This window comes from Mixophyes fleayi, chromosome 9 (assembly GCF_038048845.1).
Source record: "Mixophyes fleayi isolate aMixFle1 chromosome 9, aMixFle1.hap1, whole genome shotgun sequence".
Lineage (NCBI taxonomy): Eukaryota > Metazoa > Chordata > Amphibia > Anura > Limnodynastidae > Mixophyes > Mixophyes fleayi.
In genome coordinates, this window is record NC_134410.1 from 64219144 (window position 1) to 64469717 (window position 250574).

Below are 250574 nucleotides of genomic sequence, written 5' to 3' on the forward strand. Positions count from 1 at the left end.
AAACATTTCACTGGCCCTGCCCCTGTGTATAAGTCATCACTCCACACAGTGCATGTAAAACAAATCTGCCACGCTGTCAGTCACTCTGGTACAGCGGCAACTCCGTCATGAAGATTGATTTCATATGTTTCTTGTTCTTTATGTTATACTTATTACTTAGATTTTCTTACTTCCTTGATCTAGATTTTCAGTGCAGACCGCTCACTTTAGTGCATGAAACTATTTTACACTGTTTTCATATCTGCAATTTAATTAACTATTAATTTTAACACAGTGTAGAATATTGCTAAGAACACATGTAGCATAAATACTTATTCACTTTAATTTTTACATTTTTTCAAATACAAAAACAATAGATACAAATGTAAATAAAATAATTTAATGAATCATGTTCTTTTACAAAAATGATATAAATATTTATAAATACAAAACCTCAAGAACAAACAGTACATTATTCATTTTGCTGCAAACATTGTCTTCACTTTTAGTGCTGTCAGTCTTCATTCATTGTAAATCCATTATTAACATATGATTTGAATTCATTATTTTCAGAGTCTGTGTTTGGCTTCAGTTCTGGATCACTATGGTGGTCATTTAACTCTTCTGTGGAACCAGCATAGGTCTCATTGATGTGACCCCTCTTGTGCTTCTGCTGCACTTGGTCTAATATTTGTAAAACCTGAGATAAGATCATAGTTTAGATTATTATAGCTCATAGTGACAACATCAACAAAGGCAACACTGTCACTACTTCAGTGTTCTGATTAGGATTTACAAGCTTAACTCTAAAGCTGATCAGTATATTCTGTTATATTCATATCTAGTTACAAAATGCAAAGCTATTAGTGTGTTTTTTACACAAGTTGATGGATAACAACTGAAGCTTTACAATAAATAAGTATAAACATTCAGGTGTGCTAACTGGCCCTTTAAAATAGAAATATGTGACTTCTTAAGTACACCTTATGCACCAGTAGTTCTTCTTAATTTTATATCTCACTAAACGTATTCTTTTATAGTTTGTGTTAACTTATTAGGAAGATGGAAATGGGAAGACTGCAGGTCATACCTATCCATCTGGTCATAGGGAGCAGCTGTAATCATGGCATAGATGTATAGAGCATTCATTCTAAAGTAGTGTTCAAAATGGGAAGTCTGCTTCTTTCACTGAGGTCACAAGGTACAGCGCATCCCAATTAATATCAACATGTAATATTTTATATTTTTGAATAAAATATTTTAGAATTTCAATATTTTTTAAATAAACATCAAAGAAAAAAAATACAACAATAAAAGTAATGTGTAAGAGTAGAAGTATTCAACTCACCTGTGACTTGGGGACAATGCCAACTCGAAAAAATGCAATATTTCCGGTTTCAATTTTTGTGCAGTCAACCACGGTAGATGCAATATTTTCAGGAGAAGCCCCATCACACAGTACTCCGTCAACCTGAAATTATAAATGCCTTTACGCCATGGGTTTGATTTGTTTCTTTTATGTATATGGATAGACATTAATCTATATCTTACCTTATCTCCTAGTTTTGCATAGACTTGGTTGTGATGAGTTGTGTCTGCTTCCCCTGATGGATTAGCAGATGTGACTGCTATGGGGCCCACCTACAATATAAATTAACATATATTAACTTTCAAGTAGTAGTTTGAAGCACAAATGCTATTTATATAAGTACTTTCTTTTTCATGATCTGTATACTAAATATTACGTTGGCGAATATTTCAGAAACATCCTATATAGAGTGAAGCTAGGTACACACTACAGAAATTTCGACCAACTTTTTATGCCGAGCGATTTTACATGCGACCGATGGTCCGATCGCTCGGTCCATGGACTGCATACACACTAGCCTTGTTTAGGATAAAGGGAAGAGCGGACGTCCCTTTAGCGACTTTTTACAGCCATGTTGTCGTGAGCAATGACTGTAATTTCGTACTCACTGTTGTGGATCGGTCGGAAGTTTATACACACTACACAGCGGAAACGAGATTGGACCGAAAATATTAAACGGTACGACCAACCAAATGAGGCGATAATCGTCCATTTGGGCAGACTTTCGACCATCGTGTTACTGCACACACTGACCCGACTTTTGAATGAACGGTCATATGTCGGCTGTTTGAGCCAATTTTTGGACGAAAACAGTGTAGTGTGTACCCAGCTTTGCATTGCAAAAAATGTCTTGAGGAGCCATACATTTGCCTCTTAATACAGAAAGGAAAAATCTGTTTACAATTCATAGTAAATGTACATTTTCCTCTTACCATATCAATTAGGTGTGTAGTCACTGAACAGTCTGGGATCCGTATGGCGATGCTCTGAGTGGTGCCTATGTATTTTGCAGAGTCCCTAGCGCCCAAGACATCCAGCCATGGACCTGTCAGTGAAATGAGTTTGTTATCATTCAGCTAAATTCTGATTTGACATTCATGCAACTCTATTGTATATCACATACAGTGCACAATAATAAGGGATATTATGGTGTAGAAGTGACTTTAGAAGGGGTCTGTGATATTAATGTGTATCATGCAGTAGGAAACATAAATATAACTAGTTAACTATAACTATATAAGTAGATCACACTAAAAGGAAAAAGGTCACTGATCTTTTCTAGTTTAGACGGCATGATGGTAAGTACTCACCTCTTGGGATCACCAAGCTGATGGATGAGGGCCAGGCAGCCTGCATGAAGTCCCATAACAGAGGACTAAACAAATGTTTTGCTGCTTTTAATTGCTCTAGGCTAGAAATCCATAATGACATTGGACGATCCTGAGCCTGACGTTTTGTTCTACAAACAGCAAAAAAAATGTATATCAGTTATTCCAGTTTACCTATACAATGAGGAATGATTTTCTAGTATACACTGTAATCCACATCTTGAAAATATCTTTTATAAAATCTGTATAACACCTATACATGTCTTTCTTTGACACCATGTAAATGAAGTTATCATTGATTACTCAACTGAAATTGAGTTCTTGTTTGTTTTTTTTACAAAGGAATACATTAAATGAGTTCTTCAACCCATCATTTTGATTCCTTCTATGTTACAAGTGTGTTAAATTATAAATTATGTCTCAGTGTAAGAAATAAACCAGTTAACCATTGAACAACTTTAATAGTAATTCCTTATGTACAGCTAAAGTCATCATTCCCATTGCACTATCTACACTTACTTGTAGGCCTTCTCCACGGCATCCGGCTGATTACACGCTGCCACTAGGACATACACAGTGTCAGTCGGCACACCACAAATGCCTCCATTTTTCATAATCTCTGGAAAAGTTACAGCATGAATTACATCACATGAAATAACTTGTCAATGTATAGATGGTACAAAATATGACTTTATTTTACTGGTTTGTGTAAAACAGCTAAAAAGAAAGTCAACATACATTACAAGTCAAATGATTAGTCATCATTATGAAAAGTCATTGAAATATAATTTTACAAATTGGAACTGAACCATATTCCACTTGATGGAATTGTGTGAAGTAGTGAAATTCTTATGAAATCTGACACTGTCCTAATAGGTTGGCTCATCAATTAAGAAATACTGTACAAAGTGTCTTTCAGTTTGGTCCTTTAAATGATCTGATGTTCCAACATGTGATCAATATAAGACTGCAGGGCTCATCAGTAAATCCAGTGACAAAGCCCACAGTATATTTGAAAATAAAATATTTTATATAACACACATTTATACAGTAAATAAACACTAATCTACCATATAGACTTATCTGGTTAATGTTTTTGTGATATTGTAAGAAAAATACATAATTTCCCCCTGTTTTCCTATTACAAAACATATTATGTGTTCACATAGGTTTGGAGAACACTGGAGGATCTTCTGATCATGTTAATTAATTATATTTCCCCCTTGGACTGACCTGACAATAGTATATAAATAAGACATTCTACAATGTACAATTCATCTTCCATTATCTTACCTGCAATTTGTCGTACAGAGCTGGTCCTTGTAGAAACCAGATGGGGGCATTTGGATGTTTTATTGGAAAAACCACTAATTTTGATAAAGGGGCTGCCGACTGGTATTTGGGGAGCCTCAAAAGTGCTATTATATAGGGTTGCAAAAAATAAATAGAAGCCAGCAATGCCAAAGATAATAGTCACAGCGACATCATAGCCCAAAGGAAGAGCACTGAGCGAGTCAAGAAGAAAGCTGATTAGGATAAGCTGGAAAGTGAGAGAATATACAAACCAGGCTTTAGTTAAGAAAAGTGTGCTGAAAACTATAAAACTGTTAAAGAGAATAAAACATACTATTCCTACTGCAGTGTTAAACCCTCTGCTTGTGCTATAGATACCACTATACCTAGAAATCCCCCAAATAACCCACATTACTCCATATAGAATGAATGCACTACTTTCAAGTGTCTTACCACGGGAGAATGCCACTGAGCCACAAATAAGATTATAAAGCCCTCCAGCAACTACAACCCATGGCAAGACAACTGTAGCCAAAGGTTCTCCAGAGCTTCCTGGCATAGTCATGGCAAAGGCAGCTAAAATGCTGCATGCATGAGCAAGGCCTTCAGCATCACCATACTTGGAATAGCCAAGGAAGGGTTCATGAATATTACCACTCTGACGGAGCTTGAAAAATGTATTGCTGGTGAACAGTTTCTTAATGGTGCCCTCCCCAGTGGGGATATATTTAGATGTCTTTAAATTGTATAGAATAACTAGCACCATAATTGCTGAAGCAATGTATATTGCAATATTGACTCCCTGGGAGCCTTCATGAAAAAACCCAAGTTTGTTACTGGCCAATGCAATGCAATAGGCAACATAAAAAAGTAAGTATACAGCTTTCACCAGACTTTGAATACTTGTAAATAGGAAAAGGACAAAAAAAAGTATGGCAAAAACTACCAAAAACGGGATAGGGTAATTTAGCTCATTAGTGTTCAAGAATTGATACAGTAATGAGTAACCTTCTGCATATCTCAAAATGGAAAAGAATGCAAAATGCGTGGCATCTAGAATGTGATAATAGCGGTATGACAGGATGCATATACCTGTCTGGTAAACAGCAGCTGTCCACAGCCATGCCACCTGACCAACAAATAGATTATTGGTTATACCCAGAAGTCTGCAGCCAAATACACTAGAGGCCGTCATATTAAGAATCAGACAAGTAGCTGTAAACTCTGTATTACGTGAACTTCTGGTAGCACCTTGCTCCTTGTCTTTCATGATGGACTGCTCAATTCCAGGCAAACTAACTTTCCTGTTACTGAGTTTCCGGAGAATCCGTCCTCCAATAAAGTATACCCCAATTAAAGTAACAATAAGATAATTACAGGCAATTACAGAGGAGCCTACTCTACTGTCATAGAGTATAACAATTTCATGAATATTTGAAAGAGAGAGTGCGACAGCCATCAAAGCAAGGACACTTTCCTTTTGAATGATCCCCATGATACCAATAATAAGCAGTCCCAGGAAGAAAGATACTAGGCCAGGAACCATTGCATTTCTCATTTCAGAGATGCCAACGACATCATTTCCTGTCAGTATCAAATTGACTCCGGAACCACACCACAGGGCTGACACTGTCCAATAGAATGAGACCCACAGTGGAACATTTGCTTGAATTTTCCTAATTCCTAAAAGAGAGAAGGTAATTATGAAGAGTTTGTGATAATTATAATAGTTCTTAATTTTCCCTGAATTACTATTAAATTACAAATTGTCTCCTTGCTATGCAGAATTCAACCTCTATTAAGGTACATTGATGATATTGGTAAATCATTTACATCATACATGCCAACTTTCAAAACTCCCCCCCATGGTGACATTGTCGCGTCACCATAGCCGCGCCCCACTATAAAATGCTCAAATTCACTGCATTGAATTGCGGGGACAGGGCTTAATGATGTGATTAAGCCTCGCCCCCACCATTCAATGCTGTGAATTTCGGTGAACCCGGGAGGTTTGCCTACGGACTCCCCGAAATTCGGGAGCCTCCCGGAAATTCCGGGAGAGTACACAAGTATGATTACATTAATGTGCTGTGTGGGGTATTGGTGATGTGTACACATTCCTTCTTGTATGACTGTGATTCAATAACTAAGAGAGAAGTGTGGAAAAACGCTGGGGCAGTGTTAACCATAGTGCTGCTGTAACAGAGGAATTGCCAAAGGACTTCTTACTAAACACCTGAGAAAACTTACTTTGTCCATCACTGCATTACTTGGCTGTTATTTATGTAATAAGCTGTTATGGAAAACGAGACCACATAATCAAAATTAAAGACGTTATAAATAAAACCGGCCATACCTGCATATGCCAGAACAACTGCTAGAATAAGGAGTAGCACGCCCAGGGCTGAAGGGGACACAAGTGGAACAGCAGCGCCTGTGCTGTAATAATGTATTGATAGAAGCAGACATCCTGAAATATAATATTAGCCACAAAAATCATTACTTGACTGTGTCAACAATAGACATTAAACCCTCCATTCTAGAGGGAGATACTTGCTGAAATCAGATTATTATTAATGCTCAGTGTGTTCCTACCTGCACTGATAGCCAGGACACCGACACTGAGATACAGCGACTCTCCTCTGTGCTCGGTCATAGCTGCTGAACTATACAGAGGCTTTCTCTGAACTTCATCTCTCCTGTTAGTTCTTATATGATGTCACACGTCACTCCCACAGACACAGATTCCCAGCTCATTCACTGCCTTATTTCCTCTTCCTAGCAGAGAAATCTCCCTTCAGGTACCCGAGACAATAATCGGATATACTGGTTTATCTGGATCCAATATCTCTTTGCAGTGGTTCTACGCAAAATCAGGAGCGCAAACAACGTCTTTATGACTGAATTTATCATGTCCGAATTACTGTAACTGTTGTACTGATGGTTATTATGCTGCATTAAGCAGCATTGATAATTAATAATATAACGCCTTCTAACTTACTGGCACTGTATTATAGCTGTAATAATAATAATCATTATCCCCATTTCTTACTCTCAATTTATTTCCCAGTGAATATGCGCTATGATAACGCTCCTTGCGCATGTCGCTGGACATATCCGATACTACACGATGTAATTGTCCTGCAATAGGAGAACTTTATAAGAAAGACGCCATTATATATGCATTTAGCAAACATTTGTGTGTACTTTGGTAAATAAAGTATACAGTACCGATAGCGCTGCTAGTTCCCCTGTTGGTGTTAAAATACCCGAATCTGGCGATATCTGGCCGAAAGTTATACAGCCTGGGCTAGAGGGGTGGTATTAAGGAACGTAATAGTTGAGATGTAAGGAACATCGTGATTTAAAATTCCAACCACTTGCGGAAGAAAATATTTTTCTTTGGAAATTAAACGTGCATTCATATATTTTATTCTATGTAACCAATTATAAAGTCGTTTAACTTAGGTTAATCACTTATGTCTATATCAGCGCACGGTCCTTAATTGATTGTATAGAAACAATTTCATACCCACTGATCTGATATGGGCAAAATAAAACAAAATATGGATATTGTGTAAACGTTACATCAATATGAAGATGAGCGTTGCTTAAAGAAAAGCAAAGTACAATTCTCTCTCTCCACAATAGTATTATGTGTGACACCGGAGCACGGAAATTCCCAGTAAGATGAAAGTCTCAGAGATAAACCCAACTCGTGAAGATAAACGACGCCGTCTGTTCTATTTTAGGAGATAATTAGTGATCCTGACGTTCATATTTCAGAATAAAACCAACTTCACCTGTATTATTGTTCCAGGTAATTCCCCTCCATGAGTGCACAGGATGCAATAAAATATAATGTTTGACTGAGATTAAAAGTAATCCAGATGAGATAATTAAGAACATACCTGAACGACTGACCTAAACTGTACATACGAGCGGTTATTTTAGAAATGAATACAATGTTTTATTGCTACACTACATTTTCTGTTCCTTATACAGTTCTCTGTTCTGCAGTTTGGAATTGAGTAAGTTAAAGGGACATGTGCACAATACTGTTTGAATAAACGCATATTCTTGGGAGAAAAAGCAGTTGTTGTCTTTAAAATAGAAGATTTCGGATCATAGGGACTATTACATGTGTATTTGAAGGTGGATTTACACAGCATTGTGCAGTGTGTCTGTTAATTTACAGCTTCATTTACAAAACGCAAATTAGACAAGTTGTCTACATATTTTCTACATAACAGATTTACATGAAACACTCCTTAAAATAAGCCATTCTTACTAATCTTCGCTGAACTTTTGTCTAATATTTATGTGTAGATGTCTCAACTATGTTTAAGCTAATGCGCTGATTGTGTTGTCTGTAGCAAGTAGAGCGTGACCAAGGCTACTTAATTGAATGAAGCAAGAGGTACCACATAAGAAACCTATGCACCTATAGAATGAGCACCTCACACAGATATTCCAAATTAATCCTCACATCATGATTCTGCACCTGTCACATGCAGCGCTGCCCTCACTAACATAATCAAATGCTCTGACCTGCGTTGAACATCTATACTATTTAATTTGCTGTATTTTATTCTATTCCTGGTCACTATAAAAGCGGAGAAATATGGTCATACCAGAGATAGATCTATTGTCTGTAACACAACATATATTTACTGCGACCACAAATGGTGGCCATGTGCCCCTGTGTGCACCAGCATATCTGAAACAGGGCTGCTACCAATAAAATCCCTATCTGCCCTATAAAATTAAGTAGCTTGAATAATTGGCAAATAAAATAGTTTAAATCAATATTGCAAAATATAAAATTTGGCCTGATCGTGAAGCGTTCAATCCCTGTCACATTGAAGAGGTAAAATCGGAATAGTGTGATTAGAACTTTGTTGGTGTCTGGAGACAACCACTCAGGAGGTAGTTAATTGGTTAAAAAAATAAAGATATCATTAGGAGTGCTTGCACATGGGTGTTCACCCATGTTTAAACTTCAGTTGAGCTGTGTTTTGTTCAGTTGCCATTGAATGGAACAGAATACAGATCAAACTGTAGTTTTAAAAGGAAATATTGATCCCAATGAGGATAACAAAGCTTCTTAACAAGAGCATATACACAACACAGCATAGACATGGCTAGATGAAAGCCAATGAGCATGTACTCTGAGAGAACTGAAAGATGGACAAAAAAAAGAAAGACTAGAGATCAATATATCATATTGTCCTCTCTGCTCTAAAGCCCCCCACTTCCATCTTCATCATCAATCTTTTCCTAGGGTGGCCTTTCAGTGGTGTTATAAGTTGATAAATTGGCCCCAGGTAACAATATCCCCAAATGGCCATTATATAATTATATATTTTATAAGTAATGGCTTTTACAGTGAACAAGTTACGCTATATTGTAAATTAATCCTGTATTGTTTATAAAATAATTTCATATAGTTTATATTTAATGTTTTAATCAATGAGCTGAGCGATGTTTGACACTATACGGTAACTGTTGTTGCTTTCAATAACCTTCCAATAACAGAATTTCTAGCCCTAGTGATAATATTTTGCCAATATCTGGAAACATTTACATATTTGCAGATCTAAATAGTCTCTGTTCCTTCATCTCAGCACCTTCCATTATGGCAACAGTTTTCCTTTACAACAGATTGAGACAACCTATGTCTGTTCAGCCACGTGGTAATGCATATTGGGACTTGTAGTAACACAACAGCTTGAGTGCCACTTTTCTCCTATATCTGATTTACAAGATGGGTAAATCATGTACATGACATATTTATTTTGTTAAACAGACACAGATAAATTATATTAAAAGCAAGACCCATAGAAAGGTATTGCAGTGAGTTGAAATTATTTTGTTATTTTAAAATGTATTCTTTAATTATGCTGCTGAGTTCAGTCAATATGTGTAATTGTATATGGTAACAAAATAAGGAGCAATTCATATTTTTGGTATTTTTAAATATTTTAGAGTTAAAAAAAACAGTATTACATAAAAAGAAAATGCCTCTTATCTTTTTAAAATGTTAGTTCTGCAAATTGTTTCCTTAACAGCTTTGGAATTCCCAGGGCTGGGCATTTGTCATACATGTCACATTATATGATGCTCGTGATGTAGTCAGAAGTGAACCAGGAAACTGTCTTTCCTTGAACTTAGTTAAGTCTCTTGGGCACGTAAAACACCAAATAACCATCCAGGGCTATCATGTTTAAGGAACATAAGCTAAATAAGCAAAATATCCTGTTCCTTGTAATAGGCATATGGGCTGGGCTTCTCTCTCAGATCTTGTATATAAGTCAGTGTTAACATCAGACAGTTATATCTGCATTATACCAGCAGTCTTAGTACAGCTGATTATCATTACTATAACAGCACAATGAAGGCTGATGCTAATCAGATGAAGACTCTCTATGATGACAATGGCTTCCTGACAGCGATAGATGTGTTAGATATGAAAGAACTGCACCAAGCCAACACAGAATATGGGAAACTGGAGGAGAAGTTTGGTAAGTTTAGAAATGATTTACAGATTTAATAGTGTTGATTTTACCTTTAAAAATTCCAGTACTTTACCTGTGACGCATCCTGGCCATACTTTACAGAAAATTAATAATGTATAACTTTATGGTAATTTATATTTACAATAACTGACAACAGTAGAAGCACACTCCACACATTTTTGTTACAAATTGACACAATTGACAAATTATTGCAATTATTTTTCTCATCTATTCCATTGGAAAAAGTAAGTATTTGTTCAAAATAGTTTTATCCTATCTACTTGTCAAATGGAGGTTTCAGTCCATATGTATCAAAGCATTTACAATGAATGGATGTCAGCTTTAGTATTGCAAAGCAATAAGTGTAGAACCAGATCACAATATGAACATAAAAGACCATCATTTAATAAAAGCACATTGCACCTGCGCTATAATGCTCACACTGGGTGTTTAAAGATAGAAGCCCTTACATTCTCTTCTCTTCCCAATATCTTTGACCAGAAGCCAAAAGTGTTTTGTTTTTTTCTGTATTTTGCTAAAACAATGTTATTGCAACCATCAGGAGAAAATTAATAACAGTAATTCCAAGGTATCTTATTACTACTTTATTACTCCATGCGAATGGAAAAAAATGAGAGGATGTCTCCTTTAATATAACAAACCAATAAATAGAAACAGTTCACAATAATAAATTAAAAAGACCACCTTATAATAAAACCACACTACAGTTGCACCATAGTGTTCACACTGTAACAGATTCTATTCTTGCACATATACGTATAAGGTTATATATGTATATTTCAGGCAAGGAGTACACTCAGTACAATCTGCACAACATCCACATGCAGTATGAGTGGGCAATGAACTTGGCCGTCCACCCCAATCTTCTGAGAGCAATCACCGCTGTGTTGGGTCCAAATGTCATTCTCTTGGACTCGAGATTTATCTGTAAATATCCCTCCACTGATGTCCTACACAAAGACAACACAGCCCCCTACGTGGCCTGGCATCAGGACATCAAGTAAGTGGAGAAAGCATCTTGTAGAAGACATGTATGTGGTCAGTGACATCATCTATTTGTCAGAAGTGTACAAACCACAAATGGCTTCCTTACTACATTGCAGATACTGGGGATTTGAGGGAGGTCCGGTGGCTTCTGTATGGCTGGCACTAGATGATGTGGACACGGAAAATGGAGTCCTGCAAATCATTCCAGGTATTATCTCTTTTTACTTATGTATAGTCACAATCTTATATTTGTTATGTCCATATATCTTTTATATTATTTAAATATTTAATGAAAAGGTCATATGAGCATATTGTTATAATGAAAAATAAAGCCTCTAAAGTTCATAGATAGGAATTAGGAATGTAACCGATATATAGTGACTGTGATATGTTTCCTCCAGGGAGTCACCATCAGGGGATTCTAGAGCACAGAATTGCAGACGTTCCAGGGAACATGCTGACATCAAACCAGGAGATCCCAAAGCACCTGGTGAATGTAGAGGAATTAGTTGAATGTCCACTCAAAGCTGGACAAATGTCTGTAAGTAAAAACATAATCTAAATTATTTATTTTACTTGTCAATGATAAATTAATTACATTTGTAGATTAAATTCCGACTTTATGGTGGAAATTTTGAAAAGTTACTGCTCCCCCAGCTCATACTCCCTTGAAGGGGACCCTGGATTATTGGGGTTCCTTCTATAGTACCTTTATTGCCCCCCTGCTTTGTGCTCGCATCCTTTTACCAGTTTAGGCTAATGGTATCACAGGGCGACCTACGATGTCACTGGCTTGAAGCAGCAGAATGATGGGATCAGGAGGAGTTCAGCTTGTGGCCTATTCACCCATAAGGCCCTTTGTTGTGGGCACCAGATAGTTTCTTGAACTTGAATTGCAGAAAGCAGTGGATTATGTAGGACATAATCCAGTTAATAGGGAGCCAGTGAGTAGGTGATACCTCTTTAAAATATCTACTATAAAGTGTGAAATAGCCTTTAAGCCAATGGTTCGTTATTAATACCATGCAATTACCATGTACTGCTGAACATGATTTATTAAGATCTTAATAATTTCCTTCCATGTTTATATAGGCAGGTATACATGGCCAGTATGTCCTTGTTTTTGGGCACTCACAATTTACTAGTCATGGACAAAATATTATAAGTGCATTAACCCAGCTATGAACATAAACCTGTATAATTGCCTTTCATTAGTAGGGATCCTGTATGAGCCATCTGTCAGTAAATATAAGTACAATGTCAGTAGACATAAGTACCATTTTTGTACATCAGTGCATGTTTAAACAAATAATGATAATACCATTGCTCTCCTAGCAGTATTCTGCTGTCACATTAATGATAAAGATGATTAGATTCTCAGCTGTTTCCAGTGATTGATGCGAGTGCAATGTTGGAGTCCTGTGTACTAAACAGTATGTGTGTATTCTTATTATTGCTGTCAGGTGCATGATGGACTGACTGTTCATGCCAGCGAACCCAATATGTCCAACAGGAGAAGATGTGGCTTTGTGATCCGTTACGTTCCTACTAAAGCTTACCCTGTTGAGGTCAGTAATCAACATGCATCATGTTATAACTTACATATATAATAATATAAAGTAGTAGATACAGAGCCAATGCACCTGCATTTGCTGCAGGTTTATAGTGATAGTTTACGGGTGTGATAGGGTGACCAGGGTGATTTATTCATCCTAACTGGGAGTGATAATATGAGTTTTGTACAGATATCTTCACAGACCAAGCATTTATCAATTTGTCTTATTTCTCATTTTCACATGTTGTTTAATGTTAAATTCAGGGACAAATGTGCATTGTAACTTGTTAACTTGTAAAGTGATCATAATAACATTTCTTTTCATGGGCTAAGACACTGGTTCCCAACTACAGTCCTCAGGAACCCCTAGCAGTGCATGTTTTTCATATCTCTTTGCTGGAGCACAGGTGTATTTATTACTAACTGACACATTTTGAAAGATCCCCAGGTTGTACTAATTATTTCACTTGTGACCTGGAAAATCTGCACTGTTAGGGGTCCCTGAGGACTGGAGTTTGGAAACACTGGGCTAAGAGGTTATAGGAGCTCACAGAACAACGTACATATTTGTCTTACGTTACCAGCTGATTGATTTTCAACGTTTTTTATTATAGGATCCAGAACGTCCCCGAACTTTTCCTGCAACTGTACTGGTGTCCGGGACAGATGAATATAAAAAATTCCAAGACCACGCCCCCAATTTCTTCATCAAGATGTTTTAATTATTTGTCCTTGCACATTCCTGACATTTTTATTTGCGCTCATCTCAGCATGTTATCAAACTAGAAAGTCACCTATGAACAGTGAATGATACAATGGACTGTGTTGGATTATTTGAGCCTCCAACTAGACCATTATTCAATGGGTGTACACAGATTAAAAATGATACAAGATATAGTTACATATTGTTTATGTTGAAAAAAGACATCTGTCCTTGAAGTTCAACCTTTTCTCCTCTGAAGCCCTAGCTGATTGAGGGGATACAAACCTACATTTAGTTGTAAGATAGGTAATACAAATAGTTTCAATATTACATAAGAAAAAAGTAAAGAAAATGTAAAAAATAATCACCAAATTACAATGTTCAGCACTGAAAAGCACAATGAGAACACTAATTGATATCAACTGGCATAGTTGTGTTTTTTTCTATGTTCTGAATGTTTTATTTATCACCTGTTCTAGTATATATGGAGTTTAAGTTTATACAAATCTAGGGAAATTCTTACAAACAGCACCAATATCCGTTCCTTTATTTATTGTATAAATGTCATATAGAGTTATCCTCTCTACAGGCTGTATAGCATTCAGTTTTTACCTTCAAATTAAACAATGTCCTGTAACACATCTGCACTTTATAATTGCTAATACTTTCAGTCCTTCAACTGCATTGTTACATATTATGGTAAATTCTGATTTTAAAAAACAGTTTTTTGACCTTACAATAAGCTGTGTTTGTAGAATATTGTATTGCTATTGCTTTAACTTCTTTAAATTAAATAATGTATTTACAAAACAGATATGTGTCTTTATTTTCTTTACTAGGCATTAATTATTCCTAGAAAACGTTTGTCATTTACATGTTCTAACAAAAGTATATTAGACAAACTGAGTTAGTATTATATTTATGGGAATCCATTGCAACACATTGGCTGCTCCTTCCTCAGGCTCAACACAAGTATGTAATAGTGGATGTGATCAAAAATAGCAAAGTCACCAGCTGTTAGTTCCTATTTCTGCATCGGTATTGTCATTTCTTAGTATTGTGCTCTGGATGTGTAAGAGTCACAAGGCCTGATTCAAGTCCGAACGCAACTTGCACATAAGTTGCATTTGAAAAAAGAAAAAAGAAACTTGTACTTCGTTCTGACTGTATTCAAATCCAAGTGTATCTCGAGATACATTTCTGTTTGAATCTGGATGTAAGTACGTTCTGTCTACACAGTGCTTGCAGTAAAAAGACACACAGAACAGACTGCAGCATACACAAAAGCATACGTACAATAAAAAGGTCACAATAGAATGTCTAATTATTTTTTGTATCAGCATAATCATTATAGAAATATTAAAATTAAAATATTTTATACATTAATTATATAAATAAATATGCTTTCAATGTGTACTGTACATACAGGACCTGATTCATCTTTGGATGTAACCTGAACAAAACGTGTGTTTAGAAATAAATCTGCGTATAACCGTATTAAAATCCAAGCGGATTTCAAGATACGTTTCTATTTGAATCTGGGTATAAGTACACTCTGGCTACACGTTACTTGCATATGTAGACAGACAGAATGCAGTGCAGGATACGCACATGTGCAATATAAACTCCCATCAGAACGCAAAAAATAAAAATAAATAAATAAACTAACAACTCCTAACACTACAATCACATACCAAAATGTGGTGGGGTTTTTTTAAAAAAAAAATAAAAATCTTTTTTGTGTATTTTACATTAAATACATAAATCAGGATGACAATGTTTACTATATATAAAGCGCATTTTTATAGTTTCTCTTACGTGCAAACACATGTTCTAGTGGCACTTATATGTGTAGTCATCATCACCAGTCGACACACCTGCCCTATAGCTGGTGCAAAAGATACATCTTAAAAAAATACACACTTACGTATCTGTGTTAGCACGCCCTCGCTGAGCCTACACTGTACATTGCCTACGTCCTTCGCCCCTTCCCACCCTTGTTCCGCCCCTCAAGTAGTACGCAAGTGTCATTTGCACAGGAAGAGCATACAAACTCCACACAGATAAGGCCATGGTTGGGAATTAAACTCATGCCCCAATGCTGGTATATGACATAGGAATCTAGTACTAATGTCCTTATCTGAACATGAGCAGAGTTATGTATTTGATAAATAGCTATGCATATGGCCAGTGTTTTATACAAAGAGGGCAGGGGTCTCCAACATTCAGCTTGATAAAGGTGCCAGTGAAGATATTTCACATTATTTACAATTGATTAAAGATAAAATATTTAAAAACTAAATAAATAAACAGCTAATTAAACGGTTAGTGTGCATACACTGACGCAAAGGAATATAACCTTTCTGTTGTGATGTGAAGCCTGGCTAAGAAAATGAATCACTCTGCCATCAGACATACTCTCTGCTTCCATCTGCATAAGCCATGTACAAAATTAGTTTTTGCCCTTTAATACTATAATACAATATATTACAGTAATAATAGATAATATAATATATAATACATATATTACAGTAATAGACAATGGGTGGCTTCTCATCATTGGGTAACCTATGGCACTCTTGGCCAGAGTAATATATCCTATTTGGCCCACTTTCTAATCATTTTAATGTCAAAGTGAGCATAATGTAATCACAGCCTTTATCAGGAACTGCACAGCCTATGTCATGGACTACAAATTGCATTAGTCAATGATTGGAATGTCATATTTTACCAGCTTCACTACCACTATCAGCTTCTCTACTATGTGGGGTTTGTTAATACTTCTTACTTGTGGTCTGATCTCATATTATAATCTGATATTTCTCCACAAAGGTAATATGCAGCCATTTCTTAGGCTCCTGAAAATCAGGATATTGAACACCATTAGTATATGACATAGGTCTCTAGATCTAAACAGTACTTGCTATTTTATTACTTGCCTTCAAAAGTCAGACTAAAACAATTTTTGTCTGCCTCAATAAAATGTAACAATCTGGGCTGATAATATTTTTACTAAATATTTGTATTTTTGGCAGATTGGTCACTATTTTTTTCAAATAACTAGCGTTATTTATTTTCTAGCTCTCTAAGATTTTTGTTTTGTGAAAATATTTGCAGATCTAAACAATTTAGCCTCTGTCTGAATCTTCTAAGTCAACTTGCGTTGTCTTTCTTCCTGCACAGTACAAGCTACACGTTCAAAGGGAACATTTTCTTATTACATTCCTACTGGAGCATTTCATCACCATACTAGAGGATACTATTTTGACAATGTTGCTTTTGGAACAAACATTCCTTTTTCTAATCAGTTTCTAGAATATATCATATAACACTAGAATTCAGGACCACGGGGCCCTGTGCTTTGATTCTGTGATTGTCAAATATGTTCTGTAAGGCTTGTACATTCTGTAACAAAATTAGTTGCTTGATAGGCTAATAAAACTATTTTTCGTAATCTTCCAGTCAATATTTGTTTTATCCAGCAATCCAGCAGCCACAAGATTAAAACCACCTGCTTAATATTGTGTATGTCCCCCTCATTCTGCCAAAACAGCTCTCACCCATCAAAACATGGACTCCACAAGACCTCTGAAGGTATCTTGTGGTATCTGGCACCAAGATGTCAGCAGCAGATCCTTTGAGTCCTGTAAATTGCAAGGTGGGGCCTCCACAGATGATTGGGTGGATTGAGATCTGTGGAATTTGGAGGTCAAGTCAACACCTTGAACTCTTTTTCATGTTCCACAAACCATTACTGAACTATTTTTGCAGTGTGGCAGGGCACATTATCCTGCTGAAAGATGCCATTTCCACCAAGGAATACTGTTGCCATAAAGGAGGGTATTTAGTCCTCAAACAATGTGTAAGTAGGTGGTACGTGTCAAATGGAATACAAGTATCGAGGTGGTTGGAGGGTCTCCTTCTATAAGCTATTTTTCATTTACATATTAATTAATAAAATAAAAAAGATATATAAGAACAATTATTCTAAAGATATGTCTCTCTGTGTTTGGTTACAATAATCATATGCTGACCATATTTGGGGATCTATTTAACAAACTGCAATATCATCATCAGCTATTTATATAGCGCCACTAATTCTGCAGCGCTGTACAGAGAACTCTTTCACATCAGTCTCTGCCCCAATAGAGCTTACAGTCTAAATTCCCCAACACATACACACACAGACCGAGAGAGTCTAAGGTCAATTTAATAGCAGCCAGTTAACCTACTAGTATGATTTTGGTGTGTGGGAGCCAATCCTAGAGGAAACCCACGCAAACACGGGGAGAACATATAAACTCCACACTGGCCATGGTCAGGTGTTATCTCTGGAGAATGGCTATGGCAGGACTTCACTTAATTTATCAAGGGGTTAACACAGGAGAAATTGGAGGTTTCTCCTGCATTGACCTACTTTTCATTGGTTACTGCAGTCCCTATAGAACTTTATGGTGACTGCATTGTTAATATCCTCTCAAGCAGTGAAAAGCATTGCTTTAGGCAACGTTCTGAAACCATTATACAAAGTTGAAGGAAATACATTCCACAGACTGTACTGGAATAACAAGAAATGTGTAACAATATATATGTCTTCAAGCTTTAAGAACCAAATTGCCTCAGGCAACATTTAGAATCTGTTTTTCAAAGTTGAAGGAAATACATGCCACAGAAATGACTTGTCATTTACTAACAATACTCATGTTTGTATTATTCATATTCATATCTGTACTATATACAGTACAAGTCATTCATGAACTGCAGAAAATATGGTCCTGCACTGCTTATTTATATGCATAAGTCACCTAATCCCTCCGCTACTGCATTTTATGATGAATGTCACTACCACAGTGAGCACACTGCACATTTATCTCTGACATCTTTATTTTCTAATTTTTACTTATTGATGATAAGTTTGTGAGTTTCTCGGCAAGATAAAAGCACTGACTGCCTCTAGAATGCTGCAAAAATGTTCTGCTTCCAGCGTTTTAAAAAACATGCCAGTTGATAGCACAACTACAAATAGATAGGCAATAGAGTTACTGACAAGTAGAAAAAGCATGCTCTGTGCCAGTCAGCCCAACAGGTGGCTAGTAGTTTGGATTACTCTCTGTACTATGTGGCTTACAATATGGGGGGAAGTGTATTTCTCTGCAATGTTTGGCTGAGAATGATTATTTATCTTTGTGCAATTTATGTCTAGAGATGATGACCTATTTGCTGTGCAGGAGAATGGCAGTCCTAGCCTGAATATGTGAATAGCAGTCATAGACTGAGTAACTGAATGGTGGCCCTAGCCTCAATAGGAGATTAGCAGGCCAAGTATGAGTAGGGCTGTAGCGGTACTAGGCTGATTAAGGGAATATTGGTCCTAGGCTGAGTAGGGTAATATCAGCCCTAGGCTGTGTAGAGGAATAGTGGTCCTTGGCTGAGTAGGGGAATATTGTCCTAGGCTGAGTAGGGGAATGGCGGTCCTAGACTGAGTAGGGGAATAGCGGTCCTAGACTGAGTAGGGGAATAGTGGTCCTAGGCAGAATAGGGAAATATCAGTCCTAGGTTGAGAAGGGGAATATCAGCCCTAGGCTGAGTAGGGGAATGGCAGTCCTAGACTGAATAGGGGAAAAGCCGTCCTAGGCTGAGTAGGAGAATATCAGTTATAGGCTGAATAAGGGAATATTGACCCTAGACTGAATAGGGGAATATCACCCCTAGTCTGAGTAGGGGAATAGTGGTCCTAGGCTGAGTAGGGGAAAAGCCGTCCTAGGCTGAGTAGGAGAATATCAGTTATAGGCTGAATAAGGGAATATTGACCCTAGACTGTATAGGGGAATATCAGCCCTAGTCTGAGTAGGGGAATTGCGGTCCTAGGCTGAGTAGAGGAATAGCAGTCCAAGGCTAAGTAGGGGGGTATCAGACCTAGTTTGAGTAGGGAAATAGCGGTCCTAGGCTCAGTAGGGGATTATCAGTGCTAGGGTCATAGAAGTGCATCTGGAAGGTACAAAATGTGTCCCAATAAAGTATAAGATGAGATCCGATCTCAGAGGTGATGGAAGTATGAAGTCTTTTAGCAGGCAGAGCAAGGCTATGTGACATCAGCAAAACAGCAAACTTCCCCTAAATGTGTTCTCGCAGAACAGTTTTCATAAGAGCTGACTTACTGCTGATGTGACACTGAGGAAATAATATTTTTTTTGGCAGGCCAGATAACTTCAGCTATTAAAATCCTGCATTCTTCAAGAGTATTCAGTTCTTATAAATGCTGGAATTTTCCATATAGAAAAGCCCAGCTTTTATTCACAGCAGTATGCCTCTTTATACCAACCCTATAAAAGAAATCACCAAGGACATTATTGCATTCAGCACAACAGTTTAGTATCTCAGGGGCAGTACCATTATTATCACCAACTAAATGGCTGTGGCTTGGACATTGGGCATTGGCCAAGACAGTTCTGCACTGTGGGAGAATCAGGTATGGAGGCGAGTCTATCCCAGTTTTAATATTGACCATTTTAGCTTTTATGTAGTTGACATATATTCTTGCCTTATGTCTTTGCTGAAATTAATATCAAATTGTTAAACACAAGGTTTTCAATTGAACAAATTAGATTTCATTCAGGTGAATTTGCTAATAAATAGAAAATTGCATATATGTATTTGTACAAACTAAACATTATTTAAAGATAATTAAGCTAAACTTAGTTTGTAGTAAATTTCTTCATAACTCTAGCAGAAAAATACCTAAATATAAATTTGTTTCTTTTGCAGGCAAGAAATATGGCACTCACACTGCAAAAAATTACTATATATAAAGAAATATGTATACAGTAGGCCTGAATTATAACAGCATGTAAGTGTATTTGCATGTCCTAAAGACAGGTCTTGGTACAAAAGTGTCACATTGCGCATGTGCAAAAAACTACATTTATTTATAGTTATGAACTGCATGTATAATGCTCTTTCAGCCTATTGCATTAGGAGAAAAGGATCAGGGGCTTTAATGTTCAAGTGCAGTACAGTAAGGATGTGTAAAGGACAGTTGACGACACCCCTTGGAGATGAGTTTTACTTTGTACATGGATCTGAAAACGCAAGTTTTTCATCTACATAAACTGGGTGCAGTTTTGCAGATTATGATGATGTTTGTTAACTCTTTGCTGTAGACACAGTGCTACGCTAGATTTAAAGCTGAACAACCACCTGGTAATAGTGAAACCCCAGGGGCTGCTATATGCAGCCATTTTTCCTGGGACCCCTCTGCCAGTTCTGTACTACAAAATCAGCTAATTCATTTTTAATTAAGAGACTGGCAAGTATGACTTCGTTTGGGAGACATGGTTTACATTTAATTCCCCCTGGCCCCCTCTCACCCCTACTTAATATCGTTTCCATGCTCCTGATCTGCACTGTCCCATACAATACCCTATACCTGTTACCTCATTGTCCAAGACTGTCTTCTAAATATCCGATAGCTCTTTTCATAACACTGATTTCCTAACAGGCACTCTGCTCTCCTACTCTTTTGCTAACCTCCCCCTTTTTTTTCTCCTTTGCCTCCCTATTTTTCCTTTTACACACAAAATTTAGTGCAATGCCATGTAACAGGTGTTTTGTTCTTCTCTGCGTTGTATCCATTTACTGCTGTGTTTTTTCTCTATTGAGGACCAACTTGTTCTTTTGTTTTTTATGTTTTTATTGTAATTTCAAAATAAAGCTTTAAATAAAAAATGGAGGGGGTGAGCGGATATTGCAACATTAAGGTTGCAGTATTGTAAGATGCATACAACTCAAAATACAGACGTAGAAACGCACGTGTGCAGATGAATCTCCAAGTTCTACCCAAAATTAGGGTTTGTGTGTATTATATACATGATGCTGAGCATGTAAATAAAAAGGAAACCAGAAAGTAAACCCTACTTATAAACAGAATGTACCTGTATCTTCTTTTTAAAGTTTACTAGTAACCTACACACAGGGGACAGTTTGTGAGAATGTAATCCATGAATTCACTGGGAACTAGGTATTTTATTGAGGCAAAGAGAGCCTGACCATCACATCTGTCCTTCAGAGATATTCCAGGTAAGTGAACACAAGATAAAAATCATAATAACCACCTTATATATCAAACTTACATTTTATTCATGTTGACAAATAAATACACATTCCATTATTCCAATCTATGTATTAAACTACTGCCATATTCCGCAGCATTCGTTTTCATTACTAAGTTAAATTAGTTTCAGTACAGCTTTAACCATTTCACCGATACCATCAAAAATCTCATGTATTGGGCTATTACACATGAAAGCGCTGGTAGTGACCAGTTTATTTTTCGTGTCCACATGCACTTCATTGACCTGCTTGTTGACATGTTTACAGCCAAGCTGTGTAATGACTCCAGCTGTTCCAGCATATGGCCACCTGTGAAACATACAAATGACAGGAGGTTACAATGGTGATAATCTCACAGGACAACACAAATATATTCCACATTAACAATATTTGTTATACAGACTTATTCTTCTCGTTGTTCAATATGCTAGAATTGTTTCCCCAAATCAGAGGTCAGAGGTCGTCCTGTGGCTCTATAGCTGCTGTGGAACTGGAGCCTGACAACACTGAGAGCCACATGTTATTTACCTCTGATCTATATTAAGTTCTAATTTAGTTGTAGCCCAGATGAGCATAACATGAGGTGTTGTTTAGTAACAGTTGGAGAGACAGGCTCTTCTTCTGGCCTAAATCTCCTGTACCTCTTTCATTCCATTATGTCTCAATTTAGATGCTTAGTAAAGATATATGTGGATAAACTCTTTATAGACTTCCAAAAGTATGTGATGGCAAAAGCTATAATAACATCCACCCTATGTATCAGTTATAGTAATTTTAGGGTCTGTTTGTGTCTGTACCTGTGTATACTAAGTTTTGACTTAAGATATCTGAGCAATGTACCAAAGATAAAGAGAATGTCTTTTAGCCCCCCACATTGTCCTGTAATCTTGTACATGGGCAGAACATTCATTAACATACTTTTCACACTCTGTATCGCAGCCAACGGTGACTTCACATCCAGGCAGCAGTTTTGCAGCCAGCACAGGGGAGATACAGCACAAGCCAATGGGCTTCTTAGCAGCATGAAATCCTTTAATAGTTTCTTCAATGGCTTTTATAACTGAACAGTCCTTCCCTTCCACTGCCCAGGTAGAGAGATTTTTAGCAACTCCAAAACCTCCTGGGTAAAGATGAACAGCATTAATAATTCTCCTGATCACATATATTTATTTTAATGACTTTTGTTTTCACAGATATGTTCCTACTCTATATCTTACTGTACCTGGTATGATGAGTGCATCATATTCACTAACTTTCAGATCTTTCAGATCTTTAATGTTTCCTCTTGCGATGCGAGCACTCTCTGTGAGCACATTACGTTTCTCCTCAGTGGGCTGTCCTTTCACATGGTCCACAACATGCATCTGATCTATATTGGGTGCGAAAAGCACATACTGTGGAAAAGAAATAGAGAGATTACACTTATATGGACATTTCCTAGAACGTCAGAACAGCCACAAACACACAGCAACATGGGAAAGCTCATGAGATTGAAACGTATACAGGAGAGTGTTGTACTGCTAGGAGCGAGCATTAATAAACGAAAAAGACACAACATAGGGTAAAACAAAATGAACAAAACTGATATTTAAGATTAATGCTGGCCACATACACTGAAATTATGCAGCTGAAACTTGTAATTGGCCCTCAAAACAACTGTGACCTGAAAACAATAGTAATCATTATTGTTATTATATGTAGTCGGAAGTTCATATTTAAACCACAGTAACTATCCCTTTACATTCCGGAAATAATCCAGCTGTTCATGCTGTCCACTACCTGAGGTTGCTGAGCTTGGCCAGCAGATCCAGCCTCTCATGAACTTCTAAGTTATACTCTAATTCCCCAGAAGTGAAACATGTAACAGCATCTAGTTGATAATGAAATTTGTGAAAGATATAAGGAGCAGAGGTTTACAGGCTTACAGTGACTCAAAATCATTACTTTACTACACATATATACAATGTAAGAGTGACAGGAAGCTGGCTTACAATACTGACACATAGTTGTTCTTATTACTTGCAATATGAAATGTTTACAATTCTGGCTCTTTCCCCTGTTTCTCTTGGGAGAGGTCAGATAGAAAGCTCACTGCATTACAGACAGAGCTCTGTCCCTAATCTGCCAGCCTCAGGCATTACGCCAGTCATTCTCACCAGTATACAGCATTCATATGGAGCAAGGAATGGCAGTGGTCATGGTTAGCACTGTAACTGCATAACCAGGGAGCTTCTCCCAGGTATACAGAGTGGGGAGATGTTTTTTTGTGCAACAGGCTTTGAATCTCCTGTACTTAACAAACGGGACCTGTCATAAAGGCAATATGTCCTCCAACTAAGCCAGCAACTTGTAACAGAATTATAGTATAGCTAATAAAATTCCAACCAAAAAAAAAAAAACCTTCTCAAACATTTGGGGGTATATTTACTAAGCTGTGGGTTTGAAAAAGTGGAAATGTTGCCTATAGCAACCAGATTCTAGCTGTCATTTATTTAGTGCATTGTACAAAATGCCAGCTAGAATCTGGTAGGTTGCTATAGGCAACATCCCCACTTTTTCAAACCGGCAGATTAATAAATATACTCCTTGGTGTTGTTTTAAATAACAGCATATTTGTTATTGCAGCAACATAATCAAAAACACCAGAATTATTGAATAACAATGTAAAAAAATGTAGCATATATATATGGGCAAACTATCAATGAAGGAAAATTGTAAATAAAATGACAGGTTTAATGTACAGACTCCACTATACTATGGATTGATGTAATTGTGCAGTAACATTTAAATAATCAATAAAGTATTTTTAGGTCTGTGCAATGGTATATTCATATATATTTAAAACATAACATTTATGCAGTAAACTACTAATAATGCTATAATATTATTTACAGTATGCATTTATGCTATATTGTGCAGGGACTATGTTGCCCTAAACATTGTAAACGATCCCTTGGAACTAGGCAGATATCAGATGTAAGGAAGTGCAGTATATGACTATATCACGTGACTGATATTACAATATCATGCTCACAATACATTACTTATTGCACAATACCAAGCACGTGTATGTTGCCTCTAGAATCTGACATTGTAGAACACTCCTGCAATAGACTATAACTGACTTCCCTGTGTTCTGTGTAAGTAAACATTAGTACAGTCTTTTCTCACCTGAGAACCAGTTCTGCTCAAATGCACAAACACAGCAGAGGACTCGTGAATTTCACTGCCGTCATACACCCCGCAACCGGAGAGAATCACTGCCACCTTCTTGGACATGATGAATGCAGGACGAGGGAGAGATTGTCACACTGACAGCAGAGGCCCTGGAATTAGCCAGTGAGATAGGAACTGCTGAGATCTGTGCAGGACACCGGTACTTTTATACACAGAAGAAGGTGTGTCTAGGAGGAAGTGTTTACAGACAAGGAAATGCTCACAGCAATATTACACTGTAATTATTTAACTAGTTCAGAACATGGTGTTTTCCCTTATTGGTTAAACTCACCTTTGGATGAGTGTATTCCAGTTCTAATTCCTGTTTTTTTTTATTTAAACATACTATAGGGAAGAGATACTTGAAGTGGTTGGGAAATAGTAATGGTAACATCATTATTAGTTATTGTCATTTTTTTGTGAGTGCAAGTACATTAAATATCTGTCATCTGGATCTGGATTATCCAATATTTGTAATCTCCCAAAAATTATTATAAGGAATGTAGAAATTAGCAACATGTTTATAGCACTGTGAACTTGGGGCGTAAAGTATAACCCAAGTGATGGATGGGCAACAGACGGCCCTTCGAGCCTCCAACTGTGGCCCCCAGCTTCTTCCTGGCTTATTGTGAGATTTGTTTGTTATAGCTTGTAACACTGGAATAAAATGCCTGCTGATATGTTATTATAGATAGGCATCTCTTTCTTTGATTAAATGTATTGTTTTAACTTATTACTGATATTAAGGGTAACATGGGGCCCTTATGAAGTATAGAGGGCTGAACCATGTACCACAATTTGTTTCAGGTTGCCCATCACTGCTATAACCAATTGCAAATGAAAAGCTGTATAAACAATTCAGCATGAGGGATGTTTAAAATATTAATTTTAAAATGTAAATTACTTGTACTAGGGTACAAATAGCCCTCAGTCATAGACCTACACAGGATATACAACCTGGGCTGTATTTAGAGTCAACACTCTTCTAGGCGTTGTGGATGAATGCCTCCCACATTAGTAACTGTGCTCCCGTCATTCTCATGCCCTTGTATCGAATACCCTCTCCCTCATTCTTTAACAGGAACAAACTTGGTGGTTAATTAATTATTCAGTAGCAAAATGAAATTACAAAGAAACATAGTAACCAAAGTGTAAATAAATGTATTGCTATGCTGCCCCATGTACAGCCTGCCCAACGCCTACTTTACTTATTTGATTAATACAGTACCTGATGCAGGTTTATTAATGATGATTATCAGATTAGTTTAATTTTCTCACCTTGCAATTTAGCTAATTTTCTAATATATGACCAGGTACATTATATATGTTTTCTTATTTTCTTCTTTTCAATGTGTTGTCTATTTTAGTGTTAAATAGGAACTTTTCAAAAAAAAATTAAAAGTTAGTTTTGGGTAACCATGGTCTATCCCATTAGAACTTACCTATGCAGGTCCATAGCGCATGCCCGTGGGGGCGTAACAGCTGCCGAAAATTGCCCCTGCTGCTCCAGATGTATATGAATGCGGTGCTGACACAGGGCAGCACCGCATTTCAACACCTGACTGACTCCCAGCTTCCTGCAGCATCACAACGCTGTCAATGTAGAGGAGCCAGTTATGCAAAGAAGAAGCAGCAGAGAAGCAGGTATGACAAAAAAATTAGGAGAAGGTAATTACTTCTAAAATATTGGGGGAAGAGTGGGCTGTAGAAAACATGCTGGAGAGGGGGCTGGAAAAAACAGGGGAGAGGAGACTGGAGAAAACTGAGGAGAGGGGGCTGTACAAAATATGCTGGAGAGGGGTCTGGAAAAAACATGCTGGAAAGGGTGCTGGAGAAAATGGTGAAGAGGGAGCTAGATAGAAAGGGGAAGAGGGGGCTGCTGAAAACAGGGGAGAGCAGACTGGAGAGAAGGAGTGGGAGGATGGAGAAAATGGTGGTTAGGGGGCTGTAAAAAACATGGTGGAGAGGGGGCTGGAGAAAACGGGAGAGGGGTCTGGAGAGAAGGGGGGGGGTGTATAATGGAGAAAACAGTAGGGGGGGGGTGACTGGAGAAAATAGTGGTTTAGAGGGGGGCTGAAGAGAGCAAGAGGGATTTTAGGGGACTGAGAGTTGGAGTGAAGGGGGATTTTCTTTGTTTGCCATAAATATATGCCACATAAATGCTACAAAACATAAGTAATTAAATAACTATAAAAAAATAAATCAGTAATATATTCAAAAGTAGGTGTCTTTGTTAGCAATAATAGTCTCTATTAAATGTGAAGGAAATTTGAAAGCTATTCATTTGATTTTGGGGCTTGTGGGGAAATAGGTCTTTTTATTCAATGACTAGTCCTTTACAAGTGCTGTTATAAATTTAATGTCAGGGCTAACAGAAGTGGGGGTGGGGTTGGGTTTGGAATATGCCTGTTTATTTAACAGGAATGCTAGTAATTTAATGTTAGGGGTAGTGGGGAGTAATAGATCTACATATTAAATGCTATTAACTTAATGTCTGGGCTGGTTGGGAGGAAGGAGGCTTATTTTTAAACGTAAATACTATTAATTTAATGTTATGCTGGTTAGGGGAAGGAGGCCTAATTATTAAACATGGCTGCTATTAATTTAATGTCAGTGCTGTATGGGGGAAATATGCATATTTACTAAATGGGAATGCTATCAATTAAATTCTTTGTCTGGTTGGGTGAAAGAAGGTCTGTTTATTAAATGAAAAAAAGCTATTGATTTAATGCTTGGCTGGTTGAGAGGGAGGGAGGCCAAAGTTGTTCACTCAACACGCTCAACATGCCAGGAGGTGAATAATAACCATCTCTTTTCCAAACAGGACTCCAACATTCCAGGATCCGGGCAAGCAGCAATGGAGAATAAGACACCAGCAGCAGCACCAGGTAATCAAAACTACAAGAATAGGTAGGAGAGCGCAGGTGTTGGAGAAGGTCTTACCCTTCTAGAGGGCTAGGCATGTCCACACCGTAGGATGACTACACCTCCTCGGCAGTGCACCTCTACTAAGAGGCAGCATGTACTTCCACCAAGATGAAGGAGGGGGGACAGTGTTCTCTCTTACCCAGGACACTAAAACTCTAGCTTTGTCTCTGCCCCGATGACTCCAGTGGTCCCTCCTCTGTCTGCTCCTTGCTCCTACCACTTATACTAGAATAAGAAAAAGTTTGCAGGGGACAAGCATTGATATCTGCTTGGCCTTGAAACAGTCTGAGGGGGAGGAGTATAGATCAGAGTGCCATGGAACTGTTGAAGATATCAGGGATCCCAGTAAGTAAATGCCTGTTTCTAATTTTAATGTATTTTCTCACAAATTCTTAACGGCTATTTAAAGACTCAAAAAGGAACCAATATAAAGAGCATTCTAGTGCTGAAGATAAATAATTATAGAGTAGTACATTTTCCTAGAGACATAGGGCTAGATTTACTAAGCTGCGGGTTTGAAAAAGTGGGGATGTTGCCTATAGCAACCAATCAGATTCCAGCTTTCATTTATTTAGTACCTTCTACAAAATGACAGCTAGAATCAGATTGGTTGCCATAGGCAACATCCCCACTTTCTCAAACCCACAGCTTAGTAAATCTAGCCCATAGTGAAGGTAACTAATTCTATTAATCTAATTCATAGTTAGCTTCTGATGACTTTTGAGATAAAGCTTCCTTATGAATTGCAGGGACACAATAAAAATATACGAATAAAGAATGTTCAGGAATTTGGGGTCATGACATACAAGCAACAACAAATTCTGAGTTACTGTGTGTAATCACCATCCTTTCCCTGTTTACCACCTATCAATATTGGGCACATAAACTACGTAAATGCAAATTGAATTCAGCCTTAGTGAAAATGTTGTGGGCAAACCTCACATGTAGCCAGGTCCTCACTCTACATCTCAACTCAGCTTCTACAGACACACACACTCTGCTCCATCTCTGGACCATACAGTTGTTTGAAATTTCTATACATTAATTTTAACGTTCGTAGCTGCACAATCTGAGCCTACAGGCAAAGATCATCATGTTGTCAGACTGGATATACATGTTTTCTTTGAACTCCCTATGCTGCTAAACCCCATGTGTATGGTTACTATAGCTATAGGTACAGTTGGAAGATTTGATATGTGTGTTCTTCAGAATAGCATTTCTACTAATTTTTATTTATTTCATATATTGGCAAAATATATGTTTGTATTTTTTACTATATTTTAAATACACTGATCTTCCAACAGCATGGTTGGCTGCAACCCTGGAAATGGTATATACAATCCAATACAATGCCACCTCCAGGGTTCATATTTCCACTCCCTGCCAGGCACAAAAGTTGGGCAAATAGTTCATACATCACTAGGCTGGGGGTCATTACTCTGCCCTACTCAAAACCCAGCACCATAAGGAGGGTGAGTAGAGCCTGCAATATTAAGCTGAGGGTTGGGTTATGATTTACCACCATGGCGAGCAGGAGGACATGGCATTAGAGACCATAGCACTAGGCTAGTGCTATTTTGTCATCCCACCCCACCATCATAATAGGGGGGAGATATTTTATGTATTACAACTTTTTAAACTTTACCAGCTCAACAGGGGGAGTCGGGACCATTGGCCAGAGAATTGTATCATACATCTCATACTTCTCAGGACCATTGTCTCAGGTGGCCCATCATTCCCAAAGGATATAATCAATTTTGATATTGAGTTACTGCATACCTCCCAACAGTCCTGATTTTGTCGGGACATTTCTTACGAATGTCTGGCAGTTGAGTTGCCTGTGGACAATCTAAGGGTGTTTATACGGAACTGGAGGAAGGTTGGAGGCAGCGTAGTCCTTCAAAATCGCTAGACGTATGCCCAGGGAGCTGGGACACACTCATTATGATGTGGGCACAACCCTAACATGGCACTACCATGGAGGCATTCAAAGGAGGGCTCACCATGTCTTGATTTAGATATCTTACATGTTGAGGGGTATGCTACTGTGTCTCACGGATAGTGTCAAGCGGTTATCATCAGCTTGTAAACAGAAATGTTTGTGGGAAAGTGTAGAGATAAACCTGCTTATCATACTAACTGTATTTTTTTGTAAGAGGGGCAAATGGGTTATCACTACAATACACTGGTGATCCACTGTATCGCAGCTCAGTAAGAAGACATCTCAGTAGGTATGAAAAACACAGTTTGCTACTTGTTTTCACCTCTTCTATCACTAAGGAATGAATGGCTGAACTGTTTATTTTTATGTTAAAATATATTGTCATTTTATTAATTTAGACACATAGTAATTGACAGCAGAAAAAGAACTCATAACTCGATCTAGTCTGCTTTTTTTTGTATGTTTGTTTTGTGTTTTTAGAATGTTTTGAATTGTTTTACTGTATGAGTCCACCACTGCTGAGACTATTCCATGTATCTATCATCCTTTCTGTAACAATAAAAAAAATCTTCTTTGTTACCTTCCAGTTGTCCTTGTTTAAAAATACTGCCTTCCTGATCTCTAATAATACATTTAATATATTTAAATGTTTCTGTATCTGCTCCTTCTTCCATCCTCTAATCTGTACATGTTCAGCTCTTCAAGATTTCCTGATAGTCTTGTTATGCAGCCTATGCACCATATTAGTAGCTCTTCAAGGACTTTTTGAAATTTTATTTATGCATATTTAGAGATATGGCCTCCAGAACTTTGCACAGTACTCCAGATGATGTCTTAAGCTGGATACACACTACAGGTTTTTCACCCAATTCTCAGGCCAATATGCTCCAACGATCATGTCGTATAGTTTGATTTAATCTTATAAACTTCCTAAAAAATCCCTGTAAACAATGGAACGACGTTGTACCAATTCTACAGTGTGTATGTATTAATGACCGACTGTCCGACAATTCTGCCAATAGTTCCTCCAACAACGACTGCTTTGTGGGCGTGTATATTTAAGTCTATGATGTTGGGCAGCATGATGGCTTAGTGGTTAGCACTTCTGCCTCACAGCACTGGGGTCATGAGTTCAATTCCCGACCATGACCTTATCTGTGTGGAGTTTGTATGTTCTCCCTGTGTTTTTGTGGGTTTCCTCCGGGTGCTCCGGTTTCCTCCCACAATCCAAAAACATACTAGTAGGTGAATTGGCTGCTATCAAATTGACCCTAGTCTCTCTGTATGTGTGTATGTATGTTAAGGGATTTAGATTGCAATCTCCAATGGGTCAAGGACGGATGTGAGTGAGTTCTCTGTACAGTGCTGCGGAATTAGTGGCGCTATATAAATAAATGATGATGATGATGTTCTCTCCCATGTCTCCCACTTGCTGTGTTGTCTAAACGTAAATCACATGTAAAAAGTGATCTTGTCATAGAGAATCCATAATAAACCTGTTTTCCATGCTCTATATGTCATCTATGCGTTCCTGTATGCAAGTATATATTACCTAAAGTATTAGCACATGTGAAAATACTCTCAACAAAGTTGCATTTTTTTACTGATGTGACGTGTCCATGTCTTCAATGCTATATTATCTATCTGCAATTTTGCCTCACAATACATACTGTATATGTATATATAATATATATATGTACACTATATATTTTCACTCTGAAGCTAAATTTTATAACCTATTATGTCAATTACAAAACATATGGACAAGTCAGATAATTAACTCTAGAACTATATATACTCTTGGGGCCTGATTAATTTGTACACGTATCTGCTGATTTTGTTCTCTGCGCATGCCCAGAAAAGAGACGTCAGAGAAACAGGGATATAAGTCCGTGGAGACAAGCAATGTACTTGCGAAAACGAGCGCAAGGACCACATATGATACCCTACATCCTCAGGAAGGAAAAGGTGTGCGATGGGAAGACAAAACAGGGAAATACTCAAAGTAGGCGTTTACTTCAGGATACGTCTGATTAATACTCTGCTGCATGCAGCAATTTAAGTAATACCACACATAACACTTGCACCAGCTCGGGTCATGTCTAAGTCCAAGGTTACATCGGCAGCGCTGGATAAACACAGCTCTGTGACTCTTTGATAACACAGCTATACACCTGTATACACTTCTCTCATTACAAACCATTATAAAAGACTTACTGATGCACACTTTTATAATTGTTGGGAGTTTAAAGTGGAAGGAGAGTATAGAGGAGTAATTTGTTTATAATAGTGTCCTTTATTTGCCTTGAGAGGTATGTTTTATCTTTTTCTTATGCAATGCATGTTTTTTTATTTGCATTTTGTCTAAACTGTATTTAATCATTTATGTGTAGGTTATCCCAATGTTTCAAACATACAGATCTAATTCTATTTTCCCCACTGTTAAATTGGGTGATATATTATTCGTCCTCTTCTCTTTACTAGAGTAACTCGATAAATCTGTTCTTTCCGTTGCTTCAATCCCATTCATAGCCCCCTTGAGTATGATGTCTAGGTACCCTCTCCTTCTGAATCTGTCAGAATATATTGACAATTGTTCTTTACAATGTATTATCTTCACTGCAATTTATTTTTATTCTTTAAACGTGGGAGAATGGAATATTTGTCTTCCACTTTTTTACATGACCACTGTTGAAATGGATAGCTATTTGTGTCCACAGTCTTAATACAATTCTTAGTTATCACTGTATCATCTATTCCCATCAATATCAAGTCAAGGTATTCTACTTCTTTTTAGTTCCATTTAGCTGTGAATTTTAGATTATATTTATTGTTGTCAATATACACCAAAAATTGGTTCAGTGACTCAACACCCCCATTCCATACCATTAGAATAACATCTATGTACCTCTTTTATATGATTATGTTTTGAGAGAAGGGGTTCGGATCATATATGTATTTCTGCTCCCAGCTTCCTATCAAGAGATTCAGAAAATTGATGCAAAAATTGTTCCCTTAGCAGTCCTGCAGGTTTGGAGAAAAAAATCATCAAGGAATCTAAAATAATTGTGCGTCAGTATGAATCATATGAGATCAAATATAAACACTTTATGTTCTTCTGTAAGGGAGGGGTCGGGGTCTACAGATTACGTAGTTGTTTATGTCTGATTGAAGCATATAATGACTGCACATCAGTCGTCACCTACGTTTATTCTGGGTTCCATTTAAAATCTCTAAAATTTTGTAGTAGTGTCTTTTAAATAAGAGTTAGGCCAATCACATACTTTCTAAAAATAAATATCCACATATTTTGCAATATGGGGAGTTAGTGACTCAATCCCTGCAGGGATTGGTCTGCCTAGAGGATCTATTAGACTATTTTGGAAGTTTGACAGGAAATAAAATTAGGTATTACTTTTATTAAATGACTGAAATTCGACTTTTGTAATAAGTCTTTCATAAAGTCCCTTTGTCAGAACTTCTCTTAATAAAGAGACATAACTATTAGTTGGATCCTCAGCCAGTGGTGTATATGAGGATGATCTCCCAGTAATCTTCTAGCTTCTTTTATATAATCAGTCTTATTCAGAAGGACCACTCCACTGCCCTTATCTGCCTGTTTAACAATTACCTATTATCCTGAAGGTCTTTAAGGGCTTGTGTTTCTTTTCTTGTTAGATTCCTAATGGAAGAGTTCTTATATTCATACTTTCACAAATCTTGCCCAACTAACTCTTGGAAGATATAAATATAACTACTGCTAGATTCTAAAGGGTAGCAATTGGATACTGATTTCAGGCCAGATTTGGAGGTATTTTCATAATAAGTCAAGACTGCTTGATCATTCCTGGCAAAATTTATTTTAAGTGTATGTTTCCTTGTATACTTATTAATGTCAATATAGAGTTGTAATTTATTAGGTTTCCTAGTAGGTGCAAATGATAGCCTTTTGCTAAGTACTGAAACTTCAGGTTTTTATGGAACATGGTTTAAGAGGTTGATTATATCATTTTATTTGAGTTTACTCATAGTAGTTGCAAGTGCCTTCTCTTGTGAGATCTTAAAGTATGCAGCCTATATCAAAAACAAATCTCAATGTACAATAATATATAACAACAATGCAGATATAATATGGCGCAAAACTCAAAAATCAGGTCTGAAATTAGTTTGTATGTTTAAACACCACAAAACACTTCCTTGTATGTAGGCCGCTGCACAACTTCAATCGACCGGGTGGTAAATCTGGAAACAAATGTCTAGAAAAAGGGAAAAGTATAGGGCACCTCATATAGTAGTATTTTAAAAAATATTTGCCTAAAAAGTGGTGATAATTTATATGCGTACCGAATGTTTATATGAATAAGGCCTATCAATATTAGGGTCTTACACCTCCAATCAAATGTCTTCAAGGGCTCCATGACATATAATAAAGAGATGTGGAAACCAATAATAATGTAGTATAGTTATGTAAGGTGACACCCAATAGGTGTGCTTAAGCATACCAAATAACATAAATATTAAGGCTTATCTGTATTATTCCTGAATACTGTTATGCATCTTGATGTTTCTTGATGCCTCCATCAGGAAAAATAGAAAACCATATAGTGTAGTATTTTTATACAAAAACACTTTAATCAAAAATAACATATAGTTTATGCACTCACAAAGCAATTGTAAAATATAGGTTTAGCTGGAGTCCTATGATTTTAACAGAAGCTGGACTTGTTGATCCATCCAAGTCAGTATCAACAATTTCTTCAGTCCCGTTTTCAAATCCAAAGGTTCCCCAAATACATGTTATAAGGCAGGAATAAAGATAATACATAGTCTCAACGTGTTTAATCTTTTAATCCCTTTAAATTTAGTATATCAATTCCTAATATGTTTACTATAAATATAAGAATTACAATTATACTTCTACTTAATCAACATATAACTTATTTTTATTTAAATAAAGTACTCTATATCTACTATATACTTTGCTGTAAACCAATTTTTTTCTATTAAGTTCTTTCTCTATTGTGCACACCAGTTATGGTCAACCCCTCATCCTCCAAGGGCTGCATAAGCGATCCTCCAACCTTCCCAGGGGGTTATACAGAGGAAGAACACATTGCACACCCTCCTCCTCCTTCCACTCTTCCATTATTCAACGTGACCTCCCTGCGGTGTACAGAGTAGGTCATGTGATGCGGAAACTGGCTGCCCCAGGTGTTCCTTATTCTCTGCATTAGCAAAACGGAGAATAAGGAATTTGCAATATGTGTTCAAAGTTTGCTTCGTTCATTTTAAAATTAGTGTTTTTAAATATATATTTTTTAAAAATAAGGTTTACTAATATTTTTAAATAATAAAAATTATTTAAATATTTTTTAATGCAAACTGTGAACAATATGAACTGTGAACTAACTTTGCAGTTTGATGATTGAAGCCTGTGTTGGAGGTTCTCCTATTGCTAAAACAACCTAAAAATCTATCAATTTAAGCTTGAATGTGTTTAAGTCAGTTTGTACAGTGACTTTCAGTTGACGTTTAAATTTTTGCGCACTTTGCCTTTGGATATTTTCCTGCCTCTCTGCAGATTTAGGTGTACTTAGAGCTTATGGAGGAATCTTCCAAGAGCTTTCAAACTCGCCAGGTGTACGCATGCAAAAGTGAGGTGTTCTGCAGTGAACATAAATTGTGCTTGTATAATGCTCTACAGTGGGGGAAACATATATTTAGAGGTGAACCATTATATGTTGTAATATAGCCAATCAATCAAAATGACTGGCCACACAGGCTGCAATATCAGGGGCATGGGCCAAGATTATTCTATGTTTCACCAAAATGGCAGTGTGGCCTGTTAAACAGCCTATTGAAATTGGTAGAATCATTATAGTGCATGTTGGTAAATGTAGTCGAAAAATGATCACTATCAACAAGTGAATGTGGATGGAAAAAAAATGGTTAGATATTGACCAATTTGGCCAACTAATTTTGTGGTCAAACTGAATGGTGATACCGCTGTTTGGCTATCAGACTCTGGAGCATGAACACTGTGGCCATCTATCTATTTGTTAACCAAAATTTTAAAAAATGTACAAATAACACGATCATTTTAAACTGCAATGATCTTTAAAACAGATATTGTATTTTTTCAGATGACAAGATAAGACACAATGAACAGTTGTTAATTAACAAAAATAAACTGATGATAACAGCCTTTATAAACTGTGCATAAATTTATAAGTTAATTTGATCATCATCAAAAGTTATATACTTCATTACAGAATATTAATGAATGGTCACTTTTAATTTATTTTTCAAGCACAAGCAATGCAATAAATAAATAAAATTATCTACAAATTCAACATTTATATTTCATATGTGTTCTAAATGCCTATCCAGATGACTATAAATATAGTAAAATATAAACCTGCATAAATATCCCCAACCAAAAACATTGGTTTAATCAAAATATATATTTAAAAAAACAAAATAAACCATCTTTAACAAGTGCATAATAGGATGTATGTGAGAGCTCAGTAGAAATTTTATAAACCATAGTTTCTCAATTCGTTCCTTAAAGGGCTCAACACCTATACACAGTGGAGGCAGCCATTTTATCTCCCTAAATAATATTCACCTTATTAATTCACTAGGACCAAGTAACATCTGTGAAACATGTAGCACAAAAATGCCCCATGTTTTATTGATGTCAGCATTTTATAGCAAATTGATTGGTTGCATTCACGTGAATATTGGATCAACACACACAATGGATGCACCTTGGTGATAAGCCCTCTTTAGGGAGAGGCACTCAAAGTTTTGAAGGTTTCCCTGTGTGGAAGAACATGGGACAATTAATGGGCAAGTTAATGACATCAGTTTAGTTTATATGAATAGTAAAAATATTAACTCAAGGAAAGGGTTGTTAATTTCATTAAAGCAGAATAAACGCCTGGCAGGAACCGTCAGTATATATGATTGATACATAAAAAAAGAAATACATGAAATAGTTGGACGTAATAATAGGACTCAAGGTCTTAGTATGCTATCAACATGCTATGGTTATATTATTGAGCAACTAAGGGAGTGAGATGGATTATGTGCACAAGGGTCTGTACCTGACTGTAATGTTGCACTGCTATTGTGGAGAAGGACTTGAACTTACATATCAAATGCAGCCACTCTCATTAATTTGTCCAGAAGATAAGAAGCTTGCAGTCTACCTAAAAGGTGCCACATCTCACCGGTTACATCGGACGGCTTTATATTTAGATTTAGAGCTGTGATGATGTCTAGCTTCCAAAATGTTACAGCAGAGTAACAATAGCACATTTTCAATGTAGAACTATTTTTGATTTTTTAGAAGTGTGTAAATTATTTCCGTCTATTTTACTGTCATTATTATTGTGTGATATATCCACTAACAAAGATAGATCTATCAGAATGGCTTCTACACTTATTAATAAATGATATTCTAAATTCTTGCTTTGGAATTCTTGTAAGCAGAGTAAGAATAGTTATTGTAATTCTTATTGAAGTAGCAATGGTAGCAGGGAGCTGTCTTTGACACTCTCTAGATTGTCTACTATCTGTATTACACCTTGAACCTGGTCTTCCTGCAGGACATGTCTGGCATTAGACAAGAATTTTTTCAAAAGTGATTCCCGGCTCAGAGGTTTTCTCCAATGTCCATAAAAAGTGTCACATTTCCCAAACATCACATCCCCATTTTTCAGCAGCAGAGCCACTTCTGCATACATCTTGTCAAAATTAGCTTCATTATCTTGAGGATGCTCCACCACCACTTTGCTGAGGAGATTCTGGAGATCTTTGCGAAACATGGTGTCTTCATGGAAGGAACTGGTGTTAACTTCACCATCCAGAAGTGCAGTGCAGGCATTGAACTGGAAAGAATGACGAGCCTGGTGCTCTGATTCAGGATAGGGCCTGTTAATGTATTTAGATACTGGGATTCTAAGAACAATGGACTGAATAGCAGATGGATTGAATGAGCCATACTGATGGACAAATCTATTTCTAACTGAAATAGCAGCATCAGCTATCCAGTGCATTCCTAGATGTGCAGGAAAAGACTTGAATGCAATGTCTTGCTTCTCAAGAAGAAATTCATAATGTTTTCCTGGTGGAGATAATGGCTTAGGCTGATAATCGCCATAAAAAGCACTAAAGCCAGCACAGCCAGGCACATCGTCAAGTATAAGAGTATTGGCCTCCATGCCATTAGCAGCCAGAATAGCAGCTTCAAGACCTAACCTAGTGGCGTTGCCAATGTGCAGGGGCTTAGCCAGGGTGGCAGCATTTGCCATAGGAGCACCAGCAAGAGAGGCTGCAATTGCCAGGGCATGAGTGCATTGATCTTTATTTAATGAAAGGAGTTTGGCTGATGCTGCAGCACTTCCCATAGTGCCAACAACTGAAGGTGGATGAAATCTGTATAGAGAAAACATTATTATATTATTTATTTGTATAACAGTAACATGCAAAAATAATGCAGTGAAAAATGTTTACAGACAAATATTCTTTAGTAATAATGTCATGCCACATTGGTGTCAAAATGGCTAAAAAAGTGTTAGCGCTTCACCAGTATATTCCTGCACACTGGTTAGGATTAGAATAACTTGTGGAAAAATCACTGTATATGAGCGATATATGAAATAAAGTATGATAGTGTGCTGCCTAATTAGGTACCTGATACCCCACGTTTAAATATACATCCAAAACAGGCGCAACAACCACATATATCTCTATAGTAGATATTCATTATAAGCTAAAACCAAGAAAATAGAATGGCCATACTTGACAAAATACAAACAAATAAAAAATTTAATATCAAGAAAAAATTGCAGGATAAAAAAACAATAAAAATTAAAACTCCATATTCATAATACTCCTAAGAGTCTGCAGTATAATAATCTATTAAACCGGGTAATTAGGAATCCTAAAAGAAGGTGATTGAATTTCACCTGATGTTTCTCCCTACCAAGGGATCCTCTACAAATCGTGTAGTCTTGATGTGTTCAAACAACTAACGGATATACAATCCTTATTAGATTGTACTGATGTATATCAAATTATACGATAATAAGTCTCAATGCCTTGAAAAACAGTCCTCCAAAGTATAAAAGTTATCTATGATGCTTAGCGCAGGTTTCTGACTGATGCTTATTACAGGCTGTCAGCGCTGATGCAGGCGCACCTGTTTTGGATTTATATATTGGTGCCAAGCTATAGAGGGACTAAGGTTTCCATGTTTTCCAGGACAGTTCCAGTTTTGGCCATTATAGAAATAAGGAGTACTTATTTTCTTAGTAAATACACCGAGTCTGAGTCATTAAGGAGGGCAAAGCAACAAAAAAAAGAGTAACTTTGGCAAAACCATGTTGCATTGGAGGGGGAGGAAAATTTAAAATGCGATGGTAGATTTATAATTGGCATAGGGCAAGTTCTAAATCAACTTTATACTTCAGTGTAAAAATAGAGCTATCAAGTATTTGTGTACTAGATGAAAAAACAGCCAGTATTTTACTTATATGCAAAAAAATTAAACTAATTTGCATCTCACTGTCAAAATCTCATCCACGAAGTGTCTCATGGACGTTTCTGAGACACTTCAGAGTTAATTGAACTTCCCCCATAATGTCATGTGGCGCTGCTACAGTCCATGTTGGCCTCGCCTCCATGCCCCCATCTCTATGTGGCCTCGCCCCCTCTCCTATGTGTAGAGGGGGTGAGGTGGGGCAGAAAGTTGCTCTTCTGGTGCCCCAAATACCTCTTGGCCCTCATATTCTACTCTATATATATATATATATATATATATATATATATATATATATATGTAGTAGCTAACGTAGGGCTATATTGAATAAGGTGAAATTAAATTTCATATGAAAATTTCAATTAAACATTGAAATGTATTTTACAAAATTAAAGGAATTATGTTTCATTGCCAAATGGAACAAATTACTCACTTTTTAGGAATGCTCTTTGCTTCACTGGAGAAGCCCATTAGTCTTCCTTGTATTTCAATCCCCACATTGAAGGCTGTCAGCAGTTCCTCACCACTGACTCCTCTGCCTTGTGAAAGAATCTGAGACAGTGCCAGGATGGCAGGAAGCACAGCGCCAGAAGGGTGAGTGGCAGGATGCCATGTGTCATCAAAGTCCATGGAGTGAGCCTATGTTACCAGGGAAATGATTAGATGCACCATACAGTTGTATAATTATTATTTGTACTATTTGTTATAAAGTCTACTTACAGCAACTCCATTGGCATAGGCAGCCAGGGTTGGAGACAGCTTTAAACCTTTTTGTCCATAGACTGAACAAAGGGCAGAATTTCCAGATGTTGAAAAATGCATGTCCTGAAAAAGTCAACAATATTCAGTCAACATTTATCACAATTCAAAAGATAAGTTAATTATTAACTTATATAACTATTTGAGATTAGATCCAGGTCTTCAGAAAATTAAAAACCGTTTTTAATGAATCACATATTATTTACTTCATTGCGATTCACCAGACGTTATTCTGCTAGTTTGTCACTAGTGTTTACTGATCTGGGGACTTTGCTGAGTGTGTCTATGAAAAGTAATGAATAATATGTATAATATTGGCATTCAAAAAAAGTAATGGAAAGAGGTGTTTTTGGTTAAGTTACAATTATCTTGTTTTTAGCCCCATCCCACCACCCCATATGAAATCTACAATATCGCAGATCATTGTTATGTTTTACCTGGCAGTATTTCACCACAATGTTGAAGACATGTGTTGTGCTGCCAACCAGTCCAACCCCAATGTTGTCCAGGATCATGCGCTTACTTCTGTGACGCACAACATCAGAGAGGTGTTCGGGGCGAATCTCATGGATAAATGAAGTAAAACTGTTTGTGACAGCTTCTTCTAACTGGTTGCCAACAACCTCTGTAAACAAACATAACACATTAACTTTCTTTCCAACTTTGCCTGTTTTAGATGGATTTTTCTTTACTTATTTCCCACTTCTTTCAAATGGTGCTTCTTTTTAATCTGGTAAAAGCTGCTCTATGGGTAGTTTCCCCGTGGCTGTAAGTGTCTAACCACCGCTTTAATTCATCATGATAGAATTTGCCCTGTATTATTAGTAAATACTTGAGCTTCGTAGTAATTATGCGGCTCGTGTTAAGTTGAACGCAAATAGCGTTTTTGGCATAGACAACACATTTTTACTGCTGCGCAAGCGCACAAAGCAATAGTTCCAAAACTAATGGTTTGTGCACATGCTCAGATGTAAAACAGCACATTATACTATAAAAACCACAATTTGTGTTCAAACATGAGCCCCTATATATGTATATAAGCTCTGCTTCATGGACATTTCTTGTCTGAGTTGAGTGTGTGGCTCTATGAGTATCAAGAAAAATTAACACCGATCTGTAAAGATCCATCATTAGTCCTGTGAAATATTGGGAGACAGAGCAGTGTGAAAAAACCTAAAGGTTAATGTCTCATTGCCACCATGATAATCCATTCCTACAACTAATCCAATGTACCCATTTTTAATTAATCAATGGATTGAAGTAGAAAGCTCACTATTTAACGTCAAAGATGGGATTATTATGGTGCTAAACTTTTGCAAAATTTATTTTTGGATAATTACCTTTTGCAGTCGTTTTGTGAATGTGCCTTGTTAGTTGGTGAAGTTTCTTTGTTTTCTAGAAAAATAGAAAAATATATCATGTACATCGTTTTTTTTATTGTAGTATACATGTTAAAGTTTATGTGATTGTTACATTAATGACATAATTATGTAACTTTTCATATTTTAAATAGAAGTTGAACATATTTAAAACTATCATTTATGCTGCAAAACCCATAGACAGTTCTACTTTACACAATACATATTCTTATCCTGAGCCTGACCACTGTAACAGTATTTTATGAAGCTTTATCACATTGTACCACTTGTTACAGCCACCAGAGCCTGTTCCAATTTATAATCTGTTTTCCTCTTCTATTATATGTGTGCTGTATCCAGTTCCTCTAATAACAGCATTTATCATTCCATAATGAAGTAAAGTTTATATAATGTTCAATTACATTGCTTATATTGGTGCTATCAATTACTCTAGTACAACAAAGCTGTAAGTAACAGTATAAGAAATAACATTATAGATAAAGGGAATAGTAAATATTATAAGTCACCTCTTTGTTCTATACTTTTTATATAGACACTCGGAGCCTTGAACTTTTACATTGTTGCACAGCTTTTTGACAACTTTTCAATACCTTATAGTTGTGGCTAATTATATTATGTATTTTAATATTTTTGTTGAGTCCTTTTCACAAATGCTGATAAACTAATCAATCTAATCTGTACTCAGGCTCAGGTACCCAATTCTGTTGGAATTAAATGTTCTGCTTTTTAATGTATGTTCCATTTGTGTGGTCCAAGAATTAATTAATTGATATTAAAGGTTTTAATATCAGTGATGCTACTCAGCCAAGGATAATTGAGAGCAGAATATTGTGTCCTGGATGGAAATGGATCATGTTAAGAAGTTTGATAAACATATACATCATTTATAAATGTAAAGTATGTATTGTTAAATAATACATAAGTATACAATATAATAGTAAACAATATAATGCAAATAAAAATAAACATATGAAACCAAAGTAAAGTTTTAAAAAAAATGCATATTTTTTTAATTAAGTGGATATTGTTTAGCATGCTAATTTACCTAACGTATTAACATATTCACATATACTTAAAAAATAGTACTTACACGAACAGCTGTAGAAAGCATCTTGTATAAGATATGTTTGAAAAATTCTGTGAATTGTTTTCTCCAGGGGTGTAAATCTGTCTCAGTTGAAGGAATATTTGTTTGAAATTCCAAAAATATGCATCCTTATATCATGGTAAAGGTGTATGTGGGCGCTACAGGAATAGTTTACACCCAGGAAACAGGTACAGGTGTTGTACTGGGGAATTTTGTAGGAAGCAAAGTGCAGAAAACTGACAGCCTAACCCTGAAATAAAATGTCATCATTGTAACGAAAGAATAAGGCATTGAAATAGCAATTAGTTTTTATGTCTGACAAATGTTTATCTTCTACAGTGTTTACACCAGTAAGAGAGTGGTGATATGATGATATGATAATGGTATTGTAGCTATATGTATTTTGTTATTTTCCTACTCAGTAAGGCTCTGAAGCATGTGAAAACTCTCCTAATCCACTTTGCTAATTAATCCAGTTTGTAAATCAGTTTACATTATCTAGATCTTATGTGAGTGTATCTTAAAATATTATTATATTGAACTCAAAAGATGAGATTGTAGATGTTTAAACACCTGAAATACAACATTAGCAAACATATTTAACTAAGTACATATTTAAACATGTCTCGGATAAATTCAGAGTAACCAATATAATATATGACTAAATCCCTGCATATTTGCATTAAAATATTTAACATATTGGAAATTGTACCCCATACTGTAAATTATAAGGATACTAAAAGTTATTGTTCAGTTCTAGAACCATAGTTGTAATAATATAAAATAGGCTGTAAATTATTCCTTACAATACATAATTGTTTTAAATCAAAAAAATCTGTTTCTTAACAAAACAGTTTCCAGAGGCACAGACTCACAAAGACAGGGAAAGACACAGAATGAAAATGACACATACATTTAAAATAACTCTTGAAGACAATGAGGTGCTTTGTATTTCTCCCTGCACCATATAGAGGTATGCAGGAAATTTAGCAATGTTCGGGTACTGTAGTCACCTACAGGAGATACCTTGAGGTTGGCAGGTAGGCAGCACGGTGGCTAAGTGCTTAACACTTCTGCCTTACAGCACTGGGGTCATGAGTTAAATTCCCGACCATGTGAAGAGTTTGTATGTTCTCCCCGTGTTTGCGTGGGTTTCTTCCGGGTGCTCCGGTTTCCTCCCACACTTCAAAAACATACTAGTAGGTTAATTGGCTGCTATCAAAATTGACCCTAGTCTGTCTGTGTGTGATTAGGGAATTTAGACTGTAAGCTCCACTGCGGCAGGTACCGATGTGAGTGAGTTCTCTGTACAGCGCTGCGGAATCAGTGGCGCTATATAAATAAATGGTGATGATGATGATGATGGGCTTATCCCAATATAGCTATATTGTGCACAAAATTCTCCTATGTATGTACTACGATGGCACATAGTGATTTATATATTGTTTGTTTAGAGTGCCACAAACTAAATTTTATTTTGTTTGGGTACTTTAGTACCTTGGAATGAACACAGCTGGACATTGTCATGATCTCCTAGAGATACCAACCTTGTCTCTAGTAAGATAAAGATATGAAACTCCTACTGTATTACTATATCATATATGGAACATGTGCACAAGAATAAAAAATGTCTTGGAAAATCCAGCAACACATCCTTATCTAGTGATCTAGAGTTGTTAGAAATATGTTCTAATCTTAGATATGTATAAGTGTCATCAACAATATATTGGGCTTCGAAAACTATCATAAAAGAAAATAAAAATGATGGCATATTTTTATTTGTTTACTTTGTTAGAAATTTCTGGGTAGGTGTATTCTGTTTGTTACAGAATATAAACTTGTTGCAAGTGCTAGCATTTTAAGTTATATTTGCTTAAATTATACTTCCTGTCAAATTAAAAGTTAATCAGTATTTATTCAGCTTGTGACTCTACAACATATCAGCATGCTATTCATGCTGTCCCTTAAGTAATCCTAGTCTGTCACACTTTTTATGTTACAAATGCTTTCCTGATTCACAAAGGCAGAGAGTGATTGTTGACACCTTGTGCCTGCGCCATAATTGATTGCCAGATACTGGAACAGCGCTACAGAGCCCTACCTAAAAACACAATAGGTGGAGCACTAAAAATCACTATATGCCTGTATGAATCATGTGCGTGCATTTGTATAGAAAGGACATTTGCAGACTGCAACATGGCTAGGGACACAACTATAGCTAGATGTATACATTTATACACAATAGGGAGACATGGCTAAAGAGAAAACAAGTACTATATAAATATTAATTATTTTTTATTTTGAGTTGATCATAAAGTTAATCTAAAGTTGATCATAAAGTTAATCTGGCACGTGGACGGCAGTTGGTGTAAGCTGTACACTAGCTCAGCTCTTAGCCCAAGCTACCACTTTTCTTTATTCTCACAAATACAACACTTTGGATATTTCTGAATACTGTTGGAAACGTCACAGTAGTGCTGAGGATCGACTTCATACTGAAAACAAGACTGTTTTAGGATCTACAAAACTACCATCTCTGTCCAGCTATGGGACCCACAGAGCTCAACTGCCATTGTTGTTTCAACATCTGTTCAGCTACTCACTGAGCTCAGTTGTGATCGCTGTTACCATCTCTGTTTGGCTCCTGGACCCTCTACACCCAACTGTCAGTATCCTCCTGGACCTCGTTGTGTCAGAGCGGCAGAAACTGCCGACTCCATTAACCCCAGTCAGGGGGCGGTAAAGTATCTTTCACCTCTTCCATTGCCCCACACAATTTGGATAAATTGTTCCTTTCTATTCTCTCATTACCTGCCCTAACTAATACACATTCATTCACATCTCTCCACATTCATTCACATCTCTCCATCATGCACCTACTCAAATTACAGTCTCTCCCATTTACTGTCACCATACATCTCTCCAAACTCCTTTTCTTTCTCCATCATCCTATTCCTCCCTCCCCGATTATGATTTCTCATTCACTACTTCCCTCCTCGCTAGTCTGTACACATTAACTGTTTTGTCTGCTGCACACACCACACTCAGCAGCCTATATAAACAGAAATAAACCTCACACCAAAAAATCCTCCTGGCATGTCCTCTTTCTCACCCTGCTCCTCATGGCTGCTGGTGATATCTCGCCTAACCCTGGGCCCCACACAATCCCCATTATCTGCTCATGCTCCTCACTCCACCCCAAATCTTTCCATTCATCCCGTACTTTTAAACCCGCCAACCTTATCCACATATCTCCACTACCTTCTCTTCCCTTCTCCTGTGCACTATGGAATGCCAGATCTGTTTGTAACAAACTTACAGCCATCCATGATCTATTCATTTCTAAATCCCTCAATCTCCTTACCATTACAGTTACCTGGCTCATCTCTTCTGACACTACATCCCCTGCAGCTTTCTCCTATGGGGGAACTCTCCCTGAGCCACACTCCCAGACCCGGAAACAGGCAAGGTGGTGGAGTAGGCATTCTACTCTCTCCAAGCTGCACTTTCCAAGTCATACCCTCTGAACCCTCCCTCTCATTCTCTTCCTTTGAAGTCCACACTATCCGTCTATCTTATCCTCTCCACCTTCGTTTTGCTGTCATTTATTGCCCCCCTAGGTCCAGTTTTCCAATTCCTTGAAAACTTTGCGGCCTGGCTCACTTATTCCCTATCCTTTGACCTGCCTACACTCATACTAGGTTATTTCAACATTCCTATTTATAATCCCACTGTCTCTTCTGCCACAAAACTTCTTTCACTTACTTCCTCCTTTGGTCTCTCCCAATGGACCTCATCTCCCACCCACTGTGATGGGCACTCCCTTGACATTGTCTTCTCCCGCTACTGCTCCATCTCTAATATCTCCAATTTAGCCTTCCCACTCTATGACCACAACCTCTTTTCCTTCAGCCTCACCTTACCACATGCTCTTCCCCCTGCACCCAAATACACACGTACACAACGAAACCTAAGTACTCTTTACCCCTTTACCCAATACACTTCTAATTTTCACTAAAACAACTATTTTCTCCAATGACTGCATTGTCCTGTCCTCATTAAATTTGCAGCCTTGCTCACTTGTTTCCTATCCTTTGACCTGCCTACTCTCTTACTAGGCGATTTCAGCATTCCCATGATAAACCCACTGTCTCCTCTACCACTAAACTTCTTTCACTTACTTCCTCATTTGTCTCTCCTAGTGGACCTCATCTCTAATTCACTCCCTTGACCTGTCTTCTCCTGCTACTGCTCCATCTCCAGTTTCACAAACTTAGCATTCCCACTCTCAGACCACAACCTCCTTTCCTTCAACTTCACCTTATCTCATGCCCTCCCCCTTATCTAATTCCCTTAGCGCAATTCACTAAAACAACTATTGTCTCCTATGTCTGCATTGTCCTGCCCTAATCAGGCTGCCTTTTTCTAGAACAGAACACTCTCTTCAGCCCTAGACAAAGCAGCTCCAGCTACCACACACAGTCTCCGACGATCAAAACCCCAACCATGGCACACCAAACATACCCGCTACCTGCAAAAATGCTCCCACACTGCAGAGCGCCACTGGAGGAAATCTTGTTCCTATCCCGATTTCCTCCACTATAAATTCATGCTTTCATCTTACAGTACTGCCCTTTCAATTGCCAAACAATATTCTTCAAATCTCTAAAATCCACCCAGTCTTCTAACCCACGTCGCCTCTTTGCCACTTTCAACTCACCTCTCTGCCCACCTGCACCTCCTCCTCCTCCTTCCTCCACCACAGCCCATGATTTTGGCACCTATTTCAAAGACAAAATTGACACCATTCCACAAGATATTTCCACATGCCAAATTCCACCCACTCCACTCACTCTACCCACCTTTACCTACACTCCCCAATCCACCCTTAATTCATTCTCTCTAGGAACTGAAGACGAAGTCTCTGCACTCATCTTATCATCTCACCCTACAACCTGTCCACTCGACCCTATTCCCTCCCAACTTCTTCGATCCCTCTCCACTACATGCCCACCTCTAACTCACCTCTTCAACCTGTCTCTCTCCACTGGCACATTTCCATTCTCCTTTAAACATTTAGTATGATTATTTGCCATTAGCCTTCTTTTTTTAATATTTATAATACCTCATGGTTCCAATTCACATTGGGAGCAACTGAAAACACAATGGAGGTGAAGCTGCATAGTTAGTTTACCTCATAATTACCTTAATAACAGTTAAGTAACTTTATGGAGAATGTCTGCTCTTGTAACATCAAATCACAAAGATATGTAGATACTTAAATTAAGTTTATGAAGACAAACCCCTGGGCTACTGTAAAAAAGAAATGATGTGACATAAAAAAATCATAAGGTTGTCTGAATAGGTATGATAGTTTCATTACTAGTGTATCTCACAGTAATTACACATATTATTTTCAAGCAATTAAAACAATGTTTTACATTTGCCTGGAAGGCATAAGGTTTAGGAAAGAAAAAGTGTTTTTTTTTCTACAAACATGTGTGAAGAAGGGAGAATTGTTCATTTAATGTTTATAATGATGATTTTCCTATATTTCTCTTTATATAAAATAGTCATGGGGCTTATTTAGAGATGGAATATGGACGCATTTCCACTCCGCATTTATTTAGGCAAAGAGCAACAAAAAAGCATATTTATGTGCATGTGTTAAGTTGGTGCATCTCGATATTGTACAGCTCAAAAACATTAATATTTGTGCCAGACATATATCAGGCATACAACTGTGTATACTTACAGGGTAGAGATAGATGAGAGATACGGCTTGACAGTATTAGTAGAAAATGCTAAAATCACATTGCACTATTTGTACAAAATACAATAATATAATGAATTGTCATACACATAACAGAGAGTTGTGTCTGGGAAGTTATCAATAAATGTAAAAGTCATCTTTTTAATATAAGTGTAATTAAACAAAATTGCAAACGCAACATACAATTAAATACAAACATCTGTTGTTTTCTCCTTTAAAAACTGAATGGGAATCTTTTTAATGCAGTAATCAAAATGGAAATGTCAATTAAGTAATGTGAATAGATGGATGAGACAATAATATAGCCTCAACGCTAATGATTTAAGCAATATCTACTGGAGGTATCAATACAGAATCAGCCAATCAGAAGCGGCGAGTGAGTGCTGCTGATAGTCATCATCATCTTTGCATATTGTTGCACCAGCATTCCAGGACCTGCAAAAGATACTTCTCCCAAAAGGCAAATTTGCAAGTGCACCCATGTCTAATTGTGTCACAATTACATGAACATGGCCTATGCTTGCCCGGCCCTGCCCACCCTCCTTCCGCCTCTCCAGGTGAAAACAGATACAACTCAACAATACATAAAAAACTATATACTGACGAATATGTACGCATTTTTTGTGCGCATGCTCTATACACCCAAATTAGGCATAAATATGTACTATATATTTTGCTGTTTTTGCGTGTAATAATATTTAACAGGTTCTTGCAATAACTTTATTTTTTGTTTGAAATCCTGACTAATACATTTTAAACTCTCTTTTGTTTGGGTGAGGTAGTGGCCCATTGATTAGCATTGCTGCCTCACAGTGCTTGGGTCATGGGTTCATTTCCAACCAGGGCACCATCTTTGGGGTGTTTTGCATGCTCTCCCCATGTTCATATGACTGCTTTATTTTGTTCCCATAGTCCAAAATATCCTGGTAGATTAATTTGCCTTGGACAAAATTGACCCTAGAGTATGTTTTTTGGTAGAGAATTAATACTGTAAATTCCATTGGAGACTGCACCTGGATATATTTTAGTATAAAAGATATATTTTAGTATAAAAGAAATATCTATCTCTCTATCTCTCTTTATTCATAAGGTGCATTTCTCATGAGAATTTACAATGCAGAGGTAGAGGGTAATGCAGAGACAATAAGGGCTAGAGGGATGGGATGGAAGCTGGTAGTGCACAGAGACAGCAGTAACAGGTGGAGTTAGGTAGGCAATAGAGAGCACTTGAAAGATTACAAGCTGGTAGAGAGTCTGATCAGGTGAAAAGCATGGGGGGAAATCTTGGAGATGAGAGTGAGAGGTGGTAATCAGAGATGAGGCAAGGCACAGATCAGAGACAGATCTGAAATGATGTGAGTGAGAGTATCACATGCTAAGGTCCGAGATGTTTGAGGAGGAGATGATGGTGGGGGTGAGTAGATTGAATTTGATTTAGAACGGTATGGGAGGTAGTGTAGGGATATGCAGAGTGGTGCAGAATATGTGAAATGGTGATAGCCCAGTGAGAGAGCAGCATTTAAGACAGATTGGAGTGTATATAGACCAGTGGAGGGAAGGCCTGATAGGAGGAGGTTCAAGGTGGGAGATAAGGAAAGAATGGATAAGGGTATTACAGCTCCCACTGCAAACTAGATAAATTCTTAGAACAAATCAATTAGAGGTCTTCACCTATAACAAGCCGCCTTTCTCGGATATAGTGATATTCTCACTGGTACTCGGATGTCCTCAGCCCTTGAGTAGTAAGAACTTATCTTAGTAACCAGGTAGCGATGGGCTATGAAGGTTGGAAATAGTACACCAGGCAGTATACACATGATAACCAGTACCAATGCAAATGGTCAAGGGCAGGCAGCAAGCAGAAATATGAAGGTCAAGCCAGAAGGTCAGGGTGGGTTGTCAGCAAAGAAGGTCCGATAGCAAAGCAAAGTAGTGGAAACAGGCAGTAGACTAGGAGTATAAATGAACAAGCAGGGTCACGCAACAGGTAGACAATCAGCTGCTATAGGATGCAGCAACACAGTAGGCTTCACGAAATTTCAGGGCAAGGATGCTATCTATCTATCTATCTATCTCATCTCTATCTAGATTAATTTTACATCACCATAACCATAAGCAAGCACTGCTGTGATAGATCTAATTATGTGTACCGTCCGTCATATAAATAGCTATTTGTGCAGCAGTGTTTTATTAATTAGTTGCTCACCTGTACAGCCTTGCAGTATGAATTAAAGCACAAACACACTAGTCAGGCATAAAGCACTATGTGTCCTGACATGACAGTATTACTTGACATTGTATTATTGTTATTTTAAAAGCAAATAAACGTAAATGGATATGGGTTATGTATGTTATGCTATGTGTAGAGAAATTCATTTTGTAAATATACTAAAGGTGCTTAGTTGTCTGAAACAAATAGTAACTGTTGAGGTAAGTATATTGTATTACCAATATTGTAACATATTTTAAGGTAATTTCCTTCTTCTGTAAACCCATGTCTATTATTCATTGTAATTCCAGACTTACTGGTCTCATCATCATTAAAGAAGGTTCTTAGTCTCTCACTGCTAATTATGTAAAATGATACATTGCTGTATAAATCTGTATTTTATTTGGTGTAAATAAGATAGAATGGTAAATGTAGTTATTATATGAAGTTATTTGCAGATATAGAATTCTATTAAAGTACAAACTTTACATGGAACTACTTATGTGTTTAAAATGTCATATAATGAATATTACACTATAAATGGCACATTTTAATTACGTTTGCATGTTATTCCTTTATTTTCCATTCTATAATTGCATGTGCATTCTTTCATTTTACATTATCAAAGAAGACCTAAAACTAAAAAGCCCCCCCCCCCCGGTGCACATTCATTGACAATCATTATGAATTACCCCCTTCTAATTTGTAATTTGTTCATAATATCAACAGTAACAGAAGAAACCATCTGTACCATCTCCCCCTTCTGTCCTCTCATCCTATGATTTTGCTACATATGTAAAAGATAAAATCACCACCATATGACAGGATTTCTCCTCATGCCAGACCCTACACATCCCAACCATCTTTCTTGCAGTCCTCAATCCACCTACAGCTCACTCTCACCTGTGATGGAGTACAATGCTTCTGCACTTTTTACATCTTACAATCTGCCCCATTGGCCCTATTCATTCTCAACTTCTTCTCTCTTACTTCCACTCTCCTCTCACCGGTGGCACACTCCCATTCTACTTTATAAATTCATTGTTAAAGAAACAAGGTCTTGAATAAGCTTTTGTCTCCAACAACTACCCTTCTTCTCTTCTCCTATTTGTCTTCAAACAACTTGAGTAGCTATTGTTCAACTGCCTATCTCACTCCTATCAGTTCCTTCTCAACTTTTTGCAATCAGACCTCTTCCCCCAACATTGCACTGAGGCAGCCTTCAAAAATATGTCAATTATCTACTCTCAGCAAATTCTAAGGGTCACTTCTCCACAATTAAACTGGACCTCTCTGCCACATTCAACACCCTCAAACTCTTAACCTGCATACCACTCATTCCATTGGCCATCATCTTATAATCCTTTCCTGCTTAATTTTCTGCCTATCCAAACGTTACCTCTGGCACATCCTCCCTTCCACATCCACTATATATTGGTGTTCCACAAGGCTCTGTTCTCAGCCTTCTGTTTCTCTCACTGTATGCCTCATTTCTAGGTGAATAAATCTGCTTTTTCAGCTTCTACATTGACACCCAAATCGATCTCTCCTCACTTGACCTCTCCCTTTCTCAATTATTTTTTATAATCACATGTCTCTTTGCTATTTCCACAAGGATGTGCCAATGCTACCTAGGGTTCAAACAAGTCTAAAAACAAAGATTATCATATTCCCTCCTCCCAGACCCTCTCCCTTAAATCTCCCTCATCATCAACAACAGCACAATTTTAGTCTTCCAATCCCATAGCTGTGTTGTCACCCTTGTCTCTACCCTCTACTGTCTTCCTCACATCTAATATCCCTCACAGTCCAGTCACCTCAACCTTCAAAATATTGCTAGAATACATCCTTTTCTTAAAGAACATGCAAAAAGATCCATCATCTCATGATCTCCCATTTTGACTACTGCAACCTCCTATTTCTCATTTCCCTCACCCATATGTCCCCTTTTAAAACCATCCTAAATTCCATAGCAAGACTGATGTTTCTCTCTCACCCCTCCATATCTGCTGCACCACTCTATAAATCCCTACAAGGACTCTCCAAATTCCTACAAGGACTCTCCAAATCCCTCATAATACAATTCAAATAATTAGCCTCAACAACATCAACCCTTCATACATCTAAAACCTCATCTCCCTCATGTCATCTTAGACATGTCTCTGACCTATATCTTGCTATCTCTCTTTGATAACTGCCTCACACTCCACATACAAGATAAGTCCTGGGCAGCTACCCACTTATGGAATTCTCAACTACACCAGAGTCTCCCCCAGCCTTCAAATCTCTGAAAACTAGAGATGCTCACTGACCCCCATGAACCATGAACTGGTTTTAGTTTTGGTTTTGGATCTGGATTAGCTTTGTGGTTTGGTTTTGAAAATCACATAATTTTGCACTTTTTTTGTTCCTACATTATCCTCAATAACACTAATTTCAAGTCATTTGCAGTCAATTTTGACCACCTCACAGATCACAATATTATTTTCATACACTTTCAGACAAATACTGCAGGGACCTGGCTGGATGGTAAGCGACAACACAAACACACGGCAGTTCGTAGCACATCTAGGACACATTGGTGCACGCTGTTATGTTGGATCTTAAAAAGGAATCCAAAAATAGTGAGATCAGAGATCCGATGACGTAACTATGACGTTTTGCCTTGTTTTTGATTCTGAAAAAACGCAAAAGGGCTCGGTACTTGGATCCCCTAAGTTTCTGTGTGTTCGGTTCTTGAGGAACCGAGCCTGAACATCTCTACTGAAAACCCATCTCATTAATGAGTGTGTCTGCAAATGCACCTTATTGTGGAACAGGCCTCATTAAAAGTATGTAAAAGTAAGTTTGCTTCTAGGTGCACTCTGAGCAATGTAATAAAAAGCTTTACACGGACAAAATGGACACATGTAATAAAAATAGCCTGGATGTCCCGTCATTCTCTATTTAAATCAGTGGTGGAAGTGAGCTAGTATACAGTGGTATGCCATACCACCACTGCTCCTACTGCCTTTATTATAAAACTATTAAATTCCATTCACTTACATTCCCATTACATTTTTTCATACCGCAACTTTAAACTTCCACTTCAACTACTGATTTAAACCTTAACAGAGGCTAAATTAAGTAGTATTTTGGAGAAAAAACTGAAACTTTCAGCTGAAAGGGGTGGTTTTAAAGAGGTTGGATGTTGTGATGTTTCCACTTTGACACAGTGCATTTTCTAAAGATTTTTCAGCCTCTCCATACATTGAGACACACAGGGTCGCCATCAGGGTGTACAGGGAGTACAGCAGTATGGGGCCCCACAGAAGAGGGGGCTCCAACAGCCCTGGTCCCAAACAAATTTATTAGGGGTAGAGGCCTCTCAGTGATTTAAGAGAGGCAGCACTGCACCATTTCTAAGCAGCAGCTGCTCCTGAGATGTGAGAGGTGACCTCTCACGTAATTAAGGATGCGGCATGTAGGCAGCATGTCTGCCTCCACTCCTAAGATATTGGGGCCCCACAGCTGCCACTATTTACTCCAGTTCCAGCCCCCCAGGTGCCCGGGTCCCGGACAGAGAGCTTTCAAAAAGTACACTACTGCAGGGGTTAGATGGAACCGAGGATGTGGGGTGACTGTAGGGAATGGGAAGGAAGGCAAATATTGGGTAGAGAATAATTTAAAAATGAGAGTGGGGTGAGAGAAGGAAGGAGGGGGGCCCTGCCTGTTACATTTGTACATTGTTCCTTTGATTAGCTGACCAATTAGCACATCTGTAGAGTATTGCTAAATTAGCCTGACTACATCTTAGCCTCAGTCTATGGGAGACGTATGTGGGGGTAGACGTATGTGATTTCTTCACGAAGTGGACAAAAATGCACAGTTAGACAACACAGTTGGACAAACATTGGACTACATTTGACTGGAATTTAGGCCCCGCCCCCTTTCTGCCTTTTAAGGCTGCCGGCATCTGCACAGTATGTGCAGGTCCGCTCTGCAGTGACAATGTGCTGCCCGGCTGCTCTGATTGTGTTTAAAACACAGTGTGCAGCCGCCGGCAGCAAGCCCCTGCTAGGGGGGGCGATTGCCCTGATTGCCCCCCACTGGATCCGCCACTGTTCTCTAGACTATGCTCAGTTTCTAATTTTCTTAACACGCCCTTCCCCCTCTCGGATCATCACCTTATCAGCTACTCACTCATCCCCACTGCTCTAACCTCTCTACTGTCTAACTCTACCAAGCCTCCTCATACCTGCAGAAATCTGAATTCTATTAACCTTCAACAATTTTCCACCTCTCTCCAACACCTTCTCTCCCCTATCTCTACATTCTCATCCCCTGAGATGGCAGTACCCCATTTTCACCAAACCTTAGCAACGGCCCTTGATCAAGTGGCTCCAGCGACACTACATACTACACGTCGACTTCGATGACAACCGTGACACACTAAAGCAACACAAAATCTTCAAAAACTGTCCCGTAAAGCAGAACGTCACTGGTGTAAATCTCGCACCTCTAATGACTTCTTCACATATACTTCTGTCTACCACTCCTATCAAAATGCTCTGGACACTGCAAAACAAACATACTTCCAATCTCTTATCTATGCTCAGGCTTCTAACCCGAAATGCCTTTTTAATACATTTAAATATCTTCTCAATCCTCCCACCCCGAACCCTCCATCTACTATCAGTGCTCAGGATCTTGCTTCCTACTTCAAGGACAAGATTGACAAGATCAGACTAGAAATGGTATCCTCTTCCTCGACAAGCAATCAGCTCAATTTCTTCCCACTACCCTCTGACACCCTCTCTTCATTTGACCCCACAAACAAAGAGGAAATTTCCACGCTCTTCTTATCTTCCTACTCTACCTCCTGTCCTCTTGATCCTATTCCCTCGCAAATTGGTAGATCCCTGTCTTCTGTGCTCATTTCACCTCTAACTCAAATCTGTAATCTCTCGCTCTCTACTGGCATCTTTCCATCACTATACAAGCATGCAGTGATTACTCCTATTCTAAAAAAACAAGATTCCGACCCAAACTCTCTATCAAATTACCGTCCCATCTCTCAGCTGCCGTGCCCCTCCAAGCTTCTAGAGAGACTTGCCTACACTCGCCTCACACGCTTCCTCTCCGCTAACAACCTGTTGGATCCTCTTCAGTCTGGCTTTCGTTCTCAACACTCCACAGAGACTGCGTTGACCAAGGTTGTCAATGATCTGATCACTGCTAAGACTGAACGCCATTACTCTCTCCTAATTCTCCTGGATCTCTCGGCTGCATTTGACACTGTTGACCACTCTCTTCTCCTACAAACACTGCAATCCCTAGGTCTTCAAGACACTGTTCTATCCTGGTTCTCATCCTACCTTTCTAAGCGCTCTTTCACTGTTAATTTCTCTGGAGCCACCTCTGCTCCACTTCCCCTATCCGTTGGAGTACCACAAGGCTCAGTGCTAGGTCCTCTGCTGTTCTCTATCTATACCGCTTCTATTGGAAATCTAATAAGTTCCTTTGGCTTTCAGTATCATCTCTATGCGGATGATACCCAAATCTATCTATCCTCTTCTGATCTCTCGACATCTGTGTTGTCCCGTGTAACTGACTGTCTTTCTGCCATTTCATCTTGGATGTCCTCTCGCCAACTCAAACTAAATCTTTCCAAAACACAGTTAATAATATTCCCACCCACCAACAAGAGCATACCTGACATTTCTATCTCTGTTCATAACATGACCATAAAACCCACACCACAAGCTCGCTGCCTAGGTGTAATCCTTGACTCACACCTATCCTTTGTTCCCCACATTGACTCTATATCTAAATCCTGCTACATACATCTAAAGAAAATTTCCAGAATTCGCACATATCTCACGCAAGACACTGCAAAAACCTTAATTCATGCACTCATCATCTCCTGCATTGACTAATTCCCTCCTTACTGGTCCTCCCAAAAATAGACTCAAACCTCTATAATCTATTTTGCACGCTGTGGCAAGACTGATTTTCCTTGCAAATCGTTCTTCCTCTGTTGAATCACATGGTATGTCTGTACACTGGCTGCCTGTTTTGTACCGAATCCAATATAAAATGCTTTTACTAACCTACAAGGCCATCAACAAAGCTGCACCAACATACATCTCCTCGCTTGTCTCAAAATATCTCCCAACTCGGCAACTCCGTTCTGCACAAGATCTGCGTCTCTCATTCACCCTCATTACATCCTCCCATTCCCGGTTACAGGACTTTTTTCGGGCTGCACCCACTCTATGGAATTCTCTCCCTCGCACAGTAAGACTCTCCTCTGGTCTACAAGCTTTCAAGCGTTCTCTGAAAACCTACCTCTTCAGACAAGCTTATAATATTCCTCAGCCACCCTCTTTACCTCGCTACCTTTAGCCTGTTACACAATTTCACATAAGACAACTACCCCCTGACCAACATTGTTGTGTGACGGGTTCATTTAGCTTATAAGTTACTTTTACCTTTGTACTCTGGCTGGGCCAAAATGCAAAATGTAGACTTAACCTCATGTGTCAATCTCCCATTGTCCCATAGATTGTAAGCTTGCGAGCAGGGCCTTCTCACCTCTTTGTCAGTTTTACCCAGTTTGTTTATTAGTTTATTATGTTTTTCCCTAATTGTAAAGCGCTACGGAATAAGTTGGCGCTATATAAATAAATGATGATGATGATGATGATGGGCACCAGAATTTCTGGTGGCAGCCCTAGTGTTTCAGGTTGAATGAGGTTCTTTCGGTTACAAAGAGTTACTGACTCATGAATGCAAGATTTATTGTGAAGTTTATCTTTATTTTTACAATAAACATAACATAAAAGAAAAAATAAATCAAATACTTAGCTTCCAATATGTTCAAGTAACAGTCAATTTCCAGGACCCCTCTTTCACACGAAAGCTGGAAAAACAATAGGCACCTTTCTTCATCAAGGTCCAGTCATGAGCCAAGAGTCTCTCTGGCTGCATTCCAGCTTTATACTCAGAGAACAAAGGGTCTTAGAATCAACTTATATATAAGGGAATAAACATATCTTCAGACTCGCTATTGGTACATTACTGATAAGAAAGAATATATTCTCACTCATGTGCAGAAGCATCTGAGACACCGCCCTGGCATAATATGTGGAGATGTCTCGGTCCAGCCTTTGATCAGATAAGCGTTTTACAATACACACAGAAAAGTATGAATACAGCAAAAAAAAGAGCTCAGTGGCCATTTTGATAGGCCTGTTACAATCCACCCTCACTTTTATGGGTGTATTATGTTGGTACTGGTACTCGTACAAATATATCATTTATACTAAACATGGTGCCAGCTCCCTGACACTTGGACACATTCAGTCCTTGATGTAACGTAATATTGACCTGTAATATCACAGTATATGTGACTCAATTTTCATTTTAATGCATGACAGAGAAAGTCTAAGGGCTAGATTTACTAAACTGTGGGTTTGAAAAAGCGGAGATGTTGCCTATAACAACCAATCAGATTCTAACTGTCATTTTGTAGAATGTACTAAATAAATGACAGAGATAATCTGATTGGTTGCTATAGGCAACATCTCCAGGTTTTCACACCCGCCGTTTAGTAAATCTAGCCCTAAGTCTCATTCAAAGTCAATATCTCCCCATTGTGCGCTGAGAAAGATTCCATACAAGTCCAGCAATCTTCCATCTATAATAGTCAGACTGTTTGGTAATGCATTTAGATGAGTGCATTACTCCATGGCCTAGTCCTTGATGTAGTAAAGCACCATAAAGGAAACACTGGTATCAGCAGACTCAAGAACCACATAAAGAACTTCATCATTCTCGATAGTCCGTCCTGAGAAAGGAAAGAGAAAATAGGGTGAGTCTCATCATCTATCACAACATAACAAATGCCCTATAGATGTAATTTCCCCTCTGCCTTTCAGTGTGTTTTTTTGCCATGCAGCAAAATCCACAGCTTACTCCTGATACCTCATAATCCTGCTAAAGTAAAAATATACATTTGCTTTACATGTATTATAATTCTCTAGTTCTAATATCTTCTAATAAGCAGGATACAAAACCTACTGTAACATCTACGTTGTTTATATCACTCTAAACATTTCTTCAAAACAATCTGATTATAAATGTTTGTGTTTTGTGCATCAGATATAACTAACAATAACCTCTTAAAAGTCGCTGTCACAGGGGTGCTGCGAGCCAGCCATAGAAAAAACAAACAACACATAAACTTACCAATCCGCGCGGCGCCGGGACACAGCATCCTTCTCTCTCACGCAGCTTGTAGATTGGTAAGTTTATGTGTTGTTTGTTTTTTCTATGGCTGGCGCGGGGCAGAGTGAGAGGGAGCGTGAGAGAGGGCAGAGGAGGGGGACATCGTGACAGAGGAGGGGGACAGCGTGAGAGAGGGCAGAGGAGGGGGACATCGTGACAGAGGAGGGGGACAGCATGAGAGAGGGCAGAGGAGGGGGACATCATGACAGAGGAGGGGGACAGCGTGAGAGAGGGCAGAGGAGGGGGACATTATGACAGAGGAGGGGGGACAGCGTGACAGAGGGCAGAGGAGGGGGACAGCGTGACAGAGGAGGGGACAGCGTGAGAGAGGGCAGAGGAGGGGGACAGCATGACAGAGGAGGGGGGACAGCGTGACAGAGGGCAGAGGAGGGGGACAGCGTGACAGGGGGCAGAGAGAGGGGGACAGCATGACAGGGGGCAGAGAGAGGGGGCAGCGTGAGAGGGCAGCATGGCAGAGGGGACAGCGTGAGTGAGGGCAGTGTGGCAGAGGGGACAGCGTGAGAGAGGGCAGAGGGAGCAGTGTGAGAGGGGGCAGTGTGTCTGGATGCAGAGGGGGCATTTTTGCATACAACTAAATAAGTATTTCTGTCCTGAACTAAATACTTATTACATTTTTTTGACCAAACTACTTCTAAAACAGGACTGCTCAGTAATTATTTTGGTGTTTTGCCTTAAAAAAATTATGGAGACTCTAAGTGTGCCGCGAACTGCAAAAGTTTGGGAACCACTGGGCTAGCCCCTTCTCCTCCTGTCAGATGTCTGACAATCTATAAAGATGGCTACGTTTCTGTAGCAAAAGTCCACACACGTTCACTTTATCAGTTTGTTGTACCAGAAATTGCTCACTGTCTTCAAAACTCTCCCAGCATATAGATGTGCTCATAGAGAAATCCAAGAAAAACAAGTCTGATATTATTGGCAAAGTTCTCTTAAATTTAACTAGTCCTGTAAGCAGTTGCGGTACATCATGTATAACATGAGGGTCTTCTCCTTTAATACGTCCCCTGTCCTGTGAGTACCATCTTCAATGTATTAAAGTCTGTGTCTGTGCCTCTTTGCTGTGCACAGGTACCATTACTTCTTTGACTTCTTCAGCAATAGACATGACAGGTTGTGCGGTTGCCGTTGGTAATGGTGCATCTTTCAGCTGTTTTAAAACCATTGACTGATTTGGTTTTATCAGGAAATACATTGGGGTGTGAGTTTCATTACCAATCACAAAATCTGCAATTTTGTCACTAAATGATCCCCCAACTAATGTGTCTGTAATTGTCTGTTGCTCTCTGTTATCAGACACTTCGGCAATCAGTGTGTGTGTTGTTGCATGCCCATTTGGCTTTGATGTGTGTGATACGCTGTTCAGTATCAGTGTGTTACCCACCCCCATCGCTGTGTTTTCCTCAACCTTCTTTACCCCATTATCAGGTAACCAGTGGACATTTTTTGCAATGAAGGTTTGCTCATAAAACACATCTTGTTTACGTGTTTCATTGTTAAACTCAACAGTGACACTTAGTAGTTTTGTGCCATGCAAATGTAATTCCCTCATAGGGGTAGTCTTCAGTCTTACAAACAGGGAATTTAGGAGTGACATAATTAAGGTGAGTCACTCCTATTTCATCATCACCCAGCTCACCCCCTTTGAAAGACACCAATTTCAATTCCTTGTTCTGACTCATTCTGAAATCAGCAACACTGCTCATCTCACAAGTCACAGCATTCTTGCCAAATACCTCACTCTTTGTTTGCAATACATTGCTTGACAAGGCTTCACCTAACATTTCGCCAACAGAATCTTCTAACACCATAATATCTATTTGGATTCTATGTCTTCCTTATCTGTAGTGCATATGTATTCATTTGCTAGATAAGTCTCTCCTCTCACTAACAGCATGTTAGCTCTTAAAATTTCTTTATGGGTAAAACAAATCCCCCTAATTTCTGAACTGCATCCCTCTATGCAGACTCCCAATAAATATTCACTGTTCTCACTTGAACTGTTTGTAATGTCTGCATGCAATAATTCACTGCTCCATTTCTTTCCCTCTCTGCAACAATTGACCACATTTTTTACAGTTTTTAAAACTTTTTTGCATTTTTTCCAAAGTTTGCAATTACTCAATGCAGGTATTACTTTTTCAAATTTACAATTTTTTCTCTCTTTACAAAACATGCTTCTAGTACGACAAACAAACAAACAGATAAACAATCAGTGATTAACTGATCAGAAATCTCTCTCCCTGCAGGGTGAGCCAGAGATACAAAACAATGTGATGTACTAGAATACCATAATTCTCCCTCACTCTCAGGTGAACCAGAGAATACAAGGTCTTCTAGACCATTCACAAATCTCTTACAAACAGAGATTAACCTTTTCAAATCCTGCAGAGCAACGCCATTAAATGTTTCAGGTTGAATGAGGGTCTTTCAGTTTCTAAGAGTTAATGACTCATGAATGCGAGATTTATTGTGAAGTTTACCTTTATTCTTACAATAAACAAAGCATAAAAGAAAAAGTAAATAAATACTTACCTTCAACTATGGAATGGCTCCTTGTGAAGGCCAAGTTAAGAATGTGAGAGAGGGGATTTTTGGGTTAGGCTGTGCAGACTGACGTTCTACCCAGGCCTGGACGACTATTTGTTTAATTTTTTGAGTCCTTGTTCACAGAGCAATTGTTCATAGCCTTATGACCAGACTGTTATTGTATACTGTGGGGCATATTCAATTGTTGGCGTTACAGCCAAAAATAACGCGCCCCGCGCACTATTACCGTCATTACGGTAATAGTGAGCGTAAATACCGGTATTACGGTACTTTTCTCGCTGGATTTCAGCTCGTGGCCAGGGAGCTGCGAGCTGAAATCCGACTTACTATTACCGTAATACCAGTAATAGTTTTTCCGCGGCAGAAACCACGGACAATTGAATATGCCCCTGTATGTCACATAATAATTCTTTTTACTGATTTCCAACTTCCACTTCCAAAAATAATGCAACGTTTGTTGTTTAGTCATTATTTTTCAATATGCCCACTTGTTCACTTTTCACGTTAAAGCTCTTGCAACAACATAACCTCTTCAAGATAGAGACATCTATACCGGCCTTCCACATTAGAGAGTTAAAATACTTGTGCATTATCTAGTCATATGCCATGTAATCTAATTCAACACTCTCATTTGTGGCCTTCTACTTCAATTTCTTATGAGTGTAATATACAGTATACATATATATATATATTAAGTCTTTTGATCAAAATATGAACTAATACCTCCTGTTTTCATTTTGCTAGACACACACAGATATGCAGTTTAAAGGATAAGCGCTGGCAACTTTCTTTCTGTTTTGTATACATATATGGGCATTTATATTGCCACGCAGCTGGTACCACATACAATATGGGGTATACCGAGCGCGGGCTTGTTGCCAAGCAGCTGGTACCATATATAATGTGGGATATACCGAGCGCGGGCTTATTTTTCTCTAATATATATATATATACATATATGTGTGTGTGTGTGTGTACAGCACACCATATGAAAAATAACTGTTTTTCATGCATTTAAAATCCAAAGAAACGCAGCTCCATTATATCATCTGTCACAAAACGGGGTGCTACTGGACTCAGGACTTTTTATTCATCACCCATTTCTCACAGATACTTTATAATCCTTGGCCCAGTCTAAGCATATACACCAGAGCATCGGTGTATTATGTGTATTATAATTTCAGGTTATTAGGTACATTTTGCCCTTGCTATTACCAGCAATATTGTATGCTTTAGGAATATAAATAATATTGCCATATTGTGTGAAAATAACAGGACAGCAGAAGTCATTTTGCTTGTGTTAGCTAAAATAATTACCATTTGTCTCAAAGTCCTTTGTTATGAGGTGTGGCGTAGACCTGGTTTGTAATCAGAACAATGTCTGAGTTAGTTAGCTAGCAGCCCAAGTTAATTATCTAGGTCAACAGGTAATCATAGACCTGGTAATCAAGTCAGATGAAGTGCGCTGTCTCTACAGTATTATACACATTGTTATAGCATTGGGAAATGTATTAATATGTTATTGTATCAAAATGTATCTCAAACTTAGATTGTATAAAGCTACAGATATAATGTGTCAAATGTCTTAATGTGTCACACAAGTGTAATGTGCCATGTTATTCCCTAATGTAATATTGTAACCCTTTGTTAAGAGTATCCAGCCAAACAGCTAATTGAGTCAAGCCATTCCATTGTATAATCAAGAGACAGTATGTCTAACAGTAAAAGTATCCACTGATAGACCCCTGCTGAAAGGGGGGCAGATTAAGACATTTGACCCTACATACAGACAAGAATATAAGGAGAGTAGAGTGCCAAGAGAGCTATTCTAGCTTGGAGGATCCTGGTGTACAAGACATCAGCGAAAAGGAGTCTGGGCAGGCATTGTAGTGCCGCTGGAGGAAACCCTACCAGGACAGAGTCTGTGTATACCAAGCTGGGCGACATAGTAACTGTCTAGCTAAACAGTACTGGTAATATTGTGGGAGGATAAGACTCTGAAAGAGACTTTGGAGTACTGACTGCAAGAGGCTGCTGAAGGATACATGCTACCATTTACCCTGTATCTTGTGAACATCTTGTGGTGTTGTGCTGTTGTAATAAAGCCTTACTTTGGATATACTCTGGTCTACCCGATTGAGTTGAATCCCACAGAGGGCAACTGCCATCCCATCTAAGGGTGGTATCCTCACCTCATCCATAGCAGTAAGGCAAAAGAGACAAATCAACAACAAAATTGGAATATAATCATCTTGTAATGGCACTGCAGGAACTTGGTTTATAATAGTGTAATTCTCAAAATACTCAATGGCCGTTCTGTGCTCATAAGACATGTTTCTCAATGGCTGCCATACAGTTAGTGAGCACAGACCAGTTAATAAAGGCACACTAGTCACTAATTAAGAACACCCCCCATTAAGTTCACCTGTACACAAAACATTCACACTAATTAACAATAATTAAAAAATAAAAAGACAGACAGAAATAGACAAAATACGTGTGTGTGTGTATATATATATATATATATATATATATATATATATATCCATCATGTGTATACCAATAATTAACATGTAATATTCTGTATTTAGATGTTATAACACAGACGTATGTCATGAATACTAATTGATTCCCTAGCGTTACCTATTGACCTTTAACAGATCACGTATTAGAAATAATGAAGGTCCTCCAACATAAACGAAAAAATATAATTACCAAATCCAACTCAGAAAATAACCAAAAGCCAAATACAAAGTCTGCAGATACTTTCAAACAGTTTGTCACAAGTATAGAGACAGAAGCAAATAGTATTAGTAACTTGGGGCACAAGGCCCCTAGCTGGTTAGGAAGGTCGCTAGGCCCTGGTTGTTAGGATGGGTGCTAGGCTCCTGATAGAGCAGGAGGGGCGCTAGGCCCTGGTTGTTAGACGAGCTTTAAGCTCCTGATAGAGTAGGAGGGTACTAAGCCCTGTGACGAGAGGGACAGATGCTCCCTGATCTTAGTTACTGCTAGGTTGTCAAAAGGTAGTATACCAGACTTCTCTTTCTGGTCTGGAAGGGCACCCAAAGTCCTGAGCCCCACTAAGCTGGGGTTCAGGCCACGGGCGGAGGCCTGTGGAGCGGATGTGCCAGTGGATAAGGGAGGTCAGAAGTGAGGTGGCCGTGACAGTAACCAGAAGGGGAAACCAGCGTAAAGTGAGAATTTCAGATTGCCGTTGAAGAAAACTCGGTGCGCCTCCTAGGTATCCCTCGGGATTGGGTGAGTACCAGGGGTGTTGGGAGTGGGATTGGGAGTGGGATTGTGGTTTCTGTGACTTTGTCTCCCCTAGCACCTGTGACACATCTCCATTATCACATCAGAGAGCCGTTACGACTGCCGCGACTTGCGAATATCTAGCAGCAAAGTCCATACCCCTTGCAGAGGTTCTTGGTAAAGACCGGGGGTTCATTAGACTCTGCATTTTGGTTTGGCCAGTGCTAACTCTGGCTGATAGCCTACTCGGTTTTTCATTCCTGGAGTGACACCAGGTAACCAACAGCAAATCAGGGAATGTTCCCAAATCGTGCATTTTGATGACCATTGATGTTTCTACTTTATATACACGTGTTCCACATATAAGTGGCATGAACGCAGGGACATTGCGTTCTCCAGTCCACAGTATGATGGTCTTCCCATAGACTTTTGGGGCTAGATTTATTAAGAATCGTGTTTGGTGGCGGTTTGAACCGTAATGCATCGCCACGTTTTTCCGGCAGCTTTGCAGGTCAAACAGCCAGATTTACTATTGGGCGGTTTTAAGGTTCAATGTGAATCCACCGTCGATGTAATGGCAGTATGTATGCCTCCAAGCCGCCGGCAGCTTTGATAGAAACATGGCGATTTTGCCTCAAACCCGTCGGTTTCGTTTTCTGGTGTTTTTTTTTAAATAGTCACTTTTTTCAGGCCGTTTTACTATTGGCTATTTTCTCTGGCAGGAGATTTGACATCACAAGCACTATATAAATCACTGGGCTTCCACATTTTCTTTGATAGGGTTTTGAGTAGAGATGGGCGGGCTCGGTTTCATTGAAACCAAACCCACCCGAACTTCGGGGATCCGAGTACCGAGCCGAGTCGGTTTCTGAAACGAGGCAAAACGTCATAGTGATGTCGTCGGATCTCGGAAGTTTTAGAATGAATAAATAGCCGCCTCCATGGCTATCCAGCGCAATTTGAGAGAGGGACAGAGAAGGGTTAGGTTGCAGGAATAGAGCAGGAATAGATCAGTATAGAGGAGGCATTTTTCCAAATTTGCACTACAAAGTGTTTGGAGTGTCATATCCCCCCTTCTAAAAAAGCTGTATTTGCTGACTTCTAAAATTGTAATATAGTAGCACTATATTTTTCTGAATTAGCACTACAATGTTTTTGGAGTCTGATAGACTCCCTTATATAAAATTTCTGAATTTTATGATTGCTGAAATCTTAATATAGCAGTCATTTTTCTCTATTTTTCTGAATTGGCACTACAATGTTTTTGGGGTCTGATATACACCCAGAGACTAAATTGCTCAATTGCTAAGAGTCATTGATGAAAAGGAAGACAAGCAGGCTTGTCTGTAGAATTTGTGCTGATTCGAAGCTCACTGATGAACTGGCTTTTTCAATAATTCAATAATATTCAATAATTTGTGAATTTCAATAACTCTTTTTAGTGGATTGTCTTGCGCCCTGGATTGGTGTGTGTCTAATAAAAGAACGCATCCCGGGGGGTCAGCGCTCGTTGCCATGTATTAGCTGTAGAATTACCTCACTTATTCAAAAAACAGGTGGCGCACTCATTGCCATATATCAGCTGTAGAATTACCTCACTTATCCAAGAAACAGGTGGAGCGATCGATCGTTGCCATATATTAGCTGTCGAATTACCTCTTTTATCTAAGAAACAGATGGAGCGTTCTTTGCATTGTTTCCTAGATGTGGTAGGAACTGCCGTGTGTTTGAGTCATTGCTCTGTCACTTACCATCCAGCCAGATCGCTGCAGTATTTGGCTGAATGAAGTGTATGAAAAGCATTTTGTGACCTGTGAGATGGTAAAAATTTAATGGAAATTACTTGAATTTAGTGTTAGTGAGGTTAATAATAATGTAGGTACAAAATAATAACGAAATTATGTGATTTTACCCCAAAAAATTTAATTTTATAAAAAATAGCTAAACAAAACCAAAACCAAAACACGCAAGGGCGGTTTTGGCAAAACCAAAACCAAAACCCGAAGCTAATCCAGATCCAAAACTAAAACCAAAACCAAATCACGGGGGTCATTGAGCATCTCTAGTTTTGAGGAGCAAAGAGATAGGAGCTTGTAGGTAGCAGCATTGTGAGTGAGGTGTTTTGGAGGGTTGTTGTGCTGTGATTTCTGTTTGGAGTGTGAGTAGGTCTGTGGGTTTTTTCAGTGTTGTGGCTTTATATTCTGATTTAATTTTTGTCTTGTTTTTTTGGTAATTGTCTAGTCCTTTGTCTCTATTACTTGTGTGTCAGTATGTTGTGCGTGTTTCATTAGTTAGTATAGTTTGTTCTTTGTGTTCGTCAGTAGTTCAGTGTTACTTGTTTTTGTTCATCAATTGGGATTATGGCCAGAGATAGAAGGGGGGCAGAGGGTGAGGAGAGGGAGATGGAGCTGGAGGGGACAGAGGAAGGTGAGGAAGGGTTAGAGGAGACAGGACAGCGAAGGAAGACAAAGTCAGGGAGGAATGTCAGATTTTCTCACAATGAGAATTGTGTGTTGTTGCACAATATTGTTCCCTGTTACGAGATTATTTTAGGGAACGTTGTAGCCCGTACTCCGCTAAGGCAGCGACACCAATTGTGGTCTAAGATATGTGAGGCCGTGAATTCGGTGGGACCTTTAAAGCGGTCAGTGTCTCACTGCCGCAAAAGATTTTCAGACATCAAGAGACGCCTTAAAGAAAAAATGGCTCAGGAGAGGAGGGCAGCAAGAGGCACAGGTGGAGGCCCACCACTTCATGTGGAGTATACCAGTTATGAGGAGGAGTTGCGTGAGATACTGCCCCGTGAAATTGTGGAAGGTGTAAATGTCCAGGACACGGATGCAACCTCTTTTGGTCAAGGAAGTGGTGAGTTGTTTGCATATTTTACTATAAGTGTTTTGCAATTAAGTATTCAATTAAAAAAGGGTTTATTGTTTAATAAATAAATTCACTTTTTCAAAGTACACTGCATACATGAGTAAATGTTTTCCACTGCTAATATAGTATTTGGTATTATTCAAACATTCAGGTTTGCTTGTAAGAGAGTCCACTCCGAGTCCAAACTCCTCCACCTTCTGTCAGGGATTCTGCCCCTGAAGAGCAAGCTGGTGAGTGTGGCCAATTTTGAGCAAAGACATTGTTTTCAAGCATTTGTTATGTGGAAATGCTTGTGGAAATGTGAAATACCTTGGTTGATATACGTTTGTTGAATTCAGCTGGAAGTACTACACAGAGGCTGGGCAAAACGAGTAATAGTTTACCCCACTCCACCATCTTGCAACATTTTGAGGCCTACACCCTCTTGTTTGGGTAACAAATTAATTTGGTTTCACTGTGGCCTCACCCTAACACATAGGATACATGAGCTTTTACTACCTTAAAAGATGAGTATCATCCTAAAGAAGGACCTATATGCCAACTAGTCAGGAAAGTTGAGTTTTGAAAAGAGTCTGTAGTTAAACAATGTTATGTGTTTGCCTGCAGTGTCCAAAATTAAAATGACAAGCATGTGATTTTCTAAACTTACCTTGGTCTTTTCTCCACAGGAACCACTTTATAGGTGGTAGATGTCCCTGTGTGTAGACGCCAGGAACAAGAAACTAGCCCTGCGGAACAGACACCAGAGCAACAAACTGCACCTCCTCAGCTGGATACAGGGCGAGAAGTGGCCCAATCCATCGCCAATTTTCAGGTCCTGCAGTCTCAGTTTATGGACACTCAAACCAGACATATTGTTGCTCGCACCAGGTGGGGGGGGGGGGCGAGGAAGAGGAGAGAGTGTCACCCGAACCTCTGATGTGCCCGCCAAATGGCGTAGGTAGCCTAATGTGTGTGGTTTTACCCAACAACCTGTAAAATATTTGGTTCTGATTTTTTAAATGTTCTTCTTTTCTCAGTTCTGAAAAATGTTGCACTATTTACAGTCTATTATACTTCTGTTATGTGTACCCTGCGCACATCAGAGATTGAGTGTGTACATTGTGGGAAATATTTCTGCAATATTCATGTATACTTGAGCTTAGGTACCACAATAAATGTTGTTTCATTGAAACTCAAAAAATCTGTCTGTCCTGCCTGTAAAACACTATTATACATACTATGCAAAAAAGTTGGCACATTTGGAACTTACGCATTACCACCTGTCTGACATTTAGCAATGAATATTAAAAGTTGCACATGAGCAGAACTCACTACCCTGTGCTCAGGAAAAGCAAAGAAATATGGGTAAATTTTACACATTACACCTAAACCAAAAAAAAACAATACCACTTTTCAAATAAAAACAAAAAAAACAAACAAACTTTAACTTATGTTCACACTGACAAAATAGCAGAAACTCTAGGCTGTTAGGTCATTCTCACCATTCACAGCCACCTCTTTTATTTTGGTCATTTGAATGGCGTTTTTCCGGTGGTTTGTCAAACCCCTCATTAGTAAATCCGGCTGTTTGTATGTTCAACATTGTCGGGATAGCGGTTTGTAAAGTGGTGGTTTTGTAAAATGTCTTTTCTGCCCATTTTGACGGCGGTTTGGGCTTTAGTAAATCCGACGGTTTCTAAACCGCTGGCAAACTAGCCGAAAAATGGCGGGTTGAGCAAACCGCCCTTTAGTAAATCTAGCCCCTGATGTTACTTATTGATCTTATTCCCCATAAATATTATTTTTTGTTTAAACACTCTTTTTATTTGCAGTTACAAGGTACGGAGGTTGGATCGAATATGGCCCCATCGTATGCGAATTTATTTATATAGCAATATGAGAATACACATATTATGGGAGATTCTGTTTTTCGCACTACATTTTGTATTTTGTATGGTATATTGATGACCTGTTCCAGCTGTGGACTGGGGATTAGATGTGTCTCACGACGAAGTTCATAGATAATCTTAACAACCTTGACAGTACTATCAGGTTCACATTGAACTTTAGCCCGGTGCCTATCAATTTTCTTGCTTTACCCATTACTCGCACAGATATGTATCTTGCAACCACTGTATACAGAAAGTCGACAAATAAAAATACTTTACTACAAGCAGGTAGTTTTCATCCTAAACCTTTGAAGAGATGATTACCATTGTCTCAAAGGATAAGAGTCATGGGCAGCACGGTGGCTAAGTGGTTAGCACTTCTGCCTTACAGCGTTGTGGTCATGAGTTCAATTCCCGACCATGGCCTTATCTGTGTGGAGTTGCGTGGGTTTCCTCCGGGTGCTCCGGTTTCCTCCCACACTCCAAAAACATACGTTTTTTAACCAATTAACGTAGGTTAATTGGCTGCTATCAAAATTGATCCTAGTCTATCTGTATGTGTGTGTGTGTGTGTGTGTGTATGTTAGGGAATTTAGATTGCAAGCTCCAATGGGGCAAGGACTGATGTGAATGAGTTCTCTGTACAGTGCTGCGGAATCAGTGGCACTATATAAATAAATGACGATGATAATGATGATGTTGATGATAAGAGTCGCTCGCATTACATCTGATAAAGGATTGCTAACCTGTGCTTTAAAAGAAATGGGTGGCCGCTTCTTACAAAGTCGCTATAATATTTGAAATCAATAAGGCTATTCTCTGATTTTTACAACTGGATGGGTTAAAGTTGCTAGATATCACGGAAAATCAGTAAAAAAAATGATTGTATGACTTTCATCAACTCATCCTCGATAAGCTCTAGGAAGGAATGTGAAGTGTTTTACCAACATTGGCACATATTAAATTTGGATCCGGTTCTTGGATCAGATTTGGTTTCACTACCAATGTTTTGCTTTAAATGGAGCCACAATTTAAAGGACATCTTGGTTTGTAATGATGTTGCACAGATTAAAGCTACTGGTTGACTGTAATGTTAGTATCCTGAGATGGCGTTACCTTACCTTATCTATGGGGTTCACTGAAGCTGAAATGGATTTGCATGATCATCCATGAGTCAAATCTAATCCACATGAGCATGTGCAGTTCAGATTTGAGGCTGCCAGTGGAGACTTCTAGCACTTTGTGCAGCAGGGTGTTCTTTGCCGGGTCTCCCTAAGTAGCCTCGGCATAGTAATTAGCAGCGGTGATTCAATATGCATCGCTGAGATTTGCAGCAATGCAAATTGATTGACATTGCACTAGTTACTCAATAGACCCCATAATATGATCATTGAAAATGATGAAAATAAGGTAGAATGGTCAATGTAGTAACTATATGAAGATTTTTTCAGGTATGGAATTCTATTAGTTTAACTACAAATCTTACATGGTGCTACTGATGTATTTAAAGTGTCATAAGGAATTTTACAATACGAAGGGGAAATTAAGATTTCTCCTTTCTCTCCTTATTTCTACAGTAGTATGTGTTATTTTTCATTTTACATTATCAAAGAAGTCCTATTACTATATTACTATGGGGGAGAGGCAGGTCATTGAAAATATATATTATGAATAATTCCCTTCTCATTTGCTCTTAATATTGACAGTGACAGAGGAAACCACCCAGACCCCTTCCCAGTTCCACCCTCCCAGCCCATGAATTTGCCACCTATTTAAAAGACAAAATCAACAGTATTAAACAGGATTTCTCCTCATGTCAGAAACTACACACCCCACCCACCTTCTCCTGTAGTTCCTAATCCACACACAGTTCATTCTCCAACCTAACAGAGAAAAAAGTTTCTGCATTCATCCGATCATCTCACCCCATAATCTGCCGCAATGACCCTATTCACTCTCAACCCTCTTCTCCTTCCTCCACTCATCCCCTCTTTAAATCTCTTTCCGCTGGACACACTCCCATCCTACTTTAAGAATGCACTCTTCACACCAATCTTAAATAAACAATTTCTTGATCCAGCTTTTTTCATCAACTACTACCCTTTTTTTCACCTACAAAACTGCTTGAAATGCTTGTGTTCAACTGCCACTCACTTTCTCTTCTCTCAGTCCCTTCTAAACTTAATTAAAACAGGCTGCCACACTTCAATGCAGAAATCACAGCTAAGGAGCCAGGAATATGGTGAAACATACAATGCTTATTGCAGGATGGTACAAATCAGCTGGTGTAGCTATGGGTTGGGTACTAATACCCGAAGCTGGCAACCCCGACAAGAGCGACAACGACATCTTTAGTACGAATATTGAGGAGTGCGACCTATTCTTCACAACAACTGTTTACTATACTGATTCCGAGCAAATGCGATTAATGAAGAGGGCGGCAGCAGAGAATGACGTACTGTGCATGTCGACGGTAATCTTTCTACAGTTAAGGGGGCAGTTGTAAGATGTGCCGCATCTTCAATGTTAATAAGTAAGGCTTACATATTGTAGCCTTAAGGTATTCTCCAACTGCCCCCTTAACTGTAGAAAGATTACTGGTGGCATGCCCAGGACGTCATTTTGTGTTGCCGCCCTCTTCATTAATCACATTTTCTCTGAAACAGTGTAGTAAACAGTCGTTGTGAAGAAAAGGTCGCGCTCGTCAATATTCGTACTGAAGATGTCGTCGTCACTCTTATCGGGGTTGACAGCATTGGGCATTAGATTACCACTGGTAGGTATAGAATGAGGTTTGCAGGGACATGCAGAAAGCAAATACCAGGAACACGGCTGATGCAGGTAAACAGGTAATATGAAGTAATCCCAGGGAACAGGTAAACCAGGAGGACAGCAGGGAACAGCAAGGAACAGCAACAGCAACAATGACCAACAAGGTATGCATGGAATGGCAGGTATAAGTAGAGAGACCCCCAGGTGCAATAGATAACTGGTGGAACAAGTTAACCCCTAGTGATGAAAGGGAATGCACAATAGCAGCACCTCTGGTGAACAGAGGCACTGCAGATAATACATAAAACAGAAGTCCAAAGTCCAGGAGGCAGGAGCTGCCAATGCAAGCAGCCTGCAAATCAGAGGGCTGCTGGCAGATCCTGACATAGGCTTTTGCTCCCAACATTTCACTGAGCCTGTCTTCACAAAAGTGATCAATGATCCATTTACAGCAAAGTGTAAGGTACACTTCTCCATACTAATCATCATGGGCCTCTCAACCGCTTCCAACACAATCAAATTTCCTTTTATTAAACACACCACTCACTCCATTAGCCTTCATGATATAATCCTATCCTTGTTAATTTCTTACATACCCTAAAACTCTTTCAGTATCTCTACTTCTGCCACATCTTCCCCCTCCACGACCTATTGAGTCTCACAAAGTTCTATAATTACTTTTCTTTTTTTCTCACTTTACACCGTATCTCTAGGTGAAATGATCTGCTCATTCAGCATCTACACTGAGGACACCCTTATTTACTATCTTATGTATCTGCTATGTCCAAATGGATGTACCAATGCTACCTACAGCTCAACATGTCCAAAAGAGTTTATCATCTTCCCTCATCCCAGAGTCACCACCTCCCTTGAAATCTCTCTCATCATCAACATCACCACAATTTTCTCAGTCTTCCAAGCACATTGGCATGCTGTCCCCTTGACTCCATCCTCTACTTTCCTCCTCAGATTCAATGTCCCTCACAATCATGTCACCTCAACCTTCAAAATATTGTTAGAGTACAGCCTATTCTTACCCAACATGCAAACAGAACTCCTGTTTAACTTCTCCTGCCTCGACTACGGGAGCCTCCATGTACATGGCATTCCACTAACACGTCTGTCCCTTCTTTAATACATCCTAAATGTCATGGTAAGACTGACCTTCTCCCCACTTCACATCTGCCACACCACTCTTATAATCACCCTCATCTGCAAGGCCCTCAACAACACCACCCCTTCATACATTTCAAACTTCATCTTGAGATTCTCTCCCTCATGCTGTCTGAGATCGTCCTCTGACCTCTACCTCGCTTCCTCCCTGATAACCACCCCTCACTCCCACATACAAGATTTCTCCTGAGCCACTCTCACCTATGGAAATGTCAACTATGCCTGATCAGAATCTCCCCATAGCCTTCAAATCTTTAAAAGCTCTCTAAAAACCCATCTAATTAGCGAGTATCTCTGCAAATGCACTTTTGTGTAAAGTGAATATCATTAAAATGATAGGAGAAATGCACTTCTAGGTGCACTCCGCACAGAGTGATATAAAGCTTCACAAACGCACAAAAGGGATGCATGTAATTACAAATAGCCCATGTCTGATCATTCTCATGGTTTAAGTAAGTCATAAAAAAGGCTAAACTAAGTAGCAATTTCGGAGAAAAACTGAAAACTTTATTCAATTGAAACGTGTGGTATTAAATGGTTTGCAAGTTGGACTTTGATGTGATACAAACGTAAAGATTTTTCTGCCTCTCCACACATTAAGGAACACAGGCTGCTCCCGAATGGAGAGAGGAAGAGTGTGCTGTGTGGAATATGAAGTCTCACTGATACAAACTCATGGCTTCTTGCAGTGCATATGAAGTGAGCTGTGTTAATGACCTCTAGTATTTTTAAAACATTTGTTCCCAAATCCCAAGTAAATACCTGTCAAACATTCATTCATCCTCCTTAAAAACTTAAATGTTTTAAATTGAAATCTTCCTAGACCACAAAACCTCAGGTAAAGTTGCTGTTTAAGCCTGTAATGCATGTTATATTTTAATGGACTCTAATTACATTTTCACTTTAGCAGAAGTGCGCTTGACATCTTTCAACAATTAAAATATTTGCATGGCAGTAGTGTTGTTTTGGGTATCAGCGTCGGAGGAAGTTTCTGTTTAATTGAATTTTGTGTAAAAATTTAATATTGAAAGCCTTTGTGTACCACTTATAATCAATTAGCGTCTGCGTCCAGCACACATGTCTAGTTTATATATTATTGTTTTATATGTGGAAATAACCTGTTTCCTTTTTAATTAAACAATTGTGATAGTTTGCCTTTTACCTTGAAAAGGTCTTGTGCAAACACAAATTCTCTATCCAATTCTACATCACTTTAAAATGGTGAAACTGGGTGTGGAAGTATTCTGTGGATTAAATACTTAAAATGTCACTGTGAGAGGAGAGGAGAGTGAAAGGGAAAGCAGAAAAATGCTCATTCTATTTATTTATGTTCCAATTTTCATTACATTACCTTTCTAGGAGTGTGTCACAAAGCATAATCACTTTGGGCCTATTTATCAAGCATTTATTTGCCCTAAATTATGCGGAAATGCAAAATTACGGCAAATATTAAAATAGGGACAATTTAACAATAGGCTAAAGCAGGAGATGATATCTCTGGAACTCTATTATAGAATAATGACTGTAGTGGAAGAAAGCAGTCTCAATCATTTTAATAGCAGCAAACACTCAGATGAACAGTCATGGACAAAAGTTTTGAGAATGACACAAGTATTGGTTTTCACAAAGTTTGCTGCTTCAGTATTTTTAGACCTTTTTGTCAGATGTTGCTACGGTATACTGAAGTAAAATTACAAGCATTTCATAAGTGTCAAAGGCTTTTATTGACAATTGCATTAAGTTTATGCAAAGAGTCAATATTTGCAGTGTTGACGCTTCTTTTTGAAGACCTCTGCAATTCGCCCTGGCATGTTTTCAATCAACTTTTGTGCCATATACCGACTGATGTTCACCCATTCTTGCCTAATCAATGCTTGGAGTTTGCCAGGATTTGTGGGTCTTTGTTTGTCCACCCGCCTCTTGAGGATTCACCACAAGTTCTCAATAAGATTAAGGTCTGGTGAGATTAAGGTCTATCATCCACAAAATATGAGGTATAGTGTGTCCTGGAGTGAATTCATGTGCAGTTTTTAATTTTAACAAATTATTAAAAAGGTGGTGCTTGTTAATCAGAGCGAAGTGTGAGGCCAACTTTTGTGGTAAAAAACAACAAAATACTGTAATATAAAAGTGATATTTTAATGGCTAACTGAGAAACAAGAAAAAAATATATTTCAAGCTATAACGCATCAAGTCTCCTTCAGGCTCAACAATGTATAAAAATAAAACATATTAACAGTTGCATGACAAAATGTAAATGATAATTAATTGGGAATCAAACACCAAGGTCTGTAAATATGTTTTACATGAGTAATGGGGGACACAGGGCGGATAGCCTTGCATTAATTAATATGTTTTGCATTACACTATATACTGTTAAAATACATCTAAAATGAATTTGACACTATCGAAATCCCCCAAAGTTCTGGGAGTCAAGACATCCCAATAATATTAATTTTAAATTTCCATTCCAGTACTTCTAAATTCCCACTTCGACCACTGATTGAAGCTGTATGTAGATGGTGCAAAGGTAATTTGGATCTTATTGTGTGCTTTCTGTAAATATAAGTTCATTTTTTATTTTAAACAATCTTTAATGATACCATATACATTAGCCAAGGAATGGCAGATACTATACCCATTGATTAATCTAATCCCACATGCTATTAAATATTGCTGTTAGTTAAGCCCAGTTTTCAACATTTTGTATAGCTATATGGAAAGAAAATAGATTGGACTTATTTTGCCATCATCTGTCTTGATAAGTTTGTTAGCTATCTGCAGCACTGCCTGTCATGTTCTTTCCTGTAGCAGATTACAGTAGTAATTTAGCAGGTAAATTATACATCATGCAATAAAACTGGGTGCTGTATAAAAATAAAGATAACCCAAGTAAACTTAAAGGTACAACATTATAATAAAAGTGGATTTTCCCTAAACAGGATATTTATTTCCCTGTCGTACCATATGATGTCGGCAGTCAGTTACTTGTCAAATACAACATTTTTATTAATTATTATTATTAATTTTTATTTATAGGGCGCCACTAGGTGTCCGTAGCGCCGTACAGGGACAAAACGAAATTACAATACGAGGTGAGACAGCACAGTACAGTAAACAATAAGCACAGTAACTCAGTGAGCTCAAAGCACAGCTAGGGGGGCGGGGAGGGGAGAGGGGAAGATCCTCCTAAGACAGAGTCCAAGAGGGAGGGCCTGGGTGACAGGGAGACCCCCAGAGGGGGGAGGAGGGAGCGAGGGACGGTAGCTAAGTGATTAGCAAATCTGCCTCACAGCGCTAGGGTCATGAGTTCAATTCCCAACCATGGCCTTATCTGTGTGGAGTTTGTATGTTCTCCCTGTGTTTGCGCGGGTTTCCTCCGGGTGCTCCGGTTTCCTCCCACACTCCAAAAACATACTGGTAGGTTAATTGGCTGCTATAAAAAAAAAAAAAAATTGACCCTAGTCTCTCTCTATGTCTGTCTGTGTGTGTGTGTGTGTGTGTGTGTGTGTGTGTGTGTGTGTGTGTGTTAGGGAATTTAGACTGTAAGCTCCAACGGAGCAGGGACTGATGTGAATGAGTTCTCTGTACAGCGCTGCGGAATCAGTGGCGCTATATAAATAAATGATGATGATGATGATGATGAGAGGGGACAAGGGGAAGAGGGTCCTCAAGGAGGAGGGCGAGGTAGCTGGAGAGCAGAGTTAAAAGTGGTGAAGACAGGAGGAGAGAAGACCCTGCTCAAAGGAGCGTACAATCTAAGGGGTGGGGTAGACAGACAGAGAGACACGGGGGAGAGAGGGAGGAATGGAGGATAAGGGAAGGGGAAAGAGGCAGAAGAAAAGGTAGGAAGTTAATTGGGAGACTGGAAGGCTTTAAGAAAAAGGTGGGTTTTTAAAGTCTGTTTGAAATTGGACAGATTAGGGGAGGTTCTGATGGAGGGAGGGAGCTTGTTCCAGTGGAGGGGGGCAGCGCGGGCGAAGTCTTGGATACGCGCATGGGAGGAGGTGATCAGGGGGGAAGAGAGGCGACGGTCATTGGCAGAACGGAGAGGGCGGGATGGAGCATGAATAGAGAGGAGGGTGGAAATGTAGGGTGCAGTGGCATTGGCGAGGGCCTTGTATGTAAGAGTAAGGAGCTTGAACAGGATTCTGTAGGGGAATGGGAGCCAGTGAAGGGATAGGTAGAGGGGGGAGACGGAAGAGGAGCGGCGAACATTTGAGAATGTTCTATTTATAGTAAATTACTTCAATTGTGATTCACATCTCAAGATTTTTGTTTTCCTTGTATCTTTTAGAGTAGATTATAAAACGCATGTTATAAAACAATCATACAAAATATTTAGCAGTAAACGTTGCTTCATATTGACTATGTATTTACAGAATATTGAATCATACAATAAATCTTGTCAGAGATTTACTATATAAAAATGTAATATAGTTTAGGTGTGTATCAAACCTATTTACTTTATATAGAGAGTACACGTACATCAATAAACTCCAAAATTTAATTACAAATAAAGGTCACTGCCAAGTGTGTCAAAACTTGAATGCAGTGGATGACTGGTATCCTGAACCTAGAAGCAATGACTGTATCAGAAATAAGTTATACAATGGGGGATTGTAAATGGTCCTCTGAAATTCCTAGCTACATGACATTTGTAGATGTCTGGCACAGTTCACTAAAGTGAAACCTTGGTACTTATTTTAAAAATAGGATGTATATTAGATTTTCTAGGGAGAAAAACTATAAAATTATAACATTAGTATTTTAGACGGAGTTACATTTTTAAAATCTCAGAAGCAAGAACAAAAGTAATTTAGAACTCAAGATAGACATACCTCCCAACTTTTTAAATTGTGAATCTTGGACAACATATGCGAGCAGAGGTGTGGCCAAATGTCATGTGGTATGACCACATTCCTTGATGTATTGGGCAGCCTCCAGCTCCCTCCACTAAAGACACCCTGTGTGGAGGGACTCTCATAAGCTTTCCTCCTTGCTATAAATACATGATTTATATGATTCCTGGAGAGTTTTAAACTCATCAGCCCATGCTAATACACATTTTTAAGCCCCTCACAATACCCACTCACGTATCGATAGATTCTAACCAGTAGATCAGCCACTCTCTTTCTACGTTCCTCTGATATCTTCCCAATTTCCTGGTCTGAACACTTAGCTCTCATGCTACATGTGGATCTGGGAACCATTGCCACTCAGCACTCTTGCTGCCGTCTCAACCATTGCCTCCTTGCTAAAAAGGATGATAAATAAAAAATCTCACAGGCAGTCATGGAGTTCAGGGAACTTAATACTACCCTTGACATTTCCCCTACAATCTTGTGGGAGGCCCAAAAGGCAACCATTCGAGACCTCTTTATTAGCATGTCCTCAGCTATGAAAAAAAACCCAGATGAAATGTATCCTTGATCGAGAATCGTCCATATCCACTCTAACAGTGAAACATCAACGTTATACTAAGCTACAGACGTACCAAAAAAATCTTGCACTCAAAGGCCAACTCCATCAAACCATAACCTCGAAGGAAGCTAACACCCTGCAGTGACTCCGAGGTATTACGCTAAGTGGGAAAAAACAGACTCACTTTTAGACAATCGTCTCAGATCCAAAACAACGCATAAAAGAATAATCTCTATGCATCCTCTAACATGGTCTATGATCCTCCAAAATAACCGACAGTTATCGCAAGTTATATGCTAAATTGTATGACCTCCATGCAGGCCACCCTCCCCCTAAAGATCTCTGTGACAATATCAAACAACTCCTTGGAGAGTACCATCTCCCCTCCCTAAAGACCAACTTACTTCTCTTAATACTGAAATAACAGCCGAGAAATTTAAGCAGACTCAAAATTGTTAAGAATGCATCTGCTCTGGGACCAGATGGCTTCACAACACTTTAGTACAAAAGAATGCTACCAATCCTCGTTCCTATACCATTAGATTTATTTAATTTCATCCTCCGGTGCAAGAAGCTCGACGGGGCCACCACCAGAGCGAACATAGTTGTTATCCCTAAGAAGGGCAAGGATCCTGGCCTATGCGTGAGCTATAGCCCTATGTGCTTCTTAAATGTGAACCTAAAATTATTTGCCAAAATATTAGCTAACCGAATTGCTTGGGTTATTCCTTCATTGGTTCATTCCGATCAAGTGGGATTTATCCCCAACCATCAGGCTGTGGACAACACTAGATCGATTTAATATATGCTGCTAACAAGAAAGAACCCCTGCCCTGCTAGTGGCCCTATACGCCAAAAAGGCTTTGAACGAGTTTCTTGGCCTTTTAAGTGTCAAGTCCTTAACTTTGTCGGTGTTTGTGGCCCCTTCTGTAAGAGTTTAGATGCTTTGTGCTTTATTCATGCGGCCTCCATACTAGTTTATAGCTGTTCTACCTCCCAAATCCCGATTTGCAATGGCACGAGACAGGGCTGTCCTTTGTCTCCCCTTCTCTTTGGAATGATGATGGAGCCACTTGCAGCCAGAATACGTAACATTCAAATATTAATGGCATCTCTAGCAGTTCACAGACCTTCAAGCTTGCACTCTATGCGGACGACATCCTTTTCACAGTTACAAACCCCCATGTGTCGATTCCATCCCTAATGACTGAGATCAAACGCTATGGGCTCCAATCAAATTTTAAAATAAACTCAGATAAAATTGAAGCTTTTGCTCTTAACCTCTCTCCAGATACTCAACAACACTTACATGCTACCTTCAAGTTTTATTGGCAACTCCCAAAAAATTAAATACTTAGGTATTAACTTAACTAAACAATATGATAAATTATTTGCAGCTAATTTCCCTCCTTTATTAGTTTCCCTGAAACAAGATTTAAGCTCCTGGAGCTCGCACTTCATATCTTGGGTGGGCAAGGTGGCGGCAGTGAAAATGAATATACTGCTATATATTTTTCAGATGCTACCAGTCTGAGTCCCTTTATCTTTTCTCAAAGATAAACACTCCAGTATATCCAAATTTTTATGGTCAGTGAGACGTCCGAGGGTTCATCATGGGGTACTCTTCCGACACTCCAACAATGGGGGCCTGGGTCTACCCAGTCTCCATAAATACTATCTGTCTCTCTACCTCACACAGGCTGTTCTGGCCAACCCTTACATTAGGTTATGGGTAGATGTGGAAGCGGATTTATTACACATGTCGTCCACCTACGCTCTTTACTGGCTGGAGCAAAGCACTGCCCCCTCTGCATCATCTTTCCCCCACGGTCCACTTTTCCCTCTCAATTTGGAGGTATTGTGTCTGTGCTTTCAAGTTGATAGACAATCTGAAACAAATGATCCCCCTCTGATTATCAATTGGAGGCCTTAAGACAATTAAAGACAATTAAATTATATAAGGTTCTTTAAAAAAATGATGATGGACCCTGCTTTGGTTATCAGCGTGAATTGAGACATTTATTACATAAATGTCTCACCGACAATGTAATTGCTAAAAAAGTTTTTCACTTTTTATTTGCACAATATCTAGTAACACCTACCTATTATCAGTTGCCAAAGATTCATAAGTCATTTACTGCACCTCCTCAGAGACCAATTATTTCAGTAGTGGGTTCATTTTTTGTAGACTCACATTTGCAAAGTTATGTTTTGTTTTTTTTAAAAAAATCACACATTAAAGACACTACAATTTTTTTTTACAGTTGGTGGATACAATAGATTGGAAAGGTTCCTATCATTTTGTGACCTGTGATGTTGCGGCATTGTATTCGAATATTACCCATGATTGAGACCTCGAGACAGTAGATTACTATTTGCAGAAAAATTATAACATGGATTCTAAATTGTGTCGTTTTATATCACGGTTCATAATATTTATTTTGTTTTCGATTTACAATACTATTTGCAAACATGGGGGACTGCCATGGCTTAACCAATCCTCTGGGTTGGTTAAGCATAAGACCAAGGGGTATATTTACTAAACAGCGGGTTTGAAAAAGTGTAGATGTTGCCTATAGCAGCCAATCAGGTTCTAGCTGTAATTTTGTAGAATGTACTAAATAAATGATAACTAGGGGCCTGATTCATTAAGGATCTTAACTTGAGAAACTTCTTATTTCAGTCTCCTGAACAAAACCATGTTATAATGCAAGGGGTGCAAATTAGTATTCTGTTTTGCACATAAGTTAAATACTGACTGCTTTTTCATGTAGCACACAAATACTTGATAACTTATTTGTACACTAAAATTTAAAGTTGATATTTGTGTGCTACATGAAAAAACAGTCAGTATTTAACTTATTGGTTACTATAGGCAACATCTTCACTTTTTCAAACCTGCAGTTTAGTAAATCTACCCCCAAGTGGCTTTGATAATTGCGGAAAAATCCGTTATCTCACTTGCAAATTTGTAGATCATAAGAGCAACGAGTTTTCCTCTTTTGTATCCAGAAATAAATTTCCAATTGACAAGTGTTTGGATTGCCGGTCCAACTTTGTGAAATACCCTATACATTGTGGATGTGGGATCCAGTATTTGGGACGTACAATGAGGCCATTATATTTACATTTTCTTGAACATTGACGGAATATTTTGAAACAAGTTAAAACCTATAGTTTATCTCATCATGCAATTGTGTGTCAAAATTAAGATTTAAAAAATCTGAATATAAAAGCAACTGAACAGATACAGATGACCAGTAGAGGGGGAGATTGATTAAATTTTCTTTGTAAAAGAGAAGCTTATTGGATCTTCAGGCTCAAGACTCTTATGCCCCAGGGTCTAAATGACTCAAGAGAATTGAATAAAATTTAATGTCATTATTAGGGATATCATCATCATCATCATCATCATCAGTTATTTATATAGCGCCAACATATTCCGTAGCGCTTTACAATTGGGGACAAACGTAATAAACTAATAAACAAACTGGGTAAAACAGACAAAGAGGTGAGAAGGCCCTGCTCGCAAGCTTACAATCTATGGGACAATGGGAGATTGACACATGAGGTTAAGTATACATTTTGCATCTTGGCCCAGCCAGACTGCAAAGGTAGGGTGACTCATAAACTAAATGATCCTGTCACACAATAATGTTGGTCCGGGGGTAGTTGTCTTGTGTGAAATTGTGTAACAGGCTAAAGGTAGTGAGGTTAAGATGGTGGTTGAGGAATATTATACGCTTGTCTGAATAGGTAGGTTTTCAGAGAACGCTTGAAAGTTTGTAGAACAGAGGAGAGTCTTATTGTGCGAGGGAGAGAGTTCCATAGAGTGGGTGCAGCCCGAAAAAAGTCCTGTAACCGGGAATGGGAGGATGTAATGAGGGTGGATGAGAGACGCAGATCTTTTGCAGAACGGAGTTGCCGAGTTGGGAGATATTTTGAGACAAGAGAGGAGATGTATGTTGGTGCAGCCTTGTTGATGGCCTTGTAGGTTAGTAAAAGTATTTTATATTGGATTCGGTAGAAGACAGGCAGCCAGTGTAGAGACATACAGAGTGATTCAACAGAGGAATAGCTATTTGCAAGAAAAATCAGTCTTGCCGAAGCATGCAAAATAGATTTTAGGGGTTTGAGTCTGTTTTTGGGAAGACCAGTAAGGAGGGAATTGCAATAGTCAATGCGGGAGATGATTAGTGCATGAATTAAGGTTTTAGCAGTGTCTTGTGTGAGATATGTGCGGATTCTGGAAATGTTCTTTAGATGTATGTAACATGATTTAGATATAGAGTCAATGTGGGGAACAAAGGATAGGCGTGAATCAAGGATTACACCTAGGCAGCGAGCTTGTGGGGTGGGATTTATGGTCATGTTATCAACAGAGATAGAAATGTCAGGTATGCTCTTGTTGGCGGGTGGGAATATTATTAACTCTGTTTTAGAAAGATTAAGTTTGAGTTGACGAGAGGACATCCAAGATGAAATGGCAGAAAGACAGTCAGTTACACGGGACAACACAGATGTCGAGATATCAGGAGAGGATAGATAGATTTGGGTATCATCCGCATAGAGATGATACTGAAAGCCAAAGGAACTTATTAGATTTCCAAGAGAAGCGGTATAGATAGAGAACAGCAGAGGACCTAGCACCGAGCCTTGTGGTACTCCAACTGATAGGGGAAGCGCAGCAGATGTGGCTCCAGAGAAATTAACAGTGAAAGAGCGATTAGAGAGGTAAGATGAGAACCAGGATAGAACTGTGTCTTGAAGACCTAGGGATTGCAGCGTTTGTATGAGAAGAGAGTGGTCAACTGTGTCAAATGCAGCCGAGAGATCAAGGAGAATTAGGAGAGAGTAATGGCGTTCAGTCTTAGCAGTGATCAGATCATTAACAACCTTGGTCAGCGCAGTCTCTGTGGAGTGTTGAGAACGAAAGCCTGACTGAAGAGGATCCAACAGGTTGTTTGCGGAAAGAAAGCGTGTGAGGCGAGTGTAGGCAAGTCTCTCTAGAAGCTTGGAGGGGCAAGGGAGCTGAGAGATGGGACGGTAATTTGAGAGAGAGTTTGGGTCGGAGTTTTGTTTTTTTAGAATAGGAGTAATCACTGCATGCTTGTATAGTGATGTAGTGAACAATAATATGTAGTCTTTGTTGTTAAAGAAGTTTTAGCAAGTCCTGTGAGTTCATCTCCCTCCCCCTCTCATCATCATCATCATTTATTTATATAGCGCCACTAATTCAGCAGCGCTGTACAGAGAACTCACTCAAATCAGTCCCTGCCCCATTGGAGCTTACAGTCTAAATTCCCTAATATCCCCTTTTTGTTTCTACTTTTTTTTCCCCCCTTGCTTTCTCCTCCCCCACTTCGCCTCCTTTTATACCTCCATTATGTATAATGTTAATATAAGTTACTTAACATCAAGACACATTCACCATGTACCTATAAAGGATGTATCAAATGTGCCTATATTGACGTGTGTTATATGCTGATTTTATTTCTGTGTAGGATGTGTTATATATATATCTTATGTATTGATAGGTATGGTTTAGAGGCTTAACATTATATGGCCTTGTACTATATGGACAGGTTTATAGGTTCATAACTCCACCATGTGCTTTCTAATTTTTATTTATTACTTATGATTGTAGATTAATGCAGATATGTGTACTTATATGTATACATTACTTATTGTGATAAATTAGTACATATTTATATTGGGGTTACATATATATTATATTATGTTTATGCATCCTTAACACTTATCATAGTGATAGGTATTGCAGCTAAAATAATTATTTACTTTATTAATATAATAATTTATTCAAAGAGACTGAGGTCCATCACACAATATAATAGAAATGTATGAAATTATGTTTAATCGTTAGTTACATTTTTTTATCAAATTGATTGTTTTATGCATTTAAATCTTGAATATGGCTCAGTAACGTCATCCTTTATTATGGTTAATAATGTAATGCGTTATGTCCAAATTAGAACATCATGATCATAACAAATGAATGACATAAAAGGACCATTTTGTCAACAAGTGAAGGGATTGATGTAATTTGTCCCATGTGATGGCTGACGGATTGGGCTGCGGCTAGGATATAGTTCTGTTTAATTGTGATTGATTGGCAACTAAAGATGGCCGTAGCATATATAAAGGTGCCTTTGTATTCATGCCTTATTTACCTCTGAGGAAACCACCTACTGAAAGGGAAGGAGAAATGCATCAGGTGACGCCAACTCAGGCCAAATGCATCAGGTGACGCCAAATCATACTACTCGTACGTTCATTAGAGATCCTCTAGAGTTTTTCTAAACACCAAACGACTTTGTCAATCCATTTGGTTGCTACAGCACAATTCCCCTTTTTGGATCGGGGTATTGCTTTCTGGAGCTGTATTAACAGAAGCGAGACTATATGCTGCAGATACTGAGGTCCACATCACATTCCTATCAGTGGAGGAATGAAAGTACCGCTAGGACCATTATTTTCAAATTGGGAAGCATTTTTATGTAACTGTTTTTCACACACTATCTGATTATCTTAGAGCTAATTTATGTGAACTGATTACCCCCAAATTGGAAAGACTGTGAACAATAGGCCTATTTTATGCTGGATACATGCAAATTATTGATGTTTATATATGCGTATGAGGAGTTATTTATTAATTGCTGGGTATTCTATGATATTCTATGATATAAATGATACCCTGAGCTATATGAATTATTGACTTTATTATTATTTTAAAAAAAATATTATGGTTATTTTTATTCATGTGTTATCGCTCTCATAAATTTATTATTTTTCACTTAAATTAATTAACTGTTAGACATACCGTCTCTGTCACCATGGTTATGCAATGGAATGTCTTGACTGAATTAGCTATTTGGCTGGATACACTTAACAAAGGGTTACAACATTACATCAGGAAGTAATACTCGGAATGACACTTCACGCGTGCATGAAACATTAAGACATTTGACACATTGTATCTGCAGCATTATGCCATCTAAGTCTGAGATACATTTTGATACAATAACATTTATATTGATATATATTAATACATTCCCCAATGCTACTTCAGCCAGTAAAATACTGTGTTATTATTATTATTATTATTAATATTTATTTATAAGGCGCCACAAGGCATCCGCAGCGCCGTACAGAGACAAACAAAATTACAATACAATGGGAGACAGCACAGTACAGTAAACACAGCAACTCAGTAAGCTCAATGCACAGCTAGAGAGGGCGGGGAAGGGGGAGGGAGGATCCGCAAACGACGGGGCCCAAGAAGGAGGGCGCGGAAGACAGGGAGACCCCCAGGGGGGAGGAGGGAGCGAGAGTGGACGTGGGGTGGAGGACCCTCGAGGAGGAGGGCTAAGTAGCTGGAGAGCAGAGTTAGAAGTGGAGGAAACAGGAGGAGAGATGGCCCTGCTCAGAGGAGCGTACAATCTAAGGGGAGGGGTGGACAGACAGAGAGACGCAGGGGAGAGAGGGAGAGTAGGGGGACGGAGGCAGAAGATAAGGTAGGAAGTTAAGTGGGAGACAGAAAGGCTTTAAGAAAAAGGTGGGTTTTTAGGGCCCGTTTGAAACTGGACAGATTAGGGGAAGTTCTGATGGATGGAGGGAGCTTGTTCCAGTGGAGGGGGGCAGCGTAACCTAATTACCTCCCAGATTACCTGTTGACCTAGATAATTAACTTTGGCTGCCAGCTTTCTATATTAGCAGTCACTCAGACATCGTTTTTATTATATTACTAACAAGCCAGATCTAAGCCACACTCATAACAATGGACATTTGAGACAAATGGTAATTACCTTAACACAACTGCCTAGCTCTCCATCCTGTCATACAATATGGCTTCTGCTACCCTGCTATTTTCACACAATATGGCAATAGTCTTTATTATTTCCAATACATACAATATTGCAGGTAATAGCAAGGGCAAAATGTACTTAACAACATGAAATAACAATGCTCTGGTGTGTATATGCAGACTGGGCCAAGGATTTAAAAGTACATTAAACTGTCAGAAACAGGTGATGAGTCCTCAGTCCGTTTTGTCACACACTAGTGGCACGAGCACATGGCTACCCTTCACCACAGATCAGCAGTGATCGGGACAACGTCCAACTTCTGACCCACAGGTCACAGATGCGAGTTGCAGCACAGATTCCTCAAATTGGGGATGTTCCACCTAAATTGGGACAGTTAGGAGATATGGGATATATTTTGAGCTTCTACTAAGGCCATAGTTAGACCTGGATTAGTGATTAGACTAAGTCTAAGCTTAAAACTTTGTTTAGGTTTAATTTTACAGCTAGTGCTAATGCTAGGAAATGCAAGAGTTAGTATTTAGATTAAAAGGTTGAAGCTAGCAATTATTTTTCTTTTTTTGTTGTTTTTTTTTCTTGAACTTTGTAACTCTATATGTCACTTGAAAAAGAGACCACCCCTGTCTTTTAAACAATTAATTTCTTATCTTCTCAGGACACCAGCATGCTGAGATAGAAGTTTTTAGGGTTTCTTCAATGCATATTCCATTACTCATAAGTGTAATAGTGGGCCTCTGTCCTACTGGATTTTCCCTCTTGTACCTTTATTAAAAGTTTATGTGGGAGCCATCCAGTTTTACAAGTGCACCATGTAGGATGAAACTAACTCTAATCAATGTACCAAAAGTTCCAAAGTCTGAGTAATCTGCTCTCAAAAAACCCAGATTATTGACCCTGAGGCTGTTTTCTTTTACTTGTTTTCTTTAGCACTAATTATATCATCTAAAAATCACTTGTTTGCCCGTTATATTCACATTTGTTTATTAAAGAGCAACATTAATGTGCACAGGTTTAAGCTTGCGCCGAATATAACATTTGCACCCCATTACCCATCCAGGCTATCAGTAGGTGTGTTGAGAGTTGTAGTGTTATTTGTTTACTGTATTACTGCTATACCATGTACTGTTTGTACCGCACTGTGGACCACATGTGGTGCCCATAAATAAAGGTTAGTAGTAGTAATAGTAATAATAATTAGAGATGAGCGGGCTCGGATTCCGCTAATCCGAGCCCACCCGAACAGTGCGGATCCGAACGGGATCCGAGCACTGTTCAGATATTTCCGGAGGGCAAAAAAATGAAAACGAGGCTCTGTCGTTCAAGTCTCGCGTCGAATCTCGCGAGGGGTGGGAGGGAGGGCCCAGAACAATTCCATCTTCTACCTCTTTTTTTGGCATTATATGCTCAAGCTACCTCAGTGCAACCTTTTGGCCTAAAAACAATATTGTGAGGTGTTCAGAATAGACTGGAAATTAGTGGAAATGATTGTTATTGAATGTTATTGAGGTTAATAATAGCATAGGAGTGAAAAAAACCGCACAAAACTGGTTTTTAGCACTTTTTATGCTTTTTTCAAAATAAATCCGAATCCAAAACCTTAAATCCGAACCAAAACCTTTCGTCAGGTGTTTTGCAAAACAAATCCGAACCCAAAACCTCAAGCAAATCCGAATCCAAAACACAAAACACGAGACACCAAAAGTGGCCGGTGCACATCCCTAATAATAATGACATATACAATTTAATTATTGATTATATAACAAACTCATAGCGTACAATATACATGAATAATGAAAAAACTGAAGCAAAATTAAATAAAACCAACAGGGTGAAACTTCAGGAAGCAAGAGGAGGAAAGCGAGGGAGGAGTCAGGGGAAGGAATGAGGTACAGTTATTATAACAATACAGTAAACATTATGTTTGGGACCCAATATAGAATCCAGTTTCCATTTTGAGTTTGCAGTGAACTAGATTGTTGGATACCATCACATTAGTTATATCCGTCCTGTAAATGGGGTCAAATTTCAATAATGTTTAAAAAAGGATAGACATGTTGTGTTAACCCAAAAAATAACTGTTCTGTTAAATAACAAGGTTTTGAATAAGATTGAGGAAAGCTAGTGGTGGACAAAATGCTATTGAAGTAAATAAAAACGTATTGATAAGATAGAATACACATTTGGAAAGTGGTTTTATTTTTGTACAATCCAATAGAATATGAGTTAAAGAACCTATGTTACAGTTAAGTTAAACAACATGGGCCTGATTCATTAAGGAAAATAAAGCAAAATAATTAGCAACTCTTCACCTTTGCAAAACCATGTTGCATTGGAGGAGGTGGTAAATTTAAAATGTGATGGCAGCTTTATATTTGGGGTAGGACATGTCCTTGACCAACTTTAAATTTCAGTGTACAAATAAGCTATCAAGTATCTGTATGCTACATGAAAAAACAGACAGTATTTAACATATGTGCAAAATAAAAAACTAATTTGCACCCCTTGCTTTGTAACATGGTTTTGTCCAGGAAAAAACTTACACATTTTTTGCCTTACTTTCCTTAAAGAATCAGGCCCCATAAGTTGAAAGAGAAGAGCACCTTCATGGTCTAAGGAGTGTGATCCATCTTACCCCAAATGCAGAAGCCTAGATTTGTTCAATTCTTTTAATGTTGTCTGATCATTGGGTGGCAGTTATCGCAAGGTTTCTTTTTAATTCCCACTGTTTCATGTGTTTTGTCTTTGTAAATTATTTGTCAAATCAGTTTAGAAAGTCATTTCTTTAGGACCCTTAAGTGAATGTTTCTTAAACATTTTTAGAGATCTGATTGGAACCATCTTTGTTTTGAACAGATGTATTATTTGTAGGTACTTATAAAAGTCTTGATTTGGAATATTTAACATTTAATGTAGATCCCGGAAAATGTGTTGTCTACCTTCAATAAATAGATTGGATATTTTCTGAATCCCTTGATGAAACTTGTATATGTTTTTAAATGGAGTTAAATATATCCTATATATTATACGCATTCATCTTTACTGGGTATTGAATTCCAAGTTTCACTCTAAGGGGTTTAAAGTACAATAATATATGTCCAAGGTTAGAATCGGGACAGCTAATTGTTCCATTTGAACCCATATGTTAATTGGGTAATTATCCCACATAGAGTTGGTCCAAAATGACAGCAGTGATAGGCGTTAAGCACATCTCCCTGTGTTTAGTTTGCTCATGATGGACCAAGCTTGCAGGTCTATTTCCATATAAAGTTATTAAAGATCTTTTCAACCATGCAGAAAACATTGTTATGAAAAGGGTATGAAATTGTTCTAAATACAGAAATTGAGGTACAATCATCATTTTCAGAGAATATCTCGGGCTTAGACATGGAAAATTTGTAGAATGACTTTAACAAGTACCTCTGGTGGAGGTATAAGTATATGTTTTGTACTGTGGATGTATGAGTCCCAAAACTACTCTTAAAAGAAGTAGAGTCTGTGGTGCAGTAAAGATTAAGCTCAGACTGGGCAGCTAAGCAATCATTGTGTGATTGGTATGGGAAGAATGCCAGTGTAACAGTAACCTGGGTAAACAATAAAAACACAGTTGGTCTCAGTTGTGTTGTGTGATAATAGATTATTAACCATTATGAACTTTAAAATAGAATATCTACTTAAGGAACAAGGAAAAAACTATTCAATAAAATGTCCAACTATCACAATCTGCATCTTAATATCACATAAAGGGAAATTACCTTTGATTTACTATATCAACAGGAAGACAACTGAATAATCATACTTCTATGTTAAAGTGTACTTAATAATAATATTATTATTATTATTATTATTATTATTACCATTTATTTATATAGCATCAGCATATTCCATAGTGCTTTAGAACTGGGAACAACACAAGACTGGGTATTACAGACAGACAGAGCGGTAAGATGGGCCCCAAGCTGACAATTTATAGGACAATGGGAGTTTGATACATGAGTATAAGTACTACTTGTTGCATATTGGTCCAGCCAAAATACCAAGGTAGAAAGTACTTAGTGGCTGTTATGATCTAGTCACACAGCAACATTGGTCGGGGGGGTCAGGGGGTTAATTGAGTATAGAAAGAAAGCATGCAAGTCTTATGTTAACTATGAGAAGGGTGATAATAGGGTATCCAAGGGAGGTTAAGAGAGTGGTTGAGGAATTTGATAAGTTAGCCTGAAGAGGTGGGTTTTCAGGGAACACTTGATGGTTTGAAGACTAATGGAAAGTCTTGCTGTGCGAGGGAGTGAATTCCATCAAGTAACATCTGAACAGGAGAGTAGACCTGAAGATCTGGCAACTTGGTAGAGAAGCAGGTGCTTTAAATAGACAGAGCTGACAGGCAATTAGCCAATCAAGAGGATGCAGGACGTATGGGTCAGACCAGGTGTGTGCATGTTCAGTTCAGGCCAGCAAGTGAATGCAGGAAGAGGGAAACAGGTGAGAACAGTGACCATAATGCAGGTTTGGCTGGTGCAATGTGTGACAGATGGATTGAAATGTGGATATATGGGTGTCGGGAGTCTGGATATGAAGAATAAAGCAGAGGGCGGAGTCAAGTGTGACACAGGCTTGGGAGACTGAATAAATTGTGGTGTTTTTAAAAGTGTGGGAGATTTGAGGTAAGGTGGGGATTCTGGCAGGAGGGAAGATAATAAGCTCTGTTTTGGATATGTTGGGCTTTAGGCAGCATTGGGACATCCATGGATATAGCTGAAAGACAGTTGGTTACACAAGACAGTATAGAAAGAGTGAGGTCAGGGAAGAGATATAGATTTGGGTGTCATCAGCGTAGAGGTGGTACTGGAGGCCAAATGAGTGAATTAATGCCCCAAGAGAAAAGGTGTACAATGAAAAAAGTAAAGGGCCAAGAACTGAGCCTTGTGCAACCCCAACAGATAGTGGCAGTGGAGGGGTGGATTTTCCAGAGGTAGAAAAACTAAAGGAGTGGTTTGACAGGTAGGAAGTGAGCCAGTAAAGAACTGTGTCATGAAGGCCAATGGAGTGAAGGGTGTGTAGGAGAAGACGGTGATCAATAAGGCAGCAGAGAGGTCAAGGAGAATGAGTATGGAGAAATGACCCGTAGATTTTGCAGTAAGTAGATCATCAATCACGTTTCTGAGAGCAGTTTCAGTGGAATGTTGGAGGCGGAAGCCTGATTGCAGAGAGTCGAGAATGGAGTGAGAGGAGAGAAAGTGAGACAGGCGTTTGCACACTAGCCGCTCATGTAGTTTGGAGGCAAAGGGGAGGAGAAAAATATGGCGGTAGTTGGAGAGAGAGGCTTAATCGGGAGATGGTTTCTTTAGAATTGTTAAGATGAGCACATCATCATCATCACCATTTATTTATATAGCGCCACTAATTCTGCAGCGCTGTACAGAGAACTCATTCACATCAGTCCCTGCCCCATTGGAGCTTACAATCTAAATCCCCTAACATACACACACACACACACACACACACACATCGAGAGAGACTAAGGGCAATTTAAATTAATAGCAGCCAATTAACCTACTAGTATGTTTTTTGGAGTGTGGGAGGAAACCGGAGCACCCGGAGGAAACCCACGCAAACACTTGGAGAACATACAAACCAGACACAGAAAAGGCCATGGTCGGGAATTGAACTTATGGCCCCAGTGCTGTAAGGGAGAAGTGCTAACTACTAAGCGACCATACATGTTTAAAGGAGGATGGAAATGTGCCAGTGGAGAAGGTTGAAGAGGTGCGTGGAGAAGTTGGGAGGGAATAGGGTCAAGGGTACAGGGTGTAGGGTGAGATGATGAGATGAGTGTAGAGACTTTGTCTGCAAATACTGGAGAGAATGAATTAAGGGTGGATTGGGCAGTGAAGGTGAAGGTGGGTAGAATGGGTGGAGCGAGTCGGCAGAGATGTGCATGTCTGATTAAAGCTGCTAGGCAGAGGGGGACATGTGTGATTAAAGCTGCTGGGCAGAGGGAGGCATGTGTGATTAAAGCATGTGGTAGAGTGGTGCATGTGTGATTAAAGCATGTGGGCAGAGGGGGGCATGTGTAATTAAAGCATGTGGACAGGGGGCGGACACGTGTGATTAAAGCAAATGGGTAGAGGGGGGGCATGTGTGATTAATGCAAATGGGCAGAGGGGGGCATGACTGATTAAAGCAAGTGGGCAAAGGGTGTGGGCAGAGGGGACCTGTGTGAGTAAAGCATTTTTCTGTTGGAGAGTGGCCTAGCGCTTTTCACCTGCCCTGCTAGACACGCCCCCAGTGATGCCCAGCCAAGCCCCCAATGCTATGGCCACACCCCGTTGGCGGCACATACCAGTCACCTTAAGGGTGGCCCCATGACGTTGCTGTACCAGGGCACAAAATTCCTCTTGGCTGCCCTGGTGTTCAGCAACTCAGAATACTATGCAAATTGTACAAACACACCAGAGTGGTCCTGTAAAGCAGATAAATACATTAATTAATGTAAAAAAAAATGTGTTTCCTCCCCCGAAACAGCACAAGAGTTGGTTATGCTGTTTGGGAGGGGTGCACACTTTTTTTTAAAATTTGATTATTTTTTTACTTTTTTTTTAACACAGCAATGTTTGTTGCACCAGGAGAAAGCTCCCGCAAAAGATAGGTCTCCAAGAGACCTATCTGTGTCTGCTTTGAACTCAGCATAGCATGTAAGGAGCGTGAACACGCCTTTACATTGCTAGTCTCGCCCACTATCTCCCCCTTTACACCTCTCTAAATGCAGAGAGGTGCAATGGGGAGATCCGTCGGAGTCCAAACTGGGACCGATTCTTGGCTAAAAGTGCTTTTTGCCCTCATGAGTTGGACTTGCATCCAACTCTACATCAGGCCCATAATGGTGACTGGACACGTGGCTTATATAAAATGATTTGTCCCCCTACTCAATAATAATGCTGCGATTATATAAACATTTAACAAACACTTGTGTATGCGTATTGGTAAATGATATGATGCAATAGTTCCCCTGTTGGTGCTAAAATTTACGAAGCTGGCGATATCTGCCCCGATTACTATGCAGCCGGGGCTAGAGGGGTGGTATTAAAGAATCTATTAGTTGAGATGTAAGGAACGGTGTGGTTTAAAAAATCCAACGAGCTGCGATAGAAAATATTTTATTTTGTATATGAAAGTTTAATACATATTTTGTATTCTCTGAAACTAATTATATAGTTGTTTTATTTAAGGTATTTGACAATCTTTTGTCTATATATACAATATACATCAGTAGCTGTGTAAAAACTATTTTATACCCAATTTTATTAAAGAATGTAAAAGATGGATAATATATAAAAGTTATACCAAAGTGAAGATGAAGTGTTGCTTAAACAATAACAAAGCACAATTATCCCCAGGGCGGGTGCTAGGGTCCATGGCGCCCTAGGCACTTTGTCAAAATCCGCGCCCCCTCCCCTGCTCCCCTCCACTCACTGACACTGTCGGGCCGTGATGATGATATCATGTGCCAAGAGTCAGTGAGTGGAGGGGAGGAGACGGAGCAGAGAGGCGGCGGTGGTTAGCAATAGCCTCTTCCCCCCTCCCCGTGAATGTATCTGAATGCTGTGCGGCGGCCGTGAAAGGTATGGTCAGCGGTCGCCGCACAGTTTTAAAGTAATTTTCATTCTGTGGCGCCCTCCAGGAGCCCTCCAGAGCCCGGCGCCCTAGGCAAGTGCCTAACCTTGCCTAATGGGAGCGCCGGCCCTGATTATCCCTCCATGCATATTCCTTACACTGTGAACACATGTATGAACAGATGACTCTGGAAATTCCAAGTGACATGAAAGTCTCAGAGATAATCCCAACTCATCATTCTGTGGTGATAAACGATGCTGTTCTGTTTTAGGAGATAATTAGTGATTCTGACGTTAAGAGTCATCTTAACATCATCATATTTCAGCATAATATCAACTTCACCAGTATTATTTTTCCTGGTCATTCCCCTCCATGAGTGCACAGGATACAGGATACAATAAAATATAATGTTTGGCTGAGATAAAAAGTAATAACTTCTTGAGTAATCCAGGGTAGACCATTGTTGAAGAGCATACCTGAACGACTGACCTAAACTTCACATACGTGCAGTTATTTTTAGAAACAAACAAAATGTTTTATTGCTACACTGCATTTTCTTTTCCTCTTACACAATCCTCAGTACTGTAGAGTTTGAATTGAGTAGGTTAAAGGGACATGTATAGTACTTATACATATGAAAAACCAGACCACTCAGTTATAAAGCTACCATCAAAAAAGATTAATAAATTGCAGATGCTGAAGAGATTGTGCTCACGTCGTTTGGACATTTAAAAAGTGGAAAAAGTTACTGTGCATGTCGATTAACCCTTGAACCATAAAAATATATTAAAGGAAATGTATTAAAAACATAAATTTAATAATATCACAAATAAAATCAATCAAATGAACAGCGTTTTTGATTAAGCTTCATGTAACAACATATTAGTATATTAGTCATCTCAATGAACATATAAAACGATTGGACAGATCCTGGCATTGATTGAAAATGGCAGGTATGTATAACAAAACTCCAGAAAGACTTGAGTAAGTTAACAAGTCACAATGGGAGACAGAACGGAACAACACCGTGGATTGAATGCCCAAGTGTATGCACTTTGAGATAACTGAAAAAGGATAATTGGAATAGAAAGACAGACTTAGGATTTCATATCATATTGCCTTTTCTGGCCTGAAGTCACCAGCTACAAATTTTTCCTAGGGTTACTTTTCAGTGGTATTATAAGTGGAGAAATTGTCCACATTTTACAATATCCCCAAGTGGCTTAGAATACAAGCTCTCTAATGAGCAGGGTCCTTCATACCCTTTGTTTCATGTCTGCTTTTATTTTGTCTACCTTGTATGTCCCTGTTTTATGCATGTACTGCCTTCCCTACTTTATGGTGCTGGGAAGCACTGTGGCGCTTTACAAATCTACGATAATAATAATAATAATAATAAATGGCCATTATAAGTGTTAATTTTATAGGTAATGACTTATACAGTGAACATGTCCTTTTAATATTACAAACTATTCCTGTATTATATGTGAAATCATTTTATATAGCTTAAATTAAAGTTGTCATCAATGAGCTTAGCGATGTTTGTCACTGTACGATTAGCTGTACCTAGTCTGTGGATGCATGTTGCTGCATCAATAACCTTACAAACACAGAATTCTAGTTCTATTGACAATATATTGTATTCTGCCAATGTCTGGAAACATTTATATATTTGCAGATGTTACAAATGACTTTTCTAAATGCAGTACTTTTATCTCAACATTTTTCCTTTACAGCCAATTCAGTTGTTGTGTCATTTCAGCTGGCTGGCAATGCATATTGGGTCTTATAGTTCCACAACTGCTGGAGTGTCACTGTTCACCTTTATCTGATTTTCAAGAAGGGTAAATCACCTTCATGTCCTTTTTAATTTGTAAACAGACCCAAATAAAACCTATAGAAAGTGCTCATTGGTTTGAAATGATTTTATTATTTTAAAATGTATGCTTCAATTATGCTGCAGAGTTCAGTCAATATCTGTAATTGTATATGGTAGTTAAATAAGGAGCAATTCATATTTTGGTATTTCTAAATATTTTACAGTAGAAAAAACAGTTTCATCTTTATAAAAATGCTGTAAAAACTTTTAAAATGTCAGTTCTGCAAATTGTTTATTCAAAAGCTTTGGAATTCCCAGGACTGGGCAATTGTTACACATATATCACATTATATGATGCTCGTAATGTAGTCAGACTGAAACCAGGAAACTGTTTTTTCTTTAAATCAGTTGTGTGTTGTATACCTAAATCAGTTGTGTGTTGTATACCTAAATCAGTTGTGTGTTGTATACCTAAATCAGAAAATAACCATCCAAGGCCATCATGTTTGCTTCATTAGTCAGCAATAAGCAAAATATCCTGTTCCTTGTAATAGGCATATGGGCTGGGCTTCTCTCTCAGATCTTGTATATAAGTCAGTGTCAACACCAGACTGTTATATCTCCATTATACCAGCAGTCTTAGTACAACTGATTATCATTAGTATAACAGCACAATGAAGGCTGATGCTAATCAGATGAAGACTCTCTATGATGACAATGGCTTCCTGACAGCGATAGATGTGTTAGATATGAAAGAACTGCACCAAGCCAACACAGAATATGGGAAACTGGAGGAGAAGTTTGGTAAGATTAGAAATAATTTACAGAATTAATAGTGTTGATTTTACCTTTGAAAATTCCAGTATTTTATCTGCGATGCATCCTGGCCGTAATTTACAGAGAATCACAATTTTTATAAAAAAACATTTTTTTTGTTATATTGCGTAACTTTATGGTAACCTATATCTGTGATAACTGATCATAATCCAGTATTGCTGTTATAGAAGTGCACTCCACATACTTATGTTAACAGCTCACCCAGTTTGCAAATTATGAAATTATGGATACATTTTCTTCTACAGTCTATTGTAAAAATATGTATTTATTAACATTATCCTATCTACTTGTGAACTGGAGATTTTAGTCAGGATTTATCAAATGCATTTTTAAAGATAGAAGCCCTTACATTCCCTTCTCTTCCCAATATCGTTGAATTTGACTGGAAGCCACAAGTGGTTTTTTTTTTGTATTTTGCTAAAACAATGTTAATGCAACCATCAGGAGAAAATAATACTTAATAATTCCAAGATATCTTTTTACTACTTTTTTACTCCATGGGAATGAAAAAAGAATGGATGTCTCATTTAATATAACAAACCAATAAGTGTAGAAACAGATCCCAATATGAAAATAAAATGACCACCCTATTTATTAATGACAAAACCACACTATACCTGCACCATAATGTTCACACTGTAACAGATTCTATTCTTGCACATATACGTATAAGGTTATATATGTATATTTCAGGCAAGGAGTACACTCAGTACAATCTGCACAACATCCACATGCAGTATGAGTGGGTGATGAACTTGGCCGTCCACCCCAATCTTCTGAGAGCAATCACCGCTGTGCTGGGTCCAAATGTCATTCTCTTGGACTCGAGATTTATCTGTAAATATCCCTCCACCGATGTCCCACACAAAGACAACACAGCCCCCTACGTGGCCTGGCATCAGGACATAAAGTAAGTAGAGAAAGCATCTTGTAGAAGACATGTATGTGGTCAGTGACATCATCTATTTGTCAGAAGTGTACAAACCACAAATGGCTTCCTTACTACATTGCAGATACTGGGGATTTGAGGGAGGTCCGGTGGCTTCTGTATGGCTGGCACTTGACAATGTTGACACGGAAAATGGAGTCCTGCAAATCATTCCAGGTATTATATCTTTTTATTTTTGTATAGCCACAATGTTACATTTGGTATGCCCATCCATATATATATATATATATATATATATATATATATATATATATATATTGTGACATAATCAGGGGAATAGGTACCATCTCCTGTAAAGATGGCGACACAACAGTAAACCACACAAGACCAGTTTCAGGTTAAAAGCCACAGCTAGTTTATTCACCAGTTTGCGAACTAAACAAAACATAGACACAAACATATCATTGCACACCACAGCAGAGTGTCTCAGGAGGCAACTCACCTCCTCCCCAGGTCTGAGACTCTGATTGCATATTCTAGATGCCTTTTCACAGGCACCTCACAGGTGCATCTCCTGATCAGTCTGTTTAGAGACTGGCAGGCCAGAAGACCCGGACTGGGCCTTATGTATGGAGCCCTCCCTTCTCTCCTTCTCTTTCTCCATACATAACACCAGGGACCCTTACCATGTTTTGTTACCACATGGAAACACTCTGTAGGAAACTTTACCCACACATCTACACATTCTCCCCCTGGTGTTTTAACGTACACAATGCTGGAAGCCTGGGACACATACCTCTGGCATTTAGTCTTCTTCCAGTGACTCTGTCACAATATAAATATATATATATATATATATATATATATATATATATATATATATATATATATATATATATAATTCATGAAAAGGTCATGTAAGCATATTTTTATAATGTTATAATGAAAAATAAACCTGCTAAAGTTCATAGATAGGGATTAGGAATGTAACGAATATATAGTGACTGTGATATGTTTCCTCCAGGGAGTCACCATCAGGGGATTCTAGAGCACAGAATTGCAGACGTTCCGGGGAACATGCTGACATCAAACCAGGAGATCCCAAAGCACCTGGTGAATGTAGAGGAATTAGTTGAATGTCCACTCAAAGCTGGACAAATGTCTGTAAGTAAAAGCATAATCTAAATGATTTATTTTATTTGTAAATGATAAATTAAAAACATTTTTAATTTAATTGTAGATTACCTATCCCCTAGCCCTTGCTCCCCTTTACATTAATTATGGGGGATCCTTCTAAGTGTCCTCTGTGGTGTTGGAGTCTATGATTCTATCTCCTTCCCACAATAGATTCTGCAAATCCCTATAGTGGTCCCCTGCTTCATGCTCATTTTTTTGCCAGTTTAAGCGAATGGTATCAAAATGAGACTGTAAATGTCATTGACTTGAAGCAGCACAATGACAGAATCAGGAAGTATCTGACACAGAGTATAGTAGTCTATATGGCCCTTATGTTGTTGCAGCCAGATAGTTTCATGAACCTCAATTGCGCAGAGAAGGGGATTATGGTGTGAGACCCACATAATCCAGTTAAGATGGAGCAAGTGAGATAGGGTGGTGGTAAATTTTAATAATATTAAAAGGTTGAATTAGCCTTTAAGCCAATTGTTCCTTGTGAATATCAAGTCATTAAAATTCCCTGCAATAAATCATTAAGGATTCCCTGTAATAAATAATTTTATTACAGGCATTAACCAAGCTATAAACAACTATAAATATAAACCTGGATCATGGCCCTTTATTAGGACTGATCCTGTCTGAGCACGGCTGCTATCTGTCAGTAAATATGAGTACAATGTCAGTAGACATAAGTACAATTTTTGTACATCAGTGCATGTTTAATCAAATAATGATAATATCATTGCTCTCCTAGCAGTATTCTGCTGTTATATTAATGATAAAGATGATTAGATTCCCAGCTGTTTCCAGTGATTGATGAGAGTGCGATGTTGGAGTCCTGTGTACTAAACACTATGTGTGTGTGTATTCTTATTATTGCTGTCAGGTGCATGATGGACTGACTGTTCATGCCAGCGAACCCAATATGTCCAACAGGAGAAGATGTGGCTTTGTGATCCGTTACGTTCCTACTAAAGCTTACCCTGTTGAGGTCAGTAATCAACATGCATCATGTTATAACTTATAACTAGAGATGCTCACTGACCCCCGTGAAGTGGTTTTGGTTTTGGATCTGGATTAGCTTCGTGTTTTGGTATTGGCAAAACCACTCTCGTGTGTTTTGGATCTGTATTTTTTTAGAAAAATTGCTAAATTATGCTAAAATCAAATAATTTTGCACTTTTTTTGATCCTGCATTATTATTAACCTCACTAACACTAATTTAAAGTCATTTACAGTCAATTTTGACCACCTCACAGGTTACAATATTATTTTCATACACTTTCAAACAAAGATTGCAGCAGTTCTTGCCAGTGATAAGAAAAAGGCAATTGTCATGCCTGGGCATAAGACCAAAATGTGTGGAATTATTTTTATACAAATACTGGCAACAGTTTTCTAGCCATTTGTAGCGTTTGTAAAGCCACACTCAGTAAAGATAGGGACCTTAACCATCTAGGATCCTCATCCATGTTACAGCATTTGAAGCGAGTTCATGGAAAGCTGTTGGGAAAATCAGAAACTTATGTTAAAAAAAATAACAACAAGCAGTCCAGCATCATCCACCTCCCTTCTCTCATCTAGATCCCAGCACCTACAATCTACACCCCCAACACCTTCATCATCATCAATATCCTCACAAGTGATGGGAGTTAGTCCTGCATCCAAGTTGCTAAGGCTAGTTGACTCCTCCATTAACCATGATTCCTCTGAAGAATTATTGAGCGTTAGTCCCGCTGCTGCTGCTGTTGCTGCTGGGGGTGGACCTTCAACCCAGAAGAATACTACTAGTAGTTTACAACAATTGACTGTTCAACAATTCTTTGCTAGAGGAAGAAAGTAAGAAAGCTGTCACCCAGTCGTAAAGCGGATCACAGACGCCATGGGGACTATGCTAGTATTAGATCTGTGTCCAATATCCACTATTAATGCAGCTGGTTTTAGACAGTTACTTGAGGTCTTCTGTCCCTATTACCAAATTCCATCACGACACAATTTTACTAGAAAAGCTATTCCTCACCTCTACCAGAAAGTTCGTAAAAATTTAATTATTGGGCTACAAAATGCCATTCTACCCACTGTACACTTAACCACAGATATGGGGACAAGCGGGACTGGGCAAACTAAAGATTATATGACTGTGATAGCCCACTGGCTTGGTGATTCGCCTTCACCAGCAGGAACAGCAGCTGCATGTACCCAAGTACATCACATTTTTTAGACTCTGTGTATCAGCGGCTTCACTAAGAGACATACAGATGACAATCTGTTACAAAAACTAAGAGATGTCAATGCAACATGGATAATCCTGCTTGGACTCTCCTGAGGATATGTGATTTCTGATAATGCCACCAATATTGTTAGAGCATTACAGTGGGGGTAATTCCATAACATTTCCCGTTTTGCTCACACAATCAACTTGGTGTTACAGAACTTTTTAAAAAATGACAATGACATGCAGGAGATGCTGTCCGTGTCCCGAAAAACATTTTCAGGATTTGCAACAGCATGTAGGAGATTGCAGCAGCTGCAAGAAGACTAGAATTTGAGGGTGAATGTACTTTAGTCCAGCAAAGTAGTCACTTGTGAAAAGAGTGCAGACACGGTTAGCTTGAGTGATTGCCTTAATTATACTTTTTGAGAAGCAGCTAGAGAAATTGAAGAATGAAATTAAACTAAGCAAATCCGCTAACTATATTGTAATTGTAGATCTAAGACTTAATTTGCTTCGCCAGGATCCAAGAGCTATCAACATCTTGTAATGAGGTCTCCTCCTTCAGTTTCTCTGGCAACTGCTTCTCTGAAAAAAACTTAGTTTTTCCAAGGCACCCAGTGGTGATGCAGATGAGTCAGCACAACATTTTGACATTTTCTATGCTCTAAAAGAATTGCCCAAAAATCGTGACAGCTCTGCCATAAAATGAACTACAAATTCCATGAGAAAGGCTATTATCGGCAATTACATCAAAGTACACAGACTTCTGTGACGGTGGATTCCAGCGGTGATGAATTAGTATTGTTTGAGGAAGATGTACACAATGATGAGGGTGAATATGATGACAGTGTAGATTGCAGGTGCTGAAATCTAGCTAAGAGAAGGGATTTACCTGATGCTAATATGCCTGGTAATATTTTGGGTAAAATGGTATCTTAGCAATTTTATGTTTTTCTACAGTAAACTTTCACCTTCTTTACAGAGGTTTTTTTTTTCTTTAAAAATGTACAAGCTTTTTTTTTACATTTTTGTTTCCCTTAAAACCACTATGTACTTGAACATAGGCTTTAGCACATGAGGTAGAGGGATTAGTCTAATCAGTATAATCATGACTGAGACTGGAGAGTGACAACAACAATGTCACCCCTCCTGTTTCTGTATGAGCTATGGCACAATACAATGTCACTGAAGACTTTGAAGAACACTGACAGCCCTATTATTGCAATTTCTGTTTCAACACTGAACCCTGCCACCTCTCCTGTTTCTGAGTGAGCTATGGTACAATAAAATGTAACTGCAGATTTAGACCAAGCCAGCCAGCCCTATAATTTCTACTTCAGCAATGACTCTTAGCAATGGAGCACTCCTCTTTGTCTGTTACCTATATAATGCAGTAGAAAATGCCTGCAAATTCAGAAGACAATCCTGCTAGCCTTCCTATTTGTATTTCAGCAATGGCTCTTAGCATTGGAGCAGTCCTCTTTGTCTGTTACCTATATAACACTTCTGAATTTCCCTGCAAATTCAGAAGAAATGCCTGCAAGGACCACTATTTGTATTTCAGCAATGACAATTACCAACGCAGCTCTCCTTTTTGTGTGTTACCTATATAACACAGTAGAATTGGACCTCAGAATTACACCAACCCTGCCAGCAGCACTATTATTTGTATTTTTCTGCAATGAGATTTAACACTGAAGCTATGGAGCTCTCCTGAATGTCACTGATTACTTTATTTGACACTGCTACCATCCTCCTCTTTCAATTCTCTAACTTTTCCTGCCCAACGGCTCTACACTCCATGCTACCCCTTCTGTATTCCTCTCTCAAATGGCGCTAGATCGCTGTGGAGGGCGGTATTTATAGATTCCAAAACTCCCGAGATTCAAGATTTGACAACGTCAGGATGACGTTTTGTCTCATTTTCGAATCCGAAAAAGCGCAAAGTACCGAGCCAACTCGGCTTGGTGCTCGGATCCCCTAAGTTCGGATGTGTTCGGTTTCCGAGGAACCGAACCTGAGCATCTCTACTTATGAATATTTTGCTCAGATTTACAACTTTTTAGACTTTTCCCTATTGAGCTATCACTGCCAATTAGTATTCAAATGAACTTCCATTAGACTGAGCACCGCTCAAATTTAGTATTTCATAGAAACTGTTTATTAAAATTAGTTTGATGCTGAGTCAGCTTTTCCAATGCATATTTACAGAGATTAACTAATCGTCATGGTTCTATGAGTGGAAATTTGTTATACCTGGACCATTAATAATGAACAGTGCACACACATCAATGTGACAATAGAGGTTACCTGTATTTGAACAATTTTTTCAAAACCTATAATTTTAGGCATGGCATACTTATATTTAAATGAAAAGGAAATGACTGTGTACCCTTGGAGAAATTCCCTGGCTATGTACAATGGTACATAGCTTACAGACATCAAATACAGGGTCACTAATGTGTTGATATTCGTATGTCAGATTTCCTATAGGGAAGCAACTTTTGTGCTATTAAAGGAAGAATTCCTGGGTATGATGAAAAAATCAGCCTACCCACTGGTCTCTACACCAGAACCTCAACTGCAGTGCTATGCAACTGTTTGTCCCGGGCTCTGTAATTTTTCTCACCAAAGGTCAAAGGTCGAGGCTTGTTCGAAGTGGCTGAGGTGAGGTGACCATGCAGACCAATAAAAAGCTGCAAGCATGGAGATTGCAGCTCTTTATTTGTCCTCCTACACACATCCATCTCAGAAGCCATGTTAAAGTGGTGAACCATAGACACATGCTATGCTACAGAGGAGCTACCCCTGGAAAAATCAGCATAAACTACCCGGCTCTGGTGAGGGGAGCTGTAAGTAACGTTATTTTTCCATCCTACCTGGGAATACTACATTCAATGGCATTACATGTTTTGTGCTGATGTGGTTACATAACAAGCATTTATTTATTCTTCATATTTCTCACATGTTGTTTAATACTAAACCCAGGGACAATTGTGAACTGTAACTTACATGATGATTTGCAAAGGGAATATAATAACATTTCTTTGCATGGGCTAAGAGATTTCATTGGGGCTCACATAACAATGTACTGATTTGTTATGCTCTACCTGTGCCCTAGGATAGCACAGAGATATAAGAGCAGTCCATTGAACAATTTAACATTAATTATTTGCTTTTTATTTTATTACAGGATCCAGAACGCCCCCGAAATTTTCCTGCAACTGTACTGGTGTCCGGAACTGATGAATATAAAAATTTCCAAGACCACGCCCCTAATTTTATCACCAAGACATTTTAATGGTTTTTGTGTGTTAAATATTAATATTTTTTACATGTCACCATTTGAAAATTCTCCAGTGGTTACACATGGATTATGTCCTTATGCACTCCTGACATTTTATTAGCTTTCATCTGAGAAGCACAATCATCTCAGCATGCTAGTAAATTAGAAAATCACACATGTATAGTGATTGATACAATTTACTGTGTTGAATTAGTTGAACTATACCATTAGATAATGGGTATACACAGATTAATGCAACGCAATATACAGTCACATAGTTATTTAAGCTAAAAAAAAAAGGCATCTGTCCACGAAGTCTAACCTTTCATCCTCAAAAACAGAGCCAGATTGAGAGGGTAAAAACCTAGGGGGTATATTTACTAAACTGCGGGTTTGAAAAAGTGCAGATGTTGCTTATAGCAACCAATAGGATTTTAGCTGTCATTTTGTAGAATGTACTAAATAAATGATAGCTAGAATCTGATTGGTTGCTATCGGCAACATCTCCAGATACACTTTCTCAAACCCACAGCTTAATAAATATACCCCCTAGAGTTAGTTGTATGACTGTTAATACAAAATGTAAAAAAATAACAACAACAAAAATAACCACCTAACTACAATGTATAGTATTGAATGGCAGAATAAAACCACTTATTGGAGTGAACTGGGAGAACTGTATTTTTCTATTTGCACTGTACATATTTTAGTGATCACCTGATATAGTATATTAAGAGTTTAAGTTTATGCAGCTCTAGGGAAATTAGTACACACAGCATTGTATGCTGATCACTTCCTTTAGTTTTCAACTATCATATAACATTATCACCTCATCAGGCTGTATAGTATTTCGATTTTACCTGCAAATTAAGCAATATTGTATAATACATCTGCACTTCATAAGTGCTAATACTTTCAGCCCTTCAACTGCATTTTTTTACTTGCATATTATGGTAAATTCTGATATTAAAAACAGTTTTTGACCTTACAATATGCTCTGTTATAAAATGAAAATGTATTATACTGTATTATATTGTATTGATATTGCTTTATCTGATTTAAATTAAGAAAGTATTTCCAAAATAAACATGTACCTGAATTTTATTTACAAGGCATTCATCTTGATTTTCTAGAAAAAGTTTGTCATTTACATGTTCTGAGAAAAACAAACTAGACAATGAGAATTAGTATTTTATTTAAGTGAAACCTTTGCAACACAATGGCCTGTTCCTTCCTCAGGCACAACACAAGTATGACTTATAGGAGTGGTTGTGATCAATGGTCGAAGTGGGAAAATAGAAGTGCTGGCATGGAAATTTAAGAGAATGGCCAGGGGCTGCCTAGGCTCCCAGAAGCTTTAAGGAATTTGATAATGTAAAATTAATTTTAGATACACTTTAACTGTATATAGTATAATATAAAACAATAAATGATGTTAGACTATCCGTCCTGTGTTCCCACCTCTCATGTGTCCAACTACCTCTCTCCAGTGTTCTCCACACTTCCCCTGTGTCCAACTTCCTCTCCCCTGTGTTTTCCCCAATTCCCCTGTGTCCAACTACCTCTCCCCTGTGTTCTCCACACTTTCCCTATGTCCAACTAACTCTCCCCTGTGTTCTCCACACTCCCCTGTGTCCAACTAACTCTCCCATGTGTTCTCCACACTTCCCCTGTATCCAATTACCTCTCCCCTGTGTTTTCCCCACTCCCCTGTGTACAACAACCTCTCCCCTGTGTTCTCCACACTTCCCGTGTCCAACTACCTCACCCCTGTGTTCTTCACACTTCCCCTGTGTCCAACTACCTCTCCCCTGTGTACTCCTCACTCCTCTATGTCCAATGACCTCTCCCCTGTGTTCTCCCCACTCCCCTGTGTCCAACGACCTCTCCCCTGTGTTCTCCCCACTCCCCTGTGTCCAACGACCTCTCCCCTGTGTTCTCCCCACTCCCCTGTGTCCAACTACCTCTCCCCTGTGTACTCCTCACTCCTCTATGTCCAATGACCTCTCCTCTGTGTTCTCCCCACTCCCCTGTGTCCATCTACCTCTCCCCTGTGTTTTCCACACTTCCCCTGTATCCAATTACCTCTCCCCTGTATTTTCCCCACTCCCCTGTGTCCAACGACCTCTCCCCTGTGTACTCCCCACTTCCCCTCTGTCCAACTACCTCACCCCTGTGTTCTCTACACTTCCCCTGTGTCCAACTACCTCTCACCTGTGTACTCCTCACTCCCCTATGTCCAACGACCTCTCCCCTGTGTTCTCCCCACTCCCCTGTGTCCAACTACCTCTCCCCTGTGTTCTCTCCATTTCTCCCTGTGTCCAACTAGCTCTCCTGTGTTCTCCCCAATACCCCTGTGTCCATCTACCTCTCCCCTCTGTTCTCCCCACTTCCCCTGTGTCCACCTTCCTCTCCCCTGTGTTCTCCTCACTCCCCTATGTCCAACGACCTCTCCAATGTGTTCTCCCCACTTCCCCTGTGTCCAATTACCTCTCCCCTGTGTCCTCCCCACTCCCCTGTGTCCAACGACCTCTCCCTGTGTTCTCCCCAATACCCCTGTGTCCATCTACTTCTCCCCACTTCCCCTGTGTCCACCTTCCTCTCCCCTGTGTTCTCCTCACTTCCCTATGTCTAATGACTTGTCCCCTGTGTTCTCCCTACTTCCCCTGTGTCCAATTTCCTCTGCCCTGTGTTCTCCTCACTCCCCTGTGTCTAACTACCTCTCCCCTGTGTTCTCCACACTTCCCCTGTGTCCGACTACCTCTCCCCTGTGTTCTCCACACTTCCCCTATGTCCAACTACCTCTCCCCTGTGTTCTCCACACTTCCCCTGTGTCCAACTAACTCTCCCCTGTGTTCTCCACACTTCCCCTGTATCCAATTACCTCTCCCCTGTGTTTTCCCCACTCCCCTGTGTCCAATTACCTCTCCCCTGTGTCCTCCCCACTCCCCTGTGTCCAACGACCTCTCCCCTGTGTTCTCCACACTACCCCTGTGTCCATCTACCTCTCCCCTCTGTTCTCCACACTTCCCTTGTGTCCACTTTCCTCTCCCCTGTGTTTTCCTCACTTCCTTATGTCCAACGACCTCTCCCCTGTGTTCTCCCCACTTCCCCTGTGTCCAACTACCTCTCCTGTGTTCCTCCCACTAGCCCTGTGTCCAACTACATCTCCCTCTGATCTCCCCACTTCCCCTGTGTCCAACTATCTTTCCCCTGTGTCCTGTCACCTCTCTCATGTATCCTGTGTAACCTGAACTTTCTCTAATGTTACCTGTGTACCCACGTACTTTTACTGTACTTACATTCTTCATCACATATCTCTTGTGTTTCTTCAACTTCCCATAATGTATCCCCTGTGTTTCCTCACCTCTTTTGTATGTTCTCTATGTGTCCCATCGTCTTTCCTCTATATGTTTCCTTTGTCTGTCAACCCTCCCCATGTGCCCATGTCCTCATCCAAGTGAATGCCTTTCTCGCACCCCATCTGATCTCCTTTTTCTCCTGCCCCTACACAGTATATTAAATTTCAAGGCGCAACTTGGTGTGTCGAGTATGATTTATGGATGGGTGTAGTAATTAGAGAATTATCTTATGGCACAATGAATATGTATATGCATAAAAAATTGACAACTGAAAAGGGATTATTGAAGGTTGGTGTAAAAGCTGTGCTAGTATTATTTGTCTATTATTTTAAATAACAAAAGAAAGTTAGTACTTTTTTTCTCCTTTATATAAATCTTTATAAACAAAAACAAACAATATTTTTTAGTTCTGAAGAACTAACAGTCAATAAATGTTGCAAAGACACATATACACAGAACCACATTTGCAGGCTGAAGCAAAGGCAAAGTGTCAGGTGCAGGGAATGTGTAGTGTAGTGATGGGTAGTTCACAAATGATTAGTTCAAATGAACTAATCTTCAAAGTGAACTAAATCATTTAGTTCAGAGCTCTGGCAAAGATTAGTTCACCAGGAACTAAAACAAGTGTGAGGAGTTAGAGATAAAGCCGAGCAGCTCCAGCAGCCTCACTCACTGTCTCATTCACACTGGCTCTTTTGTTTCTATTCAGCTCTCTCATTTAATACTCATGAGTCAGTACCTCTAAACTACCAAAGGTGGCACTGCTGTGCTCAGACATTGTGTGAGACTCTGGAGCTGATCACTGAGCTATGAGTCATTCTCCTCACTCAGGAGTTCAATAGTTCATCTAGTTCATTTCACTCTTCGAATCTTTCAAATCATTCCACTCTTCAAATCTTTCCACTCACCGAATCATTTCACTCATTTAGATCATTTAGCTCATGAGTCACAGGATACATTACCTTCCCTGTCAGCTCAAGACACACTGCACTGCTGAGTGCTGCATGTTATATACTGTAGTTCTGTTTACTGCACCATATATACAGGGGAGATGTATTAAACCTTCAAGAGAGATAAAGTGGAAGCGTTGCCCATAGCAACTAATCTGTTTCTGTCATTTTATAGACTCTGCTAGATAAATGCTGATTAGTCATAATTGCCAACATTATGTTGGTTACGTCTAGGAGTTCCTGGAGCAGGGTATTGGCGTAGGGAGCGGGGCTTCGCGAATTGCACAAATTTTGGCCCCGCCCCCAGTGACGTGATGCCTATTTGGGGTCTTTTTACAGCTGTAAAAATTCCCCCCTAAGGTTTGATACATCTCCCCTATATCCTGATTGCACTGATCTCAATTTTAAAAGCAAAAAAGTGACACTTTTTTTTTTTATAACACTCTGAATTTGGGTCTTTTTCATTTGCATATTATGGAAATAAAAAATAAAAATGAAAATGTAATTAACTTTGCAGAGCTCAACATGTCACTATTAGTTTTTGTATAAGTGATTGCCCTTTTTAAAATATTAAAATGATCTGACATATTTAACTTATCTGATTATTTTAACAGGACTATAACTCATCTAATGAGATGTAGTATATATGCCTACAGTATGTGTAATAGACTAGATCTATGTCTCCAATCACTTCTCTCAGCAGTGTTCCAGAGCCAGTGATCTAACTGAACTAACTGAGCTAAATGAACTAAATGAACTACTGAGTGAAATGAGTGAAATGAACTACTGAGTGAAATGAGTGAAATGAACTAATCTTTTGAACTAATCTTTTGTGTGAACTAGATCAGAATGAACTAATCTTCAAAATGAACTAGATTTCCCATCACTAGTGTAGTGTGACAGATGATTGACCGTCTACATGACACTGCTCTGCTGCTGGAGCTCTGCTCAGCCCCGCCCCACTAATGACACATCAGGTGTCTGCAACCTTTAGTTTAGTTGTCTGCTCTGCGTATAACCATACCTTCCAATGTTTGTCTCCACAGCATTGGGACGGGGGCGTGGCTAAGCATGATGTTTGGCCCGGCCACAAACCTGGTTGTGGACCTAGAGCTTTTCAAGTGCTAGGCTGCCCATTGTCTCCTCCCCTCTGCATGGCACTGGTGTGCAAGACACTGGTGTGCAAGACACTGGTGTGCCATGTACACCAGTGCCAAGCAGAGGAGCATTGAATAGAATGTTCCCCAACTTACCTCCGATTGGGACAAAGCTGTCCCAATCAGGATGGCAGTACAGAGGCTCTGTCCTCAAACTGGCACTGTCCCACCTAAATTGGGATGGTTGGGAGACATACTAAAATACTGCCAGTCCCAAACCTTTATTCCCATACACTTCCCTAGACCAAAGATGCAATCTTGGAGCCTCTGTATCCTGCTGGGGCAGTAGTGTAATAAATGTGTGTTCCCATTCTTTGCAAGCAAAAAGCCTGTTTGTAGAGTGTGCAGCAACTTCAAAGGCAGTGGCATTTTAGAAGTGCCGCTATGTCATACCAGCCCAATTCGAGCACTGACTGCTAGTTCCTATTTCTGCACTGGTATTTAAGGATTGTCATTTGTTAGTATTGGGTCCTGGATGTGTGAGAGTCATACTGTCTAAATATGGCAGATGTTTTACTTTTTGCACTTTTATCTCACAAAGAAAAAAAGATAATAAAATAGTTAAAAAATAAATAAACAGACAATTTATTTAGTGAAAATACACTGAAACGAGGGCATATAACAACTGTGTTCTAATGGGAAACCTGAGTGTGAAGTGACTATTTCCGCATGATTTAGGCAAATTTATGTATCAGGGCCGTTTAACAAAAGCCAATCAAAGAAGATAACAGAGATATGTCCTGCATTAGGCTAACTATTGCAGAATACCGCAGTCTCCATTATTTTCAATAGGGACTGTATTATGGATTAATTTATCAAGATGCAAAAGGCTTAACATTTTCGAGCTTGAACCCGATAGCTAACCCAATCTGAAGAAGTGTTAGCATGTAAAGCCTATCGGGAGAGCATAACAGGACAGGTATCTTCAGATCCCTACTTGACAGTGCTCCTCCCCTTCCTCCTATAACTATAACTTGAGCGGCCAATATATCACCACCACAGAGTTGAAGCATCAGTGTAAATGGATCAGGAGGACAAGTGAAGTGAATAAACCAATTGCATCAATTGGAGTTACTAAAACTAAGAATGCTCCACACCTCAAAGTATTCCAGGCTGACAATTTCGAGAACCCATTTCTTCAACAGGCTGCAGGGAACACAAGTATAAAGGAGGGAGCGGGTGTTCTCATATAAGCTATATCATATATATATATATATATATATATATATTGTCAAAGTTGTATAATTGGACGAACGAAAGTATATTGGTTAAAATTGTTTTACCATGCGATTACGATCAGTACGCCACGGAACACATGGCACGGCGCGATCGCACGATAAAATACGCGCGCATACACTCTCACATTCATTTATTTATATATTTCATATTTATAATGGTTCCATTCCACAGTGATTTATGAGCAGATGGTATTTAGTTTATAGTTATATATATTAAGGTTATATGTACACTTTAGTTATATTTAAGGTTTAGGTTACAGGAGACATGTCATGTTTCGTATCATTTTAATCCCCTATGTGTCCACAGTTGTCCGGTTCATTCGCCGAAGGGATCGCACATTGCATACTCTAGTTAGCGATGTTAATGAATAAATGTTTAAAATGTTACTGACTGTGTAATGTAAATAGACTAGCTTAAACTGGTTTCTGGGCGAGAGAATCATCTGGAATGTTGAACCCCACCCTTGGAGGGGGTTGTTTGAACTGGCCTATGACCTGCATTACACTGGACCCTCCTGAAGCCTGGACCTATAAAAGCAAGCCACATCATCTGCATTGTTTTCTCTGTAACACTGATTGTATATAATACAGCTTTGCTGGGACCAGCTGCAGTCATCTCTGACCACAGTCTTCTGGACTTAAGTACTGTAGCTGGTACCAGCGGAGCACAGCGAAGGCGCGGCAGTATTTGGTATCGGCTGTACTGTATTATAATTATGTATTAAACTGCTAAAACATTTGCTTCTGCTTTGGAAACATAAGATATCGCTTAGACAATGCTTATTGGAAAACGATAAAAATACTTTACTACCACCAAGATCAAGGTATATGTCTACTAAACTGAGCGTTTGAAAAACTGGAGATGATATCTATATCAACCAATCAGATTCTAGCTGTCATTTTTTAGAATGCACTAAATAAATGAAAGCTAGAATCTCATTGGTTGCTATAAGCAACATCTCCAGATTTTCAAACTCGCAGTTTAGTAAATATACCCCTAAGTCCTCAATACTCCATCTACTAGAGGGGTCCTCTTCACAGGAAGACAGATCCTCGTAATTTGAATTGTCCTGAACATCGCTATCCTCTTGTAAGGATGGCTCTGTATCAGAATCCCCCTCTAGAGGGATAGGATGACCTAGGCGCTTACGCCTTTATCCCATTGCCAGGGATTGAAAAATTTTCTCTAGGGGTGAAGATACTTTAACCAATCCCTGGACCGATCTTTCCAAGTTTTGCAGCTAGGGAGGATCCCGGGAGACTCTTGCAGCGTTGGGCAGCAACTGAGATGCCTATCCTGTAGGAAGGGCATCTGAGGACTGCATACCAGGAAGAAGTAGAGGTATCAGCAACTATTGACCAAAAAATCAGGTTGTCTCTCTTCAGTAACGCAATGGAATGAGCCGGTTCCGGGGCCAGGCCAATTCCACCATATCAGCAAAACCCCCACAGGATAAGTGATGCAGGTTCTCAGCTTCAGTCATCACAAAGATCATCCCGGTCTGACCGTCCACCAGGTAGTTTAGATTGAAAGATGGAGCAATTGAAATACATCACTGTGACAGCTTTGGACTTGGAACCTGTCCCTCTTTCTGACATAATGCAAGAGCAACAGATATGAGAGAGACACTGTAGAAAAATCTATATCCAGGAAGGTCTAACAGTATTGTCAAATCTAAATCAGATTGTTCACCTTTAAGTGTCAGTTTATCAGTTATGAGCTCATCAGCTGGAGAGAATTTAATACACTGCATGGTTTGAGTGAACAATAAACTCTGCTTTATTAGTTACAAGTCCCTATCTATATAGCAAAAATCACATATTACAGTAAACTACTCTCTCTAACCTCTTCACTTGACCTCTTGCAATGGATTGAATCATCTACTCATCAGGATGGCCATTGCCTTGATCTTGTTTTTTTCTAGACTATGCTCACTTTCTAACTTTCTTAACACACCCTTCCCCCTCTCGGATCATCACCTTATCAGCTACACGCTCACCCCCACTGCTCTAACCTCTCTACTGTCTAACTCTACCAAGCCTCCTCATACCCGCACAAATCTTAATTCTATTAATATTCAATAATTTTCCACCTCTCTCCAACACCTTCTCTCTCCTATATCTACATTCTCCTCCCCTGAGATGGCAGTACCTAATTTTCACCAAACCTTAGCAACAGCCATTGATCAAGTGGCTCCAGCGACACTACATACTACACGCCAACTCCGATGTCAGCCGTGGCACACTAAAGCAACGCAAAATCTTCAAAAACTTTCCCGTAAAGCAGAATGTCACTGGAGTAAAACTCGCACCTCTAATGACTTCTTCACATATACTTCTATCTACCGCTCCTATCGAAATCCTCTGGACACTTCAAAACAAACATACTTCCAATCTCTTATCTATGCTCAGGCTTCCAACCCCAAACACCTTTTTAAGACATTTAAAGCTTTTCTCAATCCTTCCACCCAAAACCCTCCGTCCACTATCAATGCCCAGGATCTTGCTTCCTATTTCAAGGACAAGATTGATAAGATCAGACTAGAAATGGTATCCTCTTCCTCGACAAGCAATTAGTTCAATTCCTTCCCACCAAACTCTGACACCCTCTCTTCATTTGACCCCACAAATGAAGAGGAAATTTCTACTCTCTTCTTATCCTCCTACTCTACCTCCTGTCCTCTTGATCCTATTCCCTCGCAAATTGGTAGATCCCTGTTCTCCTGTGCTCATCTCACCTCTAACTAAAATCTGTAATCTCTCACTCTCTACTGGCATCTTTCTGTCACTATACAAGCATGCAGTGATTACTTCTATTCTAAAAAAACAAGATTCCGACCCAAACTCTCTCTCAAATTACCGTCCCATCTCTAAGCTGCCGTGCCCCTCCAAGCTTCTAGAGAGACTTGCCTGCACTCGCCTCACACGCTTCCTTTCTGCAAACAACCTGTTGGATCCTCTTCAGTCTGGCTTTCGTTCTCAACACTCCACAGAGACTGCTTTGACTAAGGTTGTCAATGATCTGATCACTGCTTAAACTAAACGGCATTACTCTCTCCTAATTCTCCTGGATCTCTCGGCTGCATTTGACACTGTTGACCACTCTCTTCTCATATAAACACTGCAATCCCTAGGGCTTCAAGACACTGTTCTATCCTGGTTCTCATCCTACCTTTCTAATCGCTCTTTCACTGTTAACTTCTCTGGGGCCACCTCTGCTCCGCTTCCTTTATCAGTTGGAGTACCGCAAGGCTCAGTGCTAGGTCCTCTGCTGTTCTCTATCTATACCGCTTCTCTTGGAAATCTAATACGTTTCTTTGGATTTCAGTATAATCTCTATGCGGATGATACCCAAATTTATCTATCCTCTCCTGATCTCTCGACATCTGTGTTGTCCCGTGTAACTGACTGTCTTTCTGCCATTTCATCTTGGATGTCCTCTCGCCAACTCAAACTTAATCTTTCTAAAACAGAGTTAATAATATTCCCACCCACCAACAAGAGCATACCTGACATTTCTATCTCTGTTGATAACATAACCATAAATCCCACCCCACAAGCTCGCTGCCTAGGTGTAATCCTTGACTCACACCTATCCATTGCTCCCCACATTGACTCTATATCTAAATCATGTTACATACATCTAAAAAACATTTCCAGAATTCTCACATATCTCACACAAGACACTGCAAAAACCTTAATTCATGCACTTATCATCTCCCGCATTGACTATTGCAATTCCCTCCTTACTGGCCTTCCCAAAAACAGACTCAAACCCCTACAATCTATTGTGCACTCTGCGGAAAGATTGATTTTCCTTGCAAATGGTTATTCCTCTGTTGAATCATTCTGTATGTCTCTACACTGGTTGCCTGTTTTCTACAGAATCCAATATAAAATACTCTTACTAACCTACAAGGCCATCAACAAAGCTGCACCAACATACATCTCCTCTCTTGTCACAAAATATCTCCCAACTCGGCAACTCCGTTCTGCACAAGATCTGCGTCTCTCATCCACCCTCATTACATCCTCCCATTCCCGATTACAGGACTTTTTCCGGGCTGCATCTACTCTATGGAATTCTCTCCCTCGCACAATAAGACTCTCCTCTAGTCTACAAGCTTTCAAGCATTCTCTGAAAACCCACCTCTTCAGACAAGCTTATAATATTCCTCAACCACCCTCTTAACCTCAGTGCATTACCCTATTACCACCTGTTATACAACTACCCCTTGATCACCATTGTTGTGTGACAGGATCATTTAGCTTATGAGTCACTTTTACCTTTGCAGTCTGGCTGGGCCGACTGCAAATGTAGACTTAACCTCATGTGTCAAACTCCCATTGTCCAATAGATTGTAAGCTTGCGAGCAGGGCCTTCTCACCTCTTTGTCTGTTTTACCCAGTTTGTTTATTAGTTTACTATGTTTGTCCCCAATTGTAAAGCGCTACGGAATATGTTGGCGCTATATAAATAAATGATGATGATGACGATATATATATACACATATGTATATATTTATATATATATATATATATATATATATATATATATATCATCATCATCATTTATTTATATAACGCCAACATATTCCATAGCGCTTTACAATTGGGGACAAACACAGTAAACTAATAAACAAACTGGGTAAAACAGACAAAGAGGTGAGAAGGCTCTGCTCGCAAGCTCACAATCAATGGGACAATGGGAGTTTGATACATGAGGTTAAGTCTATATTTTGCATTTCGGTCCAGCCAGACTGCAAAGGTAAAAGTGACTCATAAGCTAAATGATCCTGTCACACAACAATATTGGTCATGGGGTAGTTGTCTTGTGTGGAATTTTGTAACGAATGGTAATAGAGTAATGTAGTGAGGTTAAGACGGTGGTTAAGGAATATTATAAGCTTGTCTGAAGAGGTGGGTTTTCAGAAAACGCTTGAAAGTTTGTAGACCAGAGGAGAGTCTTATTGTGCGAGGGAGAGAATTCCATAGTGTAGAGACATACAGAGTGATTCAGCAGAGGAATAACGATTTGCAAGGAAAATCAATTTTGCCGCTGCGTACAAAATAGATTGTAGGGGTTTGAGTCTGTTTTGGGGAAGACCATTAGGGAGGGAATTGCAATAGTCAATGTGGGGGATGATAAGTGCATGAATTAATGTTTTTGCAGTGTCTTGTGTGAGATATGTGCAAATTCTGGAAATGTTTTTTAGATGTATATAACATGATTTAGATATAGAGTCAATGTGGGGAACAAATGATAGGTGTGAGTCGAGGATTACACCTAGGCAGCGAGCTTGTGGGGTGGGATTTATGGTCATGTTATCAATAGAGATAGAAATGTCAGGTATGCTCTTGTTGGTGGGTGGAAATGTTATTAACTCCGTTTTAGAAAGATTAAGTTTGAGTTGGCGAGAGGACATCCAAGATGAAATGGCAGAAAGACAGTCAGTTACACGGGACAACACAGATGTCGAGAGATCAGGAGAGGATAGATAGATTTGGGTATCATCCGCATAGAGATGATACTGAAATCCACAGGAGCTTATTAGATTTCCAAGAGAAACGGTATAGATAGAGAACAGCAGAGGACCTAGCACTGAGCCTTGCGGTACTCCAACCGATAAAGAAAGCGAAGCAGAGGTGGCCCCAGAGAAATTAACAGTGAACGAGCGATTAGAAAAGTAGGATGAGAACCAGGATAGAACAGTGTCTTGAATATTACTTGGAGGAAATACATTATTAGGTGCCTATCCCTTCTCTAATATTATATTATATATATATATATATATACACACACATGTATAAATATATATGAATTAGCAGCTCCACCATTTTGTGAGTGACAGCAATCTCACTCAATGATAGTGCTGAATCTGCAGCTAACCACAGGATGTGATGGCATACCATGTCTGTATTACACATGGAACACGTCCTGTCTTAATCATCGTAATTTTATTGCTTTTTGGAGTTTGAGTGGAAGAGTTTCAATCGTTTTCTTACATTTTAGAAGGTGTGCAAGCGTAAGAAACCTTAATCAAATATGTTAAACCATTTTTACGAGACGCGGCGGTGTCCATAGCCGCCCCGGCTCGCTCTCATCACTGCCAGGCGTCCCGGCCATCTCCTGAACGACCAGGATGTCACTTCCGGTTTCCGGGCCGACCGTTGCTAGGGCAAAGGCCAGACGCCGAGACCCCGAGCACCCCCTCCCAGAAATGCAGGACAGTTGGGCGCTTGCGCAGAAACTCACACAGCCTGCAGGCTAATTAATATTGTATTAATTTGTTAGACAGTGCCTGGGCATAGTTTTAATACTGGGTCCTGATTGGCTATCTTCTGTATTTAAGGCAGGGATGGCTTAGCCTCCATGCCGGTTATAGCTTTTCCCCAGTCCTGTTCTGTGCTGACCTGCTGTTGGATTCCTGTTTGACTGATCTATTGTTGTGACCCTTGCCTGCTTGCCCCGACATTTTGGCTTATTTTCTGGACTTCGCTATTTTGCTTGGGACCCTGACCTCTGCTTGGATATCGATTTACCTGTTTGCTTCGGACCCCCGACCTCGGCCTGCTACTGACTACTGGCTCCAGTCTGGGCTAGCGCCCCCGGTTACATCTGCACTACAGCCATATTGGATGCACTTTTACTACTCTGAGCCTAAGACCTGGGGGCATCTGAGTACCTGTGAGCATATAAGGCTTTACGGGAAAGGCGGCTGCTAAAGGTGAAGATCTCTACTCTACCTGTTGTAAAAGCTCATCTTTGTGGTCGTGGGCCCTAACAACCGTAAGATTTTTTTTTGTCTATGGAACTTCATAACTTTTTTTAAAGTTAAAATGTTTCTGAAATCAAATTCAGAAATGTAAAGACAAATATTTGACGGCAGATAAGAACCACTTGGCTCATTTACTTTCCACTATTATTTTTAATCCATAATAAACAAGTGTGTTTAAGTTGCTCTATTATATTAACCTCTACCATCTCTGTTGGATGCCTATACCACCTATCCACTACTCTTTTGGCAAAGTAATTTCTCCTAAGTTTTCCTCTAAACCTAGTACCCTCCATTTCCAGTGAATGTCTTTTTCTCATACTACCCCACTGCCCACCAGTTATGTGTTCACATGCACACATGCCACTGCCAAGTGCAGCAGCTTTTCTCACATCACTTCCTATGTACCAGCCACACGACACCCCACTATCACTGTTATTCTTTTACATGTAACCTCTCTGTGCACCTGCTTTATTTTCAACTTTTCAACCAAGTTTTCACCAAAGTTTCTTTTAAATATCACACCATTCGCACCAGATTTTGTGACACATCAACCCTTATGCCCACCAACATTCTCAAACATGCCATTAAATATGCCCACCAGCTTTTCTGTCATGTGCCATCCCATGCGCCCGTGAACTTTTTTTTCTCACATGCAACTCTGTATGCCCACAATCTTAGTGAAGTGTGAAGTGCAGTATGTATGTCCTGGCAGTAGTGAGGTGCGGTATGTATGTCCTGGCAGTAGTGAGGTGCGGTATGTATGTCCTGGCAGTAGTGAGGTGCGGTATGCATGTCCTGGCAGTAGTGAGGTGCGATATGGGGTTGAGTACGGTATTCCGATGGTGTGGATACCGACACCCAGTATATGTCCAAAAAAAAGACGAACACATTAATAGCGATATAATTAAAATGTACCCTTACCTGTGCAGCGACGGGGTAGATGACCGAATGTAGTACTATGCGACCAGTGCTAAATCCAAAGATGCTGTATGGCGGCGTCTGATTTTCACGTCACGCAAGTTCCCGACGCACCCTAACCGCTAAGATTAATATACCTATTTAAATATATGTGGGTGTGTTCAGTGATGTAAAAATCAAGCGGCCGGCATCTATCAACTTCGGATATGGCAGCGGTCGCAAACCACTACTTTCGGTTATCTCTGCCGTTGCTGTAAAGGTGAGGGTGTTTTTTAATTATATCGTTATTAATGTGTTCGTGTTTTTTTTTTTTTTTTTTGTAGTTATACTTGGTGTCGGTATCCCGAACATCGGGATACCGATTATCAGCGGCGGCATGTATGTCCTGACAGTAGTTATGTGCGGTATGTATGTCCTGGCAGTGGTGAGGGGCAGTATGTATGTCCTGGCGGCAGTGAGGTGCGGTATATGTATGTCCTGGCAGTAGTGAGGTGCGGTATGTATCGTTTTCAAATAAGCATTGCCCAAGCGATTGTATTGTGTTTCTAACGCACAAAGTGATTTATTTTAGCAGATGTAAATAGTTTAACAGTTCAATACATTATTATATTTTATATTAAGATACAGTACAATACAGCCAATACCAAAAGATAAATACATACCGCTGCGCTAACCACGGGCACCAGTGAACAGTAATTCACCCTTGAATACTGTGATCAGAGTAGACTGAGGCTAGTAGGGGTGCAGCTATGATTATATATACAGTGTTACAGAGTGAATAGAGATGACGTGGCTTGCTTCTATAGGTCCAGACATCAGATGGGTCCAGGGTAAACAGGTCATAGGCTAGTTCAGACTAAGGAATCCAAAAGGTGGGGGTGATCTCTCCAGGGGATCTGCTCCTTTCTTCCCGCCAGTGCTCCAGTTACAACTTAGTCTATTAGCATTTCATAGCCAGCATCATACAAAGGTTTATTCCCTAACATCAATAACTAGAGTATGCAATATGCGATCTCTTCGGCGATGGAACCGGACAGCTGCTGATGAATAGGGGTTTAATATGATACTAGACATGACACCTTTCCTATAACCTGAACCTTAAATATCACTGCAGTGTACATATAATCATATTATATAAACTAATAAACCAAATACTATCTGCTCATAAATTACAGTGTAACAGAACCAAAATGAATATGAATTATATAAATAACTAAATGATGTAATGCGAGTGTGTACGTGCATTTTTTACCGTGCGATCGAACCACGCGCTGTTAGGTGGCGTACGGATCTGTGTTACGTGGCTTACGAATCGCAAGGCAAAACAATATTAACCAATATACTTTCGTTCATCCAATTATAGGACTTCGACACACCAATGTGGTGTGTGCATTTTATCCAATGAGAGGCTGCAAAAAAAATAAATATCAATGGACAACACTGAAATCATGAAGATTTCCTCTCTTCTAACTCATTCACTCTTCCAGTTAGCGCAGGAGTGTGTCAGTGCCACTACAGGGACCAGTCAGACTCTGCCCTCTGCCCTAGGGACAGCCTCAGTGCAGCATCCAGGAGGATAAGTAGTCTAGCTATGTTTGGATTGTTATGAACATTATACCCATTGTGTAGTGAGTACAGTTCTATAACTTGCCTGTGCTCAGTAAAGCAGATACAGGCATGTAGCTTAGAATGAGTTATTGCTGCACATCTGTGCCCTTTCCACAGCCTACTGCACTGACAAGTTATAAATACATTAGCTACTAAATCCCTCTCCTCCATTCCTCCTCTTATCCGCTCCCCCTCTCATCAAAACATTGTGTGCTCCCTAAATACAGATTCCGAGGAAGATAGGAAGAAGGCGTTGGCTGCTATAAGGAGAGCTGTTATGTTACTCGCTCTTATTCACTGCATACCTCGTTGGCTTTGGGCACAGAACACAGAAAATAGCTATATGATCACTGCAGAACTACAGAGCACTTCTAAATCACCCGTCCCAGCTCAGTGCAGTGAATTAACGGACGTCACTGAGGGGCAGGAAGTTTAAACAGGCTGTTACAGCCGTCTCAGACACAGCACTGACCCATTAAACTTTAAAAGGAGAGCTGCGTCAGGGGTAAAATTTCTAGTGTCTAGTTAGGAAAAGGGGGGGCAGCCGTGAGGCACTAAAGTGCTACAAGTGCTCTCCCTAAACCAAAAAAGGCTAAACTAAAAACATGCACTACACCATAGGCGCTTTTAAAAAAAAAAACGGTAAGATGGGCAAAGGGGGCATATAGAGGGGAAGGTAGCAGGCTAGACAAGTTTTAGTGCCTTATTCCATACAGTGCCCTATATACCCCATGATCAGCAGTGACCAACTGTTTATGCAAATGAAAAGCAGCGTCTTTCTCCGTAGTACAAAGATTTTGTGCATGCTGGTAGATGTAGTCTCTATTAAATAATTTCTGTAGGCAGTCTTAACTGACTAGTTCATTTCCTGGCTCAAAGATTATATAATTATTATTAATTATTAGAATAGTAAATCACTGCTATACACAAGTGTACTAGGTCTATATTTATATTGCAACAATACAGACCTTACTGTCAGTAACAATCAACATACTTAACCACGGCAGTAAACCTATTTTACGGTTACATATTTTATGACAGGAGTCCATAGAGGACCTAGGGAGAAATATCCTGCTTGCAACCCTTACTGTTAGTTACCAACCACCATAATGTGCATTTTCATTATAGCAGCAAGCACGAACAAGACAAACGCTATTTCATCGCAAAGAATAATTTATTTCAGAATCATTGTTCCCTGAATAAGCAGCTTTACATTTTGCAGGATTATTTAATCTGCTAGCGTTGTGCGGCTAAATGTAGTTGCGCCATATATCTGTGGGAACCATGCATAATAAGGAACATGAATACACAGACCCACAAATATATATTTTTATTATGATTACTACACTAGCATATATATAGTCAATTCATAGATGGCCAAGTCAAAATGTATAATTTATACTGCAGATTAAGTCTATTACCGGCCAGGGTGGTGCTGCCAAATTAGTTTATGGATTGGGTCTACCCACAAGAGATTCAAGGAGTACCAGGGCTAAATTGCTGTGGGAGAAAGGTTCAGGATAGTGGGAGGTTTTAAACAGAACTGTATCCATGGCCAAAGCTTTGCACAGAGCCAACATCAGTAAAAATTGAATGAAACTCTACGAGAGCCTATGTCAAACTGCATAGCACACTATTGCAGCACAGCTTTGAGAAGTCAATGAAGGGATGTCGAAGCTCCCCTGAAGCAAAGTCAAATTACCTACACTTGGATGAGCATTGTTATTACAACACTCAGTGGTATGAATCCTAAAAGTTATATTGTACTGAAATACATTTATGTATACTTGCTGAGTTGCAAAGGTGTTGCTAATTTCTTATTTAGTTTTTTAATAATTGTGTTTCTAGTTATATGGTTGTCTGTCAATAAAATTTAGGAGGGAGAAAAAAAAAAAAAAAAAAAAAGACAGTTATCTCTAGACATTTTTATTATAAAAAGGTCAAGTAAAAACAGACATGAAAATAGCAAAACACAAACAACTGATGACATGAACACAAAATATTCCTGTCTTTTACAAAACATAAATTACTTTCATCTAACATTTCCACACATTCACAAGGATTCAGACACTGAAATTAGTCTTAGTAGTCACCCAGCTGCTTATTATTATGATAAAAGGGGACATCTACTACACCGTTACAACCCTGAAAAGTACGTACATATATGTTAATTCATAGACAAGGTTGACTGATGTTGTTGCGGTTTTACTTTTTGCAAAGAATCAGACCAATGATAACCAAAGGATCAAATCATAACTATAAATATGATGCATGATGATCTCAAGGTTTTCTACTTCTAACCCTAAACCTGATGCTTTGTATTACAAGTAATTCACTGAGAAATACTATTACAAGAGAAAGTTCAATTGATAATGTTAATGCATCAACAGTAACATTTATAAAGGAAGAGCGTTCATTCTCAAACGGATTCAATTACAAATTTTTGTCTTGGTAGAAAAATCAGCACTAAGCTTCCGCATTACTTCTGCATGACTCATTCCAATCATTTCTTTCTTTGTGGACCCATAATTGTCTTTAACAAACTTGGCAAAGGGAGTGATCCGATTACAAGAGGGAGTTCCATCTTTTCCAGTGGGTGTCAGTAGAGTCAGTTTTCCCTTACATAAGGCACAGACAAATTTATCTGTATCTAAAGACTTTGAGTGTCGTCCAATTCTAGAGGTGAGAGAAATACCAAATAAATTAGATAAATACTATATTTTAAGAACAGCCAGCAAGAGCTTTATATAATATATATTTACTTCAAACAAAATTATATACATATAGCTTCATATCCAAGTGTATATTTTCCAAATTTGAAAGACATCTATTTCTTTTTTCCCAGTAATTTCTGAATATTGGTGCAGTCCATCACAAGTTTCTTAGTGGTGTGAAAGGATTTCTACTATTTATCACTTTCAGAAACTTGAAATAAAAAAAGAATTGATAGTATTAGTCCACTTTATGTGTGTTTTAAAACACTGGTGTGTTGTTGAAGAAGCAATATTGCACTATTCTCTTTTCTACGACTGCCCTATGTGTTAGTCATCTGATCTACTTTGAATAACAGTGGACCATTATGACACAGATGAGTAAGATTTATTATCTTTTACGGTATACAGTTATATATGGTGGGAATTCAATTGCCAGTGATGTGGCACGCGGCCATCACATCGTGCACATTGCCGGCAAATACTGTAAAAATATCCTCCACAAAGCGTCTCTATAACATCCGTGAGACACTTTGCGGCTAATGGAACTCCCCCATAGAGTCGATTAAAACAATTAGTCTGAAACCACCAAGTAAAAGCATTGCTTTTTTCATTACTTTATTTCACACCTGCTGTTTCACATTACTGAGCAACAATAATGCTACAACAAATTTACAGATGAATTTCTACATTCCATCTGGAGGCTGTTTCTTCTAGACACACAACATGAAAGCGCTAAAGTGGCTTTGTGTTGGTGATGGTGTTACAGCACCACTGGGAGGCGCCTTGTTCTTTCTTTGCCTTTAGATTGTATCTTTCTGAGTGAACAAGTGGGATATACTGAAAAGGAGCAGCCCCCCTGACATAGTGGAGTGTGCGGATTCTGGAATTACAGGAGAAGCTCTCTGAATAAACTGCTAGGGCATTTGCGTCTTTAAGGTTTCAGATATAAAAGTATAGATTAAATCTAAAGCTTAAAAGCTACAAATTTAATAAAGCAAATGAAAAACTAAAACGGAGCATCAGGAAACATTTAAGCAAAGGAAATATTACTTGGATAACAACGTGACATGCTGAAAACACAAACAGAAGATCAACTGTATCAGTCTTCTGTTATTATATTGGTTATGTGCTCCACACATTTAGTAATTTCTCATAAATGGCTTGTTATGAAAAGCCATTTGTAAGTATATTGAAACGGCTCCTTACGTGTTTCTGCAGCGGGAGCATTCATAGGTGAACTTGTAATTGATCTCGTAAGTGTGACATCGGGTAACCATTGGTAACTCAGGGTGGAGAAGTGTGGCCTTTCGTGCATAAAATCTCCAGTACTGACCATGTCCATCTCTTACTCCATTAATAAGCCATGTGGCAGCATGACAAACTTCATGGATTAAGGTGTCTCGAAGCCGATCTAAAGACGAATGAAGAAAATATTGATTTTTACTTTGGATAAAGACCAACCTTTTCTCTCTACAGTCAAAGGTCTGCAGTCAAAGTCGGCAGTGGCTTGTTTACATGCAACATAATTACAAGTACATGCATTTTTTCAGTGTTTAGGAAATGTTATAATTTGCAACATACCAGCAGAATCACAGACTTTCTCGGATAACTCTATCCTTGCATATCGATGTAATGACGGGAGGTTTTTCTGCCCAGTAACACAGTAACCAGCTGTCTTTCTCATCTTTTTATTCCAGAGTATTTCCAAATTGTCAGGGAGCTAAGGTAAATACAAAAAAAAGCTTTAGTGTTAGAAAGTATCTGTGGAGGACATTCACCATATTCACGAGTATATACACTTCAAAAGAAATCTGCGAACTACGAGAGACTGATTGGTCGAAAATTTTCCAGGCAATCCATGCTTGCTCACCTAACGTCTCAATATTAGAGACCCACTTTAAGGTTCTTACCAGGTGGTACAGATGCCCGGAACATCTTGCAAAAATGTTTCGCGGACTGTCTAGTGCCTGCTGGAGATGTAGTTCAGGATCAGGATCTTTATTACATATCTGGTGGGATTGTCCCGTACTACAACCCTTTTGGTCGCAGGTTATAGACATCACACGGAAGATGCTTGGCCAGGCTATTCCCGATACCCCGGTGTACTGGCTCCTCAATAAAGTAGATATGCCTATTTCCTGCTTTAAAAAATCTCTGTTAAAATTTGTGATATCAGCCGCCAAGGCAGTCATACCTGTGAGATGGAAAACAACCACGCCACCAAATGTTCGGGATTGGATCAGGAGATTAGAATATTACAGGTCCATGGAAGAATTATATTTGTCAGATAGGGACTCTTTTGTAACATATTATACTATATGGAGACCTTGGTTGGACTTTATAGATTCGCCAGAGTTTGCGGCTTTGGGTTCATCCGGCTGAAACATGTATCTTTAGGTTACAGGGGTGAACCAGCCATCTGTAATGGTTGGATTAGGCTAGGTTCTATATTTCCTCTGTATATGCTGTAGGCCTTTTATTATTATGATGACTTGCATCATGCCATCCCCCATTCTTTCCTTATTATATCCCCCCCCTGTCTGTCTTTATGTTTTATATGTCAGGTCAGCTATACCCACCTTTCGTAGATGGGCATGTTCGCACTCTGACACATTTAGCCACCTTTGGCTTAGTAATATGTTGTTATGATGTTATAATCTCTTTATCACTTGCCATCCAAAGCGAATACTGTTGAAATTACATATATGTAACCTGTGTTTGTTGCTAAAAACCTCAATAAAAACTTATTTAAAAAAAAAAAAAAATCTGCAAATTCCACTGTAAAATGACTGCACAAATAGCCGTTAGCAAATTTGTCGACTTTGTTTCCGCAGACATCTACACTAACATTTTGATACATGTATCAGATTTCATTGATGGATGCCAAGTACTCTACCTTTAATAAACTCTGGCAACTAACAAAATGCAAGAATCAAACATCCCTCTAAAGTTGACAGGAAAGGTGCAAACCCATCTAATTATTTTTCATTTGCATTTCCATGTTTTGCCACATTTTCTCCACTTATTGATGAAAATCTTCATGATGTTTCATGGTACATGTAATGCCTTTGAAATTATTATACCCATCTCCTGATTGGTACCTTAATACAATGAGATCCTGTAGATGTTTTGAAAGTACCTTGTGGATATCCCAGGATGCAACCAAGAAAATTGCAACAAACAGCTGATCTTTATTTGGTGCTAATCACAACTTTCATTACTGGCTGGTGTATGCCAATTACCTTTGAACAAGACTTTGAATGTGATTGGTTAAGTCTGAAAACAGCTACAGTCCCATTAGGAAAGGGAGTACATACTTATGCAAACAGTATTTTCAATTTTTTTATGGATTTTTTAGGGGAAAAAATTTGAGGGTTCATGGCAAACATCTACAATTTCTAAAAGGGTGTAGACTTTTTATATCCAATGTAGGTAATTGTACACAGATTCCTTTAGGGCAATAACAGTCCAGTTTCCCCCCTTCTTTGGAAATTTAATTTGGGATTGTTTCAAAATCACATTTGCATATTAATTATAAATGACATTCTTATTATTATATGTTTTAGAATCAGCCTATCCTGGCATTAGTTTAATTTTAAAAAACAAGCCGTGCTTTCACGCAAAGAAATTGGAGTTTTATACTTCTGTTAAACCCTTTTCTCTTAAGGCTATTGGGGCACATTGGGTTTCCTTGAGAAGTCCCAACGCTGCCATAAAGGATGCAAATGCTCAGAATAGAGCAAAGCACCTTTCTTCCCAAATTGTCATCCCTGGATGCAAACACATTAAACTTTTAAAGGACTGAACAGTGGAACAGATCGGCGATTGAAAGTGCTCCACTGAACACCGGGGTCCTCTAGGACCGCAGAATCTTGGTCTGACCCTGGAAGAGCCAGAGGTAATTTGTGAAGGACCTACCTTCTGGAGTTTGGGCAAGAAGAGCAATAGGACTGCACATGACACAAAGATATGCAACAGGGTAGACACACCAGGAGTGGTAAAACAAATGATTGATGATATAAGTAGACTAGAGAAATGGTCGAGAGGGGCAACTACAATTTAATGCCAAAAAATGCAAAATCATGCACTAGGTTCTCAAAAATCCAAAGGCTAAATATAGTATTAATGTCATAATAGTGGAAACTACTGAAGAGGAAAGGAATCTAGGAATCACTATTTCAGGTGACTTAAAGGCAGGTAAGCAATGTAACAAAGCAATGAGAAAGGCAAGTTAGATGCTTGGTTGCATAGGGAGAGGAATCAGTAGCAGAAAAAAAAAAGAAATAAGTAATAATGCCACTGTATAGGTCATTGGTACGGCCTCATCTAGAATACGGTTTTCAATTCTGGAGGCCATATCTCCAGAAATATATAAATACATTAGAAACTGTACAAAGAAGGGCAACTAGAACAGTGCAAGGCCTACAGCACAAAGCTTAACCGGAAAGACTCAAAGATCTTAATATGTATAATTTGGAGCAGAGAAGGGAAGGGGGGGTATGATAAAAACTTTCAAATATATCAGGGGTTTGAACAAAGTACAGGAGGGAAACATTCTTCAAAGAAAGAAGTACTAGAACATGAGGACATGCAGTGACACTGGAGGGAAGTAAGTTTAGTGGAAATTTGAGGAAGAACTACTTCACAGAAAGGGTAGTGAATAAGTGGAATAGCCTCCCATCAGAGGTGGTAGAGGCTAATACAGTAGATCAGTTTAAACATGCTTGGGATAGACATAAGCATATTCTTATATAGAATAAATGATCAAATAGGGTTTAAGGTAGCATAAGCTAATAAAAAATGGGCAGACTAGATGGGCCAAGCGGTTCTTATCTGCCGTCAAATTCTATGTTTCTAGAGATCTAGCCTGGGCAGTCTCAAACGAGAGCACCAGGTGCACACGGCACCTAATCCTGGCAGGTTGCCCTCCAAGCATCTTCATCAGACTATCCAGAATTTAGCACTGCAGCCAGCACTGGTAAACTTTGTCATAGAAGTAACCCCACCCAGCCTTGGCTCTCCAGGATCTCCCCCTATCCGACATGATTGACACAGAGCAACAGAAAATAAAAACCCAAGATGTCAGAAGCATGTCACAATCAGAAAAATAGAGTGAGCCTGCAATGCAGCCCCAGAGCCCTAACCATCTGAGGAACTAACCACTCAGAAAATTAACCCCCAGACCTGGTACCTTACAGATGGGAAGGACAGAGAAGAGGAGTGCTGGGGCTACAAAATGACTGCTCCAAGGAGTAAAAGACTGCTAAACAGGAAGTGCTTAGAGATTGAGAAAGCACCTCCCCCCAGAGCCAGACTGGTAGCCATCCACAAGGACAGCCCCATCCACCGAAATACCCTCCCCCCCCCCCCCTTGACTAGCTGTAGCAAGAAAAAAAAAAAAAAGGCCTCTTGCACTAACAAAAACTACACGAGCGAGGTATAGAGGGGGAGGAGCTACAAACAACTATTCAGAAGTGCCTGCATGCCTGTAGCCTACACTATACCCAAAGGTACACTGTCTCCCAATAGATGTCTGAGAAATTAGGCATCACAGGAAATTTGTTGATTTAGCTGCTGGTTTATGTTTTTAAATATTGTTATAAAGACTAAATTATTATCCTATTCAACAAATACCCAATAAACTTTCCCTGATGTAAATAACAAATGCACTAGCCATACATCTGTGACATGTAAATTAATGAAAAAAAAAACACTTCATTTTTTTGATTGACTCGTCAGGCAGCTATTGGAGAGACCACCAATAAACAGCCTCAAGCAAAAACTACATGAACCAAAAACAACATGCCCCAGTGCTCAACTAAAATGACTGTTAATAAATTAAATATATGGAGTATGTACCTTGGTGCCAGAGTGGCCACCTCACATGAATAATCTTGTAAAATTTCAGTTTTTGTTTGCGGTGACTGGGGAAGTTCCACAACAGTTGCAAAGTAAGAGAAATATCCCTTGGCGCAAGTGGACTGATAAAAACAGTACAATATAGTGTGTAATGAGATGTACAAGAACTCTATTCAAGTTTTGGTTTTTCACCATCACCAGATGAGCAGTTAATACACTCTTATGGAATTATATTTTGAACTTGGAAGCATCACACATTATATTGCAACTCTTTTCAACCTGCACAGAGGGATATGTCTACTACTCTAATACGGGTTAGAATTTCTGCCAAGTGCTGTTGTGACCTTGGGTTTGATTATGACCAGGATCCTGCTTGTGTGGAGATTTATGTTTGTGCGAGTTTCTGTCAGGTACTCACTTTTCCACCCACAACTCAAAGCCATACAAGTAAGTTAACTGGTATGACCTGTGTGTGGAAAGGAAATCTGAAAGTAATCGCCACTGGATTAGAGTCTTATATGCCTAAACATCATTGTACAGCTCTGCGTAATACATTGATACTATCTTAATAGAAAATATTATGCTGCTACAAAAGCTTGTGAATAGTCACAATATGAAGAAAATTGAAGTGCCAAACTGTATGCTGGTGTATGTGCCCATGATTAACAGAATACCTTTTGCTCAAAGATGGTGCCATTGTAAAGTTTGTACAGTCTTGCTGTCAGCTCATGTTTTTTCTGCTTGAAGTTTTTCACATATAGAGATGTTGGACAAGAAAGGCCTTGAAGGAAACAATCTGGTACTTTACATCTCCTGGAAAAAAAACAAAAAAAACAACCAACATTTCATATATGTCAAGTGTTTATCCTCTTAACATACACACACCTTGGTCATTACAACGCACTGTCCTCTACAACTTAAAGGGATTGCTCACTTTGGGAAACCTTATCCTCCCTCCCATAGGCAAGCAGTTAGGCGAGGGTACTTCCTCTCATTACTTACTGAAACATTTGCTCCATGACCAGTATAAAACAAATGACTTATAAACACAAGGCATAACTCACATGCTCTCGGCAGCTGGCCCCTCGATATAATCAAGCGGTTCTTTCAGAACTTCGTCTATAGAGAAATATGGACTTGACACGTCTGTCTGTGATTTGGTTTTCTGTTTTGCTTTTTTGTTAGTAAGGTCAATGCATGGCACTTTTGTTGGTTCTGGCATGGAAAACAAAAATAAATGTATTAGTGAAAGGAATAAAGTAATTTACATTTAAAGATTTTGTAAAGGTGGCTCTATTCTGTAAGTACATTTTCTTAAAACCATTTTCATTGCAAAACCTTAATGTTATTTACAGTGATCATGTGTTCATATAGTCTTGTTTAAATATTACATGCGGCCTCATTGCAGACATTTTACTCAAAAGCTCCTGAGGAAAAAACCCTTACAATCCGTGTACATCAGATGTAGCTTACTTTATACATATACTATCTCGGCAGCATTCTATTGGTAAGTATGTAGGCCATTGGAATTTTTGTGCAATCCCATGATGGGAGAGCTAATCTGGTGCTGTTTAATCATGGAACACCAACAAGAGAACCTAAGCAGGCCGAAAGCCATACTTCTGGCGGGCCAGTGTAGGACTCTCAAGCAGTCTTCCCAGCACTTTTGTCCAACTTAATATACAAACCACATTTAGCGGTTGCTCCCCAAACAAACCTTTAATTGCTACACAAGCACTGGGCAGCACATCACAATCCAGTATGCATTAAAGTACTTCTAAAACACAAAGAGGAGTTTATAGGGGTTTATGCTATAACTGATGTGCAAAGAATCACAAATTGCAAATACATCCCCCCCACCAAGTGGCTTCCAAATCTGCATTAGAAGTCATTGACACATAGCTACCAAAGAAGATGGGGTCAGACGTAAAGACCCTGTTCACTACAGAGATCCAAAAGCTAACTAGCAGCTTGAGAAAGGATATTGTAAAATTATTCAAAAAGCAGAAGAAGGAGCCACAATTACTTCCTTTCTGTTATGGAGGCCATTGAGCTGAAGCGAAAATGGGCAAGTTTATGAAACTAAGAAAAGTCGTACTTGTGCTGGCAGGACGTTATGCAGGCGGCAAAGCTGTCATTGTAAAGAATGTTGATTATGGCAACTCAGATAGTCAGTACAGCCACGCCCTTGTTGCTGGCATTGACCGCTATCCTCACAAAGTAACTGCCACCATAGGCAAGAGGATTGCCAAGTGGTCTAAAAGCAAATCTTTTGTGAAGGTGTACAACTATAACCTCCCTAAGCCAACCAAATACTCAATCGATATCCCCCTTGACAAGGTGATTTCACCACCCATCCACATGAAGATCACGCTTTCCTTTGTGGGAAATAATCTGATCCCGTTCCTTTGGTCAGTTTAGTTGTTTCCTCTCTTTTTCCCCGTTAACCCTTCCAACCAGGCCCTCCCCCTTTCACCCTTCCAACCAGGCCCTCCCCCTTTCAACCAGGCCCTCCCCCGTTAACCCTTCCAACCAGGCCCTCCCCCTTTCACCCTTCCAACCAGGCCCTCCCCCTTTCAACCAGGCCCTCCCCCGTTAACCCTTCCAACCAGGCCCTCCCCCTTTCACCCTTCCAACCAGGCCCTCCCCCTTTCACCCTTCCAACCAGGCCCTCCCCCTTTCACCCTTCCAACCAGGCCCTCCCCCTTTCACCCTTCCAACCAGGCCCTCCCCCTTTCACCCTTCCAACCAGGCCCTCCCCCTTTCACCCTTCCAACCAGGCCCTCCCCCTTTCACCCTTCCACAGACGTGGAGCAAATGTTATAGCCCTCCAAGAAACACGTTTTCCGTCCCGAGCTCCCCCAGCTGGGACCCAAGATACCCGCTGGGTTACTTTGCTAATGGTCCCTTTAAAAAGAATGGTGTGACCGTTTTGTTTAGTGCCCGTGTCCGTTTCCACCTACAATTAAAAACAGAAAACAAATCGGAACGATTTATAATTTTGGTTGGACTTTTAGAGGACAAACTAGCGACCATAGCCTCCCTATACATGCTTCCAACTCCCAAGTCCCTTTCTTAAGACACTATGTGACAAGATACATAAAGTGCGCAGGGGCCATCTGGTTATGATAGGCAACTTCAACCTGACTAGACCCGTAGACAAGTCCAGACCTCAGAGACTGGCGGGCTCTGACCCCACCCTTGGCCCCTCTACCGCTTTTCATAAATCATTAGTGGAACATGATCTATACGACGTTTGGTTGGTTCAATCACCAGGCACACGGGAATACACTCCATGGTCCACAACACATACTCCAGAATAGATATGGTCCTGACAGACAAATGGACACTTCAGCACACTGGCACTATTAACATACTCCCAATCACATGGACAGACCATGCTCCAATAGAGTGGTCCTGGAACCTACAGCTTACTAAAGTTCCCCCGAGACCTTGGCGGATGCCAGCCTATCTACTTACTTTCTTGGAACCCATGGTCGCCCTATTGGAAGCACTGTTACAATATATTCAGACTAATGACGCTTCTCTTTCCACTCATTGGTGCGCGCTGAAAGCAGTCCTTCGAGGCTCGTCCATCCAAATAGGTGCCCATTAAAAAAAAGCAAAAAAAAACCAGTACCTCTCCCACCATTAAACCCTTGAGTCCAGTCTCGCTACTCTGGAGGGGCGCGCCTGGTTTTGTAGTTTCAAAGCCATCCAAAGAGAAATAAATGAAGTTAGGAAACCGCTCAATACCCTTTTTATATCACGCATGAAATCATCTCTCACTAAACAGACAGAAATTCTACTCCACGGGTAACAAAGCTCCTGGCCCGCAAACTTAGAGGTAAACAAGCCAGAAATTGAATGAAAGCCCTCCATGACTTCAGAGGTAATAAGATTTACAACCCTATGCTATAGCCAATCATTTCGCTAAATATTACGCCAGACTATAACTCGCTGGATGACAAGGACAATATTCAACCAACAGAAGCCTCCATATATCTGCATTCCTCCACCACCTGAACCGTCCCTCATCAAATGTAAATTGTCTGGAGTTACTTAACCTCCCTTGGTCCAGCGAGAGGTTGAATATGTTATCAAACGGCTCCCAAAAGACAAACAGAATTCAATTTCAAATTTCTAAAAGAAGCAGCAATAGAAAATGGACCACTTGCAAAGGAAAATAGTTTGACAGAAAAAAACCAAAACCTCAATAACTAGGAACAAAGAAATAGTCTTGGGATCCATAATATACCTGAAACAATAGATACTAATAATCTTGAACTATATCTCATACACATATTTCACAATTCATTGGTCCCAGCCTCACAGACCAGATTGAACAGGTGCATAGTGCACTTCACTCAACCATAAAGCCTAGCGCCTCCTAGAGATGTTATGCTGAAGTTTATAGTATTCAAACACAAAGGACAACAATAGTTTCTACATGCAGGAATCTCACTTCCATCTTCTTTGAGGAATAGAACAACTCATATTGCAAGAGCTTGCTCCCTCCACAATCAGCAAAACCTCAGAGAGGTAACAAGAGCATTACATGAGAATGGCTACAAATATAGGTGGGGATTCCCATTCAGACTGATCATGGATGTTTGAGACAGACAAGTAACTGTACAGGACGCCACCAAAAGTCAGAGACAAGCAACGCGGAAATCCAGAAGAGTCATCACATCAACTGGACTCATCTTATACTTGGGACTATTTTCAGAGGTTAAACAACTGCTACCACAGCTTACTTAGTATTTCTTTACCATTTTAATTTATAACAGATTAATATTTATATTGTCACTATTACATGTTTACACTTCTAACTCTGGTAAGTAGGCTTCTTTAATACCTTTTTCTCAGAACTACTGAAGATACAAAAGGGTTTACTTTTGGTACTTTACCACTTTATTATCAGCAAACTTGGATAGGTCGGACCCTAGACACATCTCGCCACTTCTGGCAGGCTCTAAGGCAGTAATCAAACATATGGCGGAGGCTTATCTGTTCTCCAACTGACTCTTAGATGGCAATCAACCCAAAATCAAAGGATTACACTTTCCTTTCATCCGCATAGATCCTACTCTTGGGTCGAAAATATCTTAAGCTGCAGCCATTTACTTCAATGCCAATATTGATAGCCATCCCTTGATCTGACCATTAGATTATCTGGGCCTCAGTTGATAGTTAAGCTTGTAGTAAGTTGTCTACATTGTACAGGTCAAGCGCTTTGTAATTTGAGAGTATATTACCTTGCTGCACAGTGCACCTGAAAAGAATGGGTCGGAGACTCCCCAACCATTGCTTTGTGTGGATTCCTTAGTGGGCAAACGGGGTCCTCTAGCTCTCCATTCCAAACTCTGCTGGGTACGAAAGTCTCCAGAGACACAGCACCTCTCTTCTGACAGGCTGTCCCAACATGGAATCTGCTGCAGTTGGCTTTTGAGGGTATGGATATTGACCCCGATTTGTTTTACTGCTACCTACAGTTTAGACATGCCCTGTCAAACCAGTTTGGTGGTCTGTTAGCCAAAGTGGTTTTCTTTAACTCATGTATCTCATTCACACTTAGGTTCGGTAAACACTACAGTGTTCTCAGCCATTTATCGAGCCAATCACACGATAAACAATCGCTTGGCCCGATATTGCATTAGTGTGTACGCTGCAACAATGATACAATGTGCTTTGGAGCGATAATTGCTCATTTGATTTGATTTTTAAACCGGAATAAAAATCTTGCTCAACAATGGAACAAGGTCATTCCAAATCTGCAGTCTGTACGCACTCATGACCAATCTTTTCAGCCAATGGTTATGACAGATGAAGAGCACGGATTTGAACTTAAATTGTGTGTGTCTCTCTCGCTCTCTATGATTCATCATGCTGAACGAGACTTTTTTTTTATCCTTGGTAAAATGATTAAGGATATCGCATCAACAGAAATTTTGTATATGTGTATCAAGCCTTAGGCTAGGTACACACTACAAGAAACTTCCAACGATGTGATAGTTTTACAAACTTTCTCCACAACAGAAACAAAACAAAAAAGCCCTGATCAGCATGACGATTCCTGTGTACACACTAGAACGATTTACCTTCAGATCTTTGTCTCCTCTAATTCATATGACAGGATCCGTGGCTGAAGCAACATGCTAGCAGCACCAGCACTCTGCGCTATCCCCTGTGACTCTGTAATAAATTTCCTCCTGTCAAGAAATTTGAAGTCATGTGCTATCAGGGGTGAAGGGTCTGCACTGAAGTTCCGGCTTTCTGCAGTTTGTCACGCTGTCAAGCAACTTTCTAGTTCCATCTGGTTAGCTGCAGCAATGAAGGACAAGAGAGAGGGGCAGCTGGAGGAACTGCATGCATCTGAATGGAGTAACAGGTAGCTGTGACAGCTGATCGGTAGGTGATTGGTACGATATTATTAAACATGCCGACAAACTAAATGAAACGACGATCGGTACGCGGGACGACTGTCGTTCAGCATGTAAGCATACACACTGAAGCGATAACTGGCCAAACAGTCGTTTATCGGGTGATTGGCACGATAATTGGCTGAAAAAATGCCAGTGTATATCCAGCTTTACACAGAAACCCATCTAAACTACCGAGATTAAGAGTACTATCCCTTTGAGTCTTCTATCTTCTTCCTTCTCTCATTCTGTGTACACAAATTTAAGTGATAAAAGATAAGAAAACTAATTTAAAAAAAAAACAAAAAAACTGAGTTTATTGCTTATTCAACTCTTAAAAGATCTTGTAAGTGGATGCTTATATATCATTGGAGTTATTATTTGTATAGTTGCACACTGTGGGCCGGATTGTTCCTTTAATTAAATTGATGTTCTAAATCCTGCTGGCAAAAGTTGATGAGAATCAGCCATATTATAATACTGCAGGTTGATACATTTACCCCTTAATCCTCGTTGGCTGGTCCCTGGACTTTCAATAGCCTCTATCTTTGTAAAAAAAAAATCTCCTGTTACATGTTTATGTCTGCAACTTCTTGTAAGTGTTTATTTGTTACTTATGACCTCTACTTGACATGTGCGGTTATAAATAGAGGTAATACAAAAATATGAAAGCTATATACGTGTTTATAGATGAAGTGAGGTAATGCTCCATAATCTTAGCCTATGGTCTCTTTCATAATGGAATTAAAACAATCGTTTATTAGACCTGATCTACAATAACCCCTAATTGCAGCAGAAAGCCCACAAAAGAAGAAGTCACAAAATATCTTACATTCTGCATAATATAAAGATGTTACCAGCAGGATCATATAAACAGCTCCGCACAACTAACCTAAGGTAGCTTTGCTCGCCTGAATGGGAGCTGTAGTGATGAGATCTCAAAGTGGGCGAAACTTTTTATTATATATTAAACAGGAAAGAAAAGAAAACTGGATAATAGAAATGCTTCTGTATGTACTTTCCAAAATTTATGACTTCAAACTTGTAAATTAAGTAAAATAAGAAGTCTGTTGCAGCATACATAGTTGTTAACAGGGCGGTATTAATATCTACGAAGGGCCAAGCATGGAGATGGATGTGAAATATGAGAAATAAGCCAGCATTCACCACCATGCATTGAGAAACTTCTTGAAATTAACGCTTTTCTGACACTCACAAAAAAGTAAGACCATACAGTTCCCCTCTTCTACAACGTATAAAATATATATTTTTTGGGATTTAGCTCAACTTTACATTTTCTCAAAAAAGGCGAGTATGTGACCTATATAAGAAGTAAAACAATTTAACAAGCCAACCTGTTACAGCAGTCTTTGGTCTGACTTTACTTGCAGTTGATCCCGGCGTTTGAGGCTTTGTCCGGTTTTTAATGCGATCCATTAGACACTCAAATTCCTCATCAGAGCTCCCAGGAGTACACAGGCTACGCACAGCTGGCCTCTCGCCAGTTTCTTGTGTACCTGAGCACTTGTCACTTGGTGGTTCATAACAGTTTTCTTTGTCATTTTTACTCTGAGATTTCAGCTTCTGCCCATAATCCTTTCGATTTGTTTTATGTCTTTCACGCCAAGTACTTTTTATAACAATAGAATCATCATCACTGTCACTTACAAATACTGGGGAATCCCACTGCATCCCAGGACGGTTTTTCAGAGGACCGGCAGGCCCTGTTTCAGAAGTCTTGACTCCTACAGATTACATGAATACAGTATTAAGACTTGAAATCCAGTTATACTTGGATTGTATTTAGAACATTGTACTATTTAAACCATGCTTACCATTTTTTCTTTTGGCTGCTTTCACACTTTTAGATAATACTGAAGCAAAGTCATCATCTGAATCAACGATGAAGCCTCTCAAACTATGAAACCAGAAAGTGAAAAATGTATAAAGTAGGTAAAATCCCGCACTTGGACCCTCAAAATAAAACATAGCAAAAATAATTGTAAGGATTGTGGTGGCAGCATAAAAAATTACAGCAGTCACAGAAACAGAAAATGCATGGATGGGTGTTTGTTTGTTCCCCCCCCCCCCTTGAAAACACATTGTCACTGGTAACAGATAGTTCTGAATTGAAATGGTTACTCTTGAGACAAAATAGATTAAATTTAATAAAGTAAGGTAACACATGTATGTGATTGTGTCGCACACTAGGTAGAGCAGCATTTTACATACAGTGTATTTAACCATGCTCACAGCATACTGGACACAATTACAATGCCAGTCTTCATGTATCCGTGCCTTTGTACCCAATGAAGTGCTTGACACACTTGGAACACAGTAGAAAGGATGCACTTTATATAGATATTATTGATCCTATTATCCTTTATGTACATTGATTCAAGACACAGCAGTATTAATTCATTTTGTCTATGTTGAGTAAAACAATGGTGATAAGTTATTTTGCCGATAATCTTTTTTCTCTACAGTCCTATCGTTACTGTGATATATTACATTGATTTTTCTGGGGAGATCATTTGAAATACTATAAACATTGACTAACAGAATACAGCAGTCCAGTGATCAGTTCTCATAAAAGTGGTAAATGTTTGCAGGGCATTGCCCTCATTATCTCTCAGAAATTGAGGGAAATTATGCACTATTGTGCATAGAAGAGGAGACCTAGAGAAAAACAAAACGGTTTCCCTAGAGGACATAGGCTCATGCAAAAACAAGTCATTGCTCTTTCATATAAATGGACAAAAATAACTTGGCAGCATCATTATAAACAATACCTAGTTTTCCATTACCTGTTGCCTTGTTTGTCCAAACCTTTGCTCAGTGCTGGTTTGGGCGTTTTCAATTGTGTCAAAACTATATTAAGAATGGAAACAAGAATGCATTAGAGTGAAGACTATATTTTTGTTGCCTGCATAAGTAGTGATCGCTTGATACAAATTTAATAAAATGGCTAGAATCCTTAAAGCAGCAATCCCACATAGATTTATCTTTTTCTTTAATTAGCAAGTTAAATACCTATTAAGCATGCATTTATTTTATTAGCCGTCTTCCTACAAATCATGGTCTTATTTTCAAAATCCCCCTGGAAGGGTGGGCGACTATCAGACACACAAAGGCTCAACTCTCAGCATGCCATTTGAGGGCACAGGGAGGACAAGCCTCTCTGTTCAATACATCTTGTGTCATGTGACTGAATACCAGCAGGACACTGAGCAGAATTATAAGTAACTAATAGCAGCCTTAAGAAACAGATCAAGGAAAATGGTAAATACAAAGACTCGTCTACAGATATATATCTCGTTGAGATTAAATCACACAATGAGAATTCTATACCAAGGTGTGAAAACCTAGAAAATTTGGAAGATACTTGAAAACTTGCATTTTTTTTAAGAAAATTAACTTAGGAGGAAATTATTTTCTTTCTAATGGGAAGAAGCTACACACAAAAGCATATATGTTGTGTCTAAAAGAATGCGACACTAAGGAGGTATTAGAGTTGTTGTGTTGGATCTTCCCTGCTACAGAGAAAGCAGAAGAGCATCAAATGTGATTGACACAGTTTCTGACTGTATTAAGTGCAGAATACAGCAAATGTTGGGATACAAAGGAGAGGGACTCACAAAGTACATCTTCTTAACTGCAGCGAACATTGATAACATTTAAAGGCACAATATAATTGCTTTTGAGCAGCTCACAACCAAAATTATGTTTTTTACAAGAAATAAATACCTCTCCAGTAAAGTACCCAACAACTTGTGCAAATAAGCAATGTTCCAGCTCAAAGCTCAGACTAGTAAGGCCTCATAACCACTGGTGTATTACCTACATTTTAATAATAGCAAAAACACAGACACAAACACTAGTATTTTAGTGTTCACTGTAGGCTTCTCGATACATTTACATGCAGAAAACAGAATGAAATGGAACAAGTCGCATTCCGGGAAAAAAAAAAAATCATAATGTTAACAATGTCAAAGGCTTTGGTAACAGTAGAATAATAGAGTGTAGGACCCTTTTACACATGTGAAAACATAAAAGGAAAACAAACATTCACATACAGTGTTCAAACTCCTCATCACTGGAATCAGATATCGCCACAGTGGATCTAAAAAAAAAAAAAAAAAGTCAACCAAAATCGTAATTGCTCACATATACAATAAAAGTAAATTTGCACAATATGAAAGAAAATAATTTAAAGGTAAAGAGAAAATAAATGATAGACCAATTACTTATTATAGAGACAAGGTAGTTTTATTGACTGACATGAAAGATGCTTTAACACAGTGATGGGCAAACTACGGCCCACGGGCCAGATCCGGCCCACTTAGAGGTTCTATCCGGCCTGCCAATATTTTAAAAAATTTCATTCAAATATGCATAAAATTATTAGGGCCGACCCTGTGTGTCAGAACCTTCATTTTTATGCCTTCCCAGCTATTTCTTCCATTACAACTTCATCCTCCTTCCTAAAATGACACTTCGTATGTCAATCACTCAAACACCTGCCCACCCCCTAATGGCTGAAAGTCATGTGAAAAGAGATGGGCTGGGCCATATACTAAGGCGGATTTCGATTGGCTGCTGTGTTGTCAGTTAGTGGCTCACCAGAAAGACAGATCTGCAACAACCTGCTGAAATAAGTGCTGCGTCTGTACAATCGCTGCACTTATAGAGGTAACACTTCTATATAACAGCCTCCTGTCCTATTCAAAAAATTTGTATTATATATTTCGATATTTGAGTTTTTAAATAAATTACATTGGCCAGCCTAAAGTTTTTCTTTTTTATTTGGGCCGCTGCTGAAAAAGTTTGCCCATCACTGCTTTAACACATCTTACTCAATGCACTGTGAAAGCTTAATAAATATATTTGTAAAAGTGCATTTGGGCAGAGCCATTTTTATCTACTGTTTTAGGTCATTGCATGTTATTTGTTTGTTATGAAACCCTCAGTGTACTGAGCTGCATAATATATTGTCGTTATAATACCTCAAAAGTAAAACATTTTTGCACATTACACAGAGGATGATTGTGACAGGATGGACCGCCTATGCCACCCTGTCTGTTGTTGCTGAGAAGGGTATGTTTAGAATCAGGATGCAATTTGTTTACCCAAACATGGATTTACATATAATGCAAAGCTAACAATATTTACGCTCATCTGTGATATGCTAAAACCTTGCTGTGATTTCCTGCTTCTTATGTTGGACATCTGACAGCAAGTCTAACTACCCCTACTTTTTCCTTGAGGGGTATTACATACTCATATCAAAAGGTCTAATTAACATGAGATTAGCATGGTTGCTTCCTTCCAACAGTTGCAGAATACACATTTCCGCCCCCCCCCCCCCAAAAAAAAACCCAAGAAAAGTTGCAAAGCCCCAAACAAGGCATTTCCTTAAACCAAGATACACAAAAGACTTCCTAAACAAAGGCTTATTGTATCAGATATATACATCAGAAATAATGCATTTCCTCTAGCAAGGTTAAAACAGAAATAAAGATTTCCCTTATATATGCACAATATCAATAACTAAGTGCATTTGCAATTATATAAACGCCCTACGCTCTTTCCTTTACATAAATTTATACCCAAAGAGTATAGTTGAGAGAGCAATAAAAATAAAAAATAATTACAGTTTACAAAATGGCACAACACATGAAAAATTGCAAGGAAAACTAAATGACTTAGCTAAAATATTAATTTCTGGGACTAATAAGGCTTGGGTACATAAAAAAACAAAAGGAAAACTTCACATTTAGAAGCTGTACTGTAATCAAACATTTATTGTTAGAACAAGCCAATATAAACGGGGAAGAAAAAATATAGATATTATAAATATTATAATATATAAAAATGTTCCTCTCATGTATAGATGGGATACCTTGGTTTATTCAGTATAAAACTGAAATGCGTATTTGTCAGTGCGCTGGTGTGATCTAAAAAAAAAACAAAATAATTTCAGTAAATTTTAAAATGATGCAAAAAATACAGTGACGATAAACCAAAAGGGGGTATTCAATTAACCGCAAGTTATTTTTTAAGTGTTATATTTATTGTACTAATATGTATGCACCAATGTGTTTTGACATAGTATAGATGATTCTATAGTAAAAAAATAGTAAAAATAAATATGCTAAAAGAAAGTACTGTATGTAGATATTATAAAATAGAAAGGTTGTGTAATGCAATCTAATGTATGCCAATCCTTTCTTTGTTTTATACATGACCAAGTTAAACCCTCCCCTTCAATCCCCTAAAAATTCACAAGCACCAATGATTAACACGCTGGGGCAGCATTACCCGTTTTGCAATTTAATTGCATGATTTTTTTACTTAGGGTTAGCTAAAAACAATCACACCAGTGGGAATTTTTTTTTTTTAACACTGCGGCAAAAATGAAAACTTGCGGTCAATTGAATTCCCCCCAAAAATCCCAATTTTCCTCATGTTACCTGAAAGGTGACATTCATCTTACGTTTACAATTAAGCATTTTTTTTGCTGCAATATTCAATTATCTTCGGAAATCATATGCTGTAACTGGACAGAAATGCAGTAAAATTCTTGCACTGTGTTGCGATACCTGGCTCTCCAGCTCTTCGTTCTAGGCTAGTATCTAACTCCGAGTCTGTCAGGACCAATTCTTGCACACAAGGCGCCAGCTGTGGACTATAACCCTCCTCATAGTCCGGGCTCAGCACGTCCTGAGCCCCTGGAAGAGGCTTCTGTCCTGACTGAGACTGCAATAAAGATATAATCAGGATATAAGCCGAGGTCTCCCCTAATAAATGTGCGTTATTGTGACTTCTAAGCCCCATACACAGGGCTCCACTTACTGGCCGAGTCCCCGTCAGCCGAGCAGAAATTCTCTCCAGCAGGCTCCGGGATTCGGCCGCCATGATCGCGTTCAGCCGACTCCTGGCACACAGACAGTTTAAACTTCCCGCGGAACAAGGCAGCGCTTCCAGGAACTTAATGAAACGCATGACAGCGGAACTACTTCCGGGGAACAATACATAACAAGGACACTGGAACTACTTCCGGGGAACACTACATAACAGGGACACTGGAATTACTTCCAGAGCAACATTACTAGACCTGTGCTTGGTACTTGTGTGCTACATGTTACCATGGAGTTCAGCTGTAAATTAAATCAATGTCTGCACAACTATTCAGTCTTACGTTTACAGCTAAATAGCCGTACTTAAGCGATCCAATAATTTTTTTTTAGCGTCCCTTTTTCCTATTATCTGTGTTTCAGATACCCTGAATTCGGGATTCTCCTACTTCCTTAAGGGCATTTAAACATATGTCATGCATAGCTAATTTGGTGCAAAAAGTTGCAATACTGATTTGCTAAATTATATTTGATACAATATGTTTCAGGTTGCAAAAAAATAGCAATGGGTTTATTAAATGTGCAACTGCAAACCTAGTATTAGCACAGAATCAATGTGATAAATTAGCGTGGGACTTAAGCAAAAAGCATCTGGTAAAGGTAAACACGCACTGGTCCCTATAATCAAGGTTATAACAATATATATACTTATACACTATTTTTTTGCAACATGTGCATTTTTGTTTACTCTTCAGCCTAGGGAACAGTGTTGTGTTACATTTATAAAGAAAAGGGGGTAATATTTACGAGGCCCATAAAATGAGCTCAAATACACCAGTAACAACATCTACCAAAACCTAGTTTTATGGCCTCTTTTGTGCTTTGATTTTAAATACAGAGGGGAACAGAATAATAAAAAGGGAAGGATTTGGAGGCAAGAAAAAATTACAGATAATTGGAGAAGGATCCAAGTACAAGGTCAAAATTGATTTAAGAAATCTACCTTAAACTATATTCATATATTATTTCACTATATTAGAGATATGGATTTTACTAGTTTAAATTACACATACTTAGTTAAAATACATATAATATAAATGAATATGGGCATTACATAGTAAATAATTTTTATCAATGAAAAAAGTCTCCTGAATTCAAGATGAGGTGATCTGTTTTTTAGACTATTCAGACTGTATATGATACAGGGTTGTCTATCTAATAAGTAAATGATGCCTGGATTATTTACTCTCGTAGGTATTAGGGATTACTTACGATCCCTGTATTATTCTTTTTCATTCATTCAATTCTGACCAATTAGATTAAAGAAATGAGAGGTGAAACTTCCCCCTCTAGACAATGAATTGATAATTGCTGTGCCTGTCAAGTGGCCATATCTCCGATTTTGGCGGAGTTTGATTGGTCTGTCCGATATGACGTCTGCATCTAAAGCGCGTGTTTACCCTATAAATTAGATGTCAGCGCCATGACGTCTGCATCTAAAGCGCGTGTTTACCCTATAAATTAGATGTCAGCGCCATTCCTCAGCTTGCCTGGTTAAAGCGAGTGAGCGAAACGTGCGGCGGCGTTTTACCGCGCTGTGTTATTTATATAGATCAGATACACGCTGCAAATTTTTATACATTGAATGGGACTAAGAAGGGGGTCAGAATCTCCATTATGTTGAGGAGTTTAGATACTCGATTAGGAGGCAGATATAGGGGATTATAGCTGCATAGGACCATTAGTACCAGACAGCATGAGATATCGCTATCAATATCTATTAAGTCAAAAAGAGCCAATGAATCAAATATAGATCATCCTATAATATAATGATCAGGGCAGGAGCTGGCTGGACATATGTCTTACTGGAAAATCTTGCCTGATTAAACTAAAGTGACTTTGATGAGAACTGAAGGACACTATAGCTTCATAGGAATAGCGGCATTAAACAATATGACATGCTGCTATAAATATCTATGATGATAGAAAGAGAAAATGGTCACTCTATAATAAAATGATTAAGGTAGGAGTGAACTTGGCATATATTTCACCAGTAATGTCTGTCTGATAAACAAAAATTGAGACACAAAATCAAAAATATCCACATTTTTATATGGCCATCTATAGCGATTTTGAAATGATCCTAAATAACCTGCATATATATACAGGTGTTTTCCCCTAAGGATTATATAAAATCAGTTTTTCTTTTCAAATAAATCCACAATCCTCCTATTTGAATGATCCTTGATAATCTGCATATATTAACAGATGTCTTTGTAGCGTGAGGATTATTATATATATATTTATATATATATATATATATATATATATATATATATATATATATATATATATACACACACACAGCGAGGATTGTGGGTTTTACTGCCAATTTTAACTGTATTTTGTTATTTTATTTAATATCACACCACATTAATCACATTTTGTTCAATTTAAGTTGTTATTTTGCCACTAGCGGCATTCAGGTTTAAATTCAGGGACTTAACCAATATTTTAAAGATACTAATAAAATGTATGTGTTATATAAAATATAAATCAAAGAGTGCCCCTATCATCATCATCAACATGTTTTTCCTTCTGTTTGTCTCTTTGTTCTACATAAATTAGTTCACATGTGTAGGGAGCACCATCCCAGTCATAAAACAATTATAAGAGTGACATATTGACGGACCTTGAAAAAGAATCTGCATTCGAAACGCGTTGGTTTTAACAGGGATACATTTATCTAGGACTACCCAAGGAGAACTGCAACCATTGGGGAGTTTATCACCATCGGGTAAACCCACTCCATTTCCAATTGACGTGCTGTGTTTTCTCTTCATTGTGATATGCTCCTAGAAGCAGACTAATCTCTGTGTATTTTATACTTTTATACATTTAATAAATGTTATTATGCCATGATCTCTAGCTTTGTTCATATGTCCTCAACGTTGGAGATCTCAGTGAAGGAAGTGAGCAGAGGCTCTATCAGAAGTGTTTTTGATGTGCTGTGGTCCAAGAATACTACTTGTAAGTGCATGCCCTAGGGGGATTCCCTCACATGGTGATCCAGTAGCTGGCCATTTACTACACACCTGAATTGGGATTTGTCTCCAGGACCCATATATAGACCCTTTACCACACTGTTGGGATTTTACTGCTCTATGTTTATTTGTTTTATGTTACAGCTATCCTTTATGATGCTGGCAATTGTGTTTCTGTGACCCTCCTAGCACCGTGAGTTACATTCCATTATTTTGTATTATCTATCTAGGGAGCAGGTGGCTCCTTATTTATGTTTCTCTAGGCTGCTTTCAGGTAGAAGCATTAGCGCTCATTCTTGATATAATTGTATATTTTTCATATTGACGGGGTGTTTGATTACCTGGTGCGTCAGTATTTATAAATCTTTCAATAAATATGACTTTTGGCAGCCAGAAAAATTATTGTTTCACACTGGGGAATATGGGACACCCCAAAGCACTTGTAGTGCAAAATATTGAAAAAAAATGCCTTCTCTATCCTCCTCTCTTCCTGCTCTAGCAATTGCTAATAGAATTGGTATCAGAATTGAAATAATAATAGAAAGAATAAGGTATACAATTATTGCTCTGTCCCTGCTCTAATACAGCCTGTGACCTAACCCTGCTCTCTCCCTCTATCAAATGGCGATGGATTGCTGTGTAGGCTGGTATTTATGCATTTCAAATATCGCGAGAACCGAGCTCTGAGCTCCGACTACGTCGCAATGACATTTTGCCTCGATTTAGAATCCGAATGGGCGGAAGAGAACCGAGCCTGCTCGGATAGGCGAAGTTCGGGTGTGTTCGGATCTCGGGGGAACCGAGCCCGCCCATCTCTACTTTGAAGTGAAACATTTTCTTCTTGTTTTGTTTTTGCATCAAACTTTTCTGAATCTTGTATCATTGATAAGCATGTCAATAGATTTACAAAAGTACTGACAGCGGTATTATCAAAACGTCCAAATATAGTTGTTGCTGCATTGGATTTTCTTGACAATATTGTCTCACCAATTAATTATTCATTTAATCATTTCATTTTTTCTTGTCCTAGATTTTTTCAACAACTTCTATCCATATAGCCATTCTCTTGTATGATGTTTTCACAAATGTTGCTTTATTCTGGAACAACTTGAAAAAAGAAACTGCAGGCACGCAACATTTTGCTTTTTTCAGATATCACCAAATTGAAGACATGGGCATAGTACCATATATGAACATTCTGATCAGCCACATCAGTAATTTTACTTTGTAAACCATTATACTTATACTGGCCATGGTAGCTGCCGCTCCATCTGTACTATTAGATAAACATTTTTTTGGGTCAGTTTTAAGATGCTGAAATGTTTCAGTCAATGGGGTTTTAGCTTTTCGGTTCGCGATTATGCATGGCTGCGCGTGTAAAGTGACAATACGGTACCGGGTACCGCAACATTGCGGATTTCCCTTCGCAACCCTATGGGGTGCACACAGAAATCTGCAATGTTGTGGTATCGGGACTCATGCAGCTGAGCGTAATCGTGAACCGAAAAGCTAATTGAATATGTCCAAAAAAAGTCCCTGTCCTTTACCATCATTACTTGGTACAACTGAAGTAGTCACTCACAGATAACACTTTTAAGCACATAAGGAATAATAATGCTAAACTGATTTATGCTTTTTCTCTTTCATGCTGGTAAGGGTAATATTCCTGAAATTAAAACTTAATTAAAAATAATCCATGCTGGTAAAAATGAACATCTACAAAATGTTGAATCCAGCTTTTGCCATAAGTTGGCTATTTGTATTTGTAGTTTTGAATTTGATAATAATTGTAGTTGTTATTATTATTGTGTTGCTGTGTTCTGCATTTTGTTTGTAAACTGTTGTAGCGTATTGTATCAAATTTCTAAAATACAGTAGCGAGGTCCATTATGTATTTCTGCTAGAAACACATAAGGACGTTGATGGGAATATGTATTTGATTATTAACAACAATAATAGATAGATGCATTTATTATTAACAACAACTTTAATAATCACAGTAATTTTAACTGAAGAGTAAATAAAAGGTATCATTATTTATTGAACTTGCATTATGTGTATATATTATTATTTGAGACTGCAGCTTAAATATATATACTACCTAGAATTTTTGCACTAATTTTATACAATGAAAGAAAATACATTATGTTTAAATTAAAGGGCATATGGTCACAGTAAAAAATTAATCAAATACATACCTTTAATAAAACACATCAAATACAGCAAAGACAAGGTGAAGAGCTGACGAAGCTCACTCAAGCTGAGGCTGACACAATGAAAAATATTTACTGTCTTTGCAATGCATGCAATAGCTCGATACAAAGTTGACTCCAGCTGCATGTCATGATCCCAGGCTAGGATTTCCAGCTAAGCTTCACTGTGCAGTGGCAACAGTAAAGATACAAGCCTATACAATGTATGCGTCGGCCTTACATAACCTAAATCAGAATTATTTTTTCAGAGTTATTTATTATATTCTTAAATATAACAAAAAAGAAACAAGAAAATCCTGCGCTGGGCTAAGGATGTACAAAACAGCTGTAGTAAATAGGGGCAAATTGCTAATCCCCAATCAAGAATTTTCAAAAAAACAAACAAACCGCTGAAGTACAAACCAGAGTCAGTAAAGAGATTATATGTCAAAAACCGGGGCAGAAGTAAAATCAAAGTAATTTTAATGCACATACATTCAATTATATCCAATGTATAAAAAATATGATAATCTCTCCTAAATACGAGACACTTATTATTAAAAGTCTCTTGAATGGGATAGGACCTGTCATACACACATATATATGTTGAAAAGAGATAACTATTCCTTGTATCCGGTATCCAGTGTCACATAGAGTATTTTTGGATAAATGTCTGTGGTCGCCAGATGGGAGTAATATAAATGCACTGAAAAATATATATGGATTAGCGAGCCTACTATTAGTCCAGAAATAGGTAAGAATAGATGGTGAAAACCATTAGTACTCACAATCCCTTCTCATACTTCTTGTTCCACGGCTCTCCAATATCAGATCTCCTGCAGCTATCCGCTGTCATTAATTTCCAAGATGCAGTGCATGTAGAAACTAATCCCTTCTCGTGCTTCTTGTTCCACGGCTCTCCAATATACAACCTCCTGCAGCTGGCTGCTGTCAGTATGTTCCGAGATGTGCTGTGTGTAAAAATCCACGCGGGCAGAATCAGGTCCGTTATACTAGTAATATAATAGCTCGAGATAAGAAAGGATTGGCAAAGGTAAGTAAGTTACTTTTAACTTACCTTTGCCAATCATTTTTTATCTCGAGCTATTACATTTACACACAGATTTTTTACTCACAGCACATCTCGGAACATACTTACAGCAGCCAGATGCAGGAGGTTGTATATCGGAGAGCCGTGGAACAAGAAGCACGAGAAGGGATTAGTTTCTACATGCACTGCATCTTGGAAATTAACATATACTGTATATGTGTGTATGATAGGTCCTATCCCATTCAAGAGACTTTTAATAATAAGTGTCTCGTATTTAGGAGAGATTATCTTATTTTTTATAAATTGGATATAATTGAATGTATGTGCAATAAAATTACTTTAACATACATAGTAACATAGTTGATGAGATTGAATAAAGACACCAGTCCATCAAGTTCAACCTATTTTGGATCTCATGCGATCCTGCACTTATATTTGAAATTGATCCAGAGTAAGCAACCGCCAATCTGTTTCAATTGTAAAAATCCCCCCAGACTCAATATTACAGTCCTATTTTTACCCTATATCCATTATATATCCCTGGATACACTTTTCCGCTAAAAATTTGTCTAACCCTTTCTTAAACATATCTATTGCATCGGCCATGCTTTGAATCTTCTTTGATTTTACTTGCTCCGGTTTTTGACATATAATCTATTTAGTGACTCTGGTTTGTACTTCAGCACTGTTTTTGTTTGTTTTTTGGATATTCTTAAATATAAAGTATCCTCGAAAAATTATTTTATTAAAACAGTAATCCAACGTAAATTTAGTTGCATACAGTAATATTATAGGAAGTTCTATTATAATTTCAAGCTACTAAAAGGTCATTAACATTTTTAACATATTGTCTAATGTTTAAGGGGGCCCACTGCTTCAGGGTCCCACAGGGCCCACTTGTCATTGGGCAAGCTGTCACCCTGGCCAGTCCGCCACTGGTTGCAGTGTATGTGTCTGGATTGGGCATTACTCTTTCTTACTTAGTTTCAATTTACCTGGACTTCTTTTGGGGATGGTGGGTCTGATTCATTAGCAGACGAAAACTGTTCACAAGTTGCGTAATTTATTTTATACAAAAGTTGTCAAGATAGGTAATGACTGATTTAATATGCAACGGATCTCCAGATGTGTACCAAGATTAATTGGTTTGCAAGTAGCTTACGTAATGGAAAAAAATATGCAACCTGGAGATAGGAACAACTATGGATATGAAGCAGTAAGTTAAACATACACTACAAACTGTATAGAATCTTTAAGCAAAGTTAAGCAAAAAATAGAGTAAGTTTTCTTAATCAAGTTTTCTGGACAAAACCATGTTGTAATGCAAGGGGTGCCAGAGAGTTTATTATTTTGTACATAGGGAAAATACTTCCTGTTTTTTCATGTAGCACACAAATACTTGATAGCATTTTTGTACACTGAAATCTAAAGTTAATCTACCCCAAATATAAATCTGCCATCACATTTTAAATTTACATCCCCCTCCAATCATCATCATCACCATTTATTTATATAGCGCCACTAATTCCGCAGCGCTGTACAGAGAACTCACTCACATCAGTCCCTGCCCCATTGGGGCTTACAGTCTAAATTCCCTAACACACATACACACACACACAGACAGACACAGAGGGGGGTATTCAATTGTCCGCGTATTCACGTAATATATCGCGGAACCGCGGACATCGCAAAAAATCAACTTCCCGGAAATGACGGTATTCAATTGTAATACCTAACCCAGCCCCTTATCGCGTAATATCCGACTTGTACGAAGTGCTTTTTTTTTTTTTACCCTTTTCCCGCCGTTCGCGATTTCCCGCCCACATTTCTATTAAAAAAAACAACTTTGTTTTGCAAAGTGCCATTTTGCAGAGATTTTGATGCTGGTGGCTGATTCCTGAGACCCTCTGGTTTTGTGAGCTTCTGGATTGTACTTTTTGCATCTTTATATACCTTTATTCATTATTTTCACATTATTTACATTGCATTACATTATATTTTGCATTACATTTTGCATTACATTATAGTAAGTTATATTTTTACACAGTACTAACTAAATCAAACACTACACAACACCACACATTTTATTTAATAGCAGACATCAATATACTGCATACAGAAAAAGTGTGCAATAATCACAATTAAATAAAAGTTTAGTTACTTTTTAGTTCCAGCATTACTTTTATTTATTTCAGCTACATAGCAGCTACATCACATACATATATCAGTATGTCTAGGGAGCATAGGGAAAATCTTTCTGAACAGGTACACCTGGATGAAGAAGATATCAGCAGTGGTGAAGAGTGGCAGCATGAAACAGAAGAAAGAGAGCGAGCACAAGAAAGAAGAAGACAGAGATTCCTTAAAAAAGTGGCTTCCAGACCCTCGCAGCAATCTACAGTGGCTGAAGAAGATGATGGTGATGATCCTGAGGAAGGTGGTAGTAACATCACCAGAGCACCTCGTTTCTCTGAGCAGCAGAACAACATCCTGGTGGACACGATAGTAACTAACTATGATGTTCTTTATGGTAAACGGGCACATGTCACAAGTCATCAGCAGAGGAACCAGATCTGGCGTCAGATCTCTGACAAGGTGACTTCTTGTGGGCAAGTTCCAAAATCTATTGAGCATTGCAGGAAACGTTTCCGGGACTGTAAGCGGATTGTAAAGAAGAAGATGGCTGCATCCAAGAGGCATGCAAAAGGAACTGGTGGTGGGAAACCTGCAAATATCACCATGAAACCCTGGGAAGTGAGGCTGTCTGAGGTCCTGGATCCTGTACTCGTGGAAGGTGTGGAAGGTGCTGTGGACACAGAGGAACCTTCAACATATTTATCAGAAGGTATGTATATATGTTTATATGTATGAGGAAGTGTAAATTAAATTTTTTTTATTTTTTATTAATTTTTTAAATAATTTTTAATTTTAACACTGTTAAATTTAATTGTAGAGCCAACTTCCAAGCAGCCATCTAAGAAAAGCTCAAAAGGACGTCCTGACACAGCTGCCAGCCAAGTTGGTAAGTGTTTTTTGTTTGAATATATTTTACCAGTCACACACATGTACACACACACACATACATACAAACACACACATACCAACACACACACACACACACACACATATCTCATGTCTAAAATATATTCTCAAACGAAAATCATATGTTATCATTGCCCATGGTTATTGTTACTGTACATTTGTGTTGTTTGTATTCCAAATTTATTTTACAATGTACACACAGCTGTCGATTGAAATTTGTATACATACAAAGCAATATGTAGATGAACCCCACCTTGACAATAATAACATAGGATTTTGGTGTGTGTATATCATGCAGCCCAAACTTTTTTCAATGTAAATCAAATATATTTATAGTTTTTATATGCACACATTCTCAATCAACACTGTTTTATGTATACTCATTTCTCTTTATCTAAGATATACCCATTTTAATTATATTTTTGATATAGATGAATGAATAAACATTAAACAGGTGGTTGTGAATGTGTGCATATGATTATATATAGATATCTTTATATTTTAGGTGTGTGTGTACATATATAAAAATATATACACATACATACTATGGTGTAAGAGACAAGAAAACAAACACACACATACACCAAAACATGTGAATGTTTTAGAACATAAAAAAAGTATATTAAAGCTAGACATGTATATATAAGCGTGTTTATTAACATATAAATGGATAAATATAGCCACGGCGGTTAAATTGTAGATATTGATCCATTTTTATCTTAATAATCACTCTTATATATACACGCCTATCTTTAATATACTGTTCTTATGGTCTAAAACGTGCACATCTTTTTGTGTATGTGTGTGTTTGTTTTCTTGTCTCTTACACCATAGTATGTATGTGTATATATTTTAATATATGTACACACACATGTGTGTGTTTATCGATGTATGTGTTAAGTCAGTTGTGTGTATATATATATATATATATATATATATATATGATCCTGTGAAAGAAGGCATATAAAGGAGGAGTTTGGTCTTGAACCCTATATTTTTTTTATAATTTAATTCTAATCTATTTAATGACATGGCTCATGATTCATTAAGGATCGTAAGTTTAGAAACGTTATTTAAGTATCCTGGACAAAAACATGCAACAATGCAAGGTGTGCAAGTCAGTATTCTGTTTTGCACATAAGTTAAATACTGCCTGTTTTTTCCTGTTGCACTAATTTTTGAGAGCTTATTTGTACACAGATGATATTTGTGTGTTACGTGAAAAACGTCAGTATTTTATTTTTTTGGAAAACATTATAATATTTTGCAGCCATTTCATTGTAACATTATTTTGGCCGAGTGACCAAAATTAGCAGTTTATATAGGTAAATGGTTAATGAATCAGGCATTATTTTTTTTTGCCCAAACATTAGTCATGGGGCAATTTTGAAGAGTGTCGGGGGCAATTTTTGTTTTAAAAATATGTGTATGTCATCAATCAATATCTAAAAACCATTTTCATTGTGTTTTTTGTGTAGTTCAAACACACAAAGACATCCTACTCTCTAAGAAAAAAGGATCACGTGCGACAACAGGTATTTATGAAAAAAAAATTTTTATTTTTTTTACAAAAATATATCTATGTCTTGTAATAATCTAAAACAAAGCAATTTCAAACAGAAATCCCAAGAAAACGAACAAGTGTATCATCAGTTTCTACGGTGACTAACATCACTGAAAAAAGAAGAAGAGGTTGGTTTTAAAAAAAAATATAAAAAAATCTTAAATTTATTAAAATCGGATTTTTGGCCAAATTTTTAACATTGTTTTATGTTTCAGAGACTGCATTTGTAGAGCAACCATGTAGTTCAAGGACAGAATTGGCGTCATTACAGAACATTTCGGAATCCGTTGCAGGTGAATGATAGTCCAATATACATTCTACATTCAACATTGCAAAGCCTTTTTTTTTGTTTATTTGTTAAATATTTCAAATTGTCATTAGGTTAAAATAATCTGTTGATGAGGAAATAAATCATTTACAATTAGATAATAATAGCAACATGTTTTATTGTTTATCCTTAGAAAACCTGAGAGAGAAGCAACAAGAGGCAAGAGCTGCAGACAGTGATGTAACCCCTATTGAGGATACAGAAACATGTGATTTTGCTAGAAATGGTAAGTAAAAATTTTCTTTGGACAAAAAATTTAACTTAGCTACTATTTATAAAATTCATCATAGGCCACTGATTAAAGGTATATAGGTTAGTCGTTTACAGGGGCTTCTTTCACATTGGCCACAATGGGCAGGTGGCCGGGGGCCCTGCAGGCCAGGTAAGTCTTTCCGAAGCAGTACAAGAAAAATATTTTTAACTTTAGGACAGCTGGCGATCTGGCTCCCTCCCTGTTGTCCTCCTCAGTGTGGCGCTGGCAGTGCATTTTGGGTGACTCGTCATAACGCCCGCCAGTCAAGCATTGCGGAATGTGAAGGAGGAGGAGAACAGGGAGGTAGCCGGATCGCCAGCTGTCCTAAAAGTAAGTTTGTGGGTTTTTTTTCTCTTTTTTTTTTTTTTTTTTTTTTTGTCTTGCGCTGCCTCAGACGTATATGGGCCCAGGTGCATGTCTTTACCCGGGGGCCCAAATAGTTGGTAAGAGGGCCCTGGTCATTTAGGATATAAATCAAACGTTTTGTGTATCTACCAGTAAGTTTCCATCATTGATACAAAGTGCCAAGTTCATACTGACCTTATTATACATACAAATGTAACTAACGTCATAAAAAAATGTAATTTTTTTTTCCCCAGAATCAGAAAACTCCCATCAGTCTGGTTCTTTATCATTTTCACCAGAAATTCCTGAGGTTCAGCGTAAGTGTAGAGTCATAATTATATTTTTTATAATGACAAACAATATAGCATGTTTCTAAATAAATAGTTGTGAGTTTCTATATGTATGTATGCGTATATATATTTTTTTTCTTTCAATATAGCTACAACAACAACCACAGCTTTTGAGGCCCTCCAGCAAACATTTCAGCGTTTGGAAGACACTTCACAATCTAGAATACAATGTGGGGAAAGTGCACCTTCAACATCTAGTTTTCCTAGACTTACAACACTTGCAAGAGAAATGGAAAACTCCCAGGAAGTGTTTCGGAGAACAATGGAAGACAACATGAGAGGAATCAAAGATGCCATTGTTGGACTTACTGAGGAAATGTCGAAAAAGAGGCAATTACAGATAAACACAAATCGAGACATTGCCACTATTCTTTCCGGAATCTTAGCCTCCCAAGAAAGAACCGAAGTGAGTATTGGAAGAATTTCCAATACTCTTGACCAAATTTCGCAGAACCAACAACAGACTGCAGCAGCCAATATCCTCATAGCCACCAACCTTCAAAGTTTAAATGAAGAAATGCGCTCAAGAAGGCTTTTGGAAAACCTTTCGGTAAATTTTCCAGAGTTTAATGTTTCAGGAACCATCCCTCAAACAGGCCAACCACAAAGTGCTATAAGCAGCTAAAGGACCCCAGAGATACCCTTGGATTTGACAGTGCAGTCTGCAAGGCCAAGCCCAGAAGAATTGCAATCTGCACGAAGAAGACTACTATCATCTTCATCATCAGAGGATCCAGTGATGCAATCTACCCCCAACGTAAGTCAAATGTCTATCTATTTTTTTTATTATCTAATACTTCAATATTTAGTACGTTCACTAACCCAATCTATGGTCATATTTAATATTAAATAACAACATTTTAGTAACAATATATTTCTCTAATTTTTTTTTTTTTTTAGAAATAGAAGATATAATTGATCTGTTGATAAATATGGAGCAACAAGTTTTACAAGTTCTCAACGTTTGAAGATTTTGGAATATTTCATTTTGATGTTCACAATGAACCTTACATGTAAAAAGGTATGTATTTGCATATTTTTAAAAATTCATAAAGATATACATTTTATATATATATATATACATACATACATACATACATACATACATACATACATAGAGATAGAGAGATATATATATACCCAAAACTTCCAATAGAGCGCTTGTGAAGGGCAGATATAAAAACTGACCAATACTTAAATTCTGTAGGCAGCTCCCCAGTCATTCAACACCTGTCTGCAGATGAGGAAGGTACCAGCCGGCGACAATCTAGACGTCTTTTTAAGCATATTGGTCTGGTTCATTTACGGTATCACACCATTGTGGCTTGTATTTTAGTTTGCAGCTGTTCATCTTGCCCTATGTCAGGAGGCGATATCTACTATCCAGGATTACCTTTATTACCAGGTTATTCGTGGTGCCATCAGAAGGAATTCATCATATAAATCATTGGCTCGATTACTTTGAATATCTGGTACGGGAATTATATATCTCTGGATGAATACGACAATGTATCGCTTATAATTGCACTGTGTGGCGCCCCCTGTCTTCTAATTTATTTTATACATATATATACACACACATTTGTACACATATATATGTATGTGTATATAGATATATAGATATATGTGTATATGAATGCCTATATGTATGTATTTAAAAAAAAATAATATTTTTTTTTAGTTGAAAATACACAGTTACAATGGAAAAATGCACATAATCCTTCAATTACCGGAAGAATATTTAACAATGGTAAGTGAAATATTTGTGTTAAAATTAATCTGATTATGTTACATTTTATATTAGGTATTATATATATTTTTTTTTTCTGTTTAAATCCCTTAGACAAAAGATTTTATAATCATCTAATGGTCTATGCTACAAATCATGAAGTTATACTAAAGAAGAACTAACGACAAGAACTTAGTTTTGCCTATAGTTAAACACGGTATGTTATTGAGATATAAATGCATATTAAATTGTTTTTATATGTTAATGTTTTTAACAATTGTAACATTCATTGTAAAAAAAAATTAAATGTAAAATGTTATTGATAACAGCGCCCAAAAAAAAAAGTTCCAGAAATATTATCAGTGTTTTTTTTTAAAGATAATACTTAATACTAACGAAAATTAAAATAGAGGATTGATTGTTAATGATGCTAATGTTGCAATTTTTATTCAACTGTATTGTTTTTTTTTTTAAAAAAAATTAAACACTTTTAATTAATTCACAGCCAACTGAAGAGGATAGAAGAACTACTATGAAAAATACAAGAAATTGGAGAAAAGCAAAGACTACAGAAATTAAATTGTGATATATAAATTTTATTGCACAAAGAAAATATGTAAATTATTAAAAGATGTTATAGTTTGTTTAAAACATGTGTCTTTCATTATTATAATCTAGAAAGATTGTTGTACAATATAATAGAAATATAAATACTTGTTCAACACATCAATTTGGTTAGAAAAAAATTATTAATACATTTTAAAGAGTGATTAACTTTTTGGGATACAAACAAACATTTCTCTTATAATTTATGTTTTTGGTGGTATTTAAATAGTATACATTATATTTAACAAAAAAACAAACAATAGAAGTGGGCCAATATTCCATGCAATCCAGAATTCAATTCCATCCAATCCAGTCTGCAATCCACAGTGAAATGGGTGTGACAGGTACATTTTGGAGAAAGGAAAATAGAAAAAATTTAATTTCAGTGTGATTATGTGTCAGTAGTGATACTTTACATAAGGTTACATCACACAGAACATAGCATGGTGCAGTTTACATATGATGACACCCACCTGTCCAAGAAGCTGGCTCTTGAAAAGCTTCATGGCCTAGGTCTTTGAAATCCAGTCGCTGGTTCCGTCTGCAATCCACAGTGGAATGGGTGTGACAGGTACATTTTGGAGAAAGGAAAAGAGAAAAAATGTAATTTCAGTGTGATTATGTGTCAGTAGTGATACTTTACATAAGGTTACATCACACAGAACATAGCATGGTGCAGTTTACATATGATGACACCCACCTGTCCAAGAAGCTGGCTCTTGAAAAGCTTCATGGCCTCGGTCTTTAAAATTCAGTTGCTGGATCCTTTTATCTTAACTAACAGTTATTAACATTAAAACATATTTTCAAATAAAAACATATATATATATATATATATATATATATAAAAATCCTTTAATCGAACGCCGAACAACGATTGTTGGAGCTATCTCCCACTAAATAATTTGAAGTCCTGAAAAAAAAACAAAAAAAAAATAAACTATTACTTATTAATTAATTTATATTTATAAAAAAAAATGATGACATTACAAAATTTACACTTACATGAGAAAAAATCCAAAATTAAACGCTGGCGCTCACGAGTTCCTGTTTCCCGACCAAATGCTGTGGCTGAAGAAAGGTCTTGATCCTGTAAAACAGCAGGATCTATCTCTACCTCCAAATTATTTGCCAAACAGATATTGTGCAGAATGCTGCAAGCAATAACAATAAGGCAAACTTTTGATGGTGAGTACAGAAGCGCACCGCCGGACCTGTCCAAACAGCGGAACCGGCTCTTAAGTAGCCCAAAGGTACGCTCAATTACACCTCTGGTGGCTATATGTGCCGCTTGGTACCTTATTTCAGCATCAGAAATTGGATTGGATACTGGAGTGAGCAACCAGGGCTGGCTCCCATATCCTGCATCACCTATTAAAAAAAAAAAAAAATTTATTAGTGCTCTTCTCATTTTAGAAATAATTATTAATAGCGAATACCTAGATATAACTTACCCAGGAGCCATCCATGAGGAAAATCTCCCTCCTCAAACCTCTTGAACACTCCTGAATTCTGCAAAATAAAAGAATCATGAGAGGAACCAGGGAAGCCAACACAAACATTTAGGATTTTTTTTCTGGCATCACACACCATCTGCACATTCATGGAATGGAAGTGCTTTCGGTTTCGAAAGCTCTCTTCCATTCTGTGCGGAGGTGTGAGTGCCACATGGGTGCAATCTATTGCACCCAGGACATTTGGCATACGTGCCACACTATAAAAATTGGATTTGACCTCCTGCCATTCTAATTCAGACTGTGGGAATTTAATAAATTCCCTAGTATGTTTTTTCATGGCTTTAAGGACCTGGAACAAACTCCGTGAAAATGTGGGTTGGGAGAAACCCGCAATTACGGACAATGTCGGTTGAAAGGTTCCCGACGCTAAAAAATGCAATGCCCCAAGCAGCTTTGCCAATCCAGGCACAGCATGGTTTGTGGGGACTGTTGGTTCCAGGTCCTCTTTAAGGAGGTCATATAAAGAATAAATTGCAACTGAGGATAGGCGATATAATCTTATCACCTCATCCTCAGGGACCCCATCAAGTAACCGACGTGTGCGGTACAGACGGGGCCGTGGGACCCGAACCCTTGCATCAAGTAATGGAGCCACAGCATTCTCTCCCTCACTTGCAGCCACAAGCACATCTACATTCTCCTCTATTTCCAAAGTATTTCTTTCCTCTCCCTCAACAAGCAAACCAGCATGTGCACATTCATCAATACATGCTGCATACATAAACTGCCAAACGTTTGTTGAAAATGGCTCCATTACTAATGCCTTTGTAAATTTCTTATAAAAAAATATAAAAAAATAAATAAATTTAAGTATTAATTAAAGTATTAATTAACTATTATTATTATTATTATTATTATTATTAATTAACTACCTAGCAGTATAAATACTGCTAGATATTAAACTATTAACAGTTTTATAGAAATATAAATCATTAACTCTAAATACTGCTAGATATTAAACTATTAACAGTTTTTAACTATAAATAATGCTAGATATAATTTTATAGAAATAAAAAACCTTAACTATCTGCTAGATATAAATTTTAGATATACAAAACCAAACAGTTGTCTCAGTCTCCTCTTTAATATTTTCTCTCAGGTCAGTTGAATGAGAAATGAAACTAATGTTTTTAATTTTAATCCAGTGGACTATACCATTTGCTTTTTTCTAAAGGGGGTGTATTTAAATATCATTTTACAAACTTTTTTATTTTCATGGGATTAAAGTTATTTTTATTACACAATTATCAAGTTAGAGAAGTTTAATGAGTATAATATTATCAAAAAAGCCCCATATTAAAATAAGTTTGGACATTAAAGGAATCATTAACGCTTTTAAAAGACCTTCAATGGTGCGATCGAAAAAATGACTAAACGCGATTTTGTTGGACATGCGTTAAAGCGAAAATTTACAATTGAATAGCCTGCCTGCACTTGTTCTATGGGCTTGGTAAGATTTTGCGTAACATGTTTATTTCCGACTTAAACGCGTAAAATAAGGGGAATTGAATTGTGTGCACTCTATGCTAACGCGAAAACGCGTTAAATATTATCGGAATCGCGAAATCAAGGCTAATTGAATACCCCCCTGTGTGTCCCCCAGCCCTGTCTCTTCTCCCCTGTTGTGTTTTCCTCTATCTGCTATTTTAGATGTGTTGCTCTGCTCCCCCCTTGTATGTCTGTGCATCTCTGTCTTCTGTGACTGTCTTTCTTTCTTACCCCACTTTGTAACTGTCTTTAATTTTGTTGAACTCTGTGTCCCCTGTTGTGTTTTCCTCTGTCTGCAGTTTTGTATGTGTGTCTGTGCATCTCTCTTATCTGTCTGTGCATCTCTTACCCCCACTTTTTGTCTGTGTTTAATTTTGTGCAACTCTGTCTCCCCTTGTGTTTCTTTGCCCACCCTTTGTTTTATCCATCTCCTCACCTTCTAGCATTTGCCCCAACATCCACTTTTTCTCTGTGCCCCTCACAGCTACCCCTTCTTCTCCCCTCTTACCTTCTTCCTCCTCTTCTGCTGATGTTGATGGAGTCCTGGTGGCTGCCGATTGGAAGAGCTGCGGACAAACTTGAGTATGGCAGGTAGCCACAATCTTCTTATTATAATCATTTTTTTGTACATTATGTGGCAGATTCAATTACTTGCTATGTTCTGAGGAACATCGCGGCTGTGCATTTTTACCGTTACTACGGTAATTTCTCAGCTGACTTTTCCTTACACCTCAATGGGGGCGGGAGAAAAATCAGCAGATATTTGTTGTAAAAATTCTGCAGACGCAATGTTCTGAACAACATGGTGGCTAAATGAATTTACATAGCATATTTACTTTGTATAGCGATAAAAGCTTCCCACATGAATGGACTACACTCCCCTGCACTGCTCCGGAGAAGCTACAGAGGAGAAGCAGACAGGACAGAATACCAGCTTCAAGGTAAGTAGGCTTTCAGTCAATTACTTTTATCGGTGCCTCTGGCTCTTCAGTGTTGTGGAACTACAAAGCACAGCATGCCCTACCAGAGGGCAAGCTGGAATCTGTCGTTCGACAAAAGCTGGAGAACCATAGTTAACACTGTATCCAGCTAGCCACATAATACACTTGTGGAACTGTCATCACAGAGATGAGCTGCTGGATGTGCAGGCTTGTTTTGTGATTGCTAAAATTATTTGTTGTTAGAAAGTTGTTTGTGTTTTTCTTGTTTTGTTTTTATTTATTATACAAATTGGGTTTGTAACTAGAGCACTGTGACCTCCCAGGGCACAATGCTGAGCTTTCGTCACGGCTGGGAGAGACCACCTACAACTACCAAGGTAAGTGTGTGTGTGTGTGGGGGGGGGGGGGCGCCAGTGCTCTTCCTCGCCCAGGGCACTAAAGTTCCTAGTTACGGCTCTGATGAAGACCTACCCCGGTGCGAGTGTCCTCTGGTGCCAGATGGTCTGGACCTGTGTGTCTGGCACCGACCAAATGAAAGGGCTGTCTAAATGAGCCAAACCTTTTGCCTCATGTAGCCTGGCAAATTATGCTGTCCGATTCAGGCCTGAATTGCACTGCACCTGAGTAAGGGAGAGATTCCACAGATTTCGTTGATTAGGTGTCTGCGTCCCAGGACCTCAGCCATAGGGTCCTCCTGGCCGCGACTGCCGTTGCGGAGACCAAGGAGGAGATGGAGGCTGCGCTTTGGGCAATCTCATATAAAGTATCCTGAAGCCTCTCCTTGAGGTGTAGGGAAAGGGGAAGCAAGTCTGAATCTTGCAGAATCGTTGCCAACTAGATCCAAATGAAGTGCCTGCTTTAATGTAGATGGACTTTAAGAAAGCCTCTATCTTATGGTCAGTGGGATCTTGTAGGGTGGCTGTCCCTGAAACAGGGAGTGTGGTGTGGCGAGCTAAGCGTGCCACTGGCGTATCAACCCTTGGGACCTGTTCCCAACAGTTTAGATCATCATCCTTTAAGGGATATAGAGCCAGGTACCTTCGTGGAATAACGAACCTGCGATAAGATGCTTCTGTGATTTCTTTCAGTTCCACTGATGGAGGAAAGCGGATCGCCCATCTCCTGACCTTTTTAAAGAGACTTTGATCTGTAGCTCTAGTTTCTTCTAGGTCTAGAAGACCTAATGCCTGCTACCACCAGGTCACCAATCCCGATATCTGGAAGATTCCTCTGGGTCTGTAACCTGTGCAGAATCAGAATCCTCTATAAGCTCGCCCTCCTCTTCTGAGGATCTCTCAGAATCAGAGAGGGACAGAAGATGTTTAGTGGGACTGTGTCGCTTTTTCTTGGATAAGGTCTTGGCACATCCAAGAAACCGTTTAACCGATCTAGGCCTCTGACCAAGCATGTAGACCAAGTCGGTTCTCCTGTAGGAGGGGCTTGAGAGCAGAGTACGGATGAATCACCCGCCTATCCTAAGACAGCGTACTCGATGATGCCTGTGGTCCGGCCTGATATAAGGGGATTTAATGTTCCAGATGTTAAAGAGAGTACTGCAGCAATCGCCGGAATCTCTGCCAGTTTAGAAAGCAGTTATACCAATGTAGCAACCGCCCATGCTGGTGTTTCAGTTATTGGTGGTGCATTAGTCTGTGCCTGCACTACTAGTGTAATCCCTCCGCAGTCAGTACAAAGCACCCCCGGGTCCTGTTGTTCAATGGGTAATTTAATTTTACACTTGGAACAAGAATAATGTTTTGCATGGAGGTGCTTTACTCTCGTCAGACATTTTATAAGGAACAGAGTCACAGCAATAAAATGTATTACAGGCAATCATACAAGAAATAAACAGAAGTAACTAATCTATCACAGAAGTCAAAAGACAGTATCCCTGTTAAGACTATGTGTCAGACAATAGAAATATCTATGCAAGTAGTATACTATATATTATGCTATTAGCCTCAATTAATTTTTTTAATACACCCCTATCTATATTATAGTGAGTATAGAAAATATTTTAGTGGCACTTAGCCTTCCATAATGTTTTGCCGTGCGATTGTGATTCGTACGCCGCGTAACACAGATCCATACGCCGAATAACACAGCGCGTGGTGCGATCGCACGGTAAAATACGCACGTATACACTCGCATTACAACATTTAGTTATTTATATAATTCATATTCATGCTAGTCCGTTACACGGTAATTTATGAGCAGATAGTATTTGGTTTATTATTAGTTTATATAATATGATTATATGTACACTGCAGTGATATTTAAGGTTCAGGTTATAGGAAAGGTGTCATGTCTAGTATCATATTAAACCCCTATTCATCAGCAGCTGTCCGGTGCATTCGGCGAAGAGATCGCACATTGCATACTTTAGTTATTGATGTTAGGGAATAAACCTTTGTATGATGCTGGCTATGAAAATGCTAATGGTTTAACTGTAACTGGAGCACATCCCCTGGAGAGACGACCCCCACCTTTGGATTCCTTGGTCTGAACTAGCCTATGACCTGTTTACCCTGGACCCATCTGATGTCTGGACCTATAGAAGCAAGCCACGTCATCTCTATTGTTCACTCTGTAACACTGACTGTATATATAATCATAGCTGCACCCCCACTAGCCTCAGTCTACTCTGACCACAGTATTCCATAGAGATATACTGTTCACTGGGTCCCGTGGGAGCGCAGCGAGCGCATGCGATAGCAGCGGTATGTATTTATCTTTTGGTATTGGCTGTACTGTACTGTATCATAATATAATCATGTGTTGAACTGTTAAACTTTGCATCTGCTAAAATAAATCACTTTGTGCGTTAGAAACACAATACAATCGCTTGGGCAATGCTTATTTGAAAACGATAGAATTACTTTAATACTATAATCAAAGCTTCTAGCCATTGTGACATTGACTCTGACCCTTTCTGGATCAAATCTGTGTCTGAATCTTGAAGAGACTTGCCTTCTTCCAAAGGAGGTAGTTTCTCAACATCAGATTCATCTGACTGTACTATGACAGGCAAACCTTTTTTTTTAGTCACTAAAGTGACATGGGGCCCTGAAGCTGCTGGGGTTACAGATTTTGCTAAGAGCTCAACCCTGTGAGCCAAAGACTGGGCCTATTCAGGTTCAAGTTGAGACCTAGACGCTTCCCTTTCATGTCTGGAAGTGACTAACTCGGCTGTTAATGCCGACATAGCATCGGCCATCTGGGCTACCCATACCGGGATCACCTCGATCTGGGGGAGAGCCGACTGATTAGTAACAGGAGTAATACAATTCTCACAGTATTGTACAAGATCACTCTGACCTGAAATGAACTTAACAAGTTCTGCATACTATTGATTTTTCAGAAATCTTTGCTCCCCCTTCCCCGCCATGTCTCATAACATACAACAAAGGGAAAACCAATGAAAGGAAAAAAAGCAGAAGCAGATAGAGAGCACATGAGCTATGCATATACCTGGTGTACACTGCGTGTAACAAGTAGTGTCTAGACCTGTGACACCATACTCAGTTTCTGCAACTCAATGCTCTATCCCCATTGTTTTGGGCTTTGAGTGATCAGGCTGGTGTGGCAAGGAGGGACTACAGCGTGCCTCTCGGGAGCTAGCGCGCTGAAGGGGAACTTTTTTTTTAACTTCACAGCCGCTACATTAGGCTCCTCCCCTTACACTTAGCGCTTCCAGCATGCCCCGTCTTGCTCCCACATGTTGTAGGAAATGGATATACTATACCTGCTGCTTGGCTTCGCCGGGTTGCGGGGTATAGCAACGGTAACCAGACGCAAGCTTCAGCAGCTGCGGTGCGGTACCTAGAGACAGTGGTCTCATTTGCTGGGATGCCAAGCCTCAATCTGTTTGTGAGATGGGCTGGTCTCCCCGGCGGATCCCTCGGTGCAGATGAAGGTAAGAGGCAGACTAACCTATCTGAACCCAGGCTTGAGCTTCTCCAAAACGAACAAAAAGTTGTAAGAATAAATAAAATCTATTGGAGAAGCCCAAAGTGTGTCCAACTCCTTGGGCACAAAATTAAAACTGGCTAGTAGGAGGGGCATAGAGAGGATATAGTCAGCACTTCAAACAAATTTTATTGTGCCAACTCCAAGCGGACATTCACTCTATACCCCATTGTCAAGATTTTCAATGTCCACTATGGATGAAAGAGAAATATCTCTTCTCACCACACCACCACCAAGGAAGCCAAGTTATTACTCTATACTGCTATTTGCACTAATAATCTACACTCCATAACACTACAAAACTCTAAGATTAGACAACACTATACTGTTCCAAATAGATCCATGATATTCTCTAGTAAAGTGTGTATGTTCTAGATATGGAGACCTGCAGTATGCATGGAAATAGTTTCATAAAACCAGTAGTATCCTGGGTGGCATTCACCACATCCACTTGTAGATAGTATAACACGAGGACTATATGCGCTATCCCCTACGCTATCCCGATATATCAAATCCACTAAGGCAGTCTATGACTAAACCTGATTGGGTCATCAAAGGCGATACAAATCTCTGGAACCTGGCTTATTTCTCTTAGAAGAGTCTCTGGGTCTCCATCAGATCCCACAACCCTGGTACTGCTTGTGCATTCATATAAGCTTTTATGTGTTTATAAAATCATTACTATACAACAATTTAACCTAGCTAATATAAACAAGGCTCATGCAAAATTGCTGCATTAGACCACAACATTGAATCAAAGGCCTTGTCATGTTTATATATCAGCTGCAAATAGGTATATAGGCATCTAAGATTTGTGGTCATAGATTTATCAGACATAAAACCAGTCAGTGTAGTGGACAATTTGAGGAGCAGCCTATTTAAGGCAAACAAAAAGTTTAACATCTGTAGACAAAGATATAGGCCTATACAAATCAAAACAGATGGGATCTTTGATTGCAGGAGCACACCTAGGAGAGCCTATGATATAGATAAGAGTAACAATCTTACATGTCGTAACTGAGTAAAGGATTCCAGAAGCTTGGACATACAACACCGTTTTTCTTTTGCTTGTTTTTTTTTACAGCTCTATTGGCAACCCACACCCAATGCTTTCCCCCCATTATGAAAAAGTGTGTTGGATATGTCCACATCCTCCAAGGTGATAGAAGCATTCAAAAAGCTCCTGTGGTCATGTGACAGGAGACCTTCGGTAGCATGATACATCCAAATCTAAAGAGAAAATCCTGAACTATAGAAATTTGCCAAATAAGCGATGAAACATTTAAAATATATTTAATAATATTAGAATTTATTTGAATTTACAATCATAACTCAGACCATGTGCTTTATGATGTTTTCTATTTTAAGCTGGGTACACACTACAGAAATTTCAACCAACTTTTTATGCCGAGCGATTTTACATGCGATCGATGGTCCGATCGCTCGGTCCATGGACTGCATACACACTAGCCTTGTTTAGAACGATAAACGGAAGAGCGGACGTCCCTTTAGCGACTTTTTACAGCCATCTTGTCGTGAGCAATGATTTTAATTTCGTACACACTGAAGCGACATTTGCGTGAAATATAAAGAGATACCAAAGACATTAGCATAAAGGGGCAGAGGTTTCGCTATAGTTAACACCCAAAGCTGTATAAAAAGAGAAGGCAACAATGTCTCTTCATTCATTCATATAAAATATAAGTTCAGTAATATGCATTAAATTTAGAAAAACATTTAACTGCTAAAGTGCAATACAATGATTATTCCCTAAAAAAAAAAATCCCTTCGTATGTAATGGAATGCTCCATTCTCGGCATGCATCATAGCTGATTGGTCCACAGCAGAAACGAATGCCCATGTCTGAGTGTATAAAATGACAGAGAAACCTGTTTGGCGCCGAGGAGCGTGAGAAGATGGCGAGTGAGCAAGTGTCAGTGGGTGTTAAGGTTGAGGAGAAGGTGTCAGTGGGGGTTGCGGGAGAGGAGAAGGTGTCAGTGGGGGTTGCAGCTATGGAGACGGAGTCAGAGATGATGCTGGAAGGGCCAAAAAATGTTGGAAAAGTTAAGGTGGGGGGTGGAGATGCTCAAGAGGAGCAAAGAGCAAATCCAATGAGCCCAAGAGAGGTGGAGATGATGGTAAAAGTACTGGACGACAACGACATTAAAAAAAAAAGGTCAGTAGCACATGTAGTGTACCTGCTAGAAGGACTTTATTTCATTCTAGTGTCATATAAAGCAATGTAAACGCCTAATTTGAAACCTAATTTTTTTGTGCCAGAACGAAGAATTAACGGTGAGAAGGCCTGTTTAGATACCACCGATACCACTAATGTTACACCTGTTAGCAAACAAGAAAAAATTGAAAAAGAAAAATATACTAAAGAAGTTCTACACGAAGGTATTGCAGTGAACATGTGTAGACAGCTAAATGCTTTGGGCACATACCTGTACCGTTATATTAACCAAAATGGCACCTGTTTTCCAGAATGTATAGAGGTTAAGCCCGCTATTATTGCGATTTCGCCACAGGGACCAAAATATAAACTGATCTCGAGCAGTGTGCAAGGTGAGAAAATGAGAGTATTTATGTCGTTGAATATAAATTATAGATGATATAGAAGTTAAATGGTAAACATTTTTTTTATTTCCTTGTATCGTAGATAAAGAAATCAAAAGGAATAGAAACCCAAGCGACATCAAGACCTGTTCTGCCACAAACCAGTAGCACCTTTAAAAATACAAAATACTAAAAATAATACTCTGCAGTACTCTGCGCTCTGATTGGTATGGGCACGCTCACTTCTCATGCGGATCTTTCAGACAGCTGTGTGTGTAAAAAATTTTGCACCTTTTTTCCTGCAATAAAAATGTTGCATGAACACTGTGTGGTTTATTCTGGGTACTTCTCAATTATAAGTTAATAAAGGTTAATATAACTTTAATAGTTTATAAAGGTTAAAGTTTAGAAAGAGTAAATATGAATACATTGCCAACATAGACGCAAAGGGTAATAACACACGTGGGACTGGGACAGACATCAAAAAATTTACATACACACGTCCCCCAGGTCGAGGAAGTATCGGAGGATTGTCGTGGATCGGTCGGAAGTTTATACACACTACACAGCGGAAACAAGACTGGAACGAAAATATTAAACGGTACGACCAACCACATGAGGCGACAATCATCCATTTGGGCAGACTCTCGACCATCGTGTCACTACACACACTTACCCGACTTTTGAACGAGCGGTCGTATGTCGGCTGTTTGAGACAATTACTGGACGAAAACAGTGTAGTGTGTACCCAGCTTTAGTTTTGAGTATTGCTCTGTTGCATTTGATTTATCTTTGGCATACAAAATTTTCTTCTTTCAATACATACTTATATATACTGTTCACAAGGGTAGCTGGACTGGTGAGCCTCTGATCACCTACAATAGCCCATTTCAATAATGTATGCCATTACGAGGGAGGGGGGGGGGGGGAATCCAGGTAATTTTCTGTGCGATTGCTTCCATGCCAAATTTTCCTAGCAGATTTAGGGGTTCACGACAATCTGAAGTCATGTGAATGAAGTACCTTTCTTTTTGCCCATGGGATTAAAAGCTAGACAGATAATCCACTTTAAAGCATTATTTAAATTGTTGCAATTTGGTTCCCAGTTACACAAAATTGAGCCAAGCCCCAGAAATACTGTTACTATACATTCAATTACAGTAATGCATAACTGTTGTCCTAAATCCAAGCCTGCTCTCTAAAACACGTATTTTGCCAGTTACCCTGACTCAGTAACTATGACAAAGAACTACTTGGGATAACATTTGGATAGCCTATCAGCATAAGGACACCTATATGTACCATTTTACGCCATTCACATTCTCTGAGGAACACACTGCAGTAAATATAGCCTTTGACGTGACCCATATGATCCAGATTTTAATGGCATTGTTCTACTTATAACTCGGGCTAACAAAACCAGTTTTCATTATTGATCTAGGACACAATGTGCATTGGTGACCATGTATAAAATGTTATATGGGAGCTGTTCTCAACTCCAATCAGCAAGTACCAACAACAGATCATGTTTTCTTTCTGTGGAAACAGGTTGGAATAATTATTGACGCAGGAAAAAATAGATTAATTTACCTGTGCAAGATTAAAAAATCCTGACCTGTTGATAGTACTTTAGGATTGGAGTTGAGACCCCTGGTGTATAGGATTTTTTTTTATTTTTTTTTTAAACTTTTGAACTCACTAGAACTTGCCCTCACATATACAAAGCAGACTTCCCCAGGACCCCTCATCGGTTACCTGAAGCTAGGACATTATACAAATCAAAAGTAGCATGCAGAAACATTAGGGAACTGGAATCTTTACAGCATAACTAACAATAATTGAGTGAGCAAACAAGTAGAATTCGGAAACATTCTTACAAATGTCCTGAACTAAATTATAAATAGCTCAAAAGCTGCTTATTTAGAATAAGCAATTGTAATGGCTTTCTTCTAATAGTCTTAGAATTCTACAGTAGGGGTTATATTATTCTGTAACTTATACATTTAAAAATGTATTTTGCACAAATATATAAATCTGTCAATATTCTTGAAATGCATAACCATTTTTAAAAGATCATGTTCTGAGCGGGACTACCGCAGCTGACGGAGGGGGGACCTCAGGAGAGCTCTGGTTAGCGTCAACAGGGCTCCTTTTCAGTGCCACTTAACATTCAGCGGAGCGCTGTCTCAAGTCAAGTCAGTCTGGTGCTCTTTGAGAGGAGTATTGAAGAAGGGCACTCTGGGAGCAGACTAGAGGCTGAATGACAGCAGAGAACAGCGGTGAATCGCCAGCAGGAGATCGAGTGAGCTGTGGGCAGAATTGACTGGTCATCCTGTTGACTTTGTACACCAGGTCAGTCTGGGGTTCCCTGAGAGGGGTCTGAACACTGCTACTGAATATTGCTTGTTCCCGAAAACTCCCTCAGATGAGCTGCTTGATGCATGCCTGTATGGCTGTTTACTAGACTGAGTCTATAACTTATCTTTCCATCACCTGCCTGCTGCTGACCCTGATCAGATAAAGTCAACTGCTGTAATCAATTACATCAATACTTCTCGTGCCCAAGCTGTATCTGCTTTATAGATCCACGTTCAGACCCATCCACAGGGGTTGGCTGCCATCTAGTGCCCATATGACTTATTACAATATATTGACTGGGTGACAGCTGCCGAATAACAGTGAATCCAGTTCTAGCTAATATTTCCATGTAATATACATGATGTTCTGACCACCACCCGCATGTGTCCTATTCGGCGAGAATGAGCACGACTAGCTCCTGGGATTAAGCTCCATGTTGGGTCAATATCACAGCACTGAAGAATTACCCTGAAACTAACTGACCCCTCTATCTATAATATAGATCTCTGACTGGATATCTTTCTACCTCCTTGTAAAGCTTCTGCCAAGTTGAAACCGTCTATTTATTGGATATTCTCATCAAACAGGGAGTCCTGATAATTTACTCAGATGGCTCCCAGACGGATCAAAAAGATTAAAAAGCTTAATCCACCTAGCGCAACTGCGCAGCTCACCTTCTTTAGGCAAAACAAACAGCGATCTATGTCCCCCCTCTGGGATACAAGGAGTGGACAGGGAGATGACTCTGAACAGCTGGATGCTGCTTCGACATCCACCCCGCCCTCTGAGTCCCCTACTCGTATGACCGATCCTGAGGCTCCGATCTCGTTTAAGTCAATGGCATCTTTATTAGCTTCTTTGAAAGCCGATTTATCAACGGAACTGAGAGCCTCTATGAAAGCCATTCAAGCAGAAGGTTGCGGCATTGGGCTCCAGGACGGTACATCTGGAGAACAAATCAGAAGAACTGGTCTCTTCACATAATGAGCTAATCACCTCCCATGAGCAATTGGAGGCAGAAGTTATCACTATGAGAGATAAGATGGCGGACATGGAGGACAGATCGCGTCGCAACAACCTCAAGATTCGGGGAATACCAGATCAGATATCTAATGCAGAGCTACCATCCTTTGCCACAAATTTGTTCCAGAAACTTCTTCCTTCGGCTTCCATACTAGACCTAACTATTGACCGCATTCACCGGCTTCCTAAAAATAGGAGAGCGCCGGACACCGTTCCCAGAGATACCTTATTATGCGTTCACTTTTTCCATATCAAGGAACACATTCTGCGGGCGGCCAGAGAAGTAGAAGGCACAGATCTCCTTCAAGACATCCTAGTATTCCCAGACTTTTCCCAGCATACTGTGGCGAACCGAAGAGCTTTTCAACCAGTCACAAGAGCCCTAAGAAGTAATGATATTTCATATAGATGGGGGTTCCCAGTGAAATTGTTGGTCTACAGAAATAATGTGCTACACATCATAAACTCAGTTGAAGGGACAAAACTCCTAGCATCCTGGAACCTTCAGATATCGCAACCTGACCCCAAAGCTAGACCCCACATTTCTAACGACTGGTCTACTCAGGGGGGTTCAAGATGCAGAGAATCTCCAATCCGTGAGGAGATCCCTAGTTCGAATTGAGTTCTTTCTTGCTCGGACTGAGTTTCAAGTACACATTCCTCCTTTAGAAGCGAAAGTAGCTGTCGGGCAGATATCTACAAACTCTTTTGGGAATCTATCCCCTCACCTTAAAGATAATACAGAGAGATCCGTTGGAACAATCTCTTATCAAGACCATCTAGATCTCTTTGGTCTTCAGTTGAGTGTCTTTTAGTTCTATTCAACACCCCTGGAGTCTCAGAAGATCGTTTTCAAGTTCCTCTAAAGTTTGTCGAGCGGATTCTGTAGTTATTAGGTTGAGCTGTTGTTCATCCCTCCATTTCTATGTATACACGCATTGGACAATGCCTTTTTTTTTTTCTGCAGATATGGCCTAACATCCATCGGTTAAGGTTATATTCGATTTGATTTATTTTTGTCCTCATCGGTATTTTGTATATTTGTTATAATATAGCTAGAGGGAGCTCTAATTCAGTACAGAGTTAGTCTGCGTACAGCTTGTATATCATTTATATTTCCCACTGCCGTGATAGTTACTTGGTCATTTCATATATAGGAAAGGAGATGTCTACCTCTCACCAGATCTATATATATATATATATATATATATATATACATATACTTGTATAATACTATGGGGTCTGATATAAATGATCTCCCTTTTGATGTCTTTATACATGGTATTTCCTCGTGATTGGGAAATCTAGAAACACTGTATATCTGCTTGTTATGTAATGTATACTGTGTGATAGATTCTGTTATGTGCTCATATTTATTTATCTATTGGACGTTAGCTAGGTTAAGGTTTGGGTTATGCATGCGGGTGGTGGTGCTGACAGGCCCAGGTCGGGCACCCCAAGTGTGTAATTTTGCCGGTATTTCCCCCTCTCCGGCAAAAATGTTAATCCCATATTTGGGATTATTCTTGTTTCCCCATCCCCAGAGGGGATATATAACCCCCCCCCCTCGTTTGTCCCTCCCCTCACCTTTTGGAACACAGCACCTGAAAACAAAAATTTTGATTCCATTAAGAGGCCAGGTCATCTGACCGGTGCCTCAGAGTCGATATGCCTTTATCCCCTCTTGCTAAGTGATGGTTACATTTTTGTCTCAGAACGCTAGAGGGCTTAATTCCCCTGCTAAACGTATGTTGGCGTTAACATCATTTCATAAATTGAAAGCTGACATAATAGCTATTCAGGAGACACACTTTGCTGCCAAAGCTCCCCCTGTCCTTAGATATCGGCGGTTTCCTTTATGCTACACTGCTAATGGGCCCCATAAAAAATGCGGTGTAGCCATTTTATTTAGCTCAAAATGTTCTTTTAAACTTTCCAATACAGTGGAAGACAAGATGGGTAGACACCTGATAGTTATATGTCAACTGAATGAGAAATGGATAACTTTAGTGTCACTTTATGCCCCTAACTCCAGACAACTCCACTTCCTGAAAAATACCCTAGCCCTGATTGAAAAGGTTAAAAGAGGTAGTTTGTTGATTATGGGTGACTTCAACCTGATAGTGGAGCCCAAATTAGACAGATCTCTAAAATCAGGATCTAAACAGTCACAATCCTCCACCTCGGATATGGCCCTGGGTAGACTTTTGGCTGAATTTGGTTTATATGATGTCTGGAGAAAAGCCAACCCTAAAGATAGATATTACACCTATTTTTCTACAGTACATAATACTTACTCTAGGATTGACCTCATCCTCTCAGACAAATGGTCCTTACAAAACACGCACAAAACAGATTCTTTCCATGTCATGGTCCGACCACGCTCCTGTGATGTGGACATGGAAATCTAACCGAACACCCTTTGCGTTACGACCATGGCGGCTGCCAGAACACCTGTTACTCTCGCTCGAGGCGAAATTAGAGATAACGGATGCTATTAACTCTTTCACACAAACTAATGACCCAGCTGATACTTCGGTTTTTACTTACTGGTGCGCCCTAAAAGCGGTAGTTCGGGGCAGAATTATTCAATTAGCCTCCAGACTTCAAAAGGCGTACATGTACTTACAGACGAAACTGGAGGCGAAACTTAAACTTTTAGACACTCAGAACAAAACACATCCGTCTAAAGCATTAAATCTCGAGAGAACACAGGTCAAAGCCTAACTACAAAAGTTACTTATGCAACGTACCCAAATGGCACTAGCTAAGCTACGCCAAAAATACTACGTAGCGGGTAACAGAGCGAGCGGTTTGTTGGTACGTAAACTCAGAGGCCTGCAAGCCCGGAATCGTATTAAAACCATTACGACTTCCAAGATTACTAATCCTAATGCTATAGCAGATTCTTTTGCAGCCTTCTATACAGACTTATATAATCTAAGTACCGACACTTCTACTCATCAGCCGACAGAACATGACATTGCCACCTTTTGAGGGATCTTCCCCTACCAGCTATAGCCCCCTCGCTCAGGGAAGAACTAAATGCCCCTTGGTCCCTGGAGGAGAGAGGCAGGGTTATTAAACAACTCCCAAAGAATAAGGCACCTAGCCCTGATGGATATAGTAACTCATTCTTCTCCACATTCCAAGATGTACTGACACCTATCCTTCTCCAATTATATGAGGCTGGGACCCACTCTGGTTCCTTCCCATCTAAGATGTTAGAATCTCATATAATAGTAATCCCCAAACCCGGAAAGGACCCTACTGACTGCAAGAACTATCGTCCCATAGCTCTTTTAAATACTGATGTTAAAATTTTTGCAAAACTGATTGCCAACAGACTCGCTCCTATCATTCCGGAACGGATTCATCCAGACCAGGTGGGTTTCGTGACAGGTAGACAGGGCCCTGATAATTTGAGACGTATACTTCATCTAATAGAACAATGCCATAAAAATAACATGTTACTGCTTTCTCTAGACGCTGAAAAGGCGCTCGATAGGTTACACTGGTCTTACATGACTCGGGTGCGTCATACCTTCGGATTTGCCGGTAATATCCTAAACGCCATACTGTCCCTATATTCGAACCCTTCAGCGCGAGTATATAGTGATGGATTTCTCTCTTTAAACTTTGCAATCACGAATGGGACCCGGCAGGGTTGCCCCATGTCCCCCATAATATATCTGATGGCCATTGAACCGCTGGCAGCGCGGATAAGACTTGACCAAAGATGCTCAGGGTTAGAGGTAAAAGGGACTCCCCATAAAGTGTGTCTATTCGCTGATGACGTGCTCCTATTTGTGACTGACTCGGAGACCTCATTGCCAGCGATCCAGGATCTGCTACTTCAGTTTGGGAAAGCCTCCCTTTATAAATTGAATACCTCAAAGACAGAAGTCCTCCCTATAAATGTCCCGGTGGACAAATTACAAGTTTTAAAAGATAAATTTAGCTATTTTTGGAAAAATACTGTACTTACGTATCTTGGGATCCAAATTACCCCTCATTTATATAGTCTAGACCAGTGGTTCCCAAACTTTTGCAGTTCACGGCACCCTTAGAGTCTCCAAATTTTTTCAAGGCACCCCTCCAAAATAATTATTGAGCAGTCCTGTTTTAGAAGTAGTTGGGTCCAAAAATTGTAATAAGTATTTAGGTCAGGACAGAAATACTTATTTAGTTGTATGAAAAAATGCCCCCTCTGCATCCAGACACACTGCCCTCTCTCACGCTGTCCTCCTCCTCTGCCCCTCTCACGCTGTGTCCCCCTGCACTGCCCCTCTCACGCTGTGTCCCCCCTTCAGCTCTAGGTTCAGTGGTTATTGAAAAAAGAAGTTGAACGGCTATGTGACTATACATGTATTGTTATGTATGTCTTTGTTTAGTTTCTTTAAGTGAGCTAAATAATATACCTGAAATAAAATATGCTTTTATTGTCTGCAATAGAAATTGTTGATGAGGATGGTACAAGGGGCCATCCACATAGGTTCCTTATTCCACATGTTACATGTGATAGTTCAGATTTGGGGTCCATGCAACTCCAGGGCTCCTGCCGGGTTTACAAAATGGAAAATATGCCCTTTCCAGCAGCCATTCTAAAGTACATGTGGGAAACTTCCTTAGGATGGAGAGCACCTTTTTATGTGAAGCGCACGAGTATTAAACATTTGTAAAATGGTGTCCACATGCCGCTATATGCAGCTACTCACCTCGAGCCAGGGTTGACTCTAGAGACTTAACAACCCTTATACACTGACTCCACAATCCGTTCCATATTCATTAGAATGTATTTCTGCAGTCGGCATCCCCAAAGTGATCACATAATCACGTCAGGGCCCCCGTTACTCCTCTGCCGCGGACCAACCATAGAAAAAAAAGAACACAGAAACTTACCAATCCGTCGGGCGCCGGGACCCAGCAGCCTCCTCTCTCCCGCAGCTGTCACGGACGTAGATATTCAGTGACAGCTGCGGGAGAGAGGAGGCTGCTGGGTCCCGGCGCCCGACGGATTGGTAAGTTTCTGTGTTCTTTCTTTTTTCTATGGCTGGCCCGCGGCACCCCAGTGACAGCACCGCGGCGCACACTTTGGGAACCGCTGGTCTAGACTGTTGATATAGTCTAGATTTATATAGTCTAGACTCAATTATAGAACACAACTTCTCTATATTACATCAACAATTATTGAAGCTTATAGGTTCGTGGATGTGCTTTGAGGTCTCTGGGTTAGGCAGGATCTCAGTGTTTAAAATGATGCTTCTCCCTAAACTAATGTATTTATTCCGCATACTTCCATTTCATCTTCCCCTGAGCCTGCTAGCCAAATTGTCCCCCCTGTTGAAAACATGTGTCTGGAAGTCTAGACCCCCCCCCCCCCCCCCCGTATTGCTATGCAACGTATGACTAGAGGGAAGAGACAAGGAGGGCTGACCCTCCCTCATCTGACAAAATATCATGAGGCTTGTATTTTGTCCCAGATTCGTGACTGGTACCTTCCAAGGGGGGTGAAACCCTGGGTTGACTTGGAATCAGCATACATCCCAGAGTTCCCTTTGACGGATCTGTTGTGGGTACCTCCTCAGTGGAGACCTTGCCGGCCCTTATTAGACTCCTTGACTGTGTGGGATCGGTTATGCCAGGATACTGAGGGGCTGCTGCGCCCCACGACAGGCGTGTCCCTACAGATGGTCGCCAACCAAATACCAGACTTGAATCTATCTGCATGGATCAGCAGGGGTATTCAGACTCTAGGTCACCTGCTGGACACGGGTGAGCTCTTCTCCTTCTCTCATCTCAGTGCCCTGTATTCGCTCCCTAAAGGCGATTTTTATAAATCTCCAGATCAGGCATTTATTAACCTCACCTCCGTTGAGACATCTGGCAATAGGTCCTCCCCTGGCCAGGTATTACTCCCCGTTGACCAAAGGGGGTAGTAGAGCCAGCATTACCCTCTGGAATAAAACCTTGCTGGGTCTCAATAATACGACATCCAAGTCTAAACCTCAGATCCAATGGGAATCAGACATCCAGTTAGAACTGTCAGAAGAAGACTGGGAACATATTTTTGCCAACTCCTTTAAAATGTCCAAGTGCCTTAATCATACTGAGATGCTGGTAAAATTATTGAATAGAATGTACGCCACCCCAGTCAAACGGCATAAAATTTGGCCCTCCATATCCCCGCTATGTCGGCGCAATTGTTCTGAGCATGGTGATATTTTCCACATATTCTGGTCATGCCCTCTAGTAAGGCCTCTATGTAATAAGGTCTTTCAATTGCTAAGCACAGTTCTTTGCCACTCAGTCCTCCCCACGCCAGAATTAGCTTTACTGCAGTACTATCCCCCTTCTCTTCCCAGTTGGGATAGATACGTGGCAGGCCAAATATTGATAGCAACCAAAGCAGCTATAGCTCAGGCATGGAAACAGCCTCTTCTCTTCTCCTCCTCCCCCTGGCCAAGGTGATCTCTAAAATCAATTTCAATTTTGAAACGGAAACCCTGGGGGTCCCATACTCCACTTCAACATCGTCCCCATTGATCAAATGGAGAGCTTGGCACATTTATGTGACTGATGGGGAGGGAAACCCTTCACGTTCCTTACCCCTGCCCACTAATGACATTGGTGAATGATCCTTTGTGTGTTGATTTACATTGTATTAATTAATTAAGTTCATGGTATACATTAAATAGTTAGATGCTTTTGATTTCGATTCTGTATGCTTTCAGGTGCATTGTGTTGGTGTTCCATTCCCTTTATGTACCCTTTTCCTATTTTTTTTTTTCTCTTCTGTACTCCTTTTTGAAAAACTTTAAAAACCAATAAAAATTTCATTTGTTAAAAAAAAAAAAAAAAGATCATGTTCTTCGTTTTGGTATCTGTAATATTAAACATTTTTTGTAGTTTCATGAATATGATATTTAGCAGGGAATTCAATTTTACACAGGGTACCTCTGGAACAATCGTGGGGCACTCTGTGGCGAAGTAACATCGCCGATTTCTCCACACACACCATAGACGTGGGCAGGAAAATGTGCATTGTTGTTGTAGTACCTGGAAATGTGTACTTAATGTTTTTTTAATATTTTTTTAATAGTTTTTATTATTGTTTACTCATCATGACTGAATACGGCCTAAAATGTAGATATGCTCTTACTCAGTGTTTCAGTGGGTTGGGTTTATTCTTTTGCAGATTACAGAACCTCTAAGTAAATTTATACTACAGCATTGACTAAACAGCAGTAGTGTACATTATTTTGTCAGGATGTAATACATTTTTTATTTATCTTAGATGCAAGATCCAATGCTTTATAATATAGTCTGTGTTGTGAAGAGATGCTGTAACTTTTCTATATGTGTAGCCGAAGTATATTTGTAGGAATGCTGGTGGAAATATATGTAGGCATATCAGTTATTAAAGCAGGTTGAGCTAGCAGGGCCAACAAATTAGAAAAATGTTTTAAAATTAATGGTGGTAATGAAGTGTGTAGAATAGAAAACCACAATGAATTAAAATACTTGAAAAATCTTACACTTAAAGTTTACTGAACAGAATAAAAACTCCATTTCATACATTTGAAAAAAGTGACAATTATGAACAGATGGGAAAAAAAAAAAAAAAAAAAGCCAACTGAGTTTATTAAATCAAAATAGGCAATGTGCAGAGGCGTATTAACTTATCTGTTGCAGCACATGCTTATTTTCCCACACAAACAGTGCATGTAACATCCATACAAGAATTTTTTTTTTTTCTCCAATCAACATTCCATATGTAAAACATCTCAATGAGTTCACTGCGTGCAAAGTACAAGTACATACACTGAATAAATCCGATTTAGTCCATTAAATACATGGGACACCATACAAGAGTTTCCAGTATCTGTATTCTATACAGCTCCACAGCACTGCAGCAAAGTTCATTCTGCTGCTCACCCCATTATTTTTACAATTGACATTTAATGAAACAGGGTATGAAGGATTATAGAACACTCTGAGCAAGTTTAAAAAAAAAACAAAAAAAACCCAAAACAAACCTCCCCAGATATTTGAGGAGACAATTGGAGATTTCATTTATACCAAAGCGCACACAGACAGGTTTGCTTGTAAACAAATGCCAGACATTAAAAGGCTACAAGTGGTTTATAAAACCTATAAAAAGGACTAACACCATTAATGATGCTTTGTGATTTGATTTTTTTTTAATCTTTCAACCTGCACAGTTAGCTAAGAGAATCAAGCGACGATTAATGTTTTGAGCTAGCAGACACACACGAACTTGTTTAAAAGCCCAAACTTCAAATATGCATACTGCGAGACAAAAGTGAAATTGAGCAAATAACTGCCCAAGGTGTCATAACTGGATGGCAATTTGCAAGATTCCCTGGAAATTTAGCAAGAGAAACAAAAGTCAACAAACAAAATGACTGAAGAATAACAGATAGAATTTCCGTGTGACTCCACAGTAAGTAAGTCAAACTGTGTGAACCAGATAACCAAGCTGCAGCAATTCAATGGCAGTAGAGACTTAGGCAGATTCTGTACTTTCCACAGGTTTGATGAGATGATCAAGTTTATTTCCAGCTGCATAATGCTCCCACATTTGTAAATACAATCTCTCCAAATCAATGGTGTACTGTTTGGTATTGAAGAGGGGACTGGATATTCTTTGCTTCCAAACCTTAGCACGGATCTTTTTCAGGCTGTGAATAAACAAAAATACTAATCTGTACTTTTATCACACTATAAATCTCTGCAACCATGCAGGACATATACCAGAAAGGGTCGAACATAATTTCATATAAGGACATTAGACATGTCCACTAGTGATAGGCTGAGAGAGGTTGCTTCATTATTTGGTGCACAACATACAAAAGCCTGTGTGATGACATTTCAACCTAGCAGCATTATATGATTTTTATCTGTTCCATTTATGGAACTTTCCAGATATTAACTTTTCTGACAAAAAGATCCATAAATGTATACAATTTTTCAAGATCAATTTGAAAATCACTAAGATGTTGCAGATACTTCTTCAGACCAGCCATTACTTTTGTGGTCCATCTTACTCTGTCTAAACTACTTACTATTCTAGGTCAGTGCCCAATTTCACAGCTATATCCTCATATTCTTGTCTGCTTTTAGCAATTAATTCTGGACAACCAAGGCAGGTGAGCTGTGAAGCAGCAACTCGAGATGCAAGAGTATCACCTATCATACAGAAAGAAAAAAACCAAAACTTTAAGATATGCAACAAAAGGAAGAAAAATAAAAAGCAAGAAATAATTTGGAGGAAACATTTAAAATGATGAAAACAGTATTATTAACAGAAACCAAACAGACCAATCCAGAAACAGGTTACAACATTGTCATAGTGTACAGATAACATTACACCATACAAACTATTCTCTCAAGGATCAAAAGGTACTTGGCTTCTTGCTCACATAATAGACTCCAACACACCTACATTGGAATACATGTAGAGAGGCTAGATCAGGGGTAGGCAACCTGCGGCTCTCCAGGTGTTGTGAAACTACAAATCCCAGCATGCCTTGCCACCTATCTGATGGTTATCTACTGGCAAAGTATGCTGCGGCTTGTAGTTTCACAACACCTACAAGACCCGCAGGTTGCCTACCCTGGGCTAGATAAACTCCTCCAGTGCAAAGTCAGGTGTTCCTCATTACACCCTTCACAGGGGAGGGAAATGTATGGTCCCAATTTGCTTGTTAATTTTATTTTAAAGAATAAAGGCTTTAGGCAGATCACTACTAAATCCTCTGCTCCCTAACTGTTTTTGTTTTTTAATACAACTCATTACACTCCAAACAAAAACATAAAAACACTAACAAGAATAAATCCACATAGACAAACTATCAATCTGAGGCTATGGATGTGTCGCTGCCACTGGGAGAGGCAAAACCGATGTGGGTGAACTTTCCATTCCATTGGCAATCCACCTCCAAGTACCTGGGGTCAGCATTCCTTTCAACCTCTTTTTCCACCTTGATCATACATCAATCATTACATCTGTCCCATCTGATCTATTTAAATGCTAGTAGATTAGAAATTTTAGATATTTTCAAACCACTAAAGCATTTATCGAAAGCTGAAAAATGTGGTTTTTCTTCGCTCTCTTGCTGGGGAGGTGGGGAACATGGCTCCAATATAGGACTCTGGTAAATCGCTAGAATGGTAGGGGCCTTCCTTTGACAATACCATAAAGCTGCAATTATAATTAGATCGATTTGCTTTTCCACACTAGGCACACACTATTTATCCTCCTTAACCCCATCTAGGCAACCCATCAGGTAACAGTTAAGGTGGATACTAATCCTCACTTTGTTCGTGTAGGATAAATTGAGATACTCTAGTTAATTATCCTATGTTGCCCCTTTACATTCATATTGGACAACTCCATGACCTGTGGCAAAGCCAGGGAAAGAGGGGTGGCTAAAGGAGTCCACATATGGAGTCTGCAGGCAGAGGGAGTGTCTCTCACTCGTGAGGACCACTGAGGTTATCCCTCAAAAATGTAGCCAGCAAGGCACCAATGGGGACAGCGGAGGCTAAACCACACAAGGTAGTACCATTAAAGCACTACAGTAGACAGCTAAGGCTATCCCTATATAGAGGTTCTACCAGATACTGCAAGGGACTTACAAACTTCTTATGCAAGACAACGAAAATAATCTGGAGGAGACGCAGGTATAGTAGAGAGAGGGGGGTCAGGTTTTCAACCAAAGTGCCCTGTCTCATGTAATCCGCCCCCACCCTCTCAAGATGGAGAAACAAAATTACACAGAATTGATGCATAACACAAACTAAATATGCTTATTTAGAGGTGTGTGCATTTGTATAACCAATCTTAAAATCATAAAAGTAAAATCAATCACTGGCTAGAAGACAAATTGGCAATTGTTGTCAGTGCCCCTTCTTTATGAACATCCCATTCAAGTTTGAATAGAAGGTTTTCAGAGTAGGGGCATTAAGAACATATCTGAAACACGAATGTGAGGGAAGTAGTGAAGAGCATCGCTACACAATTAAAGACATCAGAGGACCTGCTGGATTAAATACCAGAAATTAATATAACAATTTCACAAAAAAGACTTAAACAAACATTCAGGGTTGGTATCAAGTGCATTGATAAATTAGAAACACAAATCATTTATCAATTAATAGTTATAACAATCACTTAACTAGACCAATTTACATAACTTTCAGAGATGGAAATACAAACTGCACGGACCAGAGGTGTTTGTTTAATGCAGGTTGAAGTCTAAAATAAATATATATATTTTTGTACAGCAAGTTATAAAAACAGGTTAATATTAGCATTTCATTTAAAAAATAAGTCTGTTAAATTACCTGAAGAACCACCTTTGTTGAGGACTACTAAGCTCTCCGCAAGTTCCTTACCTGGCATAGTGACCATGGGCGTCCCTGCCCAGAGCACATCCATGCCAGTGGTGTGCCCATTACACAAAGGTGTATCTAAACAAACATCAGCTAACTGTCCTCTTCGAACATGTTCTTCTTTAGGGGCAACAGGAGAGAAAATTATTCTGGACTGTGGTAGCCCCATGTTCTGGGCATACTGTTGAATATTAGGTTCCCCTACTGCAGGGAACCGTAAAAGCCACAGAACACTGTTTGGAACACGCTTTAAAATCTACAATGGAAAGAAAGAAGAAATAATACAGCAGGTAAAGAGACAACTGGAGCCATTAAAAGAAAGCATTACAATGCAAAAGATAGACAAGCATTACCTGGTCAGCACTAAGGGTGAAACAGTTTCCATAGCTAGTGTGTTAAATGATCAGGGCAGAGTTGATAGAAGGAATACCTTATGTAAAGCTCACATCATGATAATGGAGACAAATCAGAAGAGAGGATTTATACTTGCCATAAATCGGTTTCTCTGATTCCATCTGGGGGACACTGCTAACCATGCTTGAGTAGGTTGAGTAGGGTAGGGAGGAGTTTGGCACCTAAATAGTTACATTTCAAGCTGCAGACAGGCCCTTCCCCTGCCAACCCCCTCCTTACATCAGTGTGATTAAAAAGCCCCAAGAAGAAAGGCCAATCAACCAAGAACACACAAAAGAAAGCAGAAACCGATTTATCGTAAGTATAAATCCTCTTTTTGCCTTCATCCATCTGGGGGACACTGCTAACCATGGAGACCTACTAAAGCAGCCCCCTTGAAGGGTGGGACCACTCTGATAGTCTAGCACGTAGAGCACTACGGCCAAATGAGGCGTCCGAAGACGCAGAGACATTGAATTGGTAAAATTTTGTGAAAAGTATGGACGGAGGACCAGGTGGCTGCTCTGCATAACTGATCCGCTGAGATCCCATTTTGTGCAGCCCAAGACGCCCCCACAAAACAGGTAGAATGGGCAACAATATGCTCTGGCACAGGACGGTTAGCACTGACATAGGCTTGCTTAATAGTCAGGGTAAGCCACCTCGCAATAGATTGATTTTTCCAGATGTGGATGGCCAGCGTCTAAATAAACATGATAAAGAATCGGTCCTACGAATTTTTGCAGTTCTCTTGACACAACTTCGTAGAACCCTAACCACATCCAAAAATCTCATGTTCCCTGTTCCAGATCCCTGAGGATCCTCTGTGAACACAGGAACTACCATCTCCTGGTTTACATGGAAACCAGACACCACCTTAAGAAGGAATATGGAATTGTTCATAGAACTGCTCAATCATGAAAGACCAGATAAGTTTCACAGCAAGACAAAGCCCCCAGCTCAGACACCCTCCGAGCTGAGGCAATAGCAAGAAGAAAAACCACCTTCCAAGTTAAGAACTGTAACTCTGCCGACTAACGGTTCAAGCAGAGGCTCCTGCAGCATATTAAGGACCAAATTTAGATCCCAAGGAGCCGTTGGAGGAACATAGGGAGGCTGGATGTGAAGAACTCCCCGTAAGAAAGTTTTAACATCCGAAATCTCAGCCAAACGTCTGTGAAAATACACAGACAGTGCCGACACCTGAACCTTTAGAGATCCTAATCGAAGACCTCCATCCAAGCCATCTTGTAGAAAAGCAAGAAACCTAGCAAGATGAAAAAACTCTGAACTGCAGGCCTTATTCCTACACCATTTTATATATGTACGCCAGATGCGGTGTTAAATTTGAGCCGAAACTGGCTTCTTAGCTTTAATGAGTGTATCAATTGCCCTCTGGATTTCCACAGACTGGCCTCAAAAGCCATGCCGTTAAATTCAGCTGGGTTAGATCCTGATGCGAGAATGGTCCCCGAGTCAGCAGTTCTTTCCGAAGAGGTAACCGAAGACCTGCCATTAGAAGAATTTCTGGAAACCAGACTCTTCATGGCCAAGCTGTAGCCACCAGAAGGACTGGCCCACCTCCCTGTTTGACTCTCCAAAGCACCCTGGGTATCATGGATATGGGCAGAAACAGGTAACCTAACCTGAAGTCGTCCCATGGCATTGTCAACACATCTACCGCCACTGCCAGCGGATCTCTTGAGCAAAACTCTGGAACTTTCCCATTGACGCGCGACGCCATCAAAACTCGATCCGGAAGTCCCTACCTGTCTACCAACGACTGGAAAACTTCAGGATAAAGAGCCCACTCTCCCGGCAGACCTTTGTGCAGACTTAGATGGTCTGCTTGCCAGTTCTAAATTCCTGGTATGAAAACTGCTGACAGCGCAGGCACGTATCTTTCGGCCCAAGCCAATATCTGAAACGTCACTTTCATTGCTCCTGTACTGTTGGTGCCTCCTTGTCTGTTTATGTACGATAGTGCCGTGGCATTGTCGAACTGAATGCGAACTGGCATTCCCTGTCAAACACTCCCTGCAATGCCTTCAATATGGCAATCAGTTCTAGCACATTTATGGGAAGAACAGACTCCTGTACTGACCACAGACCCTGCAGTGGATACCAAGATCCAAGACGACGAAGCAAAAGATCTTCCTTCCATCAGATTGTCTCTCACCAGCCACCATCTGGGGACTGTCTCGTCTCTGGTGATAACCACCAACTGACGATCCAACTTCAGATGGGACCCTGTCCATTTCTTCAACGTGTCCCATTGAAAACACCTCGAGTGGATCCTGCCGTAAGGGAGTCTCAACAAATGCCACCATTTTTCCTAACAGCTTCATACACAGGAGAACCGACGGCCTCCTGCAGGACAGAACCCTGTTCGTCAACTCTTGCAAGGACCCTATCTTGTCCTTTGGAAGAAAACTTTCTGGCATGCCTTGTCCATTATTAGACCCAGAAATTACATCATTTGAGACTTTGGCCGGTTCAAGAGCCAACCATGCGTCTCCAGAACCTGAACGGTAAGCTGAAGATGCTGTTCCAACAACTGCGCAGTCTTGATTAGCAAATCGTCCAGATAGGGTACTATTTGTACCCCTCTGGTATGACCCAACATTACCGCTATAATCTCCGTAAACACCCTTGGGGCTGGTGCAAATCCAAATTGAAGAGCCCTGAACTGATACTGAGCCGATCCCACCTGAGAAGAGGCGGATTCCCCTCCCAGATTGGAACATGGAAGTAGGCGTCCTTGATGTCCATCAACACCATCAACTGACCCGCCTCCAGACCACTGATGGAGCATTGCCTGTCTTGTGTCGATGGCGGGGCAAACTGGTTACAGAAAACCTGTGAGGAGCTGGCCCCACCAAGTCTATCATGTAACCTCTTTCCACGATTCCCTGAATCCAGCTGTTCCCCGATGACTCTGCCTACTTGTCTACGAACAGTAGCAGACGCCCCCCCACCGCTAACAGAGGAGGATGGGAGTCATGCTGCTGATTTATCAAGAAGCTTTGAGGAGGGGCGTCCAGAAGAGGAGGAAGAGGCTGACCTTCCCCGAAGAGATTGTCTCCTACTTCCAGAAGATCTTGATCTGACCTCTGCCATACATGCCCCCACGAAATGGCTGTCTGAAGAAACTAAACCTCAGAGCTCTAGACCTTGGAGTATTGACAGGCAAAAAGGTACTTCCCCCTGTTGCCTGCGAAATCCAGGAATCCAATTCTGGACCAAAAAGCACTCCACTAGCGTAAGGAAGGGATTCTAACGTTCTCTTAAGATTCCACATCCGCATCCCAAGACCTCAACCATAGGGTTCTTCTGGCCGCTACAGCTGTAGCTGAAATAGAAGATATGGATACTGAATTCTGGGCCGCTTCATACACATAACCTGCTGTTTCCTTCAGGTGCATAGCTAAAGGAGGCAGCTCTGAATCCTGCAAAGCAGATGCCAAATGCCCAGCCCATGCTTCCATAGCCCTGGCAACCCAAGCCTTTGAAAACACGGTCTAAAGTTTGTACCAGCAGCTGTAAAGACCGATTTCAAAACAGTTTCCAACTTATGGTCAGTCGGATCCTGTAAAGAAGCTATTCCTGGTACCGGCAGTGTAGTCCGACAGACTAACCTCACCACCGGAGTATATACTCTCGCGACCTGTTCCCAGCATGCCATATCTTCCTCTTGCAGAGGATATAATGACCCATACTTTCTAGGAATAGTAAACTTCTTGTTTGGCTGTTTCCAAGACGCCTCTGCAACCTCTTTCAACTCTGCAGAGGGGTGAAAAACGATTTACTAAGCTGCGGGTTTGAAAAAGTGGGGATGTTGCCTATAGCAACCAATAAGATTCCAGCTTTCATTTATTTAGTACCTTCTACAAAATAACAGCTAGAATCTGATTGGTTGCTATAGGCAACATCCCCACTTTTTCAAACACGCAGCTTAGTAAATCTAGCCCCTAGTCTCTTCCACATCTACAAATCCCATGGTCTGACGTACTGCTTTTAACAGATTGTCCATACCTTGGTACCTAGAACCTTCCTCTGATTCTACCAATGAGGGATCAGAGTCCTCTAACAATTCGCCTTCTTCCTCAGAGGATCGCTCTGAGTCAGACAAAGAAAACAGCGGATCGCTAATCTATGTCTCTTATTTTTAGGTAAATGTTTAGGGTTTTACAGCAAATGGTTCAACCGATCCAAACCTTTAACCACTACAGACCATCCAGGCTCCCCCGAAGGGGGCGATACCTGGGACGCCAGGGAAGGAGATTGTCCTACTGCTGAAGGCAAAGAACCTATCATCTACATAAAACCGCCTGAACTAATAGAGGCTATAATTCCAGAAGTAGAGGTTAACACCGCAGCTACCGTTGGAATCTCAGTTGGCTTAGATAATAGCTTAACCAGTGTACCAATCCCCTGTGTCAAAACAACCGGCCACTCGGGAGGATCTGCAACCTGAATGGAGCTGTCTTTAAGCTGCGCCACAACTGGCACCGTAGCACAATCAGCACAAAGCACCCCTGGGTCCAGATGGTCACCAGCTAATTTAGCATTACATTTTGAACAAGAAAAATACTTGGCACGTGTTGCTTTACTTTTCTCAGCCATTTTAAGCAGAAAATAAAGCCACCACACAGGGAAAATAATAGTTACACTGAATAACCTATTATTCAGCGTTAATATCATCAGGGTTCCCACGCTGCTCCTTGAGTCTGTCTATATAGACACACTTTGTTTTCACATCAGACTTCTAGAAGACCTTTATATCAGAGTTAGTACGATATGACACAGGATAGACCTGAGATTTACCATACCAGCTACCACTAGGGGGACTGCTTTTAAAGGTTTATAGGCATCTCTCCAAGATACTCTTTACCATTGGAAACTAACTATACGATCAGGGGCTTACTCTGATAGGTCACTTATTATCTCAATATCGTTACCATGATATATTAGTTAGTCACTATTATAACCTCCAGCAAGGGGTTCTCTCTGATTTATATTGGTATCTTTTTAGATCCTATATATTGTTTAAGCCTAGGAGTCATTATTGTCAGTAGGGAATCCTTTTCTAATAGTGGAATTTCCTATTTCTATATAAACCAATTAATATCAATAGCGATATTTTCCACTTTGAGTCTATTATCTATTATATGACCACTGAGCTAAGTTTGCAGTGGATCTGCAATTTTAACAATTATTGTTTTTGTTTTTTGGTTTTTAATATTTCGCTAGCTTTTGGGTTTAGGATGAAATGTTTATTCACATTTTAAGGTATATCAATAAAAATTTATTTTATTTCACATACATACTCATCCATCGTCTCTGAGTGCCCCTCAGTCACCTACTTTTCTTCCCTCTGATACTCCATTTCCTTAAATTTATCAGCCATCCGTGGCCCTCGAGAACCACTTGGGTGATGGATAGGTGATAGCTTAGGCAACTCTCTGAGGGAGCCTTGATTAGCAGGTCGTCCAATTAAGGAACGACCTGAACACCCTGCAGGTGAAGACATGCCGCCATCACTGACATAATCTTTGTGAAGACCCTTGGTGCTGTTGATAGGCCAAAGGGGAGGGCCCGAAACTGATAGTGAACTGATCCCACCGAAAATCTGAGAAGGGACTGATGGTGGATCCAAATGGGAATATGGAGATACGTGTCCTTTATATCTATGGACGCTATGAACTGATCTTTCTCTAGGCCGTTTATCACTGACCTTAGAGATTCCATCCGAAACTTGTCCACCTTTAAGTGGACATTGAGGCTCTTTAGGTTTAGGATAGGGCGAAAGGAGCCGTCCGGCTTGGAGACTAGGAATAGGCTGGAATAAAACCCTGTTCCTATCTGGCAATCTGGAACCTTGCAGATGACCTTCTGAGCTAGAAGAGAAGCTACACAATCCTGTATAGCCTGTCTTTTTACTAGATCTCGGGAAAGAGGGGCCTGGAAGTAACGGCGTGGAGCCGGACCTGAAAGGTCTATTTTGTACCCCTCTGAAATAATTTCCCGAATCCAATGATCTTGGGAGGACGCTGCCCACTGTTCATAAAACAGAGACAGACGTCCCCCCACAGGCACCCCCTGCAATACAGGGTGGTCGTCAGGACGCAGGCTTCTCCTGGGATTTAGGGGCCTGGCGTTTGGATGCAAACGAGGACCTCCCTCTGATAGAGGAGCCTCTGGAATTGGATTGCCTGCCTCTAAAGGGCTGTCCCCTATGGGGAGAGGCCCCACGAAAGGGCTGACGAAAGGAGCTACCCCTCGGGGTGCGGCTCCTGTTAGCATAAACTGGCAAGCACGTGCTCTTGCCCCCCGTGGCCTGGGAAATAAGGGTATCTAATTCCGGGCCGAACAAACCTGCAGCCGAAAAGGGGATAATTTCAACGGACCTTTTCGATTCCGCATCACCTTCCCAGGATTTCAACCAAAGCGTCCTTCTGGCTGAAATGGAAGCCGCCTGAATGGAAGAGGAGACTGCCGCTGAGTTCTGGGCTGCCTCATAAATATACCCCGAAGCCTCCTTTAAGTGTAAGGCTAGGGGAAGAAATTCGGAGTCCTGTAAGGCCTCAGCTAGCTGGTCTGCCCCTGCCTCCATGGCTCTAGCCACCCTGGCAGAGGCAAATATGGGTCTGAAGGCAGAACCCGCAGCCGCAAATATGGATTTGAGCTGGGATTCAACCTTGCGGTCATTGGCGTCCGGAAGGGACGCTGAACCAGGGGCTGGGAGTAAGGTATGCTTTGCCAATCGAGCAATAGGGATATCCACCTTGGGAATACTCTCCCAGCGAACCACTTCTTCCTGTAAGGGATACAGGGAAGAGAACCTCTTGGGGATAGAGAATTTTTTTATCAGGATGTTTCCATGCCCCTTCAGCAATATCTCTAAGTTCCGCGGAAGGGGGAAAACGGCTGGCCTTTCTCTTGGCCTTTTTAAAGAGACTTCTGTCCCTGGGGGTAACATCTTCCGGTTCCGGGAGATCCCACGCCTGTCTTACCGCTAAAACCAAATCGTTAACAAATTGGCCTTTAGACACTTCTCCCTGCTCTGAGGAATGACCTTTTTTGGTCAGTGTCCGAATAAATTTCCCCTTCTTCCTCGGACTCCTCCTCAGAATCTGAGAGGGCCAAGAGGGGATTAACATATCTAGGCCTCCTTCTTTTAGCAGGCGGGGTATTTGAGGGGTCAAGCAGCTGGTTAAGCTTGTTCAGCCCTCTGATAAAAGCTGTAGACCATGCCGGTTCTGTAGCAACCAGGGCTGGGTCAGTCTGTAATGAGGATGGTTCCGGCAAACTCAAAGCACTAGAACCTGAGGAAGCCGGGAGGTCTAACTGCGTATTAGCATTACTAGTCACCGAAGTTGCCACAGTAGTCAGCAACTGGTTAGACTGAAGGACCATTTGAGCTAAAGAGCTAACCGACTGTAAGGGAGGTTACCCAGGCCGGTTCCACCGACGGTGGGACTGAAAACTGCTGTGTCTGTGCAGTGGAAGCCTCTGCTTCACATGCCGTGCAGAGCGCCAACGGGTCCCTCTGGGCACATAGTAATGTAACATTACATTTAGAACATGTGAAATATTTTGGCGTAGGGCCCTTTCCCTTATCTGTCATTTATAAAGGAAGGCACACCAAAACACAGACTAAACAAAAATCTAGCTGAATATACAGATAGATAATAGAGAGAGAGACAGAGGGAGAGAAAAATATGTAATGAACAGAGTAATACCAAGTAATCAACTGATATATTTCTAAAAGTTGTACTTGCAATTAGTAAACACCAAAAATATCTATGGCTAGCAGGAGGCTATAGTGTAAACCTGTTAGCCCAGTATTACAACATCAGATATGTGTGTAATTAAAGGTGATACTTAGCCTAAGGGCCACCAAGGGGAGAAGATCTGACAGCAGTCTGTGTTTTCTCCTCAGCTCTGTTCCTCTTCCCGGGCTTGTGCTGGCGCCAAAAGACCTGGGAAAGACCATCTCTCTCTCTGTAAGGAGAGGGGGAACTCTATGTATTAGGCTCCCCCTTCCTATAGTTCTTTTCCATGTTCTTCTCCTCAAAAACTCCAAAAGAACTTGCATAATCGTGGCAGAGTGGTGGAGACCTCTAGGACAGAGGTCTCCGCAGCGGAAGGTCTCCGACGCCCCCCTCCTATGTCTGAGGGGGAAATCTTGGTTTTGCCCCCTTCTCCTCGGCGCTGCAGCCGAAATCAAAGATGGCCGCCACCATTTTCATTATCCGATAACCGGCGCTCTATGCCTGTAATGGCAGCGCCGGTTATCGGGGAGGCTATAGGAGTGCAGCGGTCCATGAGACCGCTTGTCACTCCCTTCAATCAGGCACTTTGTACTTCAGTCCCTGTCAGTGAGAACCGCTGGCTCTCAGCTGACAGGGGAATGCCTGCGCTGCCAAGCTGTGAGTGTGTTCTCTATAGTAGAACACACTCCAGCGCTGCCACCTGAAAAAAGTAAAAAAATAAAAGAAAAAAGAAAATTTCTTAACATTAAACTAAGCACTAAACAAATAGGCTGCCCAACTCCAGGGCACCTAAAAAAAACGGGACAGGAAGAGGCAGGGGGATTGTAGAGGGGAGGGGTTTGCCAGCAGTACTAAAATTAACTAGTTAGGTGCCAACTCCCAAGCTCCCCTCCACAACCCCATGGTAAGCAGTGTCCCCCAGACCGGATGAAAGAGAAATAAAAATAAATCTTTCTATTCCAAATGAAGGAAGCATACAGGGAGTGAATGCCTTCCTCCAAGAATTAGCAAACCTTATATATAAATCATAATTTTAGCTGAAGTATATGAACCCATAAATCAACTCTCTGCCTTCATCAACTTACTCCTTATTCACGTAGTATATACCAGAGCTCGACATTGCCCTCTGCATATAATTTTGTATCACTGCGATTTGTTTATTTGCTGTGAAATGCAACCGATGCATCCTTCAGAGTCCCGACTTGCTTTTAGAACTGTAATTAACAAGTGTGATCTAGCTTTGTCACAAATCACATGGAATGTGTGGACCCTGACTGCCTTGGTCTTGAGGAGCAATGTGCCAGATAAATAAATTGCTGCAAGTTATAGGACACTGGTTAGTAGGATAGACTCCTGAGGTGACTACATAGCTTGGATGCAGTGATGAATGAGGGGGGAAAAATTTTAACTTAATATATAAATACTGCTATAACTGTTAAAACTAATGCTAGTTTACCTTCTAAGACGTCTGTGATGACAGAGCATTACCTCACTGTAGAGTTAGTCTGTATACCCCTTCCCTCATGATATCAATTACAAACCTAAATGTCTCCATCTTGAATCACTTCCACAGAAGGAATTTGATGTGGACCTTTATATCCAATACAGTAGAATGAACACTTTGGGCAGGAACAGGTTTGAGTAAAAACCCATAACCATGGAATGATCTGAGACAGGGCAAGATGGCCACTGTTTCCAACAGCCCATGAATGTTGAAATGGAATACTTTCCTGTGCTTTTGGGTCTCTTGGAAAGATAGGAACTCTACATAATATCCAATAACTAATTTATGATGAAGTGTACACAGGGATCAAACACAAAGTAACAAGCAGTTGCAGAAAAGGATAGGGAAAACCTCTACCACTTCTGTGCCTGTTTGCTGACAGCAGTAGGACATCTTGACTACCAGCTGCAATGTGTGTCTGTTTAGAAAGTCAAGAGAGCTTTTTTTAAGGCTGCTCTGTCCCAGTAAGAGAGTCTGGGGCCTCGAGAATAAGGAAGGAACACTTCCCGCCTGTACTGCCTTGATCATTTTGTTCGTCCCAAAGAAGGCCTTCCCAGAATACCAAAACTTCTTGGAAGTTGCAGGCCTGAGCCAGAGGATTCTGCATCCTACCATAGCCGAGGCTTAGCCACTAACTTTGAGGGAGCTTCCAATAACTCCATATCTCCCTGCAAAAAAGGTCTCCAACAGGTTTCCAAAAAAGGACAGCTTTGGTCTTGGTAGTCATAACTGTTTAGAGTCAAAAGGACTGGCTAATGAGACAGCTGACTGATTCTGTAAGCAGTTACAGACTGAACTGTATAGCGACTCAACATTGTTTCAGCTTCCCTGTCACTCAAAAAGGGATCTACCACTGACACCATCCTACATTTCCCAACTGGCGGTGTCAAATCAGTAGGGGGGGGGGGGGGAAGGAGGAAATTTGAATTTTGGTCAACAAGCACAAGTAACTGGCAGCCTCTTAACCGTCTGTAGAAGGTGTGTGAAATTGAATGAGGGAACTAGGCCAGGCAGGTTCTGGGCCTGAAGGACCCAGGGTACACTATCCCCCTCCCAGCACATCCAATGGGGAGAGGGTGAAAGGAAATGCAGTCCAACAGTCTGAGGGAGCACACCCCCTCCAGCTTAAGTAGTGTTTGGAGGGAAAACACCTGGTGATGCCACCTGGTCCTGCAGGTAGCATAAAGTCAGGCTATAGACAGGTAGCAAATACCAGTCTAAATTACCTGTGAAGAGACATAATTGTGGCACTCCAAACTTGGGGAGCTAACAACTCAATCTGCACATAGATACCCAAGAATTAGATGTGCCCATACCAATTGGAACCCAAAATCCCAAGTTAGTCTATTTGTAGAGTGCAAAAGAAGGGACCCAAAAAAAAAAAAAAAAAAAAAAAAAAAAGAGTCTGTTATCACTGCTATGAAACAGGGCAATAATCACAGAAGAGCAGTGGTCTGTAGTCACTGCCATCACCACTGTGTCCCCTGAAAAGGCTGGACCAATGAGTGGCCATAGCAGGTTGCCAAACAGGACAAAGTCAGTCCAAAGCTTGCGAAACAGAACGGATTGAAACGATTTCAGTCCATGCCATAACCCAATTTTGGAGCACCCTTCAAGCATCCTTCCATCTGCGGTTGCTGTCTCCATCTCAAACAAAGCTGTCCTTTTCCCCTCCACTGATAAGGAATGCACTTTGTGTCTAAAAATAATGGAAACTCCCCCTCAAGTCAGTCAGAGACTTTGAAGAGGACTCACACGCGCTCCAGCAAAGCTTCAGGAATCAGGGAGGAATGCCCTTCGGCAGTCAGGGGTCCACTTGACCCAGAAACTAAAAGCAGGGATAGAGGTACTCCTATGATGCAAGAGGGTGGATAGAGGCAGGTTCACACTCTACAGGACAGCTAATACTGCCTAATAAAAGTAGTTTTAAAGTTTTAAGCACAGTCAGAAGGTCCTGTGCCCACATCCTAGGACTCAAATACATTCAGGTGTAGTGTGGGTATTACCCCATGGGTGTTTGTACTTTGGTATGTTTATAATCTGACACCATCTACTTGCACCCTATACGAGTATATCTTTTGAACATGTTTACAGGCAACATCTGATAGGAGGCTGTCATTCATTTACTTTAATCTGTTGCAAAATGTATAAGAATACCTCCCCCAGGTAATGTACCTACGCAGAAAAACAAAAAAGTAAGATACAGCTGGCTCATTTGTATTTATGAATAGCAAACCCCAAGACAACAGTTACAAATTGCTGACAAGATTGTATGACCTTAACACATGCTTTATTTTCCTTCCAAATAATTTCCTAGGTCATTAGCTCTGATTTGGACTTGACTTGTTTTGGTATCAAGTTTTAAGGATTGTTTCCAAATTTGTCTATTCACCAATGTCAAATGGCCCAAAGCAATGCCTTACACTGTACACAATTCCACACTAATACATATTAGTTTCCCAACTTCTATATTGTTGAATGCAGCAAAACCAGAACAGTGAATACACTTCCAGCAGTAAGTTGCCGAGTAGCTGAGGTTAACACTATGCAATGAGAGATTCTTTAGACAGACAGACATAACTAACACCTATTCTGTGCTGGATATCAGTAAAACAAAATGTAGATGTCTACAAATATTAGTACAGTGCTGAATACATTTACACAAGTATTCTTCAAACAGTTTACTTACATTTGCCCACATCTGCAATGTAGGAGGATCAATTTTATAAAGCTGGTTAAAATTACAGTACACCACAGCATCTTCAGGCAACCCATATTGAGACCGTGTGGTAACAATGATTGTGCGAGGAACTTCTTCACCTGTTGCCGCTTTATTATTTATCTGAAGAAAAGGGATAAATAAAAAAAAAAGTATACAAAAAGTTCTGTGCAGTTTTCAAATAATACATTGATGGCCAGTATCATTATTTATTTATTTGCACACAGTACACTCTTATTGAATGCATTCAGCATTTAAGTCCTAGGGATAGTAGTTTACCCACATACCTGTGTTGTTGCCAGCCCATTGCTGATATTAAACCCATTAATTGTTATCTGGATTTGTCCTCTATTGATCATTTCAATAATGGCTTCAGCTATTGTATTCATGGGAATAACTGGCATGTTCAATGCAGAGTTACTGTCAGTGCTGTCTCCACTCTCTGGACCTTTCATCTACAAAAAGGTGGAAACAAGCTTTAAAATCTTTAAATACATTGAGAACAAAACTATTATGGATAATTTCATCACTCCCTTGACCTACATTAACCATAAATATATTTCCCTCACTACAATAGCTACTGGAATAACTAGCAACATAACTGCTGATTTAACTTTGCCATAAATCAGATACACCTGCAATTACTACATATAACCCTCTAATGAATAAAATAAAATGTATAAAAAAAAAAATCCAAACAACCTAGTTAATTACTATAATTTATACAAAGAAAAAAAAAAGAAAAAAAGAAAAAAGAAAAAAGGAGAGTATACATCATAGCAATCTAAGACATTCTTACCTTCACAATTTTTACATCAGGCAGTGTCTCCAAAAAGGCTTTCAACTCTATGCCATTAAGAACTATTCTGTTGTCATAGATATGACCGTTGGACTTGAAGTCTATCACTGCTTTTTTCTGTGGAACATGGAAATCATTATGCAAAACCAAAAACTACTAAATGTCTAATGTCCGATGACTACAGAACTAAATTAAACACACAAAATGAAAAGCTTTTGTTAAGTAATTCTGTCCAGCATTTAAAGCGCATTGTCTTTGTGTACTCGACATTAATATACAAAGGCTGTGTATTAGAGAGCCGAGTAACCTCTGACATAAATGGCATTTTTATACTTCGAGCATGATGCACATGTTTTTAACCTCACTGCAGCAGTTGTCATATTAGGAGGCAGGTGCTTCTACTATATTAGGTTTATGTACAATCGCCTATCTCACATTCTCTCTTCTAGACTTTCTACAAGCAGACATCACCCCCAACATCACTGGCTCCCAAAGGTGATTAATGATCTACTTATAACAAAGTGTCACTACTCCATACTTAACCTCCTGGACCTTTCTACTGCTTTCAACACTGTTGAGCGACTTCTCCTCTACACCCCCTTCACTCCACTGGCTTTAGTTAAATTCTTTCCTGGTCTATTCAAGCACCATCATTCTGCGACCTCTGGCACAAGCTCCCTATCTTGTCCCTTTTCTCACTGTATATTACATCTCTTAATGAACTAATTTGCTCATTTGGCATCCAGTGCCACCTGTATGCTGGTGACAACCAAACCTACCTATGTTATCCTAACCTCTCCCCATCTCTACTAGTTTATGTGAGCAACTGTCCATCTGCTAAATCCACATGGATGCCTAAAGCTCAAAGCGTCCAAAACAGAGAATTATCTTTCCTTCTCTCAGAGACACTAGCGCCCCTGAAATTTCCCTCACCACAAATTCCTCAGCCTCCCATAATTACTGCCTCGTGACACCCTTGATTCCCTCCTCTGTTTTTCGCCTTCTATCCAATCTCTCAAAGTCCAAGCTGCAACCAAAGCATTGATCCATTCTCTCATCTCCAGCCTCAAATACTGAAAACGTCTATTATCTGTCATTTTCTTAAGTAAAAAAAACAAACAAACAAAAAAAAACCCAAAAACATCTGCCCCCACTTCAATGCATCCAAAATACCACTCTACTCTGAAAATTCCAACATTGGCTCTCCCCATCCTGCAGAATGAAAGTTGTTCACAATCGCATACAAAGCCTTCAACACCATCCTCCTCTATGATAACCACCTTTTACTCCCTCCTACAAGACTTATACCTGTTCCACTACCTATCTAAGGGAATTCCCTATCACACCTGATCAAACTCTTCCAAATTCCAAACATTTAAATGCTCTTTGAAAATACAACCCTTTACTAGTGCCTACCCTACTCCTTGGTATATGTTTGCTACAGTCAAAATGTCCACTCTGCGATACATTTGAGCCTCTTGTCTCAGTTCTGCCCCTTTCCCACTATATTGTAAGCTCTCATGAGTAGGACCCTGTCTAGCCTTTTGTTTTCACACCTGCATTTATTTTGTCTGCCTTGTATGATCCTGGTTTTTGCATGCTCTTTTCCTATCGGGCAACAGAGCACTGATGCTACTTACAAATAAAAAAAATACAAATTATACACAGACACTGACTGTAGAATTTTAGTGCAAGGATTGGTTGACAAAGTCAAGGGCAAAGCCAGAGATTTCACAGCAGATCTTAAACCAGAATTAGACCCAATTAGGAAATTAGCTTTCAGACACGGGAGGGACATCAGATGCCTAATGCAGTATGAAAACAATTCTTTTAAATCTAACTTCTGTAATATAAGCAGAATTGCTATGAGTTGTACATGTTTACCAATTACATACAATGGTGCCAGAGGTAAGTGGCAGGATTTTTCTTTGTATTTATAAACATTAGTGCAGCAGAAAGAATGGTGCTGAATTACAATGTCATTGCATTTTTTCATATCATTCTCAAAATTATCTTATTGCCATAAAGGTAATTTACAACATCCTCCAGAGAAGCAGCAGAACTTTTGTACCTTTAGATGAGGAAACATGTTGGCATGATCTCCAATGAAGAATGTGTTAGGCATATATGCCATTTTCTCAGAGTACTGCTCAGCAACCTCAACTGGAGAGGTCTCCTTGTCAGTGATGATATAATCCATGAATGATGCACCACTTGTTCCAGGATACCCCAGCCACATAGCCTGCAAAATTTCAAGGCAAACAGAAATGTTTAAAACAATTAAACAAAGGCCTTTAATAATAGGGTTGCAAATATAAAAACATTGTATAAGCCAGTAAAATAGTGGATGTAGTATTTTCTTTTAGCGTAACAATATATTCTTGTTGTTTTTTGACTCCTCGTTGACTGCCCACAGAAAAATAATGGCGAGGCACTAAAAGTGCCATTTCTCCAGGTGCCTCTCTCTAATATAATATATATATATAGCTGGGGAGTAATAGACTGTGTGATATAGAGATATAGATATAGATATAGATATATACAACACAGAGTCTATTACTGCCCGCTCAAGCTGCACCAGATGGGTGTCAGAACTAACTCTGTGAGCCCAAAGTGTGGGGGAACTCCTGCTGACTTGTGGCACCTCCTCTGGGACTGTCCTGTGGTTGGGGACTTTTGGACGGAGGTGGTGGAGGGGATATGGGATACAGGCATCAGGATCCCTTTGCCATTTCCCATGTGTTTGGCATCAGAATGTATTTACTACTGGCCAGGAACGCAAGCAGATACGTCACCAACTTCCTTGCATTGGCCAAGGTCATTATAGACCGAAAGTGGATGGCCGGTGATTGACCCAATTTTGCGGCCTTAATGGCTTTGGTAAACGGGGCTGTGGGACATGAGCAGTTCATCTATCAGTCCAGAAACAATATGCCCAAGTACTATAAAGACTGGTCTCGTTGGGTGAAGTCTACATTTGCAGCGAGATCCCTAGCGACAGATTTTGACCCACCTTGAGTACACCCCTCCTTCTCCCTTTCCCCCCTTTTTTCAACAATATAAACCTATTTCTGGAGTATATGTTTATTGGATAACTGGATACTAGAGTTGGGGGTCAGGGTGCTTGGTGGGGATGGGAGGGAAAGCTTTACCCGAGTGAGCCAAATGTTACACTGGACATTTGAACTGTATGTTGCCTATACGATCATATTTTTATATGTATTTTTGTACAGGGTCATATACTCCAAAGAACTTGAACTGTTTGAAAAGTTAATTATCTCATGCTGTATCTGTATTGTTTGAAAATTTGAATAAAAATTACTGCTAAAAAAAAAAAAAAAAAAGTGCCATTATCTCCACTATTTTGACATTATAAAATGAGCCCCCTTAATAGTTATTGTTATTCCCATAGAAAACAATGCATTTTTCCACTCCTGAACTTGAACTTCTTACTGTCCCTTGGAAGCAATGACTTACATGAATCATTTTACATAATTCTTGTCTAGGATGACATTACCAGCATTGTCCACAATTTTCAGCTTTCTACCTCTTTCTCAACAAGAGAAAACGTGAAAAACAGTCATTTTTCAATTCCAAATATCCCCCATCTTGGCTAATCTTACAAAGCAGCCTTAATTTCCAGAACACTGGCAGGCTTGCAGTCTGCTCTCCTCACCAATAAAAATGATTTTCTTCTTGCCTTCTGTCACATTTCACTTGAGAGGATGGATCTACCCAATTGACGAGTGCGAGTTTGAAGCAGAAATGTAACTTGCCTTCTGTGGCCTCAAATACCACTCTAACTGTTGACCCATTAAGGGAATGGGAACCAATGATTTCTTAGAATTAGTGCCTGCTAACTAGGCATTGAGTCATAGGGATTGGCCTGTGTTCTAGTTCACTATCACCAGACTCAAGAGCCACATTGCCAAGGTAAGGAGAGTATTCCCCAGCCAATAGGTGTTGGGGGCAAGATTTCCTGGAAACAAATATTTTATTTTATTTTTAGAGGCAGGTAAAAGTGCCGATACAGGGAATCCAATTACTGATGTAACCACTGTACAGACAATATGAGCACATGCTATAAGTAGTGTAAGGAGCATATATTCAAAATACGGTATATTATGACCAAAGAAAATGATAAGAAAGTCCGGTAGAAAACATCTGAAATCAACATTATTTCTATATCAAAATTATAAATGCTTGGAAATCAGTTTTTAAATTTTGACACACTTAGGGGCATATTCAATTAGCTTTCCGGTTCACGGTAACGCGCCGGAACGGCCCGAGAAGTCAATCCACGGTACCGCAACAACGTGGATTTTTCGTTCGCAGCCCATAGGGTTGCGTACAAAAATCCGTGTTATTGCCGTACCGTATTACCGGCAATACTGCGCATGTTTCGCGTTACCGCGAACCGGAAAGCTAATTGAATATGCCCCTTAGTGTTAAAACAAACCAGACTTCTTAATTAAGAATGAGTTTTATACTAAAGTGCCAAAATACCTGGATGGGGGCTGCTCTGAGTGCAAACAGTTCATTTCGTGCCCCTTTGGTGTAGCCATTCATATTAACTAAAATGTGGACTCCATCCTGATGTATGCGATCCGCTGCTTTTCCATTACACGGAATCTAAAAAAAAACCCACAAGCACATGTTCCAGATTTATAGATGACCAAGCAAAATGGACTAGAGAAAGACAAAACTACTAGCTCATTCTCTCATTCTCACCTGGGACAAGTCAACAAAGTGGTTTGCTTCTGCCATCACTTTCACTCGGAAATTTGTACCATCATCAGGACTAAGAGCATAACAGAAAACCTGTGGAAAAATGCATACACACTGTCTGTACTGGAAATCTATTAGGAGGTATTTACTCTGCCAGTAGGTTACCGATTAAATAAGCCAACTAGTCAAAATGTAATTAGTCTAAACACTCTGCAATGCCCAAATACAAAATGCTGCTATATAGCTACACACATTGCAGTCTTATTCTCATACTACTCCTTACCTCAAATTTATCAGGATTATGCATGCCTGGGATTGACTGCATCAGATGAGAGGTAGGGTGATTTCCAAAATCTGAGCTCACATAACCCACCCTTAGTCTTCCATCACTGGCCTTCAAATCCTTTGGATGATCATAAGGTGGCTTGTGAAGGACATTGATCTGAAGAGCAAAATACATATGAAATCATTGACTTTCCATTGTCTCCAGTAGCCAAGGCAGTCCAAGTACCAATCTTGTGCTAGCTTAATTTATATATTAGACAAAAGAACATGCAACAACTCTGAATATACACAGTGCAAAGAGAAAGCAAGTAGCATGTAGTAGTGTCTAAATATTCCATATACACCCTGTTCCGACATCATAAAGATGACAAACAGGGTAGAGTAGAATGTCTAGACAGTCATAAAGCGGCCTGAAACATGAAATTGTTCAGTGACAAGTCCACTATAAAAGCAGTTGTCTTCCTTACTAATATGGGCTTCATCTCACCTTGTCTAAACACAGGTTTCCATGTCTTTCAGCAATGGCTTTTCTAAAAGCATGAGAGAGCGGATACAGCATACTATGATGGGGATGTACAGAAGGAAGTCTGTTCTTTTCCAGCTGATCTGCAACAATACTGACCAACTTCTTCATCCGCTCATCATAATCGGTCCAATCGCAAACAATCTTTATTTGAAAAAAACGAAAACAGAAAAAAACAAACACAAAATCAGCCACGGATGTTCAGCCCATTAGTATCAATAACATACAAACCAAAAGTATGAAAACTATTTCAATCTGTTGCAAAGAATGGACTCTTTAAACAATCAGAATAATTTACATATGAACCTTCATACAGACATCAGGGCATAAGGAGACATTTGGAAAACAATTTTGTAAAATTCTTTTTCATGTATTGAAACATAATGAGGAGCAGAGCTACAGGTTATAGGGAAAAGGAGAGATCCGTTTAAAAATAATTTTAAAATACAAAAATGCCACAAATCAATATAAGAGGAGCTTTAACATAAATTTGTCTTTGTTTAAAAAGCACTAAAGCAAAATCAGTTACCTGAAGGCAGTGTGCCAGGTTGCAGTATGCATCAGGGAAGTCAGGTTTCAGTTTTAAAGCTGTCCGGTATGAAGCAATTGCTTCTGGAATATTCCCAGAGTCCTTTAAAGAACCGCATTAAAAAATTGTAATATTTCTATACTGTAATATATAAATTTTAAGTTACTGCATAATTTTTTTTTTTTACAAAGTCAAATTACCTTATGAATGGATGCAAGGTTGCTGTGGGCATCAGCAAATGCTGGGTTAATCTGAATTGCCCTTGTGTAGCACTGCAAAGCTCCTTGGACATCTTGCATCTCCTTTAATGTGTTTCCCATGTTTGAATAAGCGTCAGCAAAAGTTGGACTGATTCTGGAAAAGCAAGTTAAATCTTATTGCAAAAAAGAAACAGAACTGGTTTACACTGATTTTTTTTTCTCTCACTGACAAGGCTTACCGAATGGCTTCCTTGTAATGCATCAGAGCCTCTTGAAGTTTTCCTTGTTGTTGCAGGACACTGGCAAGATTAGAGTGAGCAGCAGCAAACTCGGGGAATACCTTAAATATTAAAATAATTTATAGTTAGGGCTCAGTAAAACTCAAGCAGGGCATACAAGTACACAAAATGACTAGTTACCTCAAGAGCTTTCCGATAGAGACGCACAGCCTCCTCAATATTTCCCTGTTCTCGTTTGATGTTAGCCAGATTATTTAGAGAATCGGCATGTGTAGGACAGAGACGGAGAGCTGTATTGTAGCATTCTTCAGCATCAACCACCTTAAAAACAAATAATTAAATATTACTCTTCGTAATATCCTTTTATCATATTAGATACAAACAATAAAAATAAAGAGATAGCATTCATAGAACTCTCTTGCATTAGTGATATTTTCAGAACAAGTAACATGATTCAAACTGAATATTTATTTTTTACTTACGCTGCCTTTCTCCTTGAGCGCATTAGCAAGGTTACAGTAGGCATCAGGGAAGTGTGGTTGCAATTCAATAGCCCGTCGATATGTGTCAATCGCAAGATCAATAAGCCCTTGTTCATAATATACACAGGCCAAATTTCCATGGACTACAGCATGATTTGGACTGAGACTAAGGGCTCGTAGATATGCTGCAACAGCTCTGGAAAACAAAAGGCAATACAGCCATATATAAAAGTGAAACATTTATTTGAATGGCTCTGTCAATTCAATCAACTTGGGAGTCTTATTTTGCCATCATGAGGCTGGACAATGTGTATAATCTTAAACTGACTACTCACCTAGATTGGAAACACCCATTATACATCATGTGCCCTTAATAAAGTTATTGTCAGTACAGATATCCCACTATACAGCTCATTTTCTTCTGCCTTTTTTTGTCTACCCAGTGGCTTTTAGTAAATACAAAATCCTGTTGGCTGAAGCAGGAGGCAAAAACACTTCTTGCTCCTTAAAGTACACAGCATCTAGTTGGAGAATATGTACCTCTACCTACTTACGAATTTCCTTAATAAGCTAGTTTTAAAAGTGACCAAAACAAGTATTGGATCTTATGTGGCATTGGTCCATTGGGGAACAGTGGAAGCTTGGAGTACAGACGCCCAGACAATAGTGTGGTCACCAAGTTTCTACCCTTCTATATCCCTCACATGCCAGGAGGCCAGTTAGACAGTCTGTTTTCTTCTTCATTCAATTAGGGGGTGGGGGGCGGGGGGGGAGAAGCGCACTGAAACCTTGGGGACGTGTCAAAGCTACCTCCATGGTTGAGTGTGCTCAGTAAAAGCGGTGCATAGCACCTTCCAAAACTTGCATCTCTGGACACAAGCACATTGAACTTGTAAAAGTTAGTAAACTTATAAACAGAAGAACAGGTGGATGCCTGACAGCTGCTCAGTCAAAGCTCCATGCAGTACCACTCAGGAGGCACTCACAGATCTGGTAGAAAGTGCCATCACATTTTCAAGACAATTTTCCCCATGTCCACTGTAAACCTTGTAAGTTACTGAAGTAATCCACCCAAGTCTGCTTTGACGCAGGCTAACTTCCTCTCTTTTAGACATCAAAGGGGACAAAAAGGTCTACGCAAACATCTAGAGTTCTCTATTAACTTAGATCCTCAGAGGCCTGACAAAACCTAAAGACAAAGATGAAGCGATCCCTCTACCTGTAGAGGCCTATCACGGTCTAGGGCCTGCATTATAACACCCTGATTCAAGTGGAGACCACTTTGGTTTGAAAAGATGGTCTGTAGAACAGGCTTATCTCATTAAATATACGAGATATGGAGACCTACAGGATAGAACACTCAGCTCCAAAACCCTCCTAGCTGTATAGATATTCATAACATGCCCTACACCCAGGGGGCCATTCCCTTGGGTGTAGGGCATGTATGCTGAGAAAACAGGATTTATACTTACGATAAATCTCTTTCTCTGAGTCCATCTGGGGGACACTGCTTAACCATGGGGTTGAGTAGGGAGGGGAGGAGTCTGGCACCTAAAGAGTTAACTTTCTTCCTGCTGACAGCATATCCCTCCCACCAATTCCCCACATACCTCAGTTTGATTACCAAAGCCCTAGGACAAGAGGCAAATCAATAGGGGGGGGGGGGGGGGGGGGGGGGGGGGTGGAGAGAAAAGAAAAACAATGAAAAAGGGGGGACCGCAGAGTCCCCCAGATGGACTCAGAAAGATTTATCGTAAGTATAAATCCTGTTTTCTCTTTCATTCATCTGGGGGACACTGCTTAACCATGGGGACTTACTAAAGCAATCCCTCTGAAGGGAAAAAAGGCGTCCCCAGACGCAATACATTAAATTGGTAGAATTTCGTAAAGGTATGGACCGAGGACCAGGTGGCTGCCCTGCACAGCTGGTCCACCGTGGCTCCATTCCGTGCCGCCCCAAACGGGTAGAATGGGCAACAATACGCTTCGGCACAGGGAGATTAATACGTACATAAGCCTCCCTAATAGTCAGGGTAAGCCATCTGGCAATAGTTCGCTTAGATGCTGGCCATCCCCGCTTAGAAAAGTCAAATAATACAAATAGAGAATCTGTCTTGCGTATCTTTGCAGATCTCTTAACACATATACGTAATGCCCTCCCTACGTCCAACATTTATTTGTTCACGTTCCAGGAGACTGAGGCTCCTCTCTGAACACTGGAACAACTATTTCCTGATTAATATGGAACCTGAGACCACCTTAGGGAGAAAGGACAGAATAGTCCTTAAACTGCTCTGTCCTAATTTTTATTGTGGAAGAACACTGACAAAGCCGATACCTGAACCTTTAAGGTTCCTAGTTTAAGCTCCTCCTCTAAACCACACTGTAAGAAGGCAGGAATCTAGCCAGACCAAAGGATCTTTGATTGTAAGCCCTCTTCTTACACCATTTTATATATACATGCCAGATGCGGTGGCAGATCCTGGCCGAAACTGGCTTCCTGGCACTTAGGAGGGTGCCTACCACCCCCCCCCCCCCCCCCCCCCAAAGAACCCTCTCACTTTCCACAGACTGGATTCGAAGGCTCTGCCATCAAATTCAGCCAGTTCAGATTTAGATGCAAGAACGGTCCCAGGGTCAGTAGATGGCTCCGTAGCCCTACCGGAGTTACCAGAAAGACTGGCATTGTTAGGACGTCCACTGCACTGTCAGTGGATCTCTTGATCTTGTGCAGAACTCTGGGACTTCCCTGCCTTTTGTTCGGTTGTCCTCCAACAACCACCCGCTGAGGACTTACTTACTCCGCTGGTACTTCCAACAAAAGAAGGCCCCTGCCTGTTTCCTCCGAATGTCCCACCAAAAACATCTGGGGTGGATCCATGCGTAGGGTAGGGTCACGAAAGAACGAAGCCAATCGGCAGCCATGAGCTCTCTCTGTCTTGACTAAGGACAGTGAGGAATACAGTTAATGAAAACTTGAGACGAACTGGCCCCATGATTCTATCATGATATCCTGGACCTACCCGTCCGCCGAGGACTGTCTACTGCTGGGCGAACCCAAGCAGTCGTCCTCCCACCCCACCCTCTGTGACCAGAGGCGGGTGGTAGTCATGCTGCTGGTCTAGCCGGCAGCTTAGCAGAAGGGGCCTTTCCTGCTGCAGGGGCAAAGGATGACCTTCCTCTACGGGACTGTCTCCTGGTTCCAACGGCCCCTGAACTGGTAGACTGGCCTCTGCCAGACCCGCCCCCGTAAAAAGGCTGTCTGAAAGAGCTAAACCTAGGCTTAGCCCTAGGTTTTGGAGCATCTACAGGCAAGGATGTCTTCTTACCCCCTGAAGCCTGTAAAATCCAGGAGTCCAAATAGCATCCCACCTGTATACGGGATGGATTCTAACGCCTTTTTTGACTCTGAATCCGCATTCCAAGTCCTTAACCATAACGCCCTTCTAGCTACTATAGCTGTAGCCGAAATAGACGATGACAGGGAGGCCAAATTGTAGGCCGCTTCATATACGTAGCCTGCTGCTTCCTTCAGCTGCATGGCCAGAGGTTGAAGATCTGAATCCTGCAGAGCGGACTCCAACTGCCCTGCCCAGACTTCCATAGCCCTAGCTACCCAGGTAGCAGATAATGCTGGTCTGGGGCTAGTACCGGCGGCCAAGAAGACCGACTTCAGCAGGGATTCTAATTTACGGTCGGTCGCGTCTTGTAAGGCTGATGACCCAGGTACAGGTAGTGTGGTCTGGCGAACCAATCTCGCCACAGGCGCATCCACCTTCGCCACTTGTTCCCAACGGGTCATATCCTCCTCTTGGAGAGGATATAACGAGCCAAACTTCTTTGGCATAGAGAACCTTTTATCTGGATATTTCCAAGAGGCCTCTACCATATCTCTCAACTCAGCTGAGGGAGGGAATCTGACCACCTGTTTAGACGCTTTTTTAAAGAGAGAGCGGGCCAAGGACTGCGTCTCCTCCACTTCAACAAATCCCAGGATCTGACGAACTGCTTTAACCAGATCGTGCATACCCTGGTGTCTAGAGTTTCCTTCTGACTCTATTATGGACAAGTCTGAATCGTCCACCCATTCCCCTTCCTCCTCTGAGGAACTCTCAGAGTCAGACACTGACCACAGGGCCTTAGCTGGTCTACGTCTTTTAATACTACGTTTATGTCTGGGATTCTCCAGAAGTTGGTTAAGTCGGTCCAGGCCACTGCTGACCAACCCACCTCTCCTATCTGGGATCCCCCTAGGAGGGATTTAATCTGACCCCTGGGGAAAATGACTCCTCTGTCATTCCTCCTGTTATACCCTGAGAAGCCACTGATGTAGATGGGATCTCTACAGGTTTCGATAACAGTTTAACAAGGGTATCAACCCCTTGTGACAGGGTAGCCGCCCATTCGGGGGGTTCTACCGTCCGAATGGAGCCGTCTTTAGGCTGCAGTTTCACAGGAGCCACAGTGCAAGCAGCACAGAGCCCCCCTGATCCAGCCGTTCACCTGTTAATTTAACATTACATTTTGAACAGACAATATGTTTGGTACGTGTGGTTTTACTTTTATCTGCCATCATAAGAAAAAGAAAACTGAATCACGTCTCATATACACAAACACTTCTCCAGAAATTATCAGAAAATACAGATAAAGTTATTTAACATATCATAGTATTTCTGACTACATAAGACAGGTTTGGAGAACTTTCTAGTTTTCTTTAAACAACAGTTCTCTCAACACATCATAGTCTTAGTTAATACACATGTATACATATGCACACATACACACAGAAGAAACCAAGTGAAACTTAGCGGGGAAGATATGTGTCAGCAATGCACTTCTCTCCAAATGACTGCTGCATCTGTCCTCCTTTTGAACTTTGGCCAAAAAGGGATCTTTCACGTGCTCACTCAGCGGGGGAGGGGAAGAGGTGCTTCTCAACACATTCCCCTACCACTGGAATCTCCTTCTGTGTCTCTGCTAACAGTGATTTCCCCTTTCTACTTAGGTGAAATCCTGTTGCTTTATCTTCCTCAAATTTTGCTACCACACCGCACAATACAGGTACATATTCATCTATGAACCAGTCAAAAGATAGTATTTCTGTTCCTTTTCCTCTATATAGAGAGTATAAGGCAGGGGTCGGCAACGTCCGGCACGCGTGCCAGACGTAGCACACTGACCATTTTTGTCTGGCACGCCGACGCTTAAGCTGCTTCAATAAAACAGCCGGTGATGGCTGAAACGGAGCTTCTGCGCATAAGCTCCGTTTCGGCCATCACTGGCTGCTTTACTGAAGCAGCTTAAGCCATCACCGGCTGTTTTATTGAAGCAGCTCCCAGGTTTCTGAGTCTACAAAGGTAAGTAAGGGCAGCAAATTGAGGGGCACATATACTTGGCATACTTTTTATTTCTGGGGGGCAACTGTGGCATGCTATGTATTTCTGGGGGGCAACTGTGGCATGCTATGTATTTCTGGGGGGCAACTGTGGCATGCTATGTATTTCTGGGGGGCAACTGTGGCATGCTATGTATTTCTGGGGGGCAACTGTGGCATGCTATGTATTTCTGGGGGGCAACTGTGGCATGCTATGTATTTCTGGGGGGCAACTGTGGCATGCTATGTATTTCTGGGGGGCAACTGTGGCATGCTATGTATTTCTGGGGGGCAACTGTGGCATGCTATGTATTTCTGGGGGGCAACTGTGGCATGCTATGTATTTCTGGGGGGCAACTGTGGCATGCTATGTATTTCTGGGGGGCAACTGTGGCATGCTATGTATTTCTGGGGGGCAACTGTGGCATGCTATGTATTTCTGGGGGGCAACTGTGGCATGCTATGTATTTCTGGGGGGCAACTGTGGCATGCTATGTATTTCTGGGGGGCAACTGTGGCATGCTATGTATTTCTGGGGGGCAACTGTGGCATGCTATGTATTTCTGGGGGGCAACTGTGGCATGCTATATATTTATGGGGGGCAACTGTGGCATACTATATATTTCTGGGGCAACTGTGGCATACTATATATTTCTGGGGCAACTGTGGCATACTATATATTTCTGGGGCAACTGTGGCATACTATATGTTTCTGGGGGCAACTGTGGCATGCTATGTGTTTCTGGGGGCAACTGTGGCATGCTATGTATTTCTGGGGGCAACTGTGGCATGCTATGTATTTCTGGGGGCAACTGTGGCAAAGTATGAATTGGTGGCACAACTATGAGGCATAAGATGAATTGGGGACACAATTATGAGGTATAATGTGAACTGGGGCACTACTGTGCGGCATAACGTTTTTTTGCTGAGAGGGGAGGGGGCGGCTACAAATTGCCCGGGCCTACTTGGTGGCCCGAGTCCTCACTGGAGACCTATCTTTGAAAATAATTTTTTTATTTTAAAAGTACTTTTTTTTATTGAGTGCAGGCCCCCCCTCGGTGGTGGCTAAATCCCCTTCAGCTCAGGTATCTTCAGACGCCAGGTCATGTGACTGCAGTGGTCACATGGTACTCGTGGGCTGCTGGATATCTTCCCATGCTGTGCAGTGGAGAATAAGGTAAGAAGGTGTGCTGGAGAGGGGGCAATTGTGACTAAAGGTGCTGGGCAGAGGGGGGGCAAGTGTGATTCAAGCATGTGGGCAGAGGGAGACACGTGTGATTAAAGCATGTGGGCAGAGGGGACATATGTGAGCAAAGCTGCTGAGCAAGGGGGCATGTGTGAGTAATGCATTTTTCTGTAAGAGGGTGGCCTGGTGCTTTTCACCTGCTAGACATGCCCCCAATGATGTACTGCCCCACCCCCAATTTTACGACCACTTGCATGGTAAAAAAATGTTGTGGAGCGGCGGCGCAACATTTTTTTTTACCATGCTTGACTATAAAGGGGGACACATGAAGTTGCTGTACTGGGGCCATGAATTTCTCTAGGCAGCCGTGTATCTGCCCTTTCTGTATTTAGGGGAAATCCTGTTAGAATGTGTTCCCCGCACAGCGCTATCACTAGCGCGCCATCCTTCAAGCTCCCCCCTATCCTCCCATTGGAAGAGGGGACTTGGTACACTCCAGCTGGCTCCCAGGGAACGGCAGCAGTAATGGCGCTTTCTGCCTAATGGCAGCGCCCGTCCTGCTATCAGCGGGGGGGGGGGGATTTTTGTCGACTGCTTCCCGCTGTTTGAGAAGCAATTTCCGTCCTCTGTCTGAGGGGCCGCCCCCGCTAGCAGGTGCTTCTCCCACGAGTCAGCTCTGTTGCAAACAGAGCCTCTTGCTGCTATCAACAAAACAAACTTTGAAAAGAAAGAAAAAACCTATTAGCAGTGAATAGCGTTCACTGAGGAGCTCTTCTGATGCACAGCCCTTCTCCTAGGGCACCCAATTCAAACTGAGGTATGTGGGGAATTGGTGGGAGGGATATGCTGTCAGCAGGAAGAAAGTTAACTCTTTAGGTGCCAGACTCCTCCCCTCCCTACTCAACCCCATGGTTAAGCAGTGTCCCCCAGATGGATGAAAGAGAAAATCCAATTCCTAGTTTGTTTTAGCCTTTCCTCGCAACAGGTACGGTTCTCTGACTAAAGTGTTTGGACTGTACTGGAACTGAGAGCAGTGTTAAAGACCCTAAAAGCAGATCTGTGTAGCTACAGGCCCCCAGCCCTGAAGTTTGGAGCTATTTGTTAACATTGTCCACCTTCGGTCACCAGGATGAACCGATGCACCTTTGGAGACAGTCTGATCAACTAGCTGGTTAAGTTGTGCAACTTGTTCCATTTCGATATCCTATTTGGTCTCCAGTAACATCTTTGATATATCCTTAACCTCTCACTCAGTTATCTGCTATGGGATCAAATGACTGGTCCTGGTAGAGTAGCAAACAGTTCACTCATCACAGGAATTTCCAATTTGGCAGACTGCTTGAGAGCTTGGAAGCTGGTCGCTTAGCTGACCAAGCCAGTTGCAGACTCTGTTGACCGCTACAGAGAGCAGAGGACTGTACTCTGGTATGTTGATGCCTTGCTTTTTCAGCAGAATGAAAGGAAGGAACCTGGAACCCTTAAGGTCTGGGACCATTAAAAGACAGAAAGCAACTCTTTCTTCCCATGGCCTGGCTAATAGTCTTATCTAGATGTGGACCAATTAAGACATTACATGAGAAGGGCAGGGACTCTAAAGTCCTCCTCCTCCTTCGCAGGTATCAAGTCAGAGTGCTGAGAAAACAGAGGCTGAAATCCTAGCCCAGCATTCAAACCCACGTCACTGAGATATTCGGAATCCTCACGAATGTGCTGCACCAAGGTCAGATACTCAAGAGACCTGGGTTTACCAACTGCAAGCCGTCCAGCAAATTGTTTCAACCACCTGTCCACCGCCTTGTTAATCCAAGCTAACATGGCACTCAAATACCAACCCTCAAATCTATTGTTTTGTCAAAATGCATATAGAACTGGAGAGCTGACGAGATCTCTGTATAGCTATCAGTACGGATGGGCTTCTCTGAGCAAGTAAAAGCCCGCTAAGGAGGCGATTTCCCTTCTCTCCCATTTTTGTACACTTGCACCTCCTTACAAAACAATACAAAACATTCAAATGACAATTGCAAGCACATTTGGTCAAAAAGGGATCCATTTGAATAGTTGTGGGGTTTGTTTCTTTTGGAGTTATTACCTGTCAAATATTCGAGCCTCTTTAAGAACATTTCCTAAATTAATGTAGGCATCCAGAAAATTAGGATCAAGAGTTACAGCCTGGAAAAAACAAAACAAAAACAAAGTGAAGCAATAGCAAAATGGTTTAACATTTAAAGCGAGCAATAAAGAACTCAATTTGGAAACATTCTAGTACAAAGTTTTGCAGTATAGATTTAAAAGAATGTTTATTATAAATGAAACAAAATGGATTCAATAAAATTTGGTTTGCAGATATATCTTATTTCTCTTTCATCCGGTCTGGGGGACACTGCTTACCATGGGTTGTGGAGGGGAGCTTGGGAGTTGGCACCTAACTAGTTAATTTAGTACTGCTGGCAAACCCCTCCCCTCTACAAACCCCCTGCCTCTTCCTGTCCAGTTTTTTTTTAGGTGCCCTGGAGTTGGGCAGCCTTATTTTTTACTGCTTAGTTTAAATGTTTAAAAATTTATTTTTTTACTTTACTTTTTTAGGTGGCAGCGCTGGAGTGTGTTCTTATATAGAGAACACACTCACAGCTTGGCAGCGCAGGCATTCCCCTGTCAGCTGAGAGCCAGCGGTTCTCACTGACAGGGGCTGAAGACAAGGTGCCTGATTGAAGGGAGTGACAAGCGGTCTCATGGACCGCTGCACTCCCATAGCCTCCCCGATAACCGGCGCTGCCATTGCAGGCATAGAGCGCTGGTTATCGGGTAATGAAGATGGCGGCGGCCATCTTGGATTTCGGCAGAAGCGCCGAGGAGAAGGGGCTAAACCAAGATTCCCCCCCTCAGTCATAGGAGGGGGGCGTCGGATACCTTCCGCTGCGGAGACCTCTGTCCTAGAGGTCTCCACCACTCTGCCACTATTATGATAGTTCTTTTGAAGAAGAAGGAGAAGACATGGAAAAAAGAACTACAGGAAGGGGGAGCTAATACATAGAGTTCCCCCCTTCCTTCAGAGAGAGAGATGGTCCTTCCCAGGTCTTTTGGCGCCAGCACAATCCCGGGAAAAGGAACAGAGCTGAGGAGAAAGCACAGACTGCTGTCAGATCTGCTCCCCAGGGTGGCCTTTGGCTAAGTATCACCTTTATTTACACACATATCTGATGTGGTTATACTGGGCTAGCAGGTTTACTATTATAGCCTCCTACTAGCCATTGATATTTATGGTCTTTACTATTTCAAGTACAACTTTTAGAATATATATCAGTTGTTTACTTGGTATTGCTGTTTTTCATTGCTTATTTACGCTCTCTCTATATTAACTATCTGTATATTCAGCTAGATTTTTTATTACTCTGTGTGCTTGGTGTACCTTCCTTTATAAATATGACAGATAAGGGAAAGGGCCCTATGCCAAAATATTTCACATGTTCAAAATGTAATGTTAAATTACCTAGTGCTCAGAGGGACCCGTTGGTGCTCTGCACAACACGCGAAGCAGAGGCTTCCACTGCACAGATACCGCAGGTTTCAGTCCCACCGTCGGTGGAACCGGTCTGGGTTACCTCCCTTACGCAGTCGGTTAGCTCTTTAGCTCAAATGGTCCTTCAGTCTAACCAGTTGCTGACTACTGTGGCAACTTCTGTGGCTAGTAATGCAAGTTTACAGTCAGACCCCCCGGCTTCCTCAGGTTCTAGTGCTTTGAGTTTGCCGGGACCATCCTCATTACAGACTGACCCAGCCCTGGTTGCTACAGAACCGACATGGTCTACAGCTTTTATCAGAGGGCTGAATAAGCTTAACCAGCTACTTGACCCCTCTAGTACCCCGCCTGCTAAAAGAAAGAGGCCTAGATATGTTAATCCCCTATTGACCCTCTCAGATTCTGAGGAGGAGTCTGAAGAAGAAGGGTAAATTTATTCGGACACTGACCAAGGTCATTCCTCTGAGCAGGGAGAAGTATCTAAGGGCCAATTTGTAAACGATTTGGTTTTAACGGTAAGACAGGCGTTGGATCTCCCGGAACCGGAAGATGTAACCCCCAGAGACAGAAGTCTCTTTAAAAAGGCCAAGAGGAAGGCCAGCCGTTTTCCTCCCTCCGCGGAACTTAGAGATATCGCTGAAGGGGCATGGAAACATCCCGATAAAAGATTTTCTATCCCCAAGAGGTTCTCTTCCCTGTATCCCTTACAGGAAGAAGTGGCTCGCTGGGAAAGTATTCCCAAGGTGGACATTCCCATTGCTCGCTTAGCAAAACATACTTTACTCCCAGCCCCGGGTTCAGCGTCCCTGCCGGACGCCAATGACCGCAAGGTTGAATCACAGCTCAAATCCATATTTGCGGCTGCGGGTTCTGCCTTTAGACCCACATTTGCCTCGGCCTGGGTGGCTAGAGCCATGGAGGCATGGGCAGACCAGCTAGCTGAGGCCTTACAGGACTCCGAATTTCTTCCCCTAGCCTTACACCTAAAGGAGGCTTCGGGGTATATTTATGAAGCAGCCCAGAACTCAGCGGCAGTCTCCTCTTCCATTCAGGCGGCCTCCATTTCAGCCAGAAGGACGCTTTGGTTGAAATCCTGGGAAGGTGATGCGGAATCGAAAAGGTCCGTTGAAATTATTCCCTTCTCGGCTGCAGGTTTGTTCGGCCCGGAATTAGATACCCTTATTTCCCAGGCCACGGGGGGCAAGAGCACGTCCTTGCCAGTCTATGCTAGCAGGAGCCGCGCCCCGAGGGGTAGCTCCTTTCGTCAGCCCTTTCGTGGGGCCTCTCCCCATAGGGGACAGCCCTTTAGAGGCAGGCAATCCAATTCCAGAGGCTCCTCTACCAGAGGGAGGTCCTCGTTTGCATCCAAACGCCAGGCCCCTAAATCTCAGGAGAAGCCTGCGTCCTGACGACCACCCTGTATTGCAGGGGGTGCCTGTGGGGGGACGTCTGTCTCTGTTTTACGAACAGTGGGCAGCGTCTTCCCAAGATCCTTGGATTCGGGGAATTTTTTCAGAGGGGTACAAAATAGACCTTTCAGGCCCGGCTCCACGCCGTTACTTACAGGCCCCTCTTTCCCGAAATCCAGTAAAAAGACAGGCTATACAGGATTGTGTAGCTTCTCTTCTAGCTCAGAGGGTCATCGCCAAGGTTCCAGATTGCCAGATAGGAACAGGGTTTTATTCCAACCTATTCCTAGTCCCAAAGCCGGACGGCTCCTTTCGTCCTATCTTAAATCTAAAGGGCCTCAATGTTCACTTAAGGGTGGACAAGTTTCGGATGGAATCTCTAAGGTCAGTGATAAACGGCCTAGAGAAAGATCAGTTCATAGCGTCCATAGATATAAAGGACACGTATCTCCATATTCCCATTTGGATCCACCATCAGTCCCTTCTCAGATTTTCGGTGGGATCAGTTCACTATCAGTTTCGGGCCCTCCCCTTTGGCCTATCAACAGCGCCAAGGGTCTTCACAAAGATTATGTCAGTGATGGCAGCATGTCTTCACCTGCAGGGTGTTCAGGTCGTTCCTTATTTGGACGACCTGCTAATCAAGGCTTCCTCAGAGAGTTGCCTAAGCTATCACCTATCCCTCACCCAAGCGGTTCTCGAGGGTCACGGATGGCTGATAAATTTAAGGAAATCCCAGTTGGTTCTGTGTCAGCGCATGGTGTTCCTGGGACTCATCATGGACACCAGCAAGCAAAGGATATTTCTCCCAGTAAAGAAGATCACCTCTATTCAGAAGGTAACCTCCCAGGTTCTGTCTTCTCCCAGACCCTCAATGCACTTGTGCATGAGGCTACTGGGAAAGATGGTGGCCTCCTTCGAGACCATTCCCTTCGGGCGAGCTCATTCTCGATGTTTCCAGTGGGACCTATTGTCGAAGTGGTCAGGTTCACACCTACGCCTAGATCTTCAAAAGATTTCTCTATCCAAGAGGGCGAGAACATCTCTTCAGTGGTGGATGTGCCAGGATCACTTAAATGTGGGCAGATCCTTCGCACCTTGGTCGTGGATCATAGCCACGACGGACGCCAGCCTCAAAGGTTGGGGGGCGGTGGTCCTGCACCTCCGGCTCCAGGGATGTTGGTCGGTTCAGGAGTCGGCTCTCCCAATAAATGTATTGGAATTGAAGGCCATTCTTCTAGCCCTTCAGGGAGCACAATCCCTTCTTCAGGGCCACCCAGTCCGTATCCAGTCCGACAATGCCACGGCCGTGGCATATGTCAACAGACAAGGAGGAACCAGGAGCGCAGCAGCGATGGATATCGCAGCCCAAATATTGGTTTGGGCAGAGCTATATGTTCCGGCAATATCAGCAGTTTTCATTCCAGGAATAGAAAACTGGGAGGCGGACTATCTAAGTCGAAACCAGATGATGCCGGGGGAGTGGTCACTTTACCCGGAAGTCTTCCAATCTCTGGTTCACAGGTGGGGTCTTCCAGACATAGACCTCATGGCTTCCAGACACAAGAAAAAGGTCCACAGGTTCTGCGCAAGGGTAAGAGATCCCCTAGCGGCGGCAGTGGACGTCCTGACGATGTCATGGGAATTCAGTATGGGATATGTTTCCTCCGATCCCCATGCTTCCTCGCGTCCTCAGACGAGTTCGACAGGGTTCCCTACCAGCAATTCTGGTAGCCCCCTTCTGGCCACGGCGTGTGTGGTTCGCAGAAATAATATCTATGGCGGAAGGTCCGGGATTCCACCTTCCGTATCGTCATGACCTTCTTCTTCAAGGTCCATTCCATCACCAGAATTTACATCAGCTCAATTTAACGGCATGGCTGTTGAAGCCAGCCTTTGGAGGGCTAGAGGGTTTTCTTCCAGTGTAATTCAAACGTTGATGCGAGCTAGGAAACCAGTGTCATCTCGCATCTATCACCGGATTTGGAAGGCATATATTAGATGGTGTGAAAGTAGGACATACCACTCGTCCTCCTTTCGCCTCCCTCGCTTGTTAGCTTTCCTTCAGCGTGGCTTAGAAGCAGGCCTTAGATTAGGCTCCTTAAAGGTTCAGGTTTCAGCCCTTTCGATATTTTTCCATACGAAGTTGGCTGACTTACCAGACATTAGGACTTTTTTCCAAGGAGTTCTCCATATACAGCCTCCTTATGTCCCTCCTACAGCTCCATGGGATCTCAATCTGGTTCTGGACATGCTCAAGGGACCCCCCTTCGAGCCTTTGAACAAGGCGGATTTGAAGTGTTTGACCTGGAAGGTCCTTTTTCTTCTGGCTATTGCCTCTGCTCGCAGAGTTTCTGAATTAGGAGCCCTGTCCTGTCGGGAACCTTATTTGGTGTTCCACGAGGACAGAGCGGTGTTAAGAACCCTTCCTTCCTTTGTGCCAAAGGTAGTTTCGGCTTTTCATCTAAACCAGGAAATAATTGTTCCGGTTTTCTCATCCACTTCTCATACGGATCAGCAATCGATGAAAAAGTTGGATGTGGTTAGAGCTCTCCGCATTTATGTTAAAAGAACTTCCCAGATTAGACGGACTGACTCACTGTTTGTTCTTTATGACGCTAATAAGAGAGGCTGGCCAGCCTCAACAATCCATCGCCAGATGGATTACGTCTACCATCAGGCAAGCTTATATTAATGCTAGCCGTGCTGTGCCGGAGAGACTTACGGCCCATTCCACCAGATCGGTGGGGGCCTCGTGGGCAGCAAGGAATGGAGCTTCTGCGGACCAGCTTTGCAGGGCAGCCACCTGGTCCTCTGTCCACACCTTTACCAAATTTTACCAGTTTAATATATTTGCCTCTGCGGATGCAAATTTCGCTCGTAGTGCTTCACGAGCAGGATTTTCAGAGTAGTCCCACCCTTAGGGGGCTGCTTTAGAACGTCCCCATGGTAAGCAGTGTCCCCCAGACCGGATGAAAGAGAAAAGAGGATTTATGTACTTACGTTAAATCCGTTTCTCTGATTCCGTCTGGGGGACACTGCGATCCCTCCCTTCTGTTTTTCTTCTGTGTGTTCTTGTGTGACTGCCCTTTTTTATCTTGGGCTTGTTAAAACTAACTGGACAGGAAGAGGCAGGGGGTTTGTAGAGGGGAGGGGTTTACCAGCAGTACTAAATTAACTAGTTAGGTGCCAACTCCCAAGCTCCCCTCCACAACCCATGGTAAGCAGAGTCCCCCAGACGGAATCAGAGAAACGGATTTAACGTAAGTACATAAATCCTCTTTTTACAAGCGTGGTTTATTATTTCTATTAAAAATTTTAACAGTGGTGTCACAAAAAAAATAAAATGAAACATGCAATTTCTGCCGGAATGTGAAGTTTCCCTAGATGAAAAGAAGTTCCCAGCCATGACCAAAGACTATCTAATGACAAGGATCTAAAACATCCAGGATTGTTAGAGACATTAAGAGATCTTGACAGGAGTGCATACCTTCTCAAAATGATGAATAGCAAGCCAGATCTCTCCTTGTGCGTTAAATACACAACCAAGATTACTCCAAGCAACTGCAAAGTTTGGTTGTGTCTCAATTGCTTTCAGGTAACAAGCCTTATAAGAATTCAAACAAAGGAAAGGAAGAAAGAGGGATTTGGGAAAGAAAAATAAATAAGTGTTAGAATTCCTCCTCCAAACAGAAAAAAAGTGAACCTGCAGCATAGGCTCGCCAGCGCTTGATAAACCGCGCAAGTCGATGAATCCTACGCCAGCGCAAAACCCAAACCAAAATGCAAGCAGCCATTTCTGAGTTAGGCCATTCTTCATGTCAACATTTGTCATGAGCACAAAAATACCTTCATAAAAGTAGGTTACTATTTAGTATCACAAATTTAAATGTTTATCAATTTACTAGCACTTATGAGTGAACAAGAGTCATAAGCAGAGGTGGCATGAAAACCAGAAATGATAAGATTGCAAACAGGTCTGGGTCCCTGTAATGCAAGCGCCAAATTCGCAAGCGCTCCCATGCTAGACAGCAACACTACACTATCGCAGCACATCGCAGTTGCGCTGGCAATGTTAACAGCCAATCTGATAGCAGACCAGAGTCTGACAAATTATAATTTAAAATGGAAAAACACCATCTCCCTCCATTATGACAAAATTCTAGAACACTAATAGCTACAGGTTAACCATCAAATTGACTGTTCACAATTATTTCTTCCCACGCAAAGCGCAATCCGCAGCGCAGCCTTTGCGCTACTGCAGGCTCACAGCGCATGATGAGGAGCAAAACGATTCAGTCCAAACAAAGAAGAAAAAAAATAAAAAAAATAAATAAAAAAAAAAGGAAAAAAATAATAATGAACATCTGGAAGTTAGAAGCTGACATCTAAACTAGCTCCAATTTTTCTTAAATAGTATATTTTTTCCTTTAAAGAATTGTGGCTAGTGGTATATATTTTTGTATTTTAATTGCTTGTAAATAAAAAATTTTAAGCCGTTTCTGAAGCCACAAGACAGAAGGATTCAGGCATGGAGCAAATGGTTTTGTTGTGGCAGTTACAAACCCGTTACCATATTTTCTCATTCGGTGCGTTCCTTGCTGGAAGAGGAGGAGGTGCATGTCTGCCTAGATCCAGGCCTCGAGCTCCCTTCAGCGAGGCACCTTACGCATGGAATAGCAGTTTTCACCCCCTGAAACCTTCTAAATACAATATCAGTGGTAAAAACCAAAAACAAGAGAGAAAATAAAACAATATCATTAGTAAAAAGATCTCAATAAAGCAAGTGAAATGCTTTTGGATATGCTCTATGATTTAGACAAGGACATGTCAAGCTGGTTTTCATATGTTTATCATGCAGGAAGTTCTGGGGTGGTGGCAGAGTGCATGGCTGGAAGAAAGGCTCTAAAATTCAGAAATGGTACAATTTAGTTTTTCCTATGAGGAAACAGCTGGCTTGATATTGTAAATGCACTGATTAAGAAAGAAAGTCATATTTTATTGAAATATTTGATTCTTTAAATCCTCGCCATAGTCTCTGAAACTAGGTGCCTCCAGATCTCTGAAATAAAGAAATCAGCATCCTACGCAGGCGCAGTTTGCTCCTATGCCAGCAACGCTGAAGCAGCAGTGAAGTGCAATAGGTGTTAGCTGTCCATATGATGGGCTGAGAACCAAAAGACATAGAATAGTCCAAGTGCTTTTATTTTTAATTAAATATTCCCTTATATAAATATGTCGGTATCTGAGATCCCACCTTTACTGGAATAAAGCTTCACTACCTAACAAGGTCTCATGACAAATGGACAGCTACTCTGCAGTTACACTCCATGCCTTTGCATGCGCGTGGGGTTTGGAGTAACACAGGGTTTTCACACATGACCTCACGTTTCTCCCAACTCCTTTCCCTGGCAGCGCAGACACACAAGGTGGCTTGTAACAAGACTGCTGGATCCCACAATTACAGTTCACAAACAAGTGCAAAGCTGTAAAATTACATTAAACATTTCAATTGTCAAGATTTTTAAAAGTTAACTGCTAGAAGCCACCTTAATATATCATTATTTTCTTTCCATCAGTCCATTTTCTTAATACAAACCAGCATCAGTCCTTCAGTAGATATAACTGGCCATCTATTTAATGATGGCAAAGCATTTTGAATCAGATGGAAGTTTTTTTTGCAGGTCAGCCTTTCTTCCACATAGAAGGAACATGTACTGCAGGAACAGGAGTTAAAAAGTGGGCTCTTTGGTTGGGTTTGTAGTGCCTACAAGTTCATCAGCGGAGATGAACTAGTGGACCAATTGCCAATTGAAAGTGGCCGTTGATTTAAATCAAGGAGATAAGAATAACCTTTGTAAAATGAAAACCTCCAAGAAAAGGTTTAACATACAGCTGTACAGCTCCTCACTGACTGGAGGTGCTGCACATTCCACTACACTGTTGGGTCATGCTTCTCAATTTATAGCCTCATTCCATTAACACACCGCAGTAAACACTGTATAAAGCTAAACTGAGCAGAACTGAAGATTCAGATTTGAGACTGCAAAACAAATAAAAAAATAAAATAAAGTAATATCAGGATACTAGAAACTTACCTTAGCTTCTTCTAAGCGACCTAGGGCTTTAAGTAGATTACCCAGGTCACTTCGAACACAGTACAAATCCTGTTAGGGAGGAAGGGGAAAAGTTAATGCCAAGTGAAAATTAGAGAAATGCATCAAATAACTCATATTTACAGACAACAGTGAACAAAATAAAGTACTTGTAAAGCTATGCAATTATCGTGCAGCTCACACAATTCACATCCATTAGGTCAGATATTGCATGGGTGCATACACTCCCACGATCATGTTTTATTGTACCACCACAGATTGCATCTGTTGATTTTTTATATTCACACTTCCTAAAAATCACAATCAGACAAATGTGGAAGTGTGTGCGCACATACAACTGTCTGTGCAACACTACTGCCGATCGTTTCTATGTATATCTGTAGAGTGTTAACGAAGTCATGAGCTTTACAGCAGATGGTTATGAGAGATAATGATCACAGATCTGAAGGCAAATTGTGTAGGTGTGTATGCATGAAGCAGCATGCTCATCATGACTTTCAATCATTGGTGAAAACGTTACAGAAGTTGCATCCGATATGATTACATACTTGTGTACCCAGCTTAAAAGACATGTTAGGCTCCAATTTTAAGACAACAAGGCAAGGGTGGGTAAAATTAGGTGGATATCACAGGCTACAATTTAATGTAATAGCCATCAATATGCACAACCACCGAAACCTATAGATCACCAGCGAAATGACTTACAGGATTGTACTGAAGGGCCGACACATAGGCCTGTACTGCACCCTCCATATCGCCAGCAGCCACCAAAGCTGCAGCCAGATTAATATATCCATCGATGAAGTCTGGTTTCAGCCGTAGTGCATGCCGATAATGCTCAATGGCCTCTTGCAGCTGTCCTCGCTCTTTGTACACATTTCCTAGGTTCGAATAAGCTTCTGCTAGAAGTGGATTTTGCTTAATTGCCAATGTGCTAAAATGGGCTGACCTGCAGAAGACAAAAAAAATAAAAAATACTTTGTTTCCTGCTTATACAAATATTAGGCATTGTATTTAAGCAATGCTCTACATTTTTTTTGTTTAAATCACAAGTAATTACTGAGCAAGTGAAAAAACAGCCAGGGCAACAATAAAAGGTCTTATAAGCAGTGTTCTTCCCAGCACTTATTTCCCAGGTGCTCCACCAGGTTGTTTTTACTTAAGACACCCAGCTCTTAAAGTTCAACACTATTCTAATAGAATAAACCATTGTTTCTCCTATTAGAACAGGCACTATGAGCATTACAGCCCGCAGTGTGTGTGTTAGACCTCTGACCACCTGTCTGATCAGTCCTGGCAAGTGTGGGCAATAACTTCCAACATATTTCATTATTGCAAAGCATCACAACTGTCCCCACCCAGCTGGCAAAATTTTCTGGAGAGAACACTGCTATAAATTTTAGTAAGAAATTACATGCCTTTAAACATCATACATTAAAAAGAACCAGCATTTTTTTGTATTTATTGTGTGTGATGTTTCTTTAGACATCACACTGATTTAAAGATCTGCTGGCAGTGAATTGAAAAATATGAGTCCCAGCCATTTGTTTAGAACACTTTTTTCACCAGAAAAATGAAATGTTAAACACAGATAAAAACCTGCACTCACCTGTCGAGTCTGCGACACTGGAAATGAATGGAAGAAAGTAGTAGTAGGACACCAGTATTATCAGGCTCTTGTCTCCAAAGCTGCATACAATGTCTTTCAGCGGCTTCAAAGTCCCCTGCCTGATATTCACGATGAGCCAACTCCGCTAACCCTTGGAAGGAAAGCATACGTTTCGTTGGTTCTAGAGAATCATCAAAACATCCAGGGGGAAAGCAGTAATTAGAAAATTGAAATAAAAGAAAATAAAAAATAAAACGGATGTAAAAAAGAAGAAAAAAAAAAAAAAAAGTAAATAAAAAGATGATGCATAGCAAATAAAAACATGGTATGAAGCATGATTTCAACCAAAAATCATTAGTGCCCGAGAAATGCAGTCTTTACTACCATAGTCTAGTCCAGTGGATCCCAAACTTTCTCAGTTCGGGGCACCCTTGGTGTCCCCAATAATGTTTTCAAGGCACCCCTAAGCCAAAATATTTACCAAGTAGTCTCCCGCCTTGCTTACCACCAGCCCTGTCCGTGGCACCCCTGTGAGATCACTGAGGCACCCCAGGGAGCCACGGCACACAGTTTGGGAACCACTGGTCTAGTCCATCATAAGTGCCATGATAATCAGCTGGCTGATAACATTTTAAAAAAGATCAACAAAATTTGAATATGCTCCTGGAGCACTTTAATAGAGCTGTAAAAATATTTTATTCACATCCAAGTCTAGAGAAACCGAATTGATATTGCTGAAGAAAATCTGTCAAATTTCCCCAACACTAAAATCCCTAACTTTGCAAAGGGTAAAGAAACAAAGATGATGTGGTCAGGAGACCACAGATATATGTGGTTAAGTTTAAGTTACGGAAACAGAAAATGTTGAATTTATTTTCATGGGAGTCTGTCAACCTTTGAAGAATGTCTGATACAGATTTTATTCTAGTACAGTACCATTCATTGAAGTCCCAAAAGAATCAAATTGTTACAACAGTAACTATTTCATTTAGAAGCATATGGGGAAGTCTAGTCTATAATAGTCTCAAAAATAATCCATACATCAACCATTCAAGTTAAATTATATATTGTATACGTTTTTGTTTTTTATAAGAGACACTTCTAATAGAAGTTAACTTGACTTGGTATACCAACATAATTCAAAACAACGGATGATGTTATAAGTTTGATATGTACATTTGTATTATAAATGGGTTGTATTTAACCAGTTTCAGAACAATTATACTGTTGCTGCAGCAACTCTAGTATGAGATCCCATCCAGATCAGATATGGATCTGCTGCTAATGATTGCCCTGATGCAAGCTTGTGTTTGTTCATGATCGGTTTCTAATTTTAAGGGATCACAGGTGGTAATAGATTTTTAGTGGTGTATTCACATTTTATACTATAAAAAGCATAATCCAAGAATATGATGCAATTCGAAAAAAAACAAAACAAAGATATACCCAGAAACTTGGTATGTTCAACCCAATAATTGATATATTAATGCATTTAACTCCCAAGAGAGCCCTACTTACAATATACCTTTATATATTTCTCCATCTCTATACTACTCTCCCAGAATGAGAGACTCAAGAATTTATATTATAATCTATATTTGTATTTCAAGAAACTTAAGATTCTGTTTTGGCAAGAACTATAATACGTTTCCTTTATAAAATCTAGATGTTTTTGATGCATACATCTCCGTGAACAACTAGAAGTATTTTGCATATTAAAAGGCACTAATGAATGGAATGAGACCATAAAAAAAAAAAAAAAAAAAAAAAAAAAAAAAGGACAATAGAAGCATAATACTACAGAGGGGAAATTATACATAACATAATCATAGTATTTATTTCCTTGGTCCTTTATAGCAATCATAACAAAGTTAAAAGTGCTTTAACACTACACACCAAATGTAGCAACCTATAAAGAGAGAAATCCACAAAGAACTAAACCCGAAAAGAAATGTTGAAATGTCACTCTTAAAGAGGCAGTACCAGGAAAATACGTGTCAACTTCAATATGTAGTGTCCATTAGGCATTTACATTTTTGATTAGTTATTTTTTTTTTCATTGTTGCAGTAAAGTAGAAATGCCGAAGGTCTATAATGGAACCAAATGCATACTAAATGTTGACATTTTGATTTCCTAGTTTTCAACAAGATGGACCAAACACCTACTCAGTACAATTTCAGTTTCAACTGTTTATTAATTGCAATGGTATATAATGTCAACACCAATTAAATGTAAAATGTGCTCACTGCAGGCTATGTATCTGTTAAAGCCTGTGACTTACTTAAGAGGCCAATCCGACCTCTGCCTTTGAGCCAGAATCAGTAATCCATATGGCCACACAGAACAAGATCAAGCCATTGGGTGCACAGATCATATATCAGAATCTCTTCTAGAATACATTAGGACCTGCAAGTGTAGGCCACAATCACGATCTAATATTCGTTATCTTCGTAGTGTTCTCTCCACGCATTGTTGGGTGCCCCTCCAGGCAAAAATTGCATGCCCATCGGCACTCACTGTGACGTGGCCAAAAGTCGCGTTGCATGGATAGCTGTGCGCCTTTTGGCCGCATCACAGTAGGTGACCGAAGACATGGGATTTGTGCTGGGGTCACTGCCTTTCGGCTGAGTCACAGGGGCTGTTAAAACTTCAGGGGAGAGGGGGAGGGCACCTGTATAAAAGAAATGGTGTGTTTGCCAGCGGTTCACTTGCTGGTGAACTGTGAAGACAGTGTTTTATTGGGAGCGCCTTCTGTGTATAGCCAGCATTTTGCATTTGTGTAGTATCTAGGCACCTTTAAAAAAATATAAACAAAAAAAAAGAAAAAAAAAGTATCTAGCATTTGAGCAGTATCTGGTTGGTGTTATAAAGCATATCTGTGTTCAATTAGCTGTTACCCATAATTAGAAATTAAATAAAAAAACAATCTTAAGTTTCTTTAAGAAAAATAAAAAGTACAAACACAAAGGCAGATATTTCCAACAAGGACATAGCAGACAAGGCTGGTCCATTTTGTAACTGCATGAAAAATGTTTCTCTAAACATCACAGTGACTGTGTTAAAACATATCAGTGGTTGTTGGTAAAAGATAATGGAATAATGTGTTCCAGGTGTATAAAATATAGAAAGTGACCAGCCACAAACAAGGAAGTGACCTGGGTGACTATTCCATGCAAAAGACTTGGAAAAGAAAGTTTAATTGACCATAAGCAAAGTAAAATACACACCGATTAACCTTCAAATATACTTCAAAAACAAGTTTTTGAAGAAACTGGGTTAGGGAAAATTGAACAACAGAGAAATACTTTTGTGGGAGCTTTAAGAACTATGTAGTGGTTGGCAAAGAACAAACTACTACATAATATGGAAATTTGCTTGAGCACTGCAAGGCAATGGGTTGTACATACTTAAAACATCTTCATATTGAAAAGAATGCAGATTACATGTCGGAAAAAATAATGGAGGAATTCCTTGACATCTTAGCTCACAAATAAGACATGAATTACTTCAGAGTTTTGTGTTATGAAACTAGACATCTTGGTTTTGAACAGCTTAATACATTAAATAACGTTTGTCAACTTAAAAAAAAAAATAAAAACATTACTGATAGTTTTATATCAACATTGATGGAAAAGCTGAAACTATAAACAGAAATAATTGAAAAAATTGCTAACAGTGTTGAAAAAAATAAATAAAAAATCTAACTTGGTGGGTCTAGGCTCCAATGGAGTAGCTGTTATGATTGGGAAGCACAAAGGAGCAGCAAAACTATTAAAAGATGAAAGAGATAATGGTCAACTGTCATAGTATTAACCACCGCCTGGCTCTCGCTAGTGCCCAAACAGCTGCTGAGGGTGCCTTATTTAGTAAAATTTGATGATATCTTAAGACAACTGATGTTTTTTCAAAATTTCCCAGTCAGAATGACTGACTTAACCGAAATCCAGGGGGCAGCACAGTGGCCTAGTGGTTAGCACGTCTGTCTCACAGCACTGGGGTCATGAGTTCGATTCCCGACCATGGCTTTATCTGTGTGGAGTTTGTATGTTCTCCCTGTGTTTGCGTGGGTTTCCTCCGGGTGCTCCGGTTTCCTCCCACACTCCAAAAACATACTGGTAGGGTAATTGGCTGCAATTAAAAAAATTGACCCTAGTCTCTCCCTCTCTGTCTGTCTGTCTCTGTGTGTGAATGTGTGTCTATAGTAGGGAATTTAGACTGTAAGCTCCAATGGGGCAGGGACTGATGTGAATGAGTTCTCTGTACAGCGCTGCGGAATTAGTGGCGCTATATAAATAAATGATGATGATGATGATGATGATGATGATGATATACTGAACAGTCCTCAGATTAAAAACTTACAATGGCTAGTGATACTAGGTGACTTTACAGTACAGTCTTTGGGGCATATTCAGTTCTCACCGGTAATTTTTAACACTGTGTTTAAAAAAATTTAAACTATCCGTGCGGTTTTTGACAAGTAATCGCGACTGTAATTAACGCAGCGTTAAAAATCATGGTATTCAATTTGAAATCCAGTAACTCCGCCACCACACATTATCCGTAGGTGTAAACGAAATTTTTAGGGGAGGGGAGGGGAGGGTTTAACGCGGCCTTCTAAAATTAAAACAAAACGCATTGGCATACATTTGTATTGCATTACACAACCTATTTTATAATAACTTTTTTTTTTTACTATACTGTACTATTATCTATACCATCACAAAACACATAGTACATACATATATTAGTGATTAATGTGTTTATTAATTTTATTCATTTTTAAACATTCTTTTTGTAAAATAAAAATGTTATACATTACTGATAAACATAATTTTTTTTTACATGATTTTAATAGTTTTCTTGTTTTCAATTTTTTGCACAGCCATAAGAGGTGCGAGATAAAACTGTTGATTTGACAGTTTACTGCACCACTTTAAAAAAAATAAAAAAAAAATGTAATAGCTTCTCCTTCCCCCCTATATTTTCAATGGACCATCCACCTGTCCGCGATGGGACCGTTTTTTTCGCAAACAAAACGGTGCGTTAAAAATAGATTTGAATAGCGGGTAAAGGCAACACTCCAGAAACAGTGAAAACCGCATAAAAAAAAAAATAATCACTTGCCGTGGTGTTAAAAACAAAATTACAGCCGAGAATCAAATTACCCCCTTTAAGAGAATGCATGGGGAGTGTCATTGCTGCACTGCAAACAGACCACTGAACAAAATAACATCATAGCTAAAGGTTTAAGCAAATATATGAGAACATATAATTTTGCAGCTTATGATGCTTTCAGATGTGATGTCTCTTTTGTCTAAAGATTGGGAAAGGCAAGATGTTAATTTAACAGAAACAGACCCTATCTTAGAATCTACATAGAATTGAAACACCTGCTACTCATTCAAAATCTACATCTTGTTTCTTGTGTTATTGTTTGTTGTTTATTTTTTGATTGTTTGTTTATGGGCAGTTTTGACTGATTTATTGGATCTACATTATACACTGTACTCTGTTGTAACTGCCATGTTTGTTACATATTCTTTTACTAAAAACTTAATAAAAACCTTGTAAGTTTAAAAAAAAAAAAAAAAATCTACATCTTGCTTGTAAATGGTCAGACTTTTAAATAAATTGTTCTGATGCTAATGCCTTTAAGATGAATATCTATGGTAAATAAATAGACACAGTTATTAACTACCTAGAAGCAAGATTTCCAGATACGCCATTTCCTGTTTTTCAAGAGTTTTCAATATAGACAGCCATGACCAAAATATGGCTTGGGATTCTTTTTTGACCATAATTATAAAAATGGAAGTCCTGCGATCTTAAACTATGAAAATTGTAAACTAGAATGGGCAGTTGCATTAAAATTGTTTGAGCTAGAGTCCTACAAAAACCTATATCCAAAACAAATAATGCATAACTTTTCAACAACTTTCCTCAAAGAATCCTTTTCCAAATTTACACATATAAGCACAGAGAATTGTGAAAATAGTTTTCTACTCTAAAACAAATTAAAACCTGTTTAAGGAATCACATGAAGCAGAGCACATTAAATAATCTGATGCTGATTTCACTAGAGGGACCAGATCCTATAGACTTTATGAAAAGGCTGCAGAAGAATTACTCTCAAGGTTAAATCAATATAAGGTCAGGATTTCAACATTTAATTACCTATTGCCCATATTACTCTAACCTGTTTTTACACGATTTTTTTTTTTTTTTTTAAACAAATGGTAGGGTAAGAGGGTCAAAACCAGTATCTTGCCCTGGGCTACACTAGGTCCGATTTTTCGGCGTGTTAAAATCGCGAATAACATCCCCCAATACTATAAATAGACCTAGCACAGTGAGCTAAGCTCATTGTGTATCGGAGCTTCTACTATGTAGAAGCTGTTTGCGGCGGCTCTCCTTTATTTTCTTCCTTCAAATCAAGAATCGTGGATCTTCTAAATATGGGGCCCTCCTGGCTGAAAACAAGAAGACTTCAAGCAACAAAGGGGTCCCCCTGGCCAAGAAGATCAGAAGACTGCAAGCAGAAATGACATTACAAGCAGGGACTTTTGGATACAAATTTAATTGGGACTTGTTTGACAGCCATTTTAGGATTAAAAGCTGCTGACGACATATGAAAACATCTGTGGCGAGTATAGGGTATTTATCATTTTAATAAAAATAGATAACATGAGGGTGTTTACTGTGGGTTTATTATTTTTATTAAATGTATGCGGTGTTACCAAGGGTGTGGTGGTTTCTTTAACATTCTTTTCTTTTGTGGAACTACAGGTCCCAGCCAGCCCGGGGTGTCAGGGCATGTTAGCACTTGTGGCTCTCCAAGTGCCATCATGCCCTGGCTGCCATGGGTATGCTAGTGCTTGTAGTTATACAAGTAGCAGCATGCTCATATTATTTATGGCACCCTGGCTGGAACTTGTAGTTCCACAAAACAAAATGCATCCATTTATTTTTTTTTATACTTTAATCGCCGTTCGTACCCTACACCCACCGCCCCAGGGTTGTAGGAAGAGCCCTAGTGCTTTCAGCACTGGGCTGTGTGTCCCTAGAAGGAAGGCCCGCTTGTTTTTTTTCTGTGGACTCCACCCCCTAAGGAATCCAGTCCAGCGCTAAACAGCCTGGGGTTGGTTGTCATTATGGCAGGACCCCTGCCGCGTGTCCCCACTGCTATAGTGCCACCAACCCCGGATGGTTTGCCTAGTACTGGTTCTGTGAAAATCGGGGGGTCCCCACGAAATTCCCGATTTTCACGGAACCAGCAGTAGTCTGGCAGCACTAGGGTTGATAGTGAACAGAGGGGGGACCCCACACACTTTTTTTTTTACTTTGATCTATATTTAACAGTTTTTACAGCTGCAGAAGCTCCAGCTCTATTGCAGAACAGTGTAACAGTGATGTGTTTATTCAACACGCTGCAAGCAAGCAGAGTGTTGTATCTGGCGTGTTTGAAAGCAAACTCTGAGTTTGCTTAATCGCAGCTTCATACATTTGAGACTTGTATAGCTGGAGTGGCAAACAGTTGGGATTTTGATCTCTATCGATTTTGGAAATAGTGATTTTGACAGAAGCACAACTCTGGCGATTTTACATGAAATCTCAGCTTCATACATCTGCGAGTTTCAACTCTCCCGAGAAAATCGCTGGATTTGCAAAAATCGGACCTCGAAACATTTACCCCTAGGTATATAATAAGGCTCTGGAAAACAAGGAGAGAATAATGATGAGGATAGAAAGCAGAAAGAGGATTTGCTGTTAAACATAAAGGGGAAAACTTAAAGAAACAAATACTCTTTCCAATAGCACTATTAGGAAATCCTATAAAGCAAGCTATAATAGAGAAAGATATGTAGAGTAAGTAACAAATAGATATATAAAACTATCTGCCCTTCCCTTTAGATTGTAAGCTCCTTTAGCAGGGCTCTCTCCTCCTGTTTCCACCACTTTAAACTTTGCTCTCCAGCTATTATGGCCACCTCCTTCTTCGGCTTTCTGCCCACTGACTCCAGTCTTGCTTTTCTCTGCACGGTTTCAGTGGCTCTTAACCCATTAGCTGCAAACTACTCTTGGGCACAGGTTTCCAGCTTGTCCTGAATATCCCTCACCCTTTCTTATTAGCTGTGCTTTGAGCTACCCGAGTTATAGTGTTACTTGTTCATTGTACCATACTGTTCTACCTTGTACTGTCCTATTGTTTGTACCCTGTACAGTGCTGCAGACATTTCGAGGAGCCCTACAAATTAATTATAATAATAAATAGTGAAGGCCCCCACCCAGCTACTTCTTGATGCCAACCGGCTGGCAACATTTTCTGCGGACAAGACTATCTTCATACCGCATTTACCAAATACTACAAATAGGACTACTTCTGATCAAATTAATATTGCGTATTGGTGTTATTTTGGGACTATGCACTGCAATATCAGAACAAATGTCCGATATTGCATTGTGTTGGGTCAGCATTAGTGATCAAAATATGCTAGAACATTTATCTGTAGATTGGTTTATAAATACCTTAATAGAACAAATCGATGACATCATCATACAATTTCTGTTGCTCTCAACAAATATACTGCAACCTGTTTGCAGAGTCTTAAGCATAAGAGGGCACAGCCAGCAAAGGCATAATGGCTTTCATTAGTGCCTGCACAGAGGCAACCTTACCTCTGTGATTCAACCCAGCTGGCTGTCACTCACTCAACTAAGGCTCATCATTTCTGCTCAAGTAGGAAAATCCAGAAAGCCTAGTTTGTGTGCAGCCACAGAAGACAAAAATTAAGAACTTATGATCGAGCAGATATGAAATACTGATATGTTTATTTACTTACACATGCAAACAGAAATCTTACATTGAGACTAAAAGTAGGTTGCAATTTTGGGGGGATATTATTCCATTTTCATGAATGCAAGTTTAATATACTGCAACACAAAAATATCAAACAGAAAACAATATATAATAATTGTATTTAGATTCCAGATGTGTAAAATAATATTTTCACTCTTACAAAAATAATAATACCTATCCCCTTATCTTCTTAGTGAGGTAGTATCTACAGAGCTACAAATGCAGGGCAGCAAACTCTATATGGATCAACAGTAAGCCAGCTGAATTTTTCACTGGCACATATATACTGAATATCTAATGTGTAACGCACGGACGCCAAGGGCTATTATTATTATTAATTTTTATTTATAAGGCACCACAAAGTATCCGTAGCGCCGTACAAGGACAAACAATGGCACAGTGCAAGGTGAAACAGCACAGTACAAGTAACAGTAAGTACTATAACTCTGGGGCTCAGGCTCAGCTAACGAGAGGGAGGGGAAAAGTCAGTACAGGCAGGTAACTTTGGCCTAAGAGGGTGGGCACGGATGACAGGTTAAGAGCCACTGAGGGGAGCGGAGAGAAGCGAGAGGAGACAGAGGGGAGAAGGATCAAGAGGAGGAGAGCTGAGTAGCTGGAGAGCGCAGTTAAAAGTGATCGAAACAGGAGGTAGGAGAGCCCTGCTCAAAGGAGTGTACAATCTAAAGGAAGGGGCTGCTATGGAAATGGTATTTCCCGGACATAACTTCAAACGAGCAGGAGTTGCTTATTTGCATTTAGCTGCTTCCACAGACATTTAGAAAAGCCTTTTTTTCCTTCGAGTTAAAGCAGAAATGCAACAATTTTCTAGGGTTATTTTTTTCTCTGTTAAACACTAATACATTTGTTTAAATACAAATGACAGATTCAAACTTCTCACCATTTAAGTAGTGTTAAAATGCGATTTTAGAAAAGCCAAGCATTTTTTCTTATCCATGAAGGGCAAATAATGTACAACTCTTACAAGAACAAAAAGATAATACCTTATTTAATACAATGGGATGCAATGTACAAGCTATAAAGCTTTTAGTTTCTAAATAATTTGCTATAGGTTACAGTACATTGCATAATGTTATTTAATGTTAAACTACAGCTAGTAGACACAAATGGGGAAAACACCAATATAAATTCACTTAATAGGGCATGGGCCACCACGTGCCATGAGATGAAGTCTATCAACATCTGGAATTGTGCAGGAGGGATGCAGCAGCATTTTTCCACATAAAGCCACTTAACTGATGGCTGGCTGATTGAGGTGGTGGAAAACGCTGTCATTCCAGAATATCCCATCAATGCTCTATTTGAGGTCAAATCTTGTGACAGAAGGCCATGGCATATGGGCTACATCAATGTTATGCTCAAACTATGCCCCCCATCCATATATGATATGTGGATGGGGGGCATTGTGATCCTGGAAAACACTAATCCCATTAAGAAAATGTGCTGTAACATGGGGTGAAGATGATTAGTATCATTATGTAGAAATTAGCATTGACATTTTCTACAGAGTTCTTTAGGTTGGCACCACACACGCACTCATCCGTTTGTTGAGAACATAGTGAAGGATGATTTATCTGATCATATAGTCTTCCTCCACTGTTCGGTAGTCTATTAGTGGTGCAAAGGGCACAGGCAAACTCACTACCATACATTGTCAAGTGTTACAAGTGGTTAATGCAATGTAACCAGACTATAATAACCTACTCTGTGGAGCTCCTGTTGAATCTGGTTTTGCTGAAACTGGCTGCTCACACCAAAGGTTACATTTTCAGACAATTAATCTGCATTTGCATACTATAGGATTGTGATATCTGTGCAAGCGTTTCTGCCTACCGTTGCCCTTTGCTGCCGACGATTTTCCCTTAGTTCCATGTGGACATCACATTAGAGAAAGCTGCTCGAGAGTCATCTGCAAGTTGAGTGGTCTTAGTCACTGAAGATCCTGCCCCAACAATCACCCTCTCTTTCAAAGTCACTGATGTCTCCTCTTACAGCCATGCTAGCTACGATTATATAGCAATCAGGACAGTCCAGAATTTTTATATGACCCTGACCATGCTGAGATGTTATTTGCTTCATTAACACGACATCTGGATGGAAAGATTTGCTTTTGTAGCCTTGGTGTCACTTCTATACGGAGGGGGGGGGTTTATTTTTGTTTCACCAACTGTATGAAGTGTAATAAATATGTATTTACTGCAAAATTTTCTCTATAACTAACCACACTGATTTGCAGTTTTTCCATAAGATCAAAAAAATCAAATAGATTTGCATGTAATTTATATGCAGAAATGTATACATTTAGAACGTTCATGTTCTTTTATGCTGAATGTACCAAGTCTGAAGATCCTTCCAGGTCGATGGTGATATTGGTTGTTTAAAAGGACTCATATCCCTTTCCCAGTGGGGTAAAATTTTAGATTAGTCACTACATTTTACTTACATTTTCAATAAAACAAGCATTATTCATCAGTACTACTAAATAAAGAGAAAAAAACCATTAAAAACCTCTAAACAATAGAATTCAGTAATAAAATACAGTAAGCAACACTAAAATAAATAGGTGTTACATTTAATTTACAGTCAACTGAACATTTTGACTTGAACAAACAGTGTATATGTAAGAATTGCTGTTTCGAGTAGACTTGTTTCAGAGCACACTATTGTATCCAATTAGATAATCAAAATGTTCATAGCAGATGGAGGAGAGAGTGCTTAAGTGGGAGACAGTAATCAAACAACTCCTGGTTTTTTTTTGTTTTTAAGTGAAGACAGGGCTGCAAGTGACAAGGGGTAGTGTCATGATTAGAGGAAGGGAATGGAAGCAACCAGGAAACGACGGACAGTTAGGACTATTAAAAAAGCAGGTACACCCAACAGAAGAGTAGTCATGCGAGACTTTCACCTTACAGAGGAGCCATCTTCTATTTACATAACCAATTATGGATATGCATTAGATGGTGCACAAAGGATATTCCATTACCATCTTTAAGAAGAAAAAAAAAAAAAAGCCACTTCCCTACATTACCAAGCCCCCTTCTGTCTCCATCAACTATGATCTCCAAAAGGATTTTTCAGTTAGACTAAGATCAAATGAATGTGTTTTTTGTTGCCAACCATGCTAGGCTCAACTTTTTGCATCTTCAATAACACCCAACTCTATATAAGAAGCTGGTCAACATACACAGGTGGGGTAGGGATGTATGTCCAGGTACAGCCATATTAAAACATATGTTACACTGTCCTGCTGTAATGCTTGGATCCCTTGCATACATTGTTATTGTCTAACTGCATTTTCCTCCAGTTGCATCAGAATTGTTGACAGTTTAGGTTGCCCATTTGGTCTAAAGTGAAATAGCTGTCCAATTCCATGCATGTAAACACAGCTTATTCTAAAATATGCATGAGGGACAAAAATTCAAAACATGTAAGTTACAAAGATGTAAAGAAAAAAAAAAAGTGAACACAATAGCTTTCTTTAAACAGACAAACAAAAATAAGAAAGCATGAAATTTTTCAGCAACACTGAAAATACTGTTACTGCAAAATAAAGAACATTAGTAATAGGGTAACTTTATGCAGAGTAATTAAAAGTCAAAACCTGTGATGTAGTACATAACACAATATCAGGGAGAGATGTACTTTTCTAGCTCATTTTCCTGCAGATTAATTCTTCCTACACCCAAAGTAGGAGTGCTTTTTGATAATACTGCAGTAATCTATAATGAAACTGAATACAGTAATTTACCTACAGTGACTTGCACTTTTAACACATGTGCAATATTGATGAGATTAAAACTGGAGTACCACTAATGCATCATGTTGTTTGAACATATAATAAGCGAGCAGGAAGGTTGCAGGACCATGTGTAAGCATATGAAGAATATCAGGATGTGTACAAAGTGAAAGCAACTGCAACATTTTCTGACCTTTGCAAGAGTCAATTCCTGGAGGTGTCACTATACAATTCAAACACTCAAAATTAAACTCGCACACAAAAAGAGCATTATTTGTGTTTATTTTCAACCAAACTGATATTTCACATGACTCTGAGATAATTCATAAACTACACACTGTTGATAACACCTACTGACAGGCTTATTAACAACTGCTCTATAGGAAACAGAACATACAAACCAAGAAATATGTCTAATTATATGCAATTGATCCATCATCACCATTTATTTATATAGCACCACTGAGTCCGCAGCGTTGTACAGAGAACTAACTCAGATCAGTCCCTGCCCCATTGGAGCTTACAGTCTACATTCCCTAACATATCCAATGTTGTTGCTAATTTTTCCAGGAAACTACAAGATTACTTCAGTAGAACTTTCAGTATTGTAGCATACAATTAAATGTTTTTAAATAAGGAACACTATATCAACTGCATCTTACATGCGCTTTATTAAACATAGGCTTCATTAAGAGAGACAACATTAAGTCTACACAGATGTTAAAAGGGAGAGCAACAAAAGTTGTCCAGTGCATTCTTTATATTAACAAGAACAATGGAAATTACAACTTGTCATTTGAACAATACATTTAAATTACTCACATGAGTACTGACTATACTGAAAGTATAGTTGTTTTTTTTTTTAAACACCATTTCTCAAAGTATCAAACCCGATGATATTGCTCGTGCTTTGCAGTCTATCCTCCACCCACACTCAAATATCCCTGTTTACCCTCTACGTCAGCAATAGGCGACCTGGTACACCTCAAGGGCCACAGGTACAGCCCTTTAGCTTTCTAAAGGACCCTTAATCTTAAACAATAAATTAATACATGTAATCCACGAGACACCACAACACTGGTGTGAGGAGCCCCAAGTACATCCTGATTCATACACACTTATTTCACGAGTTAATGCCGTATTCACAAACATGAATATATGAATATTCAAAGCACAAAGAGTAGGCCTTCTAGTAATGAGGAAGTTTAGATTCGAGTGTTGTAAAACTATAGACCATGATTAATATAAAATATTATATATATATATATATATATATATATATTAGTATCTCAATACAGAAAATAACTAAGCACTGTACAGATGTAACTGTACAGCCCACACTTTGCCTAGCATGCCGGCCACATACACTTTAACGCCCCAGGGCCCCACACGGTGCTTTGTTATCCAGGACACCCCACCCAGCGCTGCTAGAAGGCCTATACCATTACACAATTAGCAGACCCCAATGTTTCAACACTTAGCTTTGATCAATAACACGATGTGATCTCCTACCTGTGCTATCAGCAACATTGCCCACAGACGAAGCCATGACGATTGTTTGTGAGAGTCGGTGCACAATCCTGCTCCGGCCTCACTCAGTAATATGAAATGGCGCCTAGCTGTAATACCGGAACTATTTCTACGAAAAGTAGGTCGCTCTGTCAGTGTGTGAAGCTTTGAGTGTTTTTTTTTAAGATAAACTATATTGCAGTGGTGTTATTCAGAAATGTGTTGATGTATAAGAATTCTCAAACCAACACCATAATAAATTAACTGTTGGCCAATGTAACCTTAGAGATGTTAACCATTACGTCTGCACATAAAAGACGCAAAGTATCCCTCCGCTCAGTGCAATGCGACAAACAGCTGAATCAACGCATGCTCTATCCTGCAGCGAAAGAATGGAACTGGGGATGTCCTTAATACGCCATCTTTTTTGTGGTAACCTTCTAGTAGGAACTGACGTGCAAACCGAGATTACGCTCTGTATTATTAATGTCAATGATATATACCTTAATGTTATTTACATGCATAACCGTTCTGTTGCTGCGCTGTATGACTTTTATTAAAGAGTTACATTTGGTCATGTTACACATTGGTAGACTTTTATACGGATAATTGTGCGGAAACAGTGGTGTTGCCCTTCATAACCAAGTAAGTAGTTTGCTTACATTTGACTAAAAATTATATAATTTGATTGGTTGCTATGGCCAACACATACACTCGTGGATACATTTTTAGAAATGTCCCAAGTCTCTTAACTTTAGGCACTGAAACAAAGACATAATAGGTAATTTGCTATACTACTAAGTAAAAGTAGGGAACTATACAATACATAGACCATACTCGCCAACACTCCCGGATTCCGGGTGGGTGTCCCGGGAAAGTATGGCAGTTTCCCACATCTGCCCACCTCCTAGTGAAGTGGGCAGAATTAAATCCAACATGCCGCAATTCCCTGAGAATCGTGGTATTTGGCTCTGCCCCCTGCTGTAAAGAGCCGCGTTTGCGTCATTACGTCATGGGCGAGCAAAAGTCCTGACCAATGGGAGAGTGCAATAGAATTGGGATTTGGCACTCTGATCTTCATCATGTGAAGTTCCAATGTTACATCATTCTAATTACTTTTAAAGTGCAAATCTGCAATAATGTGTTTTTATAATTTCTAAGTGGAGTTACCCATTTATTAATTGAGGCTCCAAAGAGAAGTATTTGAGTTGATGCCTTTATTTGGCCACATGATCATTCCTATCCCGGAACACAAGCCTGCAAAATGTTGAGCAAAGAGTATGCACAGGCAGGAATCAAAAAGCGTAATGGGGTGGTGGACTATTAAATGCACTTGCCACACAGATACACATTTCAGAAAATAAAATGTTCTGCCCTTGTGGTTTGTAAATTATCTCACAGAAAAATACATATATACAGAGATATATATATATATATATATATATATATACACACTGATGCATACATATTTGCACTATATTTTTAATACACAGGTTTTATTGTTTTATCTATATTACTTGTTTTTTTAATATAATCTGGCCCTACCTTGCTGTAGATGGGTTGCTATCAGGCTGCATGGCCGGCATCCTTAAAGATTCATCAGAAGACCCATCTACTGTGTCTTTAGTTCAGAGGAGATATCAGTATCCATCTGGTGAACTATATATCTGCTTAACCTGTACTGTCGATTCTGAAATAAAGTTGTGTTTTGGTTGCAACAGTTTGCCTTGGTGATTTCCGGGAACCCACTAGGACTCATAGAAATATATAATTTGAAGGCAGAAGAGAACTGCTTGGCCCATCTAGTCTGCTAATTTTTTTTTTTTTACCTATGGTAGCATCAATCCCTATTTGATCATTTAATCTTAGTAAGGATATCCTTACGTCTATCCCAAGCATGTTTAACTTACTCTACTGTATTAGTCTCAACCACCTCTGATGGTTGACTATTCCACTTATCCACTACCCTATCTGTGAAATAGTTTATACTCAAATTTCCTTTGCACCTACTTTCCTCAAGTATCAGTGCATGTCTTCGTGTTGTAATATTTCTTTCTTTGAAGAATGTTTCCCTTCTGTACCTTGTTAAAACCCTTGATATATTTGAAAGTTTCTATCTTGTTCTCTTCTTTGCTCCAAACTATACATATTAAAATCTTTTAGTCTTTCCAGGTAAGTTTTGTGATGTAGGCCATGCACCATTTTAGTCGTCCTTCTTTGTACAGTCTCTAATGTATTTATATCGTTCTGGAGATGTGACCTCCAGAATTGAACACAGTGCTCTTGATGAGGCTGTATCAATGACCTATACAGTGGCATTATTACTTTTCTTTTTCTGCCATTGATTTCTCTCCCTGTGCAACCAAGCATCTGACTTGCCTTTCTCATGGCTTTGTTATATGGCTTACCTGCCTTTAAGTCGCCTGAAATAGTGACTCCTAGATCCCTTTCCTCCTCAGTAGTTTTCATTATAGTGCCATTAATACTATATTTAGCCTTTGGGTATTTGAGACCCTAGTGCATGATTTCGCATTTTTTGGCATTAAACTGCAGTTGCCACTCTTGACCTTTCCTCTAGTCTACCTAGATCATCAATCTATTGTTTTACTCCTCCTGGTGTGTCTAGCCTGTCGCATATCTTTATGTCATCTGCAAAAAGGCATACTTTCCCTTCAATGTCATTTGCAATGTCACCAATAAAGATATTAAAAGGCACTGGCCGAAGTACAGATCCTTGAGGTACTCCACTGGTGACCTTTCTTGTGAATGAACTCCATTTACTATAACTCTTTTCTATCCTGCAACCATGACCTTAGGAGATCCAAGATTTATTCAGCCATCTTAGGTGAAATGGGGGGGTTTAGGGATCTGCACTTCCTATGGGTGACCCTGAATGACGTGGAATGCTGCCATAGGTATTTGGTAGAAGGGGTTCCAAACCCCCCGAGGTAGACTTAAAGAAGAGAGAATCCCTTGGCGCAAATAAGATTAAATGTATACAAACAGTATACACTAGTAAAGGTAAAGATGTAAGAACGTAAGATATAGAAGTGAAAGTACAAAGTAATGGTATAAACAATTTAATATGGCAGCGCACTGAAAAGGCTAGAATAAACTGCAGTTTGGACAAATATAAAGGATTTAATTTATGCTTTGCTCACATACATTGCTACCCCTCCTCCGATTCTTCCCACTTTGTCCTTTCTAAATGAATGATATCCCGGTATAGCTATGTCCCAGTCATGCTTTTTATTGCACCATGACTCAGTAATAGTCACAATATCCAGATCATCCCTTGTCATTATAGCACTTAGTTCTGAGATTTTATTTCCTAAGCTCGTAGCATTTGCACACATAGCTCTAAGAATTTTGTTTGTGCGTCCTCTAATCATAGCTATGTTAATCTTTATGTTTATTTTGCCTTGCATTGTCTTCTGTTGCTGTGGATATGTTTCTTGTTCCATTAGCCTCCAGAAATGATACCTCTTGGTTAGGGGAGTAGATTGCTTTTGTCAGCGATATTTCTTGAGTCTACAGTGATCAGATAAGGTGTATCGTATTAATATGGCCGGCCGGAGAGTCAGTAAAATACACACAGGTCTGGTATTGCAAAAACTCTGATTTACTTAAGCTGGGTACACACTACACTGTTTTCGTCCAATAATCGGCTCAAACAGCCGACATACGACCACTTGTTCAAAAGTCGGGTCAGTGTGTGTAGTGACACGATGGTTGAAAGTCTGCCCAAATGGACGATTATCGCCTCATTTGGTTGGTCGTACCAGTTAATATTTTAGTTCCAATCTCGTTTCCGCTGTGTAGTGTGTATAAACTTCCGACCAAACCACAACAGTGAGTACGAAATTACAGTCATTGCTCACAACAACATGGCTGTAAAAAGTCGCTAAAGGGACGTCCGCTCTTCCCTTTATCGTCCTAAACAAGGCTAGTGTGTATGCAGTCCATGGACCGTACGATCGGAAAATCGATCGCATGTAAAATCGCTCGGCATAAAAAGTTGGTCGAAATTTCTGTAGTGTGTACCCATCATTAAACAACTAAGACACAATCGCACAACCGTATCAAGTATGGGTCATTCCACATCAAATCAACACAATTTTAGAAACAATTCTACCTTACATTCTCTAATTTCAATTAAATTTGGTATAATAAATGCTGCCATGGGTGTAAAGAAAAACCCCAAATCTTAGGCTGATATGTGCACTGGTTTTGAAGTAAAAAAAAAAAAAAAAATTTAACAAAAAACTTGCTTTTAACTTTTAAAGTGCATTTGTAGCTAACCTGATTGAGCTAGAGAGTTGAGCAAGGTCTCATTTTAAACCTCTTGTTATTGGCTTGCGATCTAAATGGACAAAAGTCCTGACTAATAGGCCATAGATTTGGGACTTGGCACTACGATCTTCATTGTGAGGTTCTAATGTTACATTATTTTCATTACTTTTACAGTGCAAATCTACAAAAATGTGTTTTTATAATTTCTAAGTGGCGTTACCTATTTATTAATTGAGGCTCCAAATTGGAGTATTTGAGCTAACTCCTTTACGTTTGGCCACATGATCATTCCTATCATGGAACGCAAGTCTGCAAAATGTTCAGCAAAGAGTATGCACAGGCAAGAATCAAAAAGCGTAATGGGGTGGTGGACTATTAAATGCACTTACCACACGGATACACATTTAAATTATGGACTTAAATTAGGGACCAAGGGGCATTTCGTCACTAAGTAAAGCCCACCCAAACCTAACCTGTCCCTGTAAAAGGCGGGCCTATTCAACACAATTGAAGTGTCTTTCCACGTAGAGTAACTTTCCACATAAGTGTTTACATGTCTGTGCAGAAGTGGGAGCAGGCGCTGTCTGTAAAATCTTGTTCCCAAACACCCCTGAAGAGGAAAGTGCATTCCTCTAATAAAGTGAACTGCAAAAATATTGCTTTGTTGATTTTCTCAGATGTGTAGTGCCTCAATAAATACAATTTTATGGCGTATAGCTTCAAAACTAGTGCACATATCGGCCTAAGATTTGGGGGTTTTCTTTACACCCATGACAGCATTTATTATACCAAATTTTATTACAATTTGAAACCTTGTGTTGATTTGTTGTGATCCGTATTGTCAAAGTCAGCAAATTGGATAAAGTAATTTCAATTAATATCGAGAAAACTTGGTTGTCTTTGTCTGAAATTATGCGTAGAGTACGCTACGGTGTGGAGGGGCGTATCCAGCCGCAACACGTGGTAATAACAGGTTTTACAATTTTACACACATTTGTAATTAGTACACATTAATTGTAGTTGCAACACATAGTTATTTATGTCAAAATATAGCAGTATTTATGTTTAGTATTATAAGTTATATACTTGTTAGTTCCTGCAACCTGAACCTTTGATTTCACAATGTCATGTTTAGTATCATTTTAATCCCCTATTCATCAGCAGTTGTCCAGTTCATTCGCCAAAGAGATCGAACATTGCATACTCTAGTTAGCGATGTTAGGGAATAAATGTTTAAAGTGATATTGACTGTATAATGCAAATAGGCTAGTTGAAACTGGATTCTTGGCGGGAAAATCGGAATGCATCCCCTGGAGAGCTGACCCTCACCTTTGGATATTTTGGTTTGAACTGGCCTATGACCTGCAGTACACTGGACCTTCCTGAAGCCTGGACCAATAGAAGCAAGCTACATCATCTGCATTGTTTTACTGTATTCACTGACTGCATATAAGCAGGGGCTCTGGACTTAGTGTACAGTCTTCTTGACCACAGTCTTCAGACCTGAATGACTGTACACTGGATCCAGAGCGCTTGCGATAAGGAACGGCTGTATTTGTTTTATTTCGCATTGTTATTCTGCTACTTTTGCCTATTAAATTACTTTGTGCTTTGAAACCACAGATCGGGAATCGACAATCGTTATTGGATAGCAATTACACGTACATAACAGTATGTAAAATATAATACATTATGCCAACAAATAGCCTAAGCAGACTAGAGAAAAATACATTAGATGTGAATATGATATTTAAACATATTTCTAGAAATATCACTACTAAGCTGGTATATTATCTGTGCTCCTCATTAGATCTTGAGTTTAATAAGTTCATGATGAAGCTTCCTAACTGCTCAATTAGTATTCCGTTTCCCCTTGAAGATGAGTGCAGGCCGTCACTTTTGTATCAGCCCCTATTTTGTCACATGGCATGACTGTGGTCTATTAATCCAATTTTCTCCTCATAACACCACTACTTTAGCCACCCATTGAAGTTTTTGATGCAATGATTAATGTCCTCACCAATGTGTACTGGCAAAACTGCTGAAAAAGTTACAGTTGTTGCCACCTGCTTTAAAGCAGTCCCTTACTTTCTAAACTCATCTTTTACGGCCATGAATTCAGCATTAACCAGGTCGTTTGTCCCTAGGTGTACAATGACATCCAACTCTCCATCTTTTCTTGCTGCTTTCACTCCAGGTAAGTACCTGACTTGTTTCTCTACTTCAGTAGATGTGTGCCTCTTATAGTGGAATCTCCCAATAGAGGTGTAGTTCTTTTTGGAGATTTAATTTTCCTGTCCCTATAACTAGTAGAAGTCCGCATATCCTTATGTTGTGTATTATATTATCTGTACATTCCATCCTTGCTAGAGCAGCATACACTCCACTCCATCTACTGTCGCCTTTAGACAACACTCGGTGGTATCCAAGTGGTTTCAGTTGTTGTTAAGGGTAGCCTTTTCTGATGACCATGTGACACCCTCTGTCGGTATTTGCACGGCTTCTGTTGATTGAAAAGGCTATGACATATGGATAACATCAATGTCATGCTCATAAAACAATTGGCATATGTACTCTGTAGATAAGAACATTGTCATCTTGGAAAACAGCCATACCTTCAAGAAAGAAATGCTGCAACTTAAGGTGAAGGTAATCATTCAGTACCATTAAGTAGCAATTAGCAACAAACTTGCTTCTAAGGATATGACTGCACCCAAAACATGCCAGGAATTAAAATATTATTTAAAAACAATGATCATAATATGAAAAATCATTAATATAAAACAGACTTAAATACAAATAGTGTAAAACAAACAGCTTACCTGTCCACTTAATCCAATATTGCCTTTTTTTATATTTATAAAAAGGAGAAACTGATGTACCACCCAATTGTGCACACTCTGTGCTCTGGTAGCTAAACAGTTATCCCTTCACACACTGGTTTCTAAAGAGTTAATCCAGCCAAGCAATCTGTCTTCTAAACAGGCAATGGATTCGTTTAGAGCAATAAGGACAGAACTATTCAATTTTAGATTTAATATACAAAAGAATAAAAAAAAACAATTAGATAAAGATTTGACATACAAGTAAAAAATTGCAAACAGTTATAAAAACAAATGGGATGAAAGTCAAGAGCATCACTTACATATAATAATCTGTCAATCAATTAGATTGATCCCCAAGAAGCTGACAACTTGTCCCTTCAAAGCACAGGTTTTTAAGCAAACTCAAATGGGATGGCATTCACAAGGGCAGTGTGAATGCTAATGTGGGGGTGGGAATGTCCCTTGGGTGTCACCTAAAGTTTGTTCAAAACTATTCCTAAGCTTTGACCTGTCAGGTTTTCTCCGATATATCCCAGCGACATAACTTTCCCTTCAATAAACCGGTCATAAATTCCGGCACATTTAAATACCAAATATGATGGGATTACGACAATATCCGATCTTGTCCTGACATACATGTGACTAGGGCTGTTCCCTGTATAGTTGCTACCTATGTTTTAAAACCTTTATGTGGTTGATCACTACTTTTAATTGATTTTAAGTGGCATATTTTAAAACTGAATTCTTTTTGTGTATATTACATATAGCCTATGTTAGCACATGGCCTCTTCTATTCAGGTGTCACAACCAGGCTATATCTCACCACGGGAGCTCTTTGAAGCTGCCCCAGGTGACACTCCTAACTTCTCACACTGGGATGTGCAAAGCAATCCAATACATTTACATCAGACTCCCTGACTTCACATTTTACACTTTAACTAAACGTATCAATGGATTCATTTGATATAACTTATTTACACTGCAGTTATGATTTTTCCCTTATAAATAACTGCAAGCTCTCTATGCTCACGACACCGAGCAAAATAAAAATCTACCCAAAATATCCAAATACATGTTTTTTTTATGGAAAGTGCCAGAAAGTTAATGTAAAGCAAATGTGCTTTGTTTTTTTTCTAAATACCACCAAGAAATACTGTTTAGTATACTTTACTTCTCGATATCGGAATGGGGGAGATATGGCACTTTAAGTGCTCTCTACTTCTTTGTTTTTCTGTAGGCAGTAAGTGAGGATGATAAAATTATTGCAATCCACCTTGGGAGACTTGACTTTGTCTCGACTGGTTGCAGTAAATTGTAAGTTAAATTTGTTGGTATTAATATAATCAATAAAGCAATTAAGGTCTGCATGAATCCAAAAGTATTCATACGCTTGATCATTGCACCAACATGGACTGGAATGACATTGTATCCAAATACATATACTTTAATATGGAGTTGATCCCCCTTTTGCAACGAAAACAGCTTCCACTCCTCTTGTAAGGCTTTCAACAAGATATTGGAAGTGTTTCTGTGGGATTTTGTGCACATTGATTTTGTAGAGCCTTTGAGGGCAGGCACTGATGTTGGACCAGAAGGCCTGGCTCGTAATCTCCATTCCAGTTCATCCCAAAAGTGTTTGATGGGGTTAAAGTGCGAGCCAGTCAAGTTCTTCATTGTCCAAAAAGACTTGGTATGCTGATGCATTAAGATTGCCCTCCACAGATAAGGGGGCCTAGCCCAAACCCAGAAAAACAGCCCCATACCATATTCCTTCTCCACCAAACTTCACAGTCGGCATCATGCAGACAGGCAGGTAACGTTCTCCCGGCATCCACCAAATCCAGACCCGCCCATCTGACTGCCCAACAGAGAAGCATGATTCGTCACTCCACAGAATACGATTCCACAGTCCAGTGTTGGTGTGCTTTACACCACTCCATCCAATGCTTGCATTGGTTTTAGTGATAGGCTTGTATGCAGCTGCTTAGCCATGGAAACCCATTCCATTAAGCTCTGCCGCAGTTTTTGTGCTTAAATTAATGCCAGTGGAAGTTCGGAACTCTTCAGCTATGGAATCAGCAGAGCGTTGGCGACTTTTATGCACCATGCGCCTGAGCAGTCGTTGATCCCGCTCTGTGATTGTAAGTGGTCTTCCGCTTCATGCTGTTGCTCCTAAACGCTTCCACTGTCTAATAATATCACTTGCAGTTGATAGTGGAATATCCAGCAGGGTTGAAATTTTACGCACCTCAAAAATATTATTGCAAAGTTAGCATCTTATCACAGTACCATGCTTGAAGTCACTGAGCTCTTCAGAATGACCAAAGGTTTAAAAAATGGAGACTGCATGGCTAGGTGCTTGATTTTATACACCTCTGGCAATGGGTCTGATTGAGACACCTTAATTCAATAATTAACAGGTGTGGTCAAATACTTTTGTCCATATAGTGTATCTGTACCAAAGGAAAACATCCCCTATTATGGGACTTATTGCACCATATTTTGTTATTTTCCCATTGTGCCACAAACAGGATTTTGTAACATTGCACAACTTTCGTGCCCAAAGGTGTTCTGCATGTTTGTAGAACTTTCCCTATAATCAAAATTAGTGCAAAATTAAAGAGACAGCTTTTACTGTAGAAACTACTTGTCATGGCTATGAATAATTATGGATCCCCAGCCTCTACTTAGATGGTGATAGTAGAGGGTGGTGGAGACAGGACACAGTGGAATTGAAGTTCTTAACTTGAGAGCATCACAGGGAACAATAACACAAACGATGGTAGTAGTGTTGCAACTTGATATATTGATAGAAGATACAACAGCAGTTATAATAAAATACAATCGTAATCACAGATGTACTTCAGTTGGTAACCAATGGCAACAGCATGCAAAATAGACAATATAACAGTTCAACGCTAGATGGTAATAGAACACTTGGATCCCACTCGAAACACACAGCAGATGAAGGTGAACCACTGACACAGCTAAAAGTCCGATGAGAATAGTATGTAGACTTGGCTGATCCAAATGTATAATATGATTCACTTTAGCAGGTGGTTTAAAGGTATCACAATAGTTCATATAGCGGAACAGAGAACGTTATATGCTATCCAGGAACTTGGGTATAACTGGTAACATGCAGGAAGGTGTTGCCTAGAAGTAACAGCGTGATAACGAAATCCAAACTGAGCGTAGAACTACAGGTCACAGAAGATCCGGTTAACAGGTAAACGAGAGTTCATCACAATTAGACGACAGCTGGTAATGCACACAACTTGTATTGAAGTAGAGGCTCCCAGCTTAGCAGTATATTCATATTAACAGTCCAGCAATAATAATCAGCAGAATAATAATAGTCGTGCCAGACATAGAACCACAGATGACAAGAGAACTTGATTGTAGTTCAACATAGCATACCGCAACATAGACAGCCGAGTAGAATAGTACTGGAGCCAATCAACATGAGCGCAGGTGTAGCAGACAACTCACGAATAGTTCTGTGTGCAGATGAACAACAACACGTAACTTCAGCTTGTAGATGAACCACGAACTGGCATACAGCGGAGCCGATGGAGAGCAATGATGACAGGTAACTTCGGCAGCCGATAGTATCCAGAAAATAGGCAAAAGATCAGATATGCAGCCAGAACCAACGGCAGTGTGAGTAACACGAAGATCAGGCAATGACTCCATGATTACGGGAACTTGAAATAGTCCTCTAGGACCAATAGGCTTCAGAAGGAGGTCCCAATCAATATAACGAGAAACACCTATGGACAGGTAGAGACTCTGAAGTGAAAGCAAGCACCAACATAGTTCTTAAAGGGCAAGTCACAATGCCAGCACCTAGCTATGGGACCGGCGTGTGACACTACTTGTAATGATGTAATATTGGGTTCTGAATCTTATGGATTCAATTAGGATATTCTAAATATATTCACAGGCCATTGCGTGACTTTTTACTGTATAGAATGATGTAACATCACGTGATCATATTATAAAATTTACATTGTTTCCAAATGATTAAAACATCATCATCATCATCATCATTTATTTATATAGCGCCACTATATCCGCAGCGCTGTACAGAGAACTCACTCACATTAGTCCCTGCCCCAATGGAGCTTACAGTCTAAATTCCCTAACAAACACACACACACACACACACACACACACACACACACACAGACCGACAGACTAGGGTCAATTTGTTAGCAACCAATTAACCTACCAGTATGTTTTTGGAGTGTGGGAGGAAACCGGAGCACCTGGAGGAAACCCACGCAAACACGGGGAGAACATACAAACTTCACACTGATAAGGCCATGGTCGGGAATTGAACTCATGACCCCAGAGCTGTAAGGCAGAAGTGCTAGCCACTACGCCACCGTGTACCCTTTAAATCGCGAAAGTGAGAAATATTCTGCGCTTAAACCTAAATGAAAAATGAACCTTGTAGGTGAAATATATAGATAGATGTTATAGCACTAGGTGGTTTAATAGTCCGAGTGAAGCCTAGTAATGTCTGGTACTGGGGTGGTAGGGATGAGCAGATATCCGGATTTAGTTGATAGTTTGTAGAGCACAATCAGAGTCGGTAGAGTTGGTGATAGTCGCGGTGGTTCTCCTTGGATGCGGCGGCGTGCGTTCCAGCGTGGAACGCACACCTGACTTGAAGTGGGGAAACCAGAAGTGTCTGTGATTGGCCAACGCGTTTCGTCACCTAGGTGACTTTCTCAAGGCAGTACCCTTTAAATAACTGTTTGGGGCATATTCAATTAGCTTTTGGATTCGCCGTAACGCGCCGGAACAGCCGCGAAACGTAATACACGGTACCGCAATAACGTGGATTTTCGTTCGCAGCCCATAGGGTTGCGAACGAAAATCCGCGTTAATGCGGTACCGTAATACCCGCAAGAACGCGCACTTTTCGCGGCAACGCGCGTTACCGCGAATCAAAAAGCTAATTGAATATGCCCCGTTGACTTTACTGCCAGAGACTGAAGAATACAGTCTATGGGGCATATTCAATTATTTTTTTTCCGCGCCGCGGAAAAACTATTACCGTTAATACGGTAATATGTAGCTGGATTTCAGCTCGCGGCTCAGGGAGCTGAAATCCAGCGAGTAAATTACCGTATTAACTGTTTTTCCGTGCACGATTACCGTTATTACGGTAATCGTGCGCGGGCCGCGAGATTTTCGCCGTTTCCGCCGAGAATTGAATATGCCCCATTATATGCTAACAAGTTAAATGTCAGGGAATTGATTCCTGACACTATTGGTTTTCCAGGAGGAGTTTCTATTGCTTTATGTACCTTGAGTAAATAGCAAAAGTCTGGAAGTTTTTAATTTTTTATAAAAAATAAAATATATAATAAATAACTACAAAGACTTTTTTTTTTTACTTAGAATTCAACTTTTTAACGCATTCTTCATACATGGTCCTGTCCCATAACAGTCAGTAATACTGGGTACACACTACAGGAAAAATCTAAGGATGCTATATATTATTTTTTTTTAAATTCTTTTTTTAGTTGGTCAAATAAGCAAATACAGGGAATAACACTGTATTATTGTTGTACAGACATATAGAAACAATAAAATCGGCATGCTGTACATAAAAGCTTATAATGAAAAGCAACCATTTTTACAATTTTTATATGCGGTATCAAATAATATATAACTGTAGTGAAAGTGGGAAATATGGGGATGGGGTAGACGGAAGGGAGTTAGTGTGTGGGGGGGGGGGAGACCACAAAGCAGGGATATTAAAGAGCTCAGGAGTTGGAGAGTGTGTAGATGACTCAAGGTGGTATGAGAGCAAACGTATAAGGGAGCCATGTTCACAACACATGGGCCCTCATCGTAGGGCTAATGGTTAGAGGGGAGCGAGCATTCTACAAATTGCCACGGAGCCCAAAACTGTTTTGGAACTTAATTATAAATTATTTGTCACCTGCAGGATTAAACCTGTAGTTTAAAGAACCTAAATGTTGGCTTTAGGGAGGACCTTTTTACATACGGACGTTTTGGGGAAAGGAGGCCTGTCTTTGTTCTGCCAATACAAAAAATGCATATTGCATAGCTTGAGCCTAATACAAATGAGTTATGTATCTAATTAATAATAACTAATTATGTGAAAAATCACTAATTGTAGGTTATGGCAAACATTTTGTTTTCTGCTCATATACCAGAATATCCATCAACATAATCAGAGATCCGTGTTGCTGACTCTTTATTTTATAGTCTTCCGTTTTGTTGTTTATGTTGGCTATAACCAACATAAAAACCAAACCACAAGCAGAAAAACAGTGTATCAACATGTTATTTTGCATATAACAGCCCTGTTTCCATTCAGGAGGAGTTTTGTGGTATTTGGATGTTGCCAGTCTGATTACATGAAATTTCTGTAACTTCACAATCAGCCGTGCCAAACAGGTGTGTGTAGCAAGCTTGAGAGTCAGAGTGGGGCATGATCAGCCTGTCCAGGTCAGTAGTTGGTAAGTCAATGCAGTACACAATTTGCAGGAGAAAAAAATTATATACAAATGTCTCCATAAAGCTTTCCTATGGTAAATTGGTAACTGTGTCCAAAAAATTCAAGACATTGAATAAAGTGCCAAACATTGGGCTATAATAATAATCACTTGACCACTACTGTGTCAAGAGGACAGGAGCATTGGTGTCTATTTATTTGCTAGCTCTCACAGTGCATGGGTGGTTCCTTATTATAATCATTATTACTGGAAAAGGAAGTCTGCTTACACTTCTCTTGTGCCTGCTCCTCTCTGTGGTAGCAGTGTTCCTGTTTGTGTACTAAATATCACATTAATCGTACATTTATATATTATATTAAATGCGGCACAACTATGTCACAAACTAAGCCCTGCTTGCTTTTCCAGTTGGAATACGCTGTCTCTCCTTGTCTCCCTTGCCTTTGCATCTCCATCTTTGCCCTGAACTTGTTAGTAGTGCCCACTAGTGGGCACTGGTTCAGCCTCCTATCTTCACTTCCCACCTCCCACTTTTACTTACCACTCTATCTGTGCACTGGTAGTGACTTTTACCTCTTTGCCTGTGCACCTGCTTTCTGCTGAGTTTGTAATTTGTGTTCTTTTTCACCTTAGTTGTACTTATAGAACTTTGTCTTTGTACTGCCTGTTTGCGGTGTATTGTCATCATCTATTTATTTATATAGCGCCACTAATTCCGCAGCGCTGTACAGAGAACTCACTCACATCAGTCCCTGCCCCATTGGAGCTTACAATCTAAATCCCCTAACACACACACACACAGACTGAGAGAAACTAAGGGCAATTTAATAGCAGCAGGTTAACCTACTAGTATGTTTTTACGGTATGGGAGGAAACCGGAGCACCCGGAGGAAATCTACGCAAAAACGGGAATAACATACAAACTCCACACAGTTAAGATACATGAATGTTAATTAAATTGAGAGGTCTCTATGGAGGGCAAAGAAACGTCAGTTGCATAGTGCAAAAGCAAAAACAGCTTTACGCCATCTTACGCATGTGCACCTAATTTTCCACCAAGGCGCATGGTTTCACAAAGCAGGATGGCACTGGAGTGGAGGCAGAAGTTTGCATCAGCAAAAGATGGTAGACGGTTGAAGTGAAAGCATTCCCAGTAAAGTACAGAGAAGGTTCTCTTTTGCAGAACAGTGCTATAACACAATTTCCTTCACAAT

At 39.7% G+C, this 250574-nt stretch overlaps 7 protein-coding genes and 1 long non-coding RNA gene across 12 annotated transcripts; 3 read left to right on the forward strand and 5 right to left on the reverse strand.

Moving 5' to 3' along the window:
• Positions 1-363: 363 nt before the first annotated feature.
• LOC142101616 (uncharacterized) lies at positions 364-6841 on the reverse strand. Its single transcript, XM_075186026.1, has 9 exons — positions 6565-6841; positions 6326-6439; positions 3970-5652; positions 3196-3295; positions 2659-2807; positions 2281-2393; positions 1531-1620; positions 1328-1450; positions 364-679 (listed from the first exon to the last, which is right to left on the reverse strand). Exons 1-9 carry the CDS (start codon positions 6623-6625, stop codon positions 494-496), a joined length of 2619 nt encoding a protein of 872 aa, XP_075042127.1. The 5' UTR covers positions 6626-6841; the 3' UTR covers positions 364-493.
• A 3377-nt stretch (positions 6842-10218) lies between these two features.
• LOC142101617 (putative alpha-ketoglutarate-dependent hypophosphite dioxygenase) lies at positions 10219-14521 on the forward strand. The gene is made up of 6 exons (XM_075186028.1): positions 10219-10493; positions 11292-11508; positions 11612-11703; positions 11897-12036; positions 12959-13063; positions 13665-14521. The coding sequence occupies exons 1-6, from the start codon at positions 10364-10366 to the stop codon at positions 13770-13772; spliced, it is 792 nt and encodes a 263-aa protein (XP_075042129.1). The 5' UTR covers positions 10219-10363; the 3' UTR covers positions 13773-14521.
• Positions 14522-21865: 7344 nt separating this feature from the next.
• On the reverse strand, positions 21866-25264 carry LOC142101618 (glutamine amidotransferase-like class 1 domain-containing protein 3, mitochondrial). Its single transcript, XM_075186029.1, has 4 exons — positions 25034-25264; positions 23085-23256; positions 22781-22982; positions 21866-22171 (listed from the first exon to the last, which is right to left on the reverse strand). The coding sequence occupies exons 1-4, from the start codon at positions 25139-25141 to the stop codon at positions 21979-21981; spliced, it is 675 nt and encodes a 224-aa protein (XP_075042130.1). The 5' UTR covers positions 25142-25264; the 3' UTR covers positions 21866-21978.
• A 12204-nt stretch (positions 25265-37468) lies between these two features.
• On the reverse strand, positions 37469-42744 carry LOC142101829 (cis-aconitate decarboxylase-like). The gene is made up of 6 exons (XM_075186271.1): positions 42724-42744; positions 41595-41649; positions 40692-40879; positions 40216-40320; positions 39929-40134; positions 37469-38390 (listed from the first exon to the last, which is right to left on the reverse strand). The coding sequence occupies exons 1-6, from the start codon at positions 42742-42744 to the stop codon at positions 37469-37471; spliced, it is 1497 nt and encodes a 498-aa protein (XP_075042372.1).
• Positions 42745-96819: 54075 nt separating this feature from the next.
• On the forward strand, positions 96820-105106 carry LOC142101619 (putative alpha-ketoglutarate-dependent hypophosphite dioxygenase). Its single transcript, XM_075186030.1, has 6 exons — positions 96820-96988; positions 97715-97931; positions 98035-98126; positions 98935-99074; positions 99973-100077; positions 104495-105106. The coding sequence occupies exons 1-6, from the start codon at positions 96859-96861 to the stop codon at positions 104600-104602; spliced, it is 792 nt and encodes a 263-aa protein (XP_075042131.1). The 5' UTR covers positions 96820-96858; the 3' UTR covers positions 104603-105106.
• Positions 105107-122509: 17403 nt separating this feature from the next.
• On the reverse strand, positions 122510-142635 carry GCNA (germ cell nuclear acidic peptidase). The gene is made up of 12 exons (XM_075184441.1): positions 142450-142635; positions 142197-142353; positions 141497-141551; positions 139671-139717; positions 138402-138465; positions 137430-137512; positions 136950-137339; positions 130237-130387; positions 129847-129985; positions 124895-125033; positions 124520-124724; positions 122510-123275 (listed from the first exon to the last, which is right to left on the reverse strand). Exons 1-12 carry the CDS (start codon positions 142597-142599, stop codon positions 123029-123031), a joined length of 1827 nt encoding a protein of 608 aa, XP_075040542.1. The 5' UTR covers positions 142600-142635; the 3' UTR covers positions 122510-123028.
• A 12984-nt stretch (positions 142636-155619) lies between these two features.
• LOC142101620 (uncharacterized) lies at positions 155620-156916 on the forward strand. Of its 2 annotated transcripts, XR_012679077.1 has the most exons (5): positions 155620-155641; positions 155957-156092; positions 156302-156370; positions 156464-156566; positions 156855-156916. It is a non-coding gene; the product is annotated as an uncharacterized LOC142101620 (long non-coding RNA). The 2 variants fall into 2 exon arrangements; XR_012679076.1 differs by lacking the exon at positions 155620-155641 and having other exon boundaries at positions 155773-156092.
• A 21415-nt stretch (positions 156917-178331) lies between these two features.
• OGT (O-linked N-acetylglucosamine (GlcNAc) transferase) lies at positions 178332-235879 on the reverse strand. Of its 4 annotated transcripts, none has more exons than XM_075184444.1 (22): positions 235746-235879; positions 221622-221802; positions 220718-220961; positions 219995-220063; positions 217387-217503; positions 211060-211139; positions 202411-202606; positions 202109-202249; positions 201929-202029; positions 201690-201843; positions 201490-201591; positions 200925-201104; positions 200436-200594; positions 200156-200245; positions 199931-200056; positions 197496-197666; positions 195425-195541; positions 194913-195080; positions 194596-194748; positions 182235-182487; positions 179900-180023; positions 178332-179515 (listed from the first exon to the last, which is right to left on the reverse strand). In XM_075184444.1, exons 1-22 carry the CDS (start codon positions 235780-235782, stop codon positions 179341-179343), a joined length of 3138 nt encoding a protein of 1045 aa, XP_075040545.1. In that variant the 5' UTR covers positions 235783-235879; the 3' UTR covers positions 178332-179340. The 4 variants fall into 4 exon arrangements, with proteins under 4 accessions (XP_075040545.1, XP_075040543.1, XP_075040544.1 ...); XM_075184442.1 differs by having other exon boundaries at positions 182184-182487; positions 235746-235878; XM_075184443.1 differs by having other exon boundaries at positions 182184-182487; positions 221622-221772; positions 235746-235877.
• Between the last annotated feature and the right edge of the window lie 14695 nt (positions 235880-250574).

What these genes read in the sequence shown, in the direction of transcription:
- LOC142101616 (XM_075186026.1), bottom strand. Translation starts at nt 6,625, where the DNA reads ATGACCGAGCACAGAGGAGAGTCGCTGTATCTCAGTGTCGGTGTCCTG. An exon ending in GCCGTGGAGAAGGCCTACAA is followed by an intron (nt 2,808 to 3,195) that starts GTAAGTGTAGAT and finishes TGCTGTTTGTAG; the next exon opens with AACAAAACGTCAGGCTCAGG. An exon ending in ATGCAAAACTAGGAGATAAG is followed by an intron (nt 1,451 to 1,530) that starts GTAAGATATAGA and finishes TTATAATTTCAG; the next exon opens with GTTGACGGAGTACTGTGTGA.
- LOC142101617 (XM_075186028.1), top strand. Translation starts at nt 10,364, where the DNA reads ATGAAGGCTGATGCTAATCAGATGAAGACTCTCTATGATGACAATGGC. An exon ending in GAAACTGGAGGAGAAGTTTG is followed by an intron (nt 10,494 to 11,291) that starts GTAAGTTTAGAA and finishes TGTATATTTCAG; the next exon opens with GCAAGGAGTACACTCAGTAC. An exon ending in AGTCCTGCAAATCATTCCAG is followed by an intron (nt 11,704 to 11,896) that starts GTATTATCTCTT and finishes TGTTTCCTCCAG; the next exon opens with GGAGTCACCATCAGGGGATT.
- LOC142101618 (XM_075186029.1), bottom strand. Translation starts at nt 25,141, where the DNA reads ATGTCCAAGAAGGTGGCAGTGATTCTCTCCGGTTGCGGGGTGTATGAC. An exon ending in TGATGCACTCATCATACCAG is followed by an intron (nt 22,983 to 23,084) that starts GTACAGTAAGAT and finishes ATCTTTACCCAG; the next exon opens with GAGGTTTTGGAGTTGCTAAA. An exon ending in TGCGATACAGAGTGTGAAAA is followed by an intron (nt 22,172 to 22,780) that starts GTATGTTAATGA and finishes TATGTTTCACAG; the next exon opens with GTGGCCATATGCTGGAACAG.
- LOC142101829 (XM_075186271.1), bottom strand. Translation starts at nt 42,744, where the DNA reads ATGCTTTCTACAGCTGTTCGT. An exon ending in TTGTGGTGAAATACTGCCAG is followed by an intron (nt 40,321 to 40,691) that starts GTAAAACATAAC and finishes TGACTTTTTCAG; the next exon opens with GACATGCATTTTTCAACATC. An exon ending in CCTATGCCAATGGAGTTGCT is followed by an intron (nt 40,135 to 40,215) that starts GTAAGTAGACTT and finishes CTGGTAACATAG; the next exon opens with GCTCACTCCATGGACTTTGA.
- LOC142101619 (XM_075186030.1), top strand. Translation starts at nt 96,859, where the DNA reads ATGAAGGCTGATGCTAATCAGATGAAGACTCTCTATGATGACAATGGC. An exon ending in GAAACTGGAGGAGAAGTTTG is followed by an intron (nt 96,989 to 97,714) that starts GTAAGATTAGAA and finishes TGTATATTTCAG; the next exon opens with GCAAGGAGTACACTCAGTAC. An exon ending in CTAAAGCTTACCCTGTTGAG is followed by an intron (nt 100,078 to 104,494) that starts GTCAGTAATCAA and finishes ATTTTATTACAG; the next exon opens with GATCCAGAACGCCCCCGAAA.
- GCNA (XM_075184441.1), bottom strand. Translation starts at nt 142,599, where the DNA reads ATGCGTTTCATTAAGTTCCTGGAAGCGCTGCCTTGTTCCGCGGGAAGT. An exon ending in GAAAGTCTGTGATTCTGCTG is followed by an intron (nt 124,725 to 124,894) that starts GTATGTTGCAAA and finishes ATTCGTCTTTAG; the next exon opens with ATCGGCTTCGAGACACCTTA. An exon ending in TGCTCCCGCTGCAGAAACAC is followed by an intron (nt 123,276 to 124,519) that starts GTAAGGAGCCGT and finishes TCTCACCTCTAG; the next exon opens with AATTGGACGACACTCAAAGT.
- OGT (XM_075184442.1), bottom strand. Translation starts at nt 235,782, where the DNA reads ATGGCTTCGTCTGTGGGCAATGTTGCTGATAGCACAG. An exon ending in ACCTTGCATCCATTCATAAG is followed by an intron (nt 201,592 to 201,689) that starts GTAATTTGACTT and finishes GGTTCTTTAAAG; the next exon opens with GACTCTGGGAATATTCCAGA. An exon ending in CAACAAAGGTGGTTCTTCAG is followed by an intron (nt 180,024 to 182,183) that starts GTAATTTAACAG and finishes TCTGTATGATAG; the next exon opens with GTGATACTCTTGCATCTCGA.